At 37.1% G+C, this 288,358-nt stretch overlaps 1 protein-coding gene, 1 non-coding gene and 1 pseudogene across 5 annotated transcripts; 1 reads left to right on the top strand and 2 right to left on the bottom strand.

Moving 5' to 3' along the window:
* Positions 1-11,529: 11,529 nt before the first annotated feature.
* Positions 11,530-12,535, bottom strand: LOC140623619 (L-lactate dehydrogenase B chain-like; annotated as a pseudogene).
* Positions 12,536-75,643: 63,108 nt separating this feature from the next.
* ANTXR2 (ANTXR cell adhesion molecule 2) lies at positions 75,644-232,423 on the top strand. Of its 4 annotated transcripts, none has more exons than XM_072810653.1 (17): positions 75,644-75,680; positions 77,473-77,544; positions 79,693-79,764; positions 93,494-93,575; positions 94,100-94,207; positions 94,322-94,390; positions 95,170-95,250; positions 120,648-120,708; positions 122,579-122,677; positions 124,709-124,778; positions 135,886-135,964; positions 146,821-146,916; positions 167,084-167,128; positions 168,182-168,274; positions 173,891-174,058; positions 174,605-174,685; positions 230,503-232,423. In XM_072810653.1, exons 1-17 carry the CDS (start codon positions 75,664-75,666, stop codon positions 230,539-230,541), a joined length of 1,332 nt encoding a protein of 443 aa, XP_072666754.1. In that variant the 5' UTR covers positions 75,644-75,663; the 3' UTR covers positions 230,542-232,423. The 4 variants fall into 4 exon arrangements, with proteins under 4 accessions (XP_072666754.1, XP_072666755.1, XP_072666757.1 ...); XM_072810654.1 differs by lacking the exon at positions 75,644-75,680 and adding an exon at positions 76,299-76,855; XM_072810656.1 differs by lacking the exon at positions 75,644-75,680 and adding an exon at positions 77,050-77,153.
* Positions 97,456-97,562, bottom strand: LOC140624055 (U6 spliceosomal RNA). Its single transcript, XR_012023591.1, has one exon. It is a non-coding gene; the product is annotated as a U6 spliceosomal RNA (small nuclear RNA).
* Positions 232,424-288,358: the final 55,935 nt, after the last annotated feature.

The following is a 288,358-nucleotide window of genomic DNA, read 5'->3' as shown; positions in this document are numbered from 1 at the left end:
TCTAATCTCCGTGAGTTTTTCTGAGTTGATGATGGGCACCTTAGGTGGTGATCTGCTGGACTTTCAAATGAAAAAGAGAAGAGATTGTTTACCTCCCATTCTGCTTACTTGTATATCTTAATATGGATTCCTCCTCAGAAGCAGCCCCAGAAATACATATTCGAGTCACATATTTGGGAAAGAATCAATGGTAACAGCAGTAGGGGAAATGAGACCAGGAAGGGAGGAAAACCATGATAGAATGTATTATCCAGTGACTCATGATGTGGTTTGAAACAGAGGAGATAGAACATAATCCTCATAACATAGTTATACCATCCAAGGCAGCAGGGAATTGGGGTATTTATATACCATGTCCACCAGTCATTGGTTGACGGTTGATCTTGTGGGGCATTCATTTTCAAGAATTTTCTGTTCACAGTGTGTGGAAGCAGAGCAGCAGGCTTTGATGGTCAGAGAAAGCCACCAGGCAAAAAGAGATGAAAATGCTGCAGTTGGAATTCAGGCTGGCATTATAGGGATATGGCTGGGGCATCATCAGCATCTGTTATAGTCTACTGTAACTCTTGATAACTCATGGCCTATGATGACTTTATTCTGTCCTGTCACTGATTCTTCAAATTTGTGGCTGGTCACAACTTCAAAAAAAAACAAAACAAAAAAAACCAAAAACAAAATAATAGCTATACCCCCAAGTAAAGTATTTGACATAAAAGGGCTAGTGGGACAAATTACAGATCCCATTTCTGTTCTTATGCTGTGGCTATAACTGAAATTTATTTATTTTCCTCCTCTATTACATATTGTAGATTCTCCTCACCTGTGGACAACATTTTTGCTCACTCAAGTATTCCAAACCTTCATCCCTAAGGAGTCTGAGCTCCTAGTTACTATGCCTTTGTCTGGCTGTGGTTGCTGTAATTTTCTGCTTTTTTTTCTATTTGTTGTTACTAACAAGAATGTAGGCCCTGAGAGGCATGTCAGTGAATTTCCTGAATTCCAGACGTATTTTTTCTATTTGATACCAGCCAGTATAGCTACTGAGAATGATAATCGGGTAATATAGTAGTTTTTCTCTATTGGAAACAGATAAGTGACAGCTGCAGCTTTAGGTTTATTGGAAAACTTACTGTATCTCCTGGTAGAAGAACTTGGGAGTTCTTGTAAGAGCTGACATTAAGGGCACCTGGGTGGCTCAGTTGGTTGGGCATCTGACTCTTGATTTCAGCTCAGATAATGATCTCAGGGTCCTGGGATGCAGCACTCTGTTGGGCTCCATGCTCAGTGGGAGTCTGGTTGAGGATTCTTTCTCTTTCCCTCTCCCCCTCTTCTTCACTCTCTCAAATAAATGAATAAATCTTTTTTTTAAGAGCTTACATTCCTTCAAATAAGTCATAAGGGGTAATGGTATGGGAGGCCATTCCCACTGCCATGGATTCAGCATCATATAATTGCCATAGTTTCAAAGATATAGCTCACCTTGAAGGACAGCAACTAGTGTGACTGGATGTCAACCCTATTTAGCAATAGGCTTCACCTTCAGAGGTCATTCTAGTGTTTTTTTAGGCTTGTAGCTTCTGGATAATGCTGTATCTGGTAGGATAGGAGATCCACTGATTGTGTGTCTTATTTACTTCATTATAAAATGTTTGCAATGTATTAGTACTATCTCAGTTTTTATCCAATAACCTTGTAGATTTTGGGGTATTTCACTTTCTTTTTTAAAAATATTTTTAATTTATTTATTCATGAGAGAGAAAGAGAGAGGCAGAGACACAGGCAGAGGGAGAAGCAGGCTCCATGCAGGGAGCCTGACGTGGGACTCGATCCTAGGACTGCAGGCTCATGCCCTGAGCCGAAGGCAGATGCTCAACGCTGAGCCACCCAGGTGTCCCATTTTACTTTCATCACTGTAAAAATTCTTTTGGAAATGGTTATGGGTTATTCTGGTGAAGTATAAGGGGAAATCACTATTATATATACTTGTAGTGTGCAGGTTCCTTCTTCAAGGAGTTTGGCTTTCCCTTTGATCAATGGGAGCTGGGTCTGAGCACTGGCCTGGATCTGGAACCTGGGTGAAGGATCATGACATTTAATTGCAGTGGCTGACACCAACCTTCTGCTTATTTACTCTTGATTTTTTTTTTGTTATATAGGTGAAGCAATATCCATATTTTCTGTCAAGGTTGCCTCTTGGAACTCCAAGGTATATTAGCTGTTGCCATATGGTCCTTGTGAGTGAAGAGCTCTCATTGTCATTTGAGTTTCACTGTCTGTATGTCCATCTTGCTTCTGGAAATTAAGTGCTACCACCTGGTCTGTCCTATTTTGGAATCCTATCTTCCCCCATTGAAACTAGGGGACCCAGTGCCACTAGAGTATGCCATGCTATTATCTCTGACTTAAAAAGAGCAGCCACTTCTACTCAGTGATGTGATACTGATGCCTTCCTTATTGCTCTAATGAAAGGAGCATTGTTAAGGCCCTTATGCAGAATATAGCTAATGTGTTCTCTGGTCATATATAATAAATCCATTTTAACGTCCTTTTCTCTGAGCCTTTTGACTCCATCATCAATACTTTCCCAAGGCAGTTCTATCTCATTTACTATAGGTTAGTATCATCTCCACATTTTAAGCAGCTACCCCAGCAGCATAGGATTGGCTCAAAGCATCTTTGTTCTGAGTCACAGGAGAGTGTCTGTGGATCAACAAACCGAAAACTGCTCTATACCTGCTCCTCTTCCATCCTAAACCCTAATATCCATTTTGGGGCATGTTTTGTTGGTTCTCACTATACACATTAGTCAGGTTATTTGGCCTTTTTTTGGTAAATAACATCTTTCTTTCCAACAGAGATAGTACTTCCCAAATGGGGATGGGCTGAAAGTTTTTCCTGAATATTATGCTAAAATGGTGGTTGTAGAAACTGATCTCCAGACCAAGCAGCATTAGCCTCACCTGGGATTTTGTTAGAAAATAAGATTCCCATGTCCCATCATAGACCTACTGAATCTGAAATTCTGTGGTTGGGAGTTCAGTATTCTGTGATTTCATATGCACTTCAAAGGATGCTGATGCAAGCTAGTTTGGAAGCCACTCATCTAGAAGCCATGAGCAAAAGTGGGGGCAGATCTGGAGGGAGGCAGAGATCATCTTATGGGGCATCTGCCTTAGGTGAGGACTTTTCATGGTCTCCAGCTAAGGAGGAGAGAGTTGCTTTTGCTACAGAGTTTTAGAAGATTTAGCATTCAGGGTTCATATGTGTGCATACCCAGAAGTTCTTATTTCAGATTTTAGGTCCCTTTCTTTCCTATTAGGGCAATAAATTTAGCATGAGGATTTGCCAGGGAATTGTAAATTCAGCTTTTATTTGTAACTGTGCCTTTTCTAATAAGACCTATAGCCTGATTTTTCAGCATACTCTACCTTCTGGCTCCTGAAGATGAAAAGTCTGTAAATACTGCTACAACAGACCAGTGGCTTTCACACTATGTCTTGAGTTGACAGGTGCCTGATATGACCTTGTGATTTTTTTCCTTTACCACTTTGATGGCCCAACAACACCCAAACACCTCCACAGGTCATATCATTACTACTGTCCCCTTGCTCTCAAATCTCTGGGATGTTGCATAAACCAGTGTATCTTCTCCGGCATGAATCCCATCCTAATTTGCCAGGGGTAAGTCTCATTGTGTTGCTGTAGTACTATAGTACACCATCTCATTGCTGTCTTAGTTTTGGTGTCTGTAGAAGAATGTTCTAAGACAAGCATTCAGTTGCATCTAGATTTAGCAACTCCCATCTCATTCCCCTGGAACTGTGGCACATGGCTTAATTGTATTGATGACTATTGAAGTATTTCATTTTCCTACTCACTATGATGGAAAGCAGCAGGAGAGGAGGGGAATAGAAGTGTATATTGACTCAGCCAAATAGCAATGTTTGCTTCATAAAGTATGTAAAAAACATTTCACGTGAACATACATGCATGTAAATGCATATATATTTTATTCTAGCTTCCATTCTTTTTCTTTTAATATTTTGTTTATTCATGAAAGACACACAGAGAGAAGCAGAGGCATAGGCAGAGGGAGAAGCAGGTTCCATGCAGGGAGCCTGATGTGGGACTCAATCCCAGGACCCCACAATCATGACCTGAGCCAAAGGCAGACACTCAATCACTGTGCCACCCAGGTATCCCTCTAGCTTCTGTTCTTATAATGATGTACATCTTTTAAAGTGTAGAATGAATAGTGGGATGATGGTTGATCAGAAGAGATGCTATAAATGACAGAAAAGTGGGGTCTGTATTTAGAAGGGCTGGAGGATCCCTGGGTGGTGCAGCGGTTTAGCCCTTGCCTTTGGCCCAGGGCGCGATCCTGGAGACCTGGGATCGAGTCCCACATCGGGCTCTCTGCTTGAAGCCTGCTTCTCCCTCTGCCTATGTCTCTGCCTCTCTCTCTCTCTCTGTGACTGTCATGAATAAATAAATAAAATCTTAAAAAAAAAAAAAGAAGGGCTGGAAATGGTGATGTGCTTCTGCAATACCAACAACAGTTTGTGGGGTTGTGGAAATTCTGTATAGACTTCTTTCTGTATTTAAAAGCAGTTTTAAGTAGATAGGAGTTGAGAGAGCAAAAAGTTTGCACAATAGATTACTGAGAGGCTGCTAAATCACAGAGAAAAAGATGGAATGCACAAAATAATGAGAAATGGAGAGGATGCACAAAAAGATTGCTCAACAATTTTTATTGACCAGAAATGAGTTTGAATTCTTACAATCCTGTAGACCTGAGTTGCTTAGACTAAATCAGGAAGTTCTTCATTTCCTGTTTAGGAAATTGAATGGTAAGGTTTACTTACCTGGTTGCCTTTCATATAGGGAAAACTCCTAGTGGTTTGCAGAACTTCATTTTTAAAAGGTAAGATAAAAAAATAAAAAATAAATAAAAAAATAAAAGGTAAGATAATATTAAATTAAAATTTGAAACCTGATTCTAAAAAGGAATTCTTTTCCCATGTCTTTTTCTAAGATTTGGTAACAATATTAGCATTCTGTCCTACAACAGCACAAACAAATGCTTAGAATTTTGTTTCTTACACTAGTTTCCACTGAGAGAACCACATCTGAGGGTGGTTACCTCCATGTCTTCAAGTAGGAAAAAGTTAGGATTGGAAACAGCAAGTCTGAAATGTACAGTTTTTGTTAGACAACAAAGAAATTTTTAAGAATGTCAAGGGATAAAGACTAAAAAGACAAAGAAGCTATCTAATAACATCTAAGTTATGAAAATTTGAGCATCAAAACACAGTAATAATGATCATTAATTGACATAATTGAATGTATGAAAGCCTATGAATTCATAATCACGTGTCAAAAAGAGTTATAAGTATGAAAAGTTTGAAAACCAAAAGGAAGACAATGTAGCAGAGTAGGATTATTTTTTATTTATTTTGAAAAGTAGAGGAAAGATTTGCTTCTTCTATTAAGCATATGAATTTTGAATATAGAGAACAGTGAGTAGAACAAATGATCAGTATAATACTGGTGTATGATCGGTGGTCATACACAATAACAAAGTAGACAGTAGAAAAATTGCCTGTGTATACTGAAATGACAGATTAGTTGAATTTCCTACAAAGGAGATTTACATTCACATAATTTATTATTTTTTTACATAATTATTCTTTAACTAGGTGATGAGACTTGTAGATGGCCCTACTGACTATCTGAGATACAGATATCAATAAATTTCTAATTGTAAGCATCCTTTCTAGATGATTCTTGTCTCCTAGTGTTCACATCCTTGTGTGATCTGGCCTTGCCAACTTATTTACATCTAATGAATAGACTAAAACAAAAGTGATGAGATATTATTTCCTAGATTATGTTTTAAAAAGTCTTTTAAAACTGGCGCCGTCATTCATGGTCTCTCTCTGGCTTTATTGGCTTGTTTGCTCTGATGAAGCCAACCCCAAGAGCCAGTATTGGCTCTTGACAGCCAAACTGTCAAGTTGTGAGCTGCTCTATAGAGTTCCCAACAGTCAGTAAAGTACTATTCCCAACAGTCAGTAAAGAACTGAATTCTACCAACAGCCAAATGAATAAGTTTGAGGGATCATTCACTTGAGCCTTGTGATAACTGCACTCCTGGATAACAGACCCCTTATTTGCAGCTGTGTGAGAGACTTTGAACCACAGGACCCAGCTAAGCCATGCCCAGATTCCTGACTTACAGTAACTGTGAGATAGCAAATCGTATCATAAGCCACTAAGTTTCAGAGTAATTTGTTGCTCGCTAATAGATAATGGATAATCAATATACCAACAATGATAATGCCAAAGAAATGAAGTTTAAGTGCATCCTTATCCCATGTCCAAACAGAAATAGACTGGCAGATGATCCAGAGTTTGTTATTTGTGCTAGAGACAAAACTTTTTTCATTTGTGTCTGTTGAGGTTTCTACTAGGAAGATACATCTGCTAAACTCACTCATATATAAGAATAAGAATGTGCATTAGGATAAGAAAAGAGCTAATAAAGAAAGAAAATGTAAGGATTTTATATATCTGAAAAAATTTAACTGGTTTTAGTGCAGGTGCAATAAATTCATATCACTGTTACTTTTGTGCATGTATTTTCTCTATTTCCTAAGATGTTTAAGGCATTAAGAGATTCTAATATAGTAATATATGAGATTCTGGTATAAATAGATTTAAATTAAGTTTTAGAATAATTTCAACAAATAAGTTTATAATCAATGTTCAGATGTTTGGGGGAAATGTTGGCTTATTAATTAAGCAATATAGTGTAGATATTTATAAGAATGTTAATTTTTAATTCTTGAAGGATTATTACATTTTAATATTTCCATTGGGTAAATAATTTGGATGTTAGGAATATTTTTCTTGATGCACTAAAGTTCCTTGGACATTAAAAAATCTTTCAATATTAGCTACTGATGAGGATTTCTTAAATTTTAAATGCCTATGAAATGCCAATGCCTCCTTAAGCTTTCTTCCCCCTGTTATAAATGTGAGTGACTTCTAATGACTTTTAGTGTTAACACATTCATATCCAATATAATTTCTCATTTACCTTTCAATGGTAATTATTGAAACTAGATGATATTCACTATTGGTCAAAAATCAAAGGTGAGTATCTTGGTTATCAGATGTGTTATTGAACTGGTTATTGCTATGAATGAAGCCCAGCACTCTGCAGAGTCACACAGAATACACATAAACTTTTTTCTGCAAAAGACAAGAAAAGCCAAGGCTTTTATCCAGTCTGTCTCCATTTGGTTGAGTGTTGTCCTTCAGAATCTTTGTACTTCTGTCTAGGAATCTCAATCCAAATACATGCAAGGAAATCCAATTCAAATGAAAGAATTCAGAGTAACTCATTCTTAAGTAATTTTTTAGGTAGCTAATAAAGGGCTATATTTACTTTGTAATCTCCCATGTTATACTCAAATTCACCTTAACAAGTACTTTCTTTTTTTTCATAGAAACTAAATGCAGAATGGTGAGCATTGTAGGAGATTGTGTGATATATCAGTTAGTGACTGACCCAGAGAAACTTCTTTCCCAGCTATTGGGAGTGGGTATTTTTGCTTTTCCCCCACTCCTGAAGTCTCATTCTACAAGGAAGGAATAGTCATATCTCAGAGATATTGTGGGTTTGATTCTAGACCACTATAATTAAAAGGAAATATCACAATAAAGTGAATCAAATGAATTTTTTGGTTTTCTAGTGCATATAAAACTATGTTTGAGGCCTCCGAGTGGATTAGTTGTTTGAGCATCTGGCTCTTGGTTTCGGCTCAGGTCCTGATCTCGTGGTTGTGGGAATGAACTCCAATGTCAGGCTCAGTGTGGACTCTGACTCTTCCTCTCCCTTCCCACCTCCCTTCTTCTTGGCCCCTCCCCCACTCCTCACCCCCAGAGTGCATGCGCGCACACACACTCTCTCTCTGAAATCAGTAAAATCTTAAAAAATTATGTTTACACTATACGAAAGTCTACTAAGTGTACAATAGCATTATATCTAAAAACTACATATCTCAATGAAAAATACTTTATTGCTAAAAAATGGCAACCATCATCTGAGCTTTAGTGAGTCATAATTGCTGATCACAGAGCACAATAACAAATATAATAATAATGACAAAGTTTGAAATATTGTGAAAATTACCAAAATGTGTTACAGAGACACTAAGTAAGCAAATGTTATTGGAAAAATGGTGCCAATAGACTTGCTCAGTTCAGAGTTGCCACAAACCTTCAATTACTGTAAAGCAAAGTGCAGTAAAATAGGGTATGCCTGTATTTAATTCAGGTGACATTCATGGCCTCTGCCCATGTCCTTGCTCCCCCCCTTAGAGAAGAATGAGCAACTTATTTGATAGTTGGGTTTGAAAGGAGAAACTAGGCAAGCATGGTTGATACGTCTTAACTCCTGTTTCTTTTGGGATCTAGCTGTACAGAGAAAACACACTTAGGATTTGACTCTTCCTGCCGTAAGTTTTAGAGTTGTAGACCCCTCCACTCGAGGTATGTGTGGTAAGTTGTTGCCTGTGATTTAATGAGTAAGTATGAGGAAAGCCCCTGGCCTGTTAGCAAGTCTCAGTAGTAAAGGTGATATTTTGATTTCTGTCTGCTTGATTCCTCTTTGTGTTTCTCCTAATTAATACAAAATATGGTTATGAAAAGAAAGATGTTCTCTATTATTCCTAACTCGACATTGTCCTACCTTTAAATCACAGAAATTTCCTGGCAGGCTTTTCCTTTTTGTTTATACTTACTTAGAAATGCCAATGACTATAAATGTTTTGGGACTTTTTCATGAATTTAGTTCCTCTTCCACAAATATCACATCTACAGTTAGATTTGCATCTTTTTTCCCAAGTCAGGTATACATCCCCACAACTTTGATAGAACTGTGATGTACCTTTAGTCATTCTTCTATGATTTTGCTTTCTCACAAAACCATTCTTAATGGACAAAAGATATTTTTCTTTTCTTGGTTAATAACAGTCATGTTGCCTGTGGTTAACTTTACTAATTGTTATTATGACAAATTGCCCTTTTTTCAGGTATTAAAATGGACTGTTTAATGACAATCATCTTCATATACAGATACTATGCTAATGTGGGTTCCCTGAGAAAGGCTGAGACAAGCCCTGTGGGTGCTGCTAGTTTCTTTGGCTGGAGTGAGGATGGAGGTGTGGTTAGAAGTTAGGAAAGTGTGAGAGGGAAGGAAAACCTATAAAGGGTATACTATTAATTTGGTTTCTGTTGTGTGTAACTGGAGCTTCATTCTACAGTGAGTCCTCTGAGGAGCCATATAGAAGGCACTCAGAATTGTTCCTCCAGGCCAGGTCATTTGTCATGTGAAATTTTCTCCTCAATTGATGAGGGTCACCCTTGGGAGAATTACCCCCCCCCCCAACTTCTGGGCTTCCTCTGCACAAGCAGAATGAGGCAAGGTGGAGTGATACGGCAGGGACTTGAGGAGGGTGGGGAGATGTGGATCTTGTTCCAGATCTGTCTGCCACAACAGCAGCTTAAGCCGAAATGAACGGAGGAGATGTAGCACTGGGCTCCAAAAGTGTCGGCTTCAAGTGTTCAGAAAATAGTTGAATGAGAGCAACCATTCACTACCTTAATCCCATCAATAAGCACTTTAGCTATCGACCTGATATGGCTAAACAATTGTTTGATTTTTCACAAATGAAAATTAACTAGCTTTGAGTCCTTCCAAATTCCAGAGCAGTCAGATACATCTGTATCTTTGTCTAGCTATCTCTATCTCTCTAATGACCTAGTCAAGACTTCCGTTATGTTTCACTGACTTCGAGTTAAAAATGTTATTTACTTGAGTAATAATTGTGTGTTCTTATTGACTTGTAAGTATCATCAATTGACAGTTACTTAAATTGGTCCTTATAAGAAAATTGCTCCTCCTTGAGTTTTGTATATGTGTAGCTCTGGTACAAAAGTTGGGATTGTCCCGTGATTTCATGATGGTGATTGTCCTGCTGTGACTTACTTCATGAGAGTTAAGTCAGGGATTCATAGGTCACAAGGTAGGTACCCTCTAGAATGGTGCTATTGACAGGGAAAGAGGGCTGTCTCCAGGGAGGGAACTAAATCTGAAAGTTTGGGTTATTGAGTGGTAGGTGCTGAAGAGAATCTCTCTCTTGGAAGCCAGTCATTCTGGATAGGATGAGCAACTTAAGCTCCAGAAACAAAAATCATTATTTACAGTCCAGATTCTCTACACTGAGATTTTTTTTCTTTGTATATTTTCCTTTGTTATCCTCTGGCATCAAATACGATCTTATTAAAATGTTTTAGTTTCTTTTCCATCATGATCATGGATATTCTTTTATCCCCACCCTAATTGTGGAAACTTCTGTTTTTTATTTTTTAATTATTTTCTTTATTGAAGTTCAATTTGCCAACATATAGTATAACACTGAGTGTTCATTCCATGAAGTGCCCTCCTCAAGGCCCGTCACCCAGTTACCCCATCTCCCAACCCACATCCCCTTCCACTACCCTTTGTTCATTTTCCAGAGTTAGGAGTCTCGCATGGTTTGTCTTCCTCTCTAATTTGTCCCACTCATTTTCCCTCCTTTTCCTTTTAATTCCTTTCACTATTTCTTATATTACCCATATGAGTAAAACCATATGATGATTGTCCTTCTCCGATTGATTTACTTCACTCAGCATAAACCCTTCCAGTTCCATCCACGTTGAAGCAAATGGTGGATATTGGTCCTTTCTGATGGCTGAGTAATATTCCATTGTATATATAGACCACATCTTCCTTCTTTCGATGGACACCGAGGCTCCTTCACAGTTTGGCTATTGTGGACATTGCTGCTATGATCATTGGGGTGCAAGTGTCCCGGCATTTCACTGCATCTGTATCTTTGGGGTAAATACCCAGTCGTGCAATTGTTGGGTCGTAGGTTAGCTCTATTTTTAACTGTTTGAGGAAACTCCACACTGTTTTCCAGAGTGGCTGCACCAGTTCACATTCCCACCAACAGGTTCCCCTTTCTCCACATCCTCTCCAACATTTGTAGTTTCCTGTCTTGTTAATTTTCCCCATTCTCACTGGTGTGAGGTGGTATCTCATTGTGGTTTTGATTTGTATTTCCCTGATGGCAAGCAACGCGGAGCATTTTGTCATGTGCTTGTTGGCCATGTCTATGTCTTCTTTGGTGAAATTTCTGCTCATGTCTTCTGCCCATTTCATGATTGGATTGTTTGTTTCTTGGGTGTTGAGTTTCATAAGTTCTTTTTTTTTTTCACACTATAATAGTTACTTTTATTTGTTCAAGGCTTATATTGTAAGTATTAAGCCAAGCTTGGGCTTTGATTCTGTGAGCCTGGATTCACATATTTAGGAAAATAAAAGCAAACTGTGATCCATGTATAGTGGATGAAAAGTTAAAGGCTCACAGTTAATCACATCATAGTTTTACATTTCTACAGCCTAGAAGCCAGAAGTCACAGATCTTTTAGGTCTTTCTGGATGTCCTACAAGGTATCTGCCCTTTTCTTGAGCTGGGTAACCTCATCATTCTTCAGATTCTGGTTGATCACACTGGTTAAGCCCCAAGTGGTCAGGATACATGGAAGACTCAGGAAAACTTCATTCTCGATACCATACATGCCATTCACCATTGTTGACACTGGATAAATCCTGGAGAGATTTTTCAACATGGATTCAATGAGATCAGCCACACTTGAATCCAATAGCTCAGTTGGTATATCATTTTAGCTTGATGACTTCTTAGGTACTTTCAACAACCATCTTATGCACTTCCTTCCAATTTTCACTGTTGTTTTCTGTTCTCATTTCTGAATTCAGTTCCCGAAGAGAAACATCTGCCACATTCACTCCACTCCACACAGCCACATTTGAGTCGCCATGTTCTCCCAAAATCCATCCATGGCAGCTGCTGGGATGAATGCCGAGTTTTTCATTCATAAGATAGCAAAATCTAGCAGAATCCAGATTACACCCACTTCTATTCACACGGTGCTTGGGTAGTCCATTTAGTTTCCGGGTAACCAATGTAAGAATATCCACTGGGTTGGAGACCACAATTATGATACAACCAGGACTGTACTTGACTATCTGAGAAATAATGAATTTGAAAACATTAACATTCCTTTGCACCAGATTGAGGCAGCTCTCTCTCTCCTGCTGGCAGACTCCTGCAGTCACCACCACAATCTTAGAATTGGCAGTCACAGAGTAATCTTTATCTGCCACAATTTTAGGTGTCTGAAGAAATAAGCTCCCATGCTGTAGATCCATCATTTCTCCTTTGAGTTTATCTTCTAAAACATCCACAAGGGCAAGTTCATCAGCCAGAGACTGTCCCAGAATGCAGATGACACATGCCATACCAACTTCTCCAACACACACTACAGTGATATTATTGTTTGGGATCGCTGCCTCTTCTTCTGCAACTGGTGCAATCAGTTTTACTGTAAGAGTCGCCATTGTGCCATGTGACAACTGGCTTTAAGAGTCCTGTGAAGAAGACAATGTTAGCTGCGTGCATCTCCTCTGGCGCAGAATCTGCCTCATAAGTTCTTTATAGATCTTGGATACTAGCCCTTTATCTGATACGTCATTTGCAAATATCTTCTCCCATTCTGTAGGTTGTCTTTTAGTTTTGTTGACTGTTTCTTTTGCTGTGCAGAAGCTTTTTATCCTGCTTAAGTCCCAATAGTTCTTTTTTGCTTTTGTCTCCCTTGCCTTCATAGATGCATCTTGCAAGAAGTTACTGTGGCCAAGTTCAAAAAAGGTGTTGCCTGTGTTCTCCTCTAGGATTTTGAAGGATTCTTGTCTCACATTTAGATCTTTCATCCATTTTGAGTTTATCTTTGTGTATGGTGTAAGAGAATGGTCTAGTTTCATTCTTCTGCACGTGGCTGTCCAATTTTCCCAACATTTATTCAAAAGACTGTCCTTTTTCCAGTGGATATTCTTTCCTGCTTTGTCAAATATCAGCTGAAAATAGAGTTGAGGGCCTGTTCTGGGTGGGTTCTCTATTCTGTTCCATTGATCTATGTGTCTGTTTCTGTGCCAGTACCACACTGTCTTGATGACCACAGCTTTGTAATACAGCTTCAAATCCGGCATTGTGATGCCCCCGGCTCTGGTTTTCTTTTTCAATATTCCTCTGGCTATTCAGGTCTCTCTGATTTCACACAAATGTTTTTTTTTAAAGATTATTTTAAAAGATTTTATTTATTCATGAGTGACAGAGAGAGAGGGAGAGAAAGAGAGAGAGGCAGAGGGAGAAGCAGGCTCCATGAAGGGAGCCCGACGTGGCACTCGATCCCAAGACTCCAGGATCACACCCTGGGCTGCGGGCGGCACTACATGGCTGCACCACCGGGGCTGCCCTGATTTCAAACAAGTCTTAAGATTATTTGCTCCAACTCTGTGAAGAAAGTCCATGGTATTTTGACAGGGATTGCACTGAATGTGTAGATTGTCCTGGGTACCATAGAGATCTTCACAATATTTATTCTTCCAGTCCATGAGCATGCAGTGTTTTTCCATCTCTTTGTGTCTTCCTCAATTTCTTTCAGAAGTGTTCTGTAGGTTTTAGGGTATAGATCCTTTACCTCTTTGGTTAGGTTTATTCCTAGGTATCTTATGCTTTTGGGTGCAATTGTAAATGGGATTGACTCCTTAGTTTCTCTTTCTTCAGTCTCATTGTTAGTGTATAGAAATGTCACTGATTTCTGGGCATTGATTTTGTATCCTGCCACACTGCCGAATTGCTGGATGAGTTCTAGCAATCTTGGGGTGGAGTCTTTTGGGTTTTCTATGTACAGTAACATGTCATCTGTGAAGAGGGAGAGTTTGACTTCTTCTTTACCAATTTAAATGCCTTTTATATCTTTTTGTTGTCTGATTGCTGAGGCTAGGACTTCTAGTATTATGTTGAATAGCAGTGGTGAGCGTGGACATCCCTGTCATGTTTCTGATCTTAGGGGAAAGGCTCTCAGTTTTTCCCCATTGAGAATGATATTTTCTGTGGGCTTTTAATAAATGGCTTTTAAGATATTGAGGAACGTTTGCTATATCCCTATAATCTGAAGCATTTTGATCAAGAATGGATGCTGTCTTTGGTCAAATGCTTTCTCTGCATCTATTGAGAGGATCATAGGGTTCTTGTTTTTTCTCTTGTTGATGTGATCTATCACATTGATTTGTTTTACAAGTATTGAACCAGCCTTGCATCCCGGGGATAAATCCCACTTGGTCATGGTGAATAATCTTCTTAATGTATTATTGGATCCCATCGGCTAGTATCTTGGTGAGAATTTTTGCATCTGTGTTCATCAGGGATATTGGTCTATAATTCTCCTCTTTGATGGGGTCTCTGTCTGGTTTTGGAATTAAGGTGATGCTGGCCTCATAAAAGGAGTTTGGAAGTATTCCCTCCCTTTCTATCTTTTGAAACAGCTTTAGTAGAATAGGTATTATTTCTTCTTTAAACGTTTGATGGAATTCCTCTGGGAAGCTATCTGGCCCTGGACTTTTGTGTCTTGGGAGGTTTTTGATGACTGCTTTAATTTTCTCACTGGTTATCGGCCTGTTCAGGTTTTCTATTTCTTCCTGTTCCAGTTTTGGTAATTTGTGGTTTTCCAGAAATGCATTCATTTCTTCTAGATTGCCTAATTTTTTGGCATACAGCTATTCATAATATGTTTTTAAAATCATTTATATTTCCTTGGTATTGGTGGTGATCACTCCTCTTTTTTTCATGATTTTATTTATTTGAGTCTTTTTTCTTTTTAATAAAGCTGGCTAAGGGCTTATCTATCTTATTAATTCTTTCAAAGAACCAACTCCTGGCTTTGTTGATCTGTTCTACAGTTCTTCTAGTCTCTCTTTCATTGAGTTCTGCTCGAATCTTTATTATCTCCCTTCTTCTGCCTAGTGTAGGTTTTACTTGGTCTTCTTTCTCCGATTCCTTTGGGTGCAAGGTTAGCTTGAGTATTTCAGTTTTTTTTCCAATATTTTGAGGGAGGCTTGTATTGCGATGTGTTTCCCTCTTAGGACCACTTTTGCTGCATCCCTAAGATTTTGAATGGTTGTATCTTCATTTTCATTAGTTTCCATGAACCTCTTTAATTCTTCTCTAATTTCCTGGTTGACCCATTCATCTTTTAGTAGGATGCTCTTTAACCTCCATGTGTTTGAGTTTCTTCCAAATTTCCTCTTGTGATTGAGTTCCAGTTTCAAAGTATTGTGGTCTGAAAATATGCAGGGACAATCCCAAACTTTTGGTATCGGTTGAGACCTGATTTGTGATGCAATATGCATTCTATTCTGGAGAAAGTTCCACGTGCACTTGAGAAGAATGTGTATTCAGTTGCATGGATGGAAAGTTCTGTATATATCTGTGAAATATATTTGGTCCAGTGTATCACTTCAGGCCCTGTTTCTTTGGTGATGTTCTGCTTAGAAAATCTGTCATTTGCAGAAAGTGCCGTGTTGAAGTCTCCTACTATTAGAGTACTATTATCTAAGTATCTATTTACTTTGGTTATTAATTGATTGATATACTTGGCAGCTCCCACATCCACAGTAGGGGCATAAGTATTCATTATTGTTATGTCTTCTTGTTGGATAGACCCTTAATTTATCTTGTATGAGGATTACTACCTCAGCTTTCTTTTGAGGACCATTTGAATTGTAAATGGTCCTCCATGCCTTCATTTTCAGGCTTGAGGTATCCTCAGGAATAAAAAGCGTCTCTTGTAGACAGCAAATAGATGGGATTTTATCCAGTCTGATACCATGCATCTTTTGATGGGATCACTTAGCCCATTCATGTTCAGAGTAACTATTGAAAGATATGAATTTAGTTTCATTGTAATACCTATTTAGTCCCTATTTCTGTGGATTATTTTTTGGGCATCCTCTTTCTTTTACAGGGTCCTCCTTAATGTTTCTTGCAGAGTCGGTCACATATTTTTTCAGTTTCTGTCTATCCTGGAAGCTCTTTATCTCTCCTATTCTGAATGGCAGCCTTGCTGGATAAAGTATTCTTGGCTGCATGTTCTTCTTGTTTAGTACCCTGAATATATCCTGCCAGCCCTTTCTGGCCTGCCAGGTCTCTGTGGAGAGGTCTGCTATTTCTCCTCATATAAGTTAAGAATCTCTTGTCTCTTGCTGCTTTAAGACCTTTCTCTTTATCTTTGGAATTTGCAAGTTTCACTACTAAATGTCGAGGTGCTAAATGGTTTTTATTGATTTTTTTGGGAGGTCCTCTCTATCACTTGGATAGAGAGGACTGTTTCCCTCCCCAAATTAGGAAAGTTCTCAGATATGATTTGTTCAAACATACTTTGTGGTCCTCTCTCTCCCTCTTGGCCTCTTCTGGAACTCCAGTTTTACATAGATTCTTCCTTCTCAAGCTATCATTTATTTCTCTAAGCCTTACCTCATGGTCTCCTAATTGCTTTTCTCTTTTATCCTCAGCTTCCTTTCTTACCATCAACTTGTTTTCTGTGTCACTCACTCTTTCTTCCATCTCATTAACTCTAGCAGTTAGAACATCCAGTTTGGATTGCATCTCATTTAATTGATTTTTAATTTCGGCCTGATTAGATCTCAATTCTGCAGTATTGGAGTCTCTAGTGTCATTTATGCCTTTTTCCAGAGCCACCAGTAGCTTGATAATTATACTTCTGAATTGGCTTTCTGACATCGAATTGAAATCCATATTCTGCAACTCTGTGGCATAGAGTACTGTTTCTGGTTCTTTCTTTTGTGGTGAATTCTTCCTTCTAGTTATTTTGTTCAGTGCAGAGTGGCTGTATGAGTGGGCTGAGTCAAAAATATCAACCACAACCTAAGTAAAATACACCCTAGATGATTCCAATGAGGTCAGAAACCAGAAAATGAAAAAGAATAACAGAAAAAAAATTTTAAAAAGGACCACTAAAATGAAAAACAATTTTAAAATAAAGCAGTAAAAAATAAAAGGCCAAAAACCCCGATGAAGAATAAAAAAGTAAAAGAAAATAAGAGATAAAAGAAACATAACTGGGGGAGACTGAGAGATAGTGGTGGTGAAGAAGTGGTAGTGGAAAGAGAATGTAGTCTACCTGTGTGGTCCTAGAGGGTGATCCTCTTGGTTCTGAGTGTATTAAGTTCTGTATGTTAGAAGATGCTCAAATTTATATAAACCAGCAATACTTGTAGAAAGCCCCAACACTGACCACCAAAACATAAACAAGACAAAGGAGGGGGGTAGAATGGGAAGGAAGAGAGTATATAATCTCACAGAATTAACCAACACTGTGTTCCACTTGGTTTTAGGTGTATATTGGTCGTGTTTTAGAAAGTATTAACCTCCACTATTGTAGAACAAAACAAGGCAGAAAAAACAAAAAAGAGAAAAGAAATACCCATATCTTGTATATCTCCCCAAATTAATGGAATATGTTGAAGGGAATCTAGAAGTGAAAAATATATCTAAGACATGTAATTGTAGAAATATGAAAGTCAAAAAGGAAAATGCTTAAAAATGAAGAGCTGGTAAAATATTGTAGTTAAGAGAAAAAATGTTGGAAAATTTTAGTCTGATATAAAAATGAGTTGTAATGGGAAAAGGAAAAAACAAATTTTAAAAAGGGACCCTTTAGTTCTATATACTGTTTCCCTCAGTCCTGGAGCTTTCTAGTGCTGGTTGGTCAAGAACTTGCTCTTCCCTTATTCTTCCAGCTGGTCTTCTGGGGGAGGGGCCTTTTGTGCTGACTCTCAGGTGTGTGCACCTGGGGGAGCTGCCCTGCCCCCTGCCGGGCTCAGTGGGGGCTGTTTATCCTGTGAGGCCTTTTTGTTCCCCGGAGGCCCTGCCTCTCCCAGGCACAAAGTGAAACAAAGAGGAATAACAACAATGGTGGGGGCCAGATTTACAGCTCTTGAGTCAGCTCCCCATGAGTAACTAACCACAGTCTCCCAGTCTGCACTGGCCCAGATGCACCTGGAGGAAGGCGTGGGTGCACTGATCTGCAGGGATCTTGAGGGTGCCTGGCGGCAGGAGAGTTATCACTGTCCTGTGCCTTCCCTGCTTCCACCTGTCCCAGGGGGAGTGCAGAATGGTAGGGTGTGTCTGCTTGCCCAGGGATCCTCAGCCCTGTGTTGCTGGACTCGGACTCCTGGGGGCCACCTCTCCCCAAGGGAATGAGCACAGCCACCTTCATCCAGAGCTGGCCCACCTAACCGACCGGCTTCTCCCAAATGCCCTGAGGGCTGCAGCGCTCCAGCCCTTTACCAATATCGGACTGTGGTTTGAGGTAAGCTTTCCCCTGGGCACACCTCCTCTAATAGTGACTCTGGGATTCTTGAGGCTTCACAGCCCCTCCTGGGATTTTGCCTAATTTCCCTACTAAGCACTTTTCCATCCAGGAAAACCGGCTTGGATTTTTAGAGTTCCCACTTCTCCAGGGCTGGGCTTTCCTGCCCCAGAGGCTCTCACCACTCTGCTTTAGCTCTGCTACTCATGGTGCCCCTCTCCTACTTTATTCTTATATTTATTTATTTATTTATTTATTTATTTATTTATTTATTTATTTTTCCACCTTCCTACCTTGTTAGAAGCAAAAACGTTTCTCTCTATAGCATTCCAGCTGTTCTCTCTTTAAGTCTCAGGTTGAATTCATAGGTGTTCAGGATGTTTTGAAAGTTATCTAGGTAAGTTTGTGGGGCCAAGTGAGTTGAAGACTCTTACTCTTCAGCCATCTTGCCCCTCCTCCTGATCATGGATATTCAATTGATTGTGTTCAAAATTGGCCCTTAGCATTAAGAAATCATAACATTTATGTGTGGTGTACGGGTGGTGGTTTATGCATAAGGGAATCTCCAGTTCACACACGGAGAATTCCCCTTCTTTGTCTTTTGTTAAAGAACAACAAAGTACCTATTCTGCCCACTACCTTTGGATCTTACTATAAATAGTTAAAGGTCTCCTTAATTATTGTTTCACTTTCTACACCCATTGATTTCATTCATCTGTCTTCTAAATAACATTGATTCAAAACCATCTTTTGTACTGCGATAACAAATGTAGGGTTTAATTCTTCTCCATAAATTGCTTTACTTTAGTGATCTATTTAGCCACTTAGCATTAGGGATGAGTTCGGAGGCTGATCTTATTAGCATCTTAATAAATATGTGGGAAAGAAAGTGTTCACTACGACATTTCAGAGTTTTCCAGTGACCTTAAGTTCTGGTTAATGAAATACTGAGCTAATTGGGATAAGCTGCTGGAGGATCTCATGAAGCTGTGCGGATTGGACAGAAAATTGATATATGAACCTCAGAAAGGACAAAGATAAGATAACGAACCAGCACAGGTAGGAAGAAAACAGTCCAGAGTATACTTGCAAAGTAAATGGGCTTGAAGTTGTTCATTATAACTCCAGGATCATTGTAGACTCTTCTCTGAAGACAAAGATGAGTCCATTAGAGACTGATAAAATTCTGGCAATCACTAGAAAGGCGAAAGAAGAAAACAAAACATAGTATCCTTTTCTTACAGAAAATCATTGTGCAGATATACCTCTTATTCATAGTTCTGATCACTATATTCAAGAACATAATAAAAATAAAAGCAATATAGGGTAAAACATCTGAAACAACTGAGAAGAATGGCAAGACTACCATGTGATATAGTCTAAAAGATATAAACCTAAAATAGGATGTCAAAGTTTGAGAGAATAGAGCCAAAACCTCCAAAATATTCTGTATGTTAAAACTGGCTAATTCTCTTAAAAGAGGCAAAACAAAGACAAAAAAGCAAAGCCATTTTAATTGATAGATTCAACAGAGAGTGGATTTATGAAACTTATTTCTTGGAGACAGGGTTCCTGATGAAAGTAGAATTTCCAAAAAGAATTTAATAAACTCATGTGGCTTGCATTTAAGTTGTTATTTAAAGGGAAATGCTAATTGTGGATTTATTTCTAGCTTTAAGGAGAATATCAGAACGTATATATGCATCCTCATTACCTATTCTTTGGTATCCATCAGAGGCAGGAAAAAAAAAGGCTGCTCCTCAGGACCAATAGTTTCATGAGTTGTGAAGTTAAAAATGGATATGTATAATTAGTACACGAGTTTCTCAAACATCTGTCACATCATATTGTTTAGTTATTATTGAGACAAGGCAGTGAACATCTAACAGATTTAATCTTTGTAAAACAGAAACATTTCTCAACATTTTTCTTTTTTAAGAAAATCAATGAATTCTCATCTGGGGGAGACCAGTCAATATTAGCAAAATCTCTGTGGAAACAATCTGAAAACTCAGGAATTTCTTTATGATTTGGATTTATATGTTTAAAAATACTGGATCAAAAAAAAAAAAAACCAATACTGGACCACAACCTTAATTGTTTCCATACGGTTGATTTTCAATACCTAATTAAGAGTATCCTGAGTCAACTACAGTGTGACTCGCACTTGGTAATATTTGAAGACAATTTTAGAATGGTTAATTTGATAGCCCGGCATAGACACAGTCTACTTCTAGGAAAGTTATACTTTGCTAGCTACAATCTATTCTCATTTGTCTACTAGATTTTTTTTAAAGATTTAATTTATTTATCCATGAGAGACACATAGAGAGAGGCAGAGACATAGGCAGAGAGAGAAGCAGGCTCCCTATGGGGAGCCTAATGCAGGACCAGATCTGAGGACCCCAGGATGACGACCTGAGCCAAGCAGATGTTCAACCACTGAGCCATCCAGGTGCCCCTGTCTATTAGATTTTTAAGGGTGAACAATAGTAAAAAATGTTCTATGGTGGGGTCAACAAATATTTTTTGAAAAGGTCCAGATAAGAAACATATTAGGCCTTACGGATCATGTGGTACTTGTTGCAATTACTCAGCCCTGCTGTCATAACACAAAGACAGCCCTTGACAATACATGAAAAGTTAGGTGAGACTATTTGTCCTACAAAACTTACTTTCCCAAACAGGCACCAGACCTGATTTGAACTCTGGGTCAGCTGACATCTAAACTAAGGGGGAGATGAAATTAATGAAACATAACTTACTATGTAAGCTTTCCAAAGTAAAGGCAATAAATAGAAGCATCTATTTCACAGGAATCCCCTTTAATTTAACTTGTGTATGTGATACACTTTTACTTTTAAGACTTGTTCTGCTTAGCCTGGGTTTTATGTTGAAAAGAATCTGGGATTTGCAGAGAGATGGCCTGGATTCCAGCCCTGTACTTCCACTTGTTACCTGTGTGTCTTTTGAGTAAGGGGCTTAACTTTTCTAAGTCTTGGTTCTTTCTTCATGAAACGGGACTATAATAATATTTAGCTGTGAGAATCAAATAAGATTAATGTAAAGCATTTTGTTAAAATCACCCACAAATACTAAAATATAGTAGCAGTTACTGTTACCACCATCCAGGGTTGCTGGCCATTTTTCTCTCGGTATCTTTCTAAGCTTATCAGGTCCATGTACTTTCCCTAAATGAGAAAAATGCGAATGGAAGGAGGGTCTTGCAATATAATATACTTCATAAAAATAATTAAATTGTCCATTAATACTAAGCTTTTAAGAAATGTACATTTGTAGAGAAAAAGAAACCTTAAAGTTTATAAAAATAAAAATAAGAGAAGTCATAGTAGCTGACATAAGTGATAATAGAAATTTAAGAAGAAAAGAATATTAGAAGGTGAGAAGTTAGAGAAAATAAGTGGAAGATGAAAGATAACTCAAGGGGCAAAGCCAAATAGGGCTAACAGCGGGAGTTTAGGAGGGAAAAGAACTCAAAAGGCAAAGTTAATGAAAGTATGTTTCGTTCAAGACTAGTATTAGAGTCTGCAGCTAAGCACTGTATAGAAAGTTTGCAGCTCTGGGTTTATCAGTCCCCATTACCGGTGTGACCATTTGACTTCTATACTTTGTTTCAGTTATTAGACTTAGGACCTTTCCATTTGTATCTGTATTTACTGACAGGCTTCCAAAGACAAGAACCAGGGAAGCATTTAAAATAATAGCCCACAGTTTCATTGGTTCTGTATTTCTAATCAGAGAAAGCTTCCTTGAGAAAAATGATGCCCATGTGCCCTGACTACAAAATGAGTTAAGATAAATGAAGATTAAATAGCAGACTTGTTAATCAGGATTTGGGGTAGACTTACATTTTCACAGTCCATTTTCTCGCTCTCACTTTCTCGCTCTCTCAAGCCTGCATTCCTGCTTATACATTCTCACAACACACATCCACACCCACGCACGCCTGTCATACTTTCTCTACCCAGATGGATGAAATGGACTGAAGTTGGGTGCACCAATGTGTCTTTTATAATCAGTATTCACTGTCTCAGAGTCAGACAAATGAGGAGAAAATAAAGAACATACTTTTTTTGAAAACAGAGAAATGACATTCCTATTTTTCTTCCTGATACGACTCAAACTAACCTATCTAGGTATCACGTTCATATTAAGTGGATATTCAGTTGTACCATCTGGCAAACAGAAGGTTAAAAGTATGACTGTTTGAGGAGAAACAAACAATTCAAGAGGGTTTTATTTTCACTTCAGAAAAGAAGTATTTGGAATATGTCTCCTTGTCCCCAAACATAGTTATTTTCAGTCATTGGATTATATGTGGACTTGGCTACACCAGCAAAAATATAAAAACATACTGAAGAACTGTGTCTTACTTCTGTTAATTTGGGTTTTTAGAGGATTTGGGAGTTTGAGCTTACTGGGAAAAGAAGAACAATTAAGTGACGGGAACAAGAAGATTAGGGGTGGCTTGATACGTGAGAGAAAGGAATTCATTGCTTCGTGGAGAAACATTCTGAAAATTTTATGAAATACTAACTAGGGTTCCCAAAGATAGAAATCTTTCAGAAAAAAATTTAAGGTCAAAACACTAATGACATTTTAATATTTTTTGTGAGTTTAAGAATGAAAGAGAATGTATTTTTGGATACGTCCTAAATATCCGGAGGGTGGGGAATACATATTCTGGTGATAGTACTATTTCTCTTTGTTTCATTTTCAGTGATTTAGGTATCACTCTGTAATGAAAAGCAGATTGAATAGGACTTTTCTCCCAGCCCCAGACCCTCCATTTTAATAAAATAAACCATTCTGTGTTCTTCTTTTACAGCATTTCTTCTTTTTTTTTTTCTAATTCCAATTTATTTAAGCCCCTTCCATGCAAAGGAAAAAACTTACTAGGACTATGCTTTCAGTATATGTTCTTCCAAAACGATTGAGATAGTCCATCTAAATTTTATTATTTTTAGCCAAATTGATGGAGAAAGCAAGAAGAAAAGATGAAAGTGTTTCAGGTTTCCCTCAGAACTCTCCTCATCCCAAGTGGACAGTATGATCTTATCCCAATCATCCCAAATTACTCATAGAACAGTTTCTGAAAGTAACAAGACCATTACTTTAACCAGTAACCATAACTAAAGTGAAGACTTAAAGGAATGACCTGAATTGGATTGAAATTGCTTATCTCTAGTTTGCCTTTTAGATAATTATGGACACCTGAAGTAATCAAACACATGCATGTAAGCTTGCAGAGCAGCTTGTTAAGTCTGTTGCTTAAGAATATCCTGCTTTTGCTCTTTTTTTTAAAAAATGCATTACAGAAGAAACACTCCACTATGGTAACATATGATGAAAGTGACACTGATTTGGAATGTAAATATATGCAGGATGTTTAAAACCAACAGCATTCTGTATGAAAAAGTACTTTTACAAATATATACCGTATTTGAAATTCAATTGACAGAGAATAAAACAATAACAATCATTCTATTGTTATTTTTAAAGTGTACGTTGAAAGAGAATATTCACTCAAGAATATATATTTTTTTTACTTTGTAAGAAAAGAGTGAATATCTTACTCAGTTATTTTTTTTAACACTTGGCTATGAAGTGAAGCTGGTTGAAAAAATAGCTTTTTATTAGGTGAAATCATATGAAATTGCAGATATTCAAGTTTTTTAACCAACACAGAGGGTAATTTCACATGGTTCAACTTAAAATATAAGGCTTCCTTAAAGGAACAATATCTCTCCCTCAAAAAAAAAGGGATACTCTTTAAAGCAGTAACCCTTTTGTGATTTTTATATTTTGAGTGGTATCTAAAGATTTGCAATTATATCACTTATAATTTATTCCTGCAATATCTCAGGGCTATTTTCTGGAGATTGTATGGAAAATTTAGAATCCACATGGATTTAGGGCTCTAATCTAGACTCACATTTTTTAAAGTTTTGAATATAGCCACTCGTTTGCCAGGATAATTTAAAACAGTTTATTACATTTAAACACCCATAAATCCACCACCACAATCAAAATGTAAAACATTTCCTTCACCCACTTTTCGCTACCTTACAGTCAAAGCTGCCACATACCTAGGCAATCACTGATTTGACATCTGTCACTATAGATAAATTTTACTTTTTAAAAAATTATTATTGGAGTTCAATTTTCAACATATAGCATATAACCCAGTGCTCATTCCATCAAGTGCCACCCTCAGTGCACGTCACCCAGTCACTCCAACCTCCCACCTACCTCCCTTTCCACTACCCCTTGTTCGTTTCCCAGAGTTAGGAGTCTCTCATGTTCTGTCTCCCTCTCTGATATTTCCCGCTCATTTTCTCTCCTTTCCTCTGAATTCCCTTTCACTCTTTTTATATTCCCCAAATGAAAGGGACCATATAATGTTTGTGCTTCTTGGATTGACTTACTTCACTCAGCATAATACCCTCCAGGTCCATCCACCTTGAAGCAAATGGTGCGTATTTGTCGTTTCTAATGGCTGAGGAATATTCCATTGTATACATAGACCACATCTTCTTTATCCATTCATCTGCCGATGGACACTGGGGCTCCCTCCACAGTTTGGCTACTGTGGACATTGCTGCTAGAAACATTGGGGTGCAGGTGTCCCAGTGTTTCACTGCCTCTGTATCTTTGGGGTAAATCCCCAGCAGTGCAATTGCTGGGTCGTAGGGCAGGTCTATTTTCAACTCTCTGAGGAACCTCCACACTGTTTTCCAGAGTGGCTGCACCAGTTCACATTCCCACCAGCAGTGCAAGAGGGTTCCCCTTTTTCCACATCCTTTACAACATTTATTGTTTCCTGCCTTGTTAATTTTCCCCATTCTCACTGGTGTGAGGTGGTATCTCATTGTGGTTTTGATTTGTATTTCCCTATGGCCAGTGATGTGGAGCATTTTCTCATGTGCATGTTGGCCATGTCTACGTCTTCCTCTGTGAGATTTCTGTTCATGTCTTTTGCCCATTTCATTATTGGATTGTTTGTTTCTTTGCTGTTGAGTTTCATAAGTTTTTTATAGCTCTTGGATACTAGCCCTTTATCTGATACATCATTTACAAATATCTTCTCCTATTCTGTAGCTTGTGTTTTAGTTTTGTTGACTGTTTCTTTTGCTGTGCTGAAGATTTTTATCCTGATTAAGTCCCAATAATTCATTTTTGCTTTTGTTTACCTTGCCTTCATAGATGTATCTTACAAAAAGTGACTTTGGCCAAGGTCAAAAAGGGTGTTGCTTGTGTTCTCCTCTAGGATTTTGATGGATTCTTGTTGCATATTTAGATCTTTCATCCCTTTTGAGTTTATCTTTGTGTATGGTATGAGAATGGTCCAGTTTCATTTCTCTGCATGTGGCTGTCCAATTTTCCCAGCACCATTTATTAAAGAGACTGTCCTTTTTCCAGTGGATAGTCTTTCCTACTTTGTTGAATATTAGTTGACCATAGAGTTGAGGGCCCATTTCTGGATTCTGTATCCTGTTCCATTACTCTCTGTGTCTGTTTTTGTGCCAGTACCACACTGTCTTGATGACCACAGCTTTGTAGTACAACCTGAAATCTGGCATTGAGATGCCCCCGGCTCTGGTTTTCTTTTTCAATATTCCTCTGGCTATTCAGGGTCTTTTCTGATTCCACACAAATCTTAAGATGATTTGTTCCAACTCTCTAAAGAAAGTTCATGGTATTTTGACAGGGATTGCATTGAATATGTAGATTGCCCTGGGTACCATAGAGATCTTCACAATATTTATTCTTCCAGTCCATGAGCATGCAGAGTTTTTTCCATATCTTTGTGTCTTCCTCAATTTCTTTCAGAAGTGTTCTGTAGGTTTTAGGGTATAGATTCTTTACCTCCTTCGTTAGCTTTATTCTTAGGTATCTTATACTTTTGGGTGCAATTGTAAATGGGATTGACTCCTTAGTTTCTCTTTCTTCAGTCTCATTGTTAGTGTATAGAAATGTCACTGATTTCTGGGCATTGATTTTGTATCCTGCCACACTGCCAAATTGCTGTGAGTTCTAGCAATCTTGGGGTGGAGTCTTTTGGGTTTTCTATGTACAGTATCATGTCATCTGTGAAGAGGGAGAGTTTGACTTCTTCTTTGTCAATTTGAATGCCTTTTATTTCTTTTTGTTTTCTGATTGCTGAGGCTAGGACTTCTAGTACTATGTTGAATAGCAGTGGTTAGAGTTCCCCTAAGCCTTTCTTAGGGGAAAGGCTCCCAGTGTTTCCCCACTGAGAATGATATTTTCTGTGGGCTTTTCATAGATGGCTTTTAAGATGCTGAGGAATGTTCCCTCTATCCCTACACTCTGAAGAGTTTTGATCAGGAATGGATGCTGTCTTTTGTCAAATGCTTTCTCTGCATCTATTAAGAGGATCATATGGTTCTTGTTTTTTCTCTTGTTGATACGATCTATCACATTGATTGCTTTATGAGTGTTGAACCAGCCTTGCATCCCAGGGATAAATCCCACTTGGTCATGGTGAATAATCTTCTTAATGTACTGTTGGATCCTATTGGCTAGTATCTTGGTGAGAATTTTTGCATCTGTGTTCATCAGGGATTTTGGTCTATAATTCTCCCCTTTGGTGGGGTCTTTGTCTGGTTTTGGAGTTAAGGTGATGCAGGCCTCATAGAATGAGTTTGGAAGTATTCCATCCCTTTCTGTCTTTCGGAACAGCTTTAGTAGAATAAGTATTGTTTCTTCTTTAAACGTTTGATAGAATTCCCCTGGGAAGTCATCTGGCCCTGGACTTTTGTGTCTTGGAAGGTTTTGATGAATGCTTCAATTTCCTCCCTGGTTATTGGCCTATTCATGTTTTCTATTTCTTCGTGTTCCAGTTTTGGTAGCATGTGGTTTTCCAGAAATGCATCCATTTCTTCTAGATTGCCTAATTCAATGGTGTATAGCTGCTCATAATATGTTTTTAAAATTGTTTGTATTTCCTTGGTATCGGTGGGGATCTCTCCTTTTTCATTTGTGACTTTATTAATTAGAGTCTTTTCTCTTTTGTTTTTAATAAGGCTGGCTAATGGTTTATCTATCTTATTAATTCTTTCAAAGAACCAACTCTTCGTTTTGTTGATCTGTTCCACAGTTCTTCTGGTCTCTATTTCATTGAGTTCTGCTTGGATCTTTGTTAGCATTCTTCTTCTGCTGGGTGTATGTTTTATTTGCTGTTCTTTCTCCAGTTCCTTTATATGCAAGGTTTGCTTATGTATTTCAGTTTTTTTTTTCCAGTTTTTTGAGGAATGCTTGTATTGTGATGTATTTCCCTCTCAGGACTGATTTTGCTGTATTCCCAAGATTTTGAATGGTTGTATCTTCATCCTCATTAGTTTCCATGAATCTTTTTAATTCTTCTCCAATTTCCTGGTGACGCTTTCATCTTTTAGCAGGATGCCCCCATGTGTTTGAGTTTCTTCCAAATTTCTTCTTGTGATGAGTTCCAGTTTCAAAGCATTATGGTCTGAAAATATGCAAGAGAGAATCCCAATCTTTTGGTATCTGTTAAGACCTGATTTGTGACCCAGTATGTGGTCTATTCTGGAGAAAGTTCCATGTGCACTTGAGAAGAATATGTATTCGGTTGTGTTTGGATGTAAAGTTCTGTAAATATCTGTGAAATCCATTTGGTCCAGTGTATCATTTAAAGCTCTTGTTTCTTGAGATGTTGTGCTTAGAAGACCTGTCTTTTACAGAAAGCACAGTGTTGAAGTCTCCCAGTATAATCTTTTTTTTTTTTTTTAAGATTTATTTATTTATTCGTGAGAGACACAGAGAGAGGCAGAGGCACAGGCAGAGGGAGAAGCAGGCTCCATTCAGGGAGCCCAACATGGGACTCGACCCCGGTTCGCCAGGACCACACCCTGGGCTGCAGGCGGCACTAAACCGCTGCGCCACCGGGGCTGCCCTGAAGTCTCCCAGTATAAATGTATTATTATCTAAGTATGTCTTCACTTTGGTTATTAATTAATTGATATACTTGGCAGCTGCCACATTAGGAGCATAAATATTCATGATTGTTAGGTCCTCTTGTTGGATAGATCCTTTAAGTATGATATAGTGCCACTCTGCATCTCTTACTACAGTCTTTGGGATAAACTTTAATTTATCTGATATGAGGATTGCTACCCCTGCTTTTTTTTTTTGAGGACCGATTGAATGGTAAATGGTTTTCCAACCTTTTATTTTCAGGCTGTAGGTGTCCTTAGGTCAAATTGAGTCTCTTGTAGACAGCAAATAGATGGGTCTTGCTTTTTTATCCAGTCTGGAACGCTGGGCCTTTTGATGGGGTCATTAAGCCCATTCATGTTCAGAGTTACTATGGAAAGATATGAATTTAGTGTCATCATAATACCTATTCAGTCCCTCTTTCTGTGGATTGTTTCTTTGGATTTTCTCTTTCTTTTACAGAGTCCCCGTTAATATCTCTTGCAGAGCTGGTTTGGTGGTCACATATTCTTTCAGTTTCTGCCTATTTTGGAAGCTCTTTATCTCTCCTTCTATTCTGAGTGGGAGCCTTGTTGGATAAAGTATTCTTGGCTGCATGTTCTTCTCATTTAGGACCCTGAATATATCCTGCCAGCCCTTTCTGGCCTGCCAGGTGTCTGTGGAGAGGTCTGCTGTTAATCTAGTACTTTTCCCCATATAAGTTAGGGATCTCTTGTCTCTTCCTGCTTTAAGGATTTTCTCTTTATGTTTGGAATTTGCAAGTTTCACAATTAAATGTTGAGATGTTGAATGGTTTTTATGGATTTTTTTTTTGGGGGGGTCTATGTCCTGGATCTGAATGCCTGTTTCCCTCCCCAAGTTAGGCAAGTTCTCAGCTTTGATTTGTTCAAATACACTTTCTGGTCCTCTATCCCTTTTGGCGCCCTCTGGAACCCCAACTAAAAGTAGATTTTTCCTTCTGAGGCTGTCATTTATTTCCTTTAACTTTTCCTCATGGTCTTTTAATTGTTTTTCTCTTTTTTCCTTAGCTTCCTTCCTTGCCATCAACTTGTCTTCTATGTTGCTCAGTCTTTCTTCTACCTCATTAACCCTCGTCGTTAGGATTTCCAGTTTGGATTGCATCTCATTTTATTGATTTTAAATTTTGACCTGATTAGATCTAAATTCTGCAGTCATGAAGTCTCTTGAATCTTTTATGCTTTTTTTCCAGAGCCACCAGTAGCTTTTTAATCGTGCTTCTGAATTGGCTTTCTGACATCGAATTGTAATCCAAATTCTGTAACTCTGTGGCAGAGAGTACTGTTTCTGATTCTTTCTTTTGTGGTGAGTTCTTCTTTCTAGTCATTTTGCTCAGTGCAGAGTGGCTAAAAACAAGTTGTACTTGTTAGAAGTGCAAACTCTTCTCTCTGTAGCGTTCCAGCTGTTATCTCTTTAAATCTCAGGCCGAATTCATGGGTTTTCAGGATTTGAATATTATCTAGGTAAGTTAGTGGTGAGAGGTGATTTGGGGACCCTACTCTTCTGCCATCTTGGCCACCCCCCAATTTTGCTTTATATAGAACTTAAGAAAGTGGAATTATATAGGATGTACTTTCTTGTTTCAGACTTCATCCAGCACAATGTTTTAGTCATTCATCCATGTTGTTGTATTAGCAGTTCATTTCTTTTTATGGCTATGTTGTAGTATTTCTTTATATGGATACATCATCATGTTGTTTATACATTTAGCTGTTGAATGGCTGTTATTAGTGTTTCGCTATTGTTAAAGATGCTATGAATACTTTTGTAAAAGACTATTTTTTCATTTCTCTTAAGCAAGTACCTAGCAGTAGATTTGTTGGACCATATAGTAAATGTATGTTTACCTTTGTGATAAATTATCAAATTATTTTTCAATGATTTTTGTTTCATAGCCTCTTTATTAATTTTCTCATTGCTGCTGTAACAAATCATCATAAGTTTAGTGGTTTAAAACATCACATATTTATTATATTATAATCCTGAGCAAAAGTTGCTCTTTACATATAAGTTAATAGTCACGAGTTCCGGGGCTTATGACCTGGATATTTTGGGGGCCCATTATTCAGCCTACCCTACTTTCTAACCTTGTAATCAAATAATTTCAATGAAAATCACTCATTCAGCCAAAACTCTAAGGTGCATACATTTTTTTTTTGGTCTAACTTCCTTAGGCTTGGTAGCTACTTGCATTTAGTGGTTACTCTGTGCTAAATACTAGTGTGTAGAGTTGTCAAAACTACAGAATGATGTAGAATCTGGGTTTTTTTTTTTTTTTGTCATTTGAAGGAGATGTAAGTGTGATCAGCTGGTGGGAAGATGGAAATCTGAGATGACATATTAGTAAGCTGTAGTGGTGACCAGAAAGGGCCCTACTTCCTTATATTTTGGGGAGTTTAAACCTCAGAGGGAAGGCAAAAGTCTGATCAAATCTATGGGGATCACAGAGCAGATGGGACCATAGTGGAATTCCATAAGTTTCAATTTCCAAATTGCGAAGTTTAGAGAAGCCCCAAGTCCAGCATCATACCTGAGAGGTAGATTGGCAATGCTGGTAAAGATATTTGATCACTAGGTTCAAGGACAACCACTCAGAGCCCCATGGCATGCTAGTGGGAGAGGCAAGAGCAAAATGTAAGTCAGTAATCCCCAAAAGGGCAAATAGCTTATCTGCTAATATCGGGAGGCTACAACAGGACAGGCTTGTCAAGGACAGGGCAGCATCAAGTGTTCCAAGTTTCCCCAAAGATTGAGTGAACAAAACCGTCATCGCTGGTCACGTGAAGACTGAGGATGCACATTTCATAGATATTCCTGGCCTGTCTAGAGACGTAATGTAAGCCTCATAGAATTTAGATTATCCTTAGGAAGAGGGAAAAAAGGAAAACAATGAAATAATAGATTTTTAAATCCAAAGAGATTGAGGCATATCTGGGAGTGACTGAGCAACCTTGAATTAGGAAGACTAAATTTTCCAATAAAACAAACTTGAGAGTTAAGTGAAAATCATTTATAGAAAAACAAAGGTTACATTTTAGCAAACCTGACATGTTGCCTGAGAGGGTCATGCTCCTTAAATAGGGAAAGATTTTATATAAATACTTTAACAAAGGTAATGCAATTACCAGGCTTGATGAAGATTATTTGACCATACATAATGTTCCTTGAGATTTCAGATTCTTTGTTCTTAGGATCATCAGGAGTGTTAGCTTTAAGATATTTTTTTTTTTCCCAGAGATTAATCTTATAGGTTCACCTTCCTTAAGATCATGGGGAAGATTGTAAGAGGCAGTATGTGTGAAAAATTCATGGAAAGTCCTACTTGCATGTGAAAGACAATTTGTTGTCATTTTTAAAAAAGATTTTATATATTTATTCATGAGAGACACAGAGAGAGAGAGGCAGAGACACAGGCAGAGGGAGAAGCAGGCTCCCCTCAAGGTGCCTGACACAGGACTCCATCCTGAGTCTCCAGGATCACACCCTGGGCCAAATGCGGAGCTAAACTTCTGAGCCACCCCGGCTGCCCTGTTTTCATTTTTTATTTTTATTTTTTAAAAGATTTATTTATTTATTCATGAGAGACACAGAGAGAGGCAGAGACACAGGCAGAGGGAGAAACAGGCTCCATGCAGGGAGCCCGATGTGGGACTGGATCCTGGGATGTCAGGATGGCGCCCTGGGCCGAAGGCAGGCCCTAAACCACTGAGTCACCCAGGGATCCTTGTTTTCATTTTTTAAATGGCAAAGCCATATTCTCTTACCTGTGGTCCATTTATTTTTCTATAGTACCAGCTACATCATATTTCGTGTCATGAATTCCCTTTTTCTGCCTCAACCTACTATAAGATGACAGCATCATATGATGGGAAAAAGGAAAGTGCTCAAGTTCTTCCATTTTCGAATCACACAAAGCAAGGGAATATTATTGGGAGTCTGACTAGTTGTTGATAACAGCTTGAAAATGTGAGTGTCACTGGGCTGTGAGTATTTTTCTTAAGTTCACCATTTTGGCAATTTACTGTGAGATATTTCATGGGGCGGGGGTAGGAGAAGATGCCGATTTAGCCTAAATTTCTTGTTGATTGTAATCACGTTTGTCCCTCACCTGTTTGAACTGCTACAACCTTATAGGAAGCCTCCTGTTTAGTGGAAAAAAGTCTGTCCTGCCTCTTAGCAAATCATGGTAAACATGTCAACACATTATGGGATGTGGTAAACTTTTTAATATATGAACATCTGATGAGGAGATCTTTTTGATCGGAACTTTTATGTTGGTTCAATAGGCGGGACTAGTTATCCACTTTGTTTACTTTCAGGTATCTGTGACAGTTATGCACACATGCTGAGATCTGAGGGGTCAGCTCTCTGTGAAATGTATGGAAACACATCTAACACATGGGCTTTTGAGTTCCCCACCAAACCCGGCACTGCTCCTAGTATTTTAAATGGAGGTCCTGCCTCTACGATGGTGCCTAGATATTCTAAAATAGATACATTAAATCAAGTACAAAATGTGGTTAGATTTTTTTTCTGGGTTTTTGCAGCACATTTGCAAAAGTTGTTAAAAGACTTGTTTTGCTGAATTTTCCTTAGCACATTCTTAGTGAGATAGTAACATTCAATATCACTGACAAATATATTGGGCATCTCTAGTAAGAGTTTTTCTAATTATTGGGTCTGTAGTTATTCAGGAGTTGGCATAAATTCTAAATACTAATAATTTAAGGAATCTAGTGATTACTGTGATGACCTAATATTCTAAATAGTAATAACCCCAGCTACACTTGTTGAACATTTACTGTGTTCTGGGCATTTTTTACAGCGCTTTCCATGTGTTGCCTTATTATTCACAATGACCCTCTGAGGTAGGTGCCATTATTATCTGCCTTTTAAAGATGAGGAAACTGAGAATTTTTAAAAAACACTGTGCTCTAGTTTACAAAACTAGTGAGTGGTAAAGGTGTAATGTGAACAAAATCAGTCCAGCTCACTCTGTGGCTTTTCTTTTCATTGCCTTGGCATTGCCTATTCTGGAGCTCAAGCTTTTAATTTTAATAAAGTCCTGCTTATCAGTTATTTCTTTCACGGATTGTGCCTTTGGTGTTGTATCTAAAAAGTCCTTGCCCCACCCAAGGCCATGTGGATTTTCTCCTAAATTGTCTTCTAAACAATGGATTGGACTTCTAAACAATGTCTATAGTTTTAGATGTTACATTATATTTAAGATCCATTTTGAGTTAATTTTTGTGAAGTGTGTATGTTCTGTGTCTAGATTCATTTTTTTTCATGTGGATGTCCAATTGTCTCAGCATCATTTTTTTTGTAGTTTTATACATTGGTTTGATAATCAGTGGTTAGTTCTATTCCACAATAACTGTAGAATTCTGAAATGGTGGCAAGTACATAGGTAGCCAACACACAGAGCTTGTTTGGTGAATCTTTATCCTCGTTAATTTTCTGGACAACTGCACATGGATACAGTATGGAATGTTCCTCATTCCTTTGGCCCAGATAGCTTTGTTGAGCATGGTGTCATTGCACACATCTGGAGTTCCCATCTCCTTCATGGCAAATTTCTGGATCTCTTTGAATGCCTGAAGGGCACGCTTCTTGAAACCACTCCATGGATGTGCTTGTGAATGTTGATGGTGTATTCCCTGGTCAGTACTGCTTTGGTGGCAGAATGGCTTTTTTCTTGCCACCTTTCTTTGTGGGAGCCATTCTGCAGGCCCTGGTTGGAAAGCTCAGCACCATTTATTAAAGAGAGTATCTTTGTTCCATGTATTGCCTTTTGTCTTCCTTCTATTTATAAGGGTCTATTTCTGTACTCTCTATTCTGTTCCATTGATCTGTCTATTTTTTTTTTTTACCAATACCACAGTATCTTGATTATTGTAGCTTTATAGTAAATCTTACCCCCCTCTTAGTGCTATCATAAAGGGGGGAATCTGAGCTTGGTAAAGGTTAGAATGTGAAACTGATATGACTTCCCTCTTTTTATCTTTTTTCTCTTTTTTCCTGCCATATCCCTAAGTCTTCAGATTAAAGGAACTTTAGAACACTGTGGATGAGAAAATATCCTAAGGTTTCCCTACTTAAAACTCACTATTGTTGGTTTTTTAAAAATCGATTTGAGAGAAAGAGAAAGAGAGAGCACACAGTGGGGAAGGACAGAGAGAAAGAGAGAGAAACTCAGTAAACTCGGTACTGAGCGAAGAGCTTGACTTGGGGCTTGATCTTGTGACCGGAGATGGTGACTGGAGCTTAAATCAAGTCAGAACTTGACTGACTGCACCATCCAGGCACCCCTAAAACTCACTGTCTTGAGGCTACTTTCCCAAATTGGTTCTAGCCCTTGTAAATAAGTGTTTATGTGTTTGTTCATTTTGGTGGTTTTGTTTTGTTTTTTGTCTTTAACTATTAGCATCCCATCAGTGGGGAAACTTAGGTTCTAAATCCCAGTGAATGGCTGGGCCATTGCTCCCACAGTTACAACCAGCCTTTCCACAAAGTTTTAAGAGGATTATACTCTATCCAGTTTTTACTGCTTTGTATCAAATGAACATCTTAGTGATAATCTAGTTTTCCCCTGATGCTGAGAACTGATGCTATCTAGAACTTAAATGCACTCAAATAGTTTCTTGAACTACTCCTGTCTCAGCACTTAACATAAAATTTACTTTCTTATCTTTCTCTAACCTCTTTGGAAAAGATGTTTTATTATTATTGTATCTTAAGGACCTAGTAATATTGATTGATTGACTACATAAAGGCCTGTATCAGGTACTGCTGTTTCTGGTTCAAACTAGCTTAAGCAAAAAAACAAAACAAAACAAAAACAAAACAACCCAAAACAAAGCAAAATCCTTCAGCACATTAGTTCACGTAACTGTGAAGTCCAAGACTCAAGTAATGTTCAAGAAGCTTGTCTTTTTTTTTTTTTTTTTAAATTTTGCTCACTCTGCTATGTTTGGCTTCATTCTCAGGCTGGCCTTTGGATGGAGGCCCTTGGTACAGCAAATGCAAATTTTAATTCTGATGGACCCAATTGAAGTCAGATAATATCAATAATCCAACTTTGCTCTTCTTTTTCAGTATTGTGTTGAATAATCTGGGTCTTTTCTCTCCTTACAAATTTTAGAATTTGTTTGTTCATACTCACAAAACAACTTGCTGGTATTTTGATTGGGATTAAATTGAATCTATAGACTAGGTTGAGAAGAACTGAATTTCTTGAGTCTTCCAGAATATGAACATGGACTCTCTCTCCATTTATTTAGTTTTTTCATTTTACTCATCATACTTTTATAGCTCTCTTCATGTAGATTTTATACATATTTTAAAAGATTTATACCTAAGTATTTCATGTTTAGGTGTCAATATAAATGGCATTGTGTTTTAAATTTCAAATATTATTTGTTTATTGCTGGTGTAAAAGGAAGTAATTGGCTTTAACCTTGTGTCCTGCAAATGTGTTATCACTTCTTAGTTCCTGCAGGGGTGATGGTGGTTGTTGTTGCTGTTTTTTTTTTCCGATTTTCTGCAAAGAAAATCATGTCATTTGTGAACAAAGATAGTTTTATGTTTTTTTTCCCAATCAGTATTCCTTTTCTTTCTTTTTTCTTGTCTTGTTGCACTAGATTAAACTTTGGATATGATGTAACCTTGTACCTGATCTCAGTGGGAAAGTTTTGAGGTTTTCACCATTAAAGTAGGATGTTAGCTCTAGGATTTTATAGATATTCTTTATCAAGTTGAGTAATTCTCCTCTATTCCTAGTTTACTGAGAGTTTTTTTTTTTAAGATTTTATTTATTTATTCATGAGAGACACACAGAGAGAAAGGCAGAGACACAGGCAGAGGGAGAAGCAGGCTCCATGCAGGGAGCCCGATGCAGGACTTGATCCTGGGTCTCCAGGATCACACCCTGGGCCAAAGGTGGCACTAAACCGCTGAGCCACCTGGGCTGCCCTTTACTGAGAGTTTTTATCATGAGTCAGTGCTGGATATTGTCAAATGCTTCTTCTGCATCTAAATAGATGCTCATATGATTTTTATTTTCTAGCCTGTTGATGAGATGTATTACATAGATTTTAGAACATTGAACTATATATATTTGCATACCTGGGATAAATCTTACATTTTATACATTGTTATATTCAATCAGATAATTTTTCATTGAGGATGTTTGTATCTTTGTTCATGAAAGATATTGGTCTGTAATTATCTTTTCTTGTTATGCCTTTGTCTAGTTTTGATATTAGCATAATGCTGGCCTCATAGAATGAATTATGAAGTATTCTCTGTGTTTCTATCCTCTGAAAGGGATTGCAGAAAATTGGTACAAATTTCTTCTTCTTTTTTAAAAATATTTTATTTATTTATTCATGAGCAACAGAGAGAGAGAGACAGAGCATAGGCAGAGGGAGAAGCAGGCTCCCCACATGGAGCCCTATGTGGGACTCAATCCTAGGACCCCGGGACCACAACCTGAGCCAAAGGCAGATGCTCAATCACTGAGCCACCCAGGCATCCCACTGCAAATTTCTTCTTGAAATATTTTTTAGAATTTGCCAATGAGCCCATCTGGTTCTGGTGCTTTCTGTTTTGGAATGCTATTAATTATCGATTCAATTTCTTTAATAAATATAGGCTGTCCATATTGTCTATTTCTTCTTGTATGAATTTTGGCAAATGTATCTTTCAGAAAATTATTCTATTTCATGAAGGTTATCAAATTCATGGATATTTTTTCATGGTATTCTTTTCATGGTATTATTTTGTTATCCTTTTAATGTTTCTACGATTTGTAAAAATATCTCCTCTTTTATTTCTCATATTAGTAATTTATGTCCATTCTTTTTTTTCCTTAGTTAGCATGGCTTGAGATTTATCAATTTTGATATCTTTTCACAGAATCAGTTTTTGATTTTGTTGATTTTCTTTATTGATTTCTTATTATCACTTTCATTGATTTCCACTTCAATTCTTAATATTTCTTTTCTTCTGCTTACTTTGCTTTTCTTTTTCTAATTTCATGAGTGAAAACTTAGATTCTTAGTTTTATATTTTTCTTCTTCTATAGTAGATTAATTTAATGCTGTCCATTCCCATTTAGGCACTGCTTTTGTTGCATTCCACAAATTTAAATAAGTCCTAGTTTCTTTTTCCTTTAGTTCAAAATATTTTAAAATTTCTCTTGAGATTTCTTTTTTGATCCTTGTGTTATACTGAACACATATATTTTGGATTATCCAGTTATCTTTCTGTTACTGATTTCTAGTTCAATTCCACTCTAGCCTGAGAGATGTATGATTTCTGATCTTTAAAATTTGTTAAATGTGGTGTTGTCACACTGATTGTGCTCTGTCTTGTTCCATGTGACCTTGACAAGAATGTGTATTCTGTGGTTCCCAGATGAAGTTTTCTACAGATGTCTATTGATTGATGGTACTGTTGAGTTTAGCTATAGTCTTACTAATTTTCTGACTGCTGATCTGTCCATTTCTGATAGAGAGGTGTAGAAGTTTTTCCCAACTATGATAGTGGGTTCATCTATTTCTTCTCGCAATTCTATTAGTTTTTGCCCCACTTAGTTTGATGGTCTATTGTTAACTGCATACATGTTATGTATTAGTATGTCCTCTTGGAGAATTGATCCTTTTATCATCACATTGTATCCTTTATCCCTAACAATTTTCCTTGTTTTGAAGTCTATTCCATCTGAATTTAATACAGCCCCTCTTGCTTTCTTTTGATTAGTGTTAGTATGACATATTTTTCTCCATTCTTTTGTTTTCTTCTATATGTGCCTTTATATTTAAAGTGGCTTTCTTGTAGAGAGCATATAGTTGGGTTGTGTTTTTTGATTGACTCTGACAATCAAATTAGTGCAATTAGACAATCAACAATAATTAGTGCATTTAGACTAGTGATTTCAAAGTAATTATGGTTATAGTTGGGTTAGTATCTATCTTATTTGTTACTATTTTCTTTTTGTTACCCTTGTTCTATATTGCTTTTTTTGTTTCCATTCTTTTTTTGCCTTTTGCATTTTAGCATTTTATATGGTTACATTTCATCTCCTTTCTTAGTTTATCAGTTATACTTCCTTCCTTATTTTTTTTTTCAGTAGTTGCCCTACATTTATAGCTAATCCAAGTCCACTTTCAAATAATACTATACCACTTAACAGGTACTGTGAGTACCTGATAATAACAAAATAATCCTAATTCCTCCCTTGTATCATTGCTGTCATTAATTTCACTCATATAGAGGCATATATTAGCATAAGATATATCCATAAAATATTCATACAAGCATACATAATCAAATACTTTGTTGTTACTATCATTTTGAACAAACTGTTATTTGTTAGATCAATTAAGAATAAGAAAAATAAAAGTTTCTATTTTAGTTTCATATATTCCTTCTTTGATATTCTTTCTTTCTTTATGCAGATCTGAGTGTCTGACCTACATTAAGAACTTTAACATTTCTTGGAAGGCAGATTTACTGGTAATCAATATCCTCAATTTTTATTTGTCTGAGAAAATTCCTCCTTCACTTTTGAAGAATATTTTCATAGAGTACAGAATTCTAGGGTTTTTTTTTTCTTTATCAATACTTTAAATATTTCACTCCATTCTCCTCTTGCTTGCATGGTTTCTGAAGGGAAGTCAGATGTAATTTTTATCTTTGTTCCTCTGTATATAAAATGTTTTTCTTCCTCTGGATTTTTCTGTATTTTTTTCTCTATCTTTTTGTTTTGTTTTTTGTTTTTCTTTATCTTTGATTTTATGTAGTTTAAAAATGATATGCATAGGTTATAATTTTTTGATATTAAAAAAATTTTTTTTTGTATTTATCCTGTTTGATATTCTCTTAGCTTCTTGGATCTCTGGTTTGTTGTCTGCTATTAATTTGGGAAAATGCTTAACCATTATCGTTTCAATAGTTCTTCTTTTCTTTTTTCTATCTTCTTCTGATATTCTTGTTGCATATATGTTATACCTTTTAAAGCTGTCCCACAGTCTTGATATTCTGGCTTATTTTTGTCAGTCTCTATCTGCTGCTTTTTTTTTTTTTTAATTCTCAAAGATTCTACTGCTATCCTCTAGATCAGAGAGTCTTTCCTTAGCTCTGTCCAGTCTATCAATAAGTTTATCAAAGGAATTCTTTATTTCTGTTACAAAGTATTTTATCTCTAGCATTTCTTTTTGATTCTTTCTTAGGATTTTGTTTCTCTGCTTACATTGTTCACCTGTTCTTACATGCTGCCTACTTTATCCATCAGGTCTTAGCATATCAATTATAGTTGTTTTAAATCCTTGATCTGATCATTCCAGCATTCTTACCATGTGTAGTTCTGATGTTTGCTTTGTCTCTTCAATTTTTAAAAAAATAAACAGACATGTTGTATTACTGCTATAAATAAGCTTTGAATAACATGGTGAGATGTCAAGGAGGGGAAATGAGTTTTTACTTTTTTCTTTTTTTTTGAAATCTTATTTTATTTTTTTTAAAGATAGTATTTTAGAGAGAGAGAATATGCGAGTGGGAAGGGGCAGAGAGAGAGGGAGAGAGAGAATCTCAATCAGACTCCCTGCTGAGCATGGAGCCCATGACCCTGAGATCATGACCTGAGCCAAAACCAAGAGTAGGACACTTAATGGACTGAGCCACTCAGGTGACCCAAAAGGGGACATGTTTTATAGTCTATGACTAGGTCTCAATCTTTGACTGTGTCTATGCCTCTGGACTAGGAACCCCACAAGTGTTTCTCAGTCTTTTCTTCCCCTTAGTTGGGATGAGATGTCTAGAGTGTGCTGGAGTTGAATATTACCCTCCTTTCACGTGGAAGAGTAGAGCTGGCTGGAGTTGAGTATTTCTCTTTTCCTGGAACCAGTTAGGCTCTGATAACAACCCAGTAGGTTAGGTTCTGGTTAAGTAGTTTCCCCCAAAGGAAGAGTGCTCTGGCATATTTCCAAATGGTTTCTTTTCTCCTCCCCTTGCTAGAAGCACAAGAGGATTTTTCTCTGGTATTTACTATGGGAACCTGGCCAAGCTCTTGTAGTTAAGTCTCACAATATTTTGGAGACCCCCTTATCATGGAGTTCCCCTGGAGTTTTAACTCCCTTATCATGGAGTTCCCCTGGAGTTTTAACTCTTAGGCTTATCCTCACTGGCTAAGCTCTTGTAGTTAAGTCTCACAATATTTTGGAGACCCCCTTATCATGGAGTTCCCCTGGAGTTTTAACTCTTAGGCTTGTCCTCACTGAGCCTCTATCAATTTTTCAATTACAGTTCTGGTTTCATACACCAGCATTTTCTTCCTTGATAGTGTCTTCTCATGAGTCTATCCTCTGGTAATCCATGACTCCTTGTATCCATTTGTCTGTCTTTCCAATCTTGCAGGCAGTGGTTTTCCCCCTCTTTTATAGATCCAAGAAGAATTGTTGATTTTTCAGTCTCTTCAACTTTGTACTTGTTAGAGTGGACTGGTGTCTTATGCATGGATAAGTGTCTTCTTATACATGGAACCAAAAACCATAAGTCTAATCTCTACCTTTTGCTTTCCTTTTTTATTTTTTTTAAAACTAATTCCCCCTAATTCTGTTTCTTGTTCTTCCTTTCTCTTTCTCTACATCTTCACTACCTCCTTTCCTCATTTTTACTGGTCTTCTTTGCTTCTCATGCTCCCCTTTTCCTTCTCTTTTTCCTCTTCACCTCACTTCTTCTAAGGTTACATTTTCCAAAGTGCTTTAAATGTAGAAAATGTATCACTAAACAAACAGATACATTGGTACCAAGGTTTTAATTAGAGACTTATTTTTTAAAATAATATTTATTTATTTTTTCATGACAGACACAGAAAAAGAGGCAGAGACATAGGCAGAGAGAGAAGCAGGCTGTCTGCTGGGAGCCCAATGTGGGACTCAATCCCAGGACCCCAGGATTGCGACCTGAGCCAGAGGCAGATGCTCAACCACTGAGCAACCCAGGCGCCCATCAATTAGAGACTTTTAAAGAAGAAAATAGGTTAGAATCATGAGTTCTAGCATTGAAAGAAGTGAGGTGAGGGAGATTATTTCACCATTTGGGTGGAGGCTCCATCCAAAGTTATTTAAGGCATTGAATTTCATTGGTATTCAATATTCTGGTCCCAAATATAGTTTTTCTTTTTTCTTTTCTTTCTCCAAGGGAATTAGGAGAGGAAAAAAGCAAATGATGAGGCAGTATATAGAAGTGATTCACTAACCATAGAATGGTTTAAAATGTGAACAAAACTGGGAGTGGGAAATGACTCATGAGAAGCAATCCAGAATAAATCTCCTATGGGAGAAAGAAAAATATTAGTTGAGAGATAGGTGGCCTTTGGCAAAGTTGTTTTAGGTCTTCAATAGGCAGAATACCTGGGAGGTTTGTTCGTGCCTGAAGTTTATCAGTAATTGTCTAATGTATTTTAAAATATAAGAATAAGGGAGCCTCGGTGGTTCTGGTGGTTGAGCATCCAACTCTTGGTTTCAGCTCGGGTTATAATCTCAACGTGGTGAGACAGAGCCCCATGTTGGGCTCCATGCTGAGCGTGGAGAATCTCTCCCTTTCCCTCCCATTCTGCCGCTCCCTCTGCTCCCACCTGCTTTCTGTCTCTCAAATAAATAAAATCTTTAAAATACAAAAATAAACTATAAACAGGCAATATTCATACAGAGCATCCTATGTACCAGGTACTTTCTTTTTTTTTTAAAGATTTTATTTATTTATTCATGAGAGACATAGAGAGAGAGAGGCAGAGACAGAGGCAGAGGGAGAAGCAGGCTCCATGCAGGGAGCCCGACGTGGGACTCGATCCTGGGTTTCCAGGATCACGTCCTGGACTGAAGGTGGCGCTAAACCGCTGAGCCACCAGGGCTGCCCTGTACCAGATACTTTCTATGAATTATTTTATACTCACGGTAACCCCATGAGGCATAGATATTATCTGCATTTTTAAGATAAGAAATCTGGGAAGTAAAGTATCTTGTCCAAGAATACACGGCAAGGATGTGACAAAGCCAGGACTAAGTTGAGGCCATCTGGCTCTAGAGTCCAAGCCTTACTCTGTTGGGCTGCTATCACAGAATACCATAAATTGGTGACTTAAAGAATAAACATTTATTTCTTACAGTTCTAGAGGTTGGGAAATTCAAGATCAAGTCACCACAGAGTCAGTGTTTGATGAGAGCCCACTTCCTGGTTCATAGACAGCCTGTTCTCCATGTGAGGACATAGTAGAAGGGGTAAGGGAGCTCTCTGGAGTGAGTGTCTTTTATAAGGGCACTAATCCCATTCATGAGGGCTCTGCCTCAGGACTTAATTATTCACTTTGGAGATTAGGTTTCAACGTAAATTTGGTGAGGGGACATAAACATTAAGTCTGTAACAGCTCACCAGCATGAACACTTTTTAATATTGCTTTCTATTATCAATAAATGATTAATTCTTTAGTGAAGGCATGGGAAGATAATAATCTCTTTTTTCTCTGATAGGAACGTTCTGAGAAAGGATAAGAGAGATTGAGTGACTGGAAGGGAAGAGAAAGGAAGGTGAAATATAGCAACCATTGAACAGGAGCAAAGGGTGATAATACTAAAAATAAAAATAATAATACAGTTCAAAAAAACAAATACTCTGATTTAAAAATGGGTAGAGGACCTGAATAGACATTTTTCCAAAGAAGACATACAGGTGGCCAACAGACACATGAAAAGATGCTCAACATCACTAATCATCAGGGAAATGCAAATTAAAACTACAATGATATATCACTTTATACTTGTCAGAATGGCTAAAATTAAAAATGCAAGAAAAAGGGATGCCTGGGTGGCTCACCTGTTGGCCATCTGCCCTCGGCTCAGGGTGTGGTCCTGGAGTCCTGGGATTGAGTCCCACATTGGACTCTCCTTGAGGAGCCTGCTTCTCCCTCTGCCTGTGTCTCTGCCTCTCTTTTTGTGTCTCTCATGAATAAATACACAAAGTCTTTTTAAGAAAAAGCAAAAAATAATGTGTTAGTGAGGATGTGGAGAAAAAGGAACCCTTGTGAACTATAGGTGAGATTGTAAATTGGTTCAGCCACTGTGGAAAAAAGTATGGAGATTCTTCAAGAATTTTAAAATAGGATTATTATATTATCCAGTAATTCTATTACTGGATATTTACTCGGAGAAAATGAAAACACTAATTTGAAAAGATATATGCACCCCTATATTTATTGCCATATTATCTACAATAGCTAAGATCCACCCAAGTGTCTAGTGAAGATGAATGGATAAAAAAAAGATGTTTTACACACACACACACACACACATACACACACACAGTGGACTATAACTCAGCCATAAAAAAGGACGAAATATTGCCATTTGCAACAACATGGATGGACTTGGAAGGTAAAATGCTAAGTGAAATAAATCAGGGAAAGACAAATACCAAAGGATATCACTCAGATGTGGAATTTAAGAAACAAAACATAGGAGAAGGGACGGAAAAATAGAATAAGATAAAGACAGAGAGAGAGGCAAACCATAAAAGACTCTCAAATATAGGAAACAAACTGAGGGTCACTGGAGGGGATGAGGGAGGGGTGTTCGGGTAATAGGGTGTTGGGCATTAAGGAGGGCACTGGATGCAATGAACACTGGGTGTTACATGCAACTGATGAATCACTAAAATCTACCCTTGAAACTAATACTACATTATATGTGAACTTTAACTTGAATTTAAATAAATCTTGAAAGGAAAAAACAAATAAAACAAATGAACAGACAAAATAAAAAAAAAGAGACAAAGAAACAAAGATAAAACCGGACTCTTAAATACAGAGAACAAACATGGTTGCCAGAGGGGAGGTACATACAGCGGCTGGATGAGGTAGATAAAGGAGATTAAGAGCACATTTATCTTGACAAACACTGAGAAATGTAGAGAGTTGTTGGTTTATTATAATGCACAATTGAAACTAGTATAACATAGTCATATGTTTGTTAATTATATCTGCAATAAAAAACTATAATAATAACATTTCTTCTGTGTTCTGGTTAGGGAACTCTGTTAGGTAACTTGTATATATTACTTCATTAAATCTTCAAAAATACCTTATAGGTAGATGCTTTGATTTTACCTATATATATATGAAGAAACAGTCATGGAGAAAATAAGCAACTTGCCCAACATTGCACAGCTAATACATGGCAGAGCTAGGATTTGAACCCAAGCCCAACCATGCAACCATTTTACTGGGCAGATTGGAAAAAGCCTCATAATGATAATTTGGAGGTAAGTCTATCTCCGTGTAAAGGCATCTTTTGGGGTCTCTGATATTTTACTTACAGTTTAATCATTATAGTCTAAGTAATCTGTACTCCCCCCAAGAATTGTTATTGAGAATCACAAGATCGAGCAGAGATTAGAAGATTCATATGGGGATAGCTATGTTAAAATTTTAACAGGGAGGCCTAAATTTGTAATATTTTGACAGTCTTACTGACCATTCTCCCTTCACCCTGCCTGGGGGACATGTAGTTATAAAGGAGTGAATGAGGACTGCGATGCTGAGTCAGGAGGCATGCTTAACTGGAGAGTGGACAGTATGATCCAGTATAACATAACAGAAGGACTTTTTGAAGGGAAGATATTATGGAGATACAAGAATTTCAAAGTCTTGACAGAGGAAAAGGCTAGATTTGGCAGATAGTAAACAGTATTGGAGGTGGTTATGGTATCACTGTGGCTTCTACTCAAGTCAACTCTTCCTGATTTTATTTTATTTATTTATTTTTTAAGATGTTATTTATTTATTCTTGAGGCACAGGGAGAAGCAGAGACATAGGCAGAGGGAGAAACAGGCTTCCTGAGGGGAGCCCAATACGGGACTGACTCAATCCCAGGACCCCAGGATCATGACCTGAGCCAATGGCAGATGCTCAACTACTGAGCCACCCACATGCCCCTCTTCCTAATTATAGATGGAAAGATGAAAGGATCTTGGTCTCTCAAGGACCCAGAGGACTAGAGGCCAGAGGCAGTATGTATAAAATGGATTGGAGCAGAGTCTGTGTTCAAACTTCATGGTTTAGTCTAAGGCCTATTTGTTGAAAAAGCAATACATCCTAGTGGAGACTGCAAAATTCTCTGAGTCTTTGAAGAAGCTTGAGTTCCGTGGAGTGGTTTGCTTGTGCAGTGGTTGACTACTCAGCATCCCAATTATGAATAGCCTCAGGAAAAGTTCTTCCCAGGTGGCAGCAACATTCACTTGTTTACTCAACAAACACTTGCATTATCATACTGCCAATAATGAGATGGAGAGATGGACTGAAGGAGGTTAGAGCAGAAACCAGAGGACCAAATGTCAAGTTAAAAATGCGAAGATAGAGATTTTTGTTTTTGTCAGCATTATAGATCATTTAAAGATAAAGCATTTATCCCCAATTTTCTAACTCCTGCTGTTTAACAAATTTGTGCCTTATTTTTAAGGAACTAACTTTTGACTTGACTGGTCCTCTTTATTTGTATGTTTGTTTTTATTAATTTTTTTTCTTACATGTTTTCTTCTCCCCCCGCCGCCTCTATTTTCTTTAGGCTGTTCTTTTCCTCTATTGAAATGGGAAAGGTGTGGGGGGGGGGGTGGGAGGGGAGACTGAGTGGCTCAATAGTTGAGCATCTGCCTTCAGCTCAGGTCCTGATCCCCAGGTCCTGGGATCCAGTCCCACATCAGGCTCCCTGCAGGGAGTCTGCTTCTCCAACTCTGCCTGTGTCTCTGCCTCTCTCTCTCTCTCTCTGTGTCTCTCATGAATAAATAAAATCTTTTTTTTTTTTTAATGGGAAAGTGATGCTTAGATAATTGAATTTCAGCCTTGTTTTCTTTTGTATGTTCATTTAAGGATAATCTCAGATTTAGCTGCATTCTGTGAATTTTGATAAGTAGCATTTTTACTGTTACTCATTTATTTTCTGGACTTCAAGACTGCTTTCTTCTTTGGCCTTCCATTGTTTAGAAATGTATTTATTATTTTTCAAACAGATATATATATATTTTATTATTGGTTTTAGTTTCTTTCCACTGTGGCCATCCTTTGTACATACTTTGTATACAATTTCAGTTTACAGTCCAGTGTATGGTCACTTTTTGGTCAGTATTCTGTGGGCATTCAAAAAGAATGTGTATTTTACAACTGTTGAATGCAGTGTCTGTTGTTACATGACAGTAGTTTATATTTGTTAACCATGTTGATAAAATCTTCTATACCTTTCTTAAACTTCGGATTGCCTATTCTATTAGTTTCTGAGAGAAGAATGTTATTATATCCTACTATGGTTATAGATCTATTTATTTTTCTCAATTCTGTTTATGTTTTTCACATTTAGAATTAATGTATCTTCCTGGTGGATTGAGCCTTTTATGAAGTGTTCTCTGGAGTCCCAGTAGTGTTTTTTGCCATAAAATCTTTTTGGTTTGATATTAATAGGGCCATATCAGCTTTATTTTGGTCAATATTTGCAGCACATATCTTATATCTTTTTACCTTCAATCTTTCTATATCCTTATATTTGTTTCTCTGTAGGCAGGACATGGTTGTTGTTTTTTTTAAATTTCACTTTGATAATCTGTCTTTTTTGGGGGACACTTAAGCCATTTACATTCAGTACAATTACTGATATATTTGGCTTTAAATTTCTATGTAATTTCTAATCATCCCAACTCATCTATTTTTTATCTCTTATTTTTCCTTCATTGGATTGATTCCATATTTTTTCTATTTTTCTAATTTCTCTCTCTGTGTTATCTAGTAGTCATATGTTCTTTTACTATTCTTTTAATGATTAAGCCAGAGATTAAGGCATGCATCCCTAAATTATCAAAGTAACTTAAATTAGTACTCTTTTCTTTTTTCTGGATTATATGAGAAGCTTAGTTTAGCATACTTTAACTCCATTTATCTTCGAAGCCTCATGGTTTTTATGCTATTGTTGCCATCTGTTTTGATTCTTAGTAAATATTAAAGTTCATAAAACATTATTATTTTTGTTTAAATAGCCAATATTTATTTAGAATTAGAAACTGCTTTTGATTTTTTTCTTCAGTCTCTGAAATTCTAAGACTTTTCTTTTTGCTTTTGATTTTTTCTTCACTCTCTGAAATTCTAAGACTATATACCTCCCGGCTTCAATACTTCTTAGAATTTTCTTCAGTGTGAATTTGAAATAAAAATAATTTATTTCTCCTTAGTTTTTGGATATTGTTTTCTCTCAGTGGCAAATTCTGAGTTGAAGTTATTTTCCTTAAACTATTCCATGGCTCTGGCTTCCAACATTTCTATTCATCTTTCCCAAATCTCTATTTCCTTGCCTTCTTGGTTCTCTAGTTATACCTGTGTTATATTTTTCTTCAATGATTTTGTTTTTTTTTTTTTTAGAGAGAGAGAGAGAGCAGCGAGAGGGGCAAAGGGAGAGGGAGAGAAAGAATCTCAAACAGACTCCCCACCGAGCATGGAGCAGGACCCTGAGATCTTGATCTGAGCTGAAATGAAGAGTTCATCACTTAACTCATTAAGCCACCCAGGTGCCTCTCTCCAATGTCTTTTATGCTTTTAACATATTTTCTCCATTTTTCATACTTTTGTCTTTCTTTGAATCTTTTCCTCTGACTCATCTTCAAGTTCATTAATGACCTCTTTACCTTATTTAATCCACTTATAAACCCGTTACATAAAGTTCCTAATTTTGGTTATTTGCATTTTTCTTTTCTAAAGTGTGCTTTATTTGTTCTCTGTCAAAATCATTTTATTTCCTTTACAGTATCAAGCATAGTTATTTTAAAGTTACTGTTGACATCCCCGTGGCTCTCTTTTTATTTTCTTGTGTTTTTTCTTGTTTTTTTTTTTCTTCTTCTTGGTTTTGATCAGATTGTTATTTTATCTTCTCTTATTACTCTTTTTCAAAGATTTTTATTTATTTGTGTGTTTGTTTATTTAGTGTGTGAGTTGGAGGAGGGGGAGGGGAAGAGGGAGAGCGAGAATCCCAATAGGACTCAGCACTGAACATGGAGCCAGAGGCAGGGCTCAATATTACAACTCCAAGATCATTACCTGAGCCAAAATCAAGTCAAAGGCTTCACTGATTGAGCCACCCAATAGCCCCTTCTCTTATTCCTCTTGAATTTGGATTGCATGTCTGACATTGCATATGGAACATTATAGAGATAATTTCAGCCCTAAGAGTTAGTGTCTTTCTACAGAGAGATTTTACATTGGCCTATAAGATGTAGGGGCACTCTTCAATGGCTTTATTTCAAGAAATTAAGATAATTTGAAGCTTGACTCCAAAAGACCTATTTTCCCTTCAGCTATCACTGACATTTTCCAGTATTTTGAAAACATGCCTTAATTCTTACCCTACCACCCTACCACCAAAGAATGCGCTAATATCTCTTGATTTTCTTTTGTGTTGGTAGGGCAGGTACTTTGGTCCTTTGTTACACATCCTCTTTGCCCCATTTAATATTAGCCCTTGCTACCATGTTTCATTTGTTTGTGTAGGCTCAGATTCAGCTCATGTTGATAGCATTTACTATACTTAGTATTTCTACTTTCTTCTTCGGGGACTTCTCCGAAGCTATAGGAACCTTGAGTGGTGCTTCTTGGAAGTGTGGGGTTATTAACACTCTCAGGGTGGCTCTCTATCAAAAGAGTCTGCAGGTAAATGCTGCAGACTCCTGTTTCTTGAGTGGACAGTTATGTGAGTGCTCTGTACAGAGGTAAATGGTTCTAGTGGAGTGAGGGGAGGGGATTGAGCTCCTATCAACTAGAAAGTAAACTTGATTATAAAACTTTATCTTGGGTTTTTTCCTCCCTGAATTCATCCCCTCCTCCCTCATTCCTGCTTCCAGAAGATGTTTTCCATATAAACTACATCAATCAGAGTCCTTGTCTGATGCTCTATTTTAGAAAACTCAGAGTAAGACAGGTAAATAGTTCTTTTTAATGAGTTTATGTATGGACTAGACTATATTCATTTAACAGGTATTCACTGAGGCCCACAGTATTCCAAGCACCACTCAAAGTTCTGCTAGAGATAAAGAATGAAAGACACAGACAAAGGAGCTCCCTTCGCCAAGCTTATATTGTGGTGCAAATCACAATCAAGTCCTCAAGTTTTTCTGTAGAGAGTGTATCTGGATTACGTGTGAAAAGGAGCAAAATTGGAGAAGAGGGAGAGAAAGATTCAGAATCTGAGATGGAGGAGCTGGTATTGGTTCCTTAAACCAAGAGAAGCAGGAAGCCACTAGATTCCTGGAGGGAGAGAAACATATTTACAATTTGTTAAAAGTTGAAGATGGGAAGGAGCCAGACCCAGCTCTGCCTCTGTCATGATTTTTCAGAAAGACTAAACTTAGTTAATAAATAGATGCTTAATAGTTATTGATCTGTGCACAAATTGAATTCCAAATTCTATTGCTTACTTTTTAAAAAATATATGTGTTTATTTATTTATTTGAGAGAGAGCATGAGCAAGGAGGAGAGGCAGAGGGGGAAGCAGACTCCCCGCTGAGCAGGGAGCCTGATGCAGGGTTCAATCCCAGGACCACAACCTGAGCCAAAGGCAGCCACTTAACCTACTGAGTCATCCAGGTGCTCCTCCATTGCTTACTGTGACATGTAAGTTAACTTCTCTGCACTTATTTCCACATCTATAAATAAGGTTAATAGCAATACTGACTGTTGTGCAGTGTAAATAAAGGATTATAAGTGAAAAGCACATTTTAAATTATAAAGCAGATCTGAACATCAGTTGTAGGGTCTGAAGTATAAAAGAATACATCTATTAAAGTCAGGTTAGCAAATGTGTGTGCCAGCATAGTTCAAGGTTCATATGGAAGGTTCCATGACTACTGAATCAGTCATATTTTTCTTTCCCCACCTCCAATTATTATACAGTTGGGTCTAAGCACCTCAAAGGTCAAGCTACTTATTAATTTTGACATCTGATAGAGGCATTGTCAGTTTGCTATGGCTTATAGTTCATGCCTAATTTAAATGGTGCAGAGTTTTCCTTTGAAAATGACATTATAAGTGTGAACACAAGGAAAGCAAGAACACTGCGCTTTTAAGAATAACCACATAATGGTATTCTTTTCATTTGTGGACCAAGGTGGAAAAGCCTGAGCTTCACTGATGTTAAACAGCATGGCTCTATCACTCTGCATATTTTCTTTCTTTTCCCCTGCATGCTTGAAAATGCCAAATTAAAAAAGAAAACAGCATCCATGCGCTCCATTGTCCTCAGAACTATTAGGCAGCGAATGAGTATTTCATAGACTTAACGTGACAATGAATTACAACGTCCAAAACAGGTTGTGTGTGTGTGGCTTAGCAAAACAAAATTAAGAGTCATTCTAGGAAAGGACATTGCCACAGCTTTGGCATAATTAGGAATCATCATAATCAAATACAGGAAATTGGCACATCTGCTTTTCAGGCTGCTGATCCAACTGTGAGGCTGCCTGTGCTCACTGGCACAAGCAGTTCGGATGCATCTCGATGTGTTCTGCAAAGCTGTCTTTGCATAAATATTTACATAATTTTCTCCAAACACCACTATAAGCAGTTGTTTTTTATCACTTTTTCTCCCTTGGGTTATTATTTCTTCCCATCCCTACTCATGGTGAAGGAGCGATCACTTGTTATTCTAGAGATTTCTCTTCCTTTAAGAGAAGTTGAGAGGAAAATCGTGGAACCTGAGAGTTTTATAAAATGACACTGAGATGGGAGCAGTACGTTTAAAATGGTACATTTTTCTAAATATGCAAAAAGAAAAACTAAACACAACCCAGCTGTGGGGAGTGCAAAGGAGAGGGACAAGAGAGAAGTTGGAGAGGACCTACTCAAGGTTTGAGACTGGTGAAGAATACAGGGTCAGGTTAAGTGAAGTGTGACCTTGAACAAGTGATCTACCTCTCCATCCCCCCACTTGTTCTGTTATTAAGGGTTTAAAAAGCCTTGCACAGAAGCACTGGTTGAGGAGTTCTTTCACCTTCTGTCACTTAGTTCTAAGATTTTCCTCTTTTTTTAAAATGGTCCAGAGGATCTCTTTTGTCTTTCTAGTTTTGATGTTTAGTCTTACATTTTTGAAACTACACATATTTTTAAATGATACATATTTTATGCTTTAAAAAAATCCAACTTTAAAAAACTACCATCTTTTCTATTTTTGAAGCATTGTTTTGCTTACTAGCATACACAAGCATTTTAGTTTTATTATTGTTTTATTAATAACATCTAAACTGCAACAGAGCAAATATTTGATAATGTTCTAAATCTTTGTATGTACTCTCCAATGTAGAAGGCCTATTTGTTTGGTTAATATGAACCCTTTGTCTTTGATGCAGACTTTTGCTGACATATCCTAGAGAGCATGGGATGTTTACATTTGATGGTGTTCTAGGATACATTTTCATAACAAAATGATTGGAGGGCTTACATGGAGGAAATGCTATGTTCATTTTTCCTTCCAAAAACATTAGAAAGGGGCTGATTTTCAACCATGTGGAAATAAAAGAGAAAAGATTCTAACTAGAAACAGGCAAGAAGTCTCCCTTAATCATATCCCCTACTCTGATTTACATTAATAAGCCAGTTACGAAGTATTGTCAGTTTTCAGTTGTATGGTTAGTTATGTGTATATATGAATAAGTGGGGTGTGTGTGTAAGGTGCTTATTTTGAACTTTTTTTAAAAAGATTTATTTATTTATTCATGAGAGACACAGAGACAGAGGCAGAGACATAGGCAGAGAAAGAAGCAGGCTCCTCGCTGGGAGCCTGATGTGGGACTCGATCCTGGATCCTGGGATCATGCCTTGAGCCAAAGGCAGACAGATGCTCAACCGCTAAGCCACCCAGGCATCCTTATTTTTAACTTTTTGATGAACTTTACATAGTTTGATTACAGAGTATAAATCACTTATTTTCAATAAATTCTTCTGTTATATAAAACCATATTGAATCATAAGAATCTTTACAAGTAATATTAAAAAGGCTTTTTGCTCTTGTTAATCTGTCATCTTTAGTGGTTTTTTTGTTTTTTGTTTTTGGGAAAGAGAGAAATAGAGAGAGTGCAAGCATGCCAGTGGGGTGGGGAGGGGTAGAGGCAGAAGGAGAGAGAATCTTAAGCAGGCTCCATGTTCAGCACGGAGCCTGTCATGGGGCTCAATCTCAGGACTCTGAGATCATGACCTGAGCTGAAATCAAGAGCAGAGTGCTCAACTGACTGAACCACCCAGGTGTCCCTTTAGCGTATTGCTTTTGGTTTTTGTACTGTTTCTTCAAGGACCCCAGGTAACTACTACAGCACCAAAATATGAAAGTTAGGTAAAGGGTGAGAGGTGGGCTATGTAAAGGCCTTGTGCTGAGGACCCAGTTTTGCTTTCTTTGAATCTCTTTTCTCCTGGTATCTGTCTTACCCTTCCCACTCCTCATGTAAGACTTCTCCTTTCAGTTTTCCATATGAACTAACTGTTAAAGGCTCCATGTCAGTACCACCGAGTGCTTCCATTTTGCCTGCAGAGACCTCTGGGAGTGTTCAGTACTCAAAATGATCCAATGAGTTAGAGTCAGATTTAGGAATAAAATCATGTGCCCAGACTTTGATCCTCAGTTGTCTTGTACTGACAACTCATTCAATCTTTTATAATTTTACAGTTTATCCAGACTTTTTTTGTGTGATGCACATGTACACCTATGGATATTTTTAAAACCTTAAAAACTCTTGCACACATATGGTGGTAGTGGTGGTGCTGTATGTGTATCTTTACAAATCATTCTTGTCCCTCTATTAATGCAACATTAAAAGTTTCAATCTTTCAGGGCATCTGGGTGGCTCCTGATTTCATCTCAGGTCTTGATCTAGGAATCCTGAGTTTGAGCTCCATGCTGAGTGTGGAGTCTACTTAAAAATAAGTTTCAAAATTTCTCATTCCTCCTGAGAGCTGTGGATTTTGTTGCTCCCCCCCACCCCCCGCAGGTCCTGGGAGTAAATATCTACTTTTAAAAAAAGATTTTATTTATTTATTTTAGAGAGAGAAAACACAAGCAGGGATAGCAGCAGAGGGAGAGGGAGAAGCAGGTTCCCCACTGAGCAGCAAGCCCAATGTGGGGCTCTATCCCAAGACCTTAGGATCATGACCTGAGCTGAAGGCAGATGCTTAACTGACTGAGCCACCCAGTCATCCTAGTAAACACCTATGTTATGTCTTCAGCTGGTCATGGTTGTGATTTGATTTAAAAGCTGAGGAATTGTCAGCAACTTCTTTGATCCTATCTATATCTCACAATCAGTTAGCAATGTTAAATTTTTTCTGCTTGCATTTATCTAGGGCAAGACTTTTTTTAACTCCACATATGTCTTAGCATATTTGCATTTTATAATATAGTTATTATCATCCCTGTCTCTACTTAAAGTTAGTCTGAAAATGTGTAATACATACTTCAAAGTTTGAGAGACAGTGTTATGTGGTGAAAAGAGCTCTTTGCCAGGAATTTAGTGTATGTGTCCAGGAGCCACAGTTTCTCATCTGTAAGTGAGGAAATTGGACTAGAGAAAATTTAGTCAACATTCATTGAGCAACTACCATGTGCCAGCAACTGTTTAGGTGTTACTGAGACAGACTCTCAGAGCTTATGATATTATTGGAAGAAAAGTCAATTCATACACAATTACAATAAATTATAAAAAGTCTCTATTAGGAAATTCACAGACTGCTAAGCACGGATTTATATGTCTCCAGAGAGAGTCGAGGAAAAATTCTTAGGGTAAACAATGTTTATGATGAGAACAGAGAGTAACAAGTAGCAGTAAGATAAGGAGACATGGAGTAGTATTTAAGATAGAAGTTGCCATATGGTATAAAAATACTATTATTACATCATTTCAGCTGCATTTGTGTAATAGTTGAGAAAATAAGACCTTTTAGAAATATGCAACTTTGGGTTTGATCTGTAATGAAAGATCCTTACTTATTTTAATTTCCTGTTATATTTCTCTACTTCAAGAGCTCCCTCTCGGACTGCTAATTCAGAAAAGAAATGTTCATAATTTGAGCTACATGATTGACATAAAAGAATGTTCAAGCTGGAAAAAACTCATAAGTTTATTCAGTCTAGCTCTCTTGTTTTGCATATTTCTTTAAGACAAAGCTCAAGAGACATGTTTACTAATTTCTCATAGCTGGTTAGTGGTTGAGTTTGCACTGGATGCAGTTTCTTTTTTTTTTTAATATTTTATTTATTTATTTATTCATGAGAGACACAGGGAGAGAGGCAGAGACACAGACAGAGGGAGAAGCAGGCTCCATGCATGAAGCCTAATGTGGGACTCCATCCCGGGACCCCAGGATCACACCCTGAGCCAAAGGCAGACACTCAACCGCTGAGAAACCCAGGCGTCCCTGAATGCAGTTTCTGATTTTCAGCTTAGTGATGGGTCAGCTCTCTCAGAATGTCTTTTCATAACATGAAGATGAATAAATATACATTTCCATAGTATTTTATATCCAAGTACTAGAAGAAGAAAATTATAAAAAGGAATAGAGGCAGTAAATGGAATGGGATAGTTTTTTGGTTTATTTCTTTTGTTTTTGGCTCTCTGGCTAGTGATTTAATCATTGTGATAGTTATGAATGTGTTTCTAAAGTTAAAAAAAGGGATCCCTGGGTGGCGCAGCGGTTTGGCACCTGCCTTTGGCCCAGGGCGCGATCCTGGAGACCCGGGATCAAATCCCACATCGGGCTCCCGGTGCATGGAGCCTGCTTCTCCCTCTGCCTGTGTCTCTGCCTCTCTCTCTCTCTCTCTCTGTGACTATCATAAATAAATAAATAAATTAATTAATTAATTAATTAATTAATTAAAAAAAATAAAGTTAAAAAAAACCAGACCCATTCACTCTTGCTTTCTTCAGATTATATTTTGCTGTTAATTATATATCTGTGCTAGTATTTCAATTGAGAAGTAAAAATTGTTTCAACCTAGAATAGCTAATATGGGTTTGAAGTTCTCTTTTTGCTAATGATATCTATTTTTTTGGTACTATCTTTTAAGTTAGAGATTACTTAATAAATTCGTATGCCAGTTTAGTTGGCTGAATATGATAGTGGTTAAGAGTTCAGATTCTGGGACACCTGGGTGACTCAGTGGTTGGGCGTCTGCCTTCTGCTCAGGGCGTGATCCTGGCATCCTGGGATGGGGTCCTGCATCGGGCTCCCTGCATGGAGCCTGCTTCTCTCTTTCTGCCTGTGTCTCTGCCTGGCTCTCTCTCTCTCATGAATAAATAAAATCTTAAAAAAAAAAAAAAAAGAGTTTAGATTCTGACATAATTCTTAGTTAATTCTGGACTCAATATTTACAAGTTATGTGACTTGACCAATACCAATAATGTAACTACTCTCTATAATCCCATTTCTTTATTTGTAAAATGGAGACGAGATTGTGATGGGGATTTAATGAGAAAGTTTATGTAAAACATTTAGCCTAAGCTCAGAAAAAAAGCTCACTGTATGTCAGTTATTATTGTTATGATTCATAAAAAGACAAATTCTCAGTAAAAATATGTTGGAGGTGGTCTTCAGAAACACTGCTCACAAGAGCATTTGTCAAAGCAAATTTAAAAATTTTTACATTTGTGGAATGGACCAAACTAGTTTTCATATTGATGTTGCCACTGCTGTTGCTGGAAATCAGATTTAGTTTATGGGTCTTGGCTGCCAGATGAATAAAGTGGAGAGCCAATTTTGTACAAGTGGGCCCCACAGGATTCCTGGGAGTGTCCGGAATGTGAGGAAGGCGCAATGTGTGTTACTGTTGCAAATCTCTCTTCCTGCCAGGAGTGACATTACCTGGATAGCTTGGCTCAGCCTGGTCATCCCTATTGGCAGCAGGACAACTGTGAGACAGAAACAAACAGCCTGGGCCAGGCACAGTCAACCACTGGGGAATGTGGGAAGGGGGTGCAGCATGCTGCTGGAAAGACAGGTAAGACAAGGAAGAAGTTTGGGCAAAAAGGCAATAAAATTAAAATTGAGGCAGATCAATGCCATGGGATTCCAAGTGAAAAAGGTTGGGTAATATTTTTGAGATATTAATAAAGCTTTTCTTGGCATTTTCTATTCCCAGTGTCCTTTCTCTTAAGCTCATCCTTCGTACCTCCCTCTTTGCTGAACTGGTTGCAGACTGAACTGGTTGGCACATGCCATGCACATAGATGACACCGAGAACCAGATTCTATCTGTCCATTCTTTATTCCTTCCATGTATATAAATGTCCTAGTACTAAAGAAGCCCCTCTGATTGGAGATGTACCCTGAAAAAAAAAAAGGAGTGGGGACTTATTGGGGTTGACTGAGACTGTTTAATTACTTGAGGGACTTTCTACCCCGGTAGAAATTTAGTACTTAGAACTAAGGAAATACTACTAACTTCTTGAACATCTGAGTTTGAAAATGAGATTCAAATGTGAGGCATATATAAATTTTTTAAAAAGACTTACTTATTTTGAGAGAGTGAGAGAGCATGAATGCAAGCAGGGGGAGGGGCAGAGGGACAGGGAGAGAAAGAATCTTAAGCAGGCTCCATATCCAGCACAGAGCCTGATGTGGGGCTTTTTCTCAAGACCCTGAGATCATGACCTGAGCTGAAATCAAGAGTCAGATGCTTAACCGACTGAACCACCCAGGCACCCCTAAAGCATGTATAAATGAGATTTATTTTTTCGTCTTAAATTTCCAGGGTCTATCCAAAGTAGACATTAGGTAGAATATCTTTAAAAGGACTCATATTGGGACGCCTGTGTGGCTCAGTGGTTGAGCGTCTGCCTTTGGGCTTGGATCCTAATCCCACTATCCGGGATCGAGTAGCACATCCGGCTCCTGTGAAGAGCCTGCTTCTCCCGCTGCCTGTGTCTCTGCCTCTCTCTCTGTGTCTCTCATGAATAAATAAATAAATCTTAAAAAATTAAAATAACTCATATTCTCATAATAATATTTTTAAAGATTATTTATTTATTTGAGAGGGAGAGAGAGAGAGAGAGAAAGAGAGAGAGAGAGCGTGATTTGGGGGGAGGGGCAGAGGGAGAGGGAGAAACAGACTCTCCACTGAGCCCAATGTGGGACTTTACCCCAGGACTCCAGGATCATGACCCACGCCTAAGCAAATGTTTAACCAACTGAACCACCCAGCCACAATCTCATAATAATATTATTTTTTTGGCTTCTCTGATTTCTCTCCACCTGGTCCGGAGATTCCTTGATTGCCATAACTTCAAGCTGACAGATGATCCTTTCTACTCAAGGAGATTCATATATATTGTCTACCTTGGATTCAGCTGCCTCTGCCTTTCATAACTCCTACATTCCCAACTGACCAATGTTGATCCGCAAATAGGGACATCTTTACCCTCCTATTCAGCAGGAAGACGTTATAGAAGATAAGACCTTCCACCCTCAGCAATCTTAAAGATTTAAAGGTCAAAAGTGTTTAGGGGGCAAATGATGGAGAGAACAAAGGCTAAAGAAATGCAGCTAAATTAAGTCTCCTTACAACTGCAGCCCACTGATAAGACTGTTGAGACATGCAGAGTGTGGCATTCCTCAAAGAACTCAGAGCTGCCTTAATGTTGATCTTTCATTAAATACTAAAACCAAATTTACTTTGACAATAGCTAGCCCTCCTGGGTTTTGGAGATCTCGCTTTCAACATGCACGATTCCTTAGAAACTTACGTTATCCCTAAGCCCCACGAAGTAAAAAGTTTATAATCAGTCACTCCTCACAAGCCCAGTACAGCTCTTTCTGCCCATGGGTCCTGTCCCTATGCTATAATAAAAGAATCTTTTGCAATGAAAAAGATAAAAATAAAAGGATTTATATTCTTGCAGTACTTGTGAACAAGGAAATACAAGGAAGTTTCTCATGAGGATTTCACTGCTGTTCTCTATAATCATGAATTGTAATCATTTGTCACTGAGCTGAACTAAACCTGTTCCTAAGGAGTAGATCTTTGTGTTCATTTTTCAGTATTTATTTATTTATTTATTTATTTATTTATTTTATTCATGAGAGACACAGAGAGAGGCAGAGTCATAGGCAGAGGAAGAAGCAGGCTTCAAAGAGGTAGCCCGATGTGGGACTTGATCCTGGGACCCTGGGATCATGATCTTAGCTGAAGGCAGATGATCAACCACTGAGCCACCCAGGCGTCCCCAGTAAACATCTATTGAGCACCAATTATAGGTTAGGCAGCATGCTTAGCATTGGGGATATACTGACAAGAGGCATGTATGGTCTCCTTGGAGACCATATATGCAAGTGGACAAGCTAAAATTCTATGTGAAATAATAGTGATGGAAGTATGGATCTTGTAAGTAATTTTCACATAAGGTTACTTAATCATAGACTTAAATGGAATGGATAATCTGTAATTTCCTCTCTCAACCAACATTCCCTTTCCCTAAATAGTTTTGGAGAGGGCCAAGATACTGAGAACACTGTGGGCAAGTGTCTTCTCATTGGTTGGTCTGGCTTGCTAATTCGAAGTAAAAGACTTCACCTCTCAATCACTCACTAACATTCTGGTACATTTTTGGAACAACAGATAATTTTGGAAGCTGCCAAGCAGATGGATGAATGGTAACTGACTTAGCAGATCCAGAAAGCTGAAACCTAAGCCTACCAATAAGCTAATAAAAACTGCTGAACCCTGGAAAGGCTCCCTAATTGAAACCACCAGGTGCTTCTGAAGGTGGGAATGCAGGGCAGAGCTAAAAACAGGGAATGGGTTGACAGTGTTATAAAGAGTTCCCAATTCCTCTTTATTCCCAGTTTTTTCGAAGCAGAAGCCTGAAGGTTAACTGTTTGAATCCAAGGGTGTTCTGCTTTTGGAGATACTAGAAACAATTAAGTGTGGATATGCTGGAAAGACACCATAATAAAAATGGGGGAGATGTGGAGGTCTATATTCTCAAAACAGATCCTCAGAACACCTTCCCATGGGGTTCTTAATACCCAGAATATTGAAGGCCCGATTTATATTCTTTAGGCAGGAGATTGTAGGATTCTTCTCTGGAAAAATATAGCTCATGAAAAAGACCTACACATATTATCAGGAATACAGCTTTTTTTTTTTGGAATGGAAAGATGAGGGAAAGGAAATGTTTGTATGTGAGACAGTGGCATAGGGAGTTAAATCCCACCTTTCATAGCATGCAGTCATTAGTGAAAAATCAGTGTATATCACAATAAGCATGTTAGTTGTAATTACATAGTATTGAAAATATAGAGATAATACCAGAAAATGGTGCTAACATATTTGAAAATGGATTTATCAATTTTCCTCCTTCTATCAAGGATTGGGAGTTGGGTAAGTAAAGGAGAAATATTTTACTCATATATATATATATATATATATATATATATATATATATTTAGAGAGAAATATTTTACTCCTATATATGTATATATATATATTTAGAGAGAGAGAGAGAGAGGGAGACAATAAGTAGAATATCATGTGGTCAAATATCTGGATTCAAGTTTTAGCTTCTCTACCTCTAATCTCTGTGACCTTGGTCATGTTGCTTAAATTTTTTGAACTTTAGTTCCCTCTTTGGTAAGTGGGAAAATAAGACCAAGCAGACAGTAAGCAGTCAATAAATAATAGCTACATTTCAAGGTTATTTTGAATATTAAATGAGATAGCATATTTAAATACTTAGTATAATACACAATAAAGCTTAACTAATACTATTATAACAGTACTTTGTGAATGATGGGAAGAAAAAAATCAACTTACAGTAAGGAGAGGAATAAATATCTGGCTCTGAGTACACACACACATACACACACACAGTATATAAAAAGGGGAAGTGAGTAAAGGGTGGAACTATATTAAAAGAAAGAATGTCGATTCTAGGAAGAAAGAAAATGAGAGATAAATTTCCTAAATAATCTTTGTTGTCTCACCATAACTCCTTTGTGGAACAAGGTGACATAAATAAATCCAAAGTATTTATTGAGTACTTGCAATGCGGAAGGCACTATTTTCAATTACAAAAGTACATAGTTGTTTTATTTCATGTAAGTGCTTTCACTTACATGTTTTCACTTCATTTTTATAATTTCCCTGTAAAACAGGCAAGATAACAATTCACAGTTGGTTTATTAGGAGGCAAGAAATGAGGAAGAGGGGTAAAAAGAAAAAGAAACTATAAAAGTTGCCTAAACACTAGCATAGCTATGGAAGCAAGATAGAGATAATAATTTTGTTACAGCTACCTATTTTTATAACTCACTGTGACAGTTTATTAATTTTCAGTGAGAAGTACAGTTGCCAAATGAACTAAAATACTGATATCACCTGGTTTGCACATTCTTTCTCCTGTTAAAACCCAATACATTTCCAGGAAAATTCAAATGAGTCCGTAGAAATGCAATCAGAACAGTTATGGGGTGTTTAAATGGCTGATATCATCAAATTATGACACATCATGTCCCCCAACACACCCTAAGGGTATATTTGCCAAGCAACCAGAATGTCCATGTCAGCTGGCCAAGTCACCTTCATCTCTGGGTGGTGCTGAAGTACACTGACAGAATTGTGTTCCTTGACTTCATGCAGACCATCTGGTGACATTTATTCTTCAGCTATATCAGTACAGTTGGTTAGGTTAAAGCCTTCTCTTGTATCAAGTCACATTCCAGGCGTGCTTTCTTGATGAGTATTATATATTTTAAGTGACAGTTGGAAAACTCAGCTCTGCAGGGATTGAAAATGAGTAATATATCCATATGGTTTTCTAATATTCTTTTAAGCACATTAAAAGAAAACCCACAATTAACTAAAATGAACTTGAATTAATTTTGATAAGAATGAAGCTAAAGATGATTAATCTATTGGATTAAACAAATATGGCATTAGAAGCGTAGGTGCTAGTGTCAGAGTATAGAATGCACAGTCTGTGATATTCTTTATATTGTGTGTACATTTAAGATACTATCAAACTCTTTTAATCACCACCCTTATGTTGGAAGCTTTGTTTGTCTTAGCTAGTAAAATGTCACTTCAACAAAACCAAAAGAATAAAAAAAAATACCCACATGCTTAGAAAGCAGAAAATAGCAAAATGTGGGAAAAAAGTCATCTTTGCAAAGAAAGGTCGGCAGAAACATATGGATCCCAAGTGAAATTAAAATAAGGTTTCTGTACAGACTAGATACTGTGGCAGATAACGATGCCACAGGCCAGACAGAAGGTTCCCAAGGCCCCAGGCTGCTTTCTTACTTCTGCTCGGCTGAAGACTTTATCCAACATTATTTTGGTGATAACACTTGTTATACATCCTCTGGATCCTCAGATGCTAAATCATCCTGTATTAGACTTCATCCAGGAAACCTAAAGGCCAACCATATTTCATCATTTCTTAAGTTTCAGTGATTATAAAACAGCCATCTGTACATGTCTGGAAGCATGTTTTTATTTGGGTTATTATTTGATAATGTACAGACAATCCAATCTCCAATCCTCTCTAATGTGTCTATTTTTTAAAAGTCCATAGGAAAATTTTTTAGTGGTTATATTTTTTATATTCATATTTTATTAGTTGAAATGTACATAAGACTTCTGCATCCATATTAAACAGGAAAAGAATAAGTAATTACATGGAATGACAAAGAATATGTTCATGGAAAACAATTTGACTATATTATCTCATTGATTTTTTTTTAAATTAAGCAAACTGCCCATGTACTTAGGGTTGGAGACCACGTATAAGCATCCTATATAGAAGGCTTTTCTGGAACTTTCTATCTAAACACATTCTTTTACTCTTGCTTAATATTAATGTATTACCTATCACAGTCCAGCTTTTATTACCAATCAGATTCAAAGTAGGAAGAGAGTAATTTAGATGCTATAAAAGTAGCTTTGAAATTCAGCCGTAGCCAACAATTCCTCCCCTTAACTACAGATCTTTGAGCTTACATGGTCAAAAATATCTGACCCTAAGCCACCTGCAGCCAATACCTGGCATGCTGACATTAGTTGTTGAGAGTAAGGCAAATATGCAAATACTGTTGGCCAGTTTGGAGATGCGATAGAATGGTAATACAGTACACATTTATTAGTGATGAAAAGATTACTGTGAATTTTTTTGAAGAATCAGATTATTTTCTTATTATGAGGCAAGCTGAAAGAGCTTGTTTGTTTAGAACAAGGATCTCAGGGATGAGTAGTTCAATGGGAGCAAGGGCGAGAGCAATTGAGGTGGCACATGGTAGAAATGGGGAAGTGGGAAGGAAGATAGTAGAGTTGGAGAATGCTGTTTGGGGTTATGCTGTATGGGTCAGGTTCCCAGCAGGAAACAGAAAATATTCAAACTGGGTAATCCAATAGACAGAGGATTTATAAAGGATGGGGAATGAATAGATCAGAAAGGAGAAGGTTCTAGGAACAGAGACCTGTGCAGAGAGGGCAGCCTGATTGAAGTTGTGCCCTTCAGTGGGAAGACCCTGCAGAGCAAGGGCCAAGGCAAGTGGAAAGCAAACTACATGTGGCATCCATCAAAAGACTCGTACTTAAGTCTCTGCTCTGCAATGTGTACTAGCTAAGTCTGGATTTTCTTATTCAGAAAAGACGATCTTTTCCAGAAAATAATTAATAATTAATAATTAATAATTTTGTAATAAAAGCTACATATGCCAAGCCTGCCAGAGAAGGAAGGTTGAAAGGAAATGAATGTTTAATCCCAAGTGGATGCAAAATGAAAAGGCACAGGTGAAAAGAAAAGAAGACCTTCTTTATCTGAGGCAGGTCCTAAGACTAATGCATGGGAAGTGATTAATCTACATATATGTGCTCACAGACAAATGTTTCAGAGACATACGTGTATAAATATGGGATTGATAAATCAGCAACATTAGGATGAGAGGAAGACAGAGAAGGGGAGGAAAAATACCTCCTCCCCCACCAAAATCCAAAACTTTTTCCTGAATATTAAATATCTATTTTGTAGTGGAAATCCAACTAAAGAAAGAGCCAATAATGCAGATACAATCACAAGGTTCATTCCCCCCCCCCCCCCATATACTGGAAACGGAATAGCTTGTAGCTTTTAGCAAAGTGGTGATTGCAAGTATTTTGTCATATTTCTTCAGACATTTATTTCATTTTCACTTCTACATTTTTAGTCTGTACTATTAACTTTCTTAGTAAGCCACAGAAAAAGACTTAACAAAAACACTATTTTTTTCTATGTTTCCCTATGGAATTAGCTTTCAGTTTAAATCCTAGCATATAGTAATGTATGAAGAATGTCAATGCACTTTATTTCCTACAAGATACTCTTGTAAGAAAAATTACTGGTTGAAAGAGATGATACACTTCTTAAGTCTGCATCAGGGAAAAGAGAAATTATTTGTTTGATCTCATGAGTTTGGTATTGTGTTGTGATAGCATCTAACAGGAATGCAGTTTAAAATTCTATGTGAAGTCCCTCTGTTTGGACTGTCAATTCAGGGTGGAAAACCATTTTGTTAGAAGTGTCAAGAATATGATGAGTGGTGAAGATATCAACTGTGTTAGCTTATTTTTTTTGACTGCCACATGATTCTTCTTGTACTATATCATGTATGAACAAAAAAGGCATTAATTCAAAGACTAGAAATTCAATGAGTTTTAAACTAATCACCTCAAGGTGCAATGAATTTATCAGCAATATCTTTTACATATTGATGTCTGTGCATACTCGGCTCCCTTGGTTTATATTCAGTATTTGTGCCACAGAAAGGAAATTAATGAATGCCTTTAAAATGCAAATTTGTCAAGGTCAGATTTTCAAAAACAGAAGCTTGTTGGTGTACCATGCGCTGCATTTTATTTCTCTTTAGCTAGTTGGTTGGATTATCAATCAAAATGTTGACAATAATTGTTTAAAAATTAATTTATAAAAGCCATTTTCAGCCTTTCCTTTGTCTGATATGAGAGAGGAGATAGGATAGATTGGTATCTACAATACAGATTTTGCACTCTGTGGAACCGAGGTATCCTAAAGAACCTGAAAGCAGGAATTTTGCAGTGAATCTTGCTTCCTTGAGGACTCTATAAAAGAGGTGTTATGCTTCTTGTGGAGGACACCTTTTGAAGTATCTTCCTAGCACGCCATCACTAGGAAGCGTCTTCTTACCACCAGGGATGGTGCCCTGTCTGCCATGTTACATGTTCATGGTTGGGTACATGTTCATGCCTCTGAACTTGAGCTGTATACCTGATCCAAACAACATCAATACAGCAAAATCTTCTTGCTTGAGAATTGGAGATTGGGACCTGGACTTTCCAGTTTAGACTATAGTCCCATCCATAAGTGCCACATTTTATAACCTAACAGTGTTTCCTTCTGACTTTACCTGGTTCACTTTGGTATCTGTTACTATAATCAAATTTCTTTCTTTCTAGGGATGACCTTCATGGATTGAATTCAAGACTGGCTTAGAAATGGCAGGCTTTCTATTTACTGCCAAGGCAGCCTGGGATCCTGTTCCAGCCATGTGTCCTTTCCTCTGAGCCTTCTCATCCAGTTCATGCATAGCTGCTCAGTCTCCCAACTTTTTCCCAGGCACATCTTACCTATGGACCACAACTCTGTCTCTGAAGCACAGAAATTCTCTTACCTTTCCACTCTTAAGAGAGTTATTCTTCTGATTTTGCTGTTAAATTCACAGTTTTGAATGAATCTAGGCTGTAGTATTTCATTGAAGACAAGGTAGAAAGCAAGAAAATAATACTAAATTTTATCTATTTTGAAAATAGTTTTAAAGCTCTTGGCTCTTCAGTGTCTTTCCTCTCTAACTAGTCTTGCCACAGCAACCTGAGCATTCTTCCAAAAGCATGGCTCTGTCCAAACCTCTCGGATGTTTAGAATTATTATGTTTCATTTTTCTGCACAAAGAGTATGTACACTAAAATGTTTTTTTAAAATCTAAGGTAGAGGTTGGCAACCTATTTTATTAAAGGCCAGAGAGTAAATACTTTAAGCTTCTGGGCCTTATGGTTTCTGTCTCTACTATTGTAGCACAAAAGTAGCCACAGACAGTGAGTAAACAAATAGGCCTGGCTAGGTCCAATAAAACTTTATTTAGGGGAGCCTGGGTGACTTTGTTGGTAGAGCATCCAATTCTTGATCTCAGGGTCATGAGTTCAAGTCCCACATTGGGTGTGGAGCCTACTTAAAAAAGAAAAACAAAAAACCCTTTTATTTCTAAAAACAGATGGTGGGCAGGATTGACTTAAGTACTCTACATATTAGACTTTATCCTATTTTGTCTGCTTTGCTTTCTCTTCTATCCTGTCATGGACTCAGTACTCAACTGAAAGTAAGTTCCTATGTCCTTCAGGTTCTCTGTACATTCATTATTCTATTCTTCTGTTCCCTTGGATGGGAGCTGGGGTAGGGCACAAGGAAACTATCATTTCTCCAAGGACATTTCCTATACAAAATGCCTTTACATCAACTTTAAGATAACATGTAATCATACTCTCTGTTAAGAGTATGATGACAATATTCCGGAGAAAGAATAATAAAATGAATGATTAAATGCAATACTAATACTATGAAACAAGTAATAACTTGAGACAGATAAAGAAGGTAGTCAAAAAGTTGTGCTTATTTTTAAAAATATGCTTGCTTTTCTACTCATTTCAATAATTGATGCCATCCTTCTACCACCCTCCGTCCTCAGATAGAAGCAGGTTATGCCTTTTCTTCCTATAGTTTTCTTCCCTTCATCTGTGTTAGTCTTAAAAGTATTACCCATCTTTCAATATGTAATTTAAATATCCTTTCCTTTATTAATTCTGATCTCTCCAGCTAAGAGTGATTTCTCATTCTTTGGAATTCCAATTACAATCTATCACATCATTTTAATCTTGGTGTTATGGTTATTTTCAATGTAAGACAGACATTAGGATTTGAAACTGGTGGCCAAGTATTCTTGAGATGTCTTTGGTGCAAAAAGATGGTTTTATTAAAGCACAGGACAGGACCCATGGGCAGAAAGAGCTGTACTGGGGTCAGGAGGAGTGGCCGATAATATATGTTCAAGTTGGGAGAGGGTTAGGGATAGTGTAAATCTCTAAGGACTTTTGGAAGCAAGGTTTCCAGGACTTTGAAGGGGCTAGCTATCGTTGGGAAAAGGTCATGTGTTATTGTCTAATAAAACCTTGGTTGTGAGACATTTCAGATATGTATTGGTGGGTTATATGTGTGGGGGATGATTGCCAACATGTATCTTGGGCATAGGGGGTTAGAGATAAAGGAAGTTTCTAAAATAATTTTTATATGTGAAAGTAGACTTATAGGATCCTGGGGGTCAGGCTAAGATTGCCTTCTGCATTCAACAAAGCATTAACACCAAGAGAGCAGAGTTTTTAGAGGAAGGTCACTCAGCCTGTTTCAAGGACTTGTCAGTGGGCTGCAGGTAGTAAGGAAATTTAATAATTTTTCTTCTGCCTTTGTTTCCCACATTGATTAAGTATTAAGTATTAAATACTAAGGTATTTAAGTACCTTAGTTCAATAATTAGAAGATACATCTGGAATATCTCTCTTAATAGGCTCTGGGTATCCCAAGGATCAGTGCTTTACAGAGAGTAGGCATTAAATATTTGATCAATAAATTTTAAAAATTTGTTAAAATGGATTTCTTCATTTGACGCTCCCTACGTGATGAAGAAGTATTAACTCTGTTTAAAGATCAGGGTCAAAAGCAAACCTCTGGTTTAGTTACCTTTAAAAAATATCCTCAAACACTTAACAGTCCAGTGTTATTGAACTTAAGTTGGTATTTTTGCTAGCCAAATTTGCTGCATATGAAACCCATTGGCCATTTGGGGATTGACAACTTTCCTACTGCTCCTTTCAAAGAACTTCCCAAGAAAACTGGGATAGATAATCTATGTGCCATATGTGCTGTTAAAATAAAGTTGGATATGCTCTAATCAAGCGGTTTCCATGAGAAACACAAGGACTCAAAACTATGAAAAATCTTTTTAATTGTAGTACTTATGGTAGGCACTCCAAATAGCAAAATTACATTTCAAACTTTTTTATCTAAAAAAATAGTTTATACCAAAGCTTAAATATCTTGGAGCAGAAACACTATGGCTGTTTAAATGTTATATAAAAAAGTTTGAAACAAGCAAAAAAAAAAAAAGTTTTCTTTTTCATGTTGCCTACAAAATCTTTAAATTAGTGCTTAGCTTAAAAGAGCCTTTGAGAATTTTTTTTTCGCTTTATGAAAATGATGGAGGCAAAGGTATAGAGTGTCTCTCTCCCACGATGGGTTGAAGGCAAGAAACAAGGACAGACACACTTGAATTCTCTCAGCTGCGTGGATTAGTTAAGAACCTTGCCATTTAGACATTTTCCTTAGGTATAACTACCAGGATCATCCTGTCCCTTTTATTTGTTTTATTTGTTTGTTTATAAGGTGATAGGTATGGAAGGTGATAGATATGGAAGAATGAAGATTGAATGCTGTTAATTTTTAATGCACCCAGCATCAAAAGCTAGCTGGTTGAAAACCAGAAATGTTGATCAAAAAGACAATGTTGATAGAAGCATCTTAAAAACTATAAATTGCTTTCCACATTTGCTCCTATTGTTATTTCCCAAGTTCATTATTATTATAACACATGATAAAATGACTATTAAAAAGATGATTTAGGGGATCCATGGGTGGCTCAGCTGTTTGGCGCCTGCCTTCGGATCCTAGGTTCTGGGATCGAGTCCCATGTCGGCTCCCTGCATGGAGCCTGCTTCTCTCTCTGATATGTCTCTGCCTCTCTTTCTGTGTCTCTCATGAATAAATAAATAAAATCTTTTTTTAAAAAAAAGATAATTTAAACTCTTCTAAGTTATTCTCTATTGTAACCTCTTAAAAGTAGGTGCAAACATGTGACTTGTTTGTTTAAAGTAATCTGGGAGCGGATTGAAAGATTACTTATGTCCTTGCAATTTTAATCATTCTTAGCTGTAACTTGTTTCGTCTCCCTTCTGAGTTGTCTGTTTCTATCTACAGTCACTCCTGTTCTTTGAATTTGTTTTTTAAAATTCCTAGTTGTGTGTCCATAATAAGTAGCTAAAAAGATTTGTAGTTGTCTTGCAAGATTTTCAGAGAAGTAGACTGGGTCTTCTTTTTTTAAAATCTAATTTCTTTTTTTCTTCCAGTCTGAGTTTACCAAGGAGAGGAATAGTATCAAATAAGGGCAATGGATAATTTAAAAATTCACAATTTCTTGTCTCTTTTCTTCCATTTATAACCCTTTATTGCAATTTTAAGTGCCAGCAAAATGACTAATTTAAGGTTCATAGAGATTACAGAATGTTAAAAACCGTAGACGTCTTTGGAAACAGAATCTGCTGTGGCTACTTTAAATGAAAGGGACTTCTTAAGGAGTAGAAGTAGCTCATAGAGTCATTTGGATTGTTGCAGAAGGAGAGTGGAGGCCAAACATTCAGGAGCAACTCCTCAAGAACACTCCAGCACTGGGCTGTAAGGAGCTGCTGGCCTGCTCTGCGGAGGTCAGGGAGGAGGTGAGCTGGAAACCACATAATGAGCCCCAGAGGCTGCCTCCTGCACACAGCTTCTGTCATGACCTCCTGCACACAGTGGCCCCAGCAAAACCGACACTCCATGTCCTGCCTCTCTCCTCAGGTAACTCGATTCTTTTTTTTTTTTTTTTATAATAAATTTATTTTTTATTGGTGTTCAATTTGCCAACATACAGCATAACACCCAGTGCTCATCCCATCAAGTGCCCCCCTCAGTGCCCGTCACCCAGTCACCCCCACCCCCCGCCCACCTCCCCTTCCACCACCCCTACTTCGTTTCCCAGAGTTAGGAGTCTTTATGTTCTGTCTCCCTTTCTGATATTTCCCACACATTTCTTCTCCCTTCCCTTATATTCCCTTTCACTATTATTTATATTCCCCAAATGAATGAGAACATATAATGTTTGTCCTTCTCCGACTGACTGACTTACTCAGCATAATACCCTCCAGTTCCATCCACGTTGAAGCAAATGTGGGTATTTGTCGTTTCTAATGGCTGAGGAATATTCCATTGTATACATAAACCACATCCATCGAAAGATGAATGGATAAAGAAGGTAACTCGATTCTGATTCAAAGTCTGGCACTAGCGTAGGTGGGTAGATTCTGCCTAGAGGGCAGTTTGGGAAATGCCCATTTTCAGCTTTTTCTAGCCTGCAGAAGGACATGATAGAGCAGAGTTACATCAGTGCTAGGTGAGTGCATTCACGGGGTTTTCTGTTTCAGGCAACTTTTATCTTCTGTTTTCTTTGATTCTTACCTCTCCCCCAGCAGGGATGCTGATAAACAGCAAAATGACTAGTACTTGACATTTGGACTATGAATCAAGTTGTGTCACAATGCCTCAAGGACCTACTAGAATAAATATTTTCCCATTTCCTTCTTGGTAACTTCCTTATGTGATGGTGAAAGATGTACCTTCCATTTTCTATATTCACTTAATTTGTCGATCCTTTTGTATGTAATCACTTTCTTATCACCATTGCTCCTTTCCCTCCAACACTAATTCCTTCATCCTGTAGGAGTTCCGACATGTCATCACTCTACACCCCACACTCAGACTCTGACACTCTGAACCTGGCTGCTGCATTGCCTGGGCACTTCTTATACCCATATGGGCTCCGACATCCCATGGGTAGGGTGATCCTTGCAAAAAAGTCCTCCATATGATTACTTGGGTTTCATATTTCCTGCCAGGCTACTCCCTGTTCTGAAACTCTCCTTACTCTGCTTGGGTTCAGCCCCACACAAGGCTGGCACCCTTGTGCAGAATTCCTCTTTACACTGCTGGTTCTTATACCCTGCACTTTGCTGCCAGCTGCCCTCTTGCCCCACTCATGCTCCAACATTCTGGACAGCTTGTCTTCCGGGATAGACTCTCATCTCTCCCTGTTCATGCTTTGACATCCTGCACTGGGGTGACAAGGTGCATAGAAGTCCACGCTTAACTCCAGCTACTCCACAATGAGCATCCCACCCTGTACAGAAGTTCTTCTCCCTTCGAGTATGCTCAGAACCACACTGGTCTGTGCCACCTCTATTCACACACATGCATACACACCCTGATAACCTCTTCTCCTGGGCCATTCTTTAACTCCTCAGGTTCAATCACTACCCTCACCCTTCTTGGGTGCCAGTACCCCTTGCCAGGCAGACCCTCCCTGCACCAGAGGGATACTCCTCAATCTGCTTGGTCTCTGACACCCTGCTCTGGACTACTAGAGCTCCTGTCCACTCTGACACCATTTGTTTGCACCCATCTAATGGCTTTTGGCCTGAATTGATCTGTAAGGGAATGGAAAGGAAGAGAAAGAAGTGGAATTTGATACCTGGAACACAGTGTCAGAGAAATGGGGGTACAAATGAGGTAAGACTCAAGGTAGAGTTGTGTATGTGAGGACACAGGGACTATAATGATTTCCCTGGAGCACGGAATATGTGGGGGTCTTGTCAGAGGTGAGGATCTAGAGCTAATCTGTGCTGCTATGGTGGAGGGCCTTCAATCATTAGGAAATGATTTTTCATTGGCAGTTGTTAGGTAAGTGATTAATGTGATTATCTTTTCACTTCGAAAATAAATCACATTGAAGCAGGTTGGTGTGAGAAGACGGAAGACTCCTAGAATAATTCCTTTGAGCGTTGTTGAGGGAACTGACCTGGAGGGAGAAGGGAGGCAGCTATGTGACTTTCATTCCAGGACACCAGTCTGAGCCTGACTTAGTTTGTGAAGGTCTGACAATGCACATGAGATAAGACTTTTTATCAACCAGGCTGCCAGGTATCCTGGCTTTTTGTGGGTGTTCTGGCTGCTGTGGCTGGAACACCTAGATTCCTCCTTCAGGATTGAGGCACTCAATCCCCACAGCTCGGAGCTTGACTGCTGACAGCTCCCAGCAGAGTGCCTTCTTTTGATCGCCCTAAACCAAAGGAAGCTGCTTTGCCCAAGAGTATGCTTCCTCTGTAGGGGCAGCCCAAATTTAATGACTGGTCTGTGAGGGGACACAAAAATCACCGGCCCCTTTCCCTCACTCAATTCAGGACGACTGTAAAAGACCATCCACGCCCCAGAGCTACTACTGGGGTTGGCTGAGCCTTCCTTTGCAATTGTGTCAGGGTTCAATTTTCCCTCTGACCATTCCTGTCTGCTTCCCTCAGCCTTCAAAGTTTTGCTTCTGAGAGAGCATGCTCCAAGATAGCACCTGCATGCAAATCTCAAGAGTGTCAGATCTGTTTCTGGGAAACTGAATTTAAAACACATTTAATCCCAAATGCAGATCCTGTTGTCATGCATAGAGATGGTAAATTAGTAGTAACCCCACCTTCCAAAAGCATTTCCTCCACTCTCAGGAACTAGTTCAGGTACTGGAGAAGTCTACTGTAATGACTGTATTCAATACAAGTTAAACAAGCTTTGTCACATACAGCTATGAAGATTTATTTTCTTCCTCTGAATCACTGTAGATATCATATAATGAATCACTCCACATGTAATGTGAATATGAATCACTTCCAGGATGGCACTTAACTTCCAGGAGAGTCATATTTGTCATTGTGGATGTCATACAAAGATATTTACTGGAAACAATATAGATTTTGTGATTTTTTTAACACATAAAGGATACGTTTATTTTATTTTTCTATGTTTATTGTTGTTGCTTATTTGTCCCTTCTGTTAGTTGTGAGGGTGGGAGGAGATGGAAATAACTTGGTGATAAGGTATTGGAAAGGTGAACTCCTGAGAGCAGGGAATAAGATTTGTGCTTAGAACATCAATAGATACATGTAGGAACCAATAAACATTAGTTAAATGAGAGTCAGTAAAATAAAAATAAAATAAATAAATAAATAAATAAATAAATAAATAAAATAAGTAAGTAAGTAAATATATAAATAAATAAATAAATAAATAAAATCTAACATGAATCCCATAGGAGCTCTGCAGGTAAAAGAAGTAGACAATGATAGTGAACACTTTTAATTGTCAGGTGTCAATCTCAAGCAATTCTAACTGCATGAAACTGAGTTTAAAATGTTTTGGATTTATTAGCATTTTTGTGTAACTGTGATAAATTCTAATATTGAATTAGAAGTTTGGTTTGGTACAAAGAGTAATTTTCAGAGAATAGAGGCTTGCATGGATTGTGAAGCAAAATACTTCAGCAGAAGTCCAGATAATTTGATAAAAGCAAATCATTTTAGATTTGTTTATCTAGATAATTCACTCTAACCTCTTTCTCTCTGCTTAGACATCTGCATTCCCTATCTCATTCTTGATTTAAAATGGAAAGTTCCAACATGTCTACCGAGGTGCAAAAGTTGAAACCTTACCTGGCTAGTGTACAGCTGACATAATGGCCAAGGCCTCTCACCTGAGAGAGGGGAACAGAAAGGGTTGTCAATACCCCTCCTTCTTCATGCCTTGGTGAAACTCCCAAACCTGCCCTTGCTTTCACTGTCTCTCACTATTGCTTGGGAATAGGGTGACCAACAGCCTCCTTTACCATGGATCATCCCAGGGACTGCTCTAGTTTTAGCATTGAAAGCCCTATCTCCCTGGACACCCCTTAGTCTGGGGCAAATCTGGACAGTTGGTTGCCTCCATAATTAATGACCTTCCCTAATTTTTATTAGATAAAAGAGATTTGATTAATTATTTATCTCTGCAAGGTGAGGCCACTTCCCTACTTTATTGTAGATCTTACATGAGCAAATGAGTAAAATTTCCAGAAGTGGGCTCAATTAATTACCCAGACAAACAAATACACAAAAGAATGTGATATGCTTTAGTATGTCAATCACCTTTACTAATCTTGTAGTCAGGACAGAAGAACTGAGTAGGGAGACATGAGGAGGGCCTGGGAATTTTGAAGAAGAACAAGTTTTGGTGTAGTTTAGGCCTAGGATATGATAGGTTCTTGGATCAGAAGATGAGCGGGCAATGAATCAAGCAGCTATGGGAGGCAGGAATGCGAACTGGTGCAAGTCACTTGCGAAAGCAATAGAGAAGTACCTTAAAAAGTTAAAAATAGAGCTATCCTACAACCCAGCAATTGTACTGTTAGGTATTTACCCAAAGGATACAAAATACTGATTCGAAGGGGCACATCCACTCTGGTGTTTATAGTAGCATTATCAACAATAGCCAAATTACGGAAAGGGCCCAAATGTCCATCTCTTAACTACAGAGAACTAACTGGGGTTGATGGAGGGACGTGGGGGGGATGGGCTAAATGGGTGGTGGGTATTAAGGAGGGTACTTGCTGTGATGAGCACTGGATGTTATATGTATGTGATGAATCACTAAATTCTACTCCTGAAACCGATATGACCCTACATATGAACTCACTAGAATTTAAATAAATGCTGAAACAACAACAACAAAAAGGGGAAAAGAAAGCCACTAAATGTGGGGATTAAAATAATTTGTCATGAGGATAGAGTATACAGTAAGCATCCTGCCTCCTATTTCTTCATCTTCTGTCCCCTTTTAAATCTAGTTGTTATTACTTTCTGGCAGATTTTCCCCCCAGATTATATTCAGTCATGTTATTAATTGCCAAGTGTATATTATATCTTTGATTCTGTCTGGATTCAAAGTAAAGCTGAAAATGGAGATCAGTTTTAACCAACAGTAAATAATAAAAGCCTTGACAATAAACTTTAACAAGCTGTTGATAAGTTGGCTGAAGGTATGAGCCTGTTTAAGCTTTGTTGTGGAAAGGCAACGAGATGAGTGTATCCACAGTTGGACCCCAAGGTGAGCTAAGAGATGGTAGCACAGCTCCAGAGAACTGATGGCTACAGAGGAATCAAAATTTCAGAATCTCTAGAAAAGATGAAGCCAAAGGGGACAGAATTAGGATGCTTTGAATCCAGTCATCCCTTTCCTTAGACTTTCTCCTAGAGCTCAATTATTCAGAAGTAATGGAGGGTTTATGTTTGTTCCTAACAAAAGTGTAAGTTATCTTCCATTCAGTCAGCCAGCCACTTGTCCCATCAGTACCCTCTCCATCCCATCAGATAAGAAACGGATGGTACGGGAATTTCTATCTCCAAGTGGCCGATATTTCCAGACTGGGGGTCTGTCTGAGTTTATTAAAGCTTTCATCCATTCATATTCTTCAGTTTAGCTGCTACAGGGGTAGTGGTCTAAGGTACCATTTTATTGTGCCCCTGATACTGTAATAGCTTCCTGCCTGGTCTCCTTGCTTTTATTCTTGCTGCCTCCAAATCCACGGTGTCATATCAGCTAGAAAGATCTTTGAAAAGCAAAGATCGTAATACTTTATCCTCTATCTCACCTCCGGGTTAAAATCCTCTTAATGGGCTCCTATCACACTTAATATAAAATATCTGAATTGTTTGTCACAATCAACAAAGCACCACTATGATCTGGTCCCTGCCTTCCTTTCTTACTTCATCTTACCCACAAAGCTCTAGTCATTCTGCTTTTCTTTCTGTGTTTCTTCATCGGCTAAGCCAATCCCTATGGTGAGTTGTAAAAAGTAGGAATGTCTTCTCTTTTGGTTCTTGGAATAGCTGGTTGCCTTTTGAGTCACCTAGTCAGTCATTTTCTATCATATTACTATATTTTAACTCTCTGCAAACCATTTGCTAATATGGGCATTTACTTCTTTATTTTTGCTGTTTTTCCTCCTCAACCAGACTGCAAGCTTCATGTAAGCAGGGGCTTGTCATGTTGTTCTGTGCATTAACTGTGAGTCCTAGAACAGGGCCTAATAGGTAATTGATACCCAGTAAATCTTTGTTAAAGTGACTGGTTTCTTTTCTTTCTTTCTTTTTTTTTTTTTTTTAAGTGACTGGTTTCTATTCGCAACCAGCTTACAAATTTGGTAGTATGTCAAAGATAATGTAAATGAAAATTTAAATACACATGACAACAAACAGAAGAGATGCTGAAAGGGCAATACGTGATTTCAGTACTATATGAACCTTTTATTATAAAGCATCAACTCAGATAAAACATCAAAGAGGAAGGACACCTCATATTCCCGTCAGTGAGGCTGCAAGTTCTAAAAGCCGGTTTCCACCAGGGGAAGGCAGAAGGCACGTGTGGAGGCGATGGGCAGGAGAGAGGATGCAGACGCAAAATGAGTAAGCAGAGAATGCGAGCGCGCTGGAACTTCAGCTCCAGCACAAGTTTGGCAAGGAGGGCCCGAGTTGCTGCAAGATGAAATTTTTAATTATCTGGAATTTGGGAGAAATGCCAGTTGGATGGAGTATCTTGAGGCACAACTTTCCACTCGTAAAGAGTCTTGCCAAGGGCCAGGCCTCGGGCCATCCCCCTCCCCCTCGCCCTCGCCCTCGCCCTCCCCCACCCCCGGCTCCGCCCGGGCCAGTTTTGGCTCTTTGAGATGCAGCTGCAAAGCGGATTCATAAACAGAGGAAGTTGGCTGCTTTGGGTGGCCCTGCGGCCGGTGCAGCCCGGAGAGCCTGCGGCGGGGAGGGCGGGGAGGGCGGGGCGGAGTGGGGAGGCTCGGTCTGTCCCCGGCGGAGCGCGGCCGGGCCCGCGGGCCCTGGGAGGGGCTTTCGGTCCTGGACTCCTTCTGCCCTCCGTGGGGCCTGGCAAGCTCTAGCCCCGGACCCACAAGTGTGCGTGCGCGGCCTCGGCTCGGGCCCCGCCCGCCCTCGGACGCGCCCGGGCGCCTGCCTGGAGGGGCCCCGGCCCGGCCTGGTCGCGCTGCGGCTCCCCCGGCCTCCAGCCCAGGGCGGCTCCGGGGGGAAAGTGGGGCGCGCGGGGGTGGGGCCAGCCGGCGGGGAGCGCCCCTGCCCCGCGACCCCGGCGCAGACCAGAGGCGCGGCCAGAGGGCCAGGGCGCACCTCCCGAGCCTGTCGCCTGTCGCCTGGGCCCTCGCGGTGGGCAGGGACTCCGCGGAGCCGGGGGCGGGGGGGGGCGCGCTCTGCCCCTGGGATTCGTCCGGAGTCCGGCGGCGGCGGCGGCGCTCTTTGTCTTCTCAGGACCTCCTCTCCTTCCTTTCACCCTCCCTGCAGCCGTCGGTGGCTCCCGCGGCCCCGGGCGCGGCCCCGGGAACCCCTGCCACCTCGGTGCCCCGCCGGGTCGGCCGAGGGGGCTGCGAGCGGGAGGCAGGGAGGATGCTGGCGGGGCGGACTCTGGCCCGCAGCCCCGGGAGCCGGCCGGTGCCCGGGCTGTGGCCGCCGCTGCTGCCGCTGCTGCTGCTGCCGCTGCTGCGCGCCCCCGGGGGGCCGGTGAGCGCCCAGGAGCAGCCCTCCTGCAGAGGAGCCTTTGACCTCTACTTCGTCCTGGACAAGTGAGTGCCCGGGGGAGGCCCAGGGGCTTGCGCGCGGCGGCCCTGGATGCGCCGGCGCCGGGGAGACGGAGACGCCCGCGCCCCGGGGAGCGGCGCCTGGAAGCGACCGCGGCTGCTCCCTGCCCTCCCCGACCCACGCGCGAGCGCTTCCTCGCGTGCGCCCGCTGGGCCGTGAGCGCTGGGCCCTCCGGGGAGGTTGGGGCAGTCACCGTTTGCCAGTCCCGGGGTCTCCGCCTGGGGCAGCGGTCTGCAGCTCCAGACCCCGGCCGGGCCCGGCTCGCGCCCCAGCTGGCCAAAGGTCGCCGGGTCCGACCCTGATCAGGGCGCTTTCCTCGTAGCCAGGAAAACCCTAGCGTCCGCATATACTCGGGGTGGTTTGCATGTCCTGCGAAGGAAAGTTGTGTTTGTTTTGAAGAGCCGGGAACCTACTCCAAAGGATTGGTCAGGTGGCCCCGAGGAGGTGGGGAGGGGGGGGGCGGTTGGCTCCCTGGATTCTTTGAGTGCCTCAGTTTCAACCGTCTATACTGTTACTCTGCTGGAAGTAGAGGCCGGGTTACCCCCACGTAAATGTTTTGTGTTGTTTGTTTGCTTCTCATCAGTTCAATTTCATTTTACAGGTCTGGGAGTGTGGCAAATAATTGGATTGAAATTTACAATTTTGTCCAGCAACTTACAGAGAGATTCGTGAGGTATTTCTCCCACTTTACTCTGCAGGGGAATTTGAGGTGGAGGGAAGTAGACTGAAGTGTAAGGTATCCCTTTTTTGAGACCTTTTGTAGGGAAAGCTTCTCCAGAAATGTTGATTTTTCTTTTTTCTTTTTTTTTTTTTAAGTGCCTCAAGATCACTATAACACACATGTAGTTATTAGGACAGCCCTTCAGTTGTTCAGGGCTTATTTTATCTGGATCCCAGAAACTTGGCTCAGGCTCTGGGGAAGCATCTTCAAATACTATTACAAATGTCTTTTCCTTTCTGAATTTTCATCTGTTTTGAATTTCAGTTACGCTTTCTCATAATTTATCACATTAAACAAATTTTATGCTAATAGTGTCCATGATATATTTTTCTTTCCACATAATTCGTAGCATTGTAGAGGTCATCATTAAAAAAGAAAAGTGTCGGTAAACTTCAAATGAACATGTGTTAATAACCCACTACCAGAAAAGGCACTGTGTGTGTTTAAAGAAAGACTTGTGTTTACCCAATGTGTGGGTGTGTGGCTGATTTAAAATTTAACTGTTCTATATATGCAATAAGCCTTACTAGGAAAGACTGGTTTTTTTCCTCCTATAAAAAGCATAACTGCTACGAAATCCAGCTTACTTGCTTATTTGGAGGTAACTAGGAATTAGTGGCATCTCTATTTAAAAATAACCCCAGGACACCAGACTTTTGAGCCTTTCTCTCTCTCTCTCTCTCTCTCTCTTTCTCTCTTTCTCTCTCTCTCTCTTTAAAGAAAAAAATGCAATGAGCAAATGCAAGTTTATCAAGATAATGGAAAGGACACAAAAAGGAGCTGTATCATTAAATATTGCTTCTTTCAGTCTTGTTAGCCCAAATGTTTTCTGTAAAACAGGCTTGGATGATCAAAACATTTTGAAAGTCATGTTGCAAGTAACTTCAAACAATCTGTAGAGGCCTAGGCAATCCTTGCTTTCAGTTATTGGCAGCAGTAAACTTATCCCTATAAAAATGTATGCTTGTCCATGTTCAATCATCAGTCTCCTGCTTAAGAAGCCAAGTATAACACTCTCATTTCTGGACAGGGTCTGAAGTAAAACTGTCTAGGAAAGAAAAATAAATAAGGCCCCATATTTTTAAATGTTAAAGGCAGTAGAGATAGCTTTTTATAAATGTTCTGATTTGATCTGAGAGTGTACAGAGAGTATCACATAGATTTTGATTGAAAGCAATGGATCATTTCAATACAACATTTTGAAGAGGTGGGGTTTTTATTTATTAGATCTGGCTTGCAAGCTGGAATTCTATAATACATAGTTCTCTGGCTCAAATTTAGTTGCTTAGTTATTGACTCATAATACATTGTAGAAAGTGAATCAAAGTTGACTACTGAAGAGAATGTCTTCCAATATGAATAGGACTTTGAGATCATCCTGATCTTCAGTTTATAGATATTAGTTTCCTATCTTTACTTTCAGATCTTAGTAACAGTTGTGTAGAGTGTCTTGGAGACAAGAACCATTCTGTGAGATCAACGCCTAAAGCTTAAAAGAGGTGGCTAACTGGGGCAGGTGTTGCCAGTTGGAAGTGGGATGTTTGAGACTTGGACAGCCTAATCAAAACTGATTTGTTAGTGTCTTTCAGATTGTCCATGATACTCTCTCTATGTATTTTTACCTCCAGATCACTTTTTTCTGAACTCATATCAATTATGATAATTAAATCAAATTATGGTAATTAAATCAAACTGACTGCTCTCCAGCGCTAAATATTGTTAGTGACACTCTCTAAGAAGGGTCTGGCCTCCTTTAAGGAGGTGAGATAGAATACCAAGAGAAGAAGTATTTTCTACAAAAGGATTTTACATTGGCCTACAATTCATCTTTCTAGTTGTAGTCTCTTCCCCAAATGGCCCTATGGTTCATGGAGCATTGTTTGAGTGCTGAGAAGCACTGACTCAATCCAAAACGGCTTACGTGGTAAGGTTAAGCTGAATTAGTATATATACTTAGGGAGTTCCACTGAAAAGAAGTCTGGACCATCAGAGTCTGATTTTTTTTTTTTTTTCCAGAGTCTGATTTTAACTGAGACTCCATAGCTACAAGATACAAGTCTCTTATATTGTATTTTAACTGCCTCTTTTCTTATTTTGCAGCCCTCAAATGAGATTATCTTTCATTGTGTTTTCTTCTCAAGCAACCATTATTTTGCCATTAACTGGAGACAGGTTAGTGCATTATCATTTCACTGTAGGCTTTTAGTAGGGACTAATCTTGAAGGGATGATGGATATTTCCAAGTAGTGATTCAGGCCTCCCAGTGGAATCAAACAAATGCACAGACAATTCAGCTCTGTTTGCTAATAGAGGGGAAAGGAGGTATGAGTGATATAAAAGAGCAGATAATCTGAAAATATGTATCATTCTTGTTGGCTGTGGGATGTACAATGAAACCCAGATCTCTGCCTTAGTTGTATATTTACTACTTCCCATGTTTCCCCCTCTGTTTCTATAAGTACTTCTACATCTTTCTTGTTTAAATGTAATACGTTAATCAACTAGGAGTCTGCAGAACATTAGGGAGGAGAAAGATATGGATCTCTGGATAATTTACTAGATTCAGCCGACATCCCCCATCTCCAGTCTTACTCTGAGATCTACTGATGCTGAATATATTTGCCTTTGTAAAGGAACTTGCTTACTATTTTTTATTTTATATGTATATATAAAATATTATATACAAACTTGTAAATATATATAAATAATATATATTATATATTTAAATATATTGTACATATATTTTATGTACATAAATACATATAAATGAAAATATATATAATCTTATGATATTTCATATGGCCATTTTAATGTCATCTGAAATAATGGGTCAGGTTAGAGGTAGTCACTGACATATTTTAAAGAATGGCTGCTTTCCATGGGATCACCTTTGTGTAGTAGACTGAGTTCCAAAGTGGGAAGGGAGATTTTCCTTTTCATTCTTATATCTACTTTACTTATTTATCTATTTAATTTACTTTATTTAATACAAAGTATGAAAACATAGTTTTTGCTCAGTTCTTGCTGAAAGAATGGATGGGTTAGCATTTTTTTGAAATCATATTTCTCCAAACTGTCATTTTGGTGCAGGAAGCTGGTGTACTTTGTTTTGCATAATATGTGGATTTCTGAAAAGTTATGCTTGAATGCAGCTTTTTTTAATAAATGAATTTTTTCTCTGAAAATGTTAAAACGTAATATATATTTAGTGTTCTATTTGTTTCAATTTTTTATTTGAACTCTAGTTAAGGAAACATAACATTTAAAAGGATTCAGGGAGAGAACTTATTTATACTTGTCAGAATTAATTTGGGAGAAAAATATAAATCCTTCTAATTTGCTTGTGCTTTAAAGTTTTACTTTTCTGGAGAGGAAGTACCTCTGTAGATGACCTCAGTGTTCTCATTGATAGTTTCCTTCCGTACTTTCTTGTGTACATCTGGGTGTCATCAAGAGTCAGAGCAATAGTAGTCTCTTATACCCCACATAGAATAGCTTTCTATACCCAGTGATATAACACTCTTTGTCTCCATGAAAAGAAATTTTGTTCATTGCCCAGTTTAATTTTCAAAGAAACAGATCTTCCTAATGAAGTCTATTCATTAGGAAAAAGAAAGAATGTTGTTAACATTTATAGAGTGTATATGTAGGGAAAAGCACTTAGCATAACGCCAGACACAGTAGACTCTCAGTGATTGTCACCTGCATATGCTGTGCAAGGTTCTCTGTTAGGCACTTCACATATGGATCCTCCAGCACTTTGAGGGTGAAGTGTAGTGATTGGTCACCAAAACTGGTATTGCATGGAAATGCATGGAAAGGGTTTAACATGTTAATCTAAATCAGAGATTCTTCCTTTATCATTGGTTGAATCTAATAGAGGAGAGAGGTGGGATAAAGAGGCTTCCATTTGAAGACATAGCATAAAACAAGCATGTTGCAGTTAAGTCACAGAACCAATTTATTAGCCAAATGCTCATGGACAAGATACTTAACCTTTTTGTGCCTCAGTTTTGTCCACTTGTGTGATGGTGACAATGAGCATGGTGCTAACAATATCTACCCCATAAGACTATTGTGAGAATGAAGTCAGTGAATATGGAGAATGTGGGAGAGTCTGTTGTGTATGTATTCAAGAGAGAACGTTCTTGTAATTATTTATTTCTACTACGATTATTATTGTTTGGATCTAGGGAATATGTAGCATTTTCATGATTAGTGAGGAATTATTATTATTAATTAAAGGGATAATTATGCTGCTTGACAGAATTTATAATTTTCTAGGAGAAATATTGTTAAGGCTACTTACAATTTCTGTACGGTTCACTCTTTTTCTTTTGAAATAGAGATACATTCAGTTGTAACGAATTGCACTATTTGTGGCATGCTGAATTAGTGTGAGGTGGCCGAAAGTACACTAAGAAGGTCTAGGTAGATTACAGCTGTGCTACTTAAACTGATTTAGAGACTTGGGGCAAATCATCTACTCAGGTGTCAGTTTTTATGTGTGTAAACTGCAGACATAACTGGCCATGTTTTCTTTCTTTCTTTTTTTGAACCTTTATTGATACTCTTATGTGCTTTCTTAAGAGAGTTGTTCTAAGATGAAAATAAGACAATGCTTGGAAAAGTACTTTGTATATCACAGTCTCCATTAAAGGATATTATCTTCTGCTCCTCGTTGTTCTTTTACTAATTTAACTTTATTACATCAGTAACTTCTCAAACTTTTCTGTCCTGGGTATTTGGGTATATGGTGTCTTCATCCATTACCGGCTCTCAAGTGTGTAGAAACAGTCACATATTTAGATACAAACATCACTGAACAAATGTTTCCCCAACTATTGTGGATCTTTGTTTCAAAGCCTAGACATTGGAATTCTACGTATAAACTTTCTTGATGTCATAGATCACACTTACAAGGAGATCTGAGTAAATGAGAAACATAGCAGGTTTCATAATTTTAGTATGGTTATGAGAAGTACTTCTTTCAAGTTTTCAGAGTGTTGCTAGATATTTTCAGTAGAGATGAAGCAAGATTGGAAGCCAGTAAGTCCCTAAGATAGAGCAGTGTCTTCTTAGAGAATTTCAACATGGAGTCCAATACTATGTAAATACGTGAATAGAATAATACACTCGGCAAGAAATGATCAGTCATTTTGTATACTTGTAATATAAAAACTACTCTTTTAAGTGTTTCAGTTTGAACCACTCTCTTCTCCTCTCCTCTCCTCTCCTCTCCTCTCCTCTCCTCTCCTCTCCTCTCCTCTCCTCTCCTCTCCTCTCCTCTCCTCTCCTCTCCTCTTCTCTCTTCTTCTCTTCTCTTCTCTCTTCTCTTCTCTTCTCTTCTCTTCTCTTCTCTTCTCTTCTCTCTCTTCTCTTCTCTTCTCTTCTCTTCTCTTCTCTTCTCTTCTCCTCTCCTCTCCTCTCCTCTCCTCTCCTCTCCTCTTCTCTTCTCTCCTCTTCTCTTCTCTTCTCTTGCCACCATGATTTTTATCTTCTGTGTATCTGTTCACCCATTCATCCACCTACCCACCTACCTACCTGCTTGCCTACCTTATATATGATATATTGAGCATTATGGGCTCTGGAGACAATACAAACATGACTAATTTAGTGTGTGTGACAGTGAGGAGTGTGCACATACATTGAAATAGCTCAGGGTTGTGTTATAGGATCAGATAAGAAAAGTGCCATGTTGATTCAATACGGACAAATCTGGCCTCTCAATATTAGAGAATCTGAATCAAGAGTAATTTTAAAGAATATTTTTAGTTACTATGCTACATAATTGGGGATAGTGAATTATGCTCACATCTATTCAATATGATCTTAATGATGTAAAATGATTTAGTTGAAAACATTTAGTGAACAGTTATTATGTGCTAGGCAGTGTGCAAGATGCTTTCCATTTATTACCTCATTTAATCCTCATATTAATACATGTAATACATACTACAATTATCTTAACTTTACAAATGAGGAAATGGAAGCTGCGAAAGGTAATGTAGCTTATCCAAGGACATAGAGTTAAGATGTGGTGAGCAGAATCGTCTTTGAAAGTATAGAGTATGCCACTCTTGTGCTTATGACAGTTCTAATGGCTTAGAATGGAAAACACATGTCTCCTGATGGCCTAAGAGCCCTTCCTGATTGCCTTGCCCATCCTCTCCAGCTTGTGCCACAGTTTAGCCCACTGGTCTTTCCATTCCCTGAACAGGCCAACTTTGTTTCCACATTATGAATTTTGTTCTTTCTCTGCCCCAGAAATGCTCCTGGCTAGCTCATTCTTATTACTTAGGTGTCATCCCATGTGTCCCCTCCTCTGAGACCCTTAGTCTGGCCATCAAGTCTACAGGAACCCTGGCCTTCCTCCCCAGAAATCTGCCAGGATAGTCTATTTGGTTACTACTTTTTGAAATTATTCTGTTAATTAATATTATTTTTATTTCCATCACCCTAACATAAATTGCATGAGAGCTGAGGGGTCTTCTCTGTCTTGTTTACCAGTGTATTTGATACCAGAACAGAGTCTAGCACATAGTAGATACTCAACAAATTATTATTATTTTTTTAAAGATTTTATTTACTCATTCATGAGAGACACAGAGAGAGGCAGAGAGAGAGGCAGAGATAAGAGAAGCAGGCTCCATACAAGGAGCCCGATATGGGACTCGATTCCGGGACTCCAGGATCATGCCCTTTGCTGAAAGCAGATGCTCAACCGCTGAGCCACCCAGACATCCCGATGCTCAACAAATTCTTTTCTTTTTTATTTTTTTGGTTTTTTTTTTGGAGTTTGATTTGCCAACATATAGCATAACACCCAGTGCTCATCCCGCCAAGTGCCCCCCTCAGTGCCTGTCTCCCAGTCACCCCAACCTCCTGCCCACCTCCCTTTCCACCACCCCTTGTTCATTTCCCAGAGTTAGGTGTCTCTCATGTTCTGTCACCCTCACTGATATTTCCCACTCATTTTCTCCTTTCCCCTATATTCCCTTACTATTTTTTATATTCCCCAAATGAATGAGACCATATAATGTTTGTCCTTCTCTGATTGACTTACTTTATTCAGCATAGTACCCTCCAGTTCTATCCACGTTCAAGCAAATGGTGGGTATTTGTCGTTTCTAATGGCTGAGTAATACTCCATTGTATACATAGACCACATCTTCTTTATCAACAATTTCTTGTTGAGATGAATGGTAGAATTGGTGTGACTCTAGAACCTGAGTTATTTTAAAAAACATATTATTTAAATTCAGTTTGCCAACATATACGATAACACCCAGTACTCATCCCATCAGGTGCCCTCCTTAGTGCCTGTCACCCACTCACCCCATCCCCCCACTCTCCTCCTCTTCTGCAACCCTCTGTTTGTTTCCCAGAGTTAGGAGTCTCTCATGGTTTGTCCTCCTCTAATTTTTCCCCATTCAGTTTCCCTCCTTTCCTTTTTAGTCCCTTTCACTATTTCTTATATTTCACACATGAGTGAGACCATATGATAATTGTCTTTCTCCAACTGACTTATTTCACTCAGCATAATACCCTTCAGTTCCATCTATGTAAACGTAAATGGTGGGTATTCATCCTTTCTGACGGCTGAGTAGTAGTGCATTGTATATATAGACCACATCTTTATCCATTCATCTGTCAAAGGACATCATGGCTCCTTCCACAGATTTAGAATCTAAGTTATTAACTACTATCATGTATTTTCTCTCTTTCAGAAGTCATGACTTAGGTTTGCTAAGTTTCTTTCCCACTCTTATAGATCAGTTGTAAATATTTCCGACTCTCTTTTTAACATATTTGTCCCCAAATTGAAAAAGTCATATAATTGTTTGACCTGAGCACAATAATCAATTACTTAGGAAAAAATATTTCTTAGGTATAATTATAGGAAATTAAAGAGAAGTCATTTGATTAAATTTAGATAATATATACAGTTGTATTATTTGAAAAGTTTTCTTTTTTTTTTCCTTAAGATTTTATTTATTTATTCATGAGAGACACAGAGAGAGAGGCAGAGACACAGGCAGAGGGAGAAGCAGGCTCCCTGCAGGGAGCCTGATGTGGGACTCGATCCTGAGACTTCGGGATCACGCCCTGAGCCAAAGGCAGATGCTCAACCACTGAGCATCTGAGCCACCCAGGTGTCCCGAAAAGTTTTCTTATTCCTTAAAATCTGAATTAAAAGTTAACTTGTGATAAAACAGCCCTTCATAAGAATTGGTAACTTATAAATTGGTTCATTAATTTTGCACAGAAACTTGGCAGGATCTGTAAAAGTTTAGAAGGTTTCTATCAGTGATTCTACTTTTTAGAATTGTGTTCCACTGAAATACTAGCACCGGTGGGCAAAAATAGGTAAATGCAAAATTGGACACTGCAGTAGTGGTTCATAATAGTGAAAATTATATTCAATCTAAATGTATTTCAGTTGATGTAATGAAAAAAATGTATAGAATGGGATACTATGTAGATAATAGAAAAATTGGAAAATCTGTATATATTAACATAAAAATATATCTCAGATACATTAATCGAGAAGAACAGGTGGCAGAACACTAAGTATGATTTTATTTTTCTAAAATAAAAACAAAAAATACCTTTAACTGTTTTTGTGATGTATGTGTGTGAGTGTGTGTGTGTGTGTGTGTGTGTGAGATCATAAATGTATGGAAAAAAGTCTGAAAGATATGCAACGAATTGCTGACAATACCGTCTTAGCAGTGAGATTCAGGATGGGGAGGACCTTCCTTTTTTAATTTCCATACACCTTGGCTATTCCAGTTTTATTTCGACGTTATTCTTTGTAAAAAAAAAAAAAAAAGAAAAAAAAAAAACATGCTCGAAAAAAGTTACTGCTTCTTTAGCCAGAGATAGCTATGTTGGAGTCAGAATGGAATTTAGGGGTTGGAAAGAGAAAGTATTCAGGAATAACACATTTCCAGTTGTTACCTCGGGGGATCCTGAAGGCTCCCTGTTAAAATGAAAACACAGGAGTGGACGTTGAGTCACGTAGACATGGAAGCTATATACTAGTTTTATGACCTTGTGTAAGTAATTTCACTTCTTGCTGGCCAGTTCTCTTGCCCGTTAGAAGGCGCTAATCATTCCTACCATATTGCAATGTTGGGATGGTTAAATGCATCTGATGCATGAGAAGGCCTAATTGACGTGGGGAGGAGTCAAGGTTGAAAAGGGATTTGCGGGTTATCAGTGTACACCACCATCAGAATTTTCATTCTCATGTGCCAGAATTCTAACAGGAGTTTAGAGAGGTCAAATAAACTTGCTGGAAGTCACACAGCTAAGTAGTTAGAGCCAGGATTCACAAGATATTATTTGCATCTATACATATATTGCTTACAAAGCATTTAGCAAAGTGTCTGACACAAATAATAATGTTGAAATAAAATTGGAATAGCCAAGGTGTGTGGAAATTAAAAAATGAAGGTCCATTCCATCCTGAATCTAAGACGGTATTGACTCCTGAGCGTGAGCACTTAACTACTGCATTGCCTCAGACTTTCTGTATTCCCCCTTCTCTGCCTTTCACAATTAGTCAGAATTTGTCATATTCAAAGACATATTCTTCCTCTAAATTTATGCTGTTCTCTTACAAACAGTGATGTGGTGAGAGGAAGTGAATGTAGTTTTTTTTTTTGTTGTTGTTGTAGTTAGAGAAATGATGACTCGTGTTGAGAAAAGTCAGTTTTGGCAACGCATTTGTGCTAATCCTGAGAGGTCTGGGCAAGATAGCAGCTCAGATTCTAGTCATGGATATGCTAAGAGTGAACTTTCATGCAGTCCCACATATGCTTTGTATTCTAGGAAGTTAAATACATTGTTACTCATACCTGAGAGACAACCTGGCACACTGAAGTGTTCAAATGCAGAGGTCAATTTCTCATGACTCAATAGGTATTGAATGGGGGAAGTGGGGTGAAAAAATATACAGAATGCAGCCAGTTGGACTCAGGTGTGATCCATGTACCACATTTTGTAAGCATAGACTAAACTGGAGGGAATTTTTTCACAAAACCCAGATAGTGCGGAGCATTTTGTAAGCACGTATTTTTTGACCATGGATTCATTGGTCTAGATTCTGGACCACAGAGACATTGGCAATGTTGGCCTTAGAGTGACGTGTTAAATAAACAATAAGTACATTTTGATATCAAGTATAATAAGAGATAGGTAAACCTGTTAGTTCTGAAGATAATAGAATGTATTAGCAATGTTTGCATTTAGAAGATACTCCTTCACTGTCTTGTAAACTTCGAACATTTTTTAAGTTGAGGAGCTGGTAGAGAGCAATTACTTTTTTGTGATTTATCCTTTATACAGTATGTAATATAGTCTATAATAACAAATAAATAAATAGAAATGTGGGTATATTTGAATGAACAGATTTTCCCTCATATAATTTTTTTCTAATTTTGTCAATTTGCTTAATATTGTGTTTTATTAATGGAAGGAGATAATAACAGTGGCAGATGAAATTTATTGAGCACTAACTGTGTGTCAGACACTTTGGTAAATGCTTTGTAAGCAGAAGCTCCGGTAAAGTACTAAAGTGCTAAATGGATTATAAATGACTAGTATATTTGTATAGATGCAAAATAACATCTTGAGAGCATTGTTTTGTTTCATATTTCAATGTACTAAGTTTTACCTTCTTAAAAACACTTAATTATGTAACTGGCTGATCATTACAAAATTACTGTGTATTGCTGCATTTTATTTGCAGTTACTGTTTGTTTCAAGAACTAATGTTCCTGATTAATAATCTCTTGAGGACAAAGGATGGAATTGACCTATGATACAAGTTTCTATAACATTTATACTCATGCACTAATGTACTTGTATTAATTGGCATTTGGTAGCATAGATAATATGCAGTTTTTTAGCTTTTGTCGTAGATTGTTCTGTGGCCTCCAGTTAAGCACAGAATACATATAAACATGTATGTGTGTATATATATTCTCTCTCTATATATGTATACAGAATATATATATATATATATACACACTATATATACAAATATATGTATATATACTTAAATATATTTAAGTCTATAAATTAAACTTATACACTTATTTAAATATATAATTTAAAAACTCTGGGCTGGGCCCATGGCTTACTTTAACTGATAGAATATAGCATACATAAACGTAGAAGAGTGCCAGTTCCAGGTCTAAGCCTTAATAAGGCATGGGAGTTTTCTTTCTTGTGCTCTCAGTAGCCAGCTGGCATATAAAAACTTTGATTACCCTGAGACCATCATGGTAGGAGGGAAACCAACCCAGCCATGTGGAAAAGCCATCTGGAAGAGAATGAAGACTACAGTCAACAGTCCTAGCTGTGCTCCTCTGCAGTAGCCAGCACCAGTGCCAACTTGCCAACCATGTGAGTGAGGTCATTTCAACCTTTCTAGCCATTCCTACTTCTCAGCTGACAATGTGTGAAACATAAGAACTGCCCTTTCAATGCACAGTATCATAAAAAATAAGTTGTGTTTGCACCACTAATTTTAGGGTAGTTTATTAGGCAGCAATAGATGGCCAAAACAGAAATGTGATTAGTTAAGATGTTGTCTGTTGGAAAGTTCAAATGCTATACAGATAATATAATTATGTGTATAAACATAATATCCTTAGTTATACGCAGAAGGTACTTAAAATAAAAAATTGTGCCTTAATTGTATTAGTTGAGCAAGTCAGAATTCTCTGCTAATCATTTTATTATGCTACCATTTACAATATATACTTATTTTAGTTATGACGTCATAAATACCCTCCAAAATACAAAGTGTTCAATGGATGGAGAAGAGCCATTGATGTGCAGCGTGTGGCAGTGTAGTTGCCCTCTTCTCTTCTCTTCTCTTCTCTTCTCTTCTCTTCTCTTCTCTTCTCTTCTCTTCTCTTCTCCTCTTCTCTTCTCTCTCTTTCTCCTCTCCTCTCCTCTCCTCTCCTCTCCTCTCCTCTCCTCTCCTCTCCTCTCCTCTCCTCTCCTCTCTTCTTCTCTCCTCATCTTCTCTTTCCCACCCCTCCCCTCCCTTCTCTTCCCTTCCCTTCCCTTTTATCTCTCTTCCTTCCCCTACTCAGCAGAGAAATTTGGCAGGTACTAACAGAGCGGAAAGTGTTATTTTATAGATTAAAAAAAGAATCAGTATGTTTTTGCCTTTCTCTGATCAATATAATCATGAAATAAAAAAAGAAAGAGTTGATAGATTTTAGCTCACTGATTCTCAACAAAAAGAATCAGGTTTATCCCATTTTATTTGTTTCATTTGCCTCTTTCCAAAAAGTATTTGAAGCTGAACATAATAACATTGCAGAAAGATAATAACATAAAAAGAAAAGTTAAGATCTTAGAAAAGAGTATGTAGCAATATGATAACCATAGGAACTTAGAATTTTGTGAATGAGTAAGAAATTTACTGTGGGCTTCCCAATAGTTAGGGCAAGAAATGGTTTACATACTTGTAGCTAGCAGGAAGGAGGAAGTGTATAGTGATTACTCAGGGATGACGAGAAACTTCTGCCACAAGATCTGAGAGGGGACATTTTGTGTTATGATAGCAGCACCCTTGACTACAGCTTCACAACAAATACCAAAGTAGTTTCAATATCACTATTCCTGTAGCTGAAGACATAACGTTAAAACCAAACTTGGTGAGGTTGATCTAAGATGTTGTTGGATTTGAGCTTTATAACATGTGCATTTTTTCTTTTGTTTTTGTCATTCCCTACTTGCTTTTTTTTTCTTTTAGAGGTTTCTTTAAGTCATAGTATAGATGGATGAGTTCTCTTTTTAACCTGTGACATCATTTTGCTTTCTCCCAATTAGCTGTTTACTACTAGACAAACTTAGAACTTACTTTTAGTTGCTTGGGATCTTTTGAGGCCTGAGATCTGCCCTGTCTTGTTTTGGCTTTCATTTCCCCTAAAATGACACTTGGTAGAGGCTGACAGGCTGTGTAGTTATACTGGAAGGAGATAAGACCAGAGCTCATGTGTGTTGATGTTATTGACTGTTGGCAAGAAACACTTTTCCTCCAGTGACGATGCAGCTGCAAAAGTAATGATGGAATTCAGTGCTACTTAGAATATTATGGTGTCAGGTATTGTCATGGATAGAAAAGCCAGGGACAGTGTTACTTCTCCCAGTGAAATAAGCTAGTTGAGTCTTACCTTCCAAAAACAATTCTGAATTCCACGTCCGGCAAGTTCTTGTAGCTTAGAGTCCTATTGTCTGGGTCTTAGAAGAAATTAAATGGTGAGGTGAATCTGAACTGAATGGACAAGGCAGCTTCTACCATGAAAAATCTATTTGTTGTGTGAACTTGAATTTCAGTTGTCTTTTCATTTCCCTTTTGGCAGCAAACATTAATGCTTGAGGACACGCTGCCACTCATTTCTTGGAAGTACCAAATATTTGGTTTTTGTCTGCATTCAGAAAGAATCAGTTTCAAGTTTTGTCTGTAGATACTTAATATAAATATTTAGATAAAACAAACTTGTAAAGTAGGTAATTTAGTTCATCATCTGTGAATTTCTTTCCTATGGTAGATTGAAAAGTTTATTGAACGCTTACTTTGTTAAAGGCATTATTTAAGTAATAAGCGCAGAGTAGGAGGATACATCATAAATGATAGACAGGGTGATAGTCCACTGTAAACTTCCAGTCTAGTTGAGAAGTGAAACACTAAATTAAATCAGTTACATTATTTTAAGGTATAAATTTGAGACAAAATTATTCATTGTAGTAGAAGTTGATCATGGATGTGTTTGGGACACCTTAGAAAAAATAGTATAATAAAGTCAAAGACAGGTTCAGAATAGGCTGATTTTAGACCAAGTATTAAAGGAAGCAATGTGGATTGGTAGAGATGACTGAGTCAGGAAGAAAGAGGATTAGGTCATACTTTGAAAGTTGTCTTATGTTTTTGGGAAACTCCTTGAGATGGAAGACTTGTCTGATACTAATTTTCATTACAGCATCAACATATAATCAGTAAGTTACTTTTAAAACATGAGTGAAGCTCTGGTGGATGATTCATTTATTTCAAGTGTTCGAAATACAACATTGCAGCTCGATGAAACTTTTTTTTTTTTTTTTTACTGTTTCGGACATACGTTTTAATGGTGTGTGGTATATGTTATATGTATATAATTTTATTTTAATAGTGTATGATGTGTGTGTGTGTGTGTGTGTGTGTATAACCTTTTATGTATGACTCTAGTAAGTTCCTTGATAATCAGATAATCTACTTTTTGTGATTAATGTTTCCTCTATCATTGTTAGTAATGTGGGTGCTTTTCATGTTTTATTTAAAACATTATATTTCAGTTTACCATTGCAGGACTTTTTTATTTTTATTTATTTTTATTTTATTTTATTTTTTTTTTTATTTTTTTATTTTTTTGACTTTTTTATTTAGAAAGGTATTTTTCTTGAGGTGCCTGAGTAGCTTAGTTGGTCCAGCGTCTGACTCTTGGTTTTGGCTGGGGTCGTGATCTCGGGGTTGTGGGATTGAGCCCTATGTCGGGCTCCACGTGCGCTGAGTGTGGAGCCTGCTTGAGATTCTCTCTCACTTTCTGTTTCTCTTTCTCTCTCTCTCTCTGCTGGAGCATGCTCTTTCTGTCTCACTAAAAATAAAAAAAAATAATAAAAAAAGAAAGGTATTTTTCTTTGCTTCTTTTTAAAAATTAAAATTCTATAAACAGTATATTAAGATCTCTCTTCTGATCCTTTAAATTTAAAAATTGAAAATGAAATTCTGAGTTTAGTTTGGATTGTTTTTGCAACATTATTGTATTTATCTCATATTATTCTTATGGTTTCTTTATTTTTCAAGGGTTCTTTGGAACCTATATTTAAAAAAACCTGAAAAATAGGTCTTATTTTACTTAATGCACACAAAATAGATTTTTTTTTTAAAGATTTCATTTACTTATTAGAGAAAGACAGACAACAAACAGGGGGAGCAGCAGGTAGAGTGAGAAGCAGGCCCTCCGCTAAGCAAGGAGCCTGATGCAGAACTTGATCTCAGGACTCTGGGATCATGACCTGAGCTGAAGGCAGATGCTTAACCAACTGAGCCACCCAGGTGTCCCCAAAATAGCTTTTAATAATGTATTCATACTTCATTTAGATATACTGCATTGAGACACTAATTGGTCATGATGAAAAAGATTATTCTATAGTTTTTCAAGTTTTTCATTCATATTGCCTGTTTCAAGAATCCATGACCATCCATCCATTTATTCTTTCAATTTGTTCATCAGAAATGTGCTAGTACATTGTAGTTACAATATTCAAGAGAATGAGTTGGTGTCTGCATGGAGGAGAAGATGCTACAAAGGTGACTAAATTTCTGAGACATGTGACTCTGGGAAACACAAAGTAGAAACTGAATTTCTATAAGTTAGGGTTAAGTAATATGCTTTAGAAATTTACAAATAACAAAGTAAATTTCCAACTTATAGGGAAGTGGGTGCGTGCTTCAGAAATACTTTTTCATTTAAGCTGACCTAAGCAACCCTTGTTTGTTTTGGATGAAGGAAAATGTTTCACTCCCTAGCATTTAGTCAAACAAATATGATAGAAGTTATCTGTTCTCAGCTCAAAATGTCTAGAATATACTTAGATTTTTCCAAGATATTTCATATTGTCAAATAAAATAATACTTTTATTTGTTGTATTTAAAATATGAGTGCTCTAATTTATTAAAATAGCAAAAAGTATGAGAAGTTATCTATCCTCAAAGCTCATGTTCTTTCCTCTTCCTGAAGAAACTTTAATTGTAACCCTGCCATGTTTTTTGATAAATACTTATTGTAATCTTTGCTCATTTTTCTTTCATTTAATTTTCATTATTTTTCAGAAGCAAAATCAGTAAAGGCTTAGAGGATTTAAAAAATGTTAGTCCAGTAGGAGAGACATACATCCACGAAGGACTAAAGCTAGTAAGTTCTTTAACATTTGTAAGTATGGAAGAGAATGTTTCCTTATTCTGGAATGCAAAAAACTGTAACTCTCTAGTAAAACTCCAATACCTCATTACAGGTTTATCTTTAAAAAATTTTTTAAAATGCTTTTAGTTGTTCTAAGGAGGAGACTGATTTACCATGGTGATAAGAAAAATTTGGATAGCATTTGGCTTTTTAAGGAATTTTTCATTTTTTGTGTGCTTATTTTCAGACTAGTCAATCAAAGCTTAAAATTTATATTCTTTACACCCAATTGTAACTGCTCTATAATGTGAATATATGCATATTTCAAATAAAATAGCTAACACAAAATACTCTTTTTTATTTTATTTTTAATATTTTATTTAAATTCAATTTGCCAACATATAGTAAAATACCCTGTTTTCAAAGCCAGTCTGTAATATTTTGATTTTGTCAGACTCATACATTCAGCTTGATGAAACATGCTGGTTAAAAGTTAAGATGAAATTGTTAGTGAGATAATTATTCTTCATTTTCAGGCAAATGAACAAATTCAGAAAGCAGGAGGCTTAAAAACCTCCAGCATCATAATTGCTCTGACAGATGGTAAGTTGGACGGTCTGGTGCCATCATATGCAGAGAAAGAGGTGAGTGTTGAACTGAAACTGTTCATTATACCCTGGTGTACTTTGCTGTGTGTCTCTGTATTCATAGCCCGATATTGGAATAATGCACCCCTCTCTCTGCACCCCCCTCCATAGGCAAAGATATCCAGGTCATTTGGGGCTAGAGTTTATTGTGTTGGTGTCCTTGACTTTGAACAAGCTCAGGTGAGTACAGCGGATCTGCAAACCTTAATCTAAATTACATCATCATCTTAAGGGTATTTTTTCAAATTCTTTTCACTGATGACCTACTGTGACACTAATCTGTTGCTAAAGATTTTTTATAAAATTATTTTGAACTCTGCATCAATTATGTCTGATTTTGAGAGGTTTCATTGCTGAAAACAACACTCTAAAATTTCCGGAATATTCATTTGGTTCAGAAGAAGTAATATTATGGTCACATATTTGGACTGAAATAATATGGATAATCCTTTTTGAACTCAACGGACAAGATTATTATGACAGTCTTATTTAGGTGTTTTAGTTTGATTTAAAACTTGACACTTAGGAGTGCAGGGATTTGGGAAATCTGTTTAGAGGAAATTTTTAATAGTTTTCATTCCAAAACCCCAATTTTTTCATAAGTTTTGGAGGTTTATATATTAATTTTTTTTTTTCCCTGCTCACTAGATGGTCTTACATTTAAATTTTTGGTTGAACATAACTAAGATTTCTGTGTCTAATGACATTTTTGGCTAGTAGAGCTCTGCAGTGTTTTGAGATTCAAACTTGAGGCCAGTGTAAAGGGGTTGTGGCTGATTCATTTCATTGTGATACATTTAGAATAACACTAGTGCCATCTCCTTCAATTCCTGACAGACTACACTGGTGAATTAATCCTGTGGTGTAATTTTCCAGATGAACATAACTGAAACATAATGAAGTGTATAAAATGTATGTCTCAACTACCCGTTAATTGAATGTTCCTCGTTTTTCTAAAGCTGGAAAGAATTGCTGATTCCAAGGAACAAGTTTTTCCTGTCAAGGGTGGATTTCAAGCTCTTAAAGGAATAATTAATTCTGTGAGTATTTTTCTGGGAGTAAGAAAGGCTTACGATTTTAGATACATTTTAAAACATAAGGAGTAATCTTGATATCCCTTCAGGTGATCATTATCTTGAAGAAAGAGATTAAGAAGGAGGTTTGTTTGGTATTGAGAACATGGCTTAATTCTAAAGATCTGGATTTTGTCTGGATTTTGTTTGTATTAATGGTTGGTATTAATTCTTGTAAATTTGACTCTGTGAGCTTGGGTTTGAGATTTCAAGTTTAGGATCTTCATAAACAGTCTTTGACACTTCCACCGTTTGAGCGTGGAGTTCCTGTCTTGATATCTTGAAAGTTTTATAGGCTTTAGAGAAGAAGTATAAAATAAAAATTTGGATTGGAATGTGTGATTTCTCCCTCTTCCAAAAATGGCGTCTCTTAGCTCTCAAGCAGACACCTTGCACAGTGGCTGAGTATTTGACTGCTGTTGTTCTTTCCATTTTAATGATTAATAGTTTCACTGGAGCTCATAATATTTCTGCTTGTAATTCAGTCGCATTCTCTCTGATGATTGTTAGAATCGGGGCATCCCTAAAGAGGGTAAGGGGAAGTATGATGATGAAATGCAAAGCAAAACTCCTAGGCTTTCAAAGCTGAGGTTTATGTTTCATTTTACTGCCTTTTTCTAGAAGCACTAGGAACAGTTGCTATTAAGTATTTATGATATTTTGGTAAACACCATCCTAAAATGGAAGTGAATAATATATACTCTCTAAGCCAAAGCTTTCCCTTTAATCTTTAGGTATTAACTGAAGGAAAAAATAAGTCTCAATATCTTTGGACATTTAAAATTTCTTTTTAAAGACTGTGTTTTTCAGAAACAGTGAGATTGGTTGGTTTTGTTTTTAAGTAGCATGTAGGTTTTTTCCCCCTAATTCATGGAGCTTTTCGAAGAAAAAGATATGATTTGGTTCTATTACATGTCAGCACTTCTAGTGGACAGGCTGAATGTAAATACAGAATGGAACAGAAATTTTATTATTTTAGGAGTTTAATTATGTTTAGTTGGAAAAATTGCAATGGAAAAAATAGGAAATATTTGTATTCATATTTCTATGAATATTTCTATGGATTTATATTTGGATTCAAGGTAAATACTCTGTGATTTGGTTTAAAATACAGGAAAATTGGGTGGACAATGCAAAAGGGAGCATAATTTGATCCTGAAAATAAACAAACCATTGGATTGTATTTTAAATAGAATTTATTGTTTTTGGAGATTTGCAATTATTTTTAGAATTATAGTGGGGAGGAGAGGAGACTTCTCTGGGTTATTCCCTTTGGAATACTATACCAATGGGTATAGTGTTCATTCTTTTTTTTTTTCTTTTTTTACATTTTTAAAATTTAAATTCAATTTGCCAACATGTAGTGTAACACCCAGCGCTCACCCACCATGTGCCCTCCTCATTGCCCGTCATCCAGTTACCCCATCCCCCCAACCTCCCCTTCCGCAACCCTTTGTTCATTTCCCAGAGTTAGGAGTCTCTCATGGTTTTTCTCCCTCTCTAATTTTTCCCCACTCAGTTCTCCTCCTTTCTCTTATATTCCTTTTCACGATTTCTTATATTCCATGTATGAGTGAAACCATATGATGATTGTCCTTCTCTGAATTCTATCACTCAACATAATACCTTCCAGTTCCATCCACGTTGAAGCAAATGGTGGGTATTGGTCCTTTCTGATGACGGAGTAATATTCCACTGTATATATAGACCACATCTTCTTTATCCATTCATCTTTCGATGGACACCGAGGCTCCTTCCACAGTTTGGCTATTGTGGACATTGCCGCTATGAGCACTGGGGTGCAGGTGTCTCAGTCTTTCACTGCATCTGTATCTTTGGGGTAAATCCCCAGCAGTACAATTGCTGGGTCGTAGGGTAGCTCTATTTTTAACTCTTTGAGGAAGAGTGGCTGTACCAGTTTGCATTCCCACCAACAGTGCACATCCTCTCCAACATTTGTTGTTTCCTGTCTTATTAATTTTCACCATTTTCACTGGTGTGAGGTGGTATCTCATTGTGGTATTGATTTGTATTTCCTTGATGGCAAGGGATGCGGAGCATTTTCTCATGTGCTTGTTGGCCATGTGGAGATCTTCTTTGGAGAAATGTCTGTTCATGTCCCCTGCCCATTTTATGATTGGATTGTTTGTTTCTTGGGTTTTGAGTTTGATAAAAAATATGGAACCCTTCATGAATTTGTGTGTCATCCTTGTGCAGGGGCCGTGCTAATCTTCTCTGTATCGTTCCAATTTTAGTATACATGCTGCCGAAGAGAGCACTGTTCATTCTAATATAGTTAAACTTCTGCTTTTCTGTCAAAAAAGGAGGAGTAAATTATCCTCAGGGAAACCGGGAAGTAGTAACATGGCAGAGTTGACAGGTAGACAAATGAAATCATTACAACCTAAGTTGATCTCACTAATGGTTGAGATTTTTATCAACGTGATGGTAGCTTGGGATTTTTGATTACTTTATAGAAGTTTAAGGCAATTCAAGCACTTTATGTCTCTTCAAGGCAGAGTTTGCTCCATGTCTGATAATACACAAAAGCTATAATTCTGCCTTAAATTTGAATTGCACCTGATACTTACAAAAGTACCATCTTATCTTAAAAAAATTATATTTGGTATTTAAAACAAATATCCTCTGTTTTTCAGGGTAAGGGCAGAGAGGAAGAGACTATCCCTTTATTTTTGATTTAACAAACTAGTGGAGAAAATTGTACTGTGGAATAGATTTATGCAATGCTAAGCAAATGTAAATTATCAGAAAATTTAAGTCTTTCAGATGTCTGATACTTTGAAGGCAAAATATTTGCTAAATTGAGAGATTATTATTATTATTATTATTAATTATTATTTTGTTAGTGATTGTTCAAATATATCTGATCTTATTGTCAAATGAATTAATTTCTTTGAAGTTAATCTTTAATTAGAAAAAAATGTAAGCCGATACTCTTGTTTTCTTTTTTTCTCCCTCCACTGGGCACCAAAATCCAGTGACCTAGATGGTCTGGTCCTCTCGTACTGTAAATCACATTTTTTTCAGAATCAACTTCTTAGTCAGCAAGGTTAGGAGTTTCATTTTGGAACCTTCCTTCATTGTAATTAAAATAAAAAAAAACACTATAGCAGTTCTATCTTTTATAACTTCAAACGTGAGTGACTGAAAAGGCCTTTGTTATGAACATTTTGCATGTTAACAATTTAATACCTTCTGTAAAATTTATTTAATTCAGAAAATCATTTTCACATTTTATTTTGATTTGGAATGAAATGGGACATTTCAAAATGTTTGGATTTCTGTCCAGGCAAACATGATATGTCACACTTTTGGGAATATTGGTTTAATCTCCGGTCTTAATTAGGAATATGAAAGTTTAAAATTCATTATTAGATCAAGTAGGTGCTGGTGAAAAACTTTTCCTCTTTTTCCCCTTCCTTCCCACTACATCCATTATCTACCTTATTCTTTCATCCACTCATTTATTGAGCTCTAACCGTGCTTAGGGCACTGCGTCAAGCTTGCAAGAGAGGATGTAAACTTAAATAAGACAAATTCTATGTTCTAAAGGAGCTTGAAAATAGTGATGACTTGAGGGTTGGAATATAGTGGTCACTACAAGAGTTATAAAATGTGGGGATAAAATGAAGCCAGGAAGTTCAGTGAGTGACGAGTGACTCTGGGGGACAGAGAGGAATCCTACCTTGCAGTTTGTGTGAAGATGCCAATATGGTGAGAGTCAAGTTAACAGAAGGATGGGATAAGTTTGGATATATGAAGTCATGGGAGACTTTTGGTGGTGCAGTTTGAACTGTGCTCTGACAATTGGAGTAAATTGGAAACAAGGAACATAGAACTTCAGAAAGAGCCTGGGCTGAGTGGCTGAGGCATAGGAGGGAGTGTGGCCTGGCTTGGATTATGGAGGAATACGAGGGATAGACCTTGACAGGTGGCCTGGATCCAGATTATGGAAACTTTCAAACGTTTGAATGGGGGAATTGGCATGTGTTTCCTAAGTACTCAGAGAAGGATGGAAAAGCATCAGAGGGATGAGATTTATATGATAGCTGAGAATGTTCAGGAAGAATATTCTTGTGGGAATACATAGGATAATTTGGAAGATGGAAAGGTGTGTCATAAGTCTCTTGCAATAGTCCTTGTGAGAGACATGGTGAAAAGAAACCTAATACAGTGAACGACAGTATGAAATTGGGAATAGGAAGAGCTGAGTGTGAGTTCCAACTCTGCCACTGCCTAGCTCTGTGATGTTTGTACTTTATACCATGTAATCTCTCCAAGTTCAAGATTCTCATCAAGTCAAATGGGGACAGTTCTATTTCATTGGATTGTTTTGTGAAATAAATGAGATCATGATTAAGAACAGTCTAACTCAGAAGGGCTGGGCTTGAAAACATTTGCTGGGAAGCTACGAATGTCAGGAAGTTGGGACCATGTATGATGAGGTTCTTGATCTTTCTGCAGGGCAGTCCACTGAGAGAGATGGCCGGATTTCTAAGTAATCAGTGACTTAGGTCTAAAAGGGCATGGCATGGATACATGGGAGGGTCAGATCCAACAAGTGGGGCATAACTACAAGGATGTCTAGGTGGTGTAGCTAACCAAAATCAAATACTTGGCTGTGCCCTAGTTCCGAATCCTCAGGCCTTAGGGCTTGGGCCCAGCCAACAACTGGGAAAGCAGATTCAGTATTACCGTGACAAACATTATGTAGAATTTCAGGAACCTGCATTTAGAAAAGAGCTACGGTTCTCGTTGGGATAGAGACTTAGTTGTTAAGGGGGAAACCACATCTTAATGGACCATAGCTCCTTGGGGCTTATTTTAGGTATTGGGATTCTAGGTTCTAGATTCCCAGTAAAACTGGGTTAAGGACCACAAGGAAAACGTAATAAACTCTCTGCCCTGGTCAGAATCATGTTAGGAACAGGGTGGGGCAGAGCCTCCAGGGATAAAACGTTTCTCTTGCTGAGCCAGGCTCTGACGGCTCTGGAAAATATTAGCTGCTGTTGTTAGTATTGTGATGGCGGTGAAACTGGAAATAAGGAGGTGGATTTGGGAGACCTCGAAAAGTTCATAGAACCTGAGAGATCACTGCATATGAGATGAAAAGGACGGAGCGGGGAGTCCAGTGGAGCTTGGGCATTCTGCCCCCGAGTCCTCTGAGTAACTGGAAGCAGGGAGGGGGCGATCTGTTTTGCAGAGGGTGCCGGAGTGCTGGGGACGGTGGGATCGGGCAGAAGGGCTGAGGGAGACACTGAGTTGGCGCTGGGAAGTCCCTGTGGGCAATGTCCGTTAGGGATGTGAAGTCCCGGGAAATGTTCAAGTCAGAAAACTTCAGAATTGACTCATTGTTCCTCTTCCTGTGTTTTTTCCCATCCCATTACCTGCAAACACAGGATATAATTCTTCTATTATCCACGTTAGATTATCTTTAATGTCTTAAAATGCTAAACAATTATTTTTGGTTTCTTGGAAAGGTGATTGCAAGGCTTTTGTTTGAAAATGAAATTTAGGGGGTCCCTGGGTGGCTCAGCGGTTTAGCGCCTGCCTTTGGCCCAGGACGTGATCCTGGAGTCCCAGGATCGAGTCCCACGTCCGGCTCCCGGCATGGAGCCTGCTTCTCCCTCCTCCTGTGTCTCTGCCTCTCTCTCTCTCTCTCTCTATGTCTATCATAAATAAATAAACAAATCTTTAAAAAAAAAAGAAAGAAAATGAAATTTTATTTGAACTAGTCAGACTGACATGTGAATACCATGTGGTTCAGTGTTTCATTAGGCAGTGCTGTGTGGATGGTAGCATTCAAAATAAAACAAAACCACAGATTGGTGGATAACATGGAAAGAATAAAAATAAAAATACTATGTGGAAAACCTCCCTCTCTCTTTTTTCCCCCCTAAAATCAAGACCTTGGGATGTTGTACTCTGCAATTACTTGCACAATTGTTTTTTGATACAGTACCTCAGAAGTATTAAGCAGAAGAGATGAATCCGTTGTGAAACTGGTTTTATAAATAACTCTGATCCAAAAGAATTAAGAACACTATATCCTAGGTGATGGCAGCCAGTGCCAGAATTTTTAAATATCTAATGGGGAAATAGAGGAGCATAAATAGGAGGGGACGATCACTCATACATGTAGCAAATTTAAATAAAACTGAAATAGATTGTTTATAAAGGGAAAAAAGTGCAATATACATTTCAAAAAAGAACTTCATTCTAAGTGCTGGAAATGTAAGCTTCATCTGAACTTTGCACCAAATTGTTTTTCTCAGTAATGTCTATTTTTGTTGTTTTCTCTCTCTCCTTTTTATTTATTTATTTTTTTTGGAAAGTTTCTAAGAAAGGTGTCTACATTATGTTTTATTTTTTTATTTTTATTTTTTTTAAATTTTTTTTTTTTTTTAAATTTATTTATGATAGTCACACAGAGGGAGAGAGAGGCAGAGACACAGGCAGAGGGAGAAGCAGGCTCCATGCACCGGGAGCCCGACGTGGGATTCGATCCCGGGTCTCCAGAATCGCGCCCTGGGCCAAAGGCAGGCGCCAAACCGCTGCGCCACCCAGGGATCCCTACATTATGTTTTAATGAAATGAGAAGACACTGCAAAATCATATTCTTTATAGGAAATCATTTTCATAGAAGAGGAACCTAATGAACATTCTGCTAAGACATCAGTTTAAGTGATTTTAGCAGGTTTTGCTATGAATGCTGACTTAGTTGTGGAAATCTCTATTTATAAAGTCATGGTTTGATTAAAAAAATCTGAAGTCTGAGCTAACTGTAAAGATACATTCACAGGAAAAAAAAAACAAACTGGTAGGACTTATTCGAAATTGGAAATCAGTTTCTAGGATTCTTTAAAAAAAGACTGGCTATAACATGAGGCTCACCATAAGTCAGCTTCTTCTGGGCTTCTATTTATCCAGGAATCTTTGGTACTGAATATAGATGAAGTGTCTTATTATAACATCATTCACATTAATGATAGGACGGTTGGGGCTGTGATTCATCCTCCTCCTTTTTTTTTTTTTTTGTCCAGTGCCCTAATAGAGCATTAGGTAAGTAGTTATTGCTTAATTCATATTTATCAATGAATGAGTAAATGAAATCTGTGCTTTTTGAACGTTTTTAAATACAGTTATGGTGTATTTACACGTTAAAAAAACCTTTATTTTGAATTGACTTATGATTCCGTATAACTTTGATTTCATCGTATTTGTATTCCACTGTATCATGACTTTGGTTACAAAACCTAAGTTCATACCAGCTTAAGAGGAAAAAAGCTATTGTCCTATATGACTAGGTGGTCTAGAGGGAGGAAATTGCCTCAAGTACATTTGGATCCAGAGAACCAATCTATGTTCTTAAGATCTCTCTTCGTAAATTTTACCTATGATTTTACTCGCTTCATTCTTTTTCCTTGTTCAAATGAGTGTCAGATGAAGATAACTTCATCAAAAGTTTCAGGCTTACATGAGCCTCAATTAGAAGCACATTGGAAAGAGAGAGCTATCGTTTTTGGAGCATCAGAATACTCTGTCTCTCCCAGATGAGGACTCTGAGTGACTCAATTGAGTCAAGTGCTCAGTCCTGTTAACATTTAGGCTGGCCTGAGTAACATGCCTACCCGGTGACAAGAGGTTGGCTTCATGGGGAAGAAAGAGGGAGAAGGCATCATGATCCATAGCCTCACTAGGACCCCATAGAGTGGAGAACAGTTTCGTCAGTACAAAGGAAACACGGTTCATAGACATCTAAGGGTGAAAAACTGTTCATGGTAGGAAAAAAATTTAATAGCTGTTACAATCCATATATTCAAATACCTTTAAAATATGTTTGACACATACTCTACTAAGGCAATTCATTCCTTCCAAATTTGAATAAACTAAAAAATACAAATAGAAATCTTGTTTTAAGTTATTCATTTTATGTACTGAAATTTTATAATCTTGTGTCCGTAGTCCAGTGCTCTGTTTGCATTTGCATGATAATTTTACTTAATGATAACGTTATTCTTTTTCTTTATTTGGTTGGGTCTGTAGTCTAAGGAAATCAAATTTACTTTTAATAAATACAGCTTTGTGATATTTCATGAACTAAGCCAAATTAAACTATTTAACCAGGAATCTTTGCTACTGAATATAGATGAAACTAAACTGGTGCCATTGGGTTGTATTGCCAAAATGAAGTGCCAGTTGTTTACTTCTTAACATCATTTTGTTTGGGCTATAAAAGAAGACTCTTAGAGGCTCACCTCTACTTGAAAGCAAATTCAATCAAATAGAAGGACATTGAAAAGGAGGAAAAAATAGTTAAAATTTACCACCAGTGTAAATTATTAAAATGCATGATTTTTCAGTTATATCTTATTTTTTCCTCAAATATAACAGTTCACGATTTATTTGGAAGCATTTTTTTAATGTTTTTGAACATTTTTTGAATGCTTTTAAGACACTTTTCTGGTGTTGAGTTACAAAGATGAACATGGTGCCCTCGACTTTTCGGAGTTCACTGTTTTTAGGCATAGGTGTTTGATTATGAAACTAATAGAAGACTCGGTAAGGCTTTGTATTTCTGTTCTTGTGGCATAGGAAGATATTTTATTTGTCACTCTGGATTTTGAGAAATCGAATAGAACAAAGATAGACCTAGAATGCTTGACAGATAGATTTCATGTTTCAGTTAATAAAACAAAAGAGTGGTCAAGTAAGACCAATATGAAATAATATATGCGTCAGAGTGAAAATTATGTTGAGATTCAATTTCTTTACATTCTAAAGCAAATAGTATATTTGTTTTAACTTTATCCATAATTTCAATGTACTTTTTATGGAAATCTATTTAGCCTTTAAGAAAGCATTAAATGATTATTTGGAGTTTGTGCTAACCAAAAAAAGAGAAAAAGGGTGGAATCAGATACACTTCTGTTTCAAATAACAATCAATTTTTGGCAGATTTCTATGTTGTAGTGGGAAAGGAAGCCCTTCTAACCTGATTTGTTTTGAAAATTGCAATTGTGAGATGCAGAGGAACTTAAATGTTATTTGGGGCTTTTGTGTCGCAATTTGTGATATGGGCATATTTTCATCAACAGTATAATCACAACTATTCTTCTGTTGTGTTTGGAGCTGAGTAGAGTAAAAGGCAATGATTATAACTTATGTTCTTCCTTAGACTTCTTACAGTAAAAGTTTGTTTAAATATTTGTCACTTGTGCTTATACAACTCCCTCACTTGAGAAGGAAGACAGAATCTATTTTTCGCAATGGGCTGGGGCAAAGCCCACTCACTGTATTGTGCAACTGGTATTTTGAAGCTCCAAGAATTTTTTAAAAAAATGAACTCAACCAAAACATGTGATTACAAAATTTGTTTTAAAAGATTTTATTATTATTATTTTTTGAAGATTGTATTTATTTATTCATGAAAGACACACAGGGAGGGAGAGACACAGGCAGAGGGAGAAGCATGCTCCCTGCAGAGAGCCCAATGTGGGGGCTGGATCCCAGGACTCTGGGACCACAACCTGAGCCAAAGGCAGAGGTTCAACCACTGAGCCACCCAGGTGCCCCAGATTTAATTAGTTTTAAAGTAATCTCCATACCTGACATGGGGCTTGAACCCTCAAGTTTGCGACCTAGTGTCACATGCTCTATGGACTGAGCCAGCCAGGTGCCTCATGATTACAGATTATAATTGTTTTTCGTTTAAATACTACCACTTAAAGAAAAAGACGTTTGATAGGGATGTTTGACAGCCAGAAAGAAAATAAAGATCATCTGAATATTGAAATCTAAAAAGCAAACAAGGAAAGGTTGTGAAAATATCCTTAAAATTGTTTTAACTGCTTATTTTATGCGTACCTATGGCTAGTTACTAAGGCTTCATTTTGTTGCGACCTTGGGAATAATGACCTTCTGTATGAGGTATAAACTTGGAATCCTTCATATTAGGATGAACTCCTGTAGTGTTTAAAGCTGCTCAATGAGTAAGGAAGAAAAATGCTTGTTTTTTAGATTTATTATTATCCTTACTGATATATTCTCTGACATCCTGTATGTCATGGAAATTAGCAGTTTCTACCTGTTAAGGACATACCTAGGGTGCTTATAAATTATCTATAACGTTGTATTGTAGATCACATTATATACCCAAAGTCGGTTTTACAAATTTATTGCTAGAATGAATATTTTTAATTTTTAATAAAATTTTTAAAAATGTCTAGGTAGTGCTTTGAATATAAGTGTAGTGAACTAATCCATTTTTAAGAAAAAGTCTTTAATATTTAGAATTGACCTTTACAAATGAGATCACAAAGGAAACTGGTCGATGGGATTTAATTTTTTTTTTCACATATGTGTCTAGAATTAGCCCTCTTTTCTTGAGAAGACACATATATTAAGTTCATGTATCTTTTCGTGTTGTTTTTATTGTTTCTTAAATTATTTTTTCCATTTGGCTCAATGCCTTATTGATGCCATTGATTACCAAAATTTGTACCATACAAAAAGTTTTCCCTTCACTGTATGTAACTAAAGATGTGATTTGATTAATTCTAGTAGTGCCTAATTAAGCTCTGTATTTTTTTAAGCTCTGTATTTTTTTATATGCTTAACTGTTCAGTGTTACACACCTCATTTATTTGCCTTATAGTCAAAATGGTCTTGCCTTTTATTAGAAAGTTTTACATTTACTTTTCAATTAATTCAATAAACATTAATTGAGCAGCTGCTATTTTTAATATATTGTATTATCTACTTTTTATGTTAGATTGGCTTGGAACATATGGTATTGTCATTCATTAAAAAAGTATTTACCTAGTTTCTTCTGGAATGGGCTCTGTCCTATTTTCCAACTATAATAACCTTTCTATTGCCAGTTAGAAATTGGAAAAAGTACAGATTTTGAAATCTGTTTTGGTTTATATTAGTTGTGGGAAGTTTTATTGTTGATTTTTTTTTTAACTGATGCTTGATCTTCAAATCATAAAACCTAGATATTTCTCCAAAGTTCAACATCAACTTCAAAGACACTGCATGTCCTAAATCATATGTTGTCTTCATTTCCCCATCTTAACTAATTCCATGCTAAATTTTATCTTGGGTATATCTCAGTTTCCCGCCAATTAATCCCATTTTATCTTAAATGCCAGAAGAAATAAGCCACAACTATATACATTGTATGTATTTTTTCAGGCCATAGTATGGCTTTTATTACTTCTTCCAATGTCCCATATCTGCTATTACAGCATGTATTCATTATGTAAACGTGTTTAGGAACTTACAAGATCTCAAATCAATATATGGTTTCATATGCATCTTAAAAAAATCTCAGAAATAAGAAATTAAATATGATGCTGTCTGGTTATTTCTGGTGTAGATGGTTCCTTGATAATACTGTCACTTTACCTGATTATTATTCAGTGGTTATACAGATCTGATTGTAATTCTATTGTCAAGAAAGGTAAGAAATTAGTTTGTAACCAGTGGGATTCTTGAAAGAGTTGTGTCTGACTTTGCAATGGTTCACATCCCGCTCCTGCAAGTATTGCCAGTTCTAGCTCCAGAGTACATGTCTGCCGCTTGTTACCTTGTATGTAAATTTGGCCTGGAGTGAAATCCTGAGACCTGATCACATAATGTTAGATATAGACTCAATCCAAATTAATTTGGAACATGCCTGGAGTAGCTAGGGTGAAACACCATTCTGATATTTCATTCAAATCACTCTGCAGAGAAGGGACAGTGCAATGGGATCTACTTTGATCTTCTGCCAAACATCTACAATCTCAGGCCAACAGGCCCAAGGTCAGAGCTGACTCTTAAGGCTGCATTTGGTCTTACTGCTGACCAAAAACGAACCCAGTGGGAGGCAAATAACCTTATCTTAATCTATACCCCTCCCTTGCCAAATAGAGAAATTCCATGAAATTAGTATTTGCCATGTATGCCGAACTAATGAGAGTATTTTGATGATCAGAATTACACAAGTAGTGGAATTAAAATTATGCACAATCAGTTAGAGGAAACAGAAAATAATCATAAATTGTAAGAGTGAATACTATTGTTCCATTTACGGTTTTATCCCAAACAACTTGGAAGAGGGGAAATATTTGGGTTTTGACTTTGTTATCATAATGCAGGACAGGCCTTTTACCATATGTTTAAAGGGAGCATCCAAGACAAATACAGTTTTTTAAAAAGATATTACTTATTTATTCACGAGAGGCAGAGAGACTCAGGCAGAGGGAGAAGCAGGCTCCATGCAGGGAGCCTGATGCAGGAGTCCATCCCGGGACTGCAGGATCACACCCTGAGCCAAAGGCAGATGCTCAACCACTGAGCCACTCAGGTGTCCCGACAAATACATTTTTAAAGAGGTTTTTATTTATTTATTTTTATATATTTATTTATTTGAGAGAGAGAAAATGTGTGTGCGTGTGCGAGCCAGCATCGTGCGAGGGTAGAGAGAGGAAAGGGAGAGAATCCCAAGTGGCCTCAGTGCTAAGTACAGAGTCCTATGCAGGACTCAGGCGAGGGCTCAATCCCACGACACTGAGGTCATGACCTGAGCTAAAACCAAAAGTCCCAGCCTTAACCGACTGAGCCACCCAGGTGCCTCAAGACAAATACATTTTAAATAGGACAGAATGTTTTGTTAATGAGAAAGGACAGTAACTGTGATTATAGAGATTAAATATATCAAACCATCTTTAGGATTTAATTCACAGTTTGGCCCAACATGTCGGAATATAGAATTTTTATACAGAGTATCAGAATTCAGATTCTATGTATTTTAACTTCTTTTCTGTTATAGATTTGTACTGGCTTATAAAGATTTTTTTTTTTTTTTTTTTTATTAATGATAGTCACAGAGAGAGAGAGAGAGAGAGAGAGAGGCAGAGACACAGGCAGAGGGAGAAGCAGGCTCCATGCACCGGGAGCCTGACGTGGGATTCGATCCCGGGTCTCCAGGATCGCGCCCCGGGCCAAAGGCAGGCTCCAAACCGCTGCGCCACCCAGGGATCCCTGTACTGGCTTATAAACACTAGTCTTGTAGATGGTGTTATGTATACCAACAGCGACTCTGTCTAGACCTCTCTGTTTTGGAGTTCACACCTTCATCTCCTACCCAACCTGTGTCCCATGGGTGCAACTGTAGGTTAAGAAGTTTTTAAAAACTCTGTGGTTCACAAATATATATAGAAGGAAAAGAAACCAAGAAAAGAACAGCAGAGCAGCAGAACACTGTCAGGCAGACATATAAGCAGACCTCATTGTCCTTTTTAGAAAACATTTTCCCTCATGCTGCTTGCATTTCTTGCTTTACTGAATGGCTATGCTTCAGAATTTCCATACATAGGGATTTTTGTGGTTTAAAAAATTTATCTTTGGGGTATAACCCAATCTAGGTTGTTTGAAAGGTCATCATTTCATATATTTGCACTCATATGTATTATATGAATGAGTTCATAAGATGAGAACAGCTACATTGAAATGGAATCTTTTGCACAGTAGAAAACCCGGATACCGATTGTATTTAGAAAAGGAATGTGTGTGTTTGTCTAGCAACCTAGGTGAGACAATGAGTGTGTACGAGGGAAAGACTAACTTATTCTGTGTCAAAAATTCACCTAAAGTTTGTTCCATGTTCAGAAAAAATGGAAAAAAAAAAAAAACCCAAAAGAAAACAAAACAAAATACCCCAACCTTCTGCTGCTTGGCTCAGAATATCCTTTCTCTTCCCAGCACTCAGGCAAGCTCTAGAAATGTATGAAACCTTATACCCTTAAATGCCATTGACATCATTGCTTTTATGACTGAAAAAAAATGTGTTCAGATAACAATTTCTAAACAGTTTGATTTTCTTTTTTTAAGTGGCTATTGTGCCTCCAAAGCACAGTTAGGGCCTCTTGTTCTAGTATAGCCTCTCTTGTCTTTTAGGTTCTGGATTATGAATAAGTATTTGATCTATACAGAAAAACACTGAGATAGAAAGCAATAATAAGATGACAGAAAAAATCAAAAGAGAGAAGGCCCTAAGCATTTGTATTTCCTATATGTTACTAATTCAGAATATGATCTGGATTTTTGATTTATTCGAATCAATGGAATTGGAAATTTTTTTTCCTTTTAAGTAGGCTCCACACCCAGCGTGGAGCCAGATGCAAGGCTTGAACTCACGACCTTGAGATCAAGAGTCGGACACTTAACCAACTGAGCCACCCAGTTGCCTTGGAATTGGAAATTTTAAAACAAATTTATTAAAATCCCAACAAATGTAGGTGAGAGCTTAGTGACATACTTTTGAAGATAAAAAATAAGATAGGGATCCCTGGGTGGTGCAGCGGTTTAGTGCCTGCCTTTGGCCCAGGGCGCGATCCTGGAGACCCGGGATCGAATCCCACGTCAGGCTCCCGGTGCATGGAGCCTGCTTCTCCCTCTGTCTGTGTCTCTGCCTCTCTCTCTCTCTCTCTGTGACTATCATAAATAAAAAAAAAATTTAAAAAAAATAAAAAAAAATAAGATAGATTTTAGATGGTTTTGATAGTATAAAAGGAATCTGGTCAAGACAGGCAGATAAATTTTCACTAGTTTGTTAGCTATTAGAGTTTTGTAATGTTAGATTGTCAGAGTGCACTGGTTAGAACAGGCTTTAGAGTCAATCAAACCTGAGGAGATCTGGCTCTACTTTTTGAAAACTAATCGTTCTTATTTAAAAAATAAAATTAAAAAGATCTCTCTAAAAACCTCAGTTTTCTCATCTATAATGTGGAGATAAAAATAGTATATATTCATAAGATTTAGGAGGATTAACTGAAGAAAATCATATAAAGTGCTTAGCATACTGCCTGGAACATAGTTCCCAACAAATGATAATTATTATTACCATTGTTAGAAATTCTTTTGAATTTTTGGCTACTGATATTTGTACTAAATTTAGGGAGTTAACTTTCAGTAAATATGACTCTTGTTATGCCTATTAATTTTGAGGACTTAAAAGTAGGGAGTAGAGAATAATGTACCTATTATTTTCATTTGTAAATATTCCTTCACACTAATATCACTTTTTGAGTGAACAGATGCTTGTGAGTGAACAGATGCTTCAGTAGTATACTTTTTTTCATGGTGAGCATCAAGTTCTTTGCCAATTTATATATATATATATATGTATATTTCAAAATCTCAAATGATGTAATTTTGCATCTAGGGTGTGCATGACTTAATGTGCCCTGGTTTTATTAATAGCATTTGGCTTGTCTTTAAATTTGGTCTATGGTGCTATTAGCTCTCTCTGATGTCAACCAAGGCTGACCTTCAGTGGAAACTATTTTCTGTTTCTATTGAGATATAATGAAGACAGATGGCAACACATATTTGAAGAAACATCCTTACAAGATGCTCTGTTGTACAAATGATGGAAGTGCAGAGTATGAAAGATAATGTGTCAATTATCATAGATGGGACACCTGATCCAATGTTCAATCAATCAATAACAGTATTTAATTTAGTAAAAATTAACTAGAGTGTTTAAAATATTTGTCCTCTATCGGTTGTCATTTAGTGATGACAGTTTTAATATAATGGACCTATTTTGATATCTTGAACATTTGAACTTGTGCAATTACTTGTCTTGAGACTAGATTATGAACTGCTTCATGTTTATGGAACTGATTTTTAAAAAAAATTTAATGATATAAACTATCTGCATACAAACATTGAATTATTTGACTTTCAGTTATTTTACTACAGGAACATGATAAACTTTAGATGGAAAAAACAAGTTTAGGACAAATTTTATTTTTTAAAAATGCACATGCTTTCTTTCTTTCCTCCCCAACACATTCTTGTTCCCTCTCTTTGATTGTTTTTCATTTGGAAATGGTTTGGGTGAACCTCTTATTTCAAATCATGGGTTTCTGTGTTTCCCGCACTCATTTTTTGGAGGGCTAGATGCCTTTTCACATAAATTAACTTTATTCTGCCTTATGTTTGTCATGAAATGGTTGTTGATTTGCTTGCTAGATAGATATTTTTTAATATTCTCATTAATTCATGCAATCAGTATTCCCTAAGCATTTATTGGTTGTACTTTATATGCAAAACAGTGTGCTGGTCCTGAAAGGATTGTACAACATACTGTCCTATCTTTATGCTCAAAGACTTTGTCTCCTAGTAGAGGTGATTCATATATCCAACTAATAGAACATAAGATACAGAGAAATTTTTCAAAAAATCAGAACAAACGTTAGAGAAGGGCACGTAATGTCCTGTGGGGAATTCAGCTGGATTCCTTCAAATGGTGATGCCACTTTTAGGACTCATGGTCTAAACTGCTTGTCTTTCTGTGAATGTGTTCCTTGGGTCACTTTGCCATTCAGTAATATCATTTCTATATAATTCATTTTTTAAAAATAAGTACATATATTAAACTAGTGGAAGTGTATTCTTAGGTATAAAAGTATATTATACAATTTACTGCAACATATCCCCAACCTTCAGCTATTCTTAGTTTCTCTTGATGTAACTTGATTTCTTTAATATTAGACGTGAAGTAGAAAATACATTTTTAAGTCATCTTGAATTTATCTTTATTTTTTTCTTTTTTCCCCTTTATTATTTTTTTATAATAAATCTATTTTTTATTAGTGTTCAATTTGCCAACATACAGAATAACACCCAGTGCTCATCCCATCAAATGCCCCCCTCAATGCCCGTCACTCATTCACCCTCATCCCTTGCCCTCCTGCCTGCCCTTCCACCACCCCTAGTTCGTTTCCCAGAGTTAGGAGTCTTTATGTTCTGTCTCCGTTTCTGATATTTCCCACACATTTCTTCTCCCTTCCCTTATATTCCCTCTCACTATTATTTATATTCCCCAAATGAATGAGAACATAAACTGTTTGTCCTTCTCCGACTGACTTACTTCACTCAGCATAATACCCTCCAGTTCCATCCATGTTGAAGCAAATGGTGGGTATTTTCGTTTCTAATGGCTGAAGAATATTCCATTGTATACATAAACCACATCTTTATCCATTCATCTTTCGATGGACACCGAGGCTCCTTCCACACTTTGGCTATTGTGGACATTGCTGCTAGAAACATCGGGGTGCAGGTGTCCCGGCGTTTCATTGCATCTGTATCTTTGGGGTAAATCCCCAGCAGTGCAATTGCTGGGTCGTAGGGCAGGTCTATTTTCAACTCTCTGAGGAACCTCCACACATTTTTCCAGAGTGGCTGCACCAGTTCACATTCCTACCAACAGTGTAAGAGGGTTGGTTCCCTTTTCTCCGCATCCTCTCCAACATTTGTGGTCTCCTGCCTTGTTAATTTTCCGCATTCTCACTGGTGTGAGGTGGGATCTCATTGTGGTTTTGACTTGTATTTCCCTGATGGCAAGTGATGCAGAGCATTTTCTCATGTGCTTGTTGGCCATGTCTATGTCTTCCTCTGTGAGATTTCTCTTCAAGTCTTTTGCCCATTTCATGATTGGATTGTTTGTTTCTTTGCTGTTGAGTTTAAGAAGTTCTTTATAGATCTTGGAAACTAGCCCTTTATCTGATACGTCATTTGCAAATCTCTTCTCCCATTCTGTAGGGTGTCTTTTAGTTTTGTTGACTGTATCCTTTGCTGTACAGAAGCTTCTTATCTTGATGAAGTCCCAATAGTTCATTTTTGCTTTTGTTTCTTTTGCCTTCGTGGATGTATCTTGCAAGAAGTTACTGTGGCCAAGTTCAAAAAGGGTGTTGCCTGTGTTCTCCTCTAGGATTTTGATGGAATCTTGTCTCACATTTAGATCTTTCATCCATTTTGAGTTTATCTTTCTGTCTGGTGCAAGAGAGTGGTCTAGTTTCATTCTTCTGCATGTGGATGTCCAATTTTCCCAGCACCATTTATTGAAGAGACTGTCTTTCTTCCAGTGGATAGTCTTTCCTCCTTTATCGAATATTAGTTGACCATAAAGTTGAGGGTCCACTTCTGGGTTCTCTGTTCTGTTCCATTGATCTATGTGTCTGTTTTTGTGCCAGTACCACACTGTCTTGATGACCACAGCTTTGTAGTCCAACCTGAAATCTGGCATTGTGATGCCCCCAGCTATGGTTTTCTTTTTTAAAATTCCCCTGGCTATTCGGGGTCTTTTCTGATTCCACACAAATCTTAAAATAATTTGTTCTAACTCTCTGAAGAAAGTCCACAGTATTTTGATAGGGATTGCATTAAACGTGTAAATTGCCCTGGGTAACATTGACATTTTCACAATATTAATTCTGCCAATCCATGAGCATGGAATATTTTTCCATCTCTCTGTGTCTTCCTCAATTTTTTTCAGAAGTGTTCTATAGTTTTTAGGGTATAGATCCTTTACCTCTTTGGTGAGGTTTATTCCTAGGTATCTTATGCTTTTGGGTGCAATTGTAAATGGGATTGACTCCTTAATTTCACTTTCTTCAGTCTCATTGTTAGTGTATAGAAATGCCACTGATTTCTGGGCATTGATTTTGTATCCTGCCACGATGCCAAATTGCTGTATGAGTTCTAGCAATCTTGGGGTGGAGGCTTTTGGGTTTTCTATGTAGAGTATCATGTCATCGGCCAAGAGGGAGAGTTTGACTTCTTCTTTGCCAATTTGAATGCCTTTAATGTCTTTTTGTTGTCTGATTGCTGAGGCTAGGACTTCTAGTGCTATGTTGAATAGAGTGGTGAGAGTGGACATCCCTGTCGTGTTTCTGATCTTAGGGGAAAGGCTCCCAGTGCTTCCCCATTGAGAATGATATTTGCTGTGGGCTTTTTGTAGATGGCTTTTAAGATGTTGAGGAATGTTCCCTCTATCCCTACACTCTGAAGAGTTTTGATCAGGAATGGGTGCTGTATTTTGTCAAATGCTTTCTCTGCATCTAATGAGAGGATCATATGGTTCTTGGTTTTTCTCTTGCTGATATGATGAATCACATTGATTGTTTTATGAGTGTTGAACCAGCCTTGTGTCCCGGGTAAAATCCTACTTGGTTATGGTGAATAATTTTCTTAATGTACTGTTGGATCCTATTGGCTAGTATCTTGTTGAGAATTTTTGCAGCCATGTTCATCAGGGATATTGGTCTGTAATTCTCCTTTTTGGTGGGGTCTTTGTCTGGTTTTGGAAATAAGGTGATGCTGGCCTCATAGAACGAATTTGGAAGTACTCCATCTCTATCTTTCCAAACAGCTTTAGTAGAATAGGTATGGTTTCTTCTTTAAAGTTTGATAGAATTCCCCTGGGAAGCCATCTGGCCCTGGACTTTTGTGTCTTGGGAGGTTTTTGATGACTGCTTCAATTTCCTGCCTGGAGATTGCCTAATTTATTGGCGCATAGCTGTTCATAAGATGTTTTTAAATCATTTGTATTTCCTTGGTGTTGGTAGTGATGTCTCCTTTCTCATACATGATTTTATTAATTTGAGTCTTCTCTCTCTTCTTTTTAATAAGGCTGGCTAATGGTTAATCTATCTTATTAATTCTTTCAAAGAACCAACTCCTGGTTCTGTTGATCTGTTCCACAGTTCTTCTGGTCTCAATTTCATTGAGTTCTGCTTGAATCTTAATTAACTCTCTTCTTCTTCTGGGTGTAGGATCTATTTGCTGTTTTTTCTCTAGCTCCTTTAGGTGTAAGGTTAGCTTTTGTATTTGAGTTCTTTCCAGTTTTTGAATGGATGCTTGTATTGCGATGTATTTCCCCCTCAGGACTGCTTTTGCTGCATCCCAAAGATTTTGAATGGTTGTATCTTCATTCTCATTAGTTTCCATGAATCTTTTTAATTCTTCCTTATTTTCCTGGTTGACCCTTTCATCTTTTAGCAGGATGGTCCTTAACCTTCACGTGTTTGAGGTCCTTCCAAACTTCTTGTTGTGATTTGGTTCTAATTTCAAGGCATTATGGTCTGAGAATACACAGGGGACGATCCCAATCTTTTGGTATCGTTTCAGACCCGATTTGTGACCCAGTATGTGCTCTATTCTGGAGAAAGTTCCATGTGCACTTGAGAAGAATGTGTATTCAGTTGAGTTTGGATGTAAAGTTCTGTAGATATCTGTGAAATCCATCTGGTCCAGTGTATCATTTAAAGCTCTCGTTTCTTTGGAGATGTTGTGCTTAGAAGACCTATCGAGGGTAGAAAGAGCTAGATTGAAGTCACCAAGTATAAGTGTATTATTATCTAAGTATTTCTTCACTTTGGTTATTAATTGGTTTAAATATTTGGCAGCTCCCACATTCGGGGCATATATATTGAGGATTTTTAAGTCCTCTTGTTGGATAGATCCTTTAAGTATGAGATAGTGTCCCTCTTCATCTCTCACTACAGTCTTCAGGGTAAATTTTAGTTTATCTGATATAAGGATGGCTACCCCTGCTTTCTTTTGAGGACCATTTGAATGGTAAATGGTTCTCCAACCTTTTATTTTCAGGCTGTCAGTGTCCTTCTGTCTAAAATGAGTCTCTTGTAGACAGCAAATAGATGGGTCCTGCTTTTTTATCCAGTCTGAAACCCTGCACCTTCTGATGGGGTCATTAAGCCCGTTCATGTTCAGAGTTACTATTGAAAGATATGAGTTTAGTGTCACCATGATATCTATTCAGTTCTTGTTTTTGTGGATTGTTCCAATGGATTTCTTCTTAAAGGGGAATTTGAGAGTCCCCTTAAAATTTCTTGCAGAGCTGGTTTGGAGGTCACATATTCTTTCAGTTCCTGCCTGTCTTGGAAGCTCTTTATCTCTCCTTCCATTTTGAATGAGAGCCTTGCTTGATAATGTATTCTTGGTTGAATGTTCTTCTCATTTAGGACCCTGAATATATCCTGCCAGCCCTTTCTGGCCTGCCAGGTCTCTGTGGAGAGGTCTGCTGCTACCCTAATACTCCTCCCCATAAAAGTCAGGGATTTCTTGTCTCTTGCTGCTTTAAGGATCTTCTCTTTATCTTTGGAATTTGCAAGCTTAACTATTAAATGTCGAGGTGTTGAACGGTTTTTATTGATTTTAGGGGGGGATTTCTCTATTTCCTGGATCTGGAGGCCTGTTTCCATTCCTAGATTAGGAAAGTTCTCAGCTATGATTTGTTCAAATACATATTCTGGCCCTCTGGCCCTTTCGGCACCCTCGGGAACCCCAATTAAACGTAGGTTTTTCTTCCTCAGGCTGTCACTTATTTCCCTTAATCTATCTTCCTGATCTTTTGTTTGTCTCTTTTTTCCTCAGTTTCCCTCTTTGCCATCAACTTGTCTTCTATGTCACTCACTTGTTCTTCCACCTCGTTAACCCTCCATCGTTAGGACTTCTAGTTTGGATTGCATCTCATTCAATTGATTTTTAATTTCTGCCTGATTAGCTTCTAAATTCTGCAGTCATGAAGTCTCTTGAATCCTTTATGCTTTTTTCTAGAGCCACCAGTAGCTGTATAATAGTGCTTCTGAATTGGCTTTCTGATATTGAATTGTAATCCAGATTTTGTAACTCTGTGGGAGAGAGGACTATTTGTGATTCTTTCTTTTGAGGTGAGGTTTTCCTTCTAGTCATTTTGCTCAGTGCAAAGTGGCCAAAAACAAGTTGTATTGGGAAAGGGAGAAAAACAAAGAAGATAAAGAGGGAAAGAAAAAGAAAAAAGGAAGAAAAAAAAAAGAAAAAAGAGAAGAAAAAGAGAAAAGAAAGAAAAAGAAAAAAAGGGAAGCAAACGGAAATCAAAAAGCAAAACAAAAACAAAAACAAAAACAAAAAACAAAAAACCAAAAAACAAAACAAAACAAAAAAACAAGGGGTAGTATCCTCTTATTCTGTATACTGTAAGTCCCTTGACTTCCCCTGGAACTTGTCCGTCTAGCTGGTCATCTCGGGGATGCGCCTGTTGTTCTATCTTCAGGTGTTAGCACCTGGGGGAGCTGCTCTGCCCCTGCCTGGTGCAGGGCTCAGTGGGGGTTGTTTACCCCGTGAGGTCCCAGGAGGAACAACCGCAGTGGCGGCGCCAGCTCTGCAGCCCTGGAGTCAGCTCCCGCAGTAACCACGGAGCTCTCGGTCTGCAGGGCCTGGAGGCTCTGGGGCGGGGCCGCTGATCTGCTCAGCTGGGGCAGGAGCGTCCTCGCTGTCCTGGGCCCTCCTGGCCTCTGCCTGTCCCGGGGGTGGCCGGATCCTGGGCTGTGTCCTGGCGCCCTGTGCTCCGGAGCCTGCGCTGGTGGATTCGCGCTCCCGCCCCGCCGCCCCCTCCGCGGAGCCGCCCCCGAGCCCCCGAGCTGCTCCTGCCCCGCAGCCCCTTCCGCGGAGCCGCCCCCGAGCCCCCCGAGCTGCTCCCGCCCCGCAGCCCCCTCCGCGGAGCCGCCCCCGAGCCCCCCGAGCTGCTCCGGGTCCCGCAGTGCGCGCTGCAGCCCTTAGGGAGCTCGGCGCATCTCCCGGGGCGCAGGTGTCTGTTAGTGTCCCCGGGACCCGAGGGCATCCCCGCCCTCCTGGGTCCTGCTCCAACTCCCCGCGAGCCCCTTTCCTCCCGGGAAGGTTGGTGCAGCTCCTGCTTCTCCGGGACGGGGATCTCCTGTCCTGGGGACACTCGCCCCGGCCTCAGCCCGGCTCCTCGTGGGGCCCCTCCCCCTTGGAGGCCTTTTGTGTCTTTCTTTCTTTTTCCCCGTCTTCCTACCTTGATAGAAGCGCGAACTCTTCTCACTGTAGCATTCCAGCTGGTCTCTCTTTAAATCTCAGGCCGAATTCGTAGATTTTCAGGATGATTTGAGGGTTATCTAGGTAATTTGGTGGGGACAGGTGACTTGGGGACCCTCCTCTTCCACAATCTTGCCCCTCCCTCCTGAATTTATCTTTAAAACCAAAATACCTTACATGGAGTAAATAAGGTCTGGCTTCAGAAATGGATACCAACAACAGCCCTTAAAAGTGTTTATTCTCCAGTTGTAAGGAGAGCACTGTAAGAATTGACCATTTGCTCTTACTGTTGGAACTATCATTTTATTTTTTGATTTTAATTAATTACTTAATTATTTATTTTTAGGAAGGTGGTTAAGAGGGGAAAAGTGCCAGAGAGAGCTAGAAAATCTTAAGCATGCTCCATGCCCAGTGTGGAGCCCAATGTGGGGCTCAATCTCACCGCCCTGAGAGCATGACTGGAGCCAAAATCACGAATGGGATGCTTAACTGACTGAGCCACGCAGGCACCCCTGGCACTATCATTTTAAAACTATTCAATGGATTACATCAAATTAAAAGAGGAAATCAAGATATACATACACTTTTGTCTTAAATATTTTGAGATCTGATTTGATTATGGTCGATACTGGTAGGATAGAGAAAAACAATACAGTTTTAGAAGTTTTACACAGATCATTCTGAGTTGTATGTTCTTTGACATGGTCTTTGGAAAATCTTGTAATTTCTTTGTTTACCTTCTTCTAAGGAATCTTTAAAGAACAGTTGCAATTTCCAATGGATTCAGTCTTTAAACCTCTCATAATTTTTCTTGATGCTTGAAACATTTCTCTGTAATGCTGCTAGAGGTGTGCCTAAAATAACTAATAAAGAAAGTGTGAACTGAAAAATGTTTCTTCATAGGAGCATCCTTAATGGGATCTGTTTTTAAGTAAATTCCTTCAGACTTGCTGGCAAGTAAAATAGATTTGGAGGCTTTGTGTTTTCCTTTTACCCTCTATTTGTGTGGCCCACTGTTCTCCTTTTATCTCACATTGGCCAAAGCCAAGGCTATAATGCTGCATTTTTGTTAGTTGGAACCTTTTGGCTCCATATTCCGTTAGCAAAACTTTTCCATTCTGTTCCCTTCAGAGTCTTGTTACTTGTGTAGTGTTAAAATATTTAAGGATATTACTGATTTAAGATACTTCCCTTCCTAGACGTGTGTTACCCTTTCACAGTGGCCCTCAATTCTTTCCCCAACTTTAAAAAAAAAAGATTTTATTTATTTATTCATGAAAGAGAGAGAGAGAGAGAGAGAGAGAGGGAGGCAGAGACATAGAGGAGAAGCAGACTCCATGCAGGGAGCCCGATGTGGGACTCAATCCTGGGACCCTGGGATCACACCATGGGCCGAAGGCAGACGGTCACCACTGAGCTGCCCAGGAGTCCATCTTTTTCCGAATTCTTAATTGAACCACAGTACGCATTCCTCAGAGGAGTGAGTGTTGATTATAGAAGATAAAATAGTAGACCAAGAGGAGGTCTTTGGGTGCTGAAATTTCTTTGGGGACTGTGGAGTCTGTCTCTTTGGTCATTTCTGAGTTTAAATTTCTCAGATACAAAATCTTACTGTATCTGTTTCCCTATCACTATAGCTTCAATTGCTTTGTGAAAAGTGGATTCACTGGGAAATGATCTTAAAAAGTACCAATGATTTCCTGCCTCAGTGATGCATATTCAGCAACAAAGATTCCCAGCTGACAATTTACCATTCTACTGTTATTCAAGAAAGCACAGAAAGCATTTCTGTTTCCTTCCTTCCTGTTCTAGTTCTGAGCAGGAGATGCTAGAGCCCACTGTACATCATCTGTCTTCAACTCTGTCAAGAAAGGAATGCTGTTCAGAGATCATCTGGAATTTGTCTGAGTTTGATAATGTAGTGCAGAGCAGTTCTAAAAATAAAGACGGGATTGTTGTGTCCTTTGGGAGCAGCTGATTTCATCACTGTTGTTTTTCACTTGTAGCCTGTGCCTTGTAGGGTGGTTTCTGTTTCTTGGAACAAGCTAAGAAGAGCCATTCTGTTTCTGGAATGCTGGAGTACGGGGTCTGTTTTTAAGGATAATATTTGGCTCATACAAGGAGCCTGTGTTCCCCCAAGTGTAACGTTTGGTGCCTACAAGGAGGATTAGCATCTGTGGGAATTGAGGCTGAGAAATCGAATAGAAGTGCCACGGTCAAATAAAGAAGTGTTTATTTATTGATATTGTATTGAACCTCTTTGTGAAAAACATATTAAGTTCGCATAATTGAACAGGAGATCCAATTTGCTGTCTTGCTTTTGCCTGATAGGGAAGGTCAGCGTTAGGTTTTATGGCTTCCAAGAGAGTTCAGTTATTTTTGCATTCAAGGCTACCAGACTTTGAGGTAACATCTCCTTTATCTGTGCTTATCTGTATTTAATAATCAAACAAGGATTCCTACAGAATATAGTCTTGGGATATATACTGAAAGACAACATAGAAATTTCTTAAGAGCTTGGTAGCTGTATATACGATAGTTAAAAGATTTTCTCTGTCATCTATTGAAGTTAAGGGGAGGACCTTATGATTATTAGCAATCTTATAACTCACTTTACATATTAGAATTTCATTCTCTATCTTGGTCTTCTTTTTTTTCCTTTTTAGATACTAGCTCAGTCATGCACTGAAATCCTGGAATTGCGGCCTTCAAGTGTCTGTGTGGGGGGTAAGTGGTTAGAATTTAAAAATACCGTGTAAGAAATTGTATTTTTTCCCCCTAGTTAAATTATATGATTTGAAACTCATGTTGGAAAGAGAATAACAAAATTAACTTTTTTGGCATCCTTTTCTGTAAGAATTTTTAAATAATTCCTTGAAATATTTCTATTTTAAATTCAAATTTTTTAAGATTGGAGTGTTATTTTAAATAATGAACATATTGTGTGACAGGCTTTTAGAATTTTCTGTATATTTAGTTCATGTTTGAGACCTTTCCTATGACAAGTAAAATAAAATATGAAATTTTTTCTTTTATCTAATTATATAAACAGTCGTGTATCTGTAGACTTTGAGCTCTGTGCTTTGATGACCCGGCCAAAGTACAGTCCCTCTGGCCTGGGGCACATGAAAAAGTGATGTATGGGTGGATGGCAGGAAAGAAGTAGGTGGCTTCATTAGCAGGTGCCAAGAACAGACTCAGGTTTTAGCACTTTGAAGCCATCCTTACCCAAAGAGAGTGCGATTCTGTTTCTTGTTCAAGTCTGACCTGGAGTTCATTTTAATATAGAAAAGGAAAAATATTGGGTCTAGTGGAAGAGGAAATGGGCTGTGTAATTTCCCACAGAGCCTCCCAACCTCTGGGTATGGTCTGAAGTTCTGTATCTTTTAGACTTCCTGTTTAATGGGCTTTGAGATGTTTAAGAGGAATAGCGCATTTGGACATCCCAGAGCATCCCTCTGCTTTCATAATTTTACCTCGTCTTCATAACGACACTATTTGACAGTTTTATAATCCCTGATTCACAGATGACAGAATTGGGGCAGAGAGGTTCAGTCCTTGTTTTACTAATTGTCCCATTTGACTCTTGTCTGTGGACTCTAAAGCCATGTTCTTTTCACTGAGTCACATTTTAAGTTTTACCTGCACTTTAAATAAAATTCCTTTTATAACCTGCTTCATGAGGAGAGGCAAAATGATATTTTCTTCCACAATAAATTACTATAAATATGTTAGATTCTGATAGATAAGCGATTGTTGGAGAAGATTGAGAGTTAATTACTGTTAAAATAGTTCATATATCATCTTATAGCTAAATAGCAAACATTTAAATGCCAATCAAGATATTTGATCAGTTAGCTTGTTTTCCTAGCATTTTATTTTACTCTCTAACATGTAGTGACTGCTCCTTTGATATAGAGTCCTGAGCAGTAAGTTGAATAAACTTCCTTTAGTGACAGGCCATAGACTATGAATAGTCCCAAATGCATGACTTCTGGTGAGTTATAAATATGTATGCAACAGAAAATGAAACTGGGATTAGCAATGTCAAGAAACTGTTAAAGAACTCTATAGGGAGTTTCAGAGAATAAAGAAAATACAACACATGACAGTTCTAAGAAAGAAATGAGTAAGTAATTTTCTTTACATTCCCATACCTTAATACCTGAGAGTAGAGAAGAACAAAGAAGCTTCTTCCTGCTGATATTTTCCCAAGGATAGAATTTGGGGAAGTTTCTTTCTCTCTCTTTCTTTTTCTTCCTTTCTTTTTCTGGGGACAGAAATGAGGGGAGGGTAAGTTTCTGTGGTATGTGGGAATGACTGTTAGGCTTCAATTCAAGTATCTTGGTTACTACCGGAAAACACTTTGTTTAAAAAATAAAATAATGCCTTTTTATATGGCAATAGATGATATCTTCCCTGAATTTCCCTAGAGGGCCCAAGATAGAGAGTTGGAAATAAAGCAATGTCTTCATTGTTACTAGTAGGCTGAACGCTATGAAGAAATTCATTCTGTGCACCTTGACACTTTCAAGTTCTCTCTCTCTCTCTTTTTTTACAGCAGGGATTAAAATGTTATTTCTCTTTTTACTTCTAGATGAATTTCAAATTGTTTTGACTGGAAGAGGATTCAACTTGGGCAGTCGAAATGGGAGTGTTCTCTGTACCTACACTGTAAATGAAACCTACACAAAGAGTAGGTTCCTCAAGTGTTTCCTCCCCAAGTGTTCAAGTGTTTCCTCCTTTTTTTCCAATTGAAATCGACCATGCTATATTTTTAATCAAAGGAGAAAGAAATGAAGTCCAGTGGTAGTACAAATAGTAATAATATTTTTGTTGTGTAATGATTATAACCTTTGTTTATAACTTAAGAAATGCTGAACCCTATCCTAGGAAGCCTCATTTTACAAATAATGGTTCCAATTATCTGTAAGAGTAAAACAATTTGTCCATGGCAATATAGCCAGGAAAGGGCCAACCTGAAAGTTGAACCCAGTTTTCCTGACTATACTCTGTGTGGACCACATCAACTGCTTGATTTAATTGCTTCTTTCTCTAGATTTATTTATTATTACTCTTGCCTAAAAATCTAACTCTCTTGGACTATTCTACTACTTGTTGCTTTATTTTATTCTCACTCATTTTCTTTATCTAATTTCCCAATAACTTGCCAATCAGCTCCTCGACATAAGCTTTTTGTCTTACAGATATTTTATATATTTTATATATTTATATATTTCACATATTTTGATCTTCAATGCCTGCTCAGCACAGTTTATTGATAGTTACCATATTTATGTAATTATGTTTTATTTTTCCTAATGTGTCTTTCAAAAAAGCAGATGAATATAATGTTTTAATCTTCATTCTGAGAAAAACTCCTTAAATAGATCTTAATATTCTGAGCATTTTGGATCTCTTTTAAGACATTTTTCTTCATCAATGATTGTAGTGGCTTCTAAAATTTTAATCTGTAATGCAGATGCTATAACTCTATGAACTCTGGTAGAATTATTTTTTGAAAGATTCATGTACAGTTTTGCTGTTTTCCTGATGGTACTAAATACTCCAATAGCGCAGCTTTGCCTATGTACACAGCAACTGTTCAGTGTGTGTTTGTTGAATTAACGTGGTGAGGATCTCAGCATGGTAAATGTCATAATTAATTCTTCTTTTTCCTGTTAGGATCATCATTTTGGTGAGGCAAGACAATAATATTTGTAACAAATTCTTCATAGCAGATTCCACAATTGAAGAGGACAAAATAATTTTATTTTTATTCACTAGTCATCTGAATCTAAGACTTAGCTTTATGAGACTCCCTCTGAGTACATATTTGATTATAGTATGAACATATTTTTTCCTTCACTACATAAGATTAAGTTTATTAAAGTAAATCCCCAAACAAATAAGTGGAGTCAGATTGTATTTTCATCCCTTACATTCTAGGATTATCCATTTGATTATGGAACTTTTCTGAATATTTATAGTCCAAATTTTTTCTAATTTATTATTAAAATAGGATAATTTAAGCATTTAATTTTATTTATTTATTTATTTATTTATTTATTTATTTATTTAGGATACCACTATCTTATTAAACTCTTGAAATAAATTCATTCTCCTTTGGATATTCATCTATTCTCCATTATTTTTTATTTTTTTAATTTTGTTTATTCATGAGAGACACACACACACACAGAGAGAGAGAGAGAGAGAGAGAGAGAGAGGTAAAGACACAGGCAGAGGGAGAACCAGGCTCTCCATGCAGGGAGCCCGATGCGGGACTCGATCCCAGGACTCCAGGATCGTGCCCTGGGCCAGTGGCAAGTGCTAAACCGCTGAGCCACCCAGGCTGCCCTCTCCATTATTTTTAAATTCTGCTTTTAAAATATATATCATTTCTCCTTCAAAGACTAAGATATTTGAAAAATGGAGGTGGAAAAGATGATAATTTTATAGTATCTACAAATATCCATGAATTTAGTCTAATAAAATATCATAACTTCTAACTTACCATTATTGCATATCAATGAGGCATATGATCTCTATTTTTTCATTTTCTTTTCCTTCTCTTTTTAGTTGAAAGTCTATTTAGTTCTTCATGGTAATATATCTAATGTTCCACTGTTGAACCCTGATTACCATTATGTTTTTCATACTGTTGATAAAACTTGTGTGAGATACGTAAAATTCTATATTAATTCAGTTGTGTTTTATTTTCTAGGTGTGAATCCAGTAAGTGTGGAGCTGAATTCTATGCTTTGTCCTGCACCTGCCCTGAGTAAAGTTGGAGAGTAAGCACTTCATTAACTTTTTGAAAACATGTTAGCTGTATAAATTATTAGGAAATGATGACAAATATACATTAATTATATACTACCTCTTTTTTTTTTGATGTACAAAATGAACATGAAAATAGAAAGCTCAAGGCAAACCACTCTGGTTAGTACTTTATTTATAATATGCTTTTAGTAGGTTGAAAATGCTAAAGTCTGCTTTATCTGGTTTCTTAAATATTGATTAAAAGGCCCTATAAATATTTATCTGGATGGGTATGAGAACTATTGCTAGAGCCTTTAAATATTCAGAGCTACAGTCATTAATTCGAACTTGAGAGTATTACATTTACACATACACATTTACACACACACACACACACACGAGTTCCAAAGTGAGATTTTGACTAATTACTATGGTAGTCAAATATCAAGATAAAAGAAGAAAAGGAACGTGGCTCAGTAAGGCATACCTTGGACTAGGAAATATTTGTGCTTTAATTTGTATCCAGGTCTTGTTAGGGTCTATTTTCTCATGTTTGTTAGTCTGGCAGTAAACCATAATGATAGCTGGTTAAAATAAGGGATGTTTAGTTTGGATGAAGAGCTTTTGTTTAAATCCCCTAAACACCGATAATTTCACTAGTCATTTAGTATTTCCATTTGTGATTTTCTTTTTACCCTATTATGAGGGAAATGATTGCAGACAGTTCAGATGTTCCCTAGCCCAACAATAGTGATGACAATATGTTTAGGATAATAAAAAAATTACAGGATTACTTTATATTGATCACACATATCCAGCAGAGGAAAAGAAAATATACAGAGTTTATTAGCTTCTCCTAGTTTTTCTGTTTCTGTCCTTGGCAGGAATGGTTTTGTTAAGATAATTCATTTATGTCACCCCCTCCACTTAAAATCCTTGATAATGGGTTCCCTATTCCCCTCAGAGTGAAAATCTAAATATTGCAATGTTCTACGAGGTTCTGTAGGATCTGGCCCCCCTCACTACGTCTTCCTTTTGCTCTTTCTGTTATGGTCACACTGATCTCTCTGCTGTTCTTTACAACTTTGGCACTTTTACACTTGTTCCCTATGCTTGAAATGCTTTGCTCCTCATTCACTCTCACTTTCTTCAGGCCTTGTTCAAATGTCACCTTGGGAAACCCTTCCTGATCACCCTATTTAATTGGTACAGTCTTCTCCCTCTGAAGTTTGGCACTCCCTCTTCCCTTTTCATGGTTAATTTTTTTCTCCCAAGCATTTATTTGTTCTTATATCTCTTTTCCTTCTAGGATAAATTTTGTTTTGTTTCTTGCTCTGTCTGTAACACCTAACACAATACTTGACACACAACAGATTCATAAATGTTTGTTAGATGAGAAGATGTCTGCATTTTTCTCAAATATTTTGAGTTACTAGTTATATAAGAAGCAAAAAGAGTACCTGTGATTGCTGGGGGGTCAGGGGCTTATATCAGGTAGGAGATAAATGACCAGAATCTTACTGGGGTGCATGTCATTTAAGAGAACAGGAAACTATCTTGGCTTTTTAATAACAGTGATTGGTTAAGGAGGACAGTTTACTTTCTTCTCCAGAGTAGTTATAAAATGCAGTATGCCTGTTCTGTCCCAGACACTGAATTTGTTTTGCCTTTCGACACTCTCATTTTGAAGAGGCTACTCTAGAAACTACTGATATTCTTCAGTGATTTGTAGATTGGCTAAATATGCAGGAGGCGTGATTTTAAAAAATCATATAGAACATAATAAATATGAGACATGAGAAGTTGTCATTGGTTTGGCTTTTGATGTTAATATTTCACCTACAAGCAAGCTGAGGATTTTGAGGGAAGGAGATCTGTCTAAAATAATAATTTTTGCTCTTTCTTTCTTTCTTTCTTTCTTTCTTTCTTTCTCTTTCTTTCTTTCTTTCTTTCTTTCTTTCTTTCTTTCTTTCTTTCTTCCTTCCTTCCTTCCTTCCTTCCTTCCTTCCTTCCTTCCTTTCTTTCTTTCTTTCTTTTTCTTCTTTTTTTCTTTTTTTCTTCTTTTCTTTCTTCTTTCTTTCTTCTCTTTCATTTTCTTTCTTTCTTTTTGGTATCAAGGACATGATACCACTGAGGCAAAGCATGAGAAGGTTTTATTTGTTAATGTATTGGGCATTACAATGATTGGAGACATCATTATTGTTCTTCTAAGTATGTTGTGAGTAATTTGGACCTTTCCTTTGCCTTGACTTTTATTCAGATACTTTTGTAGGTGATGAGCTCTCTTATGAGCTTGGATTAAAATCAACACAACGGAAACAGTTTAGCCTTGTAAGGTGACTGATGCTTAATATGTTTGCCTAATTAGCTTTTGGCTAAGAATTCAAGCCCATTAAGTAGCTAGTTAGTCTAGGTTTCAAACAAACACATCTGGCCCAACAATGAATGAAGGTTTTTCCTGTGTGAGGGTGACAGATGTGGTGATGGTTCCCCCTGTTCTCTCACTTAAATAATTAACAACACCCCAGTGAAGTAACCCTAGATAGACAGCCTCAAAGCCAGATGCGTAGTCTCAGAGCTGGATCCGTGGACATATGCCTCATCTCATTAGCCTGCTCTATCAGTTCCTTTCTCTTCTTTTTGTTACTTCCTGAATTCCATTGTGTTTGAGGATTATTCTTTTAAAAACCTAAAGGTTCCTGATTTTTTTTTTAAGATTTTATTTATTTATTCATGAGAGACAGAGAGAGAGAGAGAGAAAGAGAGAGGCAGAGACACAGGCAGAGGGAGAAGCATGCTCCATGCAGGGAGCCCGATGTGGGACTTGATCCCGGGACCCCAGGATTATGCCCTGGGCTGAAGGCAGGTGCTCAAACGCTGAGCCACCCAGGTGTCCCAGGTTCCTGAATTTTAATTTGTAAGAAGGTTAATGTGAAATTGCTTTACTTGGAGATGGGCAGCTAGGACAATAGATTTGCATTTGGAAATTGATCTTGTGGAGTGAACGAAGATTAAAGCTATCTGGGTAGATCTTATCCAGGTATATCATTGGTTAGCATTGTTGAAATGGGTCTTTGAAGTACTTTCTTTAAGAGAGATCTCTGTTTATCAAATTTCTTTATTTAATGTAGATTTCCAGGTTGACATGGATGGGTTTTTTTTTTTTTATTTTATGTATTTATTTGAGAGAGAGAGAGATCAGGAGAGAGAGTGGGAGAGGGAGAGAGCATGAGCAGGGGAGAGGGAGAGGAAGGGGCAGAGGGGGGAAGGGATAAGCAGATTCCCTGCTGAACTGGGGGCACAGGTGGAGGCAGAGGCAGAGTCAGGGTTCCATCCCAGGACCCTGGGATCATGACCTGAGCCAAAGGAAGAAGTTTCACCAACTGAGCCATCCAGGCGCCACTAAGGTAGATGGATTCTTAGTACTTAAACAGGAAGAATGCAAAGGCGGTAGTAATGAGGTCATTCTTTTGTATTTCTTTCGTTGGATGCAATTTAATTTTAAAATGTCATATGATTAAACATATTATCTTATCAAGAAAAATCTATAGATAGTTTGGGAGTTTATTTCCACCAGTGGCTCATTTGTACCGACATGTCTTAAGTTTGAATAGGAAGGACTCTGTGAAGTTCTTCACCTCCTTCCTTGGCAGGGCATTTACCTCATGGTGTGATGTGCAGGTGTCACCAGTGCTTGCAGTACAGGCTCATCCTCTGACCCCTGTTTAGTGAGACATCAACAATAGCACAGCTGCTCTGCAATAGTTGAGATCTCAAACCTGTAATTTGGCAAGAAGAACAGAGCAAATTGGGTAAATATACATAAACACATTGTGAAGGAAGAAAAACAGAACAGAATGAACCAGAGCCTTATCCTACAGCTTGTTTGATAGAGATGATTTAAGGAGGCATATGGTATAGTTAAATGTGCTTTCAAAAACATTGGCCAGAGTCTTCTGGCAAATATGAAATAAATATCTAAATCAGATGAAACTGATAGTATTAGTTCTTCTAAAAGGCAATGTGGGAAGAACTTGACAGAGTGTTTTGAGTAAGAAGTGGTGGGACATGAGTATATGTGGAAAATTTTAAGCATGTGATATTGAAGGGTCATTCAAATGAATGGTGTGGCAGACTTGGGGTTAGAGCCTGACTTGGTAATAGAATCTTTTTATTTTCTTTTTCAACGTTGTTATTTTTTTTCAATATAACTATTTTGCCTGGAATGAAATCTATTCATTCTGCTTCTCTTTCTTGGTTTGACAAATTCTGCTGTTAGCACAAATGAACACTTCTTTTCAAAAATATACCTATGTATGTATGTATTATACAATCTCTAATAACATTGTTTTAGTAGCAGGTGATATAATAATCCCTTATTCTCCTGTTCCTTATGAGGAATGAGACTTGATTTATTTATTTTTACCATGGATACTAGGACATTAGTTATATCTTTACTTTGAATGTAAACATCAAAATCTTGTGAGAGATCTAATCTAATCTAAACCTTTATAAGGCTGAGTTTCTTTATTTCTCAACCCCCCACCCCAATGGTAGAACATTTGTCTCTTCTTTCACATGATGTATTGCTTGCTAATTATACCTATAAATGTGATCAGTTCATCTAATCTGTATTGCATCTCTATCCCAAGTATTAGATTTGGTTCTGGAAATTGTCTTTTAAGAGGAACAACAGTCAATTTGGGCACATCGAAGGATGGCTCACAAGATGTTGCCTAGAATGGAAACATTAAATAGAGCATAATTTGAAATACTGAAAAATATATGATTCAAGGGTGACACATCAGCTGTCTGCAAACATCAGCTCTGTCATCTGAAAGACAGATTTGATTTATTCTTTATTGCTCCCAGGAAAGGAGAAGGAAAGAGTGGAAGGTAAAGGGAAGCACATTTCAGCTCAATGTAAAGAAGATCTTTCTAACAACTAGAATTACTTAGAGAGTGTTTTGGTAACCAGAAGTGTTCAAAGAGGAATAGATAGATGATGAGACAGAGGATATCCTTAAATATGTATTTAAATTCTCTTATATACTGCTTCTAAGTGTTATATTATCAATTTTTTTGATATTACTAAGGCATTTGACATTTTTGATGAAAAGCACTAAAAATCGAGTGATCATTTCAAAGTATATTTTTATATAATATTTTATTATTTTATTATAATAGGCAAAAACAGTTAAAGGGAGTTATTTTTGGTGTAATACTTCATCTCTGAAGATGGCTTTTTTTCCCTTTTGAAATCTAGCAGTCTTCACATATATTAGTTTACACATATATTGAAATATCTAAAAAAGAAGTTATTTTAATTCAAGAATCCTTTAACTTTAAAGAAAGTATCCTTAGACAAAACATTAATTTACATATATGCTCATCACTAGAAGTGAAATCTGTAAACTATTTGTAAATATAAAGACCTATTTTTTCAACTCATAATCTTTATTATGGATAAAAGTAACTTTTATAAAGCTCTGCAGAATAATAGTAGCACTCAATTTCAAAATTGTGCAAAATTGTGCAAAATTGTGTATGTGCAAACTGGAGGTAAATTATTTATTACTTCTAGCAAATGTCTTTCACAATTTTATTTAATTTTCTCAACTTTTTAATGGATCATAAAATGGCAATCTTTTATTGAATACACATAAAGTCAGTAGTAAATGAATACCTTGCAAATAAGTTACTATGGACCTAAATGTCAACCATATTTCATGGTGTATGAAATTTCTTAGTTCAAAGTAGCCCTGACATATGGCCCTGAGCTAGTTTATTTGGGAACTCCCCTACATCTTTAAACATTAAATAAACTCACTGTGACCATTAGGACTTACTGAATTTTATTTACTTACTTATATATCACAATACTATTTAATAATTTTTCATGTGGAACGAATTTAGTTTTATCACTGTTGAGTACCAACTGACATTAAAATGCACTTCAAACAATCTTTTTGTTATGGTAATTTGTTTAAGTTTTTTCTATCCCTCTTCTTTTTTTTTTCTTAAGTGAACTCTAGGCCCAATGTGGGGCTCGAGCTTATGACTCTGAGATCAGGAGTCAGTGCAATATGAACTGAGCTAGCCAGGCATGCCTACCCTTCTACTCTGGAAAAATATTCTAAGGTTGGAACAAAGGGTGGATTAAGATATTTGTAAGCCATTCTAAGCAATGTAGAACCAATTTACAGAAAAGGATGTTGGAAGTTGTCAGTTCTCAGCCTTCTTTACCCTGACCACCCCTGCCTTATGCACCGTGGGCCAGTCCTGTCTCAGAAGTTCTCCCTTTGTCTTTCAGGACTTTATACTTTCACCTCCTTTGGCTGCAGCTTCTCAGATGTCACTGCAGGCTCCTCTTCTTAGAGTCCCTTAACTCAGTTATCATTATGCATCTTCTCTAAGGCTTTCTTTTCATGATGATGAGCTCCAAATCTCCAGACAGGATCTTTTCCTTAGCTCTCAACCCATGATCCAAAAGTCCACCATCCAAAAACAACAACAACAACAACAACAACAACAACAACAACAACAAAAGTCCACCATCCACATGTCTGCTGACTCACTGGGATTTTTAATGGGCACATTCAACCTGAAATTCCCAAGTACAACTTATACTCCTTCTCCTGTGTTTTCTATGCAACCCACCTCACAATAAGACAGGGATTTTGATCATCTTTAATGATTTCTTTCCTCCTCCTCTTACATATCCAATAAATATCTGATCATTTTTATTCTGACTCCTTAATATCTCCCAGTTTTCATTTTCACACAACCCTTATTGCCACTATTTCAGTTCAGTCTGACTTTGGTTCTTATTTGAAATACACCAAGATATTCATATTTGGTCTTTCTACTGTAGAATTTACTCTTCCAATCCATGCTCTACCCTGTAAAAAGAATATTTGTAAAACACATAGTTTAAGAACTCTTAAGACTAATTCCAAATGTTTAAAAGATGGCATCCTGGGTTTTTCATGATCCTTCTCTACTCTCCTTTCCAGCCTCAGGCCACATATTCTCAGTTTCACACTCTGTGTTACTGCCATGTTGAATGGTTTTTAGTTCCTTGACTGCTTTGTGCCTTTCTTACCTTCCAGCCGGTCAAATAGCACTCCTTCCTCTTGGATCCCTTTCTAATCCCAGTTCCTCATCATTCATCTTTGAGTGACTTCCTGCAGGAAAGGAAACCTTGGTTGATGTGCCCGTGGCAAAGCCGAACCAGCCACACCTAAGCAGGAGGGGAGAGACAGAGGGAGAAGAAGAGGTAGACACGCTGCTGAGCAGGGAGCCCCATTTGGGGCTGGATCCCAGGACCCTGAGACCATGACTTGAGCTGAAAGCAGACACTTAACTGACTGAGCCACCCCGGTGCCCCCTCTCTATAATTTTTATATTACAGTGAGTAGAAGTTTGTTAAGCCAAGAAGCATTAGGTAATGATTTTATTGCTGCTTTATATTCTTCTGTGTTATCTGTATTATTTTTTCAGCTTGGGTCTAAGAGATTTTATATAAAAAGTATCTTGTTATTCTAAATAATCTGTTAGAAAAATAGTCAGGTGTTACAATAATGTGAGAATACCTGCTGTGTTCTAGCCACTGTGTTGGCTATTTTATGCTTATTATTTTATCAAGCTCTCCTCCCCCAAATAACTCTGACATAGGTAAAATTATTCCCATTTTACAGATTGAGGAATGGAAGATTGAAAGTGCAGTGACTAGGCTTCGAACCCAGAATTCCTAATTCCTCAACTCCTGGCCTAGACCTTTCCCCTTTTATAATTTTAATTGATTTTGAGGATAAATAAAAATGAACTCTACCCTCACTTCTCACTTCTGTATGGAATTAAGTAAAACCAGCATGGACTTTCATACATTTCTATCCATAGTAAAGTCTCTATAACTGAGAGTGTGGGTTTTACTGTTAGTAATACACTAACCAGAAGTAGGAGTTATGTAGGAATGAGAAATCTGTAGATACTAACAAAACTGACATGAAAATATGATGGAAAACATTACATACATGTGTTGGAGTTTTAGGGTAATGAAAGATCAGGGCATTAGGTTTGGGTTAGAGGGTGGGGTGGCTTTATCAATCTGTGTGCCAGCAAAGGAGCAGCATAACTTTGGGCAAATGGTATCATTCATGGCAGTGCCGGTATCATACCAATAATTTCAAAAATGTTTTTCTAAAGAAATGAAAATGTTTAAAAACAGAAGTAACTTTAATAGTGTATTTTTCATGTTAGCTTAGCATTTAGTGAATGCCCTCCTACTTAACCATGAGCAATATATGAATATAACAAAAATCTGGAGGAACGTCACTCAGCTCTTGCCAATGAGAGACATTTAAATGTAAGACTCTAATGTATTTATCAAGGATTAAGGAATTATGGGGTAGAAATAAAAGCACTTTGACTACAGAGTCAGAGAAGTTCAATGTTTGGGCAAGTTACTTTCATAAGCTTGGGTTTCTTCACTTGGAAAGTGGAAAAAAAATGCTGCTGTCCGGCACAGTGGGTCTCTTGAAGGTTAAATGAAAAGATGAACGCAGTGTGCCTGGCTCATAGTAGGGACTTGATAAATGCCGTCGCGGTCAGTGCTGTTGTTGATGCCCATGCTCTGCTCTCAAGAAGGTGAAGATAATATTGTTTCAGTTGAGGACACATGTCCAAAGAATCATCAGATGACTTTCCATATCTGTGGAGATTCAACTCAGTTTTATGTGACACTAGCTACATCATACTGGGCTGAGATTTAGGGATAGTGCACAGTTGTTTTGGTTGCCTACAAGATCTTGTCAGGAAAGAGTGAACTTCTGTTCTTATTCCACTTAGATAAGCATTTGTTTTTTTTTTCTTCTTCTTTTTTTTCAGTCTGGAAGCATTAATATTTTTAATGTTTCCTTCATTAATTAGAGAAAGATTTATTTCTGGTGAATTCTAAGTGCCAGATTTTAAACAACCTCAGTCTATATCTACTGAACCCATGAAAGCTGAGTCAGTAAGATTACTTGCAACAATCATACATTATGGTGAATCAGATCATCTTCCCCCAAACTAAAACCATGCCTACCATGTCATATGCTTTCTGGTACATGTTTTAAAAATAGAGGAATTGGAAACCAGGAGAGATTATTTTTGGATTCAACTATGCTTTGTCTTCAAAAAAAATAAAACAAAACAAGGGACTCAGTTCTGCAGAATAAGCAAATTGGGTTGAAGTTTTCTTTCTTAAATAAACCACTTGGCATTCTGTGGTGAACTAGTTCAAAAGTTCAAACAAGTTGATGTAAACATCTTAAGTTCTCATTTGTTTCTGGATATAGCTAAACTTGTTTTTAATATTTTGGAGGGAATGATTTACAAGAAATATTTTTAATAAGAGTATTTGTGAGTTTTGAAGAAGAGTTCAACTCTAAATTTGCTAGGAGTATCTTTCTTGGTGGCTCTGTCCTGTATGAATCCAAACTACATATCACGTTGAGCAAAGAAACACATTAAAGACTTTGATTTCAGCAAGCCTGTATGGTTTGATGGGAAGACTTCAAAATTAGTTAGAACCCTATGTAGCTTTACCAGTTTAGGCAAGGTAATTAGCATTTCTGAGCATTCTGTACCCCATCTGCACAACTGTGAAACTACTCCTTACTTTAAGGGCTATCGTGTGGATTAAATGAGATAACATCCATAAAATGCTGAGGGTGGTGTCTGGCACATAGCAGGGACTAAATAATATACTTTATCTCCCCTCTCTGGCATCATAATTGAAAATTTTATCCGTGGTTTGAGATTGCTTCTCTTTTGTCATAATTCTCTGTATCTAGTAGTATTTGGCTTTCAATTCAAGAGATAGGGAGGAAATCTTCTAAATATAACAAAATTTACTAATTCAGAGTAATCAGTAATTTACTAATTCAGTAATTCAGTAATAGCTAAAGTATCTTAGCTATTAATTCTTGGAATTTAGAATATTTTGTGAGAATGGGAGTATGCCACTGCATAGGAGCTAGATCACCAAAATGTTACCTACTACTTTCTACTTTAATGAGTGGATAGCTTTGAAATGTTGGCATACTGATCATTATAGGATAATATACTGTGTAAACTATTTTAGAAAAGGTCTGTTTCCTTAATATTTAAAAATCTCCTTGTCATTTTTTTTGCCTTTTGATATCTTGTTAGAGCTATTTTTTTTCCCTTGTTAGAGCTATTTAATAATAAAAAAGTTACCAGGGGGGCCTGGGTGGCTCAGTCAATTAAGCATCTGGACTCTTGGTTTTTGGCTTAGGTCATGATCTCAAGGTCGTGAGATCAGGCCCTGCATCGGGCTCTGCGGTGGGCATGGAGCCTCCTTAAGATTCTTTCTCTCTCCTCCCTCATCCCTCCTCTGATGTTTTGTGTGCCCTTGCTCTCTCTCTCTAAAAAAATTTTTAAAAAAATTTAAAAAGTTACCAACTCCTGGCTGACTGATCCCAAATAATTAATTACTAGAATCTGAATTAATGCAATTTTAATTATTACTAATTGTCTTATAGTTTGAAATCATGTTTCCAAAATAAGAGCTGCAGTCTAACTTTGATGTATCTTAGTCATGAAAAAAAATTATTCTTTCTTTTACCTTTGCTGAGATATTTTGATGTCCTGGGACCATCTACAATAAATACCCACAAGGAAATTGCATTCTCTTTTTTCTTCAGTTTATTTCTCTTGTATTATCACTTTCTCTATGTTTTACCCTTGAATGATTTATTATTTCCAATTTTTTTATTCTTAATAATCTTACGATGATAGTAATGTCTGAAGATAGGAAAAATAAGCTAAATAGGATGTAAGTAAGGGTTTTTCTCTTCTTTTTAGTTTTGGTGAAAACAGTCTTAGCATTTCTCTCAAGGAATTTTTTAATGTTCTTATTTACATTAATACTTCTGGAACGATTAGATCATTTAAGAGATTTGCCTCTGGCTACTAAGTAAGGACTGGACCAAAGGATGAAAGGAAAAAGCTGGGATAACTGATCAAAAATAGACTTTCCTACTAGTTTTGAATTACATAAGGAAATTAAAACCTCCTATAATCCTCTGGTTTTTAATTTGTTTTTAATGATTTTTTTTCATTTTCTTTCAGAACTCTCGATGTTTCGGTGAGCTTTAATGGAGGAAAATCTGTCATCTCGAGTTCATTAATAGTCACAGCCACAGAATGTGTAAGTAAAAAGTTTGCATAAAGTTACTTTTTAAAAATGATTCCATCCAGAAATAATTTATGGATTGTCAGTGTTGTTGCATGCTGTAATAAGGAAGATGTAAACAATGACAGTGGAGACTACCACAAAAACTCTGTATGGAATTTATTTTAGATTTTTTTTTAACCTTTAGCCTTATTAAAAAGAGATTTTAAGATAGTACAAATTTTATTTTGATATATATGAAATTCAAGTCATATTTAAATTAAAAATAAGGTAGGAGAATGATTTTCCAATGAAGCATTTTCCTTGAAACATTAAATATCAAAAAAAAAAAGAAACATTAAATATCAAAATGGAATACAGTTTTTTCTCTCATGAAGGTTGAATTGTTGTCTAAGACTTGATTATGTTTTTGAAATTATTAGCATATCTTAATGATGACCTCACATTTTGTTTATTTTAAATGTTGGTGCTTTCTAATATGAGTAAGTAATTTGATTTTGATAGCTTGATATATCTAGATTAGAACTCTGTTTTGATTGAGATGATTAATTTGTATTACCTAAGATGCAATAGTTTAGAATGTAAACTTCATTGTTAAGACAGTGTTTTCCTTATAGTTAAGTTTTGGGGTTCATTTTTTTGATATTTGATTGTTGAACATGAAAACAGCACTAAAAGGAACTGATCACATGGCTATTATTTTTATGAGTATAGTATCTTTTTAAAAAGTGCATTACCCAAAGCAAAAACAACAACAACAAAAAAAACCCTAAATTTTTGCCCTTCAAAAGACCAAAATTATAAACCAAAACATTTTCTCACATCTCATGGTCTCACAGTTTTATATTTTGATCTTTTAATCAGAGAGATATCCTTCCTTCCAAAAACAAAATAATCCAATATTATCTGTATGGAGACAATGGTCTTTCTCATTGTAAGATAACATTACAAGGAAAACAAACATCTATAGGGACCCTTGGGCCATTATTGAATTCTCTGGATAAGTCTTTATCAACACCTGTCTCTGTTTTGAAAATACTTAGTTTTTGTTTTTTCTCTTTTTATTTGTAATTCATGTTGCAATTTGCAGATTTCCTTGTCTCTCAGGATGTGGTTGAGATAGCAAACATTTGTGGTAATAGAGTTTCTCAGTGTTGAGCTCACTGAAACAGTGTTCTTTCGCCATCCTTCCTCTTACTCTGTGCCTCTAAGCCATCTTATTTCACCTCTCTTCCATGCAAGCAGGAACATAAGTTTTTGTATTCTATAACCACTCACAGTTTTGGTGTGCAGGGATGCTGAGATTAAGTGACTCATTTGGAATTTACAAGTCATGTACTTTTCTGAAAGTCTTCCTAGGCCTTTCCGGTTCTCAGGAAGAGTACATTTGTGACTCAAGTTTAAGAGTAAGGTGATTTTAAAAAAAGTGACGTTGGTTGTGTCAGTGAGAATGTGGAGGGCAAGTTGTTATATTAAGTAAGGGATCAAAGAAATTTTCATTATTCTGTCAAAGAATAAAGACTTGAGGAAGGTGAGGGAGTGAACCCTGAAAACCACCCAAGGGAAGAATGTTTTTTATGCAGCAGGAACAGCTAGAACAAAGCCTAAGGAAGCACTCTATCTGACAAGTTTAAAGGAAGGCTAGAGTGGAGATAGCTGGGGCGAGCAGGAGTTTCAAGATTGGTGGACAGAGGGGAATATATTACGTAGGGTTTTGCAAGGATTTGAGTTTTTCTTCTGAGTGAAATGGAGAACCATTGGATAGTGACATGATATGACTTAATACTTTGAAAAGATCATTCTGGCTACTGTGTAAAAATAGACTTTGCAGGGGGTGCAAATGTGGAAATACAGAGACCAAGTCCTTCCTTGGCTGTTTCAGTAATCTAAGAGAGGGGAGGATGGCTCCACTAAAAAGACAGCAGTGGAAATGGTAAGAAGTGATTGGATTTGGATATATTTGAGTAAATGTGGAGCACGTGGGATGCGTAGACAGATTATATGTGGCTATGAGAGAAGAACATTAAAGATAATTCTAAACTTTTCACCTGCGCAACTAGAAGGATGTGTTGTTGTCAGGTAGAGCAGTGTTTAGAAAAAGTGGCAGCTTCTGTTTTGGAAATGTTGAGTGAAAGATGTCTATATAGCCATTCGCAGTGGAAATATCATAAAAGCAGCTGAATACACAAGTCGGAATTCTAGAAAGAGGTCTGGATTGGAGATACACATTTGTGAGTTGTATAGAATGAAGTAGTCAACAAATTCCACATGATTTTTACTGAAAAAGAAATAAAAAAGAGAATGGCTTTCAGGAGCTTAAAGCAGAAGGGAAAGAATAACATAAAGGTTTTTTTTTTTTAAATTAGAGAATAGTTGACATAATTGTATTAGTTTATGGTGTACAACATAGTGATTCCGATATTTATATACATTTTGAAATGTATATAAGTAGTTATCATCTGTCACTACACAAAGTTGTACAATATTATCGACTATGTTCCTTGTGCTGTACATTACTTCCCTGTGTTTCATTTATTTTATTAAGATTTTATTTATTTATGAGAAACACAGAGAGAGAGAGGCAGAGAGCAGAGGGAGAAGCAGGCTCCGTGCAGGGAGCCCGATGTGGGGCTCAACCACTGAGCCATCCAGGTGCCCTTCATTTATTTTATAAGTGGAAGACTTTACTTTTTCATCCCCTTCACAAATTTCATCCATAGCCCCTCATGTCTCCCCTCTGGCAACCACTAGTTTGTTTCGGAAAGGTTTTGTATTCTTGGAGGAGTCTTGGATAAACCAGGTCCTGAAAGGAAAGCAAGATTTAGGCAAGAAGAGAGGAGGGGAAAGCAGATTATAGATTAATAGAAAAATGAAGTTGAGAGTTGATCTATTTGATTGGAGTGAGAAAGACTGGGAAGGAAGCTTGAAAATCGAAAATGTAGAACAGATAATCAGTGGCTTAAAGAAAGAAAATTACCAGGTGGAGTTTAAAGTTCATCTTATAGGTTTGTGGTTCCTAAAGCAGAGAAGTCAATGCTAAAATGTAAAAAGGAAAGAAAATGGATTATATTTTTCATAATGCTAAATCTATTCAACTTGAAAAAGATTTTATTCTGAAAGTTTTCTTTCTGCCATTTTAATTTAATTTATTTATTTTAAAGACTTTATTTATTTATGAGAGATACACAGAGAGAGGCAGAGACAGAGGCAAAGGGAGAAGCAGGCTCCGTGCAGGGAGCCTGATGTGGGACTCGATCCTGGGACTAGATCCTGGGACTAGATCCTGGGACTAGATCCTGGGACTCCAGAATCACACCCTGGGCCAAAGGCAGGCACTAAACTGCTGAGCCACCCAGGGATCCCCAACAATTAGCACTTTACTAAAGCAGATTTTCTACACAAAGGGAGACCAGGAGCCTATTGCCAGGAAAAAAATCTATCTAAAGTTTAATCAAGTTGACAGAAAATTTAAGTCCATCTTGGTCAACAGAATAAGTGAAGTGAATAGATAGCTCAAGAGATGGGAAAACCAGGACACTTACCAGGTAAAGGAGCCAAAGGAAAATGGAATTCCATATGAAAAGAAGGCAACATTAAGTGCTTCAGAGAGGTGAAGGAGAAAAGGTCAGAGGGGTCACAGTGAAGTCACTGTGAAGTCAAGTGATGCTTCAGCTCAGAGTGATGATTTATAGTCTTCTATAAATCAATTATAAAATAATAAATACTATGATTCACTTTATTGTATTGCTAATAGACATGGTATAATTCATTTTTTTCCCATTAGAATTAGCCATTATTTTGTATTCAAACTCAAATACCTCTAGTGTGTGGTAGTAATGTTATCATTTATAGATATGAAAAGTGAGACTGTTGCCTTGAGATGTATCTGCTGATGTGTCCATTAAATTTCTATTCAAAATAGAATAGGATACCCAGGCATTGCATTAAGTGATATTCAGTCTGTCAGGCATATTCAGAGTTGATGAGATGCAGTTAGTAGTATTACTCATTATAGGATGATGCCTTTGGCTTTCACAGGCATTTGAAAGCCAAAGAAAATAAAACGCCATTACTTTGGGAATTGATTAATCCTTGTGGAAATCCCACAAATAAAGGAGCCCCTCTGTGTGCTCCAAGGGCATCCAGGCTCAGTTCTGTTAAAGGCACTTATGTCACTGAGCTGTAATTTCCTGTTTACTTCTGGGGTTTTCTTAGCCATTTTGAGTTGTTGACAGCAGGGCCTGTGCCTTGCTCCTTGCCTTCCTCCCAGTGTCTGGTCCTTATGTAAAGCTTGTGCTCCAAGATTATCTGTTAAATGAATGAGTGAAAGTAGCTGTACACCTAGTTTAAGAGTTAGGGAAATGAAGGATGAGACTTAAGAGATTTAAGATTAGAGCCTGAGAAGCATTTGTACTTAGACAGTTATTTCTCTTCATCCATCTCAGAAGATCTCCTAAATGTGTCTCTGCTTCAAAAAATAGTGAAAGATATCTTTTTTCCCCCTTGGAACATCTGTTCTTCTGATTCTTTTGACATAACAGTATCAAGAATGTGTTTTCTGAGCATGTATTAAGTGCCAGACACTGTGCTAAGCACTGTACATGTGCTAAGCACTTAATGACTTTAACACACACAACTCAAGAGGAGGCTATTCCTATTACCTTAATTTTACTGATGAGGAACAGAGCCACGTCCAATTTCTAGTGCACATTTATGCAAACACATTAGAAAGTGCTGCTTCTGTTGTGTAGACCCAGCCCTCAGCAGGGCACCTGGCTTGATGAGTAAGAACATGGGCTGATTTCAGCCCTCACTGCCCCTGAGAGGGGGGTACTTGGGGCCTGGGGACTCTGGAGGTTAGATTTCCTCCCTGCTCAGTTTCACAGTCAAGTAAATGCTAGAATTGAGAATTGAATCCGAGTCTGTCCCCTCCCCCAACCCCCACCGACCTGAACACTTGTGCAATCTGCTATTTGCAACCAGGTTCTAATTTGATTTATATAAAACAGGGGTTGGCAATTTCATTTTTTCTGTAAAAGATCAGATAACAAATATTTCAGGGTTTGAGGACTACACAGTTTTCGTCACAACTACTCAACACTGCTGTTGTAGCACAAAGGCACCTGTAAACATACTATGTAAACAAATGGGTAAGGCTGTGTTCAGCAAAGCTATTTACACTGAAATTTGAATTTTATGTAACATATTACTCTTGGATTTTTTTTTCAGCTACATAATACTGTAAAAAAATATATCATAGCTTGCCAGAGGTCTTAGGAAACAGATGCACTGATTTGGCCTTTGGGACATAGTTTGGTAATTCCTGATATCGAATCTTCCAGAAGAATCCAGAGCATGCAATTATCACCCATTTTTTGACTCTTTTTTTCTTCCCCTAACTCTAAATCCATAGAAAAAAAAAATCGTGGAGATCCATTTCCCCTTTTTGCTTTGTTCTTTTTCGGTTGCAGTTGCTGTGATTATTTTCTAGGTAGATTGTGACAGCTTTGAAAATTTTTGAGTGAGTCTTCTTTCCAATAGTTATTTGAGTTTTGAAATGTTTGAGTGATTCCTCTTGCTCATAGTTATTTTTCAAGTACAGTAGTGACTGATTGTTTTTATACTTTTGTGGTCCTCTTAGCTAGAATTTCAGTGACATTAGGCAGAGTGAAGTTTTTCATTGGAAAGCTTGCTTTTGATGAAGAAGAAGAAATTAGGTGCAAACCAAGTTAAAAAACTCAATGTGTCCAGGATGACTACTGAATATATTCCTTCTACCCTAATTTCAAGCTCAAGGTTCTGGTATGTCCATAGTTAACCTTTAAAAGAGTTTTGGCTCCATGTGTTGAACCATCATCTGAGTAGTAAGTCTCAAACTGGACTCCTCAGCTAATTTGTGCAATCTATTCTTTGTAGATATTTGAGAATGCCATTTTTTCAAAACTATAGTTAGAAAGATTCTATCCAACAAATGGCCAGTGGAAAGGTCATCTAACAAACGGATACTAATCCGTTGTAACGGATGGCCAAATCTCTCTGTATTATAAAGGACTACCACTTTTCAGAGATGTGTTTCCAACCTTCTCTTTAGCTTCTTTAGGTGCTACCAAGTCCTCTCAAACTCTGTGCTCCAGCCACCTTTGTCCTTGTCTTGTCTTTGCAAGAGGCCACTAATTCTGCACCACTTTCTCCCTGGGCTTTCTTACTTCCTCAGAACCCCAGACCAGGTTAGTCCCTACTGTTCCATGTCTCTATTTGTACCTGCCTCCCATCTCCTCACATTTGGGATTATTTGTTCCGTTTGTCTCTCCAGCTAACCCGTGGGCTTCATGAAGACTTGTGGAACTTTGTAATTTTAGCACCTACTTCCCTGGCTCAGATTTAAAGGGAAGCACACTTATCAGAAATTAAGTGACTTTTAGTTTCTGCCCATGACACAGATCTATGTGTAATCATGGCCAGTTTCATTTGACTCTGAAGTCTGTAGCTTGTGGCCTGCTATCTGCTCATAGGACTGAAGTCTATGTGTTTGACCTTTCCTTATTTTGTTTATAAAGCTATGTGAACAATGAAATTATTTCCCTTTCACGATTGAAGTCTTTCATGCTCTGATAAAGACTCTGCGCAAATGAAAACAATGGAAATGGGAAAGCCTGAGTTTATATATTCAGTTAACTGATCTCATGTCTGGGACTGGGGCATCCAGGGACTGTGTCTCATACACAATGGCAAGGTTGGGTTGCGTTACATTCTTGCTTCCTCTGAACCAGTTTTCCATCATGCTCAGCTTAAATATGATAAAGATTAGGTCTGCAGGTCTTTAGAAAATTTTCTTTTTAATTTTATTGAAGATGAACATTTGGAGTCAGTTGACATGATAATATTGCTATAATAAATGTATATTTACATCTGGATGTGTATAGTATTTTATTAATGTTCTTAACAGAGTCATCTTTATTGGAGGAAAAATCAAGAATTTTCATTGCTGGGATGCGTGGGTGGCTCAGCGGTTGAGCATCTGCCTTTGGCTCAGGTCATGATCCCCAGAGTCCCGGGATCGAGTCCCACATCGGGCTCCCCACAGGGACCCTGCTTCTCCCTCTGCCTATGTCTCTGCCTCTCTCTCTGTGTCTCTCATGAATAAATAAATAAAATCTTAAAAAAAAAAAAAAGAATTTTCACTGCCTATCATGGCGAGCCCATCTACTTTACATTCTGTCAATACAATTTTCTGATCTTCTTAATGACACGTCCATAGGAAGAAAAAAAAGGTAACCACTAAATTTTTAGCAGATTGATATCATTTAGTTGCAAGTTCCTATTTCTGAACACAGAGTTTGAGTTCTAAGAAAGGAGGAAGCCCAGTATTCATAGAACTTTTTTGAAAACTGTATAGCACAGACAAATGGTGAGCCATTTCCATGAGTGCTATGACTAGATCCTAATGTGGGAAAGGGCTAGTAGGGAATGCTGTATTCATTTCTATACATAAACAGGTTTGGGGGGGGTATCTCACATAAGAGGTGGGAACATGAATTTATGTATTTGGCAGCATTTCTCCCATAGGGTATCACACTTTTCTATGTATTTCTTTGACATTCTTTTTCTGTTATATTCCTGTTTGCCTACTGTTTAGAACTAGAGTAGTCAATGCTGTGGAGAGTCACACAATTTGTTCATGAATGTTTAGAATTCTATGTAAAAAGATGCACTCTGAGTATTTCTTCAGTGACCTGATGTACGTTCTGAATTGTTTTCTTTGGCTTTAAGGACATAGAACTTAGATATTTACCTGAAAATTTTCTGTAAAGTATTTACATTCTCCTTCTCTTTCTCTCCCTCTCCACTTCCTTCTCTCTCTGTTACACACACACACACGCACACACATACACACAGAAGTTTCTATGTGCCAGAAGTTTCTATGTGCCAAATATATCTAGATATTTAAGATATATTGGTAGTGAAATGTTGAGCTTGCATTTTCATTTAACCAAACTCTCCAACAGGAAGTCGCTAAATGAATCCATGTCTTTTTATTTCTTCTATTTTATGTTAATTCTTTATGGTGAATATCATCTAATAGCATCTTCTATGCCTTAAGAATGGTCAGATAGTGAACAGTAGAATTTAGCAAACATAGTGTGTGCATGTGAAGTTGCCATAGTTATTCTTGCTGTCTTCTGAAAGATAAGATAAATAAAATTACCAAAGATTCTAAGTGATACTTTGGTGGTGCCGGTTGTGGTTAATTTGCAACCTTCCATCAGCTACATAAATGCCTCATATGCTTGTTCCTTCTTCTATTTAGATGCAAAATCAGAAACCAAAGGATCGCTTTAATTGTTCATGTGTAGTTGATTATTAATCTTCTGAACATTTCTAAAAGTAATGAGTGTTTTATGGTTTATGCTGCTCTGGGAATTAGTCATTTTAAAAATAGGTTTATTAAAACTGAAAGGCTGCTAGTAATCAATATCTATAAAAATGGAGTTGTTTTAGGATAGTCTCCATGCTGCTCTATGCTAATCTTTTTTCTTTTTCTTCCATTGTGATAATAACAGATGATACGGAGAAAGAATACACATGTAAAGATTGTTCTGATTAGCTGAACCAAGTATATTTTTCTGGCACTTCCTTGCCACTGCTTTTGAAAACTACCTTCTCTTCTCTTTTCTCAGTTGTTTACATGTAACTGTTTACATAAAGTTTATTATCTTTTTGTGCATTGGTCATTATGTATTGCATTTTATTTATGTTTTTTAACCAGATTTATTTGTTTATTGGGAGGGGGGCAGAGGGAAGGAGAGTCTCAAGCAGACTCCGCACTGAGCACATAGCACCATGTAGGGCTCGATCTCACCACTCTGGGGTCATGACCTGAGTTGGACCCTTAACCAGCTGTGCCTGGGTGCCTCGTATTGCACTTTAAATTCCATTATTCCATTATAAAATATTCTGACTGAATGCCACTACCATTGTCACTTAAACATCGGGAGGTCTCTCAGCTTTGATCAATCCCAACATTTCTCTATGTGGATTCTAGAGAACCCTAGATTTACAGGATACTTAAAATGTTATGAGAAAAAAGATGGTTCTGTGCTGATATAAGTTGAGTTTCTTTACTGCAAAACCAGTCAGAGCTTTATAAGTATGTTAATACGCAAAATGATTTTCTAAGAGAGATATCATAGTAATGACTTTTCCACAAAGAGTTTCATGCTTTGGGAACAACTAGCTTTCTTTTCATATGGATTAGAAAACAGAGGCTCCAAGAAATTAAGCAGCCTGTTAATACAGTGCCCTTCTAAGATGGATACAGGGAGTCCTCCCACACCTTGCCACCCCTCTATCAGCTCTAGGATAAAAGTGGCTCTTACTCTGACCTCTAGGCTTATACTTCTTATTTGTTTTTTTCGTTTGTTTGTTTTTTTTAAAGATTTTATTTATTCATGAGAGGGAGAAGGAGGCTCCCTGTGGGAAGCCTGATGCAGGACTTGACCCCAGGACTCTGGGATTATGACCTGAGTCAAGGGCAGGTGCTCAATCACTGAGCCCCTCAGGGGCCCTTTATTTGTTTTGAATGACAGGAAGTGTATCTCTGAAAAACTGCCCATGAAATCTCAAATTTCCACCTGGAGAGTGTATTGATTTATTTATATCTTTTCCCTCTGTACTCTTTCCCTTAAAAGAAAGCAAGCAAGAAAAAAAGAAAAAAGAAAAGAAAAACAAAACAAAACAAAGAAAAACACACACACCAAACAGAACATTATTACTAGGGATACCAGAAAGTGGGGTTTGGGCGAGACAGCTTGTCCCCTGTGGAACTTTATACCCATACTAAAAATTCAGTGAATACTAGACTTTGCATTTATGGCTTTTGCAGTCTTATTTCTCTGGAGTTCGTTCTCTTAGTAAGTCATTTTAAATGCCAAGCACGGAGTATACATTAGTAAGTGGGTTGAACATAACCTCATGGCTTTCCTAGAGCTCACAATAAATAATGACAGAAAAGAGAAATTAAAGAAATAGTTTATCAGAAATGAACAGATAAATTGTGATAGTGATCAAGATTCAAGTATAGACAGTTATGAATTGTATAGTAAAGAGGGGCATTTTCTGGCCAGATGGTGCAAAGAAGTCTTCCTAGGGAAATGGCTGGAGCTGAGCTGTGCAAGATGACTAGGTGGTCGCTACAGGAAGGGGATTGGAGGCAGAGCCCAGAGCAGGTTCCTTAGGGCAGGAGGAGCTTTACATCAGGAAGTAAGAGGACAGCAGAGGACTACCCACAAGAACCATGTGTGGGTAGTCCTTAAGCTTCAGTGAGAAATCTGATAAGTGAATGCATGAGGTTGCTTTCTTGCATTGATGCGAATGTACCATTTGCCAACAAGAACTGTTGTTTCTGGTTTGTCACTTGCTTGGTGATTTTTGATATTTATCTTGACCCACAATTTAAATATATAATACATCTAGTGTCCTGTCATCAAAAGGGAAGAACGCTACATAAGTTCTGCCTAGAAGTAATCATGCTTGTAATCAAAATAACCCTTTCCCAGAGACAAATGATAGGGAACATTCAGCCTGTTTGTATAACCCCAGATATTGATTTTTCCTACATTCTTTTAAGGCATAATTTAAAACTGTCTGTAGCACCTGGGAAGATTTCATGTTTATTATTGCCTGTTTGAACATAACAGGTATGAGATAGAATATAAGGGGATTTATAGAATTTAAAGGAATATAATGAAAATCTGATTTGACAGTATTATGCTTTCTGCATCATTATCTTGTGTTTCCTTAAAAAAATATGTGTTTGGGATTTAACCCCATGCTTTACTGACCACTTTGTTTTTGTCTTCTACCTCTTCCAGTCTAGCGGGACTGCAGCCATCATTGCTATTTTGGTGTTGCTGCTACTACTGGGCATTGGTTTGATGTGGTGGTTTTGGCCTCTTTGCTGCAAAGTGGTGAGTAAAGAGGATTTTCAACTCTACTCTTGTCAAGCGGTGAGATAGATGTAAAGTAAGGCCTTAAATGTGAGTCAATGCTAGTGTTCCAACAACGACAAAGTTTCAGTTATCATATTGAATTTTAATAGTTTGTTATTATGATAGGAAATTCTAGAAAACATGTATGCCAGTAAATGTGGATTATAAAACTTCATCTAAAACATTTCAAAATCAAGTTTGGAGGGAGAAGAGGAGAGGAAGATGGGTAGGAATAAAGGGTTTTCTACTGCAGCACAAAAGAGTCTCAAGTAAATTGAATGATATTTTCTGTTGGATTCGTGGGGAGAAGCTGGTAATCTGTCAGGTTTTCTTGTCAGTGCTTATTGAATCTTTTATTACCTCTTTGAAAAATCTATTTCAGGACCTTCTCTGTTTGCCTCTCAGAAAAACATTTTAGGAATAAGTCATGTGCACATGTTAGAGTGTCAAATAGGAAGTTTTGAAGCTATGACAGTTGGTTTGTTTGTGTTATTTTTCATGTTTGAGTAAAACCTTTGAAAGAATACAGGTTTATATTTGTTTTCTATTGCTACTGTCACAAATTGCTAGACGTTTAGTGACTTAAAGCAACACAAGAATAGATTCTCTCAAGAATCTATTCTCTTGGCTTTTCCAGCTTCTAGAGGACACACACGTCCCTTTCCTCATGCACCCTTCCCTTCATCCTCAAAGCCACCAACATTGCATCTCCTTGACCATTCTTCTATAGTTAATCTCCCTCTGACTCTCACACCAACTAGGAAAGGACCTCCAATGTTAAGGAACCATGGGGAGAAATTGGACCCACCTGGATAATCCAGGAGACTATCCTCTCAAGATCCTTAACTTTCACATATGAAAATTATTCATTGTTCCAGGAACATCTTTGGTGGGAGAGCATTGTTCTGTCTACCACATGGTGGAATGTTGACTAGTAGAGTTCACATTTCAAGCAATCCAATTTGGATTGTTCAGGTTTCATAGAAAAGAGTATCCTGACAAAGCACTCATTGAAAACTTAACCTCCTACTTAGTTTGATAGTATTCCTTTTATCATGATCACATTATGTAGACCTTTATATTCTGTAGATCACAGTGGTATTGTATCTGGTATTCCTAGACTGCCTTTTTTCTCCTTCACCTTTGTTGACTAATTTCAGCTTCCTTGTAACTTCAGGCACTACTCTGCACTACTCCTGTATTTATTATTAATTGTACTTCAATCTGCTTTCATGAGTCAACTTTACAATCCTTTATCTCAGAACAGTTGGTCCACAGCGGAGGCACAGAATTAACTCAGACAACGGTAGAGACAAGAAGCATCCTGTCTCTTTGCTGAGCTAATCAGTTTTCTGCCATAGCAATTTATGCTCAAACGGTTTCCTGTTGTATTCTCCTAGATAGCGGTTATTTTAGGGTGTCTAGCATTCTTGAGTCTCAAAAAGCAAAAACGTGCCCTGAGATGATTTGTGCTCCTTGGCTTTTTAATTTAAATTTTGCAGTGGTGGATTTCCTTCCTTCGTTACTTTGCAGTTTCATTTGTTATCGATCAGAGGGCTCAAAAGTGTAAAAGTATATGATTTTTTTAAACGATATATGTGAAAACTAAAATAGGCTTCTTTGGGGCATTGCTAGATGTGCTCAAACATAGTTCTTGACCATAATTTTGGATGTTACAGAGAGGACTCAATCTCCAGATGGTGGGAATAGGTTCATTACAACCCTGAGACTGCAGAGGTTGTAATCATGGAGTATATTTCTTTATGCAAGGCGTAGAGGGATGCCTTTAAAGTGTGTTGTCAGGATGTTAGGAGGGCTTCCTATCCTTACAAACATGAATGCTTACTAATTTCTGAAACCTACTTAATAGAGAGATCTGCCTGTGTTTGACATTTAGAACTATAGATTAAAGAGCAACTAGCCCTGAGTATGAACTTATATTTATACTTAGGTATAAATGAATCATAGCACATGTTTACTAAAGTAGATGTAAAGGCAGAGTAGAGGCAAAATTCTGTATTTAGCCCATGGCAATCTGTGTCACTACTATATTAGGAACTGGGGTTATGAAAATGACTATAATATGATATGGAAACTCACATTTTAATATGGAAACACAGAAATGTGGGCAAAGTATAATTGAAGGAGCTTGAGTGCCCCAACAGCAACATTTGTAAAGCACAGTAAGAACATACGGGATTGTCTCAGAGAAACCTTACCGGGCTGATGATTCCCAACTGAGCCCCCCCCCCTTTTTTTTTTAAGATTTTATTTATTTATTTATTTGAGAGGGAGAGAGAGTGAGTGAGAGAGAGAGAGAGAACAGACGGAAAGGGAGAAGCAGACTCCCTGCTGGGCAGGGAGCTGGAGGTGGGGCTTGATCCCAGGACCCTGAGCTCTTGACCTGACTGAACCACCGAGCTGCCCCAAACTGAGTTTTAAATAATGAATGAGATATTTACAGTTGATGTGGGACATTTCAGATGAAGTGTGTGTGGAATTACATTGAATTATTCTGGTATGCTTTGGGAAGTGCTAGGCTGAGGCTTACCTAGCATGCCAGTGAAAGGGAGCAGTGAAAGATGGTTTGGGATTTAGGCAGGAATCCCATTTAGGGAGGCTTCCTCTGTCTTTTAGGAAGTTTGAACTCACCTCAGGGATGATGAGAAGCCACTGGAGAGATTTGATTAGTATAATCCCCTGAAAGAAGCTTTGCTTGTTTTACAGCAGTGTCTGCCTAGGTCTAGTCCTGGAGGGGATTAAGTTTGTAACCCAACTGAGTTTCCATAAACAATTGAAATGGAAAGCCAGTGACAGATAATGCATCTTAGATATGGCCAAAGCAAAGGATCGCTAACAAAGTAGATAGGAATATAAGATGGAAGCTGAATGAGCTAGAGAAAAATGAAGAGGTGATGTGAAAAAAAGGGGGCAAAGGGCCTTGTGAAAGAAATCCTGAATATCAATGGCAGGATATTCATTTTATTTTGTTTCTTTTACAGAACATATATGCACAATGCAAATTCTTAGCGGTTAAATTACTAAGAAATAATTCTTAGCGGTTAAATTACTAGGGATCGATTTAACTTTGATTATTATTGTTATCAGTAATATTACTTTCCAATGGGAAATGAAATGCATTTATTTCAGCTTGGCATTGTATAAATTTTGTTTTAGGTGAGTTTTTTTTAATTCTTTTTCAAAAATCATTTATTATTTATTTATTTATTTATTTATTTATTTATTTATTTATTCATTCATTCACTAATTCATTCATTCGAGACAGAGACACAGACAGAGGGAGAAGCAGGCTCCATGCAGGGAGCCCGATGTGGGACTCGATCCCAGGACTCCAGGATCGTGCCCTGGGCCGAAGGCAGGCGCTAAACCACTGAGCCACCCAGGGATCCTCGAGTGTTTTTAAAGTACTAGTGGCAAACATGTAAATCTAATCTTTCAACTGAAACATTACAAAACAGCTTAAAATGTCTGTTTTCAGGCACATTTAGATTATGTCAGCAGTCTACCTCCTTGGAATCATATGCTCAGGAGATCTTTTAAAGATAGAAAGTCTGGAAATAAAGTCCTGCACAGAGGCTCTAATGTTTGTCACACATTGTTATTCAGTCATTTCATATTTTATATAAATATCTTATGAAATGCTTTGTTCATTGTTCAGAGATTAAAATTTCACAGATCTCTAATGAAAAACTCAAAAATGACAGTGTTACATTTCAGACAGTGGTTCTCATTTTTTTTTTTTTTTTTCCTGCCCTAAGTAACGGGAAACTCCCAGAGCAGTAGTGGTAAGATTTCCAGTGTTGGTGATTCTTCCAGAAGGGAAAGGGCTGGGCAGGTGAGGTTCTCCAGAATTCAGTGCCATTTGGAAAAGCCCCCATAGTAGGCTGAAGAATGGTCCCTAAAGATATGCAGGTCTTAATTTCTGGAAACTGTGAATGGTATCTTCTATGGCAAAAGGGACTTTGAGATGTGATTCAATTAAGGATCATTGAGCAATGATTAAATTAAGAACCCAAGAGTCAGATTAGCCTCCAGGAGGGGAAAAGGCAGTGTGACCTCAGAGGCAGAGATTGGAGGGTGCAGCTACTAGCCAGGGAATGCTGACGATCACCGGAAGCCTAGAGAGGCAAGCAACAGCCACAGCCCTGTAGCCTGTATCAAGGAACCGGTTCTACCAATACTTTATTTAGCTTTATAAATAAGCTTTATAAGACTCAGTTCAGACTCTGACTTCCATAGCTGTGAGAAAATAAATTTCTGTTGTTTTAATCCATTGAAATTGTGGTAATTTGTTACAGCAGCATTAAGAAACTTTCAAAGTCCTTAAATGATTCTCATATTCCCCGGGGTTGACAATCAGTGTTTAGGGCTATTGATTTTAGCAATTCTTATGTAATATGTTTGCAGATCAATCATTACAAAAACTGCTCACGGAGGAAGTATAAGAGGTTGTAAATGGAAGACAATGAAATATTTTTCAAAATGTTAGCAGTGGTTCCTAGGCTATTAAAAAAGTCAGTATGCAGTTTTTTTTAAAATATTTTTTAAAATTTTATTTATTATTTATGATAGTCACACAGAGAGAGAGAGAGAGGCAGAGACATAGGCATAGGGAGACACAGGCTCCATGTACTGGGAGCCCGACGTGGGATTCGATCCCGGGTCTCCAGGATCACGCCCTGGGCCAAAGGCAGGCGCCAAACTGCTGCGCCACCCAGGGATCCCCAGTATGCAGTTTTTAAAATTAGAATTACCTTTCTGTTTTGTTTTGAGTAACCATAAGATAAATGTGCATAATGTTTTATATATTGCGTAGAATTAATTAACTTACTGTTTCAGAGAGGCAAGGAATTTTTGGAAGAAACAGGTTTCTAATTGTTAAAAGTATTTGAGATATATATGTTGCTAGAACCGCTGACAACAGGGATCCATGGACAGCTTTCTCTGGTGCTTGTTATTTGCTAGAAGAGGCCAGTACCATCCCATTCATATTCAGATATTGAGCCACTGAATCTCTTAAAAGCTAGAAAGTAACCTTCACTCTGCAGGGAAAAGCAAAGAACTTGAACGTTTAACTAAATACCCTGTCTCTAAAACTATGACATATACCTTACTTGTACGAATTTGGTTTCAGGAACAAGAAACATATCAAAGTTATAAATATCCCTCTATTTTCTATTTAATAGAAAATTAAATTTTCTATTAAAATTTTAACCAAAATCCTCAAAGTTCCCCTGTCAGGTTAGAAAATGGTACTTTTTTGGTGATACATAAATGAAATTAAGATTGCGCAATTATTTATGTGACTATTTGTTGAATACTTCTCTCATTTTATAGTCTAATAATTCCATGAAGTCAAGTACTGTGTGTATTTTACTCATCATTGTAAACCAGGCATGTTGCACAGTAAACACTTACCTTCTTTGAACTATTTTAATTCTTAAAATTGAAACACTTGACATCTCTTTATCTGGAAGACTGCTTCAATATAGAGTACCTTGTTGCCAGTTTTAATCAAAATTCTGTCAACTGCAGGGAAGCATTTTGCATGAGTGGCTTTATGGTACAATCTTAGTTCTTTGTGTGGTTTTCACTGATTTTATTTATTTATTTTTTTTCACTGATTTTATTTAAAAGGTATCCTTTATAATGTGTATACAATAGGATATGTGGCCTTCACCCTTCTATACAATGGGAACAAAGATACAAGTACATAAAAATTGTTAAATGTAATAAAATTCTGAAATAGAAGCAATTTAACTTTTATCTAGTTGCTTTTAGATGTACCCTACAGGGATTTCTAACTTTTATTTTTCTGACCTTTATTTTTTCTAACCTTTATTTTTTACTTCCAACTGAAATTTATCATTTCCTTCACTTATAAATGTAAGCTACTACCCACAAAAGTATTGGCAGCTCCAGAGACTTGTCACAAATAAGTATCACAGATACCCTATATCACATGTAGTTCTTCGGATACTTTTTTTTTTCTTCAGATACTTTTGAAATGTTTTTTATAAGTATAACTGCAAAACTTAGGGTAGCTCCCAGACCTACTATTGTGTTTCATTATTTAATGAATTATTAATGAAGTAGCATAGGTTTCTATATCATAAATTTTGCAGATTTTTTTTACAGGTATGATAATTATATCTCGATGTAATTGTATTCCTTAAAATCCTTTGTATTTAAATTTAGCTTCATTATTCTGGGAAGGGATCCGGAGGTTCACCAGATTGCCAGAGAGGGGCATAGAATAAAAAAGGTTATGGAAAACCCCTACAATAGGAAACCTGGCCACACAGGGTGCTTTTATTATGAGATTACTTTAAAATTTTAAATCTTTCAGTTTATTTTACTGCATATTTTCAAGGGTAAAAGAGAAAGACAACGTCATTTAAAATTTTGCAGAATAGTGTCCTCTGTGTACTCAGGCTTTTCACTGACAAAAGAAATCTAAACCAGTGATAGCTGGAAGACTTGATCTAGTAATAATCATAGTAAAAGAGCCCTCATGCAAAGCAGACATTTTTAGGCACTATCATTAGTGAATTATAGAGTGTGTTGAGTTTGCAAACTATTCCATAAGGGGAAAAGTTCTCATTTTTTGTGTGAAGTTATTTCTCACCATCTGTTGAAGAGTCTGTATACTGCTTATTGAGGATCCTCATATCCATCCTTTACAGCTGCTTTTCGTTAACAAAGACATCAGCTGCATCCTTCCTTTTTCCTTAAGTTAAAAATGGGGGCAGGAGAGGTTAAAAAAAAACTTATCATGTACTGAATCATGAGTGAAATATTAGAAAATATGGATGTTTTCATCATTGTTTAGCTTAGAAGGTATGTTGAGTTTATGGCAGATTTGTTTTACTATCAGGATGGCAGAATGACAGTCCTATAGCTGTATCATTTGGCATAACCAGACACTCTGCAGAATTACAGATGTAAGGCTAATGAGGTGGCAAACAAAGGCTTTCTGGAATGTTGTCAATTAGAGTGTGTTATACAGCTGCAGATAAATATCTGAATATGCCGGAAATGATAAATGTTCACTTTGCTCTAGCATCCTTGGCCAAAGTTCTCCAACCTCGAGGGAAAATTGCAAGCTCGTTTTTCCTTGGTGCGTTTAAGACATTACATAAAGATCTCATAAATCTTAATTTAAAAAACAATTTTAAAAAGTTATCTTTTTAAAGCCCAATTTGCTTATAAGTAAGTTGAGCTTTCATGATGAGGATATATCTGACTGGAACTCCACGGAATCATTTTCTTAGCCAGCAACAGCTGTGCTGTTCTTTCTAAATAGTAATAATGCTTCTATACTGCACTTGTTTTTTATTGTTGAGGAGGGCTCTTGGTGCCTTTATTGAGTTACTTTGAGTGTAGCCTGATTTTTGGGGGAATGCACAATAAAACAGAAGTGATTTAAATTTTAATATGCCTTCCTTGTACCATTAATTAAAATGATTTATGTTTGATTGCCTCCTTGAAATGGAGTGTGCTGTTAGTACTTACTGCTTCCATGGTGATGTTTTCCAACAGAACACCATTTGCAAAACAGGGTATCGAACTCTTCTGAGTCTTAGTTTATTTGCTTTGCCAGCAGGACCTTTCCTTCACTCTTGGCAGAATATACACTCACACTGTTCTTCCCAGTCCCCATTTGGCATTTTAAATTATATTTATTGTCCAGACCTCCCGCCATTTATTCGTTCAAAGTAGGAATCTTTGATCACTGATGAGCCTGTCAAGGAGGAAGGGAGAGGGAGGATGAGATAGTTCAGACCATATTTTGATCTAGATGATGAAAGCATCTAACTTTGTGAAATTCAGAAGAAAACTTCCCAAATACTAATGTAAGAGAACTTTGTTTACGCACTTCAGAGGAAAGGCACTACACTTGCTCTCTGATCTTATCAAAAAGAAAAGGGAAGCCGAAAAGAAGACCCACATATTTCAAAAAATTTTTCTAAACATTAAGAGTGACTTCTTTATTGTGTGGGCTCTTAGTCACTTAGATGACATTGCTGATAAATTGGGCATTTGTTTTTGTCACTGGCAAGAATCCGTCCTGAAACACTACTTGATCTACAGGCATTGTACAGTGTCTTTTTTTTTTTTTTTTAATCCAAGGCAGTTCACTGTTGACAGTTCTTTTCACTCTTTTCTGAATATTGGAACATATGATTGCATCAAGCTGGCTGCAGGCTGCAATGCTGACATTTTCTAGCACAAAGAATGCCCACATCACTCGAACATTTGAAAAGTGTTAATGAGCAGATCAAAAGGACTGTTGCCTGAAGCAGCTAACTTTTTTTTTTTTTTTAAGAAATCGGCTCTCCTCCAAACTGAAATCTTCATTCTAGCAGCTAAGTAGATGAGATGTAATCCTCCCTGATGATGATAATAACAAATGAAAAAAAAATTGGAGGAGAATCAAACTCTACATATGGTTCATAAAGTGGTGAAAGTGTTTTCCAGAATCTTCAATACAGAACTAAAGGATGCTAAGTGGAAAAAATCCTGGCAACTAGGCAATATTATGCCTTTTAAAATCTGCAAATTCTCATAAAATATGGTGCATATGAATACATCCTTTTCTGAAATGGATGTGTTCTTGCACTATTTAGTACAAGAATGGGATTCTCATGACTGTTATTTTTAAAGTATTTACACTGACAGTAAGGTTTCCTTTTTTTCCTGCACTGGTTTTGCTGAAATGCAGGAATATCAGTTGGACACAGATTTTTTCCATTTTGACTTTTGAGCCAAATGGATTCAGATTATTTTCATCCTTTTTTGTTACTTATGAGGCCCGCAGTAGAGTGGAGAGAGGAACATTTTGTTTTTTTTTTTTTTTTTTTTTTTTTTTTTTTTTTTTTTAATTTTTATTTATTTATGATAGTCACAGAGAGAGAGAGAGAGGCAGAGACGTAGGCAGAGGGAGAAGCAGGCTCCATGCACCAGGAGCCTGATGTGGGATTCGATCCTGGGTCTCCAGGATCGCGCCCTGGGCCAAAGGCAGGCGCCAAACCGCTGCGCCACCCAGGGATCCCGAGAGGAACATTTTGAAACATCACATAAAAATCATTTTATTTCCTGTTCCAACATTTCTAGGTCAGTGATGTTGGGCATATTAATTAACAAGTTATGTCTCTATAAAGTGGGAATGATAATCTCCATCTTTCATAGTATAAGCTTTAAATCAAACTCTATCTATATCTATATCTATTTGTCTATCTACCTACCTACCTACCTATTTCTACCTACCTACTTATTCATCCATCCACCCATTCATCCATCTATCCATCCATTCATGCATTCTAGCAATTATTATTATTTTTTTCATCCTAGCAATGATTAACTACTCAATACATCTTTGGCCTTTTCTTTTATATCCTTTCCCTTTGCAGTTCAAACCTTATTTTAAAAGGATGTCATTTGGGCAGCCCAGGTGGCTCGGTGGTTTAGCGCCGCCTTTGGCCCAGGGTGTGATCCCGGAGACCTGGAATCGAGTCCCGCATCAGGCTCCCTGCATGGAGCCTGCTTCTCCCTCTGCCTGTGTCTCTGCCTCTCTTTCTTTCCCTGTGTCTCTCATGAATAAATAAATAAAATCTTAAAAAAAAAAAAAAAAAAGACGGATGTCATTTAGCAGAAGAAGGTAAACTCAGAGTTTGGAGATAGATGGACCTGGGTCCTGGATTTGAGTCCTAATTCTGTTTTCTCTTTGTATATCCTTGGGCAAGTTATTGAAATTAGAGTCTCCCTCCTCTTAATATTTAAAATGGGGGTAAGTATAGTAACTTCACAGGGCTATTAGGAGAATAAGAGAAATGTTTGTGACATAGAGCAGCAACAATAAATGATGATTACTGTTAATAGTAATAAATTACAGCACAGAGATGACCCTTGGTTCTGGTTCAGTTTCTGAAGGTTTAGCCTTAGCTGTTTGTTGTGATGGTGGCTGTGTCCTTTGATTTACTTGATCAAAATTTGATTTAGATGTGGTTTTAAGGGCTGTGTTTCCATTGTTAACAATGTAGAAAATATACTTGCTAGAATTCAAAGTCAATTTAAACTCATAATAAGTCATTCATTTAGTCATACATAATATTAATTAGATATTATTGGAAAAAATGACCCTAATATTCTTTTCTGGAATAAGGTGAATACAAATGTATATTGATACATGGCCTGTGTAATTATGAGAAGGCATAGAATCAAAAGACCTGGTGGAAAAATTGTGATATGTATTTTTTTAATGTTCTATCCGAATTTTTATGTTAGAAATGACCTACAATTAATCAAATTTATTTCCTAGATGAAGAAACTTAAGATGGTCTATGACTTCCCATCTGCCATTGAGTTGATTAATTCTCTGATTTTATTGGTTGAAAGAGAAATTTGATGCTTCATTTTCTTTGAAACTAACAATATTTTAGTTTCATGGGAACCTATATCTATCTGTTTATCATTTATATATTTTTTCTCAGTATTTTTCTTTAAATTTAGAGGCTGGCTATGAGTCTTTGTGAACATTCTCAGCTAGTTCCTTCAAGTCATTGTCAATCATATTTTTTAGTATCTGCTATTTTCAGAGCACTTTATTAGGCACTGCTGATACTTATAAAGAAGGAAAAATGATTATTGCCCTTAAGAAATCTACATTCTTAAGGGATAATTGAAATTCCCAAATAAACATCTAAGTCCAAGTTAATGAAGCATGAATGATTCAACAGTGCAGCAACATTTATATTTTAGAAGTTTTTGAGCTTCTAGATAAAGCAGTAGGAGGTTGGGGGAACAGTTCTCTGAAGGTTGGATGGGACTTAACATGGAAATGGTCATTTTATTTGGGGCAAGCAAAAGGATCTTTACTTTTTCTAGAGTAGAGATACTTATAAAGGGATGTTTCTAGATAGGGTATGATGGCAAAACTACATCATACTGAGACATTTGAACAATGAGTATAGAAGAACTGGTCATATAAATGTGCTGTAAAAGAGCTTTGGTTTTCCAGGTTGTGGCTTATGTTACCAGATAAAGAGTCTCTAGTAAAGGGAATAAATGCAAAGGTGTCTTTTATTATCCTGTTGTGAGTTTGTCAATAGTGGTCATATGAGGACTTAGGTTATTTTATTTTTTTATTTTTAAGTGGGCTCCAACGCAGGGCTTGAACTCACAACCCTGAGATCAAGACCTGGGCTGAAATCAAGAGTCAGATGCTTAACCAACTACACCACCCAGGCACCCCATATTATATGAGGATTTTAAATTGAAATTCATTTGCCTATATCAATGCTAATTCTAGATGCTATGCAGGATAATGAGTATGACAAGTATGACATAAAGGATGAGTCATGGAGGAAGATGTTCAGTAATTTTCAGGAGGATATAATATAGAACCAGATTGGGGATATACTGTTTATGTTCTCAGAAATACATACTAATACATACTTGTACAAACTGGTACAAAATGTACAGGTAATAAGCAGAGTAAATTTGAAATCCTTACAAGAAAATGAAAATGAGTCCAGATACATTGTGCTCAGATTTAGTGAAATGAAGGATGTACCTTGTTCTTTTTCAAGTGAAAGAACTCCAGAGAGCACTTAAGGTAATCTGCAAAATTAAGAGTAGAAACATGATTTGTAAGGAGCTTATAATAAAAATCAGTAATTCATTGATTTCAATTGTGGTCATTGGACCCATTGACCCATTTTGAGAAGAAAACAATTAGGCTTCTGTTAGGAAAATATACCTGATTATACAGGTTAGAATGAGGGATGGGTTCGATATAGAAAAATAAGATAAATGTCTAGTTTAAGTAAGTAGAGTGTGTGGATTTTGGTGCCAAAAAAGCTTTGATAATTATCGACTATCAATCAATGTTATCAGTGTGTTATTACTTAAAATGTGTAGAATAGAAGTAAAGACTAATGGAGGTGCATCTGTTTGGTCTGAGTACCATACATTTACTTATAATGGCATGGCTACACATAAAATGTTATTATCACTTCCTTAAACCCCTGTAGAGATATTGACCAAATGAATGTGTACTAAAGAAATGGACTAAGATGACCAAATAACTTAGGACCATTGCATGAGAAATAGTAGTGATGTTTAGTTTCCAGATGAGTAGGGCTCAGTAGTTACACAGTTATTATCCTAGTATTCAAAAATAGAGACTGCTCTCTTCTGGAAGAAAGATTAGTTTGTGTGTGTGTGTGTGTGTGTGTGTGCGTGTGTGTGTGTGTTCACATCCTAGGATCAGGACTAAAGAGTGGAAACTACAGAAACTTTGGCTTCTTTTGGGGGAAAATCTTTCCAATGATGTGAATTCCTTGCCAATGGAATGAATTGCTTTGTGAGGTAGTGAATTTCTCTTTATTACAGGAATTAAAACATAGTTGGACTACAACTTGGTGGAACGTTTTCAGAATATTGAAGTTTTGATTGAATATGAATTGGAGAAGTTGAAAAATGTACTAGATATTTTTAAGGTCCAAAGAATTATGAGTTTATGCTTTTAGGTGGTAATAGTGGGAATAGAATGCAAAGAAGTCTTCCTTCTTCCCTTGTTCTTCCTCTCCTTCCTTCCTTCTTCCCTCTCTCTCTTTGTCCCTTCCTCCCTCTTTTTTCTCCCTTTTTCACCTCCATCCTTTTTCTCTCCTCTCTACCCCTTCCTTCCTTCCTTCCTTCCTTCCTTCCTTCCTTCCTTCCAAAATAGATAATCCACTTTGTGCCAGACACTTAACTAAGTCCTGGGAGTACAGTGAGCAACAAAGCAGATGTAAATTTCCTACTCATGGAAATTACACTTTTGTGGAGCTAGTTAAAAATGATCAACTCTGATAGATGCTAGGGAACAAATGGGGCATTTATGCATATGAAAGGAATCTTATGTGCATTGGGAAGATTGAGGGGAGTTCTGGGGTAGGAAGGTGAGGGAGAAAGAGAGAGAGAGAGAAAGAGAGAAATATTTCAAAGAATCTATTGGATATGGTAAATAATTTGGTAAAGTCATTTAGATAAGAAGAAGAAATTATAGATGTGAACATTCTGAGACTGCAACTAGAAGGAATAATTTCCTTCAAAGAAACAGGAAAGAAGAGTTGGCCTTTATGATCCCTTTGAGTATGAAATATTGATAGATCTGGTTTTCACTGACTGAGTTTGGACGTGCAGTTTGATAATGATATGAGAGGTACTTCCTTTCTATAAAGGAAATACACCTGTAGCTTAATAATCTTTATTTTATTTTACTACAGCATTATTTTAAATCTTAATCCCCCACTGGCATTTATTTCTGGGCTAATTATAAAAGTTCAGTTTTTTTTTTTAATCTTTCAAAATGGCTATAAAGAATGGAAATTTTATGTTTATTGATAAAGTTGAATTAAATAAAAGGGCTGAATAGAAATAGTGGCATTATTAGTAGCACTGAAACTTTTGAATGAGTTAGAAATTTAGTCTAACTAAATGTCTTGATGTGTAGTCTAACTAAATGACTAGATGTCTAGTCACATCTTTGTGGAGATTGGATCTGTCAGAGATTTAGATCCAAAGTATAATTTGAACAATGAAATATTATACATAAAATTAAGAGTTCTCTAAACACTATCAATAGCATTACATTTTTAAAACATTTCAGTATGGAAAATTTCAAACATGTACAAAGAGACAGTCTAAAATAGTGAATTCCCTCCTGTCTCTTTCAACTTCAATGATTCTCAGTTTATGGCTAATTTTATTTCATCTATAATCCGATCCGCCTACCCACCCCAAATTATTTTGGTGAAATATCAGAATCATATCATTTCATATGAAAGATTTTCAGCATATATCTTTATTTATTTTTTTTAAAAGATTTTATTTATTTATTCATGAGAGACAGAGAGAGAGAGAGAGAGGCAGAGACACAGGCAGAGGGAGAAGCGGGCTCCATGCAGGGAGCCCGACGTGGGACTCGATCCCGGGCCTCCAGGATCACATCCCGGGCTGCAGGCGGCGCTAAACCGCTGCGCCACCAGGGCTGCCCAGCATATATCTTTAAAAGAAGGGCAGTCTTTTAAAAACATATCCAATGCAAGAAATACTAAGAGGGACCCTTTCAGCAGGAAAGAGACACCAAAAGCAACAAAAACTAGAAAGGAACAGAGATAATCTACAGAACAGTGACTTTATAGGTAATACAATGGCACTAAGTTCATACCTATCAATAATTACTCTGAATGTAAGTGGCCTGAATCCTCCAATCAAAAGAGATAGAGTATTGGAATGGATAAAAAAACAAGACCCATCAATTAGCTGCTTACAAGAGACTCATTTTAGACCCAAAGACACCTCCAGATTGAACGTGATAGGGTGGAGAATCTTTCTGTCATGCTAATGGGCATCAGAAGAAAGCTGGAGTAGCCATACTTATATCAGACAAACTAGATTTTAAACCAAAGACTGTAATAAGAGCTGAAGAAGGGCACTATATCATAATAAAGGTGTCTATCCAATAAGATCTAACAATTGTATATATCTGGCTGCTCCAACTTGGGAGCAGCCAGATATATAAATAAATTAATAACAAACTCGAAGAAACTCCTTGATAATAATCCAATAATAGTAGGGAACTTTAACATCTCACTCACAGCAATGGACAGATTATCTAAGCAGAAGGATCAGCAAGGAAACATTGACTTTGAATGACACACTGCACCAGATAGACTTAACAGATATTTTCAGAGCATTTCATCCTAAAGCAGCAGAGTACACATTCTTTTTGAGTGCACATGGAATATTCTCCAGACAGATCATATATACTGGGTCACAAATCAGGTCTTGACCAGTACAAAATGATGGAGATCATACCATGCATATTTTCAGACCACAATGCTATAAAACTTGAAGTCAACCACAAGAAAAAAAAATTGGAAAGACCACAAATCCATGGAGGTTAAAGAACATCCTACCAAAGAATGAATGGATCAACCAGGAAATTAAAGAAAAAACAATACATGAAAGCAAATGAAAATGAAAACACAACAGTCCAAAACCTTTGGGATGCAGCAAAGGTCATCCTAAGAGGGAAGTATATAGCAATACAGGCCTTATTCAAGAAACAAGAAAAGTCTAAAATATACAACCTTACCTTACACCTAAAGGAGCTGGAAAAAGAACAGCAAATAAAGCATAAAACCAGCAGAAGAAGGGAAAGAATTAAGATTAGAGCAGAAATAAATGATGTAGAAATCAAATAGAACAGATCAATGAAACTAGGAGCTAATTCTTTGAAAGAATTAAGAAAATTGATAAACTCCTATCCAGACTTATCAAAAAGAAAAGAGAAAGGACCCAAATAAATAAAAGCACAAATGAAAGAGCAGAGATCAAAGCCAACACCTTAGAAATACAAACAATTATAAGATAATATTATGAGCAATTATATGCCAACAAATCGGGCAATCTGGAAGAAATGGATGAATTCCTAGGAACATTTAAACTACCACAACTGAAAGAGAAAGAAATAGAAAATTTGAACAGACACATAACCAGCAAAGAAATTGAAGCAGTAATCAAAAATCTCCTAACAAACAAGGATCTAGGGCCTGATGACTTCCCAGAAGAACTCTACCAAACACTTAAAGAAGAATTAATACTTATTCTTCTGAAGCTGTTCCAAAAAAATAGAAATGGAGGGAAAACTTCCAGACTCATTCTATAAGGCCAGCAGTACCTTAATTCCAAAACTAGACAAAGACCTGACTAAAAAGAATTATAGACCAATATCCCTGATGTACATGGATGCAAAAGTTCTCAAGATATTAGCTAATCGAATCCAACAGTATAAAGGATTATTCACCATGATCAAGTGGGATTTATTCCTGGGCTACAGGGGTGGTTCAACATCCACAAATCAACAATGTGATACACTACGTTAATAAAAGAAAGGGAAAAAAACCGTTTGATCTTCTCAATAGATGTAGAAAAAGCATTTGACAAAAATACAGCATTCTTTCTTGATAAAAACCCTCTGGAAAGTAGAGATAGAAGGAAAATATCTCAACATCATACAGGCCATATACAAAAGACCCACAGCTAATATCATCCTCAATGAGGAAAAACTGAGAGCTTTTCCATTAAGGTCAGGGACATCCATTATCACCACTGTTGTTCAACATAATACTGGAAGTTCTAGCCTCAGCAATCAGACAATAAAAATTAAAAAAAACAAAAGGCACCCAAATTGGCAAGGAAGAAGTCAAACTTTCACTATTTGCAGATGACATGATACTCATGTAGAAAACCTGAAAGAGTATCAAAAAATTACTAGAACTGATACACGAATTCAGCAAAGTTACAGGACATAAAATCAATGTACAGAAATCTGTTGTATTTCTATATGTCAATAATGAAGCAGCAGAAAGAGAAATCAAGGAATTATCCCATTTGCAGTTGCACCAAAAATCATAAGATACCTAGGAATAAACCTAGTCAAAGAGGTAAAAGATCTGTGTTGGAAACTATAGAACACTTATGAAAGAAATTGAAGATGACACAAAGAACTGGAAAAACATTCCATACTCTGGGATTGGAAGTATAAATATTGTTAAAATGTCTATAGTACCCAAAGCAATCTACACATTCTCTGCAATCCCTATAAAAATAACACCAGCTCATTTCACAAAGCTAGAACAAATAATTCTAAAATTTGTATGGAACCAGAAAGATCCTGAATAGCCAAAGCCATATTGAAAAAAGCAAAGCAAAGCAGGAGGTATTATAATTCTTCACTTTAAGATAGTATGGTACTGGCAAAAAACAGACACATAGATCAGTAGAACAGAACAAAGAACCCAGAGGTGGACCTACAGAAACATGGCTAACTAATCTTCAACAAAGCAGGAAAGAATATCAAATGGAAAAAAAAAAAAAAAAAGACAACAATCTCCTCAACAACTGGTGTTGGGAAAACTTACATCACACACAAAAATAAATTCAAAATGGATGAAAGACCCTAAATGTAAGATAGGTAACCATCAAAATCCCAGAGGAGAAAACAGGCAGCAACCTCTTTGACCTGTGCTGGAGGCACTTCTTAATAGATACATCTCCAGAGGGAAGAGAAACAAAAGCAAAAATGAACTATTGGGACTTCATCAAAATAAAAAGCTTCTGCACAGCAAAGGAAACAATCAACAAAACAAAAAGGCAACCTTCAGAATGGGAGAAGTTATTTGCAAATGACATATCTAATGTCCAAAATCTATATAGAACTTATCAAACTCAATACCCCAAATAATCTGGTTAAGAAATGGGCAGAAGACATGAATAGACACTTTTCCAAAGAAGACATCCAAATGGCTAATAGACACATGAAAAGATTTTCAACATCACTCATCATTAGGGAAATACAAATGAAAGCCACAATGAGATACCAACTTATACCAGTCAGAATGGCTAAAATTAACAACATAGGAAACAATAGATGTTGGTGAAGATGTGGAGAAAGGGGAACCCTTTTGCACTGTTGGTGGGAATGCAAACTGGTGCAGCCACTCTGGAAAACAGTATGGAGGTTTCTCAAAAAGTTAAAAATAGAACTATGCTCTGAACCAGCAATTGCACTATTGGATATTTATCCAAGGGATACAAAAATGCTGACTCAAATATGCACATGATCCCCAATGTTTATGCAGCACTATCAACAAGAGCTAAATTACAGAAAGATCCCAGATGTCCATCAGCTGAAGAATGGATATACACACACACACACACTGCAATCAAAAAGAATTAAATCTTACCATTTTTAAGTATGGATGGAACTGGAGTGTATTATGCTAAGCAAAATAAATCAGTCCATGAAAAACAAGTATCATATGATTTCATTCATATATGGAATTTAAGAAACAAAATGGATGAACACAGAGGAAGGGAAAGAAAGATAAAAACATCTGATAGGGAGGAAAGCCATAAGAGATTTTTAAAAATAAGGAACAAACAGACTTGCTGGACGGGAGGGTGGTAGGGGGGCAGGCTAAATAGGTGATGGGCATTAAGGAGGACACTTATTGGGATGAGCACTGGGTGTTATATGTAAGTGATGAATCACTAAAGTCTACCCCTGAAACCGATATTACGCTATATGTTAACTAACTTGAACTTAAATTTAATAATATAAATTTTAAAAATTAAAAAAGTACTATTAAAAAATAAATAAAAAATAAAAACACATCCATGATTATAGTAGCATACCTAAATAGTAATAACAATTATTTGATAATATTCATTTTCAAAATTATTGTTTTATTAAACTTTTGAAAATTTTAAAACATAATTGAATCATTTGACATTAAAGTGAAGCAGTTAAATTTTTTAAAAAATTTTCTTTAAACTAGAGACTTGGATGTATACTTGAATTATTAGAAGCCATTGGCACTTGATCAATAGTTTTCTTTTACTTTTTTTTAATTTGGGGGAGGGCAGAAGGAAAAGAGGTTTTTGTTTTTGTTTTGTTTTGTTTTTTAGATTTTATTTATTTATTCATGAGAGACACAGAAAGAGGCAGAGATACAGGCAGAGGGAGGAGAGTAGGCTCCATGCAAGGAGCCCAATGCGGGACTCCTGGATCACGCCCTGAGTCAAAGGCAGATGCTCAACCACTGAGCCACCCAGGCGCCCCAGGGAGAGAGAATCTTAAGCAGGCTCCACACCTAACACAGAGCCTCACACAGGGCTTGATTTTATAACCCTAAGATCATGACCTGAACAAAAATCAAGTTGGATGTTTAAGCCATGCAGGTACTCCTGGTCAATAATTTTAATTATGATGATGTGAAGGGTTAGCTACACAGTGCTGATAGAGGTCTTTAAGATTAGATCACAGGCTTCATTCTTCTCACATAAAGAATCAGCCACATCTACAATTTCATGAAAGAATATATTGAGTAATGATTCATAGAAAAGGATCTTGGTTAAAAAGTTGTTTTACTTCTAGATGAAGGGGTGAGGAAAGAAAATAAGTTAGTTTCTCTATCATCTCTTGAAAAGCAAGTTAACTTGTACCTTGTAAATTTATGAAAAAGATGGGACGCCTGGGTGGCTCAGCGGTTTAGCGCCTGCCTGCCTTTGGCCCGGGGCGTGATCCTGGAGTCTCGGGATCAAGTCCCGCATCGGGCTCCCGGCATGGAGCCTGCTTCTCCCTCTGCCTGTATCTCTGCCTCTCTCTCTCCCTCTATGTCTATCATGTATAAATAAAATCTTTAAAAAAACTTATGAAAAAGTCAATGAGTCTTAGAAGGCAGATTTCAGTAGTAAATTCCTGCTCCGTTTGAAGGGACGTGGTAATCTAGTGGAAAATGTTTGCATTTGGACGTTAGAAGAACAATTTAGTGAAACTTTGTGCAAGGTATTTGACAATTTTGGTCTTGTTATTCACCTGAAAAATAAAGGTAGTAATATGTCTATGGCATAAAGATAAAATGAATGAAGGAGTTTTGTGAATTGTTATCTAGCAGTGCCTACCAAACCACCCTGCAACCTAGTGTCTTCAAACAATTTAGTGTCTTCACGGTTCTGTGGAGACTGGCTCAGCTAGGAGATTCTCTGGGGGTTCTCTCACATGTGTGCAGTCAGGGGGCAGCTGTAGTGGAATCATTTGAAAGTTCGACAAGCCTCCTGGGCCAAGAAAGCTATGTTTGTCACGTCAGCTGGGATGACTGACATAGCTGGGGGCTGACCAGGCACCTCTCCTATCACCCAGCCTTTCCATAATGTTATCCCGGGTTTCTTCCTCCTTCTGGCCTGGTGGTCTCATGTCATGTCCTGACATGACAGCAGGCTTCCTCCAGAGTGAGTATCCCAAGGATATTAGGAGAATGGAAAAGCTTTTTCTGACTTAGCTGAAGAAGTCACCAGGTGCTACTTCTATCTCAATACTAGTTAGTCAAAATACAAGCAAGCCTGCATTTAAAGGGAGAGGCATGCCCATTGAGAGACAAAGTTCACTGGAGACGTCTTTGGCACTACCACAGTATGCTACTAATCTGGTTGTTTTTATGCATCTTTGCTGTCACCTTCCTATGCCACCAAAATTTTTACATTTGATTTTTTTGTTGTTGTTGTTGGACAGGTTATCAAGGATCCTCCTCCACCACCACCTCCTGCACCAAAACAGGTAAATAGTGCCTAAGAAGTGATGTGGATATTTTTTCCTGTATTTACATACTATCCCCAAATTTGATCAATTACCTTGTTGTTAGATAACTCTGATACCTATGCATTAGACTTTTGAATTTATGAAAATTAATTGTTATTTTTAATCTTATGATTTCTTTCATGTGCTGGAGGAATGAATAGGACCTTCAAAAACTGATAAATATACACTGGCCATGAGGCTCAATACTGCATAGAGATTTACTTAACTTTTGCTATCCAGATACTAATAGTCCTGATGTTACTTATTTTATTTTTAAAAAGTTAGAGGATCCAAGCTGGAAGTGTAATGATATTAATACTCTCTTCAAAATGATTATTACTCTTGTATTACTCTATATGTTAACCAGAATTGTGTTAGCAACATGAACTATAGAAGTAGTGCATTCTCTAAACCTCTTAACTGCCAATCTGTTTTAGTACCACTTTTGCAGTTTAACTTAACATGTATGTTGATACTTGAAATGATTTTTGAAATGCTGTCCTAAATTTAATGTCTTATCTTTTTAAATATGAAATAATGAATAGAATTGGAAAAAAACCAAATGATGCTGCTCATAGTTGAGGAGCAATTTCTGGTAACCTGGTGAAACGAGAGAGATTCTTAAATTGGAAAGGCAGGAGTCCTTATATTCTGTAGAATTCCACTTGAAATTTATGCACATAAGCATAAGTACATCCAAACGCCCAGTATATAGTTGTTACTACATTTCTTCCATATCAATAGCATTATTCAGAAAAAAATGTTTAAATGTGTGTTAGTTCTTTTTTAAAAATATTTTATTTATTTATTTGAGAGAGAGAGTGCACAGAGGGAGAGGGAGAGGGAGAAGCAGACTCCCTGCTGAGCTGGAGGCTGAAGTCAACTCCCAGGACCCTGGGATCACTACCTAAACCCAAGGCAGATGCTTAACTGACTGAGCCACCTGGACACCCCTAAATGTGAGCTAATTCTGACTAAACAGTATTTTAAGAAATTAATTAAACCCATTTTTAAAAACTTGTGTCTACATAGGAGGAAGAAGAACCTCTGCCTACCAAGAAATGGCCAACTGTGGATGCTTCCTATTATGGTGGTCGAGGGGTTGGAGGAATTAAAAGAATGGAGGTTGGTATCTTTTAAAAAAACAGAAATTGCTAATCTGGAATGTGTAATTCTAGAACTGTTAAGCCATGGAGATTGTGCTTTTCAGCACGATCTTTTCAGAATGTAATAATACCATCCAATTTTATTTAGCACTGGGTCTTTCTTTGGATAATTTTTTGTCCTGTGGAATCATCCTGGCCATTTCAAAACTGTCCAAGAAGAACTGACTTCATTAGTCAAAGAACTGCATTGATAAGACATTTGAACTCTAAAGGGCAAAACAAAGTTAGGGTTTTTCTCACTATTTTGGAAAAAACTACTGCAGACAGCATCAACTTTGTAGAAGCCAGTCACTTAAAGTACCAACAATGCTTGTCTTTGAAAAGATCCAATAGTTATGTACTATTTAGGGATAAAAAATGTTAAAATATTCAGTAGTATGGGTATGATCTTAGCACAAATGTAGAAGAAGCGCATTTAAAAAAATTTTTTTACAGCTTTTAGTTACCACTTATGAACAATCATAATTAATTTTAAATATCATTTATAGAATATATTGAACTTTGAGACTGGCTCAAAGTGTGGATTAAAATTGAACTTTAATATTATATCTGACGTGGGACTCGATCCTGGGTCCCCAGGATCAGGCCCTGGACCAAAGGTGGTGCTAAACCGCTGAGCCACCCAGGCTGCCCCACTTCTTTTTTTTTTTTTTTTTTTTTTTTTAAGATTTTATTTATTTATTCATGAGACACACAGAGAGAGGTAGAGACACAGGCAGAGGGAGAAGCAGGCTCCATGCAGGGAACCCAACATGGGACTCCATCCCGAATCTCCAGGATCACGCCCTGGGCTGAAGGCGGCGCTAAACCCCTGAGCCACCTGGGCTGCCCAAACTTTACTTCTTGATAAGAAGGACTTTTTTATGTGTTCTGCAATCGTCGCACATGTCTCCTACTATCATATGGGCTTTGCCCTATTACTGCCAGCAAAAATCAGTAAGCTAATTAACCACCTCACAACTGTTAAAATTTTCTCTTTTTTCTACATTTCAATAAAATTCAGATTCCCATGGAGAGTTTCCCCTTTTCAGAATGAATTTCAGTATTCTTCTGAAGAAGCTCAGACCTACTTAACATGGTTGTCATTGCCAAAGTGGTTATTCAAGTCATCTGATAGTGATTCTCACTTTCTTGACCACATTAGATCTTAAAATAATGCATGCTTTCCTTAAAAGCATGCCACTTTATTGCTGAAATAACCCCTGAGACACCTCACTGCTAGTAAGCCACGGAAAAGGCAGGTGCTAGGAACTATTGCACTTGTCTTTTGGAGAAGATAGTGCATATGTGTTCACATGTGGATGATTGAGAATATTAAATAGTCCAAGAGAACATAGCTAGTCTGGCTTTAGTTGCTTGAGACAACTTCGTTCTGAAGGCCATTTTCCTTCTGTTTCCCTTGGAGGGGTGAGGAAAGAGCAGATGGATAATCTTACATATATGAAAAATAAACTTGTAAATAAAATAGTTACATATGAATATGTAAACATAGTCTATCCCAACTTATTTTTTAATTTATTTCACCTCATTCCAAAATATATGTGTAAAAACTGTATGCAAGGGGAAAAAGGCTTGACGAGATATACTACAAAATGTTAGTAGCTTTCTCTGGGTGGAGTGATTTTCAATCTGTGCTATGTATTTCCCTACTTTTTCCTAACTCATTTGACAATGAGCATGCGCTACTTTGATTTCAAAATAATAAATTTAATTCCATTTTGAAATCTTCACATGTAAAATACCACATGACAATGAGATAATGATATGCTAGTAAGTGAGCTTTAAAGAATAATATTTCTGCTGAAAGCACTAGGAGTTATGCCAGATTTTTGTTAGTCCAATATTCCAGTGTATTGAAGATTGAGATCTCTTTCCAAAGAAAAAAAAAAGCATACCCATGAGTTTCTAGAGGAATAACATTGGTTTATGGTCAAGAAAGCCAAAGGGCTTGTGCACCTTCTTGAATAACTCACATTTCAAGTTTCAAGACTAATTCTTAATATGTGAAATACATTGCCTGTCCTTTTCAGTTTAAGAAAATCTGTGAAAAGGACTCACCCACTTTTAATAAACTAGGGTACATTTTATCTTTGGACCATTTTAGCTACATTGCATATGGTATTGGGTCAACATGGTGGAATGGGAATGAGAAAAAAATGAGAAAGTAAATGTGAACATTACGAAGGGGAAACAATACATAAAAAGACAATCGAGATCATAAAATTGAATTGAGAATTAAGCATCATTAAGTTCTCTCAAGTCTGATCTTATTTAAACTTAGGGAAAATAGAAAACATCATCTGTTTTAAAAACATACTTATTTAAACCTAGAAAGTATTTCCCTTAAAAAAGTGCCTTTAACTGGGAAAAATAAATGGAATCATAGAAATTATGTGCACATCTGAATTACAGAATAAATCTTCGTAACTGATGTTATTTTAAGCGAGGATAGGGATTTTACGTAGATTTTTTTTTCTTACTCCTCCTTTAAATTAAATATTTAAATGCTACGGTAATGGCAATTTGGAGAAAGCTGGAACGGAGCTGATGTTAATAACAGCTGTTAGCACAACTGATCCGCAATACCTAATGACTTCAAATGTGTGTTTCTGCCAATTCAGTGTGAAACTGTTTTTGTTTCTTTTCTCAATTCTGAAATTGCTCCTTTATGATACAACCTCCGAGTCATCTAAATATACTCTGGAAATTATGGAATTTTATTGTTTATTATGGAAGCCAAGTAGACTTGGAAGAGTTTAGCTATCAAGTTTGCACTTATTTTTTTTTTCCATTGTAAAAAAGACAGGTATATTAATTCTGCTAAAGCTCTCTTTAGCAGTTTATTCTTGGTTTTTTTTTCTTAAAATATTTTATTTATTTATTCCTGAGAGACACAGAGAGGCAGAGACAAAGGCAGAGGGGGAAATGTGGGACTTCCCCGGCAGTGAGCCCAATGTGGGACTCGATCCCAGGACCGTAAAATCATGACCTGAGCCACTGAGCCACCCAGGTGCACCTATTCTTGTTTTTTTTCTTTTTTTTTTTTTAATCCTTTTTGACTATTGCAATGTGGTTAAACTAAAATATTAAAACATATGTATACTTGTATGTATATTTATAGACAAACCTTGTTTTATTGCACTCTGCTTTATTGCACTTCACATACTGTGGTTTTTGTTTTTGTTTTGTTTTTGTTTTACAAATTGAAGGTTTCTGGCAACCCTGCACTGAGCAGCAAAGTCTATCAGCATCATTTTTCCAACAGCATTTGCTTACTTCGTGTCTTTGTGTCATGTCTTGGTAATTCTTGTAATATTTCAAACTTACTCATTGTTATTGTATTTGCTATGATGATCTGTGATCAGTGACTACCATTTACTAAAAGCTCAGATGACACTTAGAATTTTTTAGCCATAAAGTGTTTTTTTAAATAAGGTATGTACATTGTCTTTTTTAGACCTGACACTGTTGCACACTTACTAGACTACAGCATACTGCAAACATAACATTTATATGCACTGGGAAACCAAAACATTCATTTGAGTAATTTATTATGCTATTTGCTTTATTGTGGTGGTTTGGAACCAAACTTGCAGTATCTCTGAGGTATGCCTGTAATTGCTTCTGAGAGTTTTAGGAAAAATCTATAAATCATTTCGTAATTTATACTTTGGGATTGAGTGAGAATTCTTTGTTGTGTTGTTTGTGATGATGGTGATAATGATGATGGAACAGCTACTTCATGAATCTAACTCTGAGGAATTAATTAATGAATTTCCTTTAGACCTTAGCAACTCTATTTCAGAGTACAGTTCTTTAAGGGGTGAGTCTCTAGAAATACACTGAGTCAAAACTCCAGTTTGGTTACTTTGTGTTCTTTATCTGAGAATGGTGCCAGTGATTCTTGGAGGATGAATACGATTACCATTATCTCTATGATATCAACTATGAAGGGTAGGCTGGGGAGGTGTGTATATTAAATCCACCATTTCTGAACACTTATCTACTTATATTTTTATTCTGAATTATTTTTCTGAGTTACGACATTTGCTTGTTTACTGAACTTTTTGTTGTTATTGTTGTTGTTTTCCCTCAAAATCGAGACTTCACAACTGCCAGGATATATATCCTGGTTTTAGAGTTTTTGAGCTCAGTTTAGCTATATCTAAAGATTTCAGAAGTTTTCATTTATCTAGATGAAGACACTGTGATTGGAACAAGAAGGTCATTTCTCTGGAAAGAAAGCCAACTACTAGCTCTAAAGGTTTAATGGTGTTTAAAACAATTTTAACAACCTTATAAAGAACATTCTAGTACCGCTGATCACACTGAAGGATACAGATACATTTTAATGACTCAACAGGGTCCACTTGAAGTGGAAAGCCTATTCTAAAATTGTAGTAAAAAAGGTAAAAACATCTAAGGAAGCCTTATCAAAAAGCCATGAATAGTTCTTTCCATGAAAAGTAATCATACACCTACTCACTAACTCAGGTCATTAAAATGCTTTACAGAGTATTTAATTTTTTTTTCCTTTGTGGAAATCACTTAATTCTGGTGAGTCAGTGTGTCCTGCACAGGCCTTCGTATTTCTTTGCAGAGCTTCACTTGCCTTATCTTTGTCATCTTTGTTCATGTCGTCTGTGGTTTTTGTAGGACTTCTCCACATTCCTGGCTGGACAAAGTCTTTCTCCAGTGGTCACATCCTATCCCCATGCCCATAAAGAGATCACATTTAGCTCTTAACTCCTGTTCATTGAAGAATAAAGAAAACAGTAATTTGACCCTATGATTTTTCAGTGTCTAGAGTTTTCAGAGAAGGATATACCCTAAAATTTGTGGGATTCTCTGGTGTCCCTGAAGTTTTCTTTTCAAAGTGGAGCCTTTTCAGATTTGCCTTCCTCAATGGAAAATTGATAATCGAATAACCATTCTCCGATATACATCAGAACTAAAGACTGAAAGCTACTTTACAAAGTCGAGTTTTACAAAAGTAAGGAAGAATCATATATAACTCTTTTACTTCCAAAGGCTAAATGTTTAAGTCATACTTTTTGACTTAGGCAAACTTAATGAAATAAATTGGGGAGGAACAATTTACTCCTTTGTGTAAAATACATTGGTAAAATACATGTAAAAATACATTTGTAATCCTATTTGAAACTTACTAACTTATTTAAGGTTCAAATCCCTGCCCTGTCACTTGCTAGCTGTGTGGCTTTGGACACATTACTTCATCTTTCCATGCCTTGGTTTCCTCATCTGGAAGGAAAAAAAAACTGGATACCTATATTATCTATCTCATTGCATTTTTTTTTTTTTGTATGGATTAAGTGCAGTTGGCACATAGTAATTGTCACCATCACCATCTATTCCCTCACTGCCATCAGTACGTAGGGGTACATACTTAGCTAGAAGGGGAATGTACCTAACTAAATCTCAGGAAAGGAGGAATTTATAGTTAGTATATGACTCCTCTCTTTACTTCAAGATGGTGAACCAAAGGACCATCTCCTCAATTTGTTCTTCTAGGACCCTGGATGTCGGATACAAGTATTTTCCCTTTGTTTTAAAGGTTCGTTGGGGTGATAAAGGATCTACTGAGGAAGGTGCAAGACTAGAGAAAGCCAAAAATGCTGTGGTAAAGATTCCTGAAGAAGTTGAGGAACCTGTCAGGCCTAGACCACCTCGGCCCAAACCCACATACCAGCCTCCTCAGACAAAGTGGTACACACCAATTAAGGTAATTGTGTAAATTTTGTGTGCTTTATTTATTTATTTTTTATGTATTTATTTTTAAAGATTTTATTTATTTATTTATTTATTTATTTATTTATTTATTCATGAGAGGTATATAGAGAGAGGTAGAGACATAGGCAAAGGGAGAAGCAGGCTTCCTCTTGGGAGCCTGATGCAGGACTTGACCCCAGGACCCCAGTTTCAGGACCTGAGGCAAAGGCAGCCGCTCAACCGCTGAGTCACCCGGGCACCCCAATTTTGTGTGATTTAACTGAGAACCTGTAACAAGAGAAACTCTCACTTCTTTAGCTTACCCCCAGCTCCCAGCTGTGTGCATGAGGACCCAGGTCCATCAAGCAGCAGGCATTCATTATCCATTCTAATGACTATTTCTCAGCAAGAACCTCTGCTTTTGTTATTTATTTATTTGTTTAATTTAGGAAAGAAATGAGATTAGAGAACAAAACTACTGTCTTCATTTTAACTCTTTATTAAATAAGTAGAGGTGGAATCTGTTCCTTAGAGATTTACAAAGCATGTTTCCGTTTAGGGTCGTCTTGATGCACTCTGGGCTCTGTTGCGGCGGCAGTACGACCGTGTTTCCTTGATGCGGCCTCAGGAAGGAGATGAGGTTTGTATGTGGGGATATGTTGGGAAAGAGCAGTGCATGGATCAGTATGTTGAAGGAAGTGAAATAATAATCAAAGAGAATTTAAAGCCCTCATTACACTTGGGGAAGGAATTATTGTCTTGTGCAAGTTCCTATTACATAGGGCACTTAATAAATTATTACCTGTTGTTAGAATACATCTTACAGCTATGGTTTAACACAAGTCCATTCTCAAGTAATATGGAAAAAACATGATCTGTGTACACATACTTTAATATGTACACTCATTACTTCAGCCTTTGACTTGGACAACATTACATTCTGAGGTTTTATCAGGTGGGAAGGACAGACTGAGGATCTGTAGTTGGAGTCTTTCTCTACCATTTACTATCAGCAAGCCCCAGGGAACATGCAGAGCCTCCATTTCTTCAGGTATAAATATATATTTCTATGCCTTCACCAGTTAATGCAAACTAATTTCTTAAATAGATGAAAGTGTCTTTTGGTAGTCCTGCCTTATCCACAGTTTCAGGTATCTGTAGTCAACCATGGCGCAGAAGCAGGTAATATCCTTCCCACATATGGTCAGAAGGTCGGTCGTAGCCTAACACCACATTGCAATGCCTACATTGTTCATCTCACTTTCTCTCATTTCACAGACATTTTATCATCTCATGTCATCACAAGAAGTGTGGGTATAGTATGATAAGTTATTTTGAGAGGAGAACCACATTTACATAATTTTTATTACAGTATATCACTACAATTTTTCTATTTTATTATTAGGCATTTTTGCTAATCTCTCTCACAGCATTTAATTTATAAATTAAACATTATCTTTGGTATGTATGTATAGGGAAAAACACAGGATTTTTATGATTTGGTACTATCTGTGGTTTCACGCAATCTACTGGGGGTCGTGGAACGTATCACCTGTGGATAAGGGACTGTAAAGCAATATAGAAATCTGTGATTTCTAGAACATACTCACATTGTAAAAATACATACATACACACATATATGTGTATACATTTTCCCTACCAAGGAAGCTTATTTGAGTTTTTTTTTTTTGTTTATGGAAATTTGGCTAGAATTACTCTAGCATTATAATTTCTTTAATATATTAGCACTATTTTCTATAATATCAATGTAAAAAAATTGAAAACATTTTCATCACTATAGTTCAGACACATCACTATTAGTAGTAATAATAGAACCGTTTCATTGTGTGTCAACATGATCATGATCGTGATCACCAATTCTGAAGTGAGTGAACTTTATTTACCTCAACCTCAGAGGATTTTCAGTTCATTCAGGTTTGACAGACTATTTTTTTTTAAGTATGAAATGATTGATGAAATTAGTATTTATTCTATAGTGCCAAACTAAGTTATGCTTAGTGTTATATATTTTAGCATGGTGCTTCACATACAAAAACATGTAAATCTTTAAAATTTTACTTCTATGAAATGAAGGTCACTTTGAAAATATCTGAATTCAACCATTTAGGAAATCCAGTTTGAGAATTCTCCACAGACCTTTTAACCTTTGCTTGGACCATAGGCAGAGATAACCAGCCTCTTTCATTACCAGACCACTGTGGTTAATGGAAAGTTCTTAGGTTTATTGGAATTTGTGCCTCTGTTTAAATCACACATAATCTGGAGTTCTGCTTCTGGGACGCCATACAGCAACTCTATTTACTCTTTTTGAGCTAGGCTTTCACTGTTTGTATTTTCAAAGTGTTTTTGTGTATCACCCTAATTTTCTCTCCCCCAGATTAGACATTAGTTCATTTGTTCAATAATTTTCACCTTTAAATGTGTGGAGGATTGTGCTAGCACTAAAGATGTATTAGCTGGCAAAAGCAGATAGCAGTTCTAGCACTCTTGCCCATACTGGATATATTCTTTTAACTAGTGTCTAACATATGCCAAGCACTTTGTTAGATTCTAAACAAAGATTTCCTTTGTTCTGGTAATTTGGACACATTTTTGTATGTTATAGGCCCAAAGGATTTTATTCTAACTCTTAAGTTAGAAAATTCAGAATTTTTCAGATTTTAGGAAACTGATATAGTCCATATATCATATATTTATGTGAAACAGCACCTTGGGTTACATTATTTAGACATTTTTGTGATAAATATTAGTTACTGCAAGTAGACATAGACTATTAATAATCTCAAGTTCAAGTCAGGTTTGGCTTGCAAATGAATTTCGGTGATAAACTCAGCACAAAAGTTAGAGTTTTCAAAGATTTGTATTTCAAAGATGTAGATAAAAGATAGTAGCTCTTTACTGTGTATGACTAAGTCTCCAGTTTCTCTACCGTATACCTATATATGCTCTATCAAATACATATTATGATTGTATGTGTATCTGACACAGTATGATTTAGTCTTTTTCATAATACTTATTCTTGAATATACCTTTATTGCTTCCAACGTTTTGTCACCTGCAAGTTTTTGTTACTTATTTCAAACCCACTGTGAAAGCTTCAGTGTGGCACTCCGTGAAAGCTTTCCCCATAGGCTGACAATCCAGCTAATTGACATTTAGTATGGTAAAGCTAGAAACTCACCCAATGGTACAATCTCAGTTTACCATTTCAAGGGCTCTATTCTTATCCTCATGAGCACAGTAAATATTGTTGACAAAGCCAACCGTGTAACTCTGTGATATTTGTGTCTCGCAAAAATCTGCACCAATCATAAAACACAGAATCTGATCGACTTTAAAAGACTTTACAAGATAAAAGAGATACAAGATACTTTACAATATCTTTCATTTGAGAAAGTGACTTACGTGGTGAGAAAATGAGGACCCAAACGTAGAAAGAGAATCAGGGTATTTTGCACTGTTAACTTTGATGTACATTTGGTGTATGATATTAAAATGGAATGATTTGCTTAGATAATGCTTTATTTATGCATGAGAAGAAGACCATGGTTCCCCATTACCTCCTACTTACTGTGGCTAGTTAAGCCCTCAAAATTCAATGGACTGAACTGTATGCTTTTCACCAATTCAGTGTATGTAGATGTGGTTTGTCTTCTAGGATTACATGGAGTAGACAAAATTTTAAATTTAGGGGATTGAGATATCCAAGTGTGGTGTCTTCCACTTTCCTGGCTATTCTTTGTGTTCAATACTCCAGGTAAGCCAGAGTGGAATCATTGAATGAGAAAACTGGGCTTGGAATTTTTTTGGATAGTTTTAGATACCCATATTCATCTGTGATTGGATACCATAGCACTGGGAAGGGTAAAATCCTGTCTTCAACCTTACTCCCCTGAAAGCAATTAATTAAGCTAAGTTAGACGACTCAGACTACTCGTGAAGGGTTTCATATATGTGTGTGTATAGGTGTATAAGTGTGTATACCTGTAGATAGTATATAGGATAATTGTTGTCCTTCCAAACTATCACTTTTATTTCACAAATCTATTTTTCCATTAAATATTAGGAAATTGGTAAATAGTATTGTATTCGCTTAGATTAGATTCATTGATTACCCCGGAAAACGTTTGTCTTTGCAGATATGCAAAATCAAATAATGCGTTGGGAAAATGTTACTGGCTATTCAAGGACAATCTTTTTAAAAGAAAATTTCTTATCAACGTATAAACTGGTGAAAGGTTTTGCAAATAATTTTATTTTCCTGTGCTCGTAAAACCTTGTGCGTGTTTACTTTGGATTACTTCTTAGAAGTATTTGTGTGATGGCGTGCAAGGCGTGTGTAGTATAAAGCAATCCTACATTGTAGAAATTAAGGAAAGGCTTCTGGAAGAATTTTCTAGTCGTCGGAAATGTTTGATATTTTCAGGAAATAAGCAGCAATGTTTTCTCATTTGTGAATTATAAAGGAGTCACATTCTCTTTCCTAGAAAGAAAGGCAAAACAGTGCGCTCTGGGAGACAATAAAACACTTGTTTTCCGGTTGTGGCTAATGGGTTCCAAGATAACAGAACCAATGCCTAGTCAACGGCACGTTTTCTACCTTGGAAAACGATCTTGTCATTTATTTATGGATTGTTTACTGCAGATTGTGCCTCTTGAGAGTTTAGTTCAATAAACAAATCAGCGTACGTGGAGCTAGACCGGGAGTCTAGCGCGCTTAGTCTGCAAGTCCCGTCACGCCGAATTTCCAGCCAAATGCTCTCCTTTTATGGCTCAGAGGCCGCACCGGGCTCATTGGCAGCAGAATTCACCGCTGAATTGAAGTCCTTGATCCAGTAATTGAAGTTCAGGCATAAAGTATCAAAGCGGCCCGCGGAGGCTCTGGCTCCGTCCCGGGCTCCCGCTCCCCTGGGCTCCCCTGGATGCTCCCGCTCCCCGGGATGCTCCCGCTCCCCGGGATGCTCCCGGTGCCCTGGGCTCCCGCTCCCCTGGGCGCTCCCGCTGCCCTGGATGCTCCCGCTGCCCTGGATGCTCCCGCGGCCCTGGATGCTCCCGCTCCCCTGGGCTTCCGCTCCCCTGGATGCTTCCGCTCCCCTGGATGCTCCCGCTCCCCTGGATGCTCCCGCTCCCCTGGGCTCCCGCTGTCCTAGATGCTCCCGCTGCCCTGGATGCTCCCGCGGCCCTGGATGCTCCCGCTACCCTGGGCTCCCGCTGCCCTGGGCTCCCGCTCCCCTAGATGCTCCCGCTGCCCTGGGTGCTCCCGCTGCCCTGGATGCTCCCGCTCCCCTGGGCTCCCGCTCCCCTGGATGCCCCCGCTCCCCTGGGCTCCCGCTGTCCTAGATGCTCCCGCTGTCCTAGATGCTCCCGCTGTCCTAGATGCTCCCGCGGCCCTGGATGCTCCCGCGGCCCTGGATGCTCCCGCTGCCCTGGGCTCCCGCTGCCCTGGGCTCCCGCTCCCCTAGATGCTCCCGCTGCCCTGGGTGCTCCCGCTGCCCTGGATGCTCCCGCTCCCCCGGGCTCCCGCTCCCCTGGATGCTCCCGCTCCCCCGGGCGCTCCATCCCCGGCTCCGCGGACGCGGCGCACACACCGGGCGCGGCTTTGGTGGCGGCCGCAGCTCCTCGAGCCCCGACGGGTGCAGGCGAGGAGCTGCCGGCCGGTGGGCGGAGGTGGCTGAGAGCGGCAGGACCGTTTTGGGCTCTCGCTCGCTGCCTGCAGGCCTCACACACCAAAGGTGGGAGTGGGGGTGGACACAGCTGCGCTCCCAAACTTGCCTTAGGCGCAAATAAAGAGATCTAATGCAGTTTGACTCCGCGGCGGTGGGGAGACGGGGACGGAAAGCCACTTCAGAGACAGCTTAGCGCTGCAACATCTGCCGCCCAGTTTCCCGGGAGTGACGGGGGACCGCAGGTACGCATTGAAGCCTCCGCGTAAACAACCTCCAGTAGGCCGTGGGCTCCTTTGAAGGGCCTCCATCAAACACGCCGGAGTCCGCGGCAGGAGTTTGTTTGGTTTTCAAAGCAGTGTTTTGTGTTTGCAATAACAAGGTAATTCATAAATCATGCATTACCACGCGTGCACCTTTTTTTCCCCCCCTGTTTGAAAAGTGAGAGTTGGAGAAGCAAAAAAGGCAAAGAAAGAAGAAAGCGAAGCACTAGTTCTGGAGCTGTTCCTCGAACCGATTAAATCGCCGAGGAGCTGCTTGGCCCTAGTGGAGGTTACGTTGACCTTCAGACCGCAGCCCCTCGCTCACCAGGAAGCGCACAGGAGTGTACACGCTGCAATAGAAGAATTCTGCTGAGAGAGGCGCCCACGAAGGGCCTCCACTGTTTGTTTTTATACTTGGACCACGAGGCTGCTTACTACACGGAGGTGAAAGGAAATTCGATTATTTTCAGGCGGATGGAGATTTTTAGGAAAGTAAAATTTAGGACATCCCATTAGCTTTAGTTTCCTATGTATAAAGGCCTTATGCCTTGGAGTTGGATATTAAAAATAAGATTTTAAGTGAAAAGCCAGAATTGCATGTTCAAGAAAACACTTTCTAAGGTGTTTTCCCACCCCTTCACCTAGGTTCAGCTAGAAAAAAAAAAATTCAAGAATGTATATACTTTTCAGTGGGAAGACTGCAGAAGCTCCTAACTGTGCAGGCACTCCTAGAGCATAATTAGAATCCTTTTGGATACTGGTCTGACAAATAAAGCTCCAGGGTGTGGTAACATAGTATTCTGTGGTATGCTAAACTGTTATTATTAATAAAATGTAGGCTCCCTCCCTTTGAAGGGGAGCACCTGCAAGGTTACTGGGAGATGAAGCAAAGGTGCTAAACTCAAAGGTATCCTTTGAGCGAGAGAGGGCAACAGATGCTAGATGGTGGCCAAGTTTTCATCAGTCGGTGGTGAAATAAGCAACAGAAGTGCATCGTGAGTTTCCAATTAAGCTAAATTTATTAGGTTGAGGGGACTTTTATTAATTGTGCAGATATAATTGTCACTTTTTTGGAAATGATTGATAGTAGCTGCTTTAAAAAATGGAAGTCCATTTTGACAGAATCCAATGTCAGTCCTCTGATTAAAAAAAAAAAAAGTCTATGGGGGAGAATATCTGAGAACAAAGATAGCACAGGTTCATTTAAAAGGCTCCAGAGAGAGGGCACCTGGGTGGTTCAGTCAGTCAAGCGTCTGCCTTCAGCTCAGGTTACCCTCCCAAGGTTCTGGGATCAAGACCCATATCCAGGCTCTGCCTGCTGATCCTCCTGCTTGTGCTCTCTCTATCCAATACATAAAAATAAAACCTTCAAAAAAAAAAAAAAAAGGCTCCAGAGATACCTGATAACCTCAGTGTCAAATGATTAAGGCTGCACCTCCTTCTTAGATTTCTAATTTTAGCCTGTGTTCACTTTTCTGCCCGTCCTTCATCTGAATTCTCATACTCAAAACATAACTGGCCTCACTGTCTTCACTGGCGGCTTCTTCACTGATCCTAACCCTCCAGAGGGTCACTGTGAAGTCCATCATGCTTGCAAATCACCCAGTGCTCAGTGCTGTTAAACCACTTTATCTTCCCACTGAATCCCATTGCCCTGACAGAGATTTTGTGCTACACTGCCTTTAAATTCTCCATCACATTTGCAAAATGTGAACCACTTGTGGGTGTTTTGAAACCTTCACTCAAATGATTTGATATTTTAAATGCTTTCAGTGCTGGGAATTAGGCTGCTAATGACTACATTCTTACACTTTGTTTTTAGGTTCTGTCTTAATATTTTGTGTCTGGACTTTGCCATAAGTTTTAAAAGCTATGAGAAAACCTTTTATTTTAGCCTGAGTCATTCAGTCCTAGGGTACACAAAATGCCCCTGTTATTTTCAGACCTTTTCTGTTTTGAATTCTTAAATGAAAGAATGGAGAAAAAAAAATCAAGATTTTAAAAAAGCTCCAGTGATTGCTTACCTTTTATTTTTGTAAGATATGAAATTTTATATGGCCCTTTAAACTAATTATCATGTGACATAACTGGGAAAGACTATCATCAGATTTTTCTACCCTTTGTGTTATCACTAGTATTGTTCATTCTGATTATCTCTTATCTTTATATTTTGGGGCACCCTTGAACTACCTGAAATATCCTGCTTAAATGAGTAGAAGTAATTCACTTTGGTTTATATATATTTGAAAGATAAATTTTTACTAGAATAACACAGAAGCATGCCATTATTTCTGTAGTCCCACTGAGTTTGGGTAATATGTGTGTGTTGCTATAAATATCTGTGTATATACCTGAAGAACTTATTTTGTCAGTGTGTATGTTATCAACTAATGCCTGTTTCAGTGGAGAATCATAATTTCATGAAATAGAGTACTTTTTTGATACTATTTCTTAGGTTAAAGGAAACCATTTCTTAATTATGGATGTTCACTGGCAAAAGTATTGACTCAGTTCAGTTCCCTAAAGTGAAATACAGAATATATGAAAGGCAATCATTTAAATTACCCAAAAGACTTACGTTTTCAAGGAAAGTATAAATAGAATATGGAGACTAAATTGGATTTTTAACCCCCCAAGCCAGCATAATTTGTGTGTAGTGGCCTCGTACATATTTTATGTGTTAACTTCTAAGTTTAGATTTTCTTGGTTAGATTTCTTGGTTAAAATTGACCAACAAGCTTTTGACACTCAAGAGACAAAAATTATTATAGTAGTGTAGATACCTTCTTCTCAGATTAGTGTGCTGGTTTTAGAAATAAACTTTTTTTTCATCATCAGTGAGTTTTGGCACACTAAAACAATACTTTAAAATATCAACAGTTAATATTGTTTGTCCAGGCCTAAACACATTATTTTCTTAGCCTTAGTATACAGCATATCTGTAGACCATCTTGAGGATATCAGTTAAATCATCTAACTGGGAGCAGAAATGTTGGCATAGATAAAACTTGACTTTTTTTTTTTTAACTGTTTCAAGTACTATATAGTTTTTCATAATTTTAATTACAGAGGATTAAATATATTTAAGTACATCACTTTATAACTTCTAATAATTTATAAAAATCTATATAATTCAACATATATTAGGTTTTCAATTTAGAGCTCCAAGGACCCAGTCCAAGGGGGAAACATGCATTATTTTTGTAGACAATTTATTATTTTAACAAAGTACATTATGATGGTGCCTACATGTCTACCAGACCCTCATTTATAAATTTCCTTTAAGGAAAGCTTCATAACTCAGTTAAGGAAATTGGTTTAAGTAGGAAACTTTTATTGCTTCCTTATTCTTCAAAATGAATTTATATTAATACATTATATAAATATATACTTTAAGGAGAAATAAATTTTTTTTTTGCTAATTATCTTTTATTTTTATTTCTAAATAAAACAAAACACTAGGATTTTTATAATATCCATTTTTAATCTCTTAAGTCCTTTTTAAAAATTACTTCACATAAGCTTTATATTTTCCATTAATTCTGGACTGAATCAAATTGCAACCTTTAACACTTGAGAAATTTGAAACCGGCATAACTTTGAGGTATAAAATTAAAAATGATTTACTTTTCAAGCTTTGCAGGAAATTGTTTTTAAGAATACCAGTAGACATTCACTTGTTTATCATTATATGATTGGAGTAAAAATTAACTCTTATTTCAAAGGGTTATGAGAAATTTCTTGTTTTCTTTTTCTTTTTTTAAAGATTTTCTTTATTTGAGAGAGAGCACAGCTGGGGGAGGGTCAGAAGCAGAAGGAGAAGCAGACTCCTGGCTGAGCAGGGAGCCAGAAGTGGGGCTGGATCTCAGGACCTTGGGATCATGACTTAGGCCATGCTTAACTGACTGAGTCACCCAGGTGCCTCCTTTTTGCTTTTAAAAATTAATAAAGTTGGGTTAGTTATTACTAATTTGTTCCCATTTCAAAACCATTTTACTCTCTGATATGCCTCTTATTTATCAGAGTTCTTTTCACTTTGAGAATGCGGAAAAAAGATAGATTTGATTTCTTAAACTTTTGGATTCCCATAATGTTTTTTAGCAGGAGGTTAGTGCACTAAAAATAATATCTATTATATCTATATTTTAGAATCTTCTCCAGTATTAAGTACATTTTTGTTTTGAATCAAAATTAGAGACTTCAAATGGTTTTTTCTTAAATCAAGCTGTTTCCTTCTAACAGTAAATTCTTTTTAGAGCCATTTCCTGACAGTAATGGTATCTTAACAAAGAGTTTATTATGAATTCAGTAAATTTTATTTATTTACTTTTATTAAGGTCTACACTAATGAGAATGGGCTATACACACACAGGATTATATGGTTTTGCAATTATCCACACTGAGATGTCATATATCAGGTCATATCATACTTGCCTAACAAAGTAAATCTGTAAAACATATTTCAATAAAGAATCGAAACAGCACATTTATATTATTTACACGTGTGTGTGTGTGTGTATAGTGTACAGATAAAAGCTCTGTAGAGTTGAGTGTTTACTCTCTGATTTCTTTCTCTACATTGTTCATTTCTCTCTCTTCTCCCTCAGGCTAACTTTGGTTGATTCCTAAGGTTTAACCCTTGGTCTCTTGTTATTTTCACATCTCACTCTTCTCTGTAGAGAGCATATGGACTTGAACTACTTTGCTATCATCATTAATTACATAATTTTTAGACAATCCCATCCTCTCTTCTAAATTTTACTTAAATGTCTCTGAGAGCTTGTATGAATTTCCTTTTGGATGTCCTGTTGTCACCACATCATCTGTGTTCAACTGGACTTAAATGGTGTTTTCTATGTATGGCTTTCAAGCTGTAGTTACTGTATGACTTTTCTGTCAGTCTCTCTGTTCTTCACCTGGTGTATCTGAGTTAATGCCCAGCTGATTTCATGGTTTGTACAACTCAATGAGCAGGTTCGAGACTAGCTTTCTTATTCTGGGTACGAAATCTTATGCCAACAAATCAAAATATTTCACTATAATGCGTATAAGATGCTGAATTAATATACACACAATTCGGTTCAGTGTCTTTTCTTTTAAAAAAAGATTTATTTATTTATTCATGAGAGACAGAGAGAGAGGCAGAGTGTGTCTCTCACAGGCAGATGGAGAAGCCTGATGCAAGACTCGATCCTGAAACTCCCCAAGATCAGGCCCTAAGCCAAAAGCAGAGCTTAACCGCTGAGCCATCCAGGTGTCCCCATTCAGTATCTTTATGCATTATAGTTTCTCTTAGTTTCATAATTGATTATAAAGATAAAAATGAGCTATTGAAGAAAATATGCATTGGACTCTAGTGATTCTTAAAAGATACATCATTTTGATTTTGTACACTTTGAAAGTTTTTATCATGACTTATGATTTTAGGTTCATGATTCTTCCCCTGAGACTAAGCTACTAAGAAAATCAAGACATCAGAACAGTTCTGAAATTTGATAAATTTGAATTATTTCTTATTAAGATATGGCTGAGGATGCTGATACATAAAAATGTTATTTGTGTGGAGCTAAGATTTATCCTTTTGCATAATAATTAACTTTTAAGTTACAATTAACTCTATTAAACATTTTCTGAGTTATAAAAGCATGACACCATTTTCTTTTAGGTGGAATTCTGAACAGATAAAGGCTTACCATTTTTATTAGTTCTTTATATCAAGATATGTTTATTAGTTTGTTGCTTGCAATTGCATTGTTCTCATTTTTTTCTAAATTACATTTAATCTTGTTTCATATTTGATCCAAGAAGAGTTTTCGGTGATTGGAATTCTTGTGAGATCTGTATTTGTCCCAGTGAAATCATGCGTTCATATCAATTAATCATCTCTGTGCGGGGCTATATGTGGTTTATGCTACTCCTGAGTGCCTTCTTGGTCCAGTTTATGGAAATGCTAGCTCTTCTCAGCAAACAGAAGAGGGCTGGTGATTGAATTCAGTTCATACTGTCCAGAAGAGGTGTGACGGCTTTATCTGTCCTCTGAATCCAGATTTATGAACAAGTCCTATGCTCTTAACTAGATTAGTTCCTTTTCCATTAACTGCTTAAAGTAGCGCAGCTGTCTGAGCTGTTGGTTGTAAATTTGTTAATGTCTACTTCGTTAATCGCATACAAAAGGCAACAGATAACAGGAACAAACTTTTAGAGCCTAAGGTTTTCACAGCCTGAGATGAGCATGGAATGGTCACAGGAATGAGAAATTGAAGAGAGAGGAAGACCTGTTACAGTGAAGAAAAAGGGATGACTTCTGTTGTTATTCTTAATTAATTACCAAGAGTTTTAAACCTGAGTAATTAATACTGAAGTTAAGCCCTTAATACACTGTTCATGCTTTGGCATCAGATGCTCTCTTATGAGATAAGAGGTTTGGCGGCGGGGAGAGAAGGGTGAGAGAGAGAGAGAAGGAGAAAGAGAGACTTACATAAATATTTTCATTTACATCTTTCAAACATTTCCCTGGGTTAATATTCAGGCCTTCACCTTTTGACAGTTACTGTAGGGCAGTTAGGAATTATAGACAAGTAACAATAAATCCAAATAAAATCCCTAGGTATAGCATCAGCAGTAAATCTGGATAATATTACTTTCATGGTTACCAGCATACAAAATACTTCCCTGAAGAGGAAATGTCAGATTATGGGCTAAAATAGAAGGAGGGACGATCAAGAGCAGAAAGAGGAAAAGAGGGGAAAAAGAGGAGAAAGAAATGAAAAACGGAAGAAAGATTATTCCTCTGAAAGCACATGTAGGCAATAGGAGATTCAAGTGCTTATTGAAATAATAAGCTGCAAATTTATATGTTTGTAAAGTTGCCTACTTCACTGTAATACAGCATTAATCATTTGGAATGAAATTGACCCTTGAAATGACTAAGCCATCTTCTTAAAATCTCTCTTTTTTTCCGTCCCCCTCTAGCTGTTCCATTCATGTTTGTCAGGTTAATCTCCCTTCGCTATTAAATCTTATGATATTATTCTGTGATATTTTTCAATGTAAAAATCACAAAAAAATATTAATTATGAGTATTTTGGCTATAGAAAAATGGCTTGTAATTCTTCCAGAAGAAAATCTTTAAAAGCACATAAGACTGGAAATTTAAGCGTTATGGTTTTAGGATTACATTTTAGGTTCTCCATGCACTTTAGACAAAATGAAAAACAAGAAGGTCTAAAATGAAAATATGCAACACTGTAAATTAGTTTTTACATGTATACCTTACTTTTGACAACTATGAACTAAATTTCAGTAGCAAGTTATGCAGCTTAGATATATATTGTCTACACATTTGAAATCACAGATTTGGCTGTGACACATGGATTTTATTCTCTGCAGCAATGTTTTCTTCATTTTACATTAGCTTTAAATGTGAATAGGGAAAAAAACATGAAAGTGAAATCATTTTATTTATTCACCTGTTTATTTTTGTACATAGTAACTAATTATTGGAGATATAAGCAAAAATCTGCATTTGTCAAGGGTTTAGATTTTAATTTATAGTTAATAGACAAACCAGTAAAGGATTGGAGCTGGCCAGTAACATGATCAAATAAAATTAGAATTAGACTCTTGAAAGGTTCTCAAATAAGTTTGTGATAAAAGTGGAGAAATTTGTGTTTTCCTGTATAGCTTAGACCTGTTATCAGTGTTTTTTTGTCTTTGTATGTAGTCTCTTCATCGTGAGCCATAAAAAAGAATCATGAAAATTTTGATATAGTAAGTCTGGTGGATGGTCAAGTGGTCAAGTAACACTTTTTCCCATAGGAATCCTATCCTTTTCCCCCCTTTTTTGCTAGAGGGTGAATATCAACTTAGGTTTATTAGTTACAAAAAAAGAGATCCATGGTTTCAGATATTTTTCTTGTTTTTTCAGGAGTCTTCTTCCTTGCTTCTTAGGAATATATCGATAGATAAGCTCAGGCTTGTAATATCAATGTACATAAATGCGTGTGTGTTCATGTGTACAAATGCATGTGCATGCGGGGGGTGTTTATGTGTCTAATTTCAGGAAAGAGGAAATCTTTCATGGGAGAGATTTAGAACTCAAATGTAGCTAACAGTCACTGACCACCTACTGTATCTGAGGTGTGTTCTGTTAGGTATGCTCAACTCTTTGTAGTGCCAAGAGTCAGCTGTCTGTCTATATTCCCATATTACAGATGAAGAATTTGAGACACAGAGATATTTAGTGAATTTCCCAAGGTTATATTGCTGGAAGGTAACAGAACTTAGATTCAAACCCAAGTGTTCTGATTTCTGGTGCGTGAGCACTCCATTATGCCATGCTGTCATTTTACAGTGCATCGCTTTATTTTTTCTCCCTATTCAGTCAATAACTAAATGAATTAAGACAATTGTACTGGTAGCAAAGTACTTTTAAAATTTCAATTTTGAAAAAAAAATAAAATTTCAATTTTGAATCTGATTCTTCTGGTATAGAAATTAATAATTTTGAATCTGTCTGTATCAGTAAACTGGAAATATAGACAGAATGCATGCATATTATCTCATTCTATATGTAATGCCCATTTAATTTTGCATGCACCTATAAATAGAAGATCACATTTAGAAATGGCAATGAACTCCATAAAAGGTTAATAAGCTGCATCTATAAATAAAAAATAATGTTTAGAATTGGCAATAAAGTGCCCAGAAAGTTAATAAGGATCTTTTGCATCATAAAGGACCTTAGAAATTGTCTAAGTCCTCCCCTTTTTGTACAGAAGCTTCCCCCCCAGTTCAATTCTATGCTCCAGAAGGAAGAGCATTTATTTTCAAAGGCACAAGAGGGATGAAATAGCTGTGGATTCCAGGAAGAGTAGTGTTCGAGGTTGGGGCATGAGCTTGGGAATTAGGGCAGTAAGTTATGAGAAGAAAGCAGGATTGGAGGAGTCCTAAAGCCCCTGGTGACATATTGGTAAAATTACTACATTGAGAGTCCGGAGACTTGGATCTCTATTCTGTCATTGATTAACTTGAAACCGAGCCCCAATTTCCTCTTCTCTCTGGTCCTCAGTTTTCTCATTTGGAGAAATAAGTGATAACAAAGATAACCATTGAATTCTAGCAATCTTGTCTTTTTTTCTAATTTCAAACCAGGCCAGCTCTATGAAGACAGGACTTTTCCTGTAATGTTCACAGGGGTATCCCCAGGACATTGTGCATTGCCTCTCAGACAGTAGGCTGTAATAAACTCTGATGAATGAAAAAAAATTGTGTATGTAAAAAGGTGGGTCTATTTTTTACAAACCTGTTTAAGCTAATTCATACTTTTGTAGTTATTAGACATATTTTAAGCCCATCAATAATTGAATAATACATAAAAACAACTTGAAACTAGTATGACATTGTATGTTAACCTCACTGGAATTAAAATAAAAATAGTAATACATATGAACATTTTAAAAGTTACTTTAAGAGTTAAAAAATTGCACATATGCCTCGCAGTGTTCCGAAACGTGTTTAAAAAACTATAACAATACTGTGATTCTAAATCCATACTGGATATTTTGCTATTATGCTTTAAATAAATTAAAAATAACTGCACGTGGAAGAAAGTAGAAAGAATACAGATTTAAGAGAGCAATATATTTAAATTTTATGCCAGTTTTCTGTCTTTATAAGACTAGTCAATTTCTTACTGCTTTTCTTCTTCCAGAAAAAGAGAAGATATTAATGTGTGATACTGGATTATCTCCATTGTCATTTTGATATGTTGCAATTTGCTGCCTTGTGTCACAACTGCAAAGTAATTTAAACACAGATTTTCTTTTATTTGGTGCTCTTATAAGTGGTGAAGTACTAATATGTTTCTGTCATTAAATATATATAGCTGCATGGAACCTTTTTCCTATTGGGTCACTCTGAAATTGATTTTCCAACTTGAGTTATCGGTGGACAAATGCTAAAAAAAAAAAAATCAACCATTTTGATTTAAATTAACCAAAAACAGTACTTTTATTAAGTGGTCTTTTCCCCTAACTAGATGACAACACTTTTGGCGATCTCTAGGTTTTGAATGCTTTTAAGATAAACCTTTAAGGACAATGGTTTGATTATGATTTTATTCTTATAGTAGAATTACCTTACTCTTGATCAGTTAAATAAAAATATATTTTAGATATTATTCATAAATAAAAGTACAGGATTAATGTTATTTTAATCTCAAATTTTTTGATCTTTAATATTTCAAATGTATATCAGAAATATTTCATTAAGAATACAGTATGGATAGAAACAGCAAAATAAAGGGAATTATAAAGATCAAGCAAGACACGGAAGCACAGCAGCCTTTAGCTTCTCTTTTTCTTCTTCTAATCCTTTTTTTTTGATGGATCATATGGTGGTTCTAATTCTTAATTTTTGGAGGAATCTCCGTACTACTTCCCATAGGCTGTACCTATTTATTTATTATTTTTAATTGCTTATTTTAAAAATTTATTTACTTATTTTAAAATTGAAATACAGTTGAGACACAATGTTACATTAGTTTCAGGTGTATAGTATAGTGATTCAACAAGGAGATGCTCTTCTTACAAGTGTAACTATCTTCCACCATACGATGCTGTTTCAATACCATTGACTAAGTTCCCTATCTTGTGCCTTCTATCCCTATGACTTTAAAACAGGCAAATATAAAAAGTCAGGAAAGACTCTAATGCAACATATACCTAAGGTAATTATAGTGATGTTGGAACAGTGTTAGGATCCCAAACTGTTATGGCCAGCATGGAAAGTCAAAACTTGTAGATAGACTTAACTAAAAAAATTGTTTGAGAATATAATTGTATAGAAGACAGAACACATCACCATCATTATTGATATCATCATTAATAACAAACTCCAGCATAATCTATAGAAAAGTAGCTATGTGCCAGCATACTAGTGACCTTATGTATGTTGCTCTAATTTTCAAAGTAACTCACTGCAAAGTACATTTATCTCTCTTTTATAGAAGGAAACAGACTCAGAAAGGTCATGTAATTTGCCAGAGTCACACAGGTAGATAGTAAGTGATATTAACTTTCTTTGATTGGGAAATTAAGTTTGCTAATTAAATTCTACTTTATGTTTCAGATTTAATTGGCCAATTATATAGAAAATGCACCACAGCTTAAAATTCAGTGTTTTAGTTGTAATTTATAGGCTCATACATTGAATTGAGAAAATTATGCCAGTGAAATTAAATTGAAGAGACCAATATAGTAATGGGAAATACTAGTAAACTATTTAAATAACCTAAAATCGTTAGTGATTTTGCTTAACCACAGTTTTGGAAATATTGGGGTCAGAAAGTCATTTGTGGATTGATTTTTGAGCATCTACAGATACTGTGCAGGGACCAAGGCTAAGGAATAATTATGAAACATTTTTCTCTTAAAAAATATAAGTAGTGGTAATGAATAAATCAGTAGGTTACTCATTTATTTCTTAGAAAATTATCATTCCAGTGTGTTATTAGTTTTGGATGTAAAATATAGTGATTCAACAATTCTGTACATTATTTAGTGCTCATCACAGTAAGTGTACTCTTAATCCCCTTCATCTATTTCACCCATGCCCCCACCAGCTCCCCTCAGTTTGTTCTCTTTTGTTAAGAGTTATTTTCTTGGTTTGTCTCTTTTTTCCTTTGTTTTTCTTTCTAAATTCCACTTATGAGTGAAATCATGTGGTATTTGTCTTCCTTTAACTGACTTATTTCACTTAGTATTATTCTCTAGATCTATCCGTGTTGTTGCAAGTGGCAAGATTTCATTCTGTTTTATGACTGAATAATATTCCATTCTCTGTATGTACATCTTCTTTATTCATCTATCGATGGACACTTGGGCTGCTATCTAGTTTGGCTAGTTAAGGTAAATAATGATGCGATGAATGTAGGGGTGCATATATTCCTTTAAATTAGCGTCTTTGTATTCTTTGAGTAAATACCCAGTAGTGCAATGACTGGATCACAGGGTAGTTATATCTATATTTTTTTAAGATTTTATTTATTCATTCATGAGAGACACAGAGAGAGGCAGAGACCTAGGCAGAGGGAGAAGTAGGCTCCCCGGAGAGAGCCTGATGCGGCCCTACATCCTAGGACCCCGGGATCACAATCTGAGCCAAAGGCCGACGCTTGTCCACTGAGCCATCTAGGTGCCCTCATTTTTAAATTTTTAATATAGTGTCCATACTTTCCTCCACTGTAGCTGTAACAATTTGCGTTCCCACCAGTAGCGCTAGAGGGTTCCTTTTTCTCCACGTCCTTGCCAACACTTGCTGTTTCTTTTCTTTTTGATTTTAGCCATTCTGACAGATTTGAGGTGATAGATATCTCTTTGTGGTTTTTGCATTTTCCTGATAATGAGTGATGTTGATTATCTTTCCATGTGTCTGTTGGCCAACTCTGTCTTCTTTGGAGAAATGTCTATTCATGCCTTTCACCCATTTTTTAAAATATTTTTTATTGGAGTTCAATTTGCCAACATATAGCATATCACCCAGTGCTCATCCCATCAAGTGCCCCCCTCAGTGCCCATCACCCAGTCACCACCACCCCCGGACCACCTCCCTTTCTACCACCCCTTGTTCGTTTCCCAGAGTTAGGAGTCTCTCATGTTCTGTCACCCTCACTGATATTTCCCACTCATTTTCTCTCCTTTCCCCTTGATTTCCTTCCACTATTTTTTATATTCCCCAAATGAATGAGACCATATAATGTTTGTCCTTCTCCGAATGACTTACTTCACTCAGCATAATACACTCCAGTTCCAGCCACGTCGAAGCAAATGGTGACTATTCGTCTTTCTGATGACTGAGTAATATTCCATTGTATACATAGACCACATCTTCTTTATCCATTCATCTGTCGATGGACACCGAGGCTCCTTCCACAGCTTGGCTATTGTGGACATTGCTGCTAGAAGCATGGGGATGCAGGTGTCCCGGCGTTTCACTGCATCTGTCTTTGAGGTAAATCCCCAGCAGTGCAATTGCTGGGTCATAGGGCAGGTCTATTTTTAACTCTTTGAGGAACCTCCACACAGTTTTCCAGAGTGGCTGCACCAGTTCACATTCCCACCAACAGTGCAAGAGGGTTCCCCTTTCTCCACATCCTCTCCAACATTTGTTGTTTCCTGCCTTGTTAATTTTCCCCATTCTCACTGGTGTGAGGTGGTATCTCATTGTGGTTTTGATTTGTGTTTCCCTGATGGCAAGTGATGCGGAGCATTTTCTCATGTGCATGTTGGCCATGTCTATGTCTTCCTCTGTGAGATTTCTCTTCATGTCTTTTGCCCATTTCATGATTGGATTGTTTGTTTCTTTGATGTTGAGTTTAAAGATCTTGGATCTTGGATACTAGCCCTTTATCTGACAGGCCATTTAAAATATCTTCTCCCATTCTGTAGGTTGTCTTTTAGTTTTGTTGACTGTTTCTTTGGCTGTGCAGAAGATTTTTATCCAGATTAAGTCCCAAGAGTTCATTTTTTGCTTTTGTTTCCCTTGCCTTCATAGATGTATCTTGTAAGAAGTTGCTGTGGCCAAGTTCAAAAAGGGTGTTGCCTTGTGTTCTCCTCTAGGATTTTGATGGAATCTTGTCTCACATTCAGATCTTTCATCCATTTTGAGTTTATCTTTGTATATGGTCTAAGAGAATGGTCTAGTTTCATTCTTCTGCATACAGCTATCCAATTTTCCCAACACCATTTATTGAAGAGACTGTCCTTTTTCCAGTGGATAGTCTTTCCTGCTTTGTTGAATATTAATTGACCATAGAGTTGAGAGGCCATTTCTGGATTTTCTATTCTGTTCCATTGATCTATGTGTCTGTTTTTGTGCTACTACCACACTGTCTTGATGACCACAGCTTTTAGTACAACCTGAAATCTGGCATTGTGATGCCCCCGGCTCTCGTTTTCTTTTTTAATATTCCCCTGGCTATTCGGGGTCTTTTCTGATTCCATACACTCATCTTAAGATGAGTAGTTCCGGGTAGCCCTGGTGGCCAGTGGTTTAGCGCCGCCTTCAGCCCAGGGTGTGATCCTGGAGACCCAGGATGGAGTCCCACGTCAGGCTCCCAGCACGGAGCCTGGTTTTCCCTCTGCCTCTGTCTCTCTCTCTTTCTCTTTCTCTGTCTGTCATGAATAAATAAACAAATTTTTAAAAAAATTAAAAAAAAGATGATTTCCTCCAACTCTCTGAAGAAAGTCCATGGTATTTTGATAGGGATTGAATTGAATGTGTAAATTGCTCTGGGTCATTGACATTTTCACAATATTAATTCTTCCAATCCATGAGCATGGAATATTTTTCCATCTTTGTGTCTTTCTCAATTTCTTTCAGAAGTGTTCTGTAGTTTTTAGGGTACAGATCCTTTACCTCTTGGTTAGGTTTATTCCTAGATATCTTATGCTTTTGGGTGCAATTGTAAATGGGACTGACTCCTTAGTTTCTCTTTTTTCAGTCTCATTGTTAGTGTATAAAAATGCCACTGATTTCTGGGCATTGTTTTGTATCCTGCGACACTGCCGAGCTCTGTATGAATTCTAGCAATCTTGGAGTGGACTCTTGGGTTTTCTATGTAGAGTATCATGTCATCTGCAAAGAGTCAGAGTTTGACTTCTTCTTTGCCAATTTGAATGCCTTTTATTTCTTTTTGTTGCCTGATTGCTGAGGCTAGGACTTCTAGTACTATGTTGAATAGCAGTGGTGAGAGTGGATATCCCTGTCGTGTTCCTGATCTTAGGGGAAAGGCTCCCAGTGTTTCCCCATTGAAAATGATATTTGCTGTGGGCTTTTCATAGATGGCTTTTAAGATGCTGAGGAATGTTCCGTCTATCCCTACACTCTGAAGAGTTTTGATCAAGAATGGATCCTGTATTTTGTCAAATGTTTTCTCTGCATCTATTGAGAGGATCATATGGTTCTCGTTTTTTCTCTTGTTGATATGATCTATCACATTGATTGCTTTACGAGTGTTGAACCAGCCTTGCATCTCGGGGATAAATCCTACTTGGTCATTGTGAATAATCTTCTTAATGTACTGTTGGATCCTATTGGCTAGTATTTGGTGAGAATTTTTGCATCTGTGTTCATCAGGGATAGTGACCTATAATTCTACTTTTTGATAGGGTCTTTGGTTTTGGAATTAAGGTGATGCTGGCCTCATAGAACAAGTTTGGAAGTATTCCATCTCTTTCTATCTTTCCAAACAGCTTTAGTAGAATAGGTATTGTTTCTTCTATAAACGTTTGATAGAATTCCCCTGGGAAGTCATCTGGCCCTCGACTTTTGTGTCTTGTAAGGTTTTTGATGACTGCTTCAATTTCCTCCCTGGTTATTGGCCTGTTCAGGTTTTCTGTTTCTTCCTGTTCCAGGATTGGTAGATTGTGGCATTCCAGAAATGCGTCCATTTCTTCTAGATCGCCTAATTTATTGGTGCATAGCAGCTCATAATATGTTTTTAAAATCGTTTGTATTTCCTTGGTAGTGGTGGTGATCTCTCCTTTTTCATGAGATTTTATTAATTAGAGTCTTTTTCTCTTTTGTTTTTAATAAGGCTGGCTAATGGTTTATCTATCTTATTAAGTCTTTCAGAGAACCAACTCCTGGTTTTGTTGATCTGTTGCACAGCTCTTCTGGTCTCTGTTTCATTGAGTTCTGCTCAAATCTTTATTAACTCTCTTCTTCTGCTTGGTGTAAGTTTTATTTGCTGTTCTTTCTCCAGTTCCTTTAGGTGCAAGGTTAGGTTATGTATTTCCGTTTTATCCAGTTTTTTGAGGAATGCTTGTATTGCGATGTATTTCCCTCTCAGGACTGCTTTTGCTGTATCCCAAAGATTTTGAATGGTAGTATCTTCATTCTCATTCTCATTCTCTTCTCTAACTTCCTGGTTGACCCATTCATCTTTTAAGAGGATGCTCTTTAACCTACATGTGTTTGAGTTTCTTCCAAATTCTTCTTATGATTGAGTTCTAGTTTCAAGGCAGTATGGTTTGAAAATATGCATGGGGGGATCCCTGGGTGGCTCAGTAGTTTGGTGCCTCCCTTCAGCCCAGGGTGTGATCCTGGTGTCTGTGGAGGTCTGCTGTTAATCTAATACTTCGTCCCATATAATTTAGGGATCTCTTGTGTCCTGCTGCTTTAAGGGTTTTCTCTTTATCTTTGGAATTTGCAAGTTTCACTATTAAATGTCGAGGTGTTGAAAGGTTTTTATTGATTTTAGGGCAAGATCGCTCTATCTCCTGGATCTGAATGCCTATTTCCCTACCCAAGTTATGGAAGTTCTCAGCTATGATTTGTTCAAACACACTTTCTGGTCCTCTGCCCCTTTCGGCGCCCTCTGGAACCCCAATTAAACATAGATTTTTTCCTTCTGAGGCTGTCATTTATTTTTCCTTAATCTTTTAATTGTTTTTCTCTTTTTTCCTCAGCTTCCTTCCTTGCCATCAACTTGTCTTCTATGTTGCTCACTCTTTCTTCTACCTCATTAACCCTCGTTGTAAGGACCTCGAGTATGGATTGCATCTCATTTAATGGATTTTTAATTTCGGCCTGATTAGATCTAAATTCTGTAGTCATGAAGTCTCTTGAATCCTTTATGCTTTTTTTCCAGAGCCACCAATAGCTTTATAATTGTGCTTCTGAATTGACTCTCTGACATCGAATTGTAATCCAAATTCTGTAACTCTGTGGCAGAGAGTACTGTTTCTGATTCTTTCATTTGTGGTGATTTCTTTCTAGTCATTTTGCTCAGTGCAGATTGGCTGAAAATGAGTTGTACTTGTTAGAAGCACAAACTCTTGTCTCTGTAGTGTTCCAGCTGTTCTCTCTTTAAATCTCAGGCCAAATTCATAGGTTTTCAGAGTGACTAGAAAGTTATCTAGGTAATATTGGGGACAGATGACGTGGGGATCCTACTCTTCCACCATATTGCCCCGCCTTCTGCCCATTTTTTAATTGGATCATTTGGGGGGTTTTTGGTGTTGAGTTGTATAAGTTTTTTTTGTATATTTTGGATACTAACCCTTTATCAGCTATGTCATTTGCATAATCTTTGCCCATTCCATAGATTGTCATTTAGTTGTGTTGGTTGTTTCCTTTGCTGTCCTTTTTATTTTGATGTAGTCCCAATCCCATTTATTTTTTTGCTGTTGCTTACCTTGCCTCAGGAGACATATTTGGAAAGATGTTGTTATGGTCAATTTAACAGGTTACTCATAATATTAAACTTTTAAAATCATTTTTTCTGATCTATAAAATCAAACTAAAAAGGAGAGTTCTACCCAGACACTTAGATTATTACACAGTCCCCAATTAAATTTTCCAAGTATGCTTGGTATCAAAATTCATATTCACTATAGAAAACCCATAATTTTTAGTTTCAGGGACTGTTTGCACAGTCTTGTAATTTATTATTTATAGTCCCTCTTAAAACCTACTTTTTTATATAGGTTTAAATTTTTTTTTTTTCAGAATTCATCATCATCGTTTTAGACTGCAGTTAAATTTACATTAAATCTACTGTTTATTTTCTTGATCATCCTTTCTTGCTTCAGCTCTCATTTTGATCTATGTAGCAACTGATTCGATTTGTCAAAATTATCCTTTGATCTAGCTATAAATAGTATGCCCAGATTATTACTAAAGACCTCACTACAGTAATTTTTCAAGTGTCTCTCTTCTCGGGTACAGTAGTGAAAATTGAAGCAACTGGGTAGCTAGCCATTAGTTTTAAGGCAAATCCCTAGCATATAAGTAGTGAACTGAAAGTTAAACATGTCAAGGTCTGCTTCCTCTTCCTCTGCCTGCCATCAGTGCTGTGGACTTTCCTGACATAATGTATTGGTTCTTAGGTTTCTTACATGTCATGTTGAAGGTCAGGGCTTACTCATTTTAAAGCTGTCTTTGATTCCATTTTCAATGAGGAATCTTAAAAGATGTTTGTGTCATGGCCTGCTGACATTATTATTTTCGTTTTTATGTCCTAAGAAAATACCTCTTTACCAAACTGTAAGAAATGATAAGTCTTTCTTGTTCCCAAGATATCATTCTATGTGCTTCCGCCCATATAAAGATACTAATGTTATAATTGAAGGCATAAGAAGAATGTCCATATAAACCAAATTTTAAAGCCTCTGTCACAATATTTAGAATAAACACTTTTCTCATCCTTTCCAAACATATCCTGCTTTGTTTTTAGAATGTTTTTAGGAGTCAGAAATGGAAAACAAAGGAATAATTAATTGTACTAATTCAATTATATGGTTTATAAGATTACAGGTGACCATTTGATTTTTAAAAATGTTACTGCCATACAGGTGACTATTTGATTTTTAAAATTGTTGATGCCAGAATTTTTCTTTTTCATTGTGTTGAAAAACATGAGCATTTAAACATACTTCCTACTTTTGTTTTTTTTTTTTTTAGAAATTAAGAGGTGGGGATATGTTGCTACTGGTGATGTGGCTGTGCTTCTAAAACAATGAGAGTTTCATAAATGAACATGGGTAATAATTGAAAGATGAGGGTCTGTAGGTTCTTGTGAACTGTTGGATATGAAAACAGTGTTACAGACTCATGCTGATAATGATATTTGATGTGTTGATAGGAATGGTATAAATAGTAACTACTGAAGTCTTAAATAAATTGGGGGAAAGAGTAACGAATGAAGATATGATAAAGGAATTGGGGGCATATATTCTACAACCATATTAAACCATATTCATATTCTACAACCATTTCTAAGATTGATGATCCAACAAAGAATCTTAGGATTATTGTTCAGTTAAAAAAGAATGTAACATAGTGAGTAAGATAATGAATATTGAGTGGGAATTTTTAAAGAAATTTGTTAGTGATTTTATAGACTTGCATATTTAAAAAGGACAATACTGATATGATAGCCATTCTTTTCCTTTCCTAAGCATTTAAATATAGTCATCACTTGCATGCCTTATTTTTAAAATATACGTCTATAATTCATAAGTTATACTACTTGTAAGTTGATGTATTTTCAGCAAAACTTTTAAGAGTGACACATGTTCCCTAACAGAAGGTCTTAATCTAGACTTAACCAAAATACTCCGTGGCTAAGCAGATAACTAAACTTTATCCCATACCTTCTATGTGCCAGCTATGTTGCATTCCATTTTTAATTTAACCCTTATAAAAAGTAGGTTCTCTGCTATGCACAAAAGAATTTAACAAAGATCAAGCAGTGGTTTGTTTAAACTCACAGTTCAAACTCCGAGTTTGATGACGTCAACATTTGCACTTACAGTACCCTGCAGTTAGTGCTTTATGACGACATACTCCACCAAGAAGTAAATTCTTGGGGCACACAGTGCACACTGAGGTTTTATGTGCCTATTTCTGTATCTGTGATTACATATGTTTCCTAACCTGCTGTATCAGCCTGCACTTTCCCAGGAAGGACCTCCATAGAGATAAGGAGTATGGCAGTAGGGTTGCCCACCTGGTACAGTGACAGCTGCTGCAGCGGAATCCAGCCCTTGTCATCATTAATGACCTGCATGTGACACTTTATCCCAGCCATCTTGGTTTAGTGCACAATGTATTGCATTAAAATAATTACTACCTGTCATCCTCTATTTAACAGACAGCTCTTAGTCATCCCAGACATGTGAATATCAGGTGACAACGTACCAAACCCACGTTAGCGCCTGCGCTTTCATCCTGTTTGTGGGTTCCTGTGTCTTCCACCTTTCCGTTCTTCTCATGACGTTCAGACACACTTTATACTTTAATTGAAGCATTTTCATTCTGTCATCCATACTGGAAGCTAATTTCCTTTGTCTTTAAATAATAGCAAGACATTCAGGGATAATATTTTCTGAACATGAAGCATGGCCAAAGGATGTAGAGGCTCTCTTTGTCCTGCTAAAGATACTGGAGATCTAAAGTGGAAATCAGAGAATGAAAGAGGACTCAAAGGAAAGATGATGACTAAGTCCAAAGGGTATAAATCATGTACGGAGGGTATTATGATGCTGATATTAAAAACTTTGTTTTAATTTAAAGATCTGAATAATTGTTCCAAGGACAATTTTCTTTTCTTTCTCCCACCTTCCCTTCCTTGTTCCCTCCCTTGCTTCCTTGCTTTGCTGTCTTCTCTTTTCTTTTTTCCTGCCTTCCTGCCTTCCTACCTTCCTTCCTTCCTTTGTTACTGAAATGGAAAAGACTTCCATCATGATTTTAAGTCATTATAATATTGTTACAATATTTATTGAATGGGTTTAGAAATTGCTTTGTTCCAGAGATTGAAGAATGTGACTTTTTAAAAAAGACTTGTATTATCTTTGTGTTGCTTAAGACCTTACTCATAGGCATCTGTTATGGTTTATTTTACTTAAGAGAGTTAGTCTAAAATGTGCTTCTGAATTTCTGTGTATCTTAATTTGACAGCTTAAGAAAACAAAATAAGTCATGCCTGAAATTTGTAATAATGCATGCCTTGTGTTCATTATGTGATTTACCCCAGCTTTATTGTCAAAAGTCCAGATTCAAATATCAGCTTTTGAATTTATCAGCTGTTTGGCCTTGAGCAAGTTATATAACCTCTCTGAACCTTTTCTTTTTTTGTAAACTGAAATTTTCAGTTGAGTCTTCTTATCTGAATCACAGAACAGGAAATATTTTAAGGGATGATTTTTCATTCTCACAAGGATGCCATACAGTGAGCATAAGGCTTGGGTGAGAAGTTAGTCTATCATATACAAATAGATGCCTCCAAAGATCTTAAGGCACTCATGGAACTCTGGTTGAAAAAAAGCTAGTGAGGCTAACAAAATTTTCCACCTTACACATTTTTGCCATTGTTTTTCTCAGTAACTGATAAAGGCTTTGGTTTTGCAAGCTAGAAGTGAATGCAGTTGACTAGTAATTTATTTATTTTTTACTTCCCAGGTTATCACTCAAGGAAAAGTAGGTCAATTTCTCTGAAGCTAAAATTAATTTCTCAGTTATGTGCCTTCTGGATAAAGTATAATTTTATAATGGTAATGAATAGAGAGGACAGAAATCTGTTTTTAGATAGACGTATTCAAATTTATATTTGTGATATTAAGTTTATATATTGTTTGGAAAGCAACCTTTTATAAGAGTTTTGTGATATACTGACAAGATACTTTATAGTAGGTAATTATTGTGCATGTGTGTACGTTTTTGCAGTAAGTTGTATCATCACTCAACAGTGACCTTGTTAGGTGAGGGGGAAGGCAAGAGAGACATACACTGCCTCTTGAGAGCAAGTGGAGTGATGCGTATCAGGAGAAGACACTAAAGATTTATTGTCTGTGGCAAAGGAAACACAGATCTCTGCTTGTGCAGGAAGTGTTTTCGACATCACCCATAGTAAGGGTGTTTAGAAGCCCTAGGTTAGAAAATGTTCTACTGGAACAAAATAAACAATTTTATATTGTTTGTATTATGAGCTTATCTTGCTGTTTATTCTTTGTAGCGCTTAAAACGTGAATGATGGTCATGCCAAACCAATCTTTGTTGTAAATAGGACCTTGCTGCCCAAATAATCATGTTTACCTGATTGAAACAGTATATAAGAACAAATTCGGCTTTAAGAGGAGGTAGCAGTGCAGAGCTGCATAATTATCTTTTTTTTCTAGTGTCATGTTTTGCTTCTGTGAACTTTCTTCCCTGTTTACATCAGCTAGTCTAAAATAAGACTAGATGTGAAAGATGTGAATGATCCACTGAGCCCCAAATTTGAAGGAAGGAGGATGATTCCAATGGGAAGAACTTCTGTCCTGGGTACCTCTTCTCAACGGTCTCAACATAGCCCCATCTGGCTAAGAAATAGGGATTACCATTCAGTTATTATAGTTCGTCCCTATTTGCTTCTGTGGCCAGAAGAAGCAAGCATCTCACACATAGTAGAGATTCATGGCAATTTGAAATATTGTCCGTGTGAGTATATGAATCTTCACTTTAATAAGAAAAGAGATAGAGCATTGTGCCCTTTTCTATTTTATATGGTACCTGCTGTCTAATGTTTTAGGAGTAGGATATAAACTATCTGGTATGTATACCTTTAGGTGGCATTAACCATCCTGAAAAATAAATGCCTTCAGTTAAAAAACGAAAATTGGGTTTTCTCTCGTCCCCTATGCTCATTCTTCCTTCCTTCCTTCCTTCCTTCCTTCCTTCCTTCCTTCCTTCCTTCCTTCCATTGAGAAGTTCATGAAAATTATAGGAAAACTATTTCCTCTAATGGTTCAACAGGAACAGAGGAGGGCACCCACATTCAGGGACTGATTGATGTGGGGGTCCTCAGTTCAGAGCAATTTGAAGGGCCAGTCCCACTTCCCACTCCCTGGTGATGCGGGTGAGGTCTCCTGAAACTGGAACACAACATAGATTCTCGCTTTGCCCAGTCCTACTTCCCTCACAGAAGCAGGGCTGTTTCTAAAAGCACTCCCAGTGAACATTTTGAAGACAGATAGTTCCCTTAGAGTCTGTTTACAGGGGGACATGACCTTACTTTTAGTCTCACTTTAACTGCATAAGGTGTCCCTGAAACACATTCTGAGGTACTCTAAAACTCATTTTCCTTTTTTCAATATTTAAAGTAGAAATTGTTATATAATAGCACTTTATCACATAGGGGTTATTTGGAGATTTAATGAGATAGTACAGCACATAGCCCCGGGACTGAAATCCAGAAAGTTCTTAATAAATATTTGCTGTTATTATTTTTACCATGATAATTATTATATTTCCCAAATTGGCAGCTTCTGTTTCTTAATCTCATTCTAACTGCATTTTCCCACTTTACATATTCTGCTTTAGAAGAGCTTACTTTCCCCCCTTTTCAGCTTTTTTTGTTTTTATTTTTTTTTAAATTTTAGGTCATTATGTAGTGACAAAATCTGGGATATGTATTTTTGTATAAGAACAAATACATTAAAGTAAGGCCTATTTATGATGGCCAGAATAAATGTATTTTGGGTTCTAGTTTTTGTAATTCAGACCTTCTTGACCACATGGGGTCCTTCCTTCATTCTCATTATACCAGAGGCAGGATGGCTAAATCCCCTGGAGGAGTGCCAGAGGAACACCACAAAATGAGTCTGAACGCTCTGATACAAAGGTACCTAATAAAAACTGAGTATTTCAGTTTAACTTGTATTGAGGATCTCACATCAACAGATAGTAGTTTTCTTAAGGCAGAAAACATAAAACTGCCTCCCTGGCTTTATGTTATGTCATATAAATACCCTACTTCATTTCGTTGCCTGTGATGGAGTAAACACTCAATAAATATTACCAACTATTTTAGCCATTAATTGTAGTACATAGGAAACCAGTGCATTTCTTCCAATGAAATAAGATGGATAATGGTTGACCTAGGAAATCAGTGCGTTTCTTCTGATAAGATGATATAAGATGAGTACTGTATGACATGAAGATCTGGAAGCTGAAATTATAATGGGGATTTTGAGGAATAAGATTATTCCATATTTAGGTTAACTACTGCTATATAAAGAAACTCTGAGGCATACCTCTAAGAGATCTCCATATTGAACTTCTGCACACATTGCTTAACGTACTAAGTTGACTTCTCATTGGGCAAGAGATCTCCACGTACCTGCTCTCTCATCCCTCCCTTCGGTGGGTGGTGCCCTGCAGAAGGCATGTGGCAGAAAGAAGACCCACTCTCCCCAAAGCAGCTCTGCGATGGATGAGTCTGTCTCCAGTAAAGCTGCTGGAAACCACATCTAGATTCAGGAGTTAAATAAGTCACATAATGTTTTAAAAACCAAGAATGACCTGTTTGAAAAGCACTTACGCTTAATTTTAGAAAGCTTAAGCGTAGAAAATTGTCATGTCTTCAGGCAATTACAAAACAACTTTGTAATTTTAACTGAATTTCTTTATCGTCCCATTGGCAAGAGTCACTCTGCTGCAACCTCTGGCTTCCCTTAAAAGGAAAGAGAATCCAAGGGGCAGGGAGTCTGGCAGCAGTGGTGGACATGCTTAATGTATTTAAAAGATTAATAGGCCATTGAAATGAAAATTGCCAACACAAAGCATGTTATCCCAAACGCACAAGGGTATGTATAACAACCATATGGGCTACAGCTTAAGCCAGTGGCTTGCTTTTATATTGTGATAGGCATAGAGTAGGCTGTGTGTGTGTGTGTGTGTGTGTGTGTGTGTGTGTAGGCTCAAAAAAAAAAAAAAACAACCTTTTATTTGTCACACAAATTAGAAATATACACTTAAGTACAAGAACTCATGTTCACGTTTTCCCCCCAAGCAGTGCAGTACATCATTCTTTTGGGGGTGGTGCCAGACTATGATACTGTAAAAATCGGAACATTTTTCTCCTACTGCAGCAGTTTAAAATGGTCTTGTGATTTAGTGGCTTTTAATGAGTATAACAGTAGTAATTATTCCTACATATAATACAATATATTAACCACCACGGATAACAAAGTAGCAAGACTTAAGGTAATGTACTACTTTCTCAGCATTATTTAAATTGTTCTGTAGGGACTGAGTTGGTTATAGAGAGGTTGCCATGAAAATACAGAAGCATTTTGGATACATTTAATGGGTTTGAATTCTAGAGCTCCCTTCTTTTCCCTGCTTTTCCATCACCGTTCTGCATTTCACAAAGATAATCCTCGAGAGTAAAATATTTTGTTAATTTGTATGAGTAGCCCTACCAGTGATGTTAGGCTTTGCAAAGCCTCTGGCAGGTTTTAATTAGCTTGATTCAAACTCAGAAATGAATGACATTTTGCCTTCAGACTCAGCGAGATTACTTGCCATTTTGCTCAGTGTTCTTTCCTTGTGACCAATCTCTGTCTAAATGGACAATAGTGATGTTTATAATCAACTTCATGGAAGGTTTTGCAAAATAGCTGAGACAACAAATTCCTAAAAATAAGGACTAGGTAAGACAGTCATATGAATAAAAACGAGAATGAAATAGTAACCAGCTGTCAAAATATTATTTCTTGTTTTTATTGAAAAGCAATGAATTATTCAGTAGTATTAGGGGGTCTTAAAGAATACCTGCACAGTGCTAGGTATACAGTTAGTGCTCAGTATAAACAAATGGCTCTATAGATACTTAACTCCTCAAGTTGTACTTTGTTAGTGACACACAACATTTGATGATTTCTCTATTTTTAGTTTGGATAATGAAACAGCGATGTATTTTTTGAGAATTGCACAATCTAGGCAACAGCTCCATCAGGGTAGATAAGTCACAACGTCAGAGTTGGGAAGAAGTAGCCCAAGTAAGTGGCAAAAAAAAAAAAAAAAAAAAAGTCACTTGCAAATGGATAATTTTTGTGGATGTGCTACAATGAGAACTTTGATGAAAATATGTCCAAATGTCGATAATCAGAAACGCCTAAACCTTTATGGATACTGCAGTGTTCCAGAGAATTTCCTCTTCTGCTCTATTCTGTTCTGTTTTAGATAGTTATACGAGATTAGTTTTCAAGGAACTTAATTGAGCCAAATCTGAATCTTTTGAGGTTTTCCTATTACTGATAATTGGCTCATTAAGAAACTGAAATGGGCACCTTGTTTTCTTAATGCTACTTTTGAGACTATAGTGATTGATTCCTATTCTCTATAACTGAGTTAAAAGCTTAATTAAGTTTATGGGTGTTTTTAAACTGCATAAAATTAGGGCCAATTCATTTATTTCTTAAGAGTAAAGAGATCATCAGTACATTTTTCTTCTTTGTAACCAAAGATTAAAATGAGAAATGCCTTCAAATGATTGAGTGAACACATAATCAAATTATTCATTACTTGCTGACTTTGTTCCTCGAAGTCTATAAAAGATAGCAAAAAGAAAATAAAAGTATAATTTTTACTGTTAGATAGTCCCCTTGTGTATATAAGCATGCTTATAGATAAGTAGTATCCAAACCATGGATAGTACTATTGTACCTTGATTTTAAGTGCAAAGGTCATTATAATCTGCAGTGCAATAAATAACTGGAGCTTAAAGTGAATTATATTCAATATTGTGCAATCATTTTAAAGTTAATTGCTTTCTAATTATTTCATGTGTTAGTTTTTTTCTTCTTTACTATCTTTAGGTTTGATAAAGGATTTTTATTTCCTTTGTATCATTGTCCAGTCCCTGAGACCAACTTGAATACTGTTGAAATATCTCACTATTTTTTTCCATCAGCAATTATACCTGAACTTTTATGAGGAAATAAATCATCTTAAAAGGAAAAGAAACTTTAATAGAATTAGAAAAATGTGAGAACATTTGGGCTGTTCATTTGGGTTTTAGATGTGAGATTAAGCTACTTGTAACAGGATGTCTCAAAGTACTAATGTAGTGCTACCAATTATAGTGCTGACTTCGGAAAAAAGAATTGTAATAGTTTTGAAAGAGTAGCCAGGTTCAGATGACAGAAGATCTGAAAATAGCACAATTAAATAGCATTATATCATTTCAAAATTGATCTGATTAGAGATTAAATCCAGCAAAAATAAATATATACATATACACCTCAATAATTATATCATCATAATTATAATGGACTCAGTTTTATCATTTGTAGTATTTGAAAACCACTGAACCCCTTTAAAAAGTAACATCATAATAATACTGGCAATAATGTCTAGTTACTTCCTAAATTTTGAACTGAATGCTATCTCAATATTAGAACATGTGATCTGTAATTAGGTGGTAATATGGCAAATCCCGGTAAATCACATTTTCTTGCAACCCTAGAATGGGATCATAGCTCTTGGTCCTTTTTGGGGGTGGGGGAAATGTACTTGTAGTTGAAGAAGAGAGATCCTATTGGAAACTGAGTCATCTCTTGAGAGTATACCGACTGAAGTGTCACCCTTTAAAATGGCTATACAACAGCTAGACCATGACAGAAATGCACTACATATAATCGCAGTGATGTGAAATGGCCAGTGTTCCTTCCAAAACCAAGTGCCCACTTGTGTAGACACAAGTGGACACAGCATACTCCTTTCTAGTCCATATAATTTCAGGAATGCTGTTTCTGGTTGAGCAAAGTGTGTTTCACGTAAAGGTGGAAACCGAGGAAGTAATGGAGGGGCATTGAAATCCAGCCCACCTTGTGCTGGTCAAGCTGAGTCAACCTGGAAGAAAGGGTGCTTGTCATAATTGGCCAAGGTGGTGCCTAAAAAAAAAAAAAAAGCAGGAACATATAATTTTTAAAATCTTAATCCTTCCCAAGGGAGGGCATGTGTTTTAATTTTAGGAGCATGTTATAAACCTATCTATTTTTTATTTTTTTAAGATTTATTTATTTATTTTAGAGAGGGGGGAAGGGGCAGAGGGAGAGGCAGTGAGAATCGTCAGCAGACTCCATGCTGCACGAGCCCAGCAGGAGGCTTGATCTCACGATCCTGAGATCACAACCCCAAGAGGCTGACACTCAACCAACTGCACCACCCAGATGCCCCTAAACCTGTCTCTTTTTAGCAATGGCCAGCGCTATTTTCTTGTTTTCTTAGAATGCTCAGAGTTAGTCCTCGGAACTCATGCAGGATCTCTCTCCAACAACTATGTGTATGAAAGAAGTTCTCAGTAGATAAGTATTTCTTTGGTTTGGAGCCTGACTAATGAAGGTTCTTTTTTCTCTATTATCTCCTTTGAAGTTATACATAAAATAATTCCATGCATCAAACTACTTGCCAGTTCATCTTTGTTAGATAGAAATAGTAGTAGGAGTAGTAGCAGCAGTAGGAATGGTGTTTATTAGTGTTTATCAAGTATCCAACATGGAGCTTCATGTGCAAGCCTGCAGTTTACCCACTCACTCTATGAGGCAGTACTACAACTTCCCACATTTTATAAATAAGTAAAATAGGGTGAAAGAGATAAGTTGTTCCAGGTCAGATGACTCTCAAATGGCAGATTTGGTTTTCAAAGACAAAAAAAGCCTCCATTCTTTTTTTTTTAAAGATTTATTTATTTATTTATTTTAAAGATTTATTTATTTTTTAGAGAGAGCATGCACACACAAGCAGGGGGAGGGGCAGAGAGAGAGAGAAATCCTCAAGCAGACTCCCCACTGAAGGCAGAGCCCAACATGGAGCTTGATGCGAGGACCCCAAGATCATGACCTGAGCTGAACGAGTCCACTGCTTAACCAACTGAGCCACCCAGGTGCCCCCCAAAAGCCTCCATTCTTTCCACTCCTTTCATCTTACTCAAAAGTATTGACAGTCATTTGCTGATACTCTTGTCCCAGAAGCACTTTTCTGTTGCTTTTTCCATACACTTTTTTTTTAACATGCCTCTTATATCTGAGAAAAAATTAAAATTATCAGCAGCTATTTAGTTTCTTCCAATAATTTGATTTGGTGGGAAGACTGAGAAAAAGTAACTCCATTTTTGTGTGTGTATGTGGAAGGTGGGTATAATAAATAAGGTAGCAAGTTTTCTTTTAAATGTCTCTTATTACAGAACAAATATGTACTCATTAAGAAAAATTTGCAAAAGTTTTTTGGCAGAGATGAAGAAAATATTGTCTCATATCATACAAACCAAAACTATTAAAGTATTACTTCAAACTTTTTCTCAACCTGTTTTTAAAGTATAAATGAAATCATATACTGATTTCTAGCCTTCTTTAAAATTATGTGATTATCATTCTTTATATTGTTACATGGTTTTTATGATAACAATCATGCAACATTTTACCAAGCATTTTACTATAATCAGTTTAGGAACCTCTATGTTTGGATAATTTAATCATTTTTTCCAATGATGGGAAGGACACCATTATAACTCATGTAGCAGTGATGACTTTTATTGCAAGGTCAGTATATTTGAGGAGAATATGAATAGTTTATAATGAAAAATTAGGAAGGAAAGTCTTTTTCCAAGGAAAACGCACCACTCCTTTATGCCATTAAGAGTTGTTGTGAGCCATTTAAATAATCACACAAGGAAATTCTTTCTGCACCTCTGTTCTACCTCCTGGAATGTCTCCTTCACTCATCTTTCTGCTCTTGCTAACTGAATCACACATTAAATGTTTAACCCTTTTCTCCTCTTGGTGGCAGTCTTCATGAAACAAACTTAACTATGAGATAGACACAGATAGGATTACTAAGCAAAGGTAATTTTATTAATGCTTTGTTTGTATTTAGAATCAACTGATGAATATTTAAGGAATATGCCTTTATAATGGATATTTGATGGACATTCCAGATTATGGTGATTTGACTTAATATTTTCTCTCTTTTTTTAAGACAATCTTCAAGGAATGTTATATTAGCAGTTTACAATAAATTTGAATGTGTGTCAGAAGAGTTTTAACATGTAAGCATATGTTATATCTGAGTACCTTTATTTTTCTTTGATAATCATTCAACCAACAGTTTATTACTGTGTACTAAGAGACAGCAGTAAAGAAGACAGATCAAGTCTCTCCTCTCCTCTTGGGGAGTTTACCTGTAGCTCAGGAGACAGAAAACAAAGATTTAACTATGGAATGTGAAGTCCTGTGAAGAATGATATAATAAGAGGAACTGGGGGAAGCATATTTGGTATATTAATAGGCAGCCAACAGTAATTTCAGGTAACAAGAACTATAAAGAAAACAAAATGAAGTTAGGGAATAGAGAATGGGTGGGAAGAGTCTCTAGATACCCAGATACATATGAATATGTGACTGTGTTCAGGCAGGTGCACTAAAGACATTATCCCCTTTTTGTATTCTTTCTAAGGATATCTCATTCATCTAAATACCATCTAAGTTAATACATTTGTGGCAAATAAGATGAATTAAATATGCTTACTTGCTCAAAAATTTCTATTGTTGATCTGGGAACAAATAGTGAGCTCTCGCAGTTGCAGCTTTAACCTTGCCAATCACAGACTTCCTGTAAGTGCACTGCAGTTATTTGGAATCTTTTCTGGGTTGGCGTTGGCATTCTTTTACTAGATTACATTTATGCATTAGTACCATCTGTGCCTGCTGTACCTTCTGTGAGTTAGCCCTGGCCAAATGACTGGCATTTATCTGGAAGGAGAGAAGGAGAGAGAGGGAGGGAAGGAGAGAGAAAGGAAGAGAAAAAGGAAAGATGGTGGGGGGAGGGGAGCGAGAGGGAGAGATCCAAGGGCATTTATTTTACTCTGTTGGCACAAGTGGAGTTTTGGAAAGGAGACACATCAGTGAGCATAAAATATTTGCAGCTGGTGTCCCTGACTTAAGCCCTTATAAAGTTAACTATTCATCTGCTTTCTCTTAAAAAACAAAATATAATAGTTATTTACTTTTAGCCTGGATATGCAAAAGAAGTTAAAAACCAAGCATTTAAATAAGGAAATATAACAAAGCACATTTGCAAAATTTTCAACTTGAGAAAAATTATGTACAATTTGAATATGTGTGCACTTATATGACAGTGAATATACATAATGTGAGTTTGGTTTTGTTGTGTAGATTTGGTAGACTGCTTGAATTGGACTCTATTTTGGTAAATGTGTTGAAATGTAGACTTAAGAATATTACAATCATGTAGGAAAAGTATGGCTCTATATTCAACATATAATCAGGAGATAGAATTTATTCTGTAGAATCTTCATGAGATTATGTTATCAACTACAGTTGACCTTCAAACAATATGAATTTGAACTGCATGGTCCTCTTATTAATAACATTTTCATTATCCTAGCTTACTTTATTGTAAGAATACAACATATAATACATATAGCATACAAGATATGTGTTGACTATTTATGCTATCTGTGAGGCTTCCAGTCAGTAGTACGTTGTTAGTAGTTAAGCTTTTGGAGAGTTGAAAGTTATACGTGGATTTTCAACCATGGGGGGCAGTGCATGGCAACGCCCCTAACCTCTGTGTTCTTCCAGTGAGAGTCAACTATATGTGGTATTACAGAATAGATCAGCAACTCCCATACCTAAAACATAATCTGGAAGTGTTAGTGGAAGTAAATAACTCTCTAATCAGTAAAATAAATGTTCAGAGAGTTCCAGCTCATACTATTATCCATTTTTATCTTATGCCTCTTTTTAGTGGGTTTGATTATCGGGTTTCCTTACCAGTGATACATTAGAAACAGGACAGTAGAATTGGGACAGAGAGGCTACAAAAGGGATACAACACAGTAATGAGACGTCAGCATTGCAAGGAAGAGAATGAGAGGACTGATAGACCCAAGACTTAGACCAACATGCCATTGGGGGGAGGGGTGTCATATAAAGGAAGAAAGAGCTTCATGTTCCCCATTATACCCTGAGGACATTACTGACAACATCCTGGTATAATAACCAATATTCATTATTACAGAGTTTTATCTTGAGAATGTGTGCTGACAACTCCACGTAGGAAGGTGAAAGTGTGAATATACATTCTCAAAGAGAGTTCCATCCAAAATGGAAAATCTATAAAGTTTTAGAACTTACTGTAGTTAGTCTACACTCTCACATACTGTCTTGTCTTGTGTTTTCAGTTCTAGAGATCTGAGACACTTTTTGTGGTCTCAAATAGGAAAGTCTCATATAAGTTCCCCTAATATATTTTATGTTCCTTTTCATAATGTTCTTGAGACTTAATTTATAATGTATTTAATTTCTGTGTTTACAGTGGATTTAAGTTTCATGAAAATGGGCTTTTTTTCCCTTCATTTTAATTCTGTAATATTTTGTTATCTCTAATGTAGTTTATTTTTTTTAAGATTTTATTTACTTATTTGAGAGAGAGGGAGCCTGAGTTGGAGGAGCAGAGGGAGAGGGACAAGTAGAGCCAAACGGGCTTAATCATGACCTGAGCTGAAACCAAGAGTTGAATATTTAACTGAGACACCCAGACACCCCTATCTCTAATGTAGTTTAAAAGATATTTAAGTTATATTAAGTTATATTAAGATATTAAGTTATATTAGTGCGATAGTGTTTATGATTATGAATGTTGGAAGCTGACTCCGATAGTTCCAAATCCAGGAGCTGCCATTTAATTGGGATGGAATTTTGAGTCAGTGATTTGCCTTCTCCAAACATCAATTTCCTCATCAATAAATTCAGAATATTAATACCTGCCACATCGGACCATTGTGATGACTAAGTACTTATTAAGTCCTCAGAAAAGCACTTGGTATACATAGTAAGGACTAAATTGTGTAATGGTTAGAATTATTGCTGCTGTTGTCAGGAAATTATAAATTATGTACATGTGGAGTAGCTAGGGTCTTTACATTTTTATCTTTGATGACCACATCTGCTAGCCCAGTGGTGGTTACCTATGTTTACCAGGTGATAGGCAATAGGGGAGAAGATCCCCTATTAGGGTCAACCAAAATGGCAGGAACAGAATAGAGGCTGGGGAAACCAGTAGCTCCTTTGCCTCCTACTCTCAATTAAAAGGGTACTTACTTATTTCACTCTGAATTATTTATTTCTCAACTACTACATACAGTTAAGATTTTGTTGGATTCTGTTAGAATCTATTTGGGTTAGGACAGCAATATATCTGAAATAGAATTTTGAGTTAATTTTTGAAATGTCAAATATTTTCTTGGCTACATGTCTTATAAAAATATATATTAACCAATAGCCATTTCTTTTGTACATGCCATCATTATAACATTAAAAGGAACTGACTAGGTTGATAAATATAATAATCATCATAAGTATGTATAGAAATATAACCACAATTTAAAAATTTATAGTAAGATTTTTATATTTTCAAAATAAATTAATAAATGTTTATTTAAACATAAATCTTCCATAATATTCCTAACTTAATTATTACTGGGGTATATGGGAATTTTCAATTTTTGTTTATCTCAAATTTACCTTATCACTGAATTCTACAAATTATGATATTTCAGCTGATTTTAAAATCCTATAAATAATAATTGTCTATTGTGGTAAAACACGTATAACATAGATTTACAACTTTAGCCATTTTTAAGTACACAACTCAGTAGCTTTAATTACATTGGCATTGTTGTGCAGTCATCACTAGAACTTTATCATCATCCCTATCAAATAATAACTACCCCCTTTCTCATTTCCCTAGCCCCTGGTAACCATCATTTTATTTTCTGTCTCTGTGAAATTGACTGTCTTAGGTAAAACATAAAAGACGAATCATATAACATTTGTCCTTATTTTACCTAACATAATGTTTTCAAAGTTCATTCATATTGTAGCATGTATCAGAATTTCATTGTTTTTAAGCCTGAATAATATTTCATTGCATGCATATGCCATATTCTCTTTAGCCATTCATCTGTCACTGGACTTTTTGGGTGTTGCATTTGGCTATTGTGAAAAATGCCACTATCAACACAAGTGTAGGATAAGACTGTACAGTCAGTACCTGTTTGAGTCCCTCCTTTCAGTTCTTGGGGGTATACACTCAGAAGTGGAATTGCTGGGTCATCTGATAATCCTGTTTAATTTTCGAGAAATCACCATTCTGTCTTCCACAGTGCACGGTTTTACCTATCCCCTAGCAATGTGTGAGAATTCCAATTCTCTACATCTTCTCCAACACTTGTTATATTGTATTCATTTATTCATCTATTTTTTGACAGTAGCTATCCTAATGGATGTAAAGTGGGATAACGAAAAGCTTTTTTTTAGTGTCTACTTTTCTTATTATTTTTCCATTTGTAAACAGGTAGTATATACTTCCAGCTCAGCATTTTGCTTGGCATTGGAATACAAAGATAAAAGACTTATATGATAAATTATGGTAACCTCATAGCAGCTTTCCCATATAAGAAACATAGTTGGATTTCTTAGTTCATTTAAAAATATCTACAGACATATTATGTTCAGCTGTCTCCACATTTGATGAAATTGATTTGTTTTTAAAATAAAATAGTTACTTTCACATGCAAGTCTTTACAGATCTTTATAAATTCTCATTTTCCTTTCTAAGCTTGAAATCAGATCTCTTAATTTGCTTCAATATGGCAACCATCTCACTTCTCGTTCAGCTCACATAAGCTAACACAACCTTCAAGACAGGAAGCTGACATGTGGTTTGTAAAATAATAAGGTTAGAACTCAAACCTTACTTCTAACATCAAGTTAGACACATTTCTCGTCTCATCAACAACATGGTACAATAAACTCATAGACATGATTGGGATTGCTGTGTTTTGGTAAGTTAAATATTTTGGTTAACTGAATTTTCTCAAAAACATGCCGAAGAACATACGAATCTTAAATGAATTATTAATTCTTACAGAAATTGGATTCAGAATCTCATTCACAAATATTGGCTGATTCATTCGATGCATATTAATCACTATTAATTCAGCACATCCTTCGCAATCTTGAAAGTTTTCCAAAGCCATCATTTTGAATAAATTTTTAGTATGCAGTTCTCCCAACATAAAGAACCCTAAGACATTGAAGTGATTGTTTAAGAACACACTGATTGGTGGAAGATTGTTTCTAAGTTCATATTTTTTTTAGGTATAATTTGTCTTCTCCCCATAAAAGTGAAAAGCAGCAACAAAGGAAAAATGCTTTAGAATTTCTTCTTGTCTTGAGAACAGCTGAATGATGTTAAATTGTTTTGGTCAGACTTTAGTTGCTTAGTGCTTACTTTTTCATAGACATCACATCTGTGATAATGCAGTTAAGTGGATAGATAGAAATTGCTACACTAAGAGAACTCATTGGTTGCTGCTAATTTTTATTCACTGGCTGACTTATACAGGTGTTATTTTTAATACTGCTCAATACAAAAGGACCTCAAGTCACACAAAAGTAAGGATTCTCATGATATAATCCTTTTAAAAATATGTGAATAAATTTTGTAGAACCTGAACAACGGGCTATTAACTGTGGAAATTTTAAGTCCTGAAAGTTAGTATGATTACGGCAAAGAGATTTATGTTTCTGTTAGTTCTCAGTCTCAGTAACCTGCATGGTTCGCAATTACTGTAAGGTAGCTTTTGAACCATTATTTAAGCCTGGAATTCAGATTATAGCATTTCCATATGCTCTATTTTAAAAGTATGTTAAATTGTATATTTAAAGCTAGAAGTACCAAAAAATCCACATAAAAATATGTTTTCTTCATTATCAAAAGCTTCAGTGCCATCGTCATTTGAGAGAAAAAAAAAACCCAGTGAATATAATTTAAGTCTGTAAAACAGACTTATAATAGCACTAAATAGAATGAACATCTGGTTTCCTTTTTGCAAGGTGCATTGATGTTGTCAGAAGAGGATAAAAATGCTCATACAGTTGTCCATGTTGGGGTTTGCCAATACAAGAATATTTTATTCATTCAATCTTCTCTAAGTTGCAAAGATAGGTGTTGACTTTGATGAAAAAATACAATGATATATATTTAGAATGACCAATCTTTCACATTTAAATCTAAAAATGTGCTGCTGCAGTTGGATTTTTCTCAGGGATGCCATTCAAGCAACACATTACATTGTCATCTCACATAGCCTTTCTATCTGTGATGATGGGATGCCAGGTTAAAGTATGACAGCTTGGCACAGCTTTTATTATGGCATTGTACTGATGCATGACTACCTCTCTTTTGTTTCAGTCAAAGAGATATTTTAAAGGGGCACGGTCTTGAAAGCGAATTTTCATTGTCGTGTTTAAAAAGTCTACCAGAGGCTGAATTTAAAGAAAGCAAGTTTAATGAACACTAGATTTTTTGCAATTGCAAGAGACAGTTTCTTGCCTTTTCCTTTCATGTTTTCTGACTCTAAAGAATGTTCTGTGCTTCAGTCCTAACATGGAATGAATAACTTTCTAATACCTTCTGACCAAAGGAAGAGCAACTCCAACAATGAATTGAAGATTAAAGACATTCTCATTGATTTTAAATAAGATGTATTAGTTGAAATTGATTTATCAAGATGTATTTATTCTTTTAAAGAATATTTTCAGTCTTTTTAAGCCCAAATCTTTACTTGTTGATAGCCCAGTATTAATTAAATCCTAACTTTTCATATTTGTCAGCAAATGCCAGTGATACTGAGATTGTTTTAAAATATGTGTTTTGGAAAATCTGCATGAATTGGGTTATATTGTTTTCAAATTCAATGATGTTAATAACTAAAAAATGCAGAATAATCCCTCCTTGATGAATAACTTAGCCTCTGTAATTTTATTAACACATGTAGAGATAGCAAGTAGTATGCCACTTGTGTGAAGAAATATCATGTGTCTTCAAATATTGATTTCTTTGACAGGGAATAACTGAGAGATAAAGGAAAATAAATGCCCAGCAAATCAGTGAATTAACCAGGCATTGATTTAATGTTTCACTACTTCATGATATGCTTGCAGGTGGTTAGGTTGCTCGAAACGACTACTTCCTGCTTGTCAAACATGTGATGATTTAGATCTAAGAATCATAATGGACTTAGAATATATGCTTTTATCTCTATCTTCTCTTTTGGTGGTTTTGGGCATGAAACAGACCTCACTTTCTACCATCTGCTCTCCATTTAAAATTGACATCAAGTTCAGTTCCTCTCTGATGCCTACTTGTTTCCCAGCTTAGAACAATTCTATCCTGTAGTTCAGCCATCTCCCTGTTAGGCCTACCCATTGGGTTGGCATACAGAAAATGGGGCAACTATGATGACTTGAATGTTCATGTCTCAAAATAAGCCAGGAAGACTTTTGCCCATGGAGTGATGGCCACTATTGTTTAATTACAAGTTGGTTAGCAAAAATTGAAGTACAGTTTTAAAGTTTTGTGTTCCTATGTTTAGATAAGTGAACCATCCTATTTTATTTTATAGCTAGCTTGCTAATCATTCTATTGTTAGATTGAACTATCTCAATGTTTGTATGGTTCTCGATATCAGTTATATATTTCAGAGAGATAGTGGCTGCGTAGATCAAATTTAATATTTCAAATCTGGTAGATATTAAGTCAGCAAATATTGTTAAGCACTTAAACTGTAGGGTGAACACTCTTCTAGGCATTTGCAAAATGATTGGAAACAACATCATGGAACTTGCAGTCTGAGGAAAGAAGATGAATGGGGGCATCGCCTGGGTGGCTCAGTGCACCTTTGGCTCAGGGTATGATTGTGGGGTCCTGGGTTCAAGTCCAACATCAGGTTCCCCAAGGGGAGGCTGCTTCTCCCTCTGCCTATGTCTCTGCCTCTGTATGTGTCTCTCATGAATGAATTCATTTATCTTTTTTTTTTTTAAAAAGGAAAGACCATGAAGCTTAAAGAAATACTTAGATTTATTTATTAAAAATAAATTAGCAGGGCTGTTGTAATGCTGAACAAACTTTGCTATCATCCAGAGTCTTTATTTTGTGTAGTAGAATAAGATATTGGGCTAATATTATTTTTGGCTTAGAAAATCATTTTGTCATAGAATATCAGAATTTATTTTTCTAAGCTAACTGAAAATTGACTCTATATTCACTTTAGTATATCTATATATCTTATCTATCTGTTTATCTAGCTATCTAGCTATCTATCCATCTATCATCTATCATCTGTTTTGTGCAAACACTAGATCCAATATTTGTAGATAGACTAAACTCCAGGTTCTAGTCCTGGGATTTATGTTGAATAATTACATATAGACAGTCAAATGGAGATTAAAAATCAAAACCAATTACTTTTTGTTATTTGACTCTTTAATGTACATATCTTCAGCTTTTTTGAGTTCTCTGGACCAAGAAGCAAACTGTCCTTTGTATGTAGAAGTAATTTATTACACACAAGTAAGTTATTAGTAGTTGGAAACACTATGACATCAAGTCATATTTGCTTACTTACTTGAATGCATCTGTATGCTTTTAATGGGTGTAAATGTTTAAACTTTGTAAGTTTATTCTTTCTGTTTTGGGAAATTATGTTGGATTATGTTGGATATATTATATATATAATATTATATATTATAACCAATAACAATATAATAATATATATAATATATAATATTATATATATAATAATAATATAATATATAATATTATATATAAATTATGTTGGATATATCTCTGAGATGGTTTAATATTTCTACAGTTCTTTCAAGAGTCAGTCTAACTTGTTAGTCAGTATGTTATTTAGACTAGGAATGCTTGTATTGAGTAAGAGGCAGAATTAATTCCTATTTAGCTTCTTTTCAAACTATGAGTAAGGGATTCCCATTAAATGCATTGTATTGTAACTAATCTGTGAATTGACATCACGGGTTACAGTGCTATCTACCTTTGCAATATAAATCCCTGTGGCTATATTTGAAAAGTGTCAGCACATAGAAGCAGGGAGACTTCATGCTCTTATCAGCCTAATTTCAATATATACAATTTAAGGTGCCACTTGAAGTTTTGTTCTCCTTGGTATAAATTTAGCAATAAATGTAGTCATTTGGCTGCTGTGCTGGCAGTCTAGAATGTAGAGGTATAATGTGAAGAATTTTAATCCACATTACTTATGTGTTATAGAAAGGCATATATCATTTCATATCATACATCTAAATATTAGTCTCTAAGAAGCAAAATTAAATCCTGACTTTGGGGATTTGGATGTCTTCTCATTAGATATAAAACTTCAGCTGTTTAAAATTGTTTTTCCAAAATGTGATAAAAATAAATAAAGCATAGATTTGTTGCTCAAAAGTTTAATATATACATATGTCTTTTATTAAGACTGAATGCCAGGAATGAGTTCACTTAATACTTGCCATGCAAAAGAAGAATGTTTCACAGTAACTGATTTTCCAGATAAAGTGATAAGCAGATTTTTTCATAAAATTTTTTTGTTTATAATCTTCAAGAGAGTAATCTGTAATTGTCCTTCACAGTGAAGCTTTGAAAACTGTACATTTCTATAAAGTATCTTTAATTGACATTATCCATACACTATCAATTTAAAAACCTAAAGTGAAGTTTTCAGTAATTGGTTTTCTTTGAAAAATCCTTAGTTTCATGTTAGCTGAGAATTTAACCATCTGACAAATGACCCAAAGAACTGTGAATTCTTCTAAATAGAGCTAATAAAAATTTGTTTGAATCAAGTGCAAGCTGAAATCATCAACATATTTTTAGTTATTAATTTTCAAGTGGGACAACATATACTATTTCAGGGTCACAAAAGTGAGGATTTAATTCTCAGAAATTTAAGGTACCTAGAGACACATCACTGCATCCCTAGAGTCATATACATTAGGAAAATCTCTCAGTGAATGTTTTTCAGTGCTAATGTATATAATACGTATTTGAGATTTCTCTTAGATGTGCCAAAGGCAGTTTGATAAGCCAAATGACTTTCTCAATGCCTTATTTCTAGGAAAAATTAAGCAAATTACTTGTAAAAGTTTTGCTCTGTGATAGTAACATAAAATTTTAACTCTAGAAATACTCTAGTGAAAATTAGTATTTTCATGCAGCATTCTTCCACACTGAATAAATTAATTTATTCTCTTTCTCATGTAATTAAATAATAGTGGTGTAGTATAGCTTTCATTTGGATTTTTTTAAAAAAATTTCCTAAATGTGTAATTCAAATATGGATTGAGTTTTAAATTAGCCATTGTTTGATATAATAGTGAGAATTTGAGCTCTTTATTGTGATATATTGTCTGTTAATTGTGGGTATGTAAGAGGGGGAGGGAGGATATTTTGGTACAAAGTTCTTAAGAACTTTGAAAAGTGACTCATTTAACAGTTTAACTCAATCTACTGTAAAAGAGATGAGAGGGATCCAGATGTTAACTTTGTATAATTAGTAACTTTGCTTTTAAAAAGGAGGATTTGTAATAGTTCCCTTTACAAGGCTTTGCATGATAGGGTCTCTGCTTCATCTCTGACCTCATCTAACAGTTTCTCTGTTGCTCAGTCTGTACCTGCCACCTATATTGCTTCTCTATAGATATTCCAAAGACGCTTTCATCCCAGGGTCTTTGTGCTTGGTTTCTCTAACAGGATTATCCTTCCCCGGGTAGTCACTGTTTCATCTACTGCCTTTGAATCTCTGCTCAAGAGCTACCTTGAACACTTTTTTTTATACAGTTACAACTCCTCCAGCACTGGTCTCCCAACACACACTCATATATACTGCTACTTTGTACCCCCTTACTCTGATTCAGATTTGCCTTTTTTCTTTTAGCAGGGATTATTCATAAGTGGTGTTGTGCACTTTCTAGTGCATCACATCAATTGTTCTACCATCAGGTATGTCAGTATAGATCAGAGAAAAGCAGGTGGCAAATGCCTGATCCGTCATGTTAGTTATTACATATTTTTGACATGGCTCATGTTAATGTTTCATAAATTTATTTTATTTTGGCAGAATATGTCCCAGACTCATCTTTTTTTAATTTTTTTTCCCAGACTCATCTTTTACATTTTCTGTTTTAAAACTGGATTAAACTATTCAACTCCAAAGGACACTAGATGTTTTTACTAGATAATGGTATTTAGAGAACACATTTTGGATATTAGGGGTGCTAATTATTATTGGGCTGTCATTACTTCTAAGCATTTCAGCACATAAGGCTAGAAAATTCAATAGTTTTGAAAAAATCATGAGTTTATGGTATATTTTCAATTCTAACTTAGCATTAAGAAATTTTCCTGAATATTTAAATTTATACTTGCATCACCTTTCTCTTACATGAAAAGTCTTGGCCTTAACAATACTAAAGTACTTATTTGCTCTAATCTATTATATAAATACCTACAAAATAATAATAAAATAGTAAAATGAAGTTTAATGAATGAAATAAAACATTTCTTTGCTGCTCTATTTATCCTGGATTATATTCTATTGTTGATATACAGGCCAAATACTGGTTTAGTCACTTGAAATAATATTTTTTTCTGAGTGTAGTTGTGTATCCAATTCATTTGTTTAGGTTTCTTTCCAGTTATTACATCTATATGTTTTGTTTCTATTTGTTCTGTCCATTCTTTATTCTGTTTCTCCTATGCCCTCTTTTGGGTTAACAGTAATTTTTTTGTAATCCATTTCATGTTCTCTTTCTTCACTATATTTTTCTACTATTTTTTGTGATTGCTCTAGAGATAAATATACTTTTTTAACTTTTCACAATTTGCTATCAAGTAATATAGTAGTTTAAGAACAATTTATAAACATTATAGTACTTGATCCCCATTTCCTCTAACTTTGTATGCTTTTATTGTCATATATTTTAATCCTACATATGTTAGGAATTCAATAACATATTTTTGCTTTAAGTAATCGTATTGTAATAAAGAAATTTAATTTCTTTTGTATTTTTGTACTTCCTGTTTATTCACATATTTACTCCTCTGTTTCCTTATTTCTTCCTACAACTCTAGGCTTCCATATAATGTCTTTTCCTTTGGTTTCAAGAGTTTTTGGACTTGTTATTGTTGAGGTCTATTGTAGATAAAATTATGTGAAGTTTTGCATATCTTAAATGGTTTTACTTTGCCTACATCTTTTCTTTTTAATTTTTAAAATCTAGTTAGTTAATATATATAGTAAGGCTGGTCTCAAGTGTAGAATTTAGTGATTCATTACTTACATACAACACCCGGTCCTCATCACAAGTACCCTCCTTAATACAGATTACCCATTTAGCCTACCACCTTCCCTTCATCAACCCTCAGTTTGTTGTCTCTAGTTCAGGGTCTCTTATGGTTGGCCTCCTTCTCTCCCCCCCACCCTTCCTCTGTGTTCAACTGTTTTGTTTCTTAAATTCCACATATGAATGAAATCATACGGTATTTGCCTTTCTCTGTCTTATTTCACTTAGCATAATACACTTTAACCCCTTCCACATTTTGCTGATTATTTTACCTACATTCTTAATGGATATTTTCTCTGGATATGGAAATTTAGGTTGACTTCCGTTCCTCAACCCCAGTTAGAATTTTGAGGGGAGTTCCATTGTGTTTTGTCCTTCACTGTTGCTGATGGAAAGTTGGCTGTCCTGCTTGTGTTTTCTCTATATATAATCTCTGGGGAAGGTAGGAGGAACAGAGAGGTATGTTTTTATGATATCCTTTGGTTTTCATAACTTTTATTAGATGTTCCTTGATGCAGTTTTCTGTGTACTTATCCTGCTTGAGGGTTACTAAGTTTCTTTGATCTGTAGGTTTACAACTTTCATCAATTTAAGGATGTTCTCAGCCATTACTTTTTCAAGGTTTTCTTCTACATTATTTCTCCTTTTCTTCTGGAACACCAATTTTTCATTAAGCTGTTAGATATGGTCCTCCAAGTCTTAGATTCTCTTTAATTATTTTTTTTTTTCAGTTTGAACAATTTCTATTCCGCTACCTTCAAGTTCAATGAGATTTTCTTCTACTATGTCATCTATGTTTACATTTATCTAAAACATTTTTTAAAAGTTTTATTTGAGAGAGAGTGCATGCACAGAGGGAGGAAGGGGCAGATGTAGAGGGAGATAAAACCTCAAACAGGCTCCACAATCAGCTTAAGACTGTGCTGAGTGCGGAGACTGATGCAGGGCTTGATCTCACAACACTGAGATCATGACCTGAGCTGAAATCAAGAGTTCAGATGCTCAACTGACTGCACCACCCAGGTGTCCCAAAATACATTATTCTGATACTACATTTTCCTCTCTAGTTTTTCCATTTCATTATTTATAGTTTCTCCTGAAATTTACTATATTTTTATGCATGCTACCTATATCTTTCTCACTAGACTTTCTAATATTTTTATCATAGTTATTTTAAAGTTTGTATCTATTAACTACAGATTTACCCAAACTAACTGTTTCCCATTGATTATGGGCCATATTTTCCTGCTTCTGTGTGTGTACCACAATTTGTTATTTTGTGCTGTGAATTGTACATAAAAATAGAGACTAGATAATATTTACCTGTAGAAACATTTATCACTACGTCTGGCATGTTGCCAATCTGTAGCTGAGCTGGATCACAGTTTGTTGCCTTCTTAGTTATTTTTAGTTCACTACTGGCTTTAAACATTTGAGGGCAGTGTCGGGGATTTCTTTTCATCAGAGCTCTCTCTCTCTCTCTCTGCTATACAGCCCACCTGTGAGATTTTTGGATTGCAGGGGGGTTTTCTTTGCTCTCCAGCTGCTAGGATCCCATCTCCTCACTCACACCTTCTGCCACTTTTGTAGCTTGAGAGACAAGCTTCCATCTTAATTCCTGCCGCCAGCCTTTGACCAATGCCTTGCATTGTCAGAGGCCTCATGAACCTTGGAGGGATTTTTCTCAGTTCTCCTATTTCCAAGTTTCATCAGTCTGCTGCTTTATCATTGTAAAAGGACCTGGGTCCCTCAGAATTATTTTTCTCATTTCTCTTATTCTCCAAACCTAAAGCAAACTGTTTACTTTCCCTTGGGGAAAGTCCTTTTGGAGAGGGAAATAATTCTCTTCCTTCCTGACTTCTTCCCAGCTTTCAGTTGACTATCTCTTTGTTCTCAGGGAAAACCTCGTGTATAATGAGGGGTCTCTCTCAGCTTTTTTGTCATGTCCTCAGTTTTGGGCAGCATTCTGACTTGCTCATAGTGAAGGCTGTTTTAGTTTGTAGGAGTTTCTTTTCTATTAAATATTTTTTAATGTAAAATAGTTATTATTGCATTTGATAGCACATAACAAGATCTATTCAAAGATCTCATTTACATCCTTTTCCATTCCCACCTTGCACCTGTTAATAACTATTTTTATTTTTAAGGCAAATACTAGCTTTTGATTTCCATTTGAAAATATAAGTATTCCATTATCTATCTGTATCTCATAGTTTACTCATCTTGTCCATTACTAATGGATATTTGGATTGTTTCAGTCTTTTGTTATATACCCATAATGCTACACTGTGCATGTATGGAATTTATATACTGTTTTTCTGTAGCTTTAAGTTATATTTTTAAGTAGATTTTTCTTTTTTCTTTTTTTTTTACTGTTGATTTAAGACTTAAGATACAATTAGTACTCTAATCGAGATTAGGAAAAGGGAAATTATTTCTACACTACTTATGATGTTCCCACCTAAAAGGATGTACAGAGTTCTGATTTTACATATATGATTCTTTTGGGTACCTTTTCCCCATTACAATCCATCATGAGGCTCAAGAAGGAACTGCCAACAATGTTTTTGGAAAACTACCAAAATTGTATGTCTGTCTGTCTATCTTACAAGTAATAATCTTGAAAGGTCAATTTCATATATTATTATTATGAGGTATGGATTGCATATTTTATTAGCTTCCAACTATATTCCCGAATCTTAAGAAAAACTAGTGGGAGAACTGAATATTTGCAAAGTAAATGTTAACAGTATGTGTAGAGTCATTAAAATTTTGCAGATGCTATAATAGAATAAAAAAGGGGAAAAAAACCATTTGAAAGTAAATTTCTCAAGTAAACTCAGCACTTCACTTCATGACATCTACTGAATATCCATGTGGTATGTGGTCTCTCCTGTAAAATGGGGCATATATAGGTTGAGCTTTCATTACAAAAGAGTATGTGGAATTTATATTTCAGCTCAGAATCTTGCACTTTTAGTTTGAGCAGAGGATACTACAGATTATCTCATATATATATGTGTGTGTGTGTGTATATATAATCTCATATATATATTACCTCATATATATATTCTATATCTCATATATAGATAGATCTCTGTCACATATATATGAGAGAGAAAGATAATAGTTTGTGCCCTCTCTTCAGTCTTGCATCTTCAGTTGCTGCAGAAAATCTCCATCCAAAGAGCCTATTGTTTCCTCAAGTTGACATTCTTACCTGATAAGCAGGATTTCTTGGACCTCTAGAATTGTTTTGTGTCTGTTTCTATATGCATGGGTGCTTTGTATACAATTTGAAATTTGAATCACTGTTTAAAGTTGCACAAAACATGAAGGTTTAGTAAATTCTTTTTAGAAATGGAGATACAAATAAATCAGCTATCTGTGTTTGAAAAGTCTAAACTAAAGTGCAGTTGTATGCTTCAGCTTGTCAATGGATATTTATGAGGTGAGCATAATACTGTAACAGTTATAGCAGTGAAATATATCCTGTGCAGATAGCTAGTAAAGGAGTTCACTAACGTTAATGCCAGCAGAATTTTAATGCTCAAGAGATGGGAAACATGGCACTTGCTCTGGCTAACACTACTGTTCCTGGCTACAGTGAAAATGAATGGGTGAAATCAGTTTTCAAAGATTGCAGCAGAGTTGGTGGTCTATATACATAACCAACAGCAAATATATCAGTTTCTACTGTTATCTTGTTTTCATCTCTCATTTTGTTAAGTGCAAAGTAGTAACAGCACCAGGCAATTTTATTTTGAGCATCAATTTCCCATTTCTACTTATGATGAGACCCAAGAGAAGGAAGGTATTGCCAACAAGGATTTCTGGAGAAATATCAGTGAACTTCTTACTCCAATAGATACTTGTTAAATGCCTGAAAGTCCCTCAGTGAAGCTAAAGCTGACAGATTCCAATTGTGAATTTAGACTTTGTTACGACCAAAATTTTATTTGTGTTTTATCCTGGGTACATTTTGTTCCTTCTTAGGTGGAGAGAAAGTGGGTAATGGAGTAAAGTTTCTGCACAGAGCTCTGCTCTAAGAGATGAGTTGGTATGCTAAGACATTTCAAGTTTATAAAAAATGAATTGTATTGTACTTATTTTTTTTTAGAAGCCAAAACAAAGTAAAGTTTTGCAGTCTTTAGACTTAGGGTATTTACTTATAGGAGAACTTCTGGGATTTTATGAAGAATATTATAGTTTTAATATGCCTGCATGTATAAACTTCAAGTTCATATTAATTATGTAAGTTACCTCAGATTAAGTCATATTAATCCTCATTTGACATCAGCTGTCTGCAGAGTACTTCATTAAGTCCCATCAGAATAAGAAAAGGCAACAAAGAAGGGAAGTAGACCTGAGATTATCTTTTTGTATAAGGTAGAAGTTGAGATAATTTATTTGTTGGGGGGTTTTGAAGGTTTAACTGAATATGGAGCCTTCATAAATAAGAAAGTTGAGATTTAAGAAAGAAGTATGTATATTAGTTTACATTTACTTATAGCTGGTCTACTTCTAAAGAAAAAAACCTATCATAAAATTTCAGAATAAAAAATAAATAATTATGGGCTGAAGTCAAGATAGGGCTATACCAGAAAGTGAACACTAAGGGCAGCAAAACTTCTAGTACATCATATGCCTGAGCTTTTTGAAACCCAAATCACAAAGAGAAGGGCTGAGTCATGGCTGCCATTATAGAATATAAAGGAAGTGCATAAACTTAACGGAAGTGACAAGCTTTTTTCTAGCTGGCACTTAATCTTAAGAATTGATCCTTTAATATCTGTGTCCTCAGTAGCAATTTTCCAAAATAAAAAATTCTTTATATGACCAGAAGTCATCTGGGCTCTTCATATGACCACAGGTTGAGGAAATGGTGTCGTAGATCTAGATGTAGGAAGGCACTTCTAAGTTCAGGTATGTAAAGAAACCAAGTTCAGGTATGTAAATAGTTTATTGGTGACCTGCCCTTAACATAGGCAGGAATATCTTGAATAATAGTTATCAAAATACATTTTTAATGGAAACATAAACAAAATCTTTTAGTGAATTACAGTTTTAAAGGTAGGTGAGATTGTGTTCTTTGAGCCAAATGAGCATTGAGAGGCTGCATTGTGCCTGCTCATTCCCATCCAGTGTACCTTACCAACCACGGTAACCCCCCGAGGCACCTTGTAGAACCCAGGGGTCTTCAGGGACTTCATTGTGTGGAAAACTCAACCTAGAGAACTAGATGGCTAGCATTTCACTTAGAACTTACCTCTTCAAGATAGTTTTGCCAACTGATCTGGAGAGAAATGATTCCAAAGTTACCATTATTAGTGCCTGAGGTATGAATCTGTTACATTGAATGGAGAAATATATGTCCTAGCTACTAGGGAAATGGTTAGAAAGATTGATGTGGTATGAAAATTGAAGAGCTCCCTATATTTTTATGTAAATCAATCCCAGTATGCATAGCACTTGAGATGGGCTGTGTGTACACATGTGAGCACACACACATGCATTTTTAAAAGTTACGTTGCTGTTTGTGACCTGAACAAGTGCTTGAACAGGCATTTCATGGAAACTCTTAGAGCTGTGTATCATAAGAATGAAAATGCTAACTAGGTTGTAAGATATTTTGGTCATTGGTTTGTGTCATACCCATGTACTCTTGAGTAGAATTGCTTTGGATGGGCTCAACCAGGATGTTAAATGAATATAATCCAGAGACAAGTAAACAGATTCAACTATGGAAACATGGAATGCTGAAACACTTTGGCACAGTGGTTGTTGGAGGTTACCCTAAGAGTAAGAGTAATTGGCAGATTCCTCTAGGAATAATACTCCTCTAGGAATAATACTCCTCTGGTGGAGTACTGAATAAAAATTCCCTATTCTAGCCAATAGTTTTCTTTTTTTCTTAATTACTCCATTTTTATCCTTTCATCTTTAGGGCTGTTCTCTTCCAGTTTCTATTTTCTTCTAGCCTTTCCCATGGCTATATTTTTCTCCTTGGTAATCCTTTTTCTCTTTCAAACTTACACTTCTGTCTTCCTATTTTTGAGGTCTAGTCATTATGTATTTATTTATTTATATGTTCATCATCCATCCATTTGTTCCTAAGTGAGTATTTATTATCAGTTTGCTCTGTTAGACACTGCGATGACATTGTAGAGGAGGTATGGATAATGGGTACCTATTTTTTATTGAGAGTTTACTAAGTGCAAGGTAGTATTCTAAGTGCCCTCTGCATATTAATTGATACAATCTTTATAGCAGTCCTAAGAATGGGTCCGATTTTTATTTCTTATTGTACTGATCAGGAAACTGAGGCACACAGGATATAAATGAGTTGCCCACAGTCACACAGTTAACAAGTGGCAAAGCTGCGTTACATACCTTGGGCTGTGGAAACCTTAGACTTAATCACTGTTACCTTTCTTTTTAGATATTCAAGCAGACAATTACTACATAATGTGGTTTGGCTATAGTGGAAATGCTATGGGAATTTTGAGGGAAAGAGCCCCTTGACTGGGAGAACAGGGTAATGTTTAACAGAGAAAGTAACTCTTGAACATAACTCCTCCAGGTTACCATCTGTTAGAGTTCTATAAAATAAAAATACACCCCCACATGATCAACTCTTGATAAAAAGTGAAAAATATCGAGTCCTTGATTAGGAGGGGGAAAGGTTATTTGTTTTTATTTTTATTTTTTTGTTAATGAACGTGTGTTAAAACACAGGACGATATGTTGATTTAACAGTTTTTTTTAGACATTTGACAGCTGATGATCAGTATTTAATCCCAAACTTTGGAAGAGTGGAAATAAGGACCTCAGAGTTAAAATCAGTAGGGTCCTCTTCATTTGAGTTTCTATGTCTATAATTAAATGATGCCAAATGAAATGAAAAATAATTAGGTCTGGCATAATTTAGGCATTGAAGTGATTTTAAGAATTCAGGTGAACTATGAATCTCATTTTTTTAAACTATCTAATTGCTTAAAGTATATGAATCAGAGTCACTAAGATTAATCTGATGTGTAGAACAAAAGTGATCAGAGAAGAGGCCCTCTATCCAGATCTAGTTAATTAGCGATGACACTCAAGTAAAAGTAGAGATTCATGATAACTTTTTTTCAAAATTATGCAGAAGAGAGAAAATTTTTACTTTTTTGGTCCATTAAATACACAACAAAGAGGTGCAATTAATTCATATCCTTGTTGCCATAATAAAATTCTTCATGTATTTGTTGGTTTCTCAAAAGACTTCAGAAGATAGTATTTTTGATGTTCATTCTATTCTAGTCAGATCTATTTCTTATTGTATATATAGTTACACTATTGTGGCTTAGAAGCATTGTTTTATTGCTCTGTTCAAATATTTATTAATCATGTCATTTTTCCTACCTGTTCCCCCTTGAAAAATTAGAAAGGGGATATGAAATAAAAATAACATTTTTAATGTTTCCATGGCTTTTGGTGTCATACTTAGCTAATCTGGAGAAAAGCATCTTTTTACTTAATAGTCATTTTAAAGATCTTGTTTGAAAGTTCAAGACAATACAAAAATATAGTCTGAGTGCATGACCTGAGACCATTGCATTACCATGGAATTTCAACCTCATTCTCATATCTTCTCTCTGCTTTTCTCAAACTCCCTTTTGCACAGATATTATTTGTAGATATCAGGTATGAAGTAAGTAATAAAATTGACAATTATAATAGTAATGTTGCCTCCAGAATTATTTAGAAGATACATAATTTGGTGAATGTGTCTGCCTTTAGCCAAAAGTTAATGGAAACTAGTTTGCTTTTTGGCTTTTCTCCTTCTTCATTAATTTCTGAAATATCTACTTTTATTTAGCAGACATTTTTGAGAAGAAGATGGACCAAAATCCTGTTTTGATGTTCCAGTCTTTCTTCTCCAACAATATTTGTTGTTCTTTTTTAATATTATCCTGTATTTGATATTTAAAACAAACATATTATTCACATTTAGAGAGAAATAAAGAGAAGTTCTAAAATCTGAAGTTAGAGAGCACATATTATGACAAATAGGAAAGTCTCAATAAGATGATAATCCTTACCCTAAACTAGAAAGTGGTATGTGAGCTTTTGGCCTGTTGAGAAATCTGAATGTGATTTGTGTGGTACAGGGTATCAGCAGGGTCATACTAAGGAGAGGGAAAGAGGCGATCCTTTACCAATAATTGAAAACTTTGTTTTCAAATAATTCTTGGATTATTTACAATTACATATGAAACAATGTGTCTCCCTAGCTTTTCTTGAAGTGCTACGGAATTAGAATGCCAAAGTCTCTTTGAAAATGTGGAATGAAAATAAATAGTTACAATTTGGAGAGGACACGTAATGATGATGTGTAGTTGTGCACAGGGAAATGGTCAACAACAGAGGACTATTTTTCTAAGTCTTTTAAAGAAGCCTATTATAAAATGGAATCACAAAGAGATGGCATCTCTTCCCTTTCTCCCTGACTCCTTATCCTCAGCCTCTTAATACTTCTCAAGTACATTTCTCATGTATGCATTTTAGAAGCACCAGTTTTATATCAGTTTTAAAAGCACCAGATTGCATAAAGGAGTGCTTTCATTTAAATCCATTATAGAAGGAAACATAGGGTTTGGCTTTGATATTTTTATTGCTAAGATAGTAATGCTGTACTTTAAATAGCAATAACATAGTTCTATTTTACATAGCTTTTTTTGCACTCTAATTTTACCATACCATTGTAGATGAACTTGGTATGGAAAAGATCTGAATGAACCACCATGCTTTGATCTGAGGAGGATAAATATGACTTCATGGTTTATCTTAACATTGACCTGTTCTTGAGTAATTGTTTATTATTGTGGTAGTAAAACTAGGTATTCTTATGCTTTTATAATTGCTTTAATATTTCAATATTGATTTTTTTTTTTTCTTTTCTAGGGCCGGTGCATAAACTTCTCCCGAGTTCCATCTCAGTAAAAGGAAAGCAGGAAGACCAAGGAGGTATGAAGATACATCTTCACACTGCTGATTTCCAACCAAATGAAAAAAAAAAATAGTAATAAGTACATTTCAGAAGATTTTGGAAGAACAGCTTTATTCTTCTCAGTCAGGAAATGTTTTCTCTGCCTTCTGCTTTGCTTGCACCAAACATTTTTAAATACTTGTTCTGCCATCTACGCAAGAATTGATGAAACCCAGTGGTAGCTCATGATTCATGACATTGAAAATAAAGACTAATGTTAATCTACATGCTATGTTTTATATAAGCAAGTTTGTTGGAATGTGGAGAGGAGGAAAAAGCAACAGCATGAAGATGATATCAAAACGGGGACCATAGAACAACTGGCCGTGATGGATCTGTAATGGAGAGAGGAGTCTTTTACAAGGAGACATGGCACTTGTGTTTTCACATCACAAGATTGTTAGCTACAGGCAGGGTATGAAATTTCCCACCAGCCAAGCAGATACAGGTCCATTGCCTTATAACTATGTCAGATTACAAAATCCTCCCAAGTCCCTATCACAGTGTGCCTTACAGGAAGCCTCTGACTGGGCAATCTTGTCATTCTAACACTGAAAAGTGCACACGCATGACAAAATGTAGACAGGACGCCTCAAGGTATTGGTAGCAAGCAAGATTTTGCCCTTTAGTGTTTGAAAACACCTTTCTTTCACTATGCACTTGGGAAAAGAAGAAAATTAATAGAGCATTATTCCATAGGAAGACGGCCTCTAACCAGGGATCTTAAGTGGAGTTTAAGGGACTTGTGCTTTGAGAACTTATCCCTAGGATGGTAGATTTATCCCCACTCTCAATGTTTAGGGTGTAGTAGTGCATAAAGCATTAATATCTGTAAACATACCGGGACTTAGTTTTGCTTTTAATTTAAAGGAAGCAGTAACCACAAAGCTTCTGCTCAGGGTTTTTCCTTCCTCCAAGTCTCCAAGGGCTCTTCAGCGTCACAAGCCAGCAACTCTCTTTGCATGAAAATTTCAAAGTTTAATTAATATAATTAAAGGCAACAGCAAGCAGCAGCCTGTGAAGATTTTGCTCATCTTTTTTATGTCTTTTGACATTGAATGACCTATTACTGTATGCGCATTACTTGGATTTTGAGGGGCACTCTTACCTTGGTGATGATTCAGTAGAGAAAGAAAAAGACCTCCTCTCATCAATTTATAAATTAAATTTTCAGGAGGGTCCGCCACCTCAAAACATCGAAATGTATGTATTATAATTCTTTAGAAAACCCACCATCGTGTCACGTCGACGATGCCAAATTATGTTAGCGTGAGTGGAAACACTATGGGGGAGGGAGGAGGCAGCAGCTGAAGAAAAAAGCTCAAATGATCTAGTCACTTTCGATACTGTACTTCAGATGCGAAATGGATATTCGACTCGAAACCTGACAAAGCGCGCCTGCTTTGATGTGAACTGGGATAGACAATGACCAGTGGCTGGGTCAGTGGGATGTCTCTCTGCGAGCACAAAGGCTTATCAAATGACACTAAAAATAAGTTCAACAACCATCACATTGGAAGGGAGAAGGCGAACGTTTCATGTTTGGCGGGCATGTAAGTGCACAGGATGGAAAGAGCGATTTGGAACATCCCAGTGTAATTACCCCCATTGTGCTCTTAATGGAAATTTCAGAGGACGGGAGTGATTCTGTTGGTTGGTGTCCAGATTTGTGACACTGATCCAAGAAGCCTTACTCACACACACAAATATATATATTTGTATATATATATATGCATATTGTCTAGCTTGAATCTTTTGCTCAAGTTTATTTATGTCACTGGCTGGCTGGATCCAAAGTCATGTGTCTGCATACTCAGAAATAAAATTTTACCTGTGCCTCTGCTACCATTTTATTGTAAGCCCACATACACTCAAGCTTTGTTTGGCTAAATATATAATTGTCCTGATTAGTTTCAGGACGGAATGATACCCAGTTCTAAGATGTCGCTTAATGTTCACAAATGATACTATTGGCATTAAAAATCCATGTCTACAAGTGTGACTTGGAAGCCTGATATACGCCCAATGAGTTCTTCTCATAGACCTTTGTTCTAGCTTTGCATCTGGCACAGCACTTATTGTTGTCTTCTTAAATTTTGGTGCTTCTTTTCTGGTCTGTGCACACCCATAAATGATATTTAAGAGCACCAAAGATTCTACAGAAGCTAAGGCTGTTTCTTTGGTAGTCACTTGGAATTTGTCTACTATCATGGCATTTGTATTTTGCTACATGAACAATGAAAGTAGACTTCTGTCTTTAGAGGACAAAATAGCTTTCTGTAGATTGTAACATAAATAGGTTTCCAGTTCTAATACCACTATGAAGAGTTCTCAGTGAAGAGGGAGAGGCAACGGTTTATATGTACACTAAAAAAGTACCATTCATAAAGTTCAAAGATAGACGGAATTTCATTGCACTTAAGGACATGAAACCAGATCTATGCTCTTTTCTCTCATTTTGCCATCTAGCATGTAGAAGAATCTTCTTTGAAAGGGAGCTGTTTACTCACCAAAGAACTAAATAAAAAACCTCTATATCTCCTAAACAGGAAAATAAAAGGTTAGAATAAAAGCCATTTCTATAAGTTTAATAACATTTTTAATATTTTATAGAGAGAAATAGTTCCTATTTAATTTTTTGGACCTAATGTCAGTCAAGATCTACTTTCTATGTATAAACAAGTAAGTCTTTATCCATAATCCATTTGTGTTGCATAAGGTTGCAACGACAATTAAGTGGGAAATGATTCCTAACTTATGTGTCTACTCTGCCTGGAAAGAAAGTTTTGAAGGCATCTATATATATTTCATAACAATGTCTGTTCTTTATGGATTTGATCCATAAATATTTATCTATCTGAAAACTTTGATACTTGGAATGTTTTCCTTAAAGCATTTGGTGCTCCAAGAAAAAACATTTGGTGCTAAGAGTTGCAGCACTGATGCCTTTCCCCAAGTTAATTCTATTTTAAAAATTTATATTTCCTTCCCAATGAGATGCAGAGTAAAAATTGAGACCCTCCATTAAGTAGGGAGCAGCATCTGTCACCTATAGATAATTCTTATTTTGGCAGAAATACAGAAGGCTTAAGCCTTCTATATTTCAAATTGTTTGAGAAATGATTTGATTATATTCTCCCTCAGATCTTTATTTGAACCATTTTAAATCATAAATTATTTAATATTTGTTTTTCTAATAAATCCTTACTGGATATAAGATCTGGGTGTCTCTGAAGTTAATAACTTTATTATCTAAATATCACTGACCATTGTTTACTGCTCAGAAGCAATTTATTAATTTATTTCTAAAAACACTGTCTATATTATGGCCAAAAGGTATCTAAAACATGTTTTGATTCATCAGTTTCTATACATCATCTTTGAATTTAAGAGAACAAAATATAATTAGGTCACATTTATAAGCATTGTAAAGCACTGTAACCCTCTTCTATGACAAAGCCTGTCACGTTTACTAGGTTTCGGACAGCTCTACTTTAGGAAGTTTATTAGTGTTATATTACTAAAAAAAAATTTGGTGGGTATGTAATTCAGGAGAGAAATATATACATTCTTTAAATATGAAAGGAAATATATAATGTAGAATCAGAATAAGTGGTGTATCTGTCATATATTTAAGAAAAGAAAGACAGATGAGGCTAGACAATGTCTATTCGCTGATAATGAAGTTGAGTACAGCCATGTATTCTAGTTTTGGGGTTAGATTAATATTTTTCTTGGAGAATTTCTATGGCATATTTCTAAGAACACTTCAATTTCGGTATATTCCTACACTTTCTAGGGTATAATTCAGTCAAATTAAGCAAAGGAAAATAATCGTGAGAACTCATAATGCAGCAAACCCTGGGCTGTTTTTTTCTAAAATATATTTTTGTGCGGTTCTGCCAAAAGAAAACGATGATAAAAAAACCTACACAGTAGAACATGCAAGTTTATATTAAAATGTGCTTATTTAGATTACTTTACAAGACCTATATTAAGGTAATGTATGTGTTTGAGAGAGAGTCAGTATGACATGCTACACATCATCTTCGCTTAGGAAACAGGCGATGAATGGCTTAGCCCATAGAGCTCGCCACAACTAACTTGCTGAAATTGAACTGATGAGCTTCTCAACCATAGACTAGAGATGGACAGGAGATGTCTCAAGGTCCTTCCAGCAGGGACAATATTTCTGTGAATATAGTCATATTGGAAGTTTTAGTATTTATGTATCTCATATTTTTAATGACTGGCCTCATTTGGAGAGCACAGCAATATTAGCTCCGTAAACTGCCATTTAGTTACCAAAAAGACATTGAACCATAGTACATAATTTTATAATTGTTCATAATAGAGTAATTTCTCAGTTAATTTATTACAATTAGAATTTGTCAAAGAGGCAACTGATAATAAAATTTATATTTGATGAAATCTTTGAAACGAGTAAAAAGTATTGGGAAGTATATCTATCTGTGTATTTTACTCTGACTTTACAGTCATACCAAGTTCTCAAAGGCATATTTAAATATGTATAGACATTGTTACAATATATTTATGCTACCGATTTTAATGATGTACTTTTTACACTGCAGAAAGTTACATTATTAAGCTTTTCTTTCCTTAGTGAAAATTGGAAAACAATCTTAATTGACAATAACTGCTATGTTCCCCATAGGAAGTATTAAATGGAAAACATTTTACTCACTAATTTGAATAATACTTAGGATATGCAGTATATTAGAATTGCTAAACTTTGACAAAATTACCACTGTTTTGTTGTAGGAGAAAACTATGGAACTAAGAATTTAAAAAGGATGCTTAACGTCTCCTTAATTGCTATAAAGTTATGTTTTGGGTGAATTGTATTTGCAAGATTGTAAATGTCAGTGGTTAATCCAAAATAAATTGTAAACGTTATTAATATGTACATTTAAGTAGATCTCAATTTGTTTAGGAACATTAGTTAATCTTGTAGAATATATATATTATCCAAAAGGTAATGCCCAAAAGGCAAGGTGATTGAACAATGTAGATGCAAAACAAAGGAACAGAGAGCTTCCAAAGTCTTAGATAATAGAAAAAGGAAATTGTTACATCATGTGCTAAATTAGAAGCGAATGTAAATCTCTAGCCATGCTTTTGTACTCCACCATCTGATTTGTGGAAGTAACTGGGGAAAGAAAAACTCATAAAATAAGATTGACTAGTTCTACCAGATGACACCTGTAAACAGAATTTTTGCCAGTTGAAATTCTGATGTGAACGAGAGGATTATCATTATCACACTAAAGTATTCTTTTGAGATCTTTTTTTAACATCCTATAATCCTAAAAGTCTCTGATAATTAGAGTAATGACAGACCTTCATCTTCTTTAAATACTTTGTTTGTGTGAGCCTGTCACCTGGAAAGAAAGATTATATTTTAAACAATATGTTCAAGTGTAAAAAATCGTCAACAAATTCTTAATGTTTAAAAAAAAAAAAATGGGCAAAAGTTCCAGGACTTTTTAAATTAACATCTTGGGATTCTTCATAAGGAGCTGAATATTTCAGATAGATTGAAAAGATTTTAAATATGTTTCTTAAAGAGGATATCAAAGACTATATTACTCAATATTTGGTGTGTTTTATCTCATTTTAAAGGATATTGGTATGATTAAATATGGCACAACACTAAAAACAGAAGAAAATCACAGTGGCATTAATGTTTGTTCAGTATCTCTCTATTCCTGCCACCATCCAGAAAGCACTGAAATGATTTATTTATATCAATGATTTAAAAACATTTAATTCAAATGATAAAGACCAGTTCACAAGTGGTTTCAAAATTACTAAATCTATTGTGCTGATAGGGTAAAAATAGTATAGTCACCAAGTTATTTTTTCTAATTTTTCTAATTAAGTACATTTGTATAAAATGGAAGGGATTACTGTGCTTTAGAAAAGATTTCCCTCAACTCTCCAAAAATCAGTCCACTAGTCTCAACCCAAGGTCATTATGCATGTGTTTATAATTTCCAACTTTGAAAAAATGTTCTTAGTATCAATTACACTGAGAAGAGAGGGCTTGTATTACTTTTCTATTGCTTCTATCGCAAATTACCACAAACTCAGTTACTTAAAACAACACAAACGTCTTCTCTTAACAGTCTGGAGGTCAGAAGTCCAAAATCCCTTTCGATGTACTAAAAAAATTTCAGCAGCATTAGTTCCTTCTGGAGGCTCTGAGAAGAGAACTTGTTTTCTTGTCTTTTTCAGCCTCTAGTGGCCACCTGTTGGCTTGTGGCCCCTTCTTCCACCTTCAAAACGTATCAGTCCAACCTCTGCTACAATCATCACATCACCTTTTGTTTTCCTGATTTCTTTCCTCAAAACCCTTCCCATCATCCCATCTGCAGAGTCCCTTTGCCATGAGCAGTAACAGTCACAGGTTCTGGAGAGTAGAATATGGATGTCTTGTGGGGCATTATTCAGCCTGCCACAAAGATTAGACTGATCTACCTTTCATTAAAATTTTTCCCTTGTATCTAACACCCTAAGAAAATACAAGTTGAATTCAACCGTCTCCATTAAATCCTTGCCTGTCCATGTTCTATAGATCTTGTCATCACACAAGTGATTTTGTTTTCGGAGGAATTCCATTTGTCCCCATTCTACTTCATATTTTGCTCGAAATTTTTCTCAGAAAAGGAAAAATGCCAGAGAATAAATTCTTCGAAGATTTTTTTGCCAGATGATAAACCTTGCACAAGGCTGAGAAGCATATGGGCAGTTTTTTTGTTGCCTCTGGAGAATTTACCTGGCCTTTCCAAACAAGCCCAGAAGTTAACCTAGATTTAGTCTCTGTGATACTTTCTGCTGTCCTACTGAAAATCTATTTAGAAGATATGGAAATACCACTAGAGACAAAGGACAAAAAATAAGTTGATGTTACTAACATCAGTAATACACATATAAAATGAACTCGTTAAACATTTCTTAAATTATTGTATTTTAACTATTTAGTTCTAAATCATGTGGCATTCACATGTGGCACACCCTGTGTTTACATAGGTCATTAGTCACAATCTTCTCATGCATTGTATGTATATGTGTGTGTGTGTGTGTGTGTGTGTAAACGTATTTGTAGGGGTGCATATATATAATACATAATGTATTAGGTCATATATATATATGTATAGGACCAAGTATGATGTCCCTCCAGAACATATATTCCACAACCAAAATTCAACAGATAATTACTGAATTCCTACTGAGGGCCAGACAATATGTGGATCACTAGGGAAGTAGTATAATGAATAAGCTTAGCTTATTCTAGTGGAGAAGAAAAGACCTTCAGTGCATAGGTAACAAATGGGATGAGTATTTTAAATGTGTGAGTGCTGTGGTTGCAAACACCGATGATTTAATAGGGTTGTGGGTTTCCGGGAAAAACTAGAAGCCAGGGAAAAACTAGAACTTTGAAGGATAAGGACACAAAAGGGGAAGGAAAGAAGAATGCTATGGACCGTGGAAAAGCATGCCCTAGAGTTAATAGAAACAGGCGATCTGTGAGGACCAAGAAATATGAAATACAGAAAAGAGAGCCAAAAAGAGTGGGGAAAGATGGGGCAGGGTGGTTTAGGAAGGGATTAGAAGATGTAGGGCCATTTTAATTTAAAAATTAGAATTTTTAATTTTTTTACTATATCTTCAGGATGGAAAGAAGTCATTGAGCAGATGTCGGAGGCATTAAGCAGTATCAGCATGTTGCCATTTTGAAGCATAGAGTAGGGAGGAAAGGGTGCAACACAGAAACTTCCAACATCTCCCCTCAAACTCCACATCACTGTGCACTGTCTGGATATTATATTTCTGAGCTTGTCATACCTCCTTCAATTATGGAGCATTTGTTTTCTACTGCCTCAATTAAAGCCTACCCTTCAGTTTTAAACAGATGCCATGTGTTTTAAGTTAGAACTAGTCATTCTTGCTTCACTCTTGTATTTTTCTCCATTACTTTTAAAGATTCAAAAAGAGTACTATTGTTTTGAACAATTTGGCCCACAGTACTACCTCCCCCCCACACCCCATCTCTATGGGACCTCTCAGCCCTGGGCCTAGATAGATCCCTGGGGGTCTAGCCTCCACTAGGTCTCTTGTTGCCACTCTAAATTCCTCAGCCTTCCCCTCACATTAGCTAAAGGTGACCTGTGACACTAGTGCAACAACTTCCATGATCACCGTCTGTCCTGCCCAGAAGACATAGTGAAATACTCATTAGGATGTCACTCCTATGAAATTATCCTTCACTTTTGGGGCTTCTGCTGCAACTGAGACAAAACATCCCATTTTAATGTTATAATTTACTAAAAAGTCACCATTCTTGGTGCTGGGGAAACAGTAGTGAAAAAAGACCAGTCTCTGCCATTGTGGATTTTACATTCAAGTGGGGAACTAGAAAATAAACAAGGAGACTTCCAGAGATGTTCTCATAAGGTGTCAAGTATATAATACTTTTTTCACATATGTTGTGAAGGAAATAAAGGAGGATGAGCTACAAACCTGAGTATGTAGAAAAGGATTTACAGTTGAGGTGGTGAGGGAAGGTGTCTCAGAAGGTATGAGAATTCCAGGTAGAGGGAAGAGCACGTTCCCAGGGGCTGAGAAATGAGCTTGGTGAGAACAAGCTGTTGAATGGTGAAGGGCAGAAAAGGGTTGAGAGAGTCTGTGATAGGAGAAGGTGAGGTGGCAAGAAGCAGAGCTTGGAGAGCTCCTAAGAACTTGTAGGGAAATGAGATGATACTCCCACTGTGGTAGGAAGCCAGCCCTTGGAGCAGTTGAGCAGGAAAGTGATACATTCTTCTTTATACTAGGAAAAAAAAAAAAGACTCTAACTTCTGGGTGGGGAATAAGCTTTCGGAGGCCAAAAGGGAAGCAGATGTGTAAGAAGCATTGAGAGATCTTTTCTTTAAAATCCTGTGCATGTATAGTTCATATATGTGTTTTCCAAACAACAGTGATCAATATAGAAGAACTGTATTTCATATTTTAAGTTGATATTATGAAAAGCAATACCAGAGAGGTAAAAATATCTTGTACTCCAGTTGTTTGTGTGTTTGGGTACCTGGAATAATAAACTGCCTTTCCCCTCTTTCTTTTTTTAAAGGATTTTATTTATTTACTCATGAGAGACACAGGGAGAGAAACAGAGACCTAGGCAGAGGGAGATGCAGGTTCCCCATGGGGAGCCCGATGTGGGACTCTATCCCAGGACCCCAAGGTCATGACCTGAGCTCAAGGCAGATGCTCAACTACTGAGCCACCCAGATGCCCCCCCCCCCCTTTGTAGTGAATAAAGGAGCATGACAGGCTTTGTCTAAGAACTTACCTCAGTGAAGAGGGACTCTTGTAAGTCATCCCTTGGAAGCTTCAGCTGAGTTCTCCCACCTGAAGTGAATCTCAGATTTGAGCTCTGCAATAGTGGCTGAACAAAACTGAATTTCTCTGCATAAAACAAACCTTGGAGGCATTTCTCCCTCCCCTGAAATAGAAGGGAAATAAAATGGAGAAAAAAGAGGAGAGAGAAGAAGGGCTGAACAACATTATAGGAGGTTAGAGCATAAATGAGAAAATGACAGAGAGAATTTTGGGTTTTTAAGAATGGGGTTGCCTGGTGCTCTGTTTCCACAGCATGCATACCTGCATGCAAAGCCTACTGTCTCATAATTTCCTCTGCTAACTCTGTTTTTGTGTTACTTAAGGGAGTTGCTTGAGTTCGGGAAAAGCTTTCAAGGGGTGATAAAATGATCCTTAAGATTAATCTAAAAATGAACCCTCTGAAAATGTGCAAAAATATTGAGAATTGGCCATTCCAAAACTGATGAATGGGTTTAAGGTAATATTATATGAATTTTAAACAGCAAGTTGCCCCCACCCATTAACTGTTTTTCTAGATTATATATATATATTATTTATATATACAATAAGAAAGGAGAGTGATTTTAAAGTCAATCAAACTAACATATATTTCAAATATTGTTCAAGTAGCAATCTTGAACAAGACAGCCATAAAATTGATAAACTCAAAAATGATAGACATAAAAGGGATCAGAGTCTCCAAATTCCCCCTAAAATATTACATCATGTGCCAATGAACCTTGAGTTCTCAGGAACAAAGTATTAGATTTTATACAGCAAAAAGGATAGCATTTACATCTCATATTTTTATTTTATATAACTGCATACACACACACACACACACACTCCTTTTTAGAAAACACATTTGTATTAAAAAGTGCTTTAAATGACTCAAAATATGAACCTTTGTGTACTTCACAATTCTAAGGATATCCCTGATTATTATGTGAAGCATTATTAGATCTGAAAATAATCATTTCTTAGCATGTTTAAAGAAAACAAGGTAAATCATTTAACATTAATAACTTGCATTTATATATCCTTTTGTAATTTTCCAAAGTATTTCCACATTTATTTTTTATTGTTTTTATTTAATAAATATATACTGGCTATATACTATGTATACTGTGCAAATTTGGTGAAAAACTATGCAAATTTTATGTGAAATTATGGTGCAAGGTATGGGTGGAAGGTGGAAAAAATGGCTTTCCCATGATGCTCAGTAAAAGGAGTCTTGCAGTATGAATCCTGAGTGGCCCATTTAAAAATAAACTCTGATCACATAAAACGAGATTTAATGCTAAATGAGGCCTGCTTTATATGGGCAACCCTAGATAAACTCTGGACCGCTGAGAGTATCTCATTTTGCTGCCACACAATTTTCTGTGTATATTAACAGCCTTCCTGAGGAAGCAAAATACTTTTAAATCATTTAATGTACTTTAAAACATTACTTAGGTCTAACTCACAGATAAGTTAAGCCACATAAAAATTTAATATCCCCCAAGGATAAACAAAACAAAACAAAATACCATAAAAATGATGAGGTTAAGAAGGTTGACATGATTCCTAGAAAAAAAGGTTTCTGTAGGAAATTGTTTTCAGGGCCAGCTGAAGGACATTATGATAAAGATCATTGCTTTAACATAATTTCAGAGGCAGTTAATGTTGAACAAGAAAGGAAAGAAAACCCAAGACAGTGAAAGGATAATTAATTCAGTCTTGGTTTTAATTTCCAAGGATCATATGGTGAGGTGACCCTTCATAATAGAAAACTGAACTAGATTTATATTTTGCTTTTTTACCTTGTGATGTTTAACTCTTCCAGGTATTTATTGTATTTTGACATCAGTGTTTCCTCTACATTTTACCAACTGACCTACATAAAGCAGGTGAAGAACAATGTTGCAGAGGACACAGGCACCAAAATCTTTCTGCCTCCACAGCACCCTAATTTTCTGAATGCCCCTGGAGATGGCATGATGTGTCTGAGGTGGAGTCCTGTGGGTAGAGGAGATTAGCGGAGCTTAGTAGCCAGAAAGACCCCAGATTAATGCAAACCATGCCTAACTAAATTCAGGGAGTTGTTTCTGCTGCCAAAAAACAAACCAAGAAGGTCAGAAGCCAAAGCCCAGTTTTACAAGTGATGAAAAGGAAAGGTAAGAACAAAGTCAGAGAGGACTCTGCCTTGAATTTGCATATTCTTTGGCTTACCTAGTGAATATCAGTGGGTGCCTCCCTTGGGCTCACCTCTGCACTAGGCAGTGCAGTGAGAAAGATAGAGGTCTCGGCAGTCTTACTGGCAAGTGGGGATGGACACTGAACAAGACAATGTGAAGTCATGAGTTCTCTAAAGGGGAAATGTGAAGTGCTACAGGGGCATGTAATGGGAGGGGGCTAACCTCATCTGAGTAATTAGGGAATGCAGTGAAGCTGTCACTGAGACTGGGGGCAGGGTGCGTAGTGTTTCCTTCCTTCCCTCCTTTCTTTGGTCCTACTCACTTTGCAACATAAATATAACAGGACAGCCAACTGCCTGGCACACAATAGGCTCTCAATGAATATTTGTTAGTGAGTTAGAAAATGATTATTCAGATTTCCAGTTCCTCCACAACTGAATAGTCCCAGTTCCTTCTTTGTCCTCCCTATTACAGCCCCAAATTCCTGCACATAACACAACAAAAACATAGGAAGGCCATGAAAGGTGGAAAGAAGGTAGAGGCCCTAGAACTCATAGGTGAATCCCTGGCTTTCCTTAGTGCCTTACCTTGGAGAGGGTGCCACAGAAACCTCCACCAGCCAGACAGAGAAAGCCCCAAGGAAAGCCGCTTTCAACCACCCAAAGAATTGGGAAAGGGCTGCCTACCAGCAGAAAGCCTTTCTGGAAATCCATGGTCAAATCCAATCAAATGACTACAGAAAAAAAACAAAAACAAAAACAAAAAAAACCCTCACCCACCCCTGGTGTTTTGAGCAGAGCTGAGTGGGAATTTGCTGTTCCAAGCCCCCATGCCTCCACCACTCAACCCCTCACAACAACACGGAAGCAGGCAGTGAGCTCTCATTTGCCTGCTAGATTCATCTCCCATCTCTAGTGGAAATGAGTGACAGTGAGTTGAGGGGTTACTCTGAACTAGAAGCCATAAAACTTAACTCGGGGTCGCAAGGCTGGACCAGTCACCACTACGCTTTGCCCCCATCCCGTGCGAGCATCAGTAAGGTCCAGTTGGACCTCCATATGCCAAAATTCCATTTTTGGAATTGTTTAACATGCATCATGTTTGATTACTTTTGTCATATTTACAAATAAGCCAATGTGCCATTTCTTTTTTTTTAATTGTAGCATGAGTTAAACTTTCCTTTGTGAGAGAGTATAATTAATACATTTGTGTGTGAACATTCTTTTGAGCTAACATAACTTGTTTGTTCCCATTCGACATTAAAAGTCCTCAAGACCACAGCTGTAATGAGATTCACATTTTGGAGGCAACATTACTATGGGAATGCATTTCATGCTGTTGTTCCATAATTTGCCTAATCAAATAAACTGAGATCAAGCATTACGTTGGGAAGGTCCAGCCTCCCCATTCATACAAAGTTATATTTAGCTAATCATAGAAGAAATTACTCTTTTCCCAGGGTTTTGTTTATATTTTTAAGCTAGTTAGAAGTCAATTCAATCACTGTTTTCTATTCTTCATCAAACTCTAGTGAGACCATTTCCCCTACTAAGTAAAGCCAAAATAATGAAAATAATTCCAAGCCTTAATTAATTAAGTCAATAGATATTTATTGATTACTGGCAACATACTAGGACACATGATCCTTGACTGTGAGGAAGCATCTTATCTCTAGTTTTAATAGTTTTTTATTGCGATGTAACAAACTACCATAACTCTTATGTTGTCAAACAACACAACTGTATTATTTTCCAGTTCTGTAGATCAGAAGTCTGTCTACATTTTTTATGGAAGCTCTAAGGGAAAACATGTTTCTTTTTTTTTTTTTTAAGATTTTATTTATGAGAGACGTGCACACACACACACACACACACACACACACAGAGGCAGAGACACAAGCAGAGGGCAAAGCAGGCTCCATGCACGGAGCCCGACGTGGGACTCCATCCCCGGTCTCCAGGATCATACCCTGGGCTAAAGGCAGACGCTAAACTGCTGAGCCACCCAGGCTGCCCAAGGGAGAATATGTTTCTTTGAGGTTTTAGGGTTAAGGTGTCTGGTTTTTCCCTTGGCTGTCAGCGACTGCCACTCCAGTAACCAGAAAGTACCCCATTCTGTTGCTCATGGCTGTCTTCCTCCACCTTCAAAGCCAGCAATGGCAAGTTAGACCTTCCTCACTTTGCATCTCTTGGACTCAGTCTTTTGCCTTTCTCTTCCACTTTTAAGAAATGATTATATTGGGTAGATAACTCAGGATAAACTGCTCATTTCAGGGACCTTCATCTTAATCACATCTGCAAAGTTCTCTTTGACATGTAAGGTAACATATTCACAGGGTCTGGACATCTTTGGGTGAGGGGAGCATTATTCAGTCTACTGCATAGAGAATGAATTTAAGAATTTGGCCTCTGAACATATTTTCTTGAAATAAATTTATTTCAAGTAACAGTTTAAATTCATATCATGTGCTTTGAGAATGGAACCAAATTAAAAATTACTCAGATTCATAATGAATGGCATTTGAAAATTTATATTTGTTTTAATTGCAGATACATCCGATTTATTTAAACTCAGGTGGAAAAATTCTGGTTTTCCTCATGCTAAACAAGGCCTCTTTTCTAGTAATTTTGAAAGGCTCAACATTCTCAGGTTCTTGGTCTACAGCCATTGGCCACATCCACCATACCTAATTCTGAATTACTGCTTTCAGTTTTCCTGTTACAAAGCTAGGGAACACAGCCGAGGACTTTGAGTCAGTTACCAATTGGCACCATTAAAAAAAAAGAATATGTGTGTGTGTGTGTGAGTAGTTTTCCGGTCTCATACACAGCTCTACTGCTGTTGAGAATAAATAACTCTTCTGGAAGACAATCAACATGTGCATTCTCTAGAGTCAAATGGGTTCACTTCATGTTTCCTAAAAAAGAAAAAAAAAACATGGACATAAACAAAAATATAACCGTATGATTAAAATTGCAGTATAATCAATAATAATAAAATATTGGAACCCATCTAAATAACAATAGGGCAGTTATAAATTCTAGTACATATGACATATGAAGAATACTTGATTACATGGGAAATGTGTATCATATATATGTAAGTGTGTATATATGTATCATATATATTATATATATCATAGGTACATATATGTAAATATGTATATATGTGTGTATCATATATATTTGTATATACTTATTTAAAAATACTAGGTTATAAAATGTAGTGTGAGATACAAAGTGAAGGTGTGAGACACAATAATGTGAGATACCAAGAATATAATAGTGAGATGAAGATGGAGTTGAATGAGTTAAGGTAAAAATTAGAAAGAAAGTGAAATTTGAATAGCTAGATCAACAAAAATCAACAGTATCAGAAGAGATGCTACAGAATACTTAGGCACATGGAAAACACAGAGAAGCTCTTTTAAAATTGAGAAAAAAAAGAGACAAAAGATAACAACCATGATGATGAACTTGAAAGACCTCACCCTTACTCACTCACCTTCCTAAACTACTAACTAATATAATTTACTGATTAAATAGGCTTTTATTCAGTGATTCATGAATCAGGGAGCATCCAGTCAGCAGGTAGAAAGGAGCTCCTAGGAGCTGTACAGGAAAAAGACTGATGAGCAGAAACAAAGAAATTACACTGGGTATTTGCTGATTGGTTAAAGCATACTTTCCTTACATGGAGCAAAGGCAGACCTGGAGTCTAGTCAGATAGCACATTATCCTAGATTTTGCATATGGGAGGATAAGAATTTTTTAAAGTAATTTCAAAAGTAGACATTTATAGAGTTAAATGTAAATTGTTTATTTCCAAGTCACTGAGGATGATGAAAACAAAGTTAAATGAAACAAAATTGATCATAAGAAGATCATAAAAAGGAGTGATAAAATAAACATAAAGACAAACAACAGAAACCAAAATATCAGAATGACAGAAGTAAGACCAAATATATAGTTTACAATTTTGCAAATAAAAATGATTTAAATTATTTTGTAAAATTCAGTGGTTTGCATTTTATCAAAGATTAAAATAGAAATAAAAGTGAAAGTTTACAAGTCTAATTAAATGATACAAAAGCACAACAGATAAAATAAGTAAAGCAAAACATAAATCAAAATAAAATGTAACATATCATATAGAAGTAATAAAAAAGTTGATCGGTTAATAAAAGAAAATACAGAAATCAAAAATTCAAAATCTCTGAAGATCAAACACACATTACAACTGCTAATGGAATAATTCAAACTTTTAAAAACATTCAATGGCTCATGGTGAGTGAAAGAAGACACAAAATAATCATTCCTCTTATATTATGTCCAAGGACAGGCAAAACTAAACTCTAATAAAAGAAATAAGGAAGTTGTTAGATGGAGGGCTTGCAGTGTTGGATTTACTGGAAAAGAGAACAAAGGAATGTGTTGAATAAAATAAACATGCTCTATAATCAGTGGCTCTCAGAGGATGGTCCAGAACAGCAGCAGAAGTATTATCTGGGAACTTGATGAACATGCAAATTCTTGGCCCCCACACCAGACCTACTGAAACAGAAACAGGAATCCAGAAGGTGGGACCCAGCAATCTTTATCTTGAGTCCTCTCACAGATTTTAAATATATGCAAAACTTTGAGAATCAACACTTTGTTTTGGGTGATACTTATGTAGATATAATAAATGATCAACAGAGCTAAATGTTTAGAAACTTTTATTTTATGTAAATTATAATCCTTTTTAAGGGCAAATATAAAGACTAACTCCCCACCCAGCCCCTCAAAAAAGAAAGAAAAGGCTTATGTTTTGGAATGAAAATAAAAATATCATAAAAATAAACCCCACCAAACAATGTAAATGCCAGAGAACATAGAAAAATTACCAATGAATAAAATTTTATAAGGAAAGCACAAATGAAAATAGAGAAGCAGATTGCCAGAGGCACCTGAATTTAAAGGAATGTGATGCCTCATGACTGGTTTAAATATTCAAACCAGAAGAAAAGTTAAGTGGCTTATTTCAAAAATATCTATTGATTACAATGTAATATGAGGTTAATATGCAAAAAGACAAATGCAAGTCAATTTTATTTAATTAATTGGACAGAATTTTGTATAATTTTTAATGCTCCTTTAGAAAACATGTGATAGCAAAGATCTCTTAAGACAGAGATTTCTTCAATATCTTGCTCAGAGATTTGGCTTAAAAACAAGGTTTAGTTGTGTGGAACAGAGAAAGTCTATATTCAGACAACTAACCAGTCAATTACTGGGCAAGTGCTAACAGCTGTGTTCCATTATAAACAAAATATGAATTCTAAGGTAATCAATCCATCATACTTAATATATGTTTGTACATGTCCCTGAATGCCTTTTTATAAGATAAAATGTAGTAGTCTCAAAGTAGTGTATTGAGGCATTTAAGGAGCAGTGTGTCCGTGCTGTTATAGTGGGAGTTAGAGTCGTGTCATTCTAGAAGGAAATTTTAAAATCCTTTGATGTCTCTTTTTCAAAAAAGTTCAAAAGCTTGAAAAATTTCTTGATACATTTCATTTCCCCATATGATACCATTATTAAGTTTTCTTCATGTTAAATGTAATCCACAGGAAAAAATATTTACCTCTGAATGGAGAAACAAACTAATGGAAACAATTGATTTTCACAAAGTTCATTTATTCGAAATATAACACATCATAAGGACAGTGACAATCCAGCACTGTTTGGAGTAGTTTGCTAAATTAAACAGTTGGAGAAACAGGAAGAAAATTTTTAATGAAGTGTTTCCTGATATAAAGGCAAGGTATAGAAGAGAGTTTCTTATAGTAACAACAGGCCGTGACATAGGAATTATCCATTAGAATGTACCACTGTCATCTCACACTCAACAACTACAATAGCAACAACACTAATAATCTCTCATCTTGACCCCTTCATAACTTGGCATTTCCTATATCCATCAACTCATCAACCAATCATGACATCTAGAAATCATAATCAATTTCCTTCCTTTTTTATTCTCCTATTTCCTACTAGCACTGGTTTTCCCTTTCTCTTCTTTGCTATTCCTATTCCAATTAATTTAATCTTAGGTAGTAGTGTCCAATAGAACTCCCTGAGATAATGGAAAACTTCTATAAATCTACACAGTCCAATATGGTAGCCACTAGCCATATGTGAGCACTTGAAATATAGTGAGAAAGACTGAGAAACTAAATTTTCAATTTTATTTAATTTCAATTAATTTAAGTTTAGTTATGACTAGTGCTTATTATATTGAACAGCACACATCATTGGCTTCATAAACTTGCTTAATCCATACTGGCATCTGGTCACTTAAAAATACCTTTTGGGGGAAACCTGCAATATACCCAGCCATAGTGAAGTTTCAAATTCCTAAACAATCAAGTGGCAAAGAAAAGGAAGTGGTAGAGGTGTGTGCACAGGGGGTTATAGGTGAGGGGACAAATACCAATTAGGTGCTGAGAAAAGACTTCTTGAAGAAGTTGGTATTGAAATGAGACTCAATGGATAAAGAGTAAAGATGAGGGAAGAGCAGATATAGAGGCATGTATAATATCAATGAAGCAAAAGAGAACATGGTTCATGTGGGGGAAATTATAGAAGTTCAGCCTGGCTGAAACCTGAAATTTGCAGTGAGGAAAGTGTCATGAGAGGAGCTTAGAAAGTTAATCAAAGACCCCAGTGTCATGTCAAACCATTTCTTTCCCCTATTTTAAAGTGCTTAGAGGATAATTATTAGGTAATGACTAATCAAGGTTATTTTGGTTTTTAAAATTTATTTTTAAGCAGAAGAGAGGCATAATTAGATACAGAGTTAGACAAGTTATACAGGATGGAAAATGGATTGGAGGGTGCAAAATTTGTGGGGACATCAGTTGGGAGATTGTTGCCATGGTCTAAGCAGGTAATGATAGGGAAAGTAAAATATAATGGGAAAAAATATTATGAGCTTAGAATCAGCAAGGTATGTGACTGATGACCCGCATGACGTGAAGGGAGTTGGGGAATCAACAAACACCACAGATTTCTGACACTGGCCCATTTGACTAGCAAGGGACTGGTGATGTCATTCATTAATGTGGGAGGGTTTGACCTGGGGCTAAAATTTATTTCTAAGACAACTCAGTAACATGGCTGTTGACAGAAGATGTCAGTTCCTAGACATATGAACTTCTTGATAGAGTTCCTTGAGTAGTGACCCTATGACATAAGTTTCATCCCCCAGAGCAAGTGGTGAGGGAAGAGACAGAGACAGATAGGGAGAACACAATGCTTTTTAAGACATAGTTTTGGAAGCTGTGCACCACTGCTTCTATCTTGTTCTATTTGTTAGAACAGAGTCACTAAACCCTGCCTCACACTCAATGGGAGGGAATTAAGCTCCATCTTTTAAAGGGAGGAGTGTCAAAGAATTTGTGGGTGTATTTTAAAAACTATTATACTAATATAGGGGAAATACAAGCTTATTTACTATAGCAGTTGGCTTTGCTCCAACTATTGTAGGGGACCTGTGAACCTAGTTCTGGTCCTACTCACTTAGCTTTGTGAAATACATAAATGGCAATTTTCAATAGACTCTCAGGGAACACCTGCAGTAGGAGTATATTGATGGAAGTGGAGCCCCCCAAAAATTCTCAAAACTAATAGTGATCAAAAAAGAGTGATATATAGAAGTTGATGCATCATAGTATTTTGAAAAGGAAGCAGTGGATATAATGCACACTGACTTCAGGTTATAAGTTACTCCCAGAGAGGAAGAGACAGAGAAAGGATATGGGGATTTTTAGGTATCTCTTACTTTTTTTTTTTTTTAATAACAGCGAGTTCAAGAAAGTACGGCAAAATGTCTGTATTTGTTTAATCTGAAGGGTAATGAGTGTCTGTTATACTTATTATATGTATATATTTTTATATTTGAAACACTTGCATATTTGAAGTGCCTGTGATATTAATAAAATTAAAAAAAAACCTAATTAACTTTGTAAAATCTTGAAGAAAGTTAAGTAGGGCAAGGACTAAAAGCTATTCATTAGATTTAGTAACAAAGTGGTCACCAGGGACCTTAATAAAAATAATTTCAGTGAATTGGTGGCCATAGCAGCCAGAGTTCAGTGGGATTAGAAGTTAATAGGGAGGTTGACTGGAAAGATCAGAAATAGGATTTTAGAGAACAAAAGAAGTTATATTTTTGTGACTGTTCCCCTCTAAGGTGACTTAAATTTATTTATTGACTGGGGTGGGAGGAAGCCAATAAAGAAGGAAGCCATGTAATATAAGACCAAAACCCCCAAAGAGCAAAACAAGATCCAGAATGCAGATACAAGCCTTGTCATGCAAGGGACATGGGCCTTTCTTTGTCTTCTTGTGTGGTGGGGAAGAAGGGGAGAAGGTGAATGCAGAGGTTCTTGTCACGGTGGGAAATTAAGGGATTCACTGAGATAGAGAGGGAGGAGCATGTGTAGGGCTTGCTAAGTGTCATAAAAGTCTGGATATCTGTTTCAGGAATCAGAAACTAACCCATCACAAAACTATTCCAGTGCCTGCGAGTACCCGCCTGAGTTACATACGCTGGTTTCTCAGAAGCAGAGGGTGAGATGGAGTTTGTGTGCAAATGTTTATTGGGGATCAATGCCCATGAAAGAATGGAAATCATCTAATGCGTGTTTGTGGGCCACTGGGAGAATAGCCAAGGATCATTCATATAGTGAAAGTAAATGTATTAATATGGAGAAATCCCAAGAATAGAATACTGAGTGAAAAAAGGCAACTTGCCATATGATAGAATTTGTGTCAATTCTTAAAACAAACAAACTAATAGTATCTGTTATGTTATGGATAAATGAAAAGAGAATGAAAATGCAAAAACATCTGTGGAAAAGGTATCCATTAATTAATTAATTTATTTTTAAAAATATTTAATTTAAATTCAACCTGCCACCTGTACCCATCAATTTAGTTACCTCTGGTCCGCATAAAATAGAAAGGAAGGGGAGGTTCTGTCTGTGAGGCAAGTATATCAAGCCTCATGCTTGATACACATTAAACACTATAGGTGGTAACTAATATAATAATAAAACCTGTTAACATACGTTTATTCTTACTGGTGTATACACGGGCATCTGTTATATTATTTTGCTTTATTGTTATTATGTTTAAAAGCATTCATACTTAATGATTTTAAAGAAAAAAGCACCATCAGGGACCCTTTCCTAATTAGACAAGGCAAATCATAATACTGATTTCCAACATGATATGTGACTTTACTCTCAATTTCCTGAGGGCCACGCCTCTACGAATTGGTGATTAAGTGGAATAGTCAAGTCGGTCACATACTGTTTGAATATACCCATGCACACACACATGAACCTCCTCTTGGTGTAACATGAGCACCGATAACCTCATTTAAAGGCTAAGGCAATGTGCATTTGTCTTTTCTCCTTATTTGATGAATTCTTCAAGGGCAGGATGGTGTCCCTTTATGCTCTGCCAGCCAGCCGTCCCTGGCATATTGGGAGCACTCAATAAATAATAATTACTTTAGTCCCTTAATAAACAATCATGCATTTACTCAATAAATAATAATTAACAATAATGAAATGACTGCAAAGAGTGGCAAAACTTGAAAAAAGTTATAAATGAGATGTACCTGTTTGAACCTAATTAAATGTGATTTTTGTGAAGATAAACTTAGAACTGGAGCCCTGTGAATTTCACGTAGGTTTTTCTGTGCCTTAGATTTTAGGAGGCTCTTGTTCTTTTAGTTTGCGTTACCACTAATGTCTCAGCTGCCTTCTCGTGCATTTATATAAACCTGTGTTATGCATGTGCGTGTACATATATGTACATATGCATATCCTTATATATGTGTGTATACACATTTGTACTGGAACAAACACATTGTTTCCGTCTCAATCCATTTATATCACCAATTCATGGCAAGTTTGTGAGCCATTACATTGATCTTTGTGAGCGTGAATGTGGGAAGAATCTTCTAAACTTAGTAATGCCACTGACGCTATGGTGGCCTGTTTGTGCCGCCGATCTTCTATGCCATGTCCTCAACTATCACAGGTGGTAGCTAATATTACTACTACCAGATTACTACTTAGTTTTATAAACTAATATGTAATGAAGGTATTAGTAACTCAAAGAATAATTTTCTTACTTTAATGAGGACCATTGATACTTTCCTTGTCAAAAGTGATTGACAGTATGAACTCCAGACAGATACTGTCCAGGCATGCTGTGTTGGACATACAGTTCAACAGGGATCCTTTGATAGTAAGTAGATCATATGTGCATACACTTTTTAAAATATATTTTTAAAGATTTTATTTATTTATTCATGAAAGATACAGAGAGAGAGGCAGAGACATAGGCAGAGGGAGAAGCAAGCTCCATGCAGGGAGCCTGATGTGGGACTCGATCCCAAGACTCCAGGATCACGCCCTGGACCGAAGGCAGACACTTAACCACTGAGCCACCCAGGTGTCCTTATATACTGCCTTTTTAAAAATTAATTAATTATTATTTATTTATTTGAGAGAGAGAGAGAGAGAGAGAGAGGGAGAGAGCACAGGCAGGGGGGAAAGGAAGAAGCAGACATCCCACTGAGCAGAGAGCCCAATGTGGGGCTCAGTCCCAGGCCCCTGGGATCATGACCTGAGCCAAAGGCAGATGCTTAACTGACTAAGCCACACCAGCCCCACATATGTACATATTCTTGCTACACAACTTAGAGGGCAAATGAAAGGTAAATTTACCCTGTTGTTTGTTCTCGGATATCCAGCATTTTCATCAAACAAATGAAACAATGCGATTGATTAATTTTGCATTATTATTATTAAAAAATTTTTTAAGATTTTATTTATTTACTCATGAGAGAGAGAGAGGCAGAGACACAGGCAGAGGGAGAAACAGGCTCCATGCAGGGAGCCCGACGTGGGACCCAATCCCGGGTCTCCAGGATCAGGTTCTGGGCGGAAGGCCGAGCTAAACTGCTGAGCTACCAGGCTGCCCAATTTTGCATTAGTTTACCTTACTTTTAGGTTGTACAGACATAGGCTTAATAAAATTTAAACCACCTTTCAGAAGTACATTTGGTAAACAGAACAGTACATTAAAAATCACATGACACGTTGCAAACCAATGTAAATTGATATGACCACAATCATCTATCGAATTTCCAGTTTGTTTTTCACTTGGACATCTTATTGGAGACTCACCCATTTCCTCCTTTCCCTGCATAGCTGCTACTGAAATTAAATACTGTTCATTTCATTCAGGATCCAGGATGTGCCATTCAAAAAAATGAATGAATGTCTGCGCTTTCTTAGTTGGTTCCATAGAGCAACTTTAAGGAGTGAACATCACATTTGAAGAACTATATAATTCAGACAATGCTTTTATTGATGGAAACAATTTTGCTTAAGTGTGAAAGCTTATTTAAAAGAGGATAATGTGAGAAATAGATGTAATAAAAGGAATGAGCTGTTTAGGTGACAATGGGGTGATAATAAGCACTTGATGCTATGCTTATGACTTATTTTGTTATTTTAGTCTAATGGCCTGAAAGGTCCTTTAAAAATCATCTAGGTGGATATATATTACATGGAGATAATAGTGTAGATGATTGTTTCCATTTGACTTTAAAATAAACTTCAAAGTCAGGAACTTTTTTTATTAGGTTGGATTGTTGAATTATGTATTTTTGAAAGGCATGGTTTTCATATGCAAAATATCTTCCCAACATGTACATGTTTTAAAAGAATTCTTTCACTTGAAATGTAAAAATATAAAAATAAATACCTTAATTCAACCAAGGAAACTGGTTGATGAGTCCTCTAACAGAATAAAGAGTCACCTGTGCCCCTTTAAAACTCAACTTTGTCTCTAATGCCTGAGCCATCACTGAAGATTAAAGACAGGAACCAAAGGGGGCTATTCTTCATATTTTACCTGCTCATTAAATGCCAAGATAGTTTTTTACTCAATTATACAACTGCCAATGAAAATGGTGAACAAAGACAACATCAAGGCCATGTTTTCCTTTCGATCATTGTTCTCTAGTGAATTACAAGGTTGTGAGCTCTCCTACAACAATTTATACTGACCCAGGCTTCATAAATCTGGTACGGGAGACTGAGTTGCTGAGCTATATGTTGTGATCATGTCTTTCTGCTAACAACATTAATCACTTGCTTCGGAGGAAGTAGCAGTTCAAGAGTGTTTTGTTGGGGCTCTTGTCAGAAAGGGCATCTTCGCAAAAGGCTTTAACGTAGCCCTTTCCCCTCTGGGTGTCTACACTCCTCTCTCTGGGTTTCTAGGCTCCAAACTACCTTGTACTCCTTTTTAGGCAATGTCAAGACCAACAAAATATACAAAGAATAATATACTCATGAGAAAAATATTATATTTATCAGCCACACTTTCTAAAGATGGTGATAAAATTAAAAGGACACTAGATTTATTTGCATATGGAAAAAAATCTTCCATGTTTATTTTTTATTTTTTTTTTTTATCTTCCATGTTTAGAATCACTTGAAGTTGGAGACGTATTTGAGATAAAATGATTTGTATTTTGCCCTTGTGATAGACTGCTTCCAATTCATTTTTAAAACACATCATTTTCTCCTTAAGGAACTACTAAACTTAACCACAAACCAGCCAGCACATCTGTCTGAAATGTTCTAGGGGAAGACATGACATTAACATGGACCCTGGTAGGTTATGTATCTGGCCATCAATCTTTTATTTGGAAAAAAAAAGGAGGAGTATGACTAATATACAGGAAATTGTTTTACTTGACACTATATTATATTAGAGAGCAAACAAAGCAAAAAATTAGGCTAATATGAATGAAATGAAATAAATGAGATTGTTTTAGGTATCACATACTATAAGGACTCCATTTCTTCCCATTGTCTTAGCGAATAGATAGAAGTGTTGCTATAGAATTTTTGCTAAAAGTAAATGAGCAATATTCCCTTTTAATATCTGAGTTGTCATTTGTCCTCTTGTAATTGTTATTAACTAACTCTTATGAGAGATTTTTGTTCTATGTGTAAAGTAATTTTGCGAGATATACTTCATTGAACACATTCTTGCTGACACAACTGGCAAGTGCATAGAACATTTCTTTCTTTCTTTACTTTATTTTCTTGTTTTTAAAAAAATTTCCATAAAGTCCAAAGTGTGTAGGGGATATTTAGTGTTAGTTCTCAAGACAAATATGACAGCATTTTATTGCGGAGAGACAAAGAGAAGAGCCCTCAGAATTTATTTGTTTTCTTGCTAGTGTACAGTATGTGCTATATTTTTAGAAAATGTGGTTCCCATCCTTCATTCCTTAATTTGTGGTAATTTTAGAAAGCCACTTAAATAAGAATTTAATTGTATACAATTTATCAGATTGATCTCTTTCATATTGATGGCAGTTTTAATTACTGTTGATAACATTGATTTGCCAGTTATACTGAGTCTGAAAATAGAAAGGTCAATTGAATTGACTTTTTAAAATATATGAAATGTTAATAATTATTCCTAGCCCTTAGTGCAAAGATTTCTGCCACTAACTGGCAACTTGTAAAGCCACGGATTCTCTCAGCATTATCTATATGAAAAAGACCGTTTTCAATGCTACAATCTCTTGATGGATATAGAACCAGATTGCTGAAGATTTGATCACTGCTTATTAAGTCATCTTATACCATCTGTACCTGGACTACATTTTGCTTACAATAAAATTAAAATTAGTCTGTGGGTAATGAAGACATTTAAAGAAGTGCAGGATAACACAATTCAAAGCACTAAAAATAATACCAATACTAATATTTTGTACAAATACAATGCAGTATGATATTAGAACTACTGTATTGATAATATTTATTTTTATGATGTAAAATAATGCTTACAAATCAAACAAACATAAAAAAATTAAACAAGGAAAAAGCCCCTCATAATTTTAGAGGGATTAATGTGATTTTAGAACTTTTGGAACTTTTACTTCCACTTTTTTTTCTCTTCATATACTACTTAGTATTGGATGCAAATTTACAAATTAGGATGTCTGTGGAATCCTAATCTATAATGAAGCAAAAACATTTTGCATGATGAAGAAACTCTTCTGGAACACATGAAAATAATTTGAATCACAGAAAAGAATATTTTAAAAGGTTATTTCATAGAGCAGGCCTTTGACAATCTCTCTCCTCCTCCGCTGTAAACTTGGTTACTTTACAAAACTAAGATCAAGTTTGATATTTCAATGTTTAAATATCAACAGGTTTCTAGGAATATCCCAAGAAAAATAAATAGTTAAATGGGAAGATTGAGATTACTATTATTATTATAGGCATTTTGAGATTTTCATGTAGATTATTTCAGATTTTTTTTCTATATAGAGAGTTAGATGATGAGAAATGAAAGCAACTGCTTCAAGGAATGGCAACAAAATTGAGCTGATCCATCTTTAAAAGTTAAAACTGATCCAGCTTTAAAAAGCTAATCTAATTAGAAAGTACAGAGAACTTATTAAGATACTTGAGCCACTTTCTTCTTGGAAGCTTTTACACTATCATTGATGTGCTGAAGAGTTCTAAATCTTTATCTCCAGTGAGGTCTCTCTTCTCACTCCAGACTTGTGGACTCGGTGACAGATACCAACCATTTGGATAATGCAGAGTCAATTTCTACTCAGCATGTCCAAAATGGAAACTTGCATATTTTGTCCAAGCCAGAAAACAAAGGGGGAAATTCTCTGCCCTTCAAACCCCGAATTCAATCCATAGTCAAGTCCTGTCATGGTACTATTTAAATATCCTTTGCCTCTGTTTCACTTTTTCCTACCCCATGACGGCCTGCCTTCAGACCATCATTGCCTTTCATACAGCCAGCCTCCTACCTGGCTTCCTGGTTTCCTTTCCCTCCAATCCACAATTCAGTGAGGGAGAGAGACAGCAGGGAGGTTGGTGAAGAGGAGGAAAGTAAGTGAAACTCTGATTTAGACTCACCCTTGACAAAATCTTTAAATATTTTCTGAATATAAACAATTGAAAGTGGATTGTGGTAGCTCTTATGACCTGGTTCCTGCTTTCTTCTCTGGCACACCTCTAACCTCTTGCCTTTCTTTTTTTATAATAAATTTATTGTTTATTGGTGTTCAATTTGCCAACTTACAGAATAACACCCAGTGCTCATCCCGTTAAGTGCCCCCCTCAGTGCCCGTCTCCCATCACCTCCAACCCCCCCTCTCCTCCCCTTCTACCACCCCCAGTTCGTTCCCAGAGTTAGGAGTCTTTATGTTCTGTCTCCCTTTCTGATATTTCCCACACACTTTTTCTCCCTTCCCTTATATTCCCTTTCACTATTATTTATATTCCCCAAATGAATGAGAACATACACTGTTTGTCCTTCTCCGACTGACTTACTTCACTCAGCATAATACCCTCCAGTTCCATCCACGTCGAAGCAAATGGTGGGTATTTGTCATTTCTAATGGCTGAGTAATATCCCATTGTATAAATAGACCACATCTTCTTTATCCATTCCTCTTTCGATGGACACCGAGGCTCCTTCCACAGTTTGGCTATTGTGGACATTGCTGCTAGAGACATCGGGGTGCAGGTGTCCCGGCGTTTCATTGCATCTGTATCTTTGGGGTAAATCCCCAGCAGTGCAATTGCTGGGTCATAGGGCAGGTCTATTTTTAACTCTGAGGAACCTCCACACAGTTTTCCAGAGTGGCTGCACCAGTTCACATTCCCACCAACAGTGCAAGAGGGTTCCCTTTTCTCCGCATACTCTCCAACATTTGTTGTTTCCTGCCTTGTTAATTTTCCCCATTCTCACTGGTGTGAGGTGGTATCTCATTGTGGTTTTGATTTCTATTTCCCTGATGGCAAGTGATGCAGAGCATTGTCTCATGTGTGTGTTGGCCACGTCTATGTCTTCCTCTGTGAGATTTCTCTTCATGTCTTTTGCCCATTTCATGATTGGATTGTTTGTTTCTTGGGTGTTGAGTTTCATAAGTTCCTTATAGATCTTGGAAACTAGCCCTTTATCTGATACGCCATTTGCAAATCTCTTCTCCCATTCTGTAGGTTGTCTTTGAGTTTTGTTGACTGTATCCTTTGCTGTGCAAAAGCTTCTTATCTTGATGAAGTCCCAATAGTTCATTTTTGCTTTTGTTTTTCTGCCTTCGTGGATGTATCTTGCAAGAAGTTACTGTGGCCGAGTTCAAAAAGGGTGTTGCCTGTGTTCTCCTCTAGGATTTTGATGGAATCTTGTCTCACATTTAGATCTTTCATCCATTTTGAGTTTATCTTTGTGTCTGGTGCAAGAGAGTGGTCTAGTTTCATTCTTCTGCATGCGGATGTCCAATTTTCCCAGCACCATTTATTGAAGAGACTGTCTTTCTTCCAGTGGAGAGTCTTTCCTCCTTTATCAAATATTAGTTGACCATAAGGTTGAGGGTCCACTTCTGGATTCTCTATTCTGTTCCATTGATCTATGTGTCTGTTTCTGTGCCAGTACCACACTGTCTTGATGACCACAGCTTTGTAGTCCAACCTGAAATCTGGCATTGTGATGCCCCCAGCTATGGTTTTCTTTTTTAAAATTCCCCTGGCTATTCGGGGTCTTTTCTGATTCCACACGAATCTTAAAATAATTTGTTCTAACTCTCTGAAGAAAGTCCATGGTATTTTGATAGGGATTGCATTGAACGTGTAAATTGCCCTGGGTAACATTGACATTTTCACAATATTAATTCTGCCAATCCATGAGCATGGCATATTTTTCCATCGCTTTGTGTCTTCCTCAATTTCTTTCAGAAGTGTTCCATAGTTCCAATAAACCATCGTTAGGTTTATTCCTAGGTATCTTATGCTTTTGGGTGCAATTGTAAATGGGATTGACTCCTTAATTTCTCTTTCTTCAGTCTCATTGTTAGTGTATAGAAATGTCACTGATTTCTGGGCATTGATTTTGTATCCTGCCACGCTACCAAATTGCTGTATGAGTTCTAGCAATCTTGGGGTGGAGGCTTTTGGGTTTTCTATGTAGAGTATCATGTCATCGGCGAAGAGGGAGAGTTTGACTTCTTTTTTGTCAATTTGAATGCTTTTAATGTCTTTTTGTTGTCTGATTACTGAGGCTAGGACTTCCAGTACTATGTTGAATAGCAGTGGTGAGAGTGGACATTCCTGTCTTGTTCCTGATCTTAGGGGAAAGGCTCCCAGTGCTTCCCCATTGAGAATGATATTTCCTGTGGGCTTTTTGTAGATGGCTTTTAAGATGTTGGGGAATGTTCCCTCTATCCCTACACTCTGAACAGTTTGATCAGGAATGGATGCTGTATTTTGTCAAATGCTTTCTCTGCATCTAATGAGAGGATCACATGGTTCTTGGTTTTTCTCTTGCTGATATGATGAATCATATTGATTGCTTTACGAGTGCTGAACCAGCCTTGTGTCCCGGGGATAAATCCTACTTGGTCATGGTGAATAATTTTCTTAATGTACTGTTGGATCCTATTGGCTAGTATCTTGTTGAGAATTTTTGCATCCATGTTCTTCAGGGATATTGGTCTGTAATTCTCCTTTTTGGTGGGGTCTTTGTCTGGTTTTGGAATTAAGGTGATGCTGGCCTCATAGAACGAGTTTGGAAGTACTCCATCTCTTTCTTTCTTTCCAAACAGCTTTAGTAGAATAGGTATGGTTTCTTCTTTAAACGTTTGATAGAATTCCTCTGGGAAGCCATCTGGCCCTGGACTTTTGTGTCTTGGGAGGTTTTTGATGACGGCTTCAATTTCCTCCCCGGTTATTGGCCTGTTCAGGTTTTCTATTTCTTCCTGTTCCAGTTTTGGTAGTTTGTGGCTTTCCAGGAATGCGTCCATTTCTTCTAGATTGCCTAATTTATTGGCATATAGCAGTTCATAATATGTTTTTAAAATCGTTTGTAGTTCCTTGGTGTTGGTAGTGATCTTTCCTTTCTCATTCATGATTTTATTACTTTGAGTCTTCTCTCTCTTCTTTTTAATAAGGCTGCCTAATGGTTTATCTATCTTATTAATTCTTTCAAAGAACCAATTCCTGGTTTTGTTGATCTGTTCCACAGTTCTTCTGGTCTCAATTTCATTGAGTTCTGCTTGAATCTTAATTAACTCTCTTCTTCTTCTGGGTGTAGGATCTATTTGCTGTTTTTTCTCTAGCTCCTTTAGGTGTAAGGTTAGCTTTTGTATTTGAGTTCTTTCCAGTTTTTGAATGGATGCTTGTATTGCGATGTATTTCCCCCTCAGGACTGCTTTTGCTGCATCCCAAAGATTTTGAACGGTTGTATCTTCATTCTCATTAGTTTCCATGAATCTTTTTAATTCTTCCTTAATTTCTTGGTTGACCCTTTCATCTTTTAGCAGGATGGTCCTTAACCTCCACGTGTTTGAGGTCCTTCCAAACTTCTTGTTGTGATTTAGTTCTAATTTCAAGGCATTTTGGTCTGAGAATATGCAGGGGACGATCCCAATCTTTTGGTATCGGTTCAGACCCGATTTGTGACCCAGTATGTGGTCTATTCTGGAGAAAGTTCCATGTGCACTTGAGAAGAATGTGTATTCAGTTGAGTTTGATATTTATTTATTTTTTATTTATTTATGATAGTCACACAGAAAGAGAGAGAGGGGCAGAGACACAGGCAGAGGGAGAAGCAGGCTCCATGCACCAGGAGCCCGACTTGGGATTCGATCCTGGGTCTCCAGGATCATGCCCTGGGCCAAAGGCAGGCGCTAAACCGCTGTGCCACCCAGGGATCCCAGTTGAGTTTGTATGTAAAGTTCTGTAGATATCTGTGAAATCCATCTGGTCCAGTGTATCATTTAAAGCTCTCATTTCTTTGGAGATGTTTTGCTTAGAAGACCTATCGAGGGTAGAAAGAGCTAGATTGAAGTCACCAAGTATAAGTGTATTATTATCTAAGTATTTCTTCACTTTGGTTATTAATTGGTTTAAATATTTGGCAGCTCCCACATTCGGGGCATATATATTGAGGATTGTTAAGTCCTCCTGTTGGACAGATCCTTTACATATGATATAGTGTCCCTCTTCATCTCTCACTACAGTCTTCAGGGTAAATTTTAGTTCATCTGATATAAGGATGGCTACCCCTGCTTTCTTTTGAGGACCATTTGAATGGTAAATGGTTCTCCAACCTTTTATGTTCAGGCTGTAGGTGTCCTTCTGTCTAAAATGAGTCTCTTGTAGACAACAAATAGATGGGTCCTGCTTTTTATCCAGTCTGAAACCCTGCACCTTTTGATGGGGTCATTAAGCTCGTTCACGTTCAGAGTTACTATTGAAAGATATGAGTTTAGTGTCATCATGATATCTATTCAGTCCTTGTTTTTGTGGATTGTTGCACTGAACTTCTTCTTAAAGGGGAATTTTAAGAGTTCCCCTTAAAATTTCTTGCAGAGCTGGCTTGGAGGTCACATATTCTTTCAGTTCCTGCCTGTCTTGGAAGCTCTTTATCTCTCCTTCCATTCTGAATGAGAGCCTTGCTGGATAAAGTATTCTTGGTTGCATGTTCTTCTCATTTAGGACCCTGAATATATCCTGCCAGCCCTTTCTGGCCTGCCAGGTCTCTGTGGAGAGGAGAGGTCTGCTGTTACCCTAATAGTCCTCCCCATAAAAGTCAGGGATTTCTTGTCTCTTGCTGCTTTAAGGATCTTCTCTTTATCTTTGGAATTTGCAAGCTTAACTATTAAATGTCAAGGTGTTGAACAGTTTTTATTGATTTTAGGGGGGATCTCTCTGTCTCCTGGATCTGAATGCCTGTTTCCCTTCCCAGATTAGGAAAGTTTTCAGCTTTGATTTGTTCAAATACATATTCTGGCCCTCTGTCCCTTTCGGCGCCCTTGGGAACCCCAATTAAACGTAGGTTTTTCTTCCTCAGGCTGTCGTTTATTTCCCTTAATCTATCTTCATGGTCTTTTAATTGTCTCTTTTTTCCTCAGTTTCCCTCTTTGCCATCAACTTGTCTTCTATGTCACTCACTCGTTCTTCCACCTCGTTAACCCTCGTTGTTAGGACTTCTAGTTTGGATTGCATCTCATTCAATTGATTTTTAATTTCTGCCTGATTGGATCTAAATTCTGCAGTCATGAAGTCTCTTGAGTCCTTTATGCTTTTTTCTAGAGCCACCAGTAGCTGTATAATAGTGCTTCTGAATTGGCTTTCTGACATTGAATTGTAATCCAGATTTTGTAACTCTGTGGGAGAGAGGACTGTTTCTGATTCTTTCTTTTGAGGTGAGGTTTTCCTTCTAGTCATTTTGCTCAGTGCAGAGTGGCCAAAAACAAGTTGTATTGGGAAAGGGAGAAAAACAAAGAAGAGAAAGAGGGAAAGAAAAAGAAGAGAAAAAAAGAAAAAAGAGAAGAAAAAGAGAAAAGAAAGAAAAAGAAAAAAGGGGGGAAGCAAACGGAAATCAAAAAGCAAAAAAAAAAAAAAAAAAAAAAAAAAACCAAAAAACACGGGGGAGTATCTTTTGATTCTGTATACTTTAAGTCCCTTGACTTCCCCTGGAACTTGTCCGTCTAGCTGGTCTTCTGGGGAAGGGGCCTGTTGTGCTGATTTTCAGGTGTTAGCACTTGGGGGAGCTGCTCTGCACCCTGCCTGGTGCAGGGCTCAGTGGGGGTTGTTTACCCCGTGAGGCCCCAGGAGGAACAACCGCAGTGGCGGCGCCAGCTCTGCAGCCCTAGAGTCAGCTCCTGCAGTAGCTCCAGAGCTCTCCGTCTCCAGGGCCTGGAGGCTCCAGGGCAGGGCCGCTGATCTGCTCAGCTCGGGGCAGGAGCGTCCTTGCTGTCCTGGTCCTCCCGGCCTCAGCCTGTCCCGGGGAGGCCGGATCCTGGGCTGTGTCCCCGCGCCCTGTACCCCGGTCTGCGCTGTTGGATTCACGCTCCCGCCCCGCAGCCCCCTCCGCGGAGCTGCCCCTGAGCCCCCCCCGAGCTGCTCCCGGAGCCGTGCAGCCCCCTCTACGGAGCCGCCGCCCGAGCCTAAACCTCTTGCCTTAAAGTCACTGAAATATACTTCAATGCAACATGTCACTCCCTTCTCGAATCTATGAACATTTTGCCTTTGTTGAACATTATGTTCTACTCTTTCCCTGGCTAATTCCTACTCATATTTCTGATATTATCCCTCAGATCACTTTAAAAAAAAATTATTTATTTATTTTAGAGAGAGAGTGAGTGTGCCCACATGGGGTGGGAGGGAAGGGAGAGAACCCTCAAGTGAACTCCCCACTGAAGCCAGAGCTGAACATGTGGCTCAATCCCAGGACTTTGGGATCATGATGATCTGCGCCAAATCAAGAGTTGGACAATTGACTGACTGAGCCATTCATGTGCCTCTCTCAGAGCATTTTCTAAATGTAGCCTTCACTGGCCCTAAAGGCCTGGTTGGATACCCTTTCCCATATGCTTCGAAAGCATGTGTGCTTTCTTCACCAGAGGGCCTTGCATACTGCATTGAGATTCCTAACTACTTGTACGGTATTAAGCCAGGAATTTTGTCTTTTTAACCATTGTATCCTCAGGTTTATATTTTCCAGATCTCTCTCAGTTCCCCTATGCACTTTGGCTCCATCGAGGTGCACTATCCAGAGCTTGGTGAACTCACCCTTATTATTCCTCCTCTCTCCATTACTTTCCCTTGAAATCACCCATATTTCCCCAAATCTCACTTGTTCTTCTAAGATTTGCTCATTTGCCACCCTGTCCGAACACTTCCCTGGTTACAAAGTGCAGAACTCCTTGGAGGCTTTGTAACAACTAGGTAACATTTAACTGGACTTGTATGTTGTATGCATTTTTGATAGTCTTCTCTTTCTTATAGCACATAGGGAAAGACTATATATTATGCATCTGTGTATTCTTAATTCCTACCTCTTAACACCCGTACCATGAAATAAATGTTTGATGTATAAATAAATGCATTTATTTATACTAATCTCCAGCTTTAGAAATTCACATGTCAGGTATTCTAATCTCTGTCTTGGTGTTTCTCTTCCTGGTATGCTTTCTCTTTTCCCCGCTCTGAAACCCATCTGTCCTATTCCTGGTTTACCTCCTTAAAGAGACATTTCAAATATATCCTCCAGGAAAGCTTTCATGAACTCACCTGCCACATTCTGACTTCTTCCCCACTCTCCTTTTCCTATATGCTTCTTTAGTATTTTATACTGTATTATATTATATATTATATTATATTATATTATATTATATTATTATACCATATTTCTTTATTTTATTGCATATTACTTTGTGGGTGTTAGCATATCATGTTGCTTATTTTTAGGTTATTTCAAAGATATTTATTTTGTCTCCTAAAACAGCTGCTAAGTCCTAGACAGAAGCTTTCCAATAAGAGTCTCTGTTATGATGGACATAGTCTGTCTCTGTGCTATGCAGCAGAATACTCACTAGCCATACATAGCTATTGAGTACTTGAAAAGTGGCTAGTGTAACTAAGGAACTAAAATTTCAGTTTTATTTAATTTTAATTAATTTATTTTATTTTTTTTTCTTTTTTTTTTATTTTTTATTTTTTTATTGGTGTTCAATTTACTAACATACAGAATAACACCCAGTGCCCGTCACCCATTCACTCCCACCCCCCGCCCTCCTCCCCTTCTACCACCCCTAGTTCGTTTCCCAGAGTTAGCAGTCTTTACGTTCTGTCTCCCTTTCTGATATTTCCCACACATTTCTTCTCCCTTCCCTTGTTTTCCCTTTCACTATTATTTATATTCCCCAAATGAATGAGAACATATAATGTTTGTCCTTCTCCGACTGACTTACTTCACTCAGCATAATACCCTCCAGTTCCATCCACGTTGAAGCAAATGGTGGGTATTTGTCATTTCTAATAGCTGAGTAATATTCCATTGTATACATAAACCACATCTTCTTTATCCATTCATCTTTCGTTGGACACCGAGGCTCCTTCCACAGTTTGGCTATCGTGGCCATTGCTGCTAGAAACATCGGGGTGCAGGTGTCCCGGCGTTTCATTGCATTTGTATCTTTGGGGTAAATCCCCAACAGTGCAATTGCTGGGTCATAGGGCAGGTATATTTTTAACTGTTTGAGGAACCTCCACACAGTTTTCCAGAGTGGCTGCACCAGTTCACATTCCCACCAACAGTGTAGGAGGGTTCCCTTTTCTCTGCATCCTCTCCAACATTTGTTGTTTCCTGCCTTGTTAATTTTCCCCATTCTCACTGGTGTGAGGTGGTATCTCATTGTAGTTTTGATTTGTATTTCCCTGATGGCAAGTGATGCAGAGCATTTTCTCATATGCATGTTGGCCATGTCTATGTCTTCCTCTGTGAGATTTCTGTTCATGTCTTTTGCCCATTTCATGATTGGATTGTTTGTTTCTTTGGTGTTGAGTTTAATAAGTTCTTTATAGATCTTGGAAACTAGCCCTTTATCTGATATGTCATTTGCAAATATCTTCTCCCATTCTGTAGGTTGTCTTTGAGTTTTGTTGACTGTATCCTTTGCTGTGCAAAAGCTTCTTATCTTGATGAAGTCCCAATAGTTCATTTTTGCTTTTGTTTCTTTTGCCTTCGTGGATGTATCTTGCAAGAAGTTACTATGGCCGAGTTCAAAAAGGGTGTTGCCTGTGTTCTTCTCTAGGATTTTGATGGAATCTTGTCTCACATTTAGATCTTTCATCCATTTTGAGTTTATCTTTGTGTATGGTGAAAGGGAGTGGTCTAGTTTCATTCTTCTGCATGTGGATGTCCAATTTTCCCAGCACCATTTATTGAAGAGACTGTCTTTCTTCCAATGGATAGTCTTTCCTCCTTTATCGAATATTAGTTGCCCATAAAGTTCAGGGTCCACTTCTGGATTCTCTATTCTGTTCCACTGATCTATGTGTCTGTTTTTGTGCCAGTACCACACTGTCTTGATGACCACAGCTTTGTAGTACAACCTGAAATCTGGCATTGTGATGCACCCAGATATGGTTTTCTTTTTTAAAATTCCCCTGGCTATTCGGGGTCTTTTCTGATTCCACACAAATCTTAAAATAATTTGTTCTAACTCTCTGAAGAAAGTCCATGGTATTTTGATAGGGATTGCATTAAACGTGTATATTGCCCTGGGTAACATTGACATTTTCACAATATTAATTCTGCCAATCCATGAGCATGGAATATTTTTCCATCTCTTTGTGTCTTCCTCAATTTCTTTCATAAGTGTTCTATAGTTTTGAGGGTATAGATCCTTTACATCTTTGGTGAGGTTTATTCCTAGGTATCTTATGCTTTTGGGTGCAATTGTAAATGGGATTGACTCCTTAATTTCTCTTTCTTCTGTCTCATTGTTAGTGTATAGAAATGCCACTGACTTCTGGGCATTGATTTTGTATCCTGCCACGCTACCGAATTGCTGTATGAGTTCTAGCAATCTTGGGGTGGAGACTTTTGGGTTTTCTATGTAGAGTATCATGTCATCGGCGAAGAGAGAGAGTTTGACTTCTTCTTTGCCAATTTGAATGCCTTTAATGTCTTTTTGTTGTCTGATTGCTGAGGCTAGGACTTCCAGTACTATGTTGAATAGCAGTGGTGAGAGTGGACATCCCTGTCTTGTTCCTGATCTTAGGGGAAAGGCTCCCAGTGCTTCCCCATTGAGAATGATATTTGCTGTGGGCTTTTCATAGATGGCTTTTAAGATGTCGAGGAATGTTCCCTCTATCCCTACACTTTGAAGAGTTTTGATCAGGAATGGATGCTGTATTTTGTCAAATGCTTTCTCTGCATCCAATGAGAGGATCATATGGTTCTTGGTTTTTCTCTTGCTGATATGATGAATCACATTGATTGTTTTACGGGTGTTGAACCAGCCTTGTGTCCCAGGGATAAATCCTACTTGGTCATGGTGAATAATTTTCTTAATGTACTGTTGGATCCTATTGGCCAGTATCTTGTTGAGAATTTTTGCATCCATGTTCATCAGGGATATTGGTCTGTAATTCTCCTTTTTGGCGGGGTCTTTGTCTGGCTTTGGAATTAAGGTGATGCTGGCTTCATAGAACGAATTTGGAAGTACTCCATCTCTTTCTATCTTTCCAAACAGCTTTAGGAGAATAGGTATGATTTCTTCTTTAAACGTTTGATAAAATTCTCCTGGGAAGCCATCTGGCCCTGGACTCTTGTGTCTTGGGAGGTTTTTGATGACTGCTTCAATTTCCTCCCTGGTTATTGGCCTGTTCAGGTTTTCTATTTCTTCCTGTTCCAGTTTTGGTAGTTTGTGGCTTTCCAGGAATGCGTCCATTTCTTCTAGATTGCCTAATTTATTGGCGTAGAGCTGTTCATAATATGTTTTTAAAATCGTTTGTATTTCCTTGGTGTTGGTAGTGATCTCTCCTTTCTCATTCATGATTGTATTAATTTGAGTCTTCTCTCTCTTCTTTTTAATAAGGCTGGCTAATGGTTTATCTATCTTATTAATTCTTTCAAAGAACCAACTCCTGGTTCTGTTGATCTGTTCCACAGTTCTTCTGGTCTCGATTTCGTTGAGTTCTGCTCGAATCTTTATTATCTCCCTTCTTCTCTTGGGTGTAGGATCTATTTGCTGTTTTTTCTCTAGCTCCTTTATGTGTAAGGTTAGCTTTTGTATTTGAGTTCTTTCCAGTTTTTGAATGGATGCTTGTATTGCGATGTATTTCCCCCTTAGGACTACTTTTGCTGCATCCCAAAGATTTTGAACGGTTGTATCTTCATTCTCATTAGTTTCTATGAATCTTTTTAATTCTTCCTTAATTTCCTGGTTGACCCTTTTATCTTTTAGCAGGATGGTCCTTAACCTCCATGTGTTTGAGGTCCTTCCAAACTTCTTGTTGTGATTTAGTTCTAATTTCAAGGCATTATGGTCCGAGAATATGCAGGGGACAATCCCAATCTTTTGGTATCGGTTCAGACCCGATTTGTGACCCAATATGTGGTCTATTCTGGAGAAAGTTCCATGTGCGCTTGAGAAGAATGTGTATTCAGTTGAGTTTGGATGTAAAGTTCTGTAGATATCTGTGAAATCCATCTGGTCCAGTGTATCATTTAAAGCTCTCGTTTCTTTGGAGATGTTTTGCTTAGAAGACCTATCAAGTATAGAAAGAGCTAGATTGAAGTCACCAAGTATAAGTGTATTATTATCTAAGTATTTCTTCACTTTGGTTAATAATTGATTTATATATTTGGCAGCTCCCACATTCGGAGCATATATATTGAGGATTGTTAAGTCCTCTTGTTGAATAGATCCTTTAAGTATGATATAGTGTCCCTCTTCATCTCTCACTACAGTCTTTGGGGTAAATTTTAGTTTATCTGATATAAGGATGGCTACCCCTGCTTTCTTTTGAGGACCATTCGAATGGTAAATGGTTCTCCAACCTTTTATTTTCAGGCTGTAGGTGTCCTTCTGTCTAAAATGAGTCTCTTGTAGACAGCAAATAGATGGGTCCTGCTTTTTTATCCAGCCTGAAACCCTGCGCCTTTTGATGGGGTCATTAAGCCCGTTCACATTCAGAGTTACTATTGAGAGATATGAGTTTAGTGTCATCATGATATCTATTCAGTCTTTGTTTTTGTGGACTGTTCCACTGAACTTCTTCTTAAAGGGGAATTTTAAGAGGCCCCCTTAAAATTTCTTGCAGAGCTGGTTTGGAGGTCACATATTCTTTTAGTTGCTGCCTGTCTTGGAAGCTCTTTATCTCTCCTTCCATTTTGAATGAGAGCCTTGCTGGATAAAGTATTCTTGGTTGCATGTTCTTCTCCTTTAGGACCCTGAATATATCCTGCCAGCCCTTTCTGGCCTGCCAGGTCTCTGTGGAGAGGTCTGCTGTTACCCTAATACTCCTCCCCATAAAAGTCAGGGATTTCTTGTCTCTTGCTGCTTTAAGGATCTTCTCCTTATCTTTGGAATTTGCAAGCTTCACAATTAAATGTCGAGGTGTTGAACGGTTTTTATTGATTTTAGGGGGGGATCTCTCTATTTCCTGGATCTGAATGCCTGTTTCCCTTCCCAGATTAGGAAAGTTTTCAGCTAGAATTTGTTCAAATACATATTCTGGCCCTCTGTCCCTTTCGGCGCCCTCGGGAACCCCAATTAAACGTAGGTTTTTCTTCCTCAGGCTGTCGTTTATTTCCCTTAATCTATCTTCATGGTCTTTTAATTGTTTGTCTCTTTTTTCCTCAGTTTCCCTCTTTGCTATCAACTTGTCTTCTAGGTCACTCACTCGTTCTTCCACCTCGTTAACCCTCGTCGTTAGGACTTCTAGTTTGGATTGCATCTCATTCAATTGATTTTTAATTTCTGCCTGATTAGCTCTAAATTCTGCAGTCATGAAGTCTCTTGAGTCCTTTATACTTTTTTCTAGAGCCACCAGTAGCTGTATAATAGTGCTTCTGAATTGGCTTTCTGACATTGAATTGTAATCCAGATTTTGTAACTCTGTGGGAGAGAGGACTGTTTCTGATTCTTTCTTTTGAGGTGAGGTTTTCCTTCTAGTCATTTTGCTCAGTGCAGAGTGGCCAAAAGCAAGTTGTATTGGGAAAAAGAGAAAAAGAGAGGAGAGAAAGAAGGAAAGAAAAGAGAAAGAGAAAAAAAAAAGGGAAGAAAAAGAAAAAAAAAAAAAACGAAAAAAGAAAAAAAAAAAAAGAAGAAGAAAAAGAGAAAGAAAAGAAAGGAGAAAAAAAAGGGGGGTGGGGGAAGGAAACAAATCAAAAAGCAAAACAAAACAAAAACAAACAAACAAAAAAAGAACCACCGGGGAGTATCTTCTGATTCTGTGTACTTTAAGTCCCTTGGCTTCTCCTGGAAGTTGTCGGTCTAGCTGGTGTTCTGGGGGAGGGGCCTGTTGTGCTGATTTTCAGGTGTTAGCAGTTGGGGGAGCTGCTGTGCCCCTGCCTGGTGCAGGGCTCGGTGGGGGTTGTTTACTCCGTGAGGCCGCAGGAGGAACAGCCCCAGTGGCGGGGCAGCTCTGGAAACCTGGGTTCAGCTCCGGCAGGAACTCTGTCTGCAGGGCCTGGAGGCTCCGGGGCGGGGCCGCTGATCTGCTCAGCTGGGGCAGGAGCGTCCTTGGGGTCCTGGTCCCTCCCGGCCTCTGCCTGTCCCGGGGGAGGCGGGATCCTGGGCTGTGTCCCGGCGCCCTGTGCTCCGGAGCCTGCGCTGGTGGATTCGCGCTCCCGCCCCGCAGCCCCCTCCGCGGAGCCGCCGCCCGAGCCCCTCCGAGCTGCTCCTGGAACCGCGCAGCCCCCTCCGCACGGAGCCTCTTCCTCTGCCCGAGCCCGGCCGAGCTGCTCCCGGGGCCGCGCAGCCCCCTCCGCGGAGCCGCCGCCCGAGCCCCTTCAGCTGCTCCGGGTCCCGCCGGGTCCCGCCGTGCGCGCTGCAGCCCTTAGGGAGCTCGGCGCACTCTCCTGGGCGCGCAGTTGCTGTTACTGTCCCCGGGAGCCCGAGGGCATCCCCGCCCTCCTGGGTCCTGCTCCACCTCCCCGCGAGCCCCTTTCCGCCCGGGAAGGTCGGTGCAGCTCCTGCGTCTCCGGGACGGGGCTCTCCTGTCCTGGGGACACTCGCCCCGGCCTCAGCCCGGCTCCTCGCGGGCCCCTCCCCCTTGGAGGCCTTTTGTGTCTTTACTTCTTTTTCCCCGTCTTCCTACCTTGATAGATGCGCGAACTCTTCTCACTGTCGCATTCCAGCTGGTCTCTCTTTAAATCTCAGGCCGAATTCATAGATTTTCAGGATAATTTGAAGGTTTTCTAGGTAGTTTGGTGGAGACAGGTGATTTGGAGACCCTACTCTTCCGCCATCTTGCTCCTCCCTCAATTTTAATTAATTTAAATATAAATAACAACATGTAGCTAGAGGCTACAACATTGGGCAATGCAGCTTTCAATGCCAAAGAGAGAATATTTTAAATTATTACTCTTCCCTAATGAGTCTGGTACCTAACAGGAAGCAATGGCTCATGTTTATAAAGTATTTTATAATAAATATATACAATACAATGAAGCACAGAAGTCTACTGAAGTTTCAGAATTACAGTTTGGTGTAGGTAAGATAGATATTATTAAACCCATTTTTGAAATATGGTAACCGAGGGTAATTGACTTATGCAAGGCCCTATGGAAACCACTGGCAGATTCGAATTTCCCCCTTTAAAAAAATAAAATAATCCTTTTTAATGTTCTATTGACACTCAAAGTCTATCGATAAATAGAATTATTAAAATAAGAATTTATTCAGATGACAGAATCTTCATTAACTGGTCACTTATTTTGACATTCAAAAAATATCTGTTGGACCTCGGCAATGAGTCAAGTATGTTACAAACACCACAAGAAAGTGGTGAATTTGTGAATCCTTGCTCAGAAAGGGCTGACTGTGTGTGGTTCAGGGAGTGGTGGTGAGTGACAGTGAGTAAGCAAATAAGTAAGTAAATAAATGAATGCTGATGGCAAAAGATGCTCTGAATAATATAAGTTGGGTGGTGAGGTGGAGAGTAATTGGGGAAGTCTCTTTCAGGTAAGGTTACTAGAGAGTTCTCAGAGAATAGAAGATGTGAATTGAGATCTAAAGGATGGAAAGAGCTGGAAATTAATTCTAAGAGAAGGAACAGCAAATCCTGAGGCTGAGAAGGACTGATGAACTTGAGAGGAGGCTAATGTGGCTACAGCATGGTGAATGGGGCAGAGGCTATCTTAGTCTGCTCAGGGTGCCATAACAATACACAGATGGGGTGGCTTCGACAGTAGAAACTTATTTTCTCACAGTTTTGGAGGCTGGAGGTCTGAGATCAGGGTGCCAGGAGGGTCAAGTTCTGGTGAGAACTCTTTTCTTGCCTTGCAGATCTTTTTTCACATGGGTCTTCCTTGGTACATGTTCATGAAAACAGAGAAGGAGAGAGAGAGAGGGAGGGAGATCTCTTCAATACATCAATTTTGGTTTACAATACAGTTTTGGTATACAATAGTGTCCATAGCAGGGCCATATTATAAAATGAGATTAGAAAGAAAAGTGGACTTCTGTTATGTAGTGCCTGGTAAGGAATTTGGATTTTATTTTTTTAATTTTATTTATTTATTTATTTATTGAATTTGGATTTTATTTAGAGAGTAAAGGAATGACATATAAACATGGGAAAATCTTTAGTATTAATTCAGCTTTCTTTCAGCTTCTGAAAAGTGTATTCATCCAATGGACATTTATTAGTTTCTATATAAGAGACAGTATGCCAAGCTCTAAGATGGCAAGGATCAATCTTGTTATAGATTACCACAGAGGAGCTCACAACTGAGAAAGCACACAGTAAAAAATCAACTCATGGGAAAGCAAAGTCTTTCTAACAAAGGGTTTGGGAACAACTTTGACTTCTATCTCACAATATACAGAAAAATTAATTGGAGGTGGACTATAGACATTAATGTAGAAACTAAAGCTACAAAGCTTATAGAAGTAACATGAGCATATCTTCATGACCTTTGGGATAGGCAAAGAGTTCTTAGGACAAATACATATAATGCATCAATTGCTAATGAGTTATAATATACAATATAATACAATATTATTACAATTAAATACAATAGAAAATATACAACATAATATAATAATTGAAAATTGGGCTTCATCAAAATTAATAAAAACTTTGCTTATGAAAAGACACTTAAAAATGAAAAGGCAAGCAATATACTAGAAGAAAATATTTACAATGCATTAATCTGATAAAGGATTGTATTCACCATATATAAAAAAGTCTTACAACTAGGCCATAAAGGCTGGGCAAACAGACACAATAAAAAAGATATATGAATGGTCAATAAATGCATAAGAAGATGTTCATCATTAGTCATTGGGACAATGCAATTTCCCTGTACTCACTAGAATTGCTAGAACAAAAGAGATAGGCGATACTAAATGTTGGTGGTGTTTTAGAATAGGACAACTCTCACATTTCCAGTGGGATTGTAAAATGGTACAACCAATTTAGTAGATCCTGATACAGTTAAATATACACTTACTGTATAACCTAGCAATTCTACTCCCTTGTATTTACCCAACATATATAAAAACATGTATTCAACAAACACTTGTACATTCATGCTTGTAGTATCTTTGTTCATAACAGCCAATAACTGGAAATAATCAAGTGTCCATCCACGGAAGAATGTGTTATATTCCACAACCTATGTTATGTTCATTTGATGGAAAAATAGTAACAAAAATACTAAAACATTCAACATCATGGATGAATCACAAAAATATCATGCCGAGTAGAAGAAAACAGCATGAAAGAGTACATACAGTGTGATTGTGTTTATATGCACAAATTCAAGAAAAATTAATTTGTAGTGATGAAAACTGTGAAACAAAGTTCCAGGACAGGGGTTGAGGATGGTTCCAGGGAGTGGTGAAGATGATCGACTAGAAAGGAAATCTTCAGGAGGTAAGAGAAATCTACATCTTGAGTGGATGATGGTTACGTAAGCATGTCATTTGTCAAAAGTCATCCAATTCCACACATAAGCTCTGCACACTCTACTGTGTATAAAATATATAAAATTTAAAAATAAACTTCCTAGTAACATGTGATGAGTAATAAGAGGGAAATGCGCAGAAGGGAATAATGATGCCTCAGTATCTGATTGAAATGAAAAGGAATCAGGAATGAAGTATACAACTGAATCCAACTCATTCGGGAACCCATGTTGGGCCCAGATACAGGACTGGACTGATTTGACAATTATATTTCACTGTACCAGGGACATGGGCCAGGTGCAATGTCTAGGTAGTTCTGCCTTTTCTTCCCATCTGTTAAGTACAAACAGATACTCCATTAACTACCAGGAGGTTCTGGTCTTAAGAACAAGGTAGATGAAAACTTGTGATGAGATATAAATGCTCCATCAGTAGCATCCATTGACTTTGTCAGGTCCTGAGTTTGAGCTCTGCTGGAAGGGTGGAGAATTTTCCATTTTGGAACTCATTTATGTTGTTCTGTTGCAGCCTGAGAGTGCTAAGCTCCAGGGCACAGGGCAAGTCTCAGCTGTGCAGTCTTATTATTAAGGACAGGACAGGCTATTCAGCTGTAGTCACTTTGGGAAGGGTGGGGATGTACATTTTTTATGTGTTCCCTTGTCAATTTTAAGTACATGCGTGAGGCCCCGTGGATGAATACTAGCTTTAAGTTCAAAATCAAAATGAGACAAATTAAAATTAAAAATTCCAAGATATCAGGTTAAAATATTTTCAGCTTTTTTAGAAAGATGCTGGAAAATAAAGATGAACTCTGCACAAGGGAAACCAACCATCCTCTCCTCCTTGCTCCTTTCTCCCTCTTCCTCAAGCACCGATGCACTTTTGCATATAATATTTAATATAATTCTTGTAATGACTTTGAAATGTGGGGTGTCAAATCTTTACTGATCAAAAAAACAAAACTCCACATTTCAAAAGATTAACTTGCCCAAATTTGCATGGTTAGAAAGTGTTGATGACACTTGCATTTGACCCCTTATCTATTTACCTGCAGAGCTGTGAGTTTTTCTACCTAAAAGACACACTTTAAACACAGAATTTGTTCCAGGCCTATTTGTGTTTAGATAGATTGCTAATCCACAAACTGAAATTTCAGGCATTTGAAGAAGCTATTTGTGAAGACAGTTTGGGGTGATGACTCCTCATATGACCTACATGGTGACCGCTTGTTTCCAGTCTTGTAAGGCTGGTGCTGTTGCATGTGGAGCCTAAGCAATGGAGGATTGGAGGCTACCAATCTTATTTTCCCTATATTTAAAATCAAGGCATTGAACCTGTTGATTTTTAAGATCTTTTCCTACAAAACATTTCCTTTTCTATTCTGTAATATATTATGCCTATATATTTTTGTGTTTCTTAATAGGATGGGAAATAGGATGGACTCATTATTTCATTTGCTCATCTCTCTTTCCATTCCACAATATTTATTGAGAACCTACAAAGTGCCAGTCACTCTGTTGACTCAGGTGTAGCAAAGATAAAGCAAAGGTGTATCTAAATAAATAAATAGAGCACAGTGCCCACCCTCGGAGAGATAGATCATTGCATACAGTTGGATAAAGCTATACAGTACAGAAGGCTGGTATCATTCTCATGGGTAACATTCTTCTCAGAAATGACAGATGACAACTGGTCTTCTTTTCATCACGAAATGTACAAAAGGTCCATTTACTTCACAAGCCAACAGCACACACCCCTCTATCACTTATCCTTTGTGTAACTTCCTCAGAACCAGGAATGGTTTTTTTTTTCTTTTTCTTCTTCCTTTTTTTTTTTAAAACCATAAATGAATAATACAGGAGACAACCAATAGCCAGTTTATACTCCCTGCTATCCTTCTAAAGCTTCATAGCCCAAAATAAAGGTGCTGCGGAGGTGGAGAACCCAATTTCCATTCCAAGTTTCACACAGTGGGTTTCAGTCAATTAAAATTTCTGTTCCTAAGATACAGTTGCTTATGGAGGCAAGTAGCACCCACATTTTCTGAAAACAGTGATCTTGGCCTAGAGGAACGGTCTTCCCCCAATATCTGTCTGCTGAGACCCCAGTCAAAGATTCTGTTCCGTTGCTGCTGCAGGATGTCATAAAGCTGATTTCATCTCCTTGCTCAGGCATCAACTTCCTCTTATTACCTGGGTTTTGACTCCTCTAAGCAACACAACAAACATCTTAGAGGGGAAACAACATGTTTGTCATTCTTTTTATCCTCACTAATGCATTGGAAGGAGGCCATCTGGCTGCCTTTTGGGTAAATCCATTTTATAACAAGATTTTTTGTGTGTGATTCAGTAATTAAACCCCTTTGGATAGAGTTCAAGATGGACCTGCCTTATGCTGAATTTTGCTTTAGAGCAAACTGTTAGTCACAGGTGCCAGTGAATTTATAAATCAGGATGAGAAATCTCTCATAGATTTTAGAAAATTAGTCATCTTCCTGAGTTTCCTTTCACCTTAGGTGCACTCTTCTTCAGAGGTGATCAAGGTGAGAATGTGCTTAGACTGGTCCCTGATCTAACGTGGCTGAGATTGTTATCTGCCATCTATCCTAAATCTAACCTCGTAGGGCTGAAATGTTAAAATGAAGACAGGAGAGTATTAATGTTGTACTCATTGCTATCAACACCATAATAGACTTATCTATTCACTCGTTAATTCAGTAAACATGTACTAGCTGAGGGTACAGGAATAGCTAGAAAAGTTTGTGAGCCCAACCTTCATTATGACATGGTTTATTAGAGACCCAATATTCTTTTTTTTTGTTGTCATTGTTATGTTGGGGCTTCAGTTGACATTACATCACCTATGGAATATTTTCTACGAATAATTTCTTTTGAACAAATTATCTTGCCATGTCTTAACCTCAAAAAAATATAAATCAGTACAAAAGTAGGGTTAAAAATCAAGTGCTTGGCTGTGTTTTTCTTGATATCTTATGGGGAAAAAATTCAGCTTCTTGGCTAATTGTACTCCCTATTTCTTTTGCCATGAGTCATGGAAAGTTAATATTCAGCTTGAGAATTTTCTTCTGGCCACTGATTCCTATGAAAATCCTTTTGCAAAACATCATCAATTTGATCAGACACTATTTGCTTTTCTTCTTGGTTTCTACTTTGCACCCATTTTCTGATTGGTGAGATGAGCCTCTCCTTAGCATGCCTATGTGTTTTCTTAGCTATGATCTAGTTATAATGTCATCCATATCAGCAGCACTGAGAGCTTGTTTGACAAGGAGAGCAACCTTCTATGACAGTTAATTGGGTAACAATTCACTTTTATATCAAGCTAAGTTGTTTGCATCTTTTAAATAGATAATGAGCTTGGAACCTCTCCTCAGGCATAAGAATAGCTTGCTTTGGGAGGAGTAAGCTATTTGAGCTCTTGGCACTTTCCCTCCTTGCGCATAGATTTGCTTTCCTTTTGAGCCCCCATGAATGGTCACTGTGGTCTAGTCTTCTTGAGCAGAGATAGAATGTTCCCAAATTCCTGAAAATTCACCAGATGGTACCAGACTTCAGAAAACAAGTGGTGACTTTGGCCTCCTTGTGGCTTCTGTGCTGACTGACATTTTACCTCCACAAATGGACAGCTGATGCTTGTAGTTAGAAAGAAATGTACTATATGGCTTAGGTCTTGAGTCTGCAAGGACTAAATGGGTAACAGTGGGTTTGGGGACGTAAGACCAATTGTTGAAATTACATCTGGAGTCACACTTGGGAAAGGTTTTCATCTTGCTGTCACTAAGGTTCTTAAAAGCCGCTTAAACAATTGTAATTCACTTTGAAACTTCCTGAAAACAAACTTTATTATGAGATTATTAAGGCATTTTTAGTTCTGGTTGGGTCCCATACTCTAAGAGAAGATTATCTAAGTGAAAGCCAAGACTTGCTACCATTCAGACATGTTTATAGAGGCAAATAACCACAGGTGCAAAAACTTCTCAAGAGCTCACTGAGTTAAAATTAAAAATAGTTTGTTGCAATATTGTGAAATATATTTTTGTCACACATTCCTGTAAGTACTATGACATGATTATTTCAAAGGATTGTCAAACTGATCTTGTGTTCACAGGATTTTTATGTAGTAGTGATTGGGGGGTGGGGGATTGTGGGTTTGGTTCTTCTTGGCCAGAGTGAATTGTTCTCTGTATAGTGTATGGATACTGGAAGGGACTGAAAGACATACTGATGAGTATTACAACTTGCTAGCTGGAAGCGAAGCCCTCCTTTTCAGTGAGAGTAAATTCCAAAGATTCCCCTGTTGAGAGTAGTCTTGGGGACCTGTGCCTCCTTAGGTAGAGTAGGACAACTCTCTCAGACTGAGGCACCCAGCGCTAATGATTTGGGTTTTGCATCAGCGACTCTGAGCTGATGAAGTCTATTGTGAAAAGGGGTGAAAGGCACAGTAAATATCTGGAATTGTAAATTTAATGTATCATCACTGTGTAAATGAATGACCTGTTTTTCCAAGAGTCAAACCTGCTAAGTACCACCAGGAAAATAGCAGGTAGTGGTTCCAGGTAAAGGACTGCAAGATTTTGTTTTCTCTGGTAGTACTGGCAGGAAGTATGCCATTGATGGAAGAGTCACAATCACATGAAGAGGCCAGAAGTCTTTGAAGGCTAATAGAGTTTTAGTTTTTATATTTCTTTTTATATACATTAAACTATGCATTTAAACTTTATTTGAATTAAACTATGTACAGAGGTCTGAATCAGAACAAGTGTTTGCCTAATAGACCCATTTTCCATCCCTGAGTTCCACTTCTCCACATGAACCCTTTTAGCTGTTTCATCTAGTATTTCTCTCCATTTATCTAAATGGCAGAATAATAGCATCATTTCTTGATTGAAAAATTTTAAACTTTATGACTAGATTTCCTAATACAGACAATAAATATTTTCAACCATTCCTCCTGCACCCCTCACTCAGGTGTATGTGTTACCTTCCTCTATCATTCTCTTTTTTTTATAATAAATTTATTTTTTATTGGTGTTCAATTTGCCAACATACAGAGTAACACCCAGTGCTCATCCCATCAAGTGCCCCCCTCAGTGCCCGTCACCCATTCACCCCCACCCCCCACCCTCCTCCCCTTCCACCACCCCTAGTTCGTTTCCCAGAGTTAGGAGTCTTTATGTTCTGTCTCCCTTTCTGATATTTCCCACACCTTCTTCTACCTTCCTTTCTATTCCCTTTCACTATTATTTATATTCCCCAAATGAATGAGAACATATAATGTTTGTCCTTCTCCGACTGACTTACTTCACTCAGCATAATACCCTCCAGTTCCATCCACGTTGAAGCAAATGGTGGGTATTTGTCATTTCTAATGGCTGAGGAATATTCCATTGTATACATAGACCACATCTTCTTTATCCATTCATCTGTCGATGGACACCGAGGCTCCTTCCACAGTTTGGCTACTGTGGACATTGCTGCTAGAAACATCGGGGTGCAGGTGTCCCGGCGTTTCATTGCATCTGCATCTTTGGGGTAAATCCCCAACAGTGCAATTGCTGGGTCGTATGGCAGGTCTATTTTGAACTCTCTGAGGAACCTCCACACAGTTTTCCAGAGTGGCTGCACCAGTTCACATTCCCACCAACAGTGTAAGAGGGTTCCCCTTTCTCCACATCCTCTCCAACATTTGTGGTCTCCTGCCTTGTTAATTTTCCCCATTCTCACTGGTGTGAGGTGGTATCTCATTGTGGGTTTGATTTGTATTTCCCTGATGGCAAGTGATGCAGAGCATTTTCTCATGTGCGTGTTGGCCATGTCTATGTCTTCCTCTGCGAGATTTCTCTTCATGTCTTTTGCCCATTTCATGATTGGATTGTTTGTTTCTTTGGTGTCTAGTTTAAGAAGTTCTTTATAGATCTTGGAAACTAGCCTTTATCTGATACGTCATTTGCAAATATCTTCTCCCACTCTGTAGGTTGTCTTTGAGTTTTGTTGACTGTATCCTTTGCTGTGCAAAAGCTTCTTATCTTGATGAAGTCCCAATAGTTCATTTTTGCTTTTGTTTCTTTTGCCTTCGTGGATGTATCTTGCAAGAAGTTACTGTGGCCAAGTTCAAAAAGGGTGTGGCCTGTGTTCTCCTCTAGGATTTTGATGGAATCTTGTCTCACATTTAGATCTTTCATCCATTTTGAGTTTATCTTTGTGTCTGGTGCAAGAGAGTGGTCTAGTTTCATTCTTCTGCATGTGGATGTCCAATTTTCCCAGCACCATTTATTGAAGAGACTGTCTTTCTTCCAGTGGATAGTCTTTCCTCCTTTATCGAATATTAGTTGACCATAAAGTTCAGGGTCCACTTCTGGGTTCTCTCTTCTGTTCCATTGATCTATGTGTCTGTTTTTGTGCCAGTACCTCACTGTCTTGATGACCACAGCTTTGTAGTCCAACCTGAAATCTGGCATTGTGATGTCCCCAGATATGGTTTTCTTTGTTAAAATTCCCCTGGCTATTCGGGGTCTTTTCTGATTCCACACAAATCTTAAAATAATTTGTTCTAACTCTTTTCTCCTGCTGATATGATGAATCATATTGATTGTTTTACGAGTATTGAACCAGCCTTGCGTCCCAGGGATAAATCCTACTTGGTCATGGTGAATAATTTTCTTAATGTGCTGTTGGATCCTATTGGCTAGTATCTTGGTGAGAATTTTTGCATCCATGTTCATCAGGGATATTGGTCTGTAATTCTCCTTCTTGGTGGGGTCTTTGTCTGGTTTTGGAATTAAGGTGATGCTGGCCTCATAGAACGAATTTGGAAGTACTCCATCTCTTTCTATCTTTCCAAACAGCTTTAGTAGAATAGGTATGGTTTCTTCTTTAAACGTTTGATAGAATTCCCCTGGGAAGCCATCTGGCCCTGGACTTTTGTGTCTTGGGAGGTTTTTGATGACTGCTTCAATTTCCTCCCCGGTTATTGGCCTGTTCAGGTTTTCTATTTCTTCCTGTTCCAGTTTTGGTAGTTTGTGGCTTTCCAGGAATGCGTCCATTTCTTCTAGATTGCCTAATTTATTGGCGTATAGCTGTTCTTAATATGTTTTTAAAATCGTTTGTAGTTCCTTGGTGTTGGTAGTGATCTCTCCTTTCTCATTCATGATTTTATTAATTTGAGTCTTCTCTCTCTTCTTTTTAATAAGGCTGCCTAATGGTTTATCTATCTTATTAATTCTTTCAAAGAACCAACTCCTGGTTTTGTTGATCTGTTCCACAGTTCTTCTGGTCTCGATTTCGTTGAGTTCTGCTCGAATCTTTTTTAACTCTCTTCTTCTCCTGGGTGTAGGATCTATTTGCTGTTTTTTCTCTAGCTCCTTTATGTGTAAGGTTGGCTTTTGTATTTGAGTTCTTTCCAGTTTTTGAATGGATGCTTGTATTGCGATGTATTTCCCCCTTAGTACTGCTTTTGCTGCATCCCAAAGATTTTGAACGGTTGTATCTTCATTCTCATTAGTTTCCATGAATCTTTTTAATTCTTCCTTAATTTCCTGGTTGACCCCCTTCCTCTATCATTCTCACAGAGTTTTTTGCCACTTTTGGTTAAGTCAGTATTCAGTATTTACACTATTGTTATTACATAGATGTGGTCAACTGCTGAACCCTTGATATAACAAAGTGGCTTTCCTCTACTTGTACAATTTTTTTCATTTTTTGTCTCTTCTAAAGTTAACAATTCATTTTTAGTCATTTATTTATGTGTTATTAACTCATAAAAATCTACAAACTAACCCAACACATCAAATAAGCTATTTTTTTCTTTGAGTTTTTTATATTTTTTCAGGAGTTTTCAATTTTTTTTTTTTTGAGTCTTGCCTATCAATTGCTAGATCTTCTGCGATTTCTTCACAGCCATTTGTCTTGGATTTCACATTATTTTCATGTTTCCTACAGTTTTGATTTACTATCTAATTCTGTTGGAGTGCGTTCTCCAGTAGCTTTCTGAGAAAGTTTGTGTACGAGACTGATGTTTTGAAGCACTGCGTATCTGAAGTTCTCTATTCCATTTTCTCAGTCACTGGTACCTTAGTAAGCGATTCTAAGTTGTATGTTATTTTTTCACTATCTCCTATTTTAGCTCTCAGACTGCTGCTAAGAAGTGTTCTTGGTAAATGACTTTTTTTTTTTGTCTCTCTGGAAACTTTTGTAATCTTTTCTTTCTTCTTTCTTCTTCCTTTCTCCTTTCCTTCCTCTGTCTCTCCCTTCCTTTTTTCCTTCCCTCCTTCTTCTCTTCCTTTCACTCTCTCTTCTTTTTTCCATTCCTGGTGTTCAAAATTTTCCTCTTAATTAAAATAAAATTATGAAAAGATTTATATAAAATTTTAATTAAATGCTTTTTAGGTGTACACAAAACAAAGAGTCCAAAACAAGTGGAGGAACCTTTGATGTTAAGACACACCCAAGCATGCCTTTCTGCTGAGGAATTCTAAATAGAGAGACTGAATGAGATTGCTGGATTGGGTGGGAGGCTGGAAGAGTAATCCCAGAAAGAGGAGCAAATACCAACAGAATTCTTGGTGGATAGAGTTTTGGAGACTCTTGGTCTACTGGGAGCAAGGGAAAGTTTTCTATCATTTAACAGCAGATATTTAGTGAAATGAAAAATATTTCTTTTACTTTCCTTCCACCCAAAACTTTCTTAGGGGTAAATTGAGCTAAGTTTTCTGTACATGACAGCTTCTTTCATTTTCCAACTTGAATACTTCATGTTTCAATATGGATTTTTGTTTTGTTGTTGTAAGATATTTCTTTATGGAATGTAATATCAAATCTCCTATTTGACACTTATTCAGACCTTTCTTAGAAACTGAGTATTTCATACTTTCCAATTGGGATAGCATGGCTAAAGCAGAAGATTTTCTTTCTTCATTTTAATCATAGGCCCTTATTTCATTTCCCTTTCATTGTTTTTCTTTTTTTTTAAAGATTTTATTTATTTATTCATAAGAGACACACAGAGAGAGGCAGAGACACAGGCAGATGGAGAAGCAGGCTCCCTGCAGGGAGCTCCATGTGGGACTCAATTCCAGGACCCCAGGATCACGACCTGAGCCTAAGGTAGATGCTCAACCACTGAGCCACCCAGGTGTCCCACATTGTTTTTCTTTTAAACAAAATTTAAAATATATCATTTTGCAAATTAGCCAGGAAAAAGAGAAATTATCCTTCATCTTTTGAGTGTAAAAGAACAGTAATAATCTAATACTGAGAGTATTGAGAGTAGTGTATTGAGAGTATGTATTGAGAGTCATTAGAGTTGTGTCTAGTTTAAAAGTACTTCAGAGATACAGTATTAGAAAACAGGAAACAAAAGTCTCAGCAAGCAGGTGGCTATACAAGAAAAGAATTTCTATAATGGCTGGTCTGCATTTCTGGAAGCCAGAAATACTGCACAAACACAGCCTTAATATAACCATAACAGACAGTAGGGTATGACTTAATGATCAAGTAATTAATGACAAAAAAAAATTAAGCTACAGGTGTTACATGGCAAAGTGTGAAACGGAAGTCCTGGACTATGCAGTAGAACTTAGCCAACTAACTTTAGCACTTCTTAAGGACTGTAAAGTCTCTGGATTGAACTAAAAGCTTTTAAGAAAAGAAATTATACATATATATTTTTAATATGTTTTATTCATATGTACTCTATTGTCGCAGAAATTATTTCTAGTTAGATGATTATCATCCATCAATGATTTACTTTAAAGCCTTAATTGAGTGCCCGCTCTGTGCCAGGTCTTAATCTAGGCACAGTGGACACAGAGTTGTCCCAAAGTTCACAGTCTAGTAGAAGAGACAAACAGCACCTCTCCAATGAGCATGACAGGATGATGAGTTCTTGGTGAAGGGAAGCAAAGGTGCTACGTAAAGAGGGCCACCTAACCCAGCCTAGAAGACTTACAGAGGGAGCTGATACTAAGGCCACATGAGAATGAAGGTTAGGAGGGTTCCTGTAGGGAAGGGAAGAAACATATACGAAAGCATGAGAGACTTGGCTCAAATTAGCAATTTTGAGTTGAGTATATTGGTATATACAGTACAAAGACTAGGCAAGTAGGCTTAGATAAGATTCTGAAAAGCATTGCCTGAAATCTCCATGAAGGCTTTGCAGGATTTAGAAAGATCAAACTGGTGGCAGTGTGGCATGTAGATTAATTACAAGTGGAGATCAGGAGACCATATAGAAGGTTGTTGTTTGTTTCTTTTTTTAAAGAATTTATTTATTTATTCATGAGAGACACAGAGAGAGGCAGAGACATAGGCAGAGGGGGAAGCAGGCCTCTTGAGGGAGCCTGATAAGGGTCTCCATCCTGGGACTGCAGGATCAGAAGCTGAGCTGAAGGCAGAAGCTCAACCACTAAGCCACCCAGGCATCCCAGAAGGCTGTTTTAATAACTAACAATGGGAGAACGAATAAAGTCTCAAACCAAGGTAATCACAGTTGAAACAAACAGATTCCAAAAATTTAAGAAATATTTCTAAAGTAGAATTAAGTAAAACTGATGACCAGTTTGATGTGGACTAGGGGGGTATGGGAGATGATGAGTCAAAGATGTCTGTGCCTGATTTGAGCAATGGGTATTGGTACTGCCATTGAAGTAATTAGGAGAGTCTGAGAAAAGCAGATCTGGAGGGAAATTAAAGAGTTCATTTGAGGTGGGTACTCTTTATGGTGTCTTTTCTGGCATCCAAGTGGAAATTCCCATTAGTGGTTTTATATAAAAAGCTAGAGATCAGGAGCGGGTATCTGGGTTTAGACATATAAAATAGAGTTATTGAATAGTGATAGTAGTTGTTATCATTAGTATGGGTGTATTAGCCAACAGGATTGGCCAAGGGATAAACCCAGACGCATGTTGATTCTTTTTTTTTTTTTTTAAGATCTAAGTGGCTTTATTTTATTTTTTTCTCAAAAAATGATTTTTATTTATTTTATTTTTTTATTGAAGTTCGATTTGCCAACATATAGTATAACACCCAGTGCTCATCCCATCAATTGCCCCCCTCAGTGCCCATCACCCAGTTACCCCAACCTTTGCCCACCTCCCCTTCCGAAAACCTTTGTTCATTTCCCAGAATTAAGAGACTCTCATGGTTTGTCTCCCTCTCTAATTTTTCCCACTCAGTTCCCCTCCTTTCCCTTATAGTCCCTTTTACTATTTCTTATATTCCCCATATGAGTGAAACCATATGATGTTTGACCTTCTCTGATTGACTTACTTCACTCAGCATAATACCCTTCAGGTCCATCCATGTCAAAGCAAATGGTGGATATTGGTCCTATCTGATGTATGAGCAATATTCCATTGAATATATAGACCACATCTTCTTTATCCATTCATCTTTTGATGGACACTGAGGCTCCTTCCACAGTTTGGCTATTGTGGACATTGCTGCTATAAACATTGGGGTGCAGGTGTCCCAGCATTTCACTACATCTGTATCTTTATGGTAAATCCCCAGTAGTGCAATTGTTGGGTGATAGGGTAACTCTATTTTTAACTTCTTGAGGAAGCTCTACACAGTTTTCCAGAGTGGCTTCACCAGCTTGCATTCTGACCAACAGTACAGAGGGCTCCCCTTTCTCCACATCCTCTCCAACATTTGTTGTTTCCTGTCTTGTTAATTTTCCCCATTCTCACTGGTGTGAGGTGGTATCTCAAGGTGATTTTGATTTTTATTTCCCTGATGGCAAGTGACGTGGGGCCATTTTCTCATGTGCTTGTTGGCCATGTGTAGGTCTTCTTTGGAGAAATTTATGTTCATGTCCCCTGCCCATTTCATGATTGGATTGTTTGTTCCATGGGTGCTGAGTTTGATGAGTTCTTTATAGATCTTGGATACTAGCCCTTTATCTAATATGTCATTTGCAAATATCTTCTCCCATTCTGTAGGTTGTCTTTTAGTTTTGTTGACTGTTTTTTTGGCTGTGCAGAAGATGTTTATCCTGATTAAGTTCCAAGAGTTCATTTTTGCTTCAGTTTCCTTTGCCTTCATAGATAAATCTTGCAAGAAGTTACTGTGGCCAAGTTCAAAAATGGTGTCTCTTGTGTTCTCCTCCAGGATTTGGATGGACTCTTGTCTCACATTTAGATCTTTCATCCATTTTGAGTTTATCTTTGTGTATGGCGTAAGAGAATGCTCTAGTTTCATTCTTCTGCACGTAGCTGTCCAATTTTCCCAGCACCATTTATTGAAGAGACTGTCTTTTTTTCAGCGGATAGTCTTTCCAGCTTTGTCGAATATTAGTTGACCATAGAGTTGAGGGCACATTTCTGGGTTCTCAATTCTATTACATGGATCTCTGTGTCTTTTTCCTTGCCAGTACCACACTGTCTTGATGATCACAGCTTTGTAATACACCTTGAAATCCGGCATTGTGGTAACCCTGGCTCTGGTTTTCTTTTTCAATATTCCCCTGGCTATTTGGGGTCTTTTCTGATTCCATACAAATCTTAGATGATTTGTTCCAACTCTCTGAAGAAAGTCCTTCGTATTTTGACACGGATTGCATTAAATGTGTAAATTGCCCTGGGTAGCATAGACATTTTCACAATATTAATTCTTCCAATCCATGAGCATGGAACGTTTTTCCATCTCTGTGTCTTTCTCAGTTTCTTTCAGAAGTGTTCTGTAGTTTTTAAGGTATAGATCCTTTACCTCTTTGGTTAGGTTTATTCCTAGGTATCTTATGCTTTTGGGCGCAATTGTAAATGGGATTGATTCCTTAATTTCTTTCTTCAGTCTCATTGTTAGTGCATAGAAATGCCACTGATTTCTGGGCATTGATTTTGTATCCTGCCACATTGCCAAATTGCTGTATGAGTTCTAAAAATCTTGGGGTGGAGTCTTTTGGGTTTTCTACATATAGTATCATGTCATCTGCGAAGAGGGAGAGTTTGACTATTTCTTTGCCAATTTGAATGCCTGTTATTTCTTTTTGTTGCCTGATTGCTGAGGTTAGGACTTATAGTACTATGTTGAATGGCAGTGGTGAGAGTGGACATCCCTGTCGTGTTTGTGATCTTAGGGGAAAGGCTCTCAGTGTTTCCCCATTGAGAATTATAGTTGCTGTGGGCTATTTGTAGATGGCTTTTAAGATGCTAAGGAATGTTCCCTCTATCCCTACACTCTGAAGAGTTTTGATCAGGAATGGATGGGTGCTGTCTTTTGTCAAATGCTTTCTCTGCATCTATTGAGAGGGTCATGTAGTTCTTGTTTTTTCTCTTGTTGATGTGATTTATCACGTTGATTGTTTTCTGAGTGTTGAACCAGCCTTGCATCCCGGGATAAATCCCACTTGGTCATGGTGAATAATCTTCTTAATGTACTGTTGGATCCTATTGGCTAGTATTTGGTTGAAAATTTTTGCATCCGTGTTCATCAGGGATGTTGGTCTCTAATTCTCCTTTTTGGTGGGGTCTTTGTTTTTGGATTCAAGGTGATGCTGGTCTCGTAAAACGAGTTTAGAAGTATTCCCTCCCTTTCTATCCTTCGGAACAGCTTTAGTAGAATAGGTATTATTTCTTCTTTAAACGTTTGATGGAATTCCCCAGGGAAACCATCTGGCCCTGGACTTTTGTGTCTTGGGAGGTTTTTGATGACTGCTTCAATTTCCTCCCTGGTTATTGGCCTGTTCAGGTTTTCTATTTCTTCCTGTCCCAGTTTTGGTAATTTGTGGTTTTCCAGAAATGCATCCATATCTTCTAGATTGCCTAATTTGTTGACATATAGCTACTCATAATACTTTTAAAAAATTGTTTGTATTTCCTTGGTATTGATTGTGATCTCCTCTTTTTTTCATAATTTTATTAATTTGAGCCTTTTTTCTTTTTAATAAGGCTGGCTAGGAGTTTATCTATCTTATTATTTCTTTCAGAGAACCAACTCCTGGTTTTGCTGCTCTGTTGTACAGTTCTTCTGGTCTCTATTTCATTGAGTTCTGCTCGAATCTTTATCATCTCTCTTCTGCTTGGTGTAGGTTTCACTTGCTATTCTTTCTCCAGTCCTTTAGGGGCGATGTTAACTTGTGTATATTTTTTCCCCAAATTTTTGAGGGAGGCTTGTTGCAATTCATTTCCTTCCTAGGACCACTTTTGCTGTATCCCAAAGATTTTGAACCATTGTATTTTCATTTTCATTAGTTTCCATGAATCTTTTTAATTCTTCTCTAATTTTCTGGTTGACCCATTCATCTTTTAGTAGGATGCTCTTTAACCTGCATGTGTTGAAATATGTTGACTCTTAAGAAGAAGATAAAGAGTAGATTATAAACGTAATTGAGAAGGACTAGCTGGTGAAGTCAGATTATAACCATATGAGAGTGGTCCCCTGGAGTGAGACGAGTCAATGAAAGAGCCTGGGTTACAGTGGTAATTGCTGCTGTGTAGTCAAGTAAATTAAGGACTGAAAATTTGATAGATATAAATTATCATCCCAAGTAGAGTAAGTCTGAGAGTGAAGGGACTATGATAGTTGTTTAATGTGGAAAGGAGAATTCTCTGTTTCTCCGCCTGACCACTTGAGTGGGAATATTGGTTTCTCCAGCTCTCAGACTGAGATTTACATCATGG

This window comes from Canis lupus, chromosome 33 (genome assembly GCF_048164855.1).
Source record: "Canis lupus baileyi chromosome 33, mCanLup2.hap1, whole genome shotgun sequence".
In the NCBI taxonomy this organism is placed as follows: domain Eukaryota; kingdom Metazoa; phylum Chordata; class Mammalia; order Carnivora; family Canidae; genus Canis; species Canis lupus.
Note: the sequence above shows the minus strand (reverse complement) of the source record. Positions and strands in the feature narration are given on the sequence as shown.

Excerpts from the sequence above, each read along its gene's own strand:
- ANTXR2 (XM_072810654.1), top strand. The coding sequence starts at position 76,680 with ATGCTGGCGGGGCGGACTCTGGCCCGCAGCCCCGGGAGCCGGCCGGTG. Across the intron at positions 122,678-124,708 it reads AAATGAAACCTACACAAAGA|GTGTGAATCCAGTAAGTGTG; the intron begins GTAGGTTCCTCA and ends TTTATTTTCTAG. Across the intron at positions 174,059-174,604 it reads AGTGGTACACACCAATTAAG|GGTCGTCTTGATGCACTCTG; the intron begins GTAATTGTGTAA and ends GTTTCCGTTTAG.